Source organism: Dreissena polymorpha, chromosome 2 (assembly GCF_020536995.1).
Source record: "Dreissena polymorpha isolate Duluth1 chromosome 2, UMN_Dpol_1.0, whole genome shotgun sequence".
Lineage (NCBI taxonomy): Eukaryota > Metazoa > Mollusca > Bivalvia > Myida > Dreissenidae > Dreissena > Dreissena polymorpha.
In genome coordinates this window covers 137,821,646-138,109,407 of record NC_068356.1, presented here as the reverse complement: position 1 = coordinate 138,109,407, position 287,762 = coordinate 137,821,646, and the positions used below count along the sequence as shown (strand labels likewise).

The 287,762-nt window shown below is 35.5% G+C and overlaps 7 protein-coding genes, 1 long non-coding RNA gene and 1 pseudogene across 9 annotated transcripts; 6 read left to right on the top strand and 3 right to left on the bottom strand.

Moving 5' to 3' along the window:
- Positions 1 to 10,176: 10,176 nt before the first annotated feature.
- LOC127869170 (uncharacterized) lies at positions 10,177 to 28,861 on the top strand. 2 transcript variants are annotated; one of them, XM_052411505.1, is made up of 2 exons: positions 10,177 to 11,033; positions 26,916 to 28,861. In XM_052411505.1, the coding sequence occupies exons 1-2, from the start codon at positions 10,637 to 10,639 to the stop codon at positions 28,241 to 28,243; spliced, it is 1,725 nt and encodes a 574-aa protein (XP_052267465.1). In that variant the 5' UTR covers positions 10,177 to 10,636; the 3' UTR covers positions 28,244 to 28,861. The 2 variants fall into 2 exon arrangements, with proteins under 2 accessions (XP_052267465.1, XP_052267464.1); XM_052411504.1 differs by having other exon boundaries at positions 10,177 to 12,237; positions 28,114 to 28,861.
- An 11,524-nt stretch (positions 28,862 to 40,385) lies between these two features.
- On the bottom strand, positions 40,386 to 41,703 carry LOC127870121 (uncharacterized). Its single transcript, XM_052412777.1, has 3 exons — positions 41,183 to 41,703; positions 40,769 to 41,094; positions 40,386 to 40,498 (listed from the first exon to the last, which is right to left on the bottom strand). Exons 1-3 carry the CDS (start codon positions 41,701 to 41,703, stop codon positions 40,386 to 40,388), a joined length of 960 nt encoding a protein of 319 aa, XP_052268737.1.
- Positions 41,704 to 62,482: 20,779 nt separating this feature from the next.
- On the bottom strand, positions 62,483 to 109,747 carry LOC127870120 (integrator complex subunit 5-like). The gene is made up of 23 exons (XM_052412776.1): positions 109,641 to 109,747; positions 107,487 to 107,697; positions 104,050 to 104,153; positions 102,771 to 102,925; positions 101,130 to 101,222; positions 100,513 to 100,708; positions 99,328 to 99,445; positions 94,178 to 94,253; positions 93,564 to 93,658; positions 93,130 to 93,194; positions 90,001 to 90,140; positions 88,374 to 88,482; positions 76,552 to 76,733; positions 75,931 to 76,127; positions 75,056 to 75,174; positions 74,737 to 74,937; positions 74,280 to 74,424; positions 73,244 to 73,397; positions 72,876 to 72,946; positions 69,594 to 69,742; positions 65,837 to 65,941; positions 64,217 to 64,259; positions 62,483 to 62,872 (listed from the first exon to the last, which is right to left on the bottom strand). The coding sequence occupies exons 1-23, from the start codon at positions 109,689 to 109,691 to the stop codon at positions 62,736 to 62,738; spliced, it is 2,916 nt and encodes a 971-aa protein (XP_052268736.1). The 5' UTR covers positions 109,692 to 109,747; the 3' UTR covers positions 62,483 to 62,735.
- A 14,425-nt stretch (positions 109,748 to 124,172) lies between these two features.
- LOC127865487 (uncharacterized) lies at positions 124,173 to 126,528 on the top strand. Its single transcript, XM_052405341.1, has 3 exons — positions 124,173 to 124,229; positions 125,133 to 125,343; positions 125,910 to 126,528. Exons 2-3 carry the CDS (start codon positions 125,175 to 125,177, stop codon positions 126,128 to 126,130), a joined length of 390 nt encoding a protein of 129 aa, XP_052261301.1. The 5' UTR covers positions 124,173 to 124,229; positions 125,133 to 125,174; the 3' UTR covers positions 126,131 to 126,528.
- A 1,401-nt stretch (positions 126,529 to 127,929) lies between these two features.
- Positions 127,930 to 179,688, bottom strand: LOC127869167 (tubulin polyglutamylase TTLL11-like). Its single transcript, XM_052411480.1, has 8 exons — positions 179,388 to 179,688; positions 169,219 to 169,321; positions 166,349 to 167,058; positions 158,247 to 158,461; positions 138,514 to 139,170; positions 136,987 to 137,085; positions 135,367 to 135,470; positions 127,930 to 133,737 (listed from the first exon to the last, which is right to left on the bottom strand). Exons 1-8 carry the CDS (start codon positions 179,613 to 179,615, stop codon positions 133,340 to 133,342), a joined length of 2,514 nt encoding a protein of 837 aa, XP_052267440.1. The 5' UTR covers positions 179,616 to 179,688; the 3' UTR covers positions 127,930 to 133,339.
- Positions 179,689 to 180,143: 455 nt separating this feature from the next.
- Positions 180,144 to 180,805, top strand: LOC127870119 (uncharacterized protein DDB_G0271670-like; annotated as a pseudogene).
- Positions 180,806 to 183,200: 2,395 nt separating this feature from the next.
- Positions 183,201 to 184,633, top strand: LOC127870446 (ubiquitin-conjugating enzyme E2 R2-like). Its single transcript, XM_052413035.1, has 2 exons — positions 183,201 to 183,423; positions 183,762 to 184,633. The coding sequence occupies exons 1-2, from the start codon at positions 183,256 to 183,258 to the stop codon at positions 184,587 to 184,589; spliced, it is 996 nt and encodes a 331-aa protein (XP_052268995.1). The 5' UTR covers positions 183,201 to 183,255; the 3' UTR covers positions 184,590 to 184,633.
- Positions 184,634 to 190,839: 6,206 nt separating this feature from the next.
- LOC127869166 (uncharacterized) lies at positions 190,840 to 194,668 on the top strand. Its single transcript, XR_008044454.1, has 3 exons — positions 190,840 to 191,277; positions 191,806 to 191,965; positions 192,614 to 194,668. It is a non-coding gene; the product is annotated as an uncharacterized LOC127869166 (long non-coding RNA).
- A 111-nt stretch (positions 194,669 to 194,779) lies between these two features.
- LOC127870118 (zinc finger CCCH-type with G patch domain-containing protein-like) lies at positions 194,780 to 218,112 on the top strand. Its single transcript, XM_052412774.1, has 8 exons — positions 194,780 to 194,922; positions 206,390 to 206,452; positions 208,232 to 208,392; positions 211,268 to 211,452; positions 212,795 to 212,915; positions 214,218 to 214,411; positions 217,093 to 217,185; positions 217,939 to 218,112. Exons 1-8 carry the CDS (start codon positions 194,780 to 194,782, stop codon positions 218,074 to 218,076), a joined length of 1,098 nt encoding a protein of 365 aa, XP_052268734.1. The 3' UTR covers positions 218,077 to 218,112.
- Positions 218,113 to 287,762: the final 69,650 nt, after the last annotated feature.

Genomic DNA, 287,762 nt, shown 5'->3' with positions numbered 1-287,762 from the left:
GATCAAGTTAGTCCAGCATACGTTTTAAGAAATGAGTTTTTAATCAAATAAATACAAGTTTACATCTTTTTCGTGATAGCGCAATAATATGGGACCTATATGGGACCCGTATCGCCATTCCCACATGGGCAAGCCCATATAGCTCCCAAATGACTCCCATATGGGACCCGTATGGGACCCATATGGGCCGCATATTATTTGCTTATGCATTGATTTTCTATTTTTGGGTAGAATATTAGCAGTTTAGATCAAGTTAGTCCTACATACGTTTTAAGAAATGAGTTTTTAATCAAATAAATACAAGTTTACATATTTTTCCCGATAGCGCAATCATATGGGACCTATATGGGACCCTTGTGGGCATTCCCATATGGGCTAGCCCATATTGGTCCCAAATGACTCCCATATGGGCTTACCCATATGGGTTTGCCCAGAAACAGCCCATATGGGACCCATATGTGCAAGTTTGCTGGGATCGTGGCATGTCGTGTGGAACAAAGAAATTCGCCATTTTGATTTTTTTTGTGAACTCTTAATTTGTACATAATCATAGAGGACCATAGGATTTAATGTTTTAAATGTGTTTTGAATATATTTCATGAGTTTTTATGCAAAAAGAGTATATGATTTTATTACGAGCCCATAGTTACTCTTAAATGGTAAATTGTTCTGTCCTTGTAAATATCGTAAGTATCTTATCTGGTCACTTTTAGCTCTACCCACTCTCCATCATTATATTGCTACTTATCTACAGTCTACCCATCTACATGTATCAGATATTACTGCAGAAATGGTTGGTGGCCGGGCATTAGATGTACCCTCCATGCATATTAGACGGTCACAGAGAGGTCGAATCCAGAATGACGTATATATACCAGACTCGAAGCAGGTCACCAAACAGCGTTACAGAAGAAAGCTCTCGGTACAAGTAAGTCGCAGAAACCAATAAACGTACAAGACAAAGGCGGAACCTTTGTAATTGAAAAATTATCCTCTGCCGCCTAAGAACTTCTGAAAAGGGAAACTTATGACTACTACAATAAATCTGACACTTATACTATTCAAGAAATTAATAGCTCTACAACAGTTAAAGGTCTTAAAACAAAGGCCAATGTGGAACAGGCATTATCAGTAAAATAGAAATCTGGTGGCTGGCAGCTTTATAGAATTAATTTCTTCAACACAAACAACAAAATTGATGTAAATGGGTACAAGTATGAACTCTTGTTGAAGAAGACTTTCCTAAAATACGAGAAGTATTGAGAGATTTAGCATTAATTGATCAACTGAACCAACACATCTACAAAGCATTTTCTCCATGGATAATAATTGTAGCACATGTTCTGAACAAGTACTATTGCAGATCGAGACTGGATCACAAGGTGATGACACAAGCCCTAAAACAATGGCGGGAGCTCTGGTCCTGCCAGCACGCTTTGGGACTGGATCTGTTGACAGTCTCAACAGCATGGCGGGATGACTGGCAGATCGTTGGAAGAGGAAGAATCCTACGAGGAGGAAACAGAACTCTGCTGTCCGGTTTGTAAACAGGAAACTGCAGGTACAGAATGTGTTGTCTGCCTGTTTTGCGGAGACTGGTCTCACAAAGCATGTCTGAAAGGAATAGATAATAATGAAAATGAGTATATCTGCCACTACTGTAAATTCATGGAGTCTGAGAGAAAAGATGATCGTCTTAACCAGTCTGACTTCTCATTGAATGAGTTCATGGTCCATAATGTCACAGGTACTCCTAATCAGGATACATCACTTTTAAATGCTGATGATAGCATAATTTACTTTCAAAATGCACAATAAAATGAACCTCTTTTTCCAACAGAAGTGACCACACAGATAGTACGTCCAAACTGAATGAGACAGAAGAAACAGGAAGAGACAGTAGAAACCCTGATGTCACTACACCAGATATTCAAATAGTAACAGAACAACACGCCCCACCACAAGACATAGTTGCTGAACCAATGATAAGTAAACAATAATAATACCTGTATAGTCTCAGAAAGTAACACTTAAAGCCCTGCAATGACTTTTCCTCATATCAGAATCACTGAAATTGAACCAAACGAGGTATAAAGTAAAATAAACGAAAGTGTAAAAAATCATGGGCCACAGGAAAATGCAAACAAGGAGGTTACAAGGACATTCTTGGTAATCTCCAGAAAATCCTTGCAAATGAAAGTGAATGAAAATACCCTAGGTGTAAATGATGACACCCCATAAATTGGAAACATTGAAAACAGTTCGAACGCAGCCAAAGTAAACATTAAACCCAAGAAGCAAACTGCAAAAGCTAATCTTGAACAAGCTCAGCAACAACTTGCTTTATGCTAAGCTCGAATCCAAATGCTTGAAACTGAGAATATGGGACCTGCAGAACACAGTGGTATTATTAAGACATAACTCAAAGGACGGGGACCATAAACGAAATCCTGAATATTCACAAGCTCCAATAGCAACCAATATACAGAATGATGCGTCAGGCTATAATATCCCAGACAAAAGCGTAAACTTGTTAAATTCACATCAAAACATTATTCATAGACTGTATATAAACGACATCAAGCTACAACATCATCTGGGAACTCAGAATTTAAAGTTCCAGATACAAATACTTGAACTTCAAAAAGAATTAATCCAGTTTCGGTCGTCTGGAATACAGTCAAACATATTTTCCCAAATCAATGAACAGCATAATATGGCTCCACACATGTACGAGGCAGCACAGAATTCAGCCGGCCAGCAGTGGGTTCCTCAACCATATGTTCTGCAACCAGCTCCCTCAATAGTACCGCAGCATACAACACAGTATGTGCCACAACCGTTAATAGTACCGCAGCCTACAACACAGTATGTGCCACAACCGTCAATAGCACCGCAGCCGACAACACAGTATGTGCCACAACCTTCAATAGTATCGCAGCCTACAACACAGTATGTGCCACAACCGTCAATAGTACCGCAGCCTACAACACAGTATGTGCCACAACCGTCAATAGTATCGCAGCCTACAACACAGTATGTGCCACAACCGTCAATAGTTCCGCAGCCTACAACACAGTATGTGCCACACCCGTCCTTAATGTATCAAAAACCAGTAAGATACACCCAGCAATTAAATGTCACTCTACCAACAAAAGCACCTAGACAACATATAGAGAGACCCACACTCCCATTCCAACTTAGAGCCCACCAGGCGCAATCAATCCCATGGTTGATCAATGGTATACAACACACACAGCATCCTCTGGGTATGCAGATGCTACACAGAACTTGCTCCTTTCCACAGGGTCTGCATGGCGTAAACAATGGAATGCAGATAACACGAGTCGCTTCCGGAAATCGAATCTTCTATTCTATAACACAATGTTTAGATGCCACTTCTAGTTTGCAGCAAAAAACCCCTCCATGTACGCAACACCCAAACCTCATCGTTAGTATTCAGTCTCCAAACGCCGCTTTTGGTATGCAGCCGCACAATGTCACATCTAGTATACAGCCTACAAATGTTAACCTTGGGATGCAGCCTCAAATGGTCGCTTCTATTATGCAGTCTCCAGATGTCAACTCTGGTATGCAGCCTCCAAATGTCAATCCTAGTATTCAACCACCAAATGTCGCCTCTGGTATGCAGCCTCCAAATGTCAACTTTGGTATGCAGCCGCCAAATGTCGCCTCTGGTATGCAGTCTCCAGATGTCGCCTCTGGTATGCAGCCTCCAAATGTCAACTCTGGTATGCAGCCTCCACATGTCGCCTCTGGTATGCAGCCTCCAAATGTCGCCTCTGGTATGCAGCCTCCAAATGTCGCCTCTGGTATGTAGCCGCTAAATGTCGCCTCTGGTATGCAGTTTCCAAATGTCGCCTCTGGTATGCAGCCTCCAAATGTCAACTCTGGTATGCAGTCTCCAAATGTCGCCACTGGTATGCAGCCTCCAAATGTCGCCTCTGGTATGCAGCCTCCGAATGTCGCCTCTGGTATGCAGCCTCCAAATGTCGCCTCTGGTATGCAGCCTCCAAATGTCGCCTCTAAAATGCAGCCTCCAAATGTCAATTCTGGTATGCAGCATCCAAATGTCGCCTCTGGTATGCAGTCTCCAAATGTCGCCTCTGGTATGCAGCTGCCAAATGTCAACTCTGTTATGCAGCTTCCAAATGTCAACTCTGGTATGCAGCCACCAAATGTCGCCTCTGGTATGCAGCCACCAAATGCCGCCTATGGTATGCAGCCTCCATATGTCGCTTCTGGGACGCAGTCTTCAAATGTCAACTCTAGAATGCGGCCACCAAATGTCAATCCTCGTATGCAGCCTCCAAATATCGCCTCTGGTATGCAGCCTCCAAATGTCGCTTCTGATATGCAGCCTCCAAATGTTAACTCTGGTATGCAGCCACCAAATGTTCCCTCTGGTACGCAGCCTCCAAATGTCGCCTCTGGTATGCAGCCTCCAAATGTTGTTTCTGGTATGCAGCCTCCGAATGTCAACTCTAGTATGAAGCCCGTAAATGTCGGCGCTGGTTTGCAGCTTCAAAATGTCCGGTTTGGTATGCAGCCTCCAAACGTCAACTCTGGTATGCAGCCACCAAGTGTCTGCTCTGGTATGCAGCCTCCAAATGTCAACTCTGGTATGCAACCACAAAATGTCTGTACTGGTATGCAGCCTCCAATTGTCAACTCTGATATGCAGCTACCAAATGTCGCCTCTGGTATGCAGCCTCCAATTGTCAACTCTGGTATGCAGCCTCCAAATATCGCCTCTGGTATGCAGCCACAAAATGTCGCCTCTGATATGCAGCCTACAAATGTCAACTCTGGTATGCAGCCTCCAAATGTCAACTCTGGTATGCAGCCTCCAAATGTCGCCTCTGGTATGCAGCCTCCAAATGTCGCCTCTGGTATGCAGCCTCCAAGTGTCAATCCTAGTATGCAGCTACCAAATACCGCCTCTGGTATGCAACCTCCAAATGTCAACTCTGGTATGCAGCCTCCATATGTCAACTGTGGCATGCAGCCACCGAATGTCACCTCTAGTAGGCAGCCTCCGACTGTCACATCTAGTATACAGCTTCTAAATGGCGCTCCTAATATGCAGCACCAGAGAAGGGAACAACACCGATCATTTTTTAGGAAGGGGCCGAGCCTCAACGCTAGTGGATCGGAAACATTATTAAAGTTAGGTACTGTAAATATACAGAACGTTAAAGGAAATCAGGTTTATTAAAGGGACTTATTACAAGCACATGACATTTTATGCTGCCAGGAACATTGGCTTCTTAACTTCGACAAACACATCTTAAACGGTATTCATGAAGACTTCGAAGTGTTCTGTAAGAGCGTTGACGATAACGACCCAAGAATGGATTACAACCTTATAAGAGGATACGGGGGTGTATGTGTCTTCTGAAGAAAGGATATCAACTCGGGCGTGAAAGTATGCTAGAAAGGGAGCGACATAATTATTATTCTTGAAATAGAAACAAAAAGGAACCCAATATGTCTCGTGAATAATTACATGCCATCTACAAATACAAAGAAGCTGAATAAAGCCCACAATGAAAGCGATAAAGATTTGAATAAGGCAAATGAAGAATATATGGGCATGACTTCCGAAATTTCTGAAATTCTGGAAACATACAGACACACACACACCATAATTATATGTGGAGACATGAATGCTTCCTTAACAAGAAATACAACTAGGGACTTACTTTTCCAAAACTTCATACAAGATGCAGGCCTAACCCCAACACCGAAACAAAGCTCAAAATACACCTTCTTCCATCATAACGGAAAATCGCAATCACAGATAGATTATTTCCTGTTTAATGAGCACCATCTCCCAGACATTAACAAGATAGAAACGCATGAAATGAAACAAAAGAACTGTTCAGATCATGTTCCAATATCGTTATCATTGAACACTACATTAGTAAAATACAAAGTGAAAGCTAAACAGAATAAGGTAATGTGCAGAACAAACTGATCCAAATGTGATAAGGACACATATAAATCGGCAATAGCAATGGCCTGTGAATTAAAACAAAAAGATAGTAAAGTAGACAACAACTCTGTGGCATCAAAGCTTAAATATTTCACTGATACACTCCATACTACAGCGGGAAAAACCATACCAAATTATAGTAAACCCCAAAGATTGAAACGATCAGGACAAAGTATCTGGAATAAGCAAATCGCACATACGTGGAAAGAAGCAAAGGATTTATTTAAAAAAATGGAAAGACACAAATAAGACCTGCACAATAACGGAAGAAGAAATTAAACGTAAGAGAAAACTACTAAGGCAACAACAGAGCCAGGCATATGCTCGTCAGAAGAAGACACATATAACTGAAATTATGGAAACTTGGGAGACTAACACCAAACTCTTTCATAAACTGGTAAAAAGTCAAAGGCAATCTATGAATGACCGAATACAACTTCTTAAGGTGGACGGTGAAGATATAACAGGTTCAGAAAACATCTTGAATGCATGGAAATGTCACTTTGAGAAACTGGCGACTCCAGATGAAGACAATTATTGAGAAAATGACAAGGTATCTTTAGCTGAAGAACAGAAAAATATGATTGAAGAAATTATCAAGGAAAGCGGGGAAAATATAGACCCAGTAACTGTACATGATGTCAACATAGCAATAAACCTTAATACCGGAAAAGCTGCAGACGCAGATGGTATCTCAGCCGAACACTTTAAATATGCAAAAGAAGAAATTTCTCCGACTATAGCCGACATCATTAACTCAATATTTACAGAACTAGACGTACCGCCTTCTCTAAAATGTGGAACATTGACCCCTATACACAAAAAGGGTAAGGCCAAACTTATGCCTGGTAACTATAGAGGGATCGTAGTCTCGGACATTTGTGCAACAATCCTGGAAATAATTTTGAAGATAAGGGTAGATAACATTTTTGACCCTCAACAAAACCAAATGCAGCGGGGATTCACTGCAAAAAGTTCTTCGATGAACGCGGCCTTTATAGTCTCTGAGGCAATGGGACACCATCATGAGACACACAAACCACTTATCTTAGCTACACTAGACGCTCAAAAGGCCTTCGATCGGGTGAACCATAGTATTCTTTTCAACAAACTGTACCACTTAGGGGTAAAAGGTCCACTGTGGATACTTCTACGCAACCTCTACAGAGAATCAACAGTAAGAGTCAATTGGGATGGTGATTTGTCAGATGCCTTCATTCTGAAAGAATGTACTAAACAAGGGGCGCAACTGTCTACAACTCTCTACAAGGTGTACCACAATCACTGAACACTATTGGAAACAGTGGCTTTTGGGCCTTCATAGGCGATATACGTGTAGCGACACCAACATGTGCTGACGAAACGGCTCTCCTTGCAAACACCTAGGAAGAACTCCTTGCCATGCTAGATATTGTCGAGTACAACACCAAGCGAGAACTTGTGAAGATAAACCCGGATAAATCAGAGCTTCTCACGCTGGGATGCAAGCATTCAATAGAAGTAACTCTAGGTGGTGCACCTATAGCTACAGTTACATCTGTCAAGCACCTCGGAATTGACCGCACTGCTAAGAATACAGTTGACCCGGATGTAAGAATCAAGATAGCACAGCGAACAGTATATGCAGCTCTAGGGCCAGGACTACATGCCAGAATAGAACTATCACCAAAGGTATCTTTTCATGTCTGGAAAATGTTTGTCATCCCGCGGATCCTATATGGTATAGAAGTACAGGTGCTTTCATCCACAAATCTCCGGAAACTAGAAGCCTTTCAAAGAAAGATACTTCGACATCTACAGGGCTTGCCAGAGGGATCATCGAACGCAACTGTATATACCCTGATAGGGGCCGAACCAATAGAGTTGTTTATTGCACGTTAACCAGGATCGGTTGAACATCAAGTCTTGCACCGCCAACTGGCAATGTCAAATCCAGATCGTAACTCATTTTCAACAAGTATACGTGAAATCCTGCATAAATACAATCTCCCTCCACCGGAAGACTTACTACAGAATCCCCCGTCAAAACATCAATGGAAGACAACATTCAGAAATGCAACAACAGACTACTGGGAGAGCACATGAAAGGATGAGCTATCAATACAATCTACTGCAAAGTACATACGAGTGCAATCTCCACTTATTGGACACCCACACAATCTTTGGGCATCAACCGATCCAAAACCACATGAGGTCAGAAGAGCTGAACTCAGAGCCCGGCTCCTTACAGGAACCTATATTCTGCAATGTAATACAGCCCGATTCAATCGGAACGAGGTATCTGCTACCTGCAAGCTGTGCACCATGGGTGAGGAAATCAGGGAGCATCTACTATTGACATGCAAGGCTCATACAGATATACGAAGCGAGGAGTTTGCTGCCATTCGTTGCAAAAGAACATACTCATACAGACCATATAAGACTGCACTAATGTATCATTACAGCAGCACATCAACCTTACGAAAAAGAAGAAGACTGATGCCGAGAGATGGTCACAGATCTACTGTGAGCGCATCATCTCATCTCGAACAGGCCAACTTTCAGTAGCAATATAGTGGGTATCTAAACTATGTATCTCCCCTCATAAAAGGTCCTCTTTATACTTTTAGGTTTTTTTTGCATGACCAAGTTAGCCAAAAATTATATGAATTTCCACTAAATTAAGTTAAAAGAATAAACTAATTAATGAAAATGGAAAAAAATGTACATAAGGTTTGTTTCGGGAACTGTATATATGTGCATTGTGCGAAAAACAATGATTCAAGCTATCCTCAAGAAGAATTCTACTTAGAGGATTGATCCGAAGCAAACGGATACAGCCACCAGACAATAACATAACAACAACAAAAAGTAGTAGGAAATCTCTCAGCAGAATTACACAATCTACTCAGATGCCAATTGTACTGAGGTACCGGTAATTTATAATAAAAAACTTCGATTTTTTGTTGTTGTTGTTTAATCCATTTACCAGAGTTCGCAAATAGACTTATTTCAATCACCATGTTCAAGGACTTTTCCTGGCAAAAACGACATATTTTCAATGCTAAAACGACATATGTCATATGCACAGTTTGTCAACCAGTTCCGGATAATCAGCAGTTCCGATTAATTTGGATTTAATTTTCCACAATGGCCCAAAAAACAAAATGATAAGTGTCTAAGGTATACATTAGGTAAAGGCATAAATTAACAAAGTTTTAGCAAGAAAGCTTTTGTCGTCAGCCCTGGAACTTTTCCAGGTTCAGATTGCACACCCGTGCTAAGTGCTCTTGTCCACGAAGTAAGACAAATCTCAAAACAAATTCCATTAACAAAATTATGCGGACGGTTAAGAAATCTAACCACATGATCCTCCGGTTAGTAGTCCAGCGATCTTCCAACGGAGCTAGCCGACACGTATTTTGATATCGTTCACGATGCTTTTTTAAGTAAAACATCTTCACTGAACTGAACCCATCATACACGGACAACATAATATATTTTCAATTTAATGTTGAGAGTTGTACGAATTATTTTTGGATTGTAAATTTATAATCGATATGTAATTGCCTAAGTAAAAAACATTGAAAGGCCCGACGCAAAGATAAGTTTTCATGTATTGCGAAAGACGGGAACACATTATTAGCTATCACTACTGTTATCGGAAAACGATCATTTTTGTTAGATCACTATGCACTTTTGTAAGTTAGATATGTGATATCGTGTAAGTCCCAAATACATGCATCAACTTTTTGTACTATGATGCCATTGACAATCAAAATATTTTTATTACACACTTATAGAACAGTTTTATATTCGTCAAAGTAGAAAATCGTGTTCAAACCTAATAGCTCAGGAGTTTGTTTTTGTAAGACAGGTATATGCCACCATAAACTAAATACATGTTTGGTCATAGTTCAGAAATGAATATTTATAACAAGCTTTATTTTTTTAATAACTATATATTTTAAACTGTCGATTGCAATAACCTACTAAGTTTCACGCGATACATAAACAATATATGTAAATATTATATACACCATATTGCAAACTGGTAAAATGGCGATCCACACGGAGTAGTTTACGCCAGAGAATATCTTCCTTTTCTTAACGTGTATATTGATTGCATTCTGTATCTTCACTGGGACAAAGCATATCACGTGGAACTCATGCACGTGTGTACACGCTCGGTATTTCCCCTACTTTCGATTTAGAATATAAATTACGCGTAGGCGATTTTATTTCACTGCGTGTGAACTTGTAAAAAAGATGTATATTTCTCATTTTTGGAGAAAAAAGCCGTAATAGAGGAATATGTGTATTGCAGAGACTGTTAAGAACCACGGTGTGAAAAGCTTTTGGTGATACTTAAGAATAATAATAACACAACGTATAGCTGTAATCGCGTGTGGATGGTGATGTGCAAACATGGTCATAACATAGTATGTAGCTATTATATCAGATGTAGCTATTATATCAGCGGAACTAGCAGCTTTACATGGTTCAAAACGTAGTTACATTTGTTCTGTAACACAGTCGATCGATATTCTGATGTGTATGCACATGCCAGGTATTTTTTCCTTCTTTCGATTTAGCATGTAAATATACGGAGGAGAATTCGTTAGACGTTGCACAAAAATGTCTGTCAAACCGTACTTATGCGGTCAATGTTTGGAGGAGAAAGGCGAAATAGAGGCCGCTGTGTATTGTAAAGAATGTGAAGAACCACTTTGTGGCAATTGTAAACAGGATCATGCCAGGATAAAGGCTTTAAAACACCACAAGTTGTGTGACCTTTCGGATGTGCCTCCCCAGGATATACAGGAATTTCTGAAGAGATTGATTACATGTCCGAATCACGAAACAGAAGGGGTAGTATACCTTTGTAAAGACCACGATGTCACATGCTGTAATAAGTGTGCTTTGGCTGAGCACAGAAAGTGCGAGACACTAAAGGTACTGGCTGATATCTTGCATGATATAAAAGTGGATTGTACCGGATTGAAGACAATCTTGCATGACTTGCAACAGCAAGGTGAGAGTCTGTTGGAACATGAACGCAAACATGAGGAATTGGTATCTGAAATAGAAAGAAAAGCATTGTCATCACTTCAAACTATAAAACAGAAACTCTTAAACATGTATGCGGAACTTGAGAATGAAGTGGTATCAACTATTGCTGATAAGAAGAAAGTGATAGGAGAAAAAATAAAATCAAACAACGAAAATTCACGCCAGTTTTTGAATGTCGTCAAACAGCAGTTTTCTCATATTGACCACGTTGAAAGATTTGGAACTAATGAACACGTTGTTCTCCTGCAGCGCCGCCTTGAAAAGGATACGGTATGTCGTCTGAAATCAACCGTTGGTGAATTGGAGAAAAGTAGAAGCAACTCTAGCTTTAAATGTGTGGAAGATACCGCTTTCGATAGTTTACTGATAGAAATGAAGAATTCCTTGCGAATTAAAGACTTCGCTTCTGATCTAAGCGAAAAAGGCTCCGATACCGATAACAGTCATTATAAGCCATACACGGAGCGAATGCCACATCTTCAATCTACAAAAGATTTAAGTAGTATACCCATGTTTGACAAGAATGAAGAATTCATCCCTAGAGCATGCATATGGATAGATGAGTACATTGTAATATATTTTTGCGGAAAAGATGTGTTACTAGTGATTAAGGAAGACAGCGATTGTGTATTATCAAAATTTAAGTGTTACTCTTCGTCTGCGTCAGTTTCGAAAACAGGTCCAAGGGACATGGTTATTAGTATGCCATATCAGAGCAAAATTGCATTTGCACAACTACGTCATGGAAATGTGCACGTTGTAGCAGAACTCAAAACAAGAGTCCCGTATGACCATGTTACTAGAAATGCCCCACTAAACCAGTACATATGTATGTCAAATAGCCAGGGGCAGATCGACATTCTTAATAATGACGGAACGTTGCTTCGTGAAATCAATATAAGCTCAGACATAAAAGAGTGTGCACTATCGATATTAAGTTGGTGTAATTTTAATTCGCATAACCTTGTGTTAATAATTTCAAATGGTTTGAATGAAACATTAATGGCATTGAATTTAAATGGAGAGAAAGTATTTGAATATAAACACCAAGATCTACTTGGCATAAATCAAATTGCCACTTCCGTATCTTTTGATCCTTGTGGTAATATGTATTTGACATCCTATCGCAGCATACATCAAATCAGTCCTAGTGGACAACATATCAGGTCTCTACCTGTAGAGAATGAAACAAAATATCTGTATGGTATATGTTTCAATAACACGCTTGATAAAATAGCTTTGATTGGTGGAGGTGAAGACCTCGATCCATATCTGAGACTGAGAGTTTGTACATTTACTTGATCAATGTCATGGCTTATATCTATAATTAACATTCAAATAATTCAAATAGAAAGGTAAGTCAACCCCCACGATATTTCGAATGCATAAACCCATGTACCTTATAATGTATACGTGCTTTGCAATGTGCATTTTAATGTATTGGAATAAGTTAATATATTTCGTTTATTTGAATAATATCCAATTGCAAGCTGTTGCACCAGTTTGAGATTCTGTTTTATAGTCTTAGTGAATTGATAATGAATTGCAGCATACATAAATAATGTTATTTTTGTATGTTCAGACCTTTGCCTGCATTCTTTTGCGATGTGTTCTGATAAAAGTAATTACATATTCTAGTAAGGGACCACAACATACTAGTATCTGTATTGAGTTTTGTGCGTATATCTATATGTTTGGTATGTCACTACAGGTATTTCATAAGCGTACATTCAGGTTATTTATACAAATTAATTTACAATACTAAAAACTAGGTAAAAAGAATGTTATAAAAAAATGTTTGTTTATTTTTTCATAGCCAAACATTTAACCTGTTCTATATTCACAGATATGTGTACTTCTTGTTGTCAGTCATTCAATATCTCAACATGATAAATGACATTGAGATAGCTAACATTTTCACGCACAATTATCTGGCCTCGTGTTCACGAAACGATTTTGCAATCGAAAATCAATTTAAATCGACATCGATTTTCATTTTTGCCTATCAACTACAATGAAAATCTATTTTCAATGACAAGCGAAATCGATTTTCAATTGCAAAAACGGTTTTGTAAACGCGGGGCCAGATTTTAAGTATATAGCGGTGTAAGCTTTACCGATTGTTTCATTATTCAGCATGTTATGTACTGTTATTTATATTCATTTAGTGTTAATTTGCATATGAAATATATTTCAGTATTGTTCATGGGTTATTGAAAACCTCATTTAAACTATAATGTGTGTGTTGTATTTCCTTCGTGTAGTTATTCATTTAATATCTCAAGCTGGTGTATAAACTTGAGTTAGCTAACATGTTCACTCACAATTATCAAATTTCAAGAATGAAGCGGTGTAAGCTTCAACAATTGTTTTATGATTCAGCATGCCATGTACTGTTATTTATGTTCATTTAGTGTTGATTCGCATATGGCATATATTTCAGTGATGTTGATTCGTTGTTTAAAAAAAAATTTCCGTTAAACTGGTATCTGTATCTTGTATTTTCGTTATCGTCAATTTTCTTAACAAGCCGCTTTATGCTACACGCAAGTCGTTTAACTGTTAACTCTAAATTCTGTACTGCAAGTGTAATACACGCATGGGAAAAAGTTTAGAGAACTAACGTGGAAATAAAAGCTTAGACTGAAACTAAGTCAGTTATATGCATGTTGTATGTGTTCAATTAATCTATGTTTATGTTACCTGAGATGGGTGAGTGATTTTATGTGAATTTTTTATTTTGTGTTCATGTGACTTCATTTGGATTCTCTTAAGTATTACGTCATACATTCGACAAAAACAACTCTTTGTCCGTACACGATATAGTTATTATGAACTGCTTCTATTTTAAAAAAGGAATCTCCAATCATTCCCAAGATATGTACAGGAAAATAGACCTTTTCAAGGCCATTTTTATGTGATCTGTTCACATTTTTTGGATGTAATTTAAACAAAAGTAAAACAGGGTTTTCTATGATGATTCAGGTCTTTTTTTAAATCAAGTTGATACGCCGACATAACAGAAAATAATACTAACAAATTGAAACATCAATTGGATAAGCCAGCGTATCAACCTAAACAGAAAATCACAATGCAAATTAAAAATGAATTTGTTAGCCGGCATAACAGAAAATATTTTTGTTTTTTGTTTTTTTGATAAGCCAGCATATCATTGAGTTTGGACCATTTACGCACAAAGAAAAGTTCATATGACTAATTCTACCCAGGTCCAAATAAACCGTGTAGTCAAAATGCCTCGATGCCCCAGAATATGATGATCTGTTTGATCAAAAATACTTAATTATTCATACACATATACTCTTTTTAAAACCAACTCATAAAAAGGATTAAGCTAATGCGGTGTTTGTTTCTTTAAAATGGCATTTAAATAATGGAATCTCCCATCCATCATTTTACGGAGATGTTTTGAAGCGTGTCCGCAAATTAAAATATGTTAAACCAAATGTTCATATTAAACTTTTCAATTTAATTAACTTGTTTTTATCAAAAGGATACGATGCTTATGTACTTAAAAACACGTGTTTCATGGTTTTCGATTCACTATATCTTTCTTCCCTTAACATTTGGAATCATTAGTGATATTATAGGCATTTTTCACTGTTGAATAAAATTGTGTCATTGTGTCGTATGAACAAATCTGCATGAAAACTACATTATAGGCATTTTTCACTGTTGAATAAAATTGTGTCATTGTGTCGTATGAACAAATCTGCATGAAAACTACATTTGGACTCAAATCGTACATCTAATCATTTCTGTCTTCAGTTGTCAAAACACCTATATACTGTTTGATTCCAATAATGCCGCTTTAATGGAATTACCATTTTTATTCATTTGCTTCTTAATATTAAATCACCTAAACTTGTTTTATTAGTAGCACAGCCCCATTAATATTTTTATTTAGTACTGCCCCTGGAATTTGTTCACGTCATTATGTCATTATGGATTTTTGTGACGTCATACGACCGACGTTCCCAGTTGTAATCTACATGCATAGGTCATTGGGTTTATAACGTTCCATTTTATTTATATTTTCTCTCTGATAGGCGTTTCTTGTTTGATTTAATTATTTTTATTTTTTTAGCAGTCACATAAACAACCAAGCTATGTAATATGGAATTTTTACACCCATTATTGCTGCTTCTTCCTGTATTTGCGCGATGATTATCTGAGATATTAACTCCATGACGCTATATTCTCAAATCTTTTTCTATAAAGAAGGAATGTAGTTGACAATTGTTAATAGTTTTATTTGATCGTTCGTCAAAAAGTTGTAACTCTGTTACTCTTGTATCTTCAATGCAATTGAGTAATTAAATAGTAATTAAATTGAATGCGTTTTAATTCCCTTTTATTATTGTTTAATTTGAGTTACAATGCTATGACGTTCAATTTCATTTACACTAAACTGTATTATGAATATTGCTGGGCCAAGTGTGAGGTTGAGCGCTCTATAACCAGGTTTAAACCCCCAATGCTTTGCATCGACCGTTCCAAGGCGGTGACCCCAGCTTTATTCATATTTTGTGTTTATGTTGGTTTGTATTGTGCTGTATTGTGCTGTTTTGTACTGTTTGGGCAATCGGTCACTTGCCTTAAATAAAGGACCAACTAATTGTTTTAATGAAAATTCAATACGGCTCCAGCAGCTGGAGTTTCACTTCTTTATATTGGTAAGAATATTGCCAATCTCTTAGATATTGTATTTTCTTTGGAACAATAACAAAATGGAACAAATGTTCCAGGATTACGAATCCAAAATTGTCAAGTACGTATGTAATGAGTGGTGAGTTTTTCTCATCGTCATTTGACCCATCATCCGTCAACATTTGCCTTGTTAACACTCCAAAGGCCACATGTCCGATCTCTATGAAACTAGGTCAGAAGATTTTTCCAACTGATCTTTGGGCCGAGTGCGAAACTAACTGACATAAGAAAAAAAGGTCACTAGGTAAAATGAAAGAAAGAGCCTGTAGCACTCAACAAGACACATTCATTTTCAATCTTCATGAAACTTGGTCAGAACATTTGTTCTAATGATATATAAGCTGGGTTCCTGTCGGTTGAAACATATGGCCGCCATCGGACGTTTTCCCTGTATGGCTATTGCAACACAGTTTGTCCAATCTGCACGAAACCTGATCAGAGCATCTATTCTAATGATATCTGGACTGACTTAGAAAATGGTTCCGGTCTGTTGAAAAACATGGCAACCAGCGGGCGTTTCAGTTTTCCTTTTATGACAAATGTAAAATCTTGTTAACAATCAAGAAGTCAAATTAATCTTTATGAATTTCGGTAAGAACGTTCTTTGTAATGTTACATCAGCTCAGTTAAAAATGGTTCCGGTCTGTAGATTTTTGTTTTCGCTTAGCCACCACTTTGTCTTTACATTGATAGTATTTGACAATAAGACTATTTGGCATTATACAAAAAACTGTAAACTTCATCTGTATTAAAAACAAGTCGTTGAAGAAGTATCTTATGCGCATAAGTTGTCATTTATAGTTATTGTATACTGTTACATTCATGTGGGGACTATGTGCTGATCGGCAAATATAAATAAATACATATTACATAAATGTATTAATATTTATGTCGGAAATTAAAATCTTAGTTGATCAGAGAATAATTAACAGGGTACGAAATAAAATAACATCAGTCGCGAAAAGCCTCGCGAATTCTTAAAAAAAATATGATATCACCAAAAGCGGATTATATATTGCTGCAAGAATTCTATGAATATTTCAATACTTAAAATTCTGAGGCTGACGTTAACGTAAAAAAACGACGAAATTGACAGATATTTAAGGCAGTTTGATAATAAAGAAAATCCAATCAGCTCTTATTCGGGTCTAGACAAACCAATTCCCGAAGAAGAAATAATTAAAGTAACAAGGCGATTAAATAATAATCAGACAGCCTAAAACGATAATATTAATTAAGAAAATTTAAAACAAGACTATTGTCAAGCAATATGGTCCCCTATCGGTGAAACCCCACCTTGTCAGAATTGTTTTTATTTGTTGCCATAGAAATTTGACGTAGGAATAAAATGAAATGACGTGCACAATCTCCATATTGTCATCTATCCATGTTTCAAGTTTCATGAAAAACATGAAGAACTTTTAAAATTATCTCAGGATCCAGAAAAGTGGGACAGACTGACTGACAGACAGACAGACTCACGGACACAGAGCGCAAACCATGGGTCCCCTCCGGTTTCAACGGTAGGGGACAATAAACAGTGCATATTATAGTCAAACCATTAGTATTATAATTTAATTTTATCTTAAAAACGAAACAATTTCCAGCAAGCTGGTCAACGGGAGTTAGTTTTCTATAATATATAAACGGGGACATAGTTCTGATCCAATAACTAAAGAGGCATCACGTTGTTAAGCTGTTTTGCGAAAATGTTTACAGGTGTGATAAACAAACGCTGCTATGTCGTTTACCGGATGGCCTACAACCTTATAAATCGCGGACAGCTATAGAATAATATGATTGTATTGGGAATCGAAGGCAAGTTTATTTCACTTATCCGCTCTATGTTAAGCTAGGTCAAATTTCAAGTAAAACACAAAGGATCGCTTTCGGACCTTTTTAGAAGCATTGTCGGTCTATTACATCGCCGATCATGTTTTCCTTATTTATTAATGATATAGATTTTAATTTGCAAAACGGAATGAACGCCGGAATAACGTCTTCATTTGTCTATTTCTCTACTCCTTAATTTTTGCAAATGCTAATATCATTTTCTCAAAAACTAAAGAAGGGCTCCATGAATTGTTGAATACAGTAGTCTAGAATCACTTTGCAATTTATGTAATTTAACTTGTAATAAAGACAAAACAAAAATAATGGTTTTCCATAAAGGGGGCGCGCTTAGCAACAAACAAAAATCGTCCTTCACAGAAAAAGACCTTGAAAGAGTAAGCAATTTTAACTACCTTGGTATTGATATGTCAAGTTTGGCTCATTTATGAATTCCCTTTTTGTAGTACAAAAGATATGGAAGTGGCAATAAATGGTATGTGAAAGCTGTTTGATGCATATGTCCTGTCAATAATTATTAATTAATTATAATTGTGAAGTATGGGGATTTATTGCGGCAACTAATATCGAACGTATTCATAGAAAGTTCTTAAAAGACTGTTTTGTGTATAACTGTCAGCAAATTAAATGTCACTCTATGCTGAACAACGGGCTCTAAATATACGCTCCGTGGCTGAACTTGGTCGACTTCCTTTATACATTGGTAGATAACTTAGAATTGTTAAATATTTTTCAAACTTCATCAAAAGAAACAAGGATATTGTATCTTTACCACTGTCATTAATATGCAAGGATTAGAAATTGAAACACAATAAAACACTGTTTAATGGTCCTTTAAAGTTCGTAACATTTAAACCAAACATGTTTTGAAGTTGTATGGTTGTTTCCTTAGTCATTTGTAATAGAAAGTTTTATTCCTTTGTTAAAGGCTATGGTCAGGGATCAGTATGTATCTGAGTGGAGAGTTAATGTTGATTCATCAACTTCATTACTATTTTATGAAGTAATCAAACCTGTATTTGAAATATATGTTTATTTAGAGGTCATTGACTATAAAAACATAGAAACATAATTGCTAAAATATGTCTATCGTCACATAATTTGTTAATTATAGATAACAGGCATGATAAGATTTTCAGAAATGAAGAATTTATACGATTATAGTCTTAACGATTTAGAACACGAATATCTCTTAATACTTGTCCATTTTTTGTAGAAGAAAGATCCAAATACATATCGCACCACTATTCAATAAGACCAAGTATGCATATTTGTAAACTTATAAATGGTAATAAAAAAGTGACCATTCGGAAGTTAGCAATTTACTGTAATACATGCTTTACGAAAAGAAATATTTTTCTTTAACTTTACATTTATTATTGCTATTTATTAACCGTTTAATATGAAGTGAATGAACCGTGTGTTTGTATGTTAACGCCGATTTTTGTTACCATGTACAGTTTATTATGAAATGATTGTGAAATAAATATATTTTTTCCCACTGTTTTTGTTAATATTTAGTTTAAATACTCATTTAGTGTGTATATAAATACGCAAGACTCTCACGCACAATTTATAATAATCTTTATTACTATTTTTTCACGCACGTATGAATGTTTTATATTGATCTTTATGAGCTGCAAAATGTTTCGGGGAAACAAATATTTGTTCTGTTCTGCTAATACGATTTTTGAGATGAAAGTGATTGACAGCTGGCATCATTTCAGATCAAAGGAAATTCAATATACAATGTTGTGAAAGGTGACATGCGAAATGGCCTTTGATGTCGGGCAAGAAAGGTTAGTGTTTGGCGCAGTACACCAGCGTGAATGTGATGCACAATGAAGAAAAACAAACTGAAAAAAACTGAATTAATGGATGTCGGATTACACAGAAATTTAAAGTGGGTAAAATATGGGGTCCACGGCCGACTCGCGATATATTGGACATCGCGATATAACCGAGTTGCAGTGCTTTATATTGAAGATGTAAACTGCACATTACAATTTTTACGTTTAAACATTTAGAATTTAGTAAAAATGGAAAGTCTTGTCCCGTATTAGACTGTGTGGAAATTGGATAATGCTTTACACACATGAACTGTGCAGTCAATCTGGTTTACCCAAAACACAACTCTTTAAAAAAAGAACAATACGCTCTAGATATATTTGGTGAGTATTAAAACTCTAAGAGATAATATCGTTGATATCTATTGGATATAAAACCAGTCACACATAAAGATTACCGGGTATTTACAAAGATTAATCCTAAATCGATATACATATTTTCCCTATATAAAGATTGCCTTAAACAGATTGTAAGGAAAACATGTTATTTTAAAGTTTGTATGCAGAGTATATGAACAATTACAATCTACCCAGGGTAAATAACATTCCTTGGTCAGGATATCGAAGCATACGCATTATGCAGTGATGGGTGAATGGGATTTTGTGATGAGAAACTTATTGGATGAATAATATAAACTGTACACATAATCACTGAAATACTGGGTATTATATTACTTACTTCAAACGTTCAATTACTTATTTAACAACAGATTAAAACAGATTGATATGTGTCCAAGGAATAATTAGGCAATTCGACATTAATGTTATTCTTTAATTAGCACAATAATTAAATGCATTAATACTACATCAAAATAACAAATCAACATTCTTATTAAAAATATTAATAATTATGAGAAAATCATCATAATCATGAGAATGTCTCCAGTACCGTAATTTTCATACTGGCACGAAAAACCGATCTATTGCACAATTAAAACTATCATAATCATAACAGGGAAGAAATATCTTCAGCCAAGAAAAGCTATTTGCTTCAGTAACAGACAAGAAAGAAAAAAAACACAACAGTTTTGCAAGAAAAAACAGTATAATAACAACTTCCATAATTACCACAAAAAAGATGTAATTAAATCGAAAGCTATAGTAACAATGCTTTATAAAAGTCTATTCAAATGCATTATCTGTATTTTTTACAAAGTTTTGTGATTAAATAAAAAACAACAACAAGATGCTGCATTCAATAATCGCTGATGCCTGGCAGTGGACCACTCATCAGATTATTGATAAATTGGCCCATCTGAATAAGTTTTATTAAAAAATCATGTCAATGTCAAGGTCAAAACGATGGCAGGTGATGTACGTATGTTGCTTAGTGTTTAAAACGTCATCCATGCAAGTATGACAGCCCTATATAAAGCTTTAATTTATTTTGTAGACGAGACTAAATAATAACATACAATATATCATTTTGTTGAAAGTTGCATTCACAGTTTTTCATGAGTCTATTAAAATGCCTTATATGTATTTTTACACAGTTTTGTGATTACAGAAACAGTTTAATAAACATCATGCAGAAATCCATAAACACTGATGTCCCCATAGGAAGCCTTGTCAGTATTTTGTGAAATTAGTCCATCTGAATAATGACGTCACACAGGTGTGCAGGCATGGATTTTTTGTGCTACTAAAACTGTGTAAAAATATGGATTTCAACAAGAATACAATTAGAATTTTTGGATTAGAATGAAGCCAGTAGACTTATCTTGATGTCACTAAAGAAAAATAAAGAAAAAAACGTCAACAAAAGTGCAAAAAAGGCGAAGAAAAGAAAAACCATATCACCAATTGAAGCCGCCAAAAAAGCTCGCGATTATCGCACGAAAATACCGGCAAACCCGGTATAGACGTAAACACTGTCTACAATACATGCGATACGAACACTTTAAGTAAACCAATAAATTTAACCAATACACCAACAGCTTTCAATTTTGACAACACGAGCTTACAAGAGGCTATACGGAATATGAACATGAACTTTAATACAGGAACACCGCTTTTTAACAACCAGTTTGGATCTCCACCGTAATTTAGCAGCCTAAATCAACCATGTCAACCATTTCAAAACACCATGAACCCCCCGCCGTGGGCCACAGGATTGATAGACGATATAAAATCAATCAAACAGCAAGTATCATAAATAGACAAAATCGAAGAATCAGTCAACAAAATCACCCTCAAAGTAGAGCAACTAGAAATCCAAGTAAGAACAATGGAAACCAGCTTCAACTTTATAAATAAACAGTTTGAAGAAACAAAATCAAAACTGAAAAAATCGGAAGAGCAGATTAGAATGTTCAATGAAAAATCAAATAAATTTGAAAACACAATCCAAAATTATCAAGCGAAAATAAATCAAATAGAAGAATCCACTGACAGATTGGAATTTCACAGTTTAAGAGAAAAACTACTATTTCATGGGATTAAAGAAACATCATCAAATCAAGAAAATTGTGAAGAGATCGTTCAGAAATTAATTAAAGATGTACTGCAGATTGACAAAAATATCGAACTCGATAGAGTCCACCGTATTGGAAAAGCTACACCTGGGAAGACGTGGCCAATCGTGGCTTAATTCCACCACTACGCAGACCTCGAAATCGGACGCAAAGCTTCAATTGACAAAAACTACGATTTAAGGGCTTTACACCAGGGCGTTGGAATACAGCAAACGGGGATCACTCTCGAAAAACGACGGACCAAACAACACTTAGCCGACCGAGAACGAGCAGATGGCGAAACAACCAAATGGGCCGGATCCAGGTTTCTAGTCAAACGACAAGACGGCACTTATCGAGAAATTACAAATAAGGACAATGGGAAGTTAAAAATAATTTCGTGGAATTTTAATGGACTTTTGCGAAAACTTAGTGATATTGACTTTCTGGACTATATTAATCAATACGATATAATTTTATTAAGTGAAACATGGACCAACAAAAAAGAGTGCAAAATTTAAATATCCAAAACTTTGAAAGCAAACATATTTATGGACATAAATCTTATGGAGTAAAAAAAGGCCGACAAGCCGGAGGTATCTCTGTTTTTTATTAAACCTCTTTAAAAGATAAAATATCAATCGTAAAAGTAAATGATTTTGGCATAATATGGTTAAAAATAGATGGCAAACTGTTAAATTTTGATAAAGATGTGTATATTTGTTGCACTTACATTCCACCACCAAATTCAAAAGTCTTGAGAGATGCAGATTTTGATTTTTTCGAAGAAATTGAGACTAATATAGAACAATATGGCACCTTAGGATACACTTTTATTGTAGAAGATTTAAATTCAAGAACTGGCTTATTATCTGATGTATAAGAATACAATAAACATTTAGATGATTATAACAACGTTAATACCAATTCAAATGAACTAAATTTTGGACACATTCAATATTTGAAAGGCCATACGGGGAAGATGAATATTCAATGATTCCATGAATTATTGACAACGTACACTGGGCCCTACCGTTACTTAAAGTACTAAGAAAAGGTTGATGAAATACGGAGACCGTGTTCTTAAATCGACAACATTAACCCAGTAGTTCATTGCTGTTTTGTCTGTGACAAGCCCTTGTTTAATCAATAATGTTTAAATGTGGGAACATAAATATTATAATAAGTTGAAATGCATTCACGTTATCATATTTACTAAGTATAAATGTTTATTCTTTACAGCAATACATGTGCTGTCTTTTACTTTGACGAAAGAAAAAATAATCAGAAACTGTCCACACTTTTCGTTTAAAGAACTTTTTGCGATTGTATGTCCTTAAGGTAAAGGTTATTATATGTGTTATATATATTTGCGTAGACGTTAAATCGGTAATGTGAATTGAGTGTATCAAAAGTCAATACACGCATGCTTTCTAATATAATATAATGCGTTTTCACTATATTCCAGGTAAGTCAACAAAATGGGGCTATTTATTGCTATAATCTAGTTGTGCGGGTTATACGTTTTGTTACTGAAGGGCACGAATGATTTGACAATAACCGTGCGTTCTTATCTGAACCATAAAGACATTGAATGTTTACTGGCTTTATCAGTTTAGGCTTACGAGATTAATGATTTGTGATTCAGCTCTGTCTATTAAAGAGTGTATGTAATAGATATCATGCTAATCATTAGTTTACGACACAGCACGAAATGCGATCCCAATAGCTCAATCTGTGCTTTACATATGATGTGTGAATTTTATTTTTAACTCACATGCGCAGGTTGCGTTTTGGGTATCGCCTTTCGTCGTGTGTCGTTAACTTTTAAATCAAACGACTTATCCTCCTCAACCCCTTACCATACTGTCATAAAACTTCATAGGTAAGGTCCTTTGGTGACCTTTTAAATTGTTAAAATCGTTCCGGTTCGCCCCATATGTTTATTACCAGAGCTAAAAACAAACATTTCATAGACATGGATGACCCTGGATTTCGCTTTGTCTTAAAACTTCACTAATGTAAAAAATGAAGGTACGCAACTTCACTCGCTGGTTAATATTTTTCTGAAGTTATAGACCGGTAACAACAATACTTTTTAAGACACCCGCAACACAAGTTAAAACAAACTTTTTTATTTCCGAAAATGTATGTATGATCCATACACCCGGTTGTAAATAAAATATCCTAACCTAAACAAAAAAGGAGCGAAATTGTGTAAGGTTTCAGCCCTCTTGTAGTAATTCTTCTTTGAGTTACGGGAGACACAAGTTAAATATGTATTTTGTTTGAATGGAGCCGCAACTCCGGTGGGACGAAAAGACCCAAAGCAAATGAGGAAGGTGCGCAAGTTTACATGCTGGCTAACAAAAGGAACACTTCTTCAGTGTCTCGCGGCACAAATTTATAAAACGGGTCCATAACTCTTATTGTGTCGAGAACCTGCTAACCAATCTATAAAAGTGCGAGAGTGAACATTTGGTTAATATATTTGTAAAGTAAAAGCACTCTAGTAACAATACTTTTAATGCCTTTCAAAAACCGTCATACCGTTTAAACTCCAATAAAATGTGTAAAGGCCTGCGTGGTACAGTGATAAAACACTTGCTTTTACTTCTAGTGGTACATGTTTTAAACTAGTGCAGGCAAATGTTTTGTTATTTTTTTATCGGTTTCATTGTTATTACTATTAGTACAAACAATGGATATATTACAGTTTTGCTACATTGAATAACGAGTTCCTTATTAAAAACATATAAGATTAATCGAAAAAAGCCTCTAAAGTACATATAAATCGTGGTTTTATAAATAAACGCCAGCAGAAGAAAAGTGTAAGAGAGGTGCATACTGACCTCATGTTTTCCGGCTTGACCTTTGTGCGGCCTTCGGGTTTTAATTTTTCAGGACATAACTCGAACACTATCAAGGGGATTTATAAGAAAATTCTTACGTAAAGATATTTCATTGAAAGACCTTGCAGAGATCTATAACTTTTTACTATAATAATTTGCATGACTATTGCGCGTTTTAATTGTTTAATACTGTACTGACTTTAATGCTTTTGACACATTAAAGAAATGACTCACGCATTTCCCTCTAACTAATTAATCAGAATTAGCAAGTTCTAAAAGCAAAGTTGTATATTTCGGGGTGGGGGTGTGGGAGGAATGTGGTGGGGTTAAAGGTATTAGAGGCAATTTCTTGCGTATTTCACTCATATCTCGGCGGTCACTTAACGTCACTTAACGTATTTACACTTTTCCAGGTTCAGATTGCACACCCGTGCTAAGTGCTCTTGTCCACGCAGTAAGACAAATTTCAAAACAAAACAAATTCCATTAACAAATTATGCGGACTGTTAAGAAATCTAACCGCATGATCCTCCGGTTAGTAGTCCAGCGATCTTCCAACGGAGCTAGCCCACACGTATTTTGATATCGTTCACGATGCTTTTTTAAGAAAGACATATCTTCACTGAACTGAACCCATCATACACGGACAACATAATATATTTTCACTTTAATGTTGAGAGTTGTACGAATTATTTTTGGATTGTAAATTAATAATCGATATGGAATTTGCCTAAGTAAAAAACATTGAAAGGCCCGACGCATAGATAAGTTTTCATGTATTGCGAAAGACGGGAACACATTATGAGCTATCACTACTGTTATCGGAAAACGATCATTTTTGTTAGATCACTATGCACTTTTGTAAGTTAGATATGTGATATCGTTGAAGTCCCCAATACATGCAACCTGCATCACCTTTTTGTACTATGATGCCATTGACTATCTATATATTTTTATTACACACTAATAGAACAGTTTTATATTCGTCAAAGTAGAAAATCGTGTTCAAACCTAACTGATCAGGAGTTTGTTTTTGTAAGACAGGTATATGCCACCATAAACTAAATAAATGTTTGGTCAAAGTTCAGTAAAATATTTATAACAAGCTTAATTTTTTAATAACTATATATTTTAAACTGTCGATTGCAATAACCTACTAAGTTTCACGCGATACATAAACAATATGTGTAAATATTATATGCACCATATCGCAAACTGGTAAAATGGCGATCCACAACGGAGTAGTTTACACCAGAGAACATCTTCCTTTTCTTAACGTGTATATTGATTGCATTCTGTATCTTCACTGGGACAAAGCATATCACGTGGTACTCATGCAAGTGTGTACACGCTCGGTATTTCCCCTACCTTCGATTTAGAATATAAATTACGCGTAGGCGATTTTGTTTCACTGCGTGTGAACTTGTAAAAAAGATGTATATTTCTCATTTTTGGATGAAAAGCCGTAATAGAGGAATATGTGTATTGCAGAGACTGTTAAGAACCACGGAGTGAAAAGATTTACCTGATACTTAAGAATAATAATAACACAACTTATAGCTGTAATCGCGTGTGGATGGTGATGTGCAAACATGGCCATAACATACTATGTTGCTATTATATCAGCGGAACTAGCAGCTTTACATGGTTCAAAACGTAGTTACATTTGTTTTGTAACACAGTCGATCGATACACTGATGTGTATGCACATGCCACGTATTTTTTCCTACTTTCGATTTAGCATGTAAATATACAGAGGAGAATTCGTTAGACGTTGCAAAAAATGTCTGTCAAACCGTACTTATGCGGTCCATGTTTGGAGGAGAAAGGCGAAATAGAGGGCGTTGTGTATTGTAAAGAATGTGAAGAACCACTTTGTGGCAATTGTAAACAGGATCATGCACGGATAAAGGCTTTAAAACACCACAAGTTGTGTGACCTTTCTGATGTGCCTCCCACCTTTGTAAAGACCACGATGTCACATGCTGTAATAAGTGTGCTTTGGCTGAGCACAGAAAGTGCGAGACACTAAAGGTACTGGCTGATATCTTGCATGATATAAAAGTGGATTGTACCGGATTGAAGACAATCTTGCATGACTTGCAACAGCAAGGCGAGAGTCTGTTGGAACATGAACGCAAACATGAGGAATTGGTATCTGAAATTGAAAGAAAAGCGTTGTCATCACTTCAAACTATAAAACAGAAACTCGTAGACATGTATGCGGAACTTGAGAATGAAGTGGTATCAACTATTGCTGATAAGAAGAAAGTGATAGGAGAAAAAATAAAATCAAACAGCGAAAATTTACTCCAGTTTTTGAATGTCGTCAAACAACAGTATTCTCATATTGACCACGTTGAAAATTTTGGAACTAATGAACACGTTGTTCTCCTGCAGCGCCGCCTTGAAAAGGATACGATATGCCGTTTGAAATCAACCGTTGGTGAATTGGAGAAAAGTAGAAGCTACTCTAGCTTTAAATGTGTTGCAGATACCGCTTTCGATAGTTTACTGATAGAAATGAAGAATTCCTTGCGAATTAAAGACTTCGCTTGTGATCTAAGCGAAACAGGCTCCGATACCGATAACAGTCATTATAAGCCATACACGGAGCGAATGCCACATCTTCAATCTACTAAAGATTTAAGTAGTGTACCCATGTTTGACAAGAAGGAAGATTTCATACCTACTTCATGCATATGGATAGAGGAGTACATTGTAATATATCTTTACAAAATAGATGTGTTATTAGTGATTAAGGAAGACAGCGATTGTGTATTATCAAAATTTAAGTGTTACTCTTCGTCTGCGTCAGTTTCGAAAACAGGTCCAAGGGACATGGTTATAAGTATGCCATATAAGAGCAAAATTGCATTTGCACAACTACGTTATGGAAATGTGCACGTTGTAGCAGAACTCAAAACAAGAGTCCCGTATTATCATGTAACTAGAAATGCCTCACTCAACCAATACATATGTATGTCAAATAGAGAGGGGCAGATCGACATTCTTAATAATGACGAAACGTTGCTTCGTGAAATCAATATAAGCTCAGACATAAAAGAGTGTTCACCATCGGCATTAAGTTGTTGTACTTTTAATTCGCATAACCTTGTGTTAATAACTTTAAATATTCCGAAGGAATCATTTATAATGGCATTAAATTTAAATGGAGAGAAAGTATTTAAATATAATCACAAAGATCTACTTGGCCCACGTCAAATTATCATTGATCCTTGTGGTAATTTGTATGTGACATCCTTTCGTCTAAGCTTACATCAAATCAGTCCTAGTGGACAACATATCAGGTCTCTCCCTTTAGGGAAAGAAACAAAATATCCGTCTGGTATATGTTTCAATAACACGTTTGATAAAATAGCTTTGGTTGGTGGAGGTGGAGACCTCGATCCATATCTGAGAGTGTATACATTTACTTGATCAATGTCATGGCTTATATCTATAATTAACATTCAAATAATTCAAATAGAAAGGTTAGTCGAACCCCACGATATTTCGAACGCATAAACCCATGTACCTTAAAATGTATGCGTGCTTTGCAATGTGCATTTTAATGTATTGGAATAAGTTAATATATTTCGTTTTTTTTTAATAATATCCAATTGCAAGCTGTTGCACCAGTTTGAGATTCTGTTTTATAGTCTTAGTGAATTGATAATGAATTACAGCATACATAAAAAATGTTTTTTTTGTATGTTCAGACCTTTGCCTGCATTCTTTTGCGATGTGTTCTGATAAAAGTAATTACATATTCTAGTAAGGGACCACAACATACTAGTATCTGTATTGAGTTTTGTGCGTATATATGTTTGGTATGTTACTACACGTATTACATAAGCGTACATTCAGGTTATTTATACAAATTAATTTCACATACTAAAAACTAGTTAATATGAATGTTTGAATAAATGTTTGTTTATTTTCTCATAGCCAAACATCTAACCTGTTCTATATTCACAGATATGTGTACTTCTTGTTGTCCGTCATTCACTATCTCAACATGATAAATGAAAATGAGATAGCAAAATTTCACGCACAATTATCACAAAACGATTTTGCAATCGAAAATCAATTTAAATCGACATCGATTTTCATTTTTGCCTATCAACTACAATGACAATCCATTTTCAATGACAATCGAAATCGATTTTCAATTGCAAAAACTGTTTTGTAAACACGGGGCCAGATTTTAAGTATATAGCGGTTTAAGCTTTACCAATTGTTTCATTATTCAGCATGTAATGTACTGTTATTTATATTCATTTAGTGTTAATTTGCATATGAAATATATTTCAGTATTGTTCATAGGTTATTGAAAACCTCATTTAAACTATAATGTGTATGTTGTATTTCCATCGTGTAGTTATTCATTCAATATCTCAAGCTGGTGTATAAACTTGAGTTAGCTAACATGTTAACGCACAATTATCAAATTTCAAGAATGAAGCGGTGTAAGCTTCAACAATTGTTTTATGATTCAGCATGCCATGTACTGTTATTTATGTTCATTTAGTGTTGATTCGCATATGGCATATATTTCAGTGATGTTGATTCGTTGTTTAAAAATCTCGGTTAAACTGGTATCTGTATCTTGTATTTTCGTTATCGTAAATTTTCTTAACAAGCCGCTTTATGCTACATGCAAGTCGTTTAACTGTTAACTCTGAAGTCTGTACTGCAAGTGTAATACACGCATGGGAAAAAGTTTAGAGAACTAACGTGGAAATAAAAGCTTAGACTGAAACTAAGTCAGTTATATGCATGTTGTATGTGTTCAATTAATCTATGTTTATGTTACCTGAGATGAGTGAGTGATTTTATGTGAATTTTTTATTTTGTGTTCATGTGACTTCATTTGGATTCTCTTAAGTATTACGTCATACATTCGACAAAAACAACTCTTTGTTCGTACACGATATAGTTATTAAGAACTGCTTCTATTTAAAAAAAGGAATCTCCAATCATTCCCAAAATATGTACAGGAAAATAGACCTTTTCAAGGCCATCTTTATGTGATCTGTTCACATTTTTTGGATGAAATTTAAACAAAAGTAAAACAAAGTATTTTTCTGATGATTCAGGTCTTTTTTTTAATCAAGTTGATAAGCCGACATAACAGAAAATAATACTAACAAATTGAAAAATCAATTGGATAAGCCAGCGTATCAACTTAAACAGAAAATCACAATGCAAATTAAAAATGAATTTGTTAGCCGGCATAACAGAAAATATTTTTTAAATATTTTTTTTTGATAAGCCAGCATATCATTTAGTTTGGACCATTTACGCACAAAGAAAATTTCATATGACTAATTCTACCCAGGTCCAAATAAACCGTGTAGTCAAAATGCCTCGATGCCCCAGAATATGATGATCTGTTTGATCAAAAATACTGGAATTATTCATACACATGTACTCTTTTTAAAACCAATTCATAAAAAGGATTAAGCTAATGCGGTGTTTGGTAAAATATTGCCAATCTCTTAGATATTGTATTTTCTTTGGAACAATAACAAAATGGTACAAATGTTCCAGGATTACGAATCCAAAATTGTCAAGTACGTATATAATGACTGGTGAGTTTTTCTTATCGTCATTTGATCTGTCCGATCTTCATGAAACTTGGTAAGAAGATTTTTCCAACTGATCTTTGGGCCGAGTGCGAAACTAATTGACGTACTAAAAGAAATAGGTTACTAGGTAAAATGAAAAAAAGAGCCTGTAGCACTCAATAAGACACATTCATTTTCAATCTTCATGAAACTTGGTCAGAAAAATTGTTCTAATGAAATCTAAGCTGTGTTCCTGTCGGTTGAAAAATATCGCCGCCATCGGACGTTTTCCCTATATGGCTATTGCAACACAGTTTTGTCCAATCTGCATGAAACCTGATCAGAGCATCTATTCTAATGATATCTGAACTGAGTTAGAAAATGGTTCCGCTCTGTTGAAAAACATGGCCACCAGCGGGCGTTTCAGTTTTCCTTTTATGACAAATGTAAAATCTTGTTAACAATCAAGAAGTCAAATTAATCTTTAGGAATTTCGGTAAGAACGTTCTTTGTAATGTTATATCAGCTCAGTTAAAAATGGTTCCGGACTGTTGATTTTTTTTCGCTAAGCCACCTACTTTGTCTTTACATTGATAGTATTTGACAAAAGACTATTCGGCATTATACAAAAAACTGGAAACTTCATCTGTATTAAAAACAAGTCGTTGAAGAAGTATCTTATGCGCATAAGTTGTCATTTATAGTTATTGTATACAGTTACATTCATGTGGGGACTATGTGCTGATCGGCTAATATAAATAAATACATATTACATAAATGTATAAATATTTATGTCGGAAATTAAAATCTTAGTTGATCAGAGAATAATTAACAGGGTGCAAAATTAAATAACATTAGTCGCGAAAAGCCTCGCGAATTCTTTAAAAAAATAATGGTATCACCAAAAGCGGATAATATATCGCTGCAAGAATTCTATGAATATTTCAATACTTAAAATTCTGATGCTGACGTTAACGTAAACAACGACGAAATTGACAGATATTTACGGCAGTTTGATAATAAAGAAAATCCAATCAGCTTTTATTCGGATCTAGACAAACCAATTCCCGAAGAAGAAATAATTAAAGTTACAAGGCGATTAAAATAATAATCAGACAGCCTAAAACGATACTATTAATTAAGAAAATTTAAAACAAAACTATTGACAAGCAATATGGTCCCCTATCGGTGAAACCCCACCATTGTCAGAATTGTTTTTATTTGTTGCCATAGAATTTTTGACGTAGGAACAAAATGAAATGACGTGCATAATCTCCATATTGCCATCTATCCATGTTTCAAGTTTCATGAAAAATATGAAGAACTTTTAAAATTATCGCAGGATCCAGAAAAGTGGGACAGACTGACTGACTGAAAGACAGACTCACGGATACTGAGCGCAAACCATAAGTCCCCTCCGGTTTCAACGGTGGGGGACAATAAACAGTGCATATTATAGTCAAACCATTAGTATTATAATTTAATTTTATCTTAAAAACGAAACAATTTCCAGCAAGCTGGTCAACGGGAGTTATTGTTCTATAATATATAAGCGGGGACTTAGTTCTGATCCAATAACTTTAGAGGCATCACGTTGTTAAGCTGTTTTGCGAAACTGTTTACAGGTGTGATAAACGAACGCTGCTATGTCGTTTTCCGGATGGCCTTTAACCTTATAAATCGCGGACAGCTATAGCATAATATGATTTTATTGGGAATCGAAGGCAAGTTTATTTCACTTATCCGCTCTATGTATAGCTAGATCAAATTTCAAGTAAAACACACGGGCTCGCTTTCGGACCTTTTTAGAAGCATTGTCGGTCTATTAAAGCGCTGATCATGTTTTCTTAATTTATTAATGATATAGAATTTAATTTGCAAAACGGAAAAAACGCCGGAATAACGTCTTCATTTGTCTATTTCTCTACTCCTTAATTTTTGCAGATGCTGTTGTCATTTTCTCAAAAACTAAAGAAGGGCTCCAGGAATTGTTGAATACAGTAGTCTAGAATCACTTTGCAATTTATGTAATTATGTAACTTGTAATATAGACAAACCAAAATTAATGGTTTTCCATAAAGGGGGCGCGCTAAGCAACAAACAAAAATCGACCTTCACAGAAAAAGACCTTGAAAGAGTAAGCAATTTTAACTACCTTGGTATTGTTATGTCAAATTTGGCTCATTTATGAATTCCCTTTTTGAATTACAAAAGATATGGAAGTGGCAATAAATGGTATGTAAAAGCTGTTTGATGCATATGTCCTGTCAATAATGATTAATTAATCATAATTGCGAAGTATGGGGATTTATTGCGGCAACTAATATTGAACGGCAACTAATATTGAACGTATTCATAGAAAGTTCTGTAAAAGACTGTTTTGTGTATAACTGTCAACAAATTAAATGTCACTCTATGCTGAACAACGGGCTCTAAATATACGCTCCGTGGCTGAACCTGGTCGACTTCCTTTTTACATTGGTAGATAACTTAGAATTGTTAAATATTTTTTAAATTTCATCAAAAGAAACAAGGATATTGTATCTTTACTACTGTCATTAATATGCAAAGATTAGAAATTGAAACACAAAAAACACTGTTTCATGGTCCTTTAAAGTTCGCAAAATTTAAACCAAAGAGGTTTTGAAGTTGTATGGTTGTTTCCTGAGTCAGTTGTAATTGAAAGTTTTATTCCTTTGTTAAAGGCTATGGTCAGGGATCCGTATGTATCTGAGTGGAGAGTTAATGTTGATTCATCAACTTCATTACTATTTATGAAGAAATCAAACCTGTATTTGAAATATATGTTTATTTAGATGTCATTGACTATAAAAACATAGAAACATAATTGCTACAATATGTCTATCGTCACATAATTGGTTAATTATAGATAACAGGCATGATAAGATTTTCAGAAATGAAGAATTTATACAATTATAGTCTAAACGATTTAGAAAACGAATATCTCTTAATACTTGTCCATTTTTTGTAGAAGAAAGATCCAAATACATATCGAACCACTATTCAATAAGACCAAGTATGCATATTTTTTTAAATTATAAATGGTAATAAAAAAGTGACCCTTTGGAAGTTAGCAATTTACTGTAATACATGCTTTACGAAAAGAAATATTTTTCTTTAACTTTACATTTATAATTGCTATTTATTTACCGTTTAATATGAAGTGAATGAACCGTATTTTTGTATGTTAACGCCGATTTGTGTTACCATGTACAATTTATTATGAAATGATTGTGAAATAAATGTGATTTTTCCCACTGTTTTTGTTAATATTTATTTTAAAAACTCATTTAGTGCGTATATATATATACGCAAGACTCTCACGCACAATTTATAATAATCTTTATTACTATTTTTTACGCACGTATGAATGTTTTATATTGATCATGATGAGCTGTAAAATGTTTCAGTGAAACAAATATTTGTTCGGTTCTGCTTATACGATTTTTGAGAAGAAAGTGATTGACAGCTGGAATCATTTCAGATCAAAGGAAATTCAACATACAATGTTGTGAAAGGTGACATGCGAAATGACCTTTGATGTCGGGCAAGAAAGGTTAGTGTTTGTCGCAGTACACCAGCGTGAATGAGATGCACAATGAAGAAAAACAAACTGAAAAAAACTGAATTAATGAATATCGGATTACACAGAAATTTAAAGTGGGTAAAGTATGGGGTCCACGGCCGACTCGCGATATATTGGACATCGCGATATAACCGAGTTGCAGTGTATTATATTGAAGATGTAAACTGCTCACTACAATTTTTACGTTTAAACATTTAGAATTTAGTAAAAATGGAAAGTCTTGTCCCGTATTAGACGGTGTGGAAATTGGATAATGCTTTACACACATGAACTGTGCAGTCAATCTGGTTTACCCAAAACATAACTCTTAAAAAAAAAGAACAATAAGCTCCAGATATATTTGGTGAGTATTAAAACTCTAAGAGATAATATCGTTGATATCTATTGGATATAAAACCAGTCACACATAAAGATTACCGGGTATTTACAAAGATTAATCATAAATCGATATACATATTTTCCCTATATAAAGATTGCCTTAAACAGATTGAAAGGAAAACATGTTATTTTAAAGTTTGTATGCAGAGTATATGAACAATTACAATCTACCCAGGGTAAATAACATTCCTTGATCAGGATATCGAAACATACGCATTATGCAGTGATGGGTGAATGGGATTTTGTGAAATCACTGAAATACTGGGTATTATATTACTTACTTCAAACTTTCAATTACTTATTTAACAACAGCTTAAAACAGTAATTTTCCTACTGGCACGAAAAACCAGGTATATTATACAATTAAAAGTATCATAGTCAACAGGGAGGAAATATCTTCAGCCAAGAAAAGCTACTAGCTTCAGTAACAGACAAGAAAGAAAAAAAGTTTTGCAAGAAAAAACTCTCAAGTTTAATAACAACTTCCATAATTACCACAAAAAAAGATATAATTTAATAGAAAGTTACAGTAACAATGCTTTATAAAGGTCTATTTAAATGCATTATCTGTATTTGTTACAAAGTTTTGTGATTAAATAAAAATATCATAAACAAGATGCTGCATTCAATAATCGCTGATGCCCCGCAGTGGACCACTCATCAGATTATTGATAAATTGGCCCTTCTGAATAAGTTTTATTCCAAAATCATGTCAATGTCAAGGTCAAAACGATGGCAGGTGATGTAGGTATGTTGCTAAGTGTTTAAAACATCATCCATGCAAGTATGACAGCCCTATATTAAGCTTTAACTTATTTTGTAGACGAAACTAAATAATAACATACAAGATATCATTTTGTTGAAAGTTGCATTCACAGTTTTTCATGAGTCTATTAGAATGCCTTATATGTATTTTTACACAGTTTGTGATTACATAAACAGTTTAATAAACATCATGCAGAAATCCATAAACACCATGCAGAAATCCATAAACATCATGCAGAAATCCATAAACATCATGCAGAAATCCATAAACATCATGCAGAAATCCATAAACATCATGCAGAAATCCATAAACACTGATGTCCCCATAGGAAGCCTTGTCAGTATTTCGTTAAATTAGTCCATCTGAAAAATGACGTCACACAGGTGTGCAGACATGGATTTTTTGTGCTACTAAAACTGTGTAAAAATATGGATTTTAACAAGAATACAATTACAATTTTTGGATTAGAATGAAGCCTGTATACTTATCTTAATGTCACCAAAGAAAAATAAAGAAAAAAACGTCAACAAAAGTGCAAAAAAGGCAACGAAAAGAAAAACCATATCACCATTTGAAGCCGCCAAAAAAAAGCTCGGGATTATCGCACGAAAATACAAGCAAAACCTGTTTCGACGTAAACACTGTCTACAATACATGCGATACGAACAATGTAAGTAAACGAATAAATTTAACCAATACACCAACAGCTTTCAATTTTGACAACACGAGCGTACAAGAGGCTATTTGGAATATGAACATGAACTTTTATACAGGAACACCGCTTTTTAACAACCAGTTTGGATCTCCACCGTTTTAGCTGGGTTCCAACCGCCGAGCAGATCAACTCGATCAAGCCCGACCAAGCGGTACTGGTCTGGTTCGGTCGGCATAAGTGATCGGGGGCGGTCGGGTAGGTCGGCAATGGTCGGGCTCTCTACCCGATATTTTTTTACATGTCAAAAAATATCGAGTAACGGTCGAGTAGGAAATGGATCGAGAAGCGCTCGGCATGTGGTCGTGTATTAGTCGAGTAGAAGATCGAGTTGATCGTGAAGCAATCGTGTGGCTATCGGATTGACATCTTTTACACGATCTATACCCGATCCGCTCGACCTCTTCCCGCGTTATTTTTTGATCGCAACACGATACACTCGACCTCTATTCGATTTGATGTACCAATTTACCAGACTGCTACCCGACGGCTACTCGACCGTACACGATCATTTCCCGATTGCTTGTCGACCATACACAAGCTCATGTCACTAAAACAAAACTCACGTGCAAAACGTCGTGCTTGTATCTCATAACCTTCTTAGAATCGGACGAGTAAACATCCAAAGATGCCAAAAAATGGCAAAAAGGCGACTGATACTGCTAAAACTAGTAAAACAAATCCATGATGATTAAAGTGATTAGGGAACAACACTAGTTGAAGTTTTTATTCTCAAAGTTTCAATACACGACCGTTCGCGACTTTGTACGACTTTGTACGACCATCACGATCTGGTCGTGTGAAGATCTGTAGGCGATCGAGCTGAGGTCCACTTGGTCGAGCTGAGATCGTATAGGGCTCTTGTAAAGGTCGAGATGATCGAGCGGAAATCGGAAAGATGGTTGAGTGGACGTCGTGAATGAGTCGTGTGGGGGTCGTGTGTTATCGACAAGAGGTCGAGAAGAAGTCGTGTATACCCTTTTTAGTCGAGCTTGGTCGGGTTTGATCGGGAAATTTTGGTGATCGGGATGATCGGGATGATGGAGTTGATCAGATCGGCAGTGGGAATCCACGTTTAACCAATTGAGCAGCCTCAATCAACCATGTCAACCATTTCAAAACACCATGAACCCCCCGCCGTGGGCCGCAGGATTGATAGACGATATAAAATAAATCAAACAGCAAGTATCATAAATAGACAAAATCGAAGAATCAGTCAACAAAATCACCCTCAAAGTAGAGCAACTGGAAATCCAATTAAGAATAATGGAAACCAGCTTCAACTGTATAAATGAACAGTTTGAAGAAACAAAATCAAAAATGAAAAAAATCGGAAGAGCAGATTAGAATGTTCAATGAAAAATCAACTAAATTTGAAAACACTATCCAAAATTATCAAGCGAAAATATATCAAATAGAAGAATCCACTGACCAATAAGAATTTCACAGTTTAAGAGAAAATCTACTATTTCATGGGATTAAAGAAACATCATCAAATTAAGAAAATTGTGAAGAGTTCGTTCAGAAATTAATCAAAGATGTACTGCAGGTTGACAAAAATATCGAACTCGATAGAGTCCACCGTATTGGAAAAGCTACACCTGGGAAGACGAGGCCAATCGTGGCTAAATTCCACCACTACGCAGACCGCGAAATCGTACGCAAAGCTTCAATTGACAAAAACTACGATTTATGGGCTTTACACCACGGCGTTGGAATACAGCAAACGAGGATCACACTCGAAAAAACGGACCAAACAACACTTAGCCGGCCGAGAACGAGCAGATGGCAAATTAACCAAAATTTACAATTTAAATCAATAAAAAATCACATCAAAAAGCGCCAGAATGGTTTGATAATAATTGTAGAACTGCAAAATGCAACTTCCATAACGCAAAAAATAACTTTAATAAGAAAAGTCCAACTCAAACAGACAACAATTTGTACATAATAGAACAAAATTTAACGCTGTTCGAAGAAAAGCAAAATAAAGACATAAGATGAATGAAAGCACGCGGTTATCTAACATTGCAAAAACACAACCAAAAAACCTTTTGGAAAACACTTAAAAAATGCAATAAACCGTATAATAAAATATTGATCAAGCGCACATGAACGAAATGTTTAATAATTTAAATGACTTAATCGGAAAAGTTCCATGTGATAATATAGATAATGAAATAAATGCACAGAATTCAAATGGACCATAAACCGAACATGACAATCTGGATTCGCCAATTTCAGAGTCGGAAATATATTAGGCAGTGTTCAAACAAAATAATGGCAAATCTAGTGGACCCGATAATATTTCAGCTGAAAAAATTAAAACAGCATATAATTCTATTAAACCGTACCTCACAACTATTTTCAACAACATTTTTGATACTGCACAATATCCTGAGAGCTGGGGAATTGGTTACATAACACCAATATTTAAAGGCGGAGACCCGAGCGATGCAAAAAATTATCGCGGAATAACACTAAATAATATCTTATCAAAGATATATTCTCAGATTCTTTTAAACAGACTGACCAAATGGTGTGATGAAAATAAAATTATATCTGACTTCCAATTTGGTTACCAAAAAGGAAAGAGCACAGTCGACCGTATCTTTATATTGAACAGTATACTCAACAAAGTCTTAAGCTTTGGTCAAAAATTATATTGCGTTTTTATTGATTATGCTAGGACAGTATAAATCGTGCATTACTATGGCAAAAGCTAATTAACGCACACATACGCTCTAAAATGGTTTCTGCACTCAAAGCCATGTATTCATCAGTAAAATCAGCCGTCAGGCTAAACAATAACATATCCGAATACATCAATTCATACTCTGGTGTTAAACAAGGCGACCCGTGCTCAAGCTTTCTATTCATGATGTTCGTCAATGACATTAATGAAAATATTAATTATAATATTGAAGGAATCATTTCGATCAACGATATAAAATTCTTTTCATTGTCTTAACCCGATGATCAAGTCCTATTTTCGACTTCACCCAAATCAGCCCAACTTATGTTAAATGACCTTGAAAACTATTGTTTGAATTATATTATATATATTATATATTATAATTATTAGTATTATAAATTATATACTACTACTACTACTACTACTACTACTACTACTACTACTACTACTACTACTACTACTACTACTACTACTACTACTACTACTACTACTACTACTACTACTACTACTATGAGTATATTTACAGATAACACGAACTTTTGCAAACAAACACAAACATTCACATCAATGTTCAGTGAAAGTAAAATCGACTAAAGCGATGTGCATGTACTTATATAGCCACACAGCATATCCTGACTATGAGCAATACTTTCGAAAAGTATTCCTCATATCACATTAAGCTGACACTGATCATATTTAAATTTACATCTTTACCTTAACCATCTGTGTTGCGTTTTATAAGAATAAGAGCGAATAACAGCAAAACGTCATCAACTTGCATACAATTAATACAGCAATCATCAAAACAGCACACAATAATTAACATGCAGATAAACAGCACATTTGGATGGATTCGATTTTATTTAAATTGGAAATAGATTAAAACATGCTTCGAATAGCATCGGAACGTCGTTCGCGTTGTAGTACATCTGAAATTATGAATGTGTCTGCATTAATATTTGCTCATATGATGAAGATGTAGCGCCTAGCTGTGCATTCTGATATGAACGTCTGATGAAGTTTTAGCGCATATCTGTACATTCTCCTATGCACATCTGATGAAGATCTGGTGCATATCGATGAATTCTCTTTAACATCTGATCAAGACCTAACACATCGCTATGCACTTCGTTTTGCCCATCTAGTTAAGATCTGATGCATATTTATGTCTTATTTTTAAACATATGATTAGGGACTAGCTCATATTTATGCATTCTGTTTTAAAAATCTGATGAAGATCTAGCGCATATCCATGCTTTTTTGAACATCTGTTGAATATCTTGTGCATAGCTGTGCTTCCTGATTTGAACATCTGATGAAGATCTGACATCTTACAGCCAACTTCACACATCTAAATTTTTGCCAATTCAATATTTCTTTTTCAAAGTACTTCAATTGCACTTATCCTGTAAAATTATCACAATTTTAATTGGATTTGTATTCAATATAGTACATTTCAGAGAGAAAATTACATCAATTGGTGTTTAAATAACTATCTTGTTAATTTATCCCTGAATGAATAATTTGAAACAAATTTACAATCATGTATGTGTGTTGTTTTTTAATCGAAATGACATAACTAGAAATCCCAAACACAAATTAATACCTTAACAAACAGTACCTGTATCGGTTTGATCGGTATTAAATTGTACATAGGGATTCACTTGACAAGTTAAATTGCAGTTTCTGCTTACAAAGCCAAGTTTTCAGAATGTTTATGTAACCTATTTATCCATGGACAAACAAGCAACGGACTCCTTCTGGTCGAACGCAAAAACAAACAAATCCTATTCTAATTCAAACTTTTGAAAAGTGCGTCTGATAAAGGGTTGGTCATAAGTTTGGTCTTCGTCTACAACCGCGAGGTAGAACTATTGGTGTCAGGAGTGTTGATCTTTTTGTCGGACTTTCCAGTCCCATGCTGTCGGCGTCGTATAATCAAGAAAACAACGAGGTTTAGGACACCTACAAACAGAAACCAACGATACAATAAATATGGTATAAATAACGTATCAAGTTAATTAAAATGACAACAAACAAGCATTTGAAGTCAATATTCGTATATGAGCATTTCGCTTATATTCAATAAGAAAACAATAATACAACGTAGATACTTATTAAATTTCGATCTCTGTAGTTGCAACATGGCATTAATAGTACAAAATTTCACGAAATAACCGTAAGAAATCAAACGATTGATACTTTATTTAAAAATTAGCTAAATATATTGTTTACCTCCAATGTTTGAAAGTATGACAACAATGAAATATAATGGCTGTGGGACCTTTGCCGTAATTATGTTCCATAGTCCAAAGAGGCTCAAAGCCCCCCACTGGATGAAGAAGGCCACCACAAACAGCAACATGGTCTGGGCCGCACGTATACTGGCCTTTCTAGAAGTGCACTGGTTTCCAAGTGATTGCATTATTATTTCTGTCTCCTGACGTATTCTGAGCCATGTCAGAAAGTAGAGAACGGCGTTAGTAGAAAAGATGAGAAGTATAGGTACAGTGGTGAACCACATCTGGGCTGTACTGCCTTTCACTGCATCAAAGTAACAGCTTGAAAAAGAAAAGTATAAATAAATAAAAGCAGGACGAATTTTTCGTATATAAAAAATTTGGAATATGTTTATTATTTCCTACTTACGATGTTCCGTTTGGACCAAACTGTTCAAGTCCTGCAGCTATTGTTGCACCGACAAACGGAGCGCCGAATGTCCACAACAGGAGACGCCAGTCTCTCGTTCCAAACTTGATTTTTTTGTCCGTTCTTATTAAAACAAAAGCATTTATTGCAATAATGTTCACCAGCATCACCTGTGCAGAGGTAAATTCTACTAACATGAATCCATAGAATTTACACAGACCTCTAGGGTAAACATGGCTTCTTGCAATCAATATGTGCATGTGGTCAGAAAAGTGGGACATATTGAACAGTCCATCACACATAGCCATGTAGACCACAAACCTGTCACTTTTTGACCAACTCGAGAAAAACGTTCGGTAACTCTTGCTCCAGAAGGACAGAACAAGGGTTACGACTGCGCACGTGAAGCTCGTGACGATACATATTATTGCGGGAATGTGGATCCCGTAGAATGTACCGTCGGATATCCCGTATAGCGCGATGTCATAGCCGTCTCGAGGTGAGGGAGTTGTGTTTTTCATTTTTGTAAACGTTTTTTTCCCAACAGAATTAACAGTTTCAGAAAAATTAATGTTCTCTTATATTGATATATGTTTGAAAAGAAACTCAAAACTTGTATAGATGCACTGTAATATAAGTTAAATTTGATATTTCTAAATACAACTGTTCTTTAGGTTAACCGATGTTTTAATACTCTGTGATAACTTACTCTAAATCCACTGAGAATCTCACCTTGAGGTATTTTAAAAAGCTAATTAAACACAAACAATAGATTCTTAATTATGAGCTCCACCTTCCGATCATGTAATAATAACATGTGTGCTATTCATATGGCCTTTTTTGTATCCATCCATTTTTAACAACCACTTAACCTTGTATTCAATAATGAAATAGATATACGAGAAACTTCACTACTAGCTTTACCTCTTTCGTATGATGCTAGAACCGGACTACTTTATATGTTAGTACACATTCGGCTGACTTTTATGGGAGTTAGCTTGTCCCTGAAGAAATTAACGAACTCGATGGGTTGCGGATATTGGAAATTTGATTGGTTTGATGACCAACCTCAATGAACACAAAACAAATCTCTCATCTTTTCAAAAAGTCATACGATAATTAATTGAATTTAAACATATTGTTCTATTCCTGAGGCTGATTGTCGTAAATCGCAAATGTCATCATATATAATTCATGAGTTTTAGCGGCACAGGACTACAACGTTACCAAGAGTCAGTGAATCAGCATAGCTTGAGCAATTTCATAAATTTCTTTAACAGTTGTACTTTGATGAAGTATGAGCTAGGGCTTAATTTGTTCTTTTATGTTTTATCCTTGTTTGAGTTTCATTGTTTTTGTTGAAAGCTAAAGTTTTTTTCAGAGTATCATAACTTTTATTAACTGTTATTAAAAACTGTTCAGCCTGATGAACAATCTCTGCACACCATCCAGGATCGAACTAAAGGAGGGAGCAATGGATAGTCTGGGGAGATTTCTCTTTTTTTCGAAAAAAAGACGTTTTTCCTCATTTGAAAGGGTCCCGCCACCATTTCCCTTTCGGTAAAAAACACTGTGTAATCAATATCATTTACAGAACAGTTCCATTTGCAATCGATATATGAACTTCCATTGTATGTTACATTTAATTTTCTTTATTTTCGATTATTTCGTTGCTTTGTGGCTTAATTTTATTTTTCACTTTTGACTATGACCTGCTGTGGACGTAATTTTGTTCAGATATAGAAAAACGGCCCATTTGCAAATATGATCATATTTGTTCGCAAGATGCAAATAACGGTCGCGATGAAAATTTGTTACTTCTTATAGTAACGATATGTAATATTTAATCGTCTATACCGTCTTAAAGTGTAGATGCGATATTTGATTTCAACCTGTCTACTGAAAAATAATAATGCGTGTCTTGTTTTGTTCATATTTATAAAACAAAATCGCATTAACGATAAGTATTATTCACTTTTTTGCTTCAACCTTGTCGAGGAAAACATCCATTGTTTGGCATAAACGTTGTCTAATCATATAATGGATTATTTCATAATGCAACACGTATTGTTCTGTATATTTTACACAAATTGTGTATGTGTGCATTTACATATGCAATTACTCATTACCAAGCTCACAGGTCCATTTTTGTTTTTCATTATATATGTGCATTAATGTTATTAACGAATATCATTTTTAGTATATAGATATTTGAAGAGCGCTGGGAAATCAACCGCTGAACTTATCTCGCTATGGATGAGACATAAGGGACTCCTGTACGCATTAGCAATATATTAGGGTAATGAACTTTGCTCATCAAGGTTTTATGATAAGTGTCGGGAACCGTGTAAAAATATTCGCTGCAGGCAGATAATTGTTCACGCCTGACTTTTAACAATTTGACTGGAAGCAATATAACAACCTGACAAATAAAATGGCTATATTCCTGCGAGATATAGCCTCTTATAAAATCGCATTAGAAAATTGTTTAGTGAAAGACCTCTATGTGTATTACAACATAAAGAACTAAGATAAACACGTTCACGATGTACATTACTAAAGTTCGATACTACAAAACCCAAGTATTCAATACAGTACATGGCTCTGATAGTATTAACTATTCTTGTTCCTTGGGGTTAATACTAACCATACAAATAACACAATTACAACGGCTTTGAACTTGCTTCACCTATATAACCAAACACATACACACATTTTCAAGATCGACATTGTCCATGCCTTAACCGCTTGGAGACTTTTCTAACGCAACACTTTTCAAACTTAAATATCTCTGTTAAGAGTTAAGATGTTGATTTAAAATCTATAATGTGATTATTTGACTAATTTCTGAGCAAGCTCATGATAAAATTATTCATTCGTGACGATTGAACGCATAAGCACGTGTGGTGCGTATAGTTTCGTCTTTTCGCACGTGGAAATGGTGAAACACAATATATTACTATAAATTAATTTCGATTTCATAATTCTAAGTGTATTCGTCCTCCAGGAAAACATTAAATCAATTAAAAAAACATATATGGCTCATGCGAGTATTCAGAAGCGCAGCTGCGAATTTTGGAAAATTGCATGCTACACACCCCACGTGATAAAGCGTTCTATTATCACGGATGAATGATATTATCGTTAGCTTGCACCAAGTCTAGTCAAATTATCACATCTACACTTTTGAATGAAAACCTATACTTATAAGAGAGATATTAAAGTTTGAAAAGTGTTGCGTCAGAAAAGCCTCCAATATATCTGCTGGTAACCTGCAATTAAAAATTCATATAAGCCATACATATAACAACAAGTTTTATGTTATCTTGATGTAAGAAACCCACACTAAATGATAACTTGAACTTAATGTATAATAATAGTTCCATGATTGCGTTAAAATATAATAAACCATGCAGGAACAGCCTTTTCCAGAAGAAAGTAGATGTGCGATTTATGTTATAGTATGGAATATACTTATTTAGATTGATACAATTATTTGAAGATGACTCAGTGTATTAAAGCTCTTTTATTTTGATTTGAAGAACAAGAGGAAGTATTTAAGTTTAGGTACATGTTTGTATATTACATGTTATTAGTTCCTTTGCTACCCATGAAACGTTTAAACTGTTTACAACGCAGTAAAACAGTTATTACCTTTTATATTTTTCATTACAAGCAGTACGTTTCAATTCAACTATACAATTGCATGCGCGCTTTCAAATAGTCAAGCGGTCAAGGAGAGTATCAGGAGATCACACATTCCTAAAGGATGTTTTAACAAGCTGTATTTTTGAAAATGAAAGACACTATCCGGTATGTAGGCAAAGTTGCATAAACATGAGCTGTAAACATTCTTGAGGGACATCAAAAAGTGTTATATTTATAATTGTGAACTGATTTGGAGCTTTGATTACTTTTATTGAAACTTATGCTTATTCAGATCGATTGAATCTACTGAAGTAATATCGTGGAATATCATCATATCAACATTAATCATGACAATATTTTTGCCATACAAATAATGTATTCTAAAAGTATTTGATTGATGAATAGAGACATACAACGCAAGGAAAGAAATACTTAAATTCCACAGTGTAATACTAAGGGATATGCTATGAATTACTTCATGATCTTAGTGTACTTGCCTAAACGTTACAATAACAATCACACTTATTATTTGACTGTCAATCCAAAATACCACGAATGCGACAACAATTATACTATAATTCAAAAATCGTGTTATACAGAATGAAAATCTAGGTGTTATAACTAATAAATAATGAAATGTATCTCTACAGACGTAGCTTGCTTTTTGTAATACATGTACACACCTCATACAAAATGAATTGATGTAGATAATTCAATAAGAAATCGAACGATTAACTCTTGTAAATATGTTTTACAATGTATCTATTTTATCTGCTCGAGGAATATGCTTGCATTTTTTTTATTGATATATCCATTTTCTTTGCAAAGTTTAACATAATTCTCCGTAAGTTATTTGAATTGCAAGATAAGGAAGACAGCAGTTCTATAGTGATACCTATATTGATTGATTGCATTCATTAATATGTTTCCTCAATATTTTGTCTAAGTTTACAAAAGTTTACAGAAGAGAAATTGTGTTTTACAAAGTGAAACGTATTTCTGCTACATGTCATATTTAATTGTTCTACTTGATTGCACAAACAGGGTACACTGTGCAAATCTGATCTGTTTTATTACATGATTAACATGTAATGTAATGAGCCATTTATAGTAGCCATATATACTAGATAATTAGTTATGGTATTTGAATAATGCATATTATATATAATTGTTATTAAATATATGGTCTAAATATCAACCCTGTTGTTCTCCAGATTATTTAAATGCCCCACAACCAGTCACACATGATTTTACTACGTTTAAGAACAATTATCTGCGGTATGGTAGTTTCACTACAAAGGTTTCAAACCTTACATGCTTTTAATGCGCTTTGTAATTTACCTATACAGTTAACCTATACATGTGGTATATTCTAATTTGTGTTGTATTGTGCTTTTAAATACCATTAATTATTTTGAACATTAAAACGACAAGAGAAGGCAAATATTCATTCAGACTTGCACAGTAATATCTTAGGTGAAGAAACAACATTACAAATATTATTTCTTTACACCAGAGTTTCTTTTTTCCCAATTTGGCTAATGAAATAAGTTCAACTATATTCGTTGTATTCAGCAATTGGTTTAATTTTTAAAGTGTGTCTAGTATTATAACATTTATTGTATGTAGTTTCTTGTCATATCAGCGTATAAAGGACATCTACAAACAAAATGAAACTCATTCTAAACATCTAATTCGTTTCAACAAAGGTAATTGTTCGTGTCGTGGTATATTTGTACCAGCATATTTTCAAGTTTGAATTATAAGTGGCAGACTCGAAACAAAATAAGCAAAATACACCTTCTGCATCGTGCACTGGCGTTTAGATAAGTTTGCATACAAGAGGATAAATTATATAAAGAAACGATGATCGGTACTAATTGCAATTGTTCTTCTGAACTTTGATTTGATTTTATATCGAAATATGTATATAATAATTTTTTTACACGTGTTATATAAATTCATTAATATTTGACAAAATCGTATATACTCGCTTCAACATCCCTTTTATCAGAAAGCGTACTATTCCAATAATAACAAATTAAAACTGCCCGATGAGAACATTGAATATTTACTTATATGCTTGTGATCCTGAAATTCGCGTTGAACACAATTCCGTTTCCTTTTTAGTATTTCTTACACCTTCTTTGTAGCAGAGAGAAAATCACGAATGCTTTAGGGTTTCTTGACAAAAGGGCATTATTGTAAATCTCGCTAAAAATTTAACAGGGTAAAATGCTGCTTTGCGTTTAACGTTTTCAAATATTTCCTTCCAATCGACGACAATTGACTAAGTATACGATTTATTTAAAAAAAAAAAGAAAAAAAATGTCATTAATACTTTGTAATTTGTGTTTGTTATGTAACACTCATATAATCGTCTTATAAATTGCGTTGTGGTTAAGTTATATGTTTTGAAAGCCTAGATACATACATGTACAATGTATCGGTATCCATCACTCGCAAATAATTTTCAGTATAATTTGTATATGTTATGAACATTTTGTGAATTAACATGAGCAAATTGAAGGGGTTAAAGGTCCAGACAATAGTTTTTTGCATCAAATGTGTGTTTGGATTATCAATTCCTATATGGTAGCTTAAATTAAGAAATTGTGGGATGTTTTCTTGTTTTCGAATGTGGACATACATACCATATTGTAAACCATGCTAGGTTAAGCATTCTATTTCAAGCTTTATGTGGTAGGTCGTACGTCTATATGATTAACATTGATCATTCCAAGCCGTTGACTCAAGTTTAATTAATCTACGTCTGTAGCATGTGCTTATTCAGTGTCTGATGCTGTTGTACTGTGTCAGGCGGTTTGGCAATTGGTATCTTGCCGTTAATAAAAAAACGCGTATTATAAAAATATATATTGACTGCTTCGCAGCTCCAATTTAATTGTGTTTATATTTTAAGATTAAATTTACTTACTAAATGATTTTTATTCATATACTGTTGTTATAACTAAGATAACTATTAATATGTTTTTGTACAGTGACGGTAAATTAAAAAACATTTACTACATGCTATATAATTATTGATATGTGTTTTTACAGTGATGTTTAATAATGAACAAATTCATATTTACAACAGAAACATTTATTGTAACTGTATTTTAGTACAAGTTCTCTTTCATTCCTTAATTGTGCATGCACATGATCGTTGAGTTTTTCAAGAAGAACACATACCTTCATGTATCAAGTTGCATCTTCACACATGCCTTTATAAACTTATGTTCAATGAATCTATTTTGCATTATAGTGCAATCCTTTGGACGAACACATGTAAAGCAAGCCGTTCACACTCTGCATTAAAGACTTTTTAAAAGGTAGTCGAAGAACGGAGCTTCTAGATCGATTAAAATTTGCCCTAAAAAGTAAAACGTTAAAGCGATAAATGTCAAGAAGTGACGGTATACTTTTTAACCGAAGCCTTTTTCTGCCCAATTGTTAAGTATTATTATCGTTGTACTGTGGTTTTAGAGTAATAATATCAGACTTGGATGCGTGTTACAATAATGTTCGACCCCCCAAAAAACGTTCATATTTAATCATCATTTTGACCTTATTTCAACGCAGCATGTAAAATGTTCACAGATGTGATACTTTTGGCATAACAATAAAATAATAAACAAAATAATGTGTCGATATACCTCTGTGGGTGGTAATTAAAAAAATGGACGCGATACGAACTTGTTATGGTCACTCATTGGGATAATGTTCAATCCTCAAAAATAATTCAATAAATGAATAGGTATCGCACCGCGTAATTATAATGCGTTGTGCATTTAATATATATTTATATATTATTGAACATGTGAATATGTATATGCTATATAAAACAGCTTAGTATTTATTTAGACAAAGTTACCAACGGACAACGTTAAAATCTGAAAAGATTTGCAAATGTACTTATTCTGGCACTGCAAAAAGCAGTGTTTCCGATCTTATCACATTAGTAAATCTTGTTTTCTTATTGTTTTATATGCGCTAAAGTTACCAACGGAGAACGTTAAAATCTGAAAAGATTTGCAAATGTACTTATTCTGGCACTGCAAAAAGCAGTGTTTCCGATCTTATCACATTAGTAAATCTTGTTTTCTTATTGTTTTATATGCGCTAAAGTTACCAACGGAGAACGTTAAAATCTGAAAAGCTTTGCAAATGTACTTATTCTGGCACTGCAAAGAGCAGTGTTACCGATCTGATCACATTAGTAAATCTTGTTTTCTTATGGTTTCATATGCGCTCTTTTACAGAGTAGTTCATACTCAAACATACTCAAATTTAACCATATGACTGTAGGCCATTCACAAACAAGCAGGAACAAAACAGAAAAAACTTCTGCACACCAGCTTCAAAATATATGACTCAAAACATTTTCGTTTGCGTGTGTTCATTGGCAGGAAGGTAAAATAAAAGTATTTTACAAATTCCACTATTCATTATGTATCCCAGATTCAAAATACGTGTGGTCATTTGAATCGTTTGCATGCATACAACTTGTAAGTACTTTTTACACGTTACTTGTCACTGAATCTTCTTTTGCAAAGACGGCTGGGGTGAAAAATAATTGAATCACGTGAAAAACAAACAAATAATACACCAAAGGATCCGATTATGGTGGTGTATGTTCATATATTAAACTAAATAAAGCATGATATAATTTGTATCATTTACCAAATCATAACGATTTGAATGACACGGGAACTTTTAATAAATAAAGACACATACATTAAATTGCATATAAAAATGATGCTCGGTTATAGAAATAACATATTACAAAATTGGATAACTTGTTACAAATCTTAACAAGAAGGTATACAGCCCTAAGGCGCCCAGCTAAGACCCGATGGACTAATGATCAAATTGTACGTACAATTACTTTTGGTTTTTCGTTTTGATGGCCTATCTGAGAGCATATTCACAGAAAAAAAGACGATAAAACCTACGTGATATGAAATCATACTCATTTTTTACCTTGCGAAAATTATAATATAATAGGTATACAATGTACCACAATTGTATCGTATCGTAACGAAGAGCTTTGATCTTGGTGATCGTGTTGATCGTTGAATTTCATTGACCGCATTGACATGTGTTCGTGTGCGGTTGCAAAACAGCGAGGACATAGAAAAGGCATATCTAAAAACCCATTTTTCTTAAATGGAACGCTCTTAACGGACCTATGTAATCGTAAACGGGTGACGCATGGACTTTTGTATCGGGAATAGATCACAAACGGGCGCAAAGTAATTTATCTTCACGGATGGACTGACATCGCATCGTACCAAAGTCTAAACCATCAAATAAAGTCCACGATCAGTAATGTGTTGTTCGTAAAAGAAATTACGACAGTAGAAACATAGCACTTTAGAGAGACCACAATCTGGTTCATTTTATCAATCGTTGCGTCCTTGGCGGACAAAATATTTTGAAAAAAAACAAAGCATAAAACAAGAAAACACAAAGTTCTTCAAAGGCGTGTTTCAATCTCAAATACACATTATCGACAGTAGTTCCAGTCAAGGACAATACTTCAGTCAGCACACTAGAGATCAAAATTGAGGATATTAATTTTTATTCAGGGATATCAATTGTATTAAATTTACAATCTGTAAAATAAAACCGGGAGTCTGAGAAAGTAGGTTCCTTACTGGGATAAAAGGGAGATCAGCCGCCCGAGCCGTGGCTAATTGTTTTATTGTAGTCTTCTAGTTGCTATTCCAGTCACCAGTAATCTAGCAAATGAGCAATATATATATATATATATATATATATATATATATATATATATATATATATATATATATATATATATATATATATATAATATGGTAAACGTAGCTTTCACAATGCGCTACTGCAGTGATTTAATTTGCATATCGATCATTTTAATTTTCAAGATGGCGGATATTGTAAGATTTTCGAAAAGTAGCGAAGAGGTTTCGTCAGTTAATGTTCATGTCCGTAACGGTAGCTAATTTATCAGAAATCAATAATAAAAGACCAGGAAAAATCGGTGTCAACATCATTTCTTCTTAAATGATCACGCACTCAAACGAATTTGTCACTACGCTCTAACCCCCTTTAAAATTTACATTGATCTCAAAATCGATCCTTGACGGCTCAAATACGATTTCCGGAATAATTTTGACTATTGACACCCCTGTAATTATAAAAATAATATTTCGAATAAAAAAGACACGCTATATTGTTACAATAGACTCACAGTTTAAAATAGTTAAACGTTGTCATTTTATAAAATAATTAAGTCTTATTCGTGATTTCAGCGACTGACATCGGGAGCGGCCGGACGTAGATAAATACACTTTACCGCCACCGTTAACATGTACATGTGTATTGAATATCTTGAAAAAAAATAGTAATTTCAAAGCGTGAACTAATATTTAATTGTGAGTATGTTTATTTGTTCATGTTTTTTCGAATTGCTTAGATGTTAAGTGTTTCTTTGCAAAATACCAGCATCGGCAAATTGCAGATGAACTACGGTTAAGACTATCCCAATGAGCTTTTATGAACTCCGGCCGTGGTAAATAAAAAGTTCTTTCAAAAAGTTCAGTTATACTTGACGTTCATGTTTAAGAAATATTTTGTTGTTGTTTCTCATATACATATGGTGCCTGTTATATGCTATTGGATGTTATGTAGATCGTATATATTGCATAAAACTTACTTACAAAAAACACTAAAACTAAAAGTGCTGCTAAACTTATAGCGGGGATTTCGGTAATTCTACATTCGCCCGCCTAGTACCGAAATCCCCAATATTTACGCCTTAAAGGGTCAATATGTCATCGGTATGAATGGTTTTTGACTTCACATGAATGTTAAGGTGCAAAAAAAATGATATTAATGTTAATTATTAAGCAAAAAGGTAAAATGTATATTTAAAACATTGGTTACACAAAAGTATATGTAAATATAACATGACATAGTAATAATAAGTCTTCAGAAAGTATTTTCCAAACAAATCAGATGAAACAAATGATATCGTACTACCTTATTTACAATATGCTATACACTTTTACAATTTAGTTATCAATGTTAAATCAAAGCATAAATCAGCATATGTTGCCTCTTAGCGGGGATTTCGGTAATTCTTAACAAGCACATAAACCAAGCCGGTACCGAAATCCCCGCTGTACAAACCTTCAAGTTTAAAAAAAATACTGATTTAGGTTTAAATAAATGGCTCAATAGCATTTTTGGCCACCGAAAAGCACTTCCGCGTCAACAAAACGATTGACATTATGTCAGAAACCCAGCTTTTCATTTGTCATGTAACAGCTTATAACATATCGTTTATTCTTATGAGTTTATTCTTATGATGGAAATTAATAAGGGGATATTTCAGTAATATGTATATGCAATGTTAAGATGAAGTTTGAGAATTTAATAATACATTTTTGGGAGATATTTGCATAAACTAAGACTTGATTTAAGATTTATTTCAATTAAGAACACAAATACGTTTACACCCAGGGTGGGGTATAATTGGAATCAATAAAATGGAAAGTCAGACCTGATTTAAGATTAAACCCATAAGAACACAAATACGTTTACAACCAGGGTGGGATAATTGGGATTAATAAATTGGAAAGTCAATCAGACAAAACAATCAAAGGTCATATACTTAACAATGAGTCCAGAGCCAGCATCTAGATACGAGATTATAAGTAACACGCATGGTCAACAAACAGCACAGATGAAAGGGTCACCTATTGTCTGGGATACAAAAGTTATGGTACTGACGAATGTAACAGAAGTACTCTATACCAATATAAATTGATTAGTACCAATATAAATTGATCAGATTTTGGTATATTCGCCAAGCAAGTAAATACATGGAAAATCGTTCCTTCTAGAATATTCTGACGAATCAACCAATGAATAATAACCATACTAGCTGAGGACCAATCAAAATCTTAGAGGAAAATATATGCAAATTAATTTAGAGACAAAATGGGGATGTTTAGAAGGAAAGGGGACTCCGCGGTTAGATTTGAAAAGAACTTGGAGAGTTGTCACGTCTTCTTGACGTGGCGGCCATGTTGGCTGCCGCGCTGTAAAATTGTATTTCGTGTACATTAGCGAGCGTTGTTAAAAGAAATATTCGACAGAAATAAACCTCGATGAAATCAGAAATGAACTTTGGTGGTCACTGTGTGTTATCAACGAACAATGTGTAATTACGTGACACATTGTATATATTGCAATACACCATCGGCCGCCGAAAGCGGAATACTGCGCTTGGCCGCTAAACAAGGTGGATTGCATCAAATTAAATGTCAATTTTCGATTTTATTACAAAAAACACTGCTATTTTATAACTATGTCAAGCACGTACACTTCACAAAAACATCGATATATCTTTATGTAATGTAGAATTTTGCAAAAGTAAAGCGCTTTATATATAACAATGTTTTATTATGTCTCTCTGGTTGAGTAAAAAAAACTAAACAAAACCATGTACAACATATACCGCGGTAATATGTTTTCATAATTAAAAACAATATTATGATGCACGTGATGTTTTATAATTGTTATAAGTGCACGTGTCATTGAACGAGTTAAGCGAGAGATGCGAATTAAATTACATATAATTAAAAACTGAAACTATACTGTCAGCTTGATTTATAAATTGTGTTCCATCGCGCCAATATATTCATTGTTCCATGAAATTGTGTATAAAAGCAAAACGATTGAAATTATGTCAGAAATCCTGCTTTTCACATGAAATGATCTTTAACACTTTATTTATTCCAATCCGGTAAATAACAAATACAATAATAGGGGAAGTCTACCTGCTGTGGTGATCCCTATCTTATCCGCTCAATACACATCCACCTGGCTTCTGTACAGGAAAAATTGGATTTACTTCCAAAATAACTGATTTCATTAATTGCTCACTTGTTGTCTACATTTAAAATTAACAACGATAATGGATCAACATCACCGTTGCACAATTATTAAGTTCACAGTAATCTGTACTTTAAATAGAGATAGCCTTATTAAAGACGGTGCTAATAAAGAACAAAGCGTGAATGTGGATATTAAGAAATAAGATCCTTTTTGCATGACACTGGCAGTATATCATGAAATCTTATATACATCTAAATAAGCCACATTTAAGACATGGATATAATTAAAATAAGACACATTTGCATCTTTCATTTCTTGAAAAAAAAATTAAGCACGCAGTCACATATAAATAAGATACATTGAAGACACAGAAAAAAAAGACACATTTGCATCTTTCACTAAATTTTCTTAAAAAAGCATGTGAAACTGCAGAAAAACATTTATTACTGACACATTATTCTAAAAGTCGACTGACAACATAAGTTCAAAGAGGGACTTACAATTAAATAAGATCCATTTTCGCATGATGCTGGTTGTAGAGCAAGCAATACATTTCTTACTGACACATTATTCTAAAAGTCGACAGGCAACATAAATTCAAAGAGGGAACCACAATTATATAAGATCAATGTTCGCATGATACTGGTTGTATAGCAAGTAGTCACATATTAATTACAGCTTGCATTAGTTGCAATAAATTTGTTAAGTGCGCGTGCCACTGAACGTAGCGTTAAGCGAGAGTGTTGTCATTTTGTTAGTTTTATATTTTTGTATTATGTATGATTATTGCTTGTTTTGAATTTGAAATAAACGCTTTCTGGCAAATAAGCATCGTCTTAATTTTAATACAAATAATGAACATTTGACATACAAAATGCCCAATAACATACCGGAAATAACATTATATATAGGTTAATTTCTTTGCATGTTTATACCGAAATTATAGCCGACATCGGCAGCTAGGGAAATTTTGTGACACACTTTAACACATCAAACATGCATGATAGTTCTTTTTTCATATGATATCCCCCTGGTTGCTTACCGGTGTTTTGATGCAGTTGATAACTAGCACCCCGCCGGGATTACAGTAGGGTGCTAATATACACGTGTATCGTGTCCAATACCCGATCCATGCTACAACGTGTAAGAACGGGAATTGTGGTAATTCTACCTTTTTGAGGCTCGGATATCGAAATCACCGTTACTCCGAAAAATGATCATAATTAGGCTTATATACGAAGTGAAAGGACAGTTGAAAGTTTCCATTTTGCACGTTAATTATTCTGATAATATGGTGACAAAGGCAGCAGTCCTATGTAGTATTGTGTTTGACCGGAGAGTAGCGTGATCTGTGTCGGTGTTGGGCGCTCTGAGGGCGCAATCCGGCTACATAGGTACATAGGAACCTCTTGTGGCTATAGTCCATGGATCGGGTTCGGCAGACAGGGAACATATCAATTTTTATATGTATGTTTTATACCTTAATTACCTAAATGTATATTTATCCTGGTTAGTTATTTACTGAGGTTTGAGTAAGTCGCAATGATTGTAGATACGTTGTACCAAAGACCTATCAATATACATATATTGATAGGTCTTTGGTTGTACTATATTTAGTAAGTATTTGGAGGACGAGTGGCACGGGCACGCGCTTTATTATCACTTATGCAAGGAACGCGTTTTGTTTATATACGTATTTTTTGATATTCCGATAGGCTTAAGGGAGGTAATTTATTCAAGTAAAACGCGAGATTTTTTTGCGATGCCTTTTTATAACTCTTATTTAATTAATTACATACGGATATACAGCTAAATTTAAGATGAATTTTACCAGAAAAAAAATTCGGAGAAAGATATATTGAGATTTTGATATTACATAGAATGCGAGTTTCTTTATATATTTTCTAGTGCAGGGGAGGTAATTATAAAATGTTAAAGTCTCCGAATTGGTCTTTGTTGTATCTATTTACGTTTATTTTCAAGCTAATGGCGATTAAAAAATTAATTATTATTAGTATGTGCTCACATGGATATTGGTACGGACATATCGTGTTCATATAAATGTTACTACATCCATATCATTCTTCATTCAGGTCGGTCCACACAAATCTCGTGAAGAGGCCAGTAGGACTTTAAGAAAAAGAAAAAAGTAGGACCTGTAAACAAACTCTGATACACACACTTATCGTGGCGCTCTCGCATGTCTGAGGCGATATGTAAGACCGATGTCATATTTAATACTGTATTCACTAGTATTTTCGGTTAATATGTTAGATTGCTTAGGACACAATGAATCTAGTGGTTGTATATTTAATCGAAGTGAGCTCATTGTTGTTTCTGGCAATATTCAATTTCTGGTAATAGTTTCGCGATTAAAGACGGCGGTTCTCGGTTAGGAGTTAGGTGTGGAATGTTCTTATTTGTTAATGTGCCAAGTGCTTTAAGGCGGCTTATCACACTTTATTGGTCGGCGTTTCAAGAGAATGGGTTATAAATGCAAATCAGTAGGTGCTTACGGCAAGAACCACAACTCACTCTGCTAGGAACGATTACCGCTGCCTGTATGCAGCAAACGACAAATTATTCTGCTCTAGTGAATGTATATACCAGCTTGTAAACGCCATTGGCCAGTCTAGTGTTTATCATTAAAATATGTACATATTGGCTGCTTTCATGGAAAACGGGGCTTAATGCACGCCAAATAAGATTAACCTGTGCACAATGATAAGCATATGCAATTCGAACAAGCTAATCAAGGACGACAATAGCGAACAACTTCAGTGCCTTCAGCGCTTTGATTTATAATATACATTATGTCCTATGTTATATGGCGTATAGCTGCTAATATATGTGTGTATAAAATATGTTAACCGTCTTTATTTTTTTAAATAAATGAAATCATACTGAAACTCTACGAATTGAGGATTTACATGTTTTTATGAGCTGTAAAAGATTATTACAAACAACAATTATTATCTTTTTAATGCAGACACTTTAAAAGACTGTGGGTGCGGACCCAGGATCCTGCGATAAATCAAACGGAAAGGTACTCAAGGTACTTAAGCTACGTTGATGAAACTCGGACATTGTTGACGCCCTGTCTTCAATAAATACTGTTTTTGAGTGAGGTTTAACTTACAAATGTATGTGTTAGCCAATGGACGTGTATCGTGGTATTTTGAAATTATTTTTAAAATAACTGGGCTAAGCATTGGTTTCGGTAGAAAGGCACTGCAACAATTTCGCTAGATTTGAACACATTTTAACACTCCGCATTATGATATTTTGATTCAGTTTTTCACATTTATACCAAGTGAGTTTTAATTTGACCGCCTTGCGGATACAGATTCATTAGCATGTGCTTGTGTATTATAATAACAATTAATGAGTTAATTTACCACTTACAGTATCGTTATTTTCATCAACATCATCGTTTTCATCGTTATCATCATCATCATCAACATCATCATCTCATCATCATCATCATCATCATCATCATCATCATCATCATCATCATCATCATCTTATGGTTATGGTCTGTTGAAAAACATGGCTGCCACGGTACGTGGTCGTTTTCCTAAAATGGCTTTATAGTGTAACCTTGTTTACACTCTACTGAGAAATTACCAATGTACACTGTGAATGAAATTCATGCATACTATGGTATTTATGATCTCAATGCAGTGATATGAGTTTTAATTCTGCCTATAAGATATACAGTTAAATTGCCTAAATATTTTTTATTTATTTTTGTTCCTTTCTGAAGAGGATTATTATGATGATGATTGGTTGGGGATGAAGTGCAACAAACATATTTATGCCATTTGAAAACCCTTTATTAAATATTCTCAAAATTTCAAGAAGTAATATTTATTTCACAGAAAATCACTTATGGGAGAAACAACTGTATATAACTTGAATTGTGTTTGACCTCCAATCATGAATGCATGGCTTGTCAGGAATGCACTCTTATGTCTCCAATTGAACCCATTCAGCCACCTGCTTATCAGCAACTAATTAATTTTCTATTGACTGTGCCTGAATTGACATGACGCCTTATCAGTGATCGCTCCGCCCACTTAATCACGTGGCTCAGCGGGAAGAAAGCCTAGACAAGCAAACACCAAAATGGCTTTTTTGCCTATAGACTGCACATAGATTTACGCGATATTCCGAATGATTTTATGGACTCGTTTCACACCATATTAGACTTGTAAAGGGGTTGATGCCATTTAGTTATTCTGCAAATGCAAAAAATATACGATTAAAGAGAACATCAGCTATTTATAACGTGTAAATCGGTACATTAAACACGCTCTCAAACGCTTGCGCGCTTACCGAAATCGAACCCGTTATTACGTGTATTGGTGGTATTTGCAATAAATAACACTTCACCGGTATTTACCCGTGTTAGTAACAAAATTATTACCGAAACATCCCCCATACCCGTGTATTTGACACGAAATAGCGCTTTATAACTGGGAATTCGGTGAAGTTTTACGCGCTTTCTGACGCCGGGTGGGTACCTCAATCCCACATGTTATTGCGTATAAAAGTGATATTTATCATATTAAACATTGCTAATGGGACATTTATCAATCACTATAATTTAAACGCAAAAACAACACAGTAAGTTTGGACATTGTCTGATATAAAATTAGCGTTTTACGAAATGGAATACGGTCAGGCTATTATAAAAGTTCTGGTACAGTAGTATTCATTGATGCCTTTTCAAGTGGTAATGTGATGTAACAGGCCTGCAGCTTAAATGCCCTTAGTCCCTAGAAATAGGCCACAGCTGAGAACTCACATCAAAGACCTTCAGACTCATAAGAGTGGAATACAAATTGTTACGGCACACAGTTTAAAGATTTGTGTTTTAAATAGGGTTGATTGTTGTTTTAATTGGAAATATCACTGTGAGTCTGAAAATAGTTCCAGTTTGTTTAAAAGCAAGGCCTTGTGGTGGGTGGCAGATTTCTTTGTATTGCTATAGTGAAACATTTTGAACTCTCTTTAAGTCACATTTTAGTTCAATCTTAATGAAACATGCTGAGGACATATGTTCCTATAATATCTTGATTTAGTTTGAAAATGGTTCCAGTGAAGAGCATGGTTTCAAGGGGCGAGCAAATTTCTTCTTGTGAACCTTATGATAATCTTTATGTTTCATGAATTAATTTTTTTATTTTGTACTCCACCTTCCCAGAATAGTTTAGTTCCTTCGGGTCTCAGGTGAGCGCATAAGGGCACATGGCCCTCTTGTTATATTTATTGTTGAACTCATCAACTTGAAATTGTTTTAAAAGAAAAATATTATTACCAACTTTTGAATTGTAATGACTTGGTATTAAATTTAATAAAACAATATAATTCGATTATATAACAATATTAAAGTGAAGTCAACTTATTTAATGAGTTGGTTGAAATATGGTGAATATGATTGCATCAATACTCCGAATTATGCATGGCGTTATCAATCAAATGAACTACGCTGCAGATTAGGCACAAGGCATCTACAGCAATATGCAATACAAATATTTACAGATGACGCAGCAACTGCAAGTTAAAGGAAAACACTGCTCAACATCATCTTCAGAAGCGATGTAATAAGTACAGCTAAAGATTTCATTTTCTTTGAAAGTGCAAGAGTTTTAGCTTACTTTAGAAACAAAGATTAAAACATCATCTGCAAGAAAAGGTCAACAAGCCCGCCAGGAATGGCAAAGTCAAATTAAATTTGACAAATTATAATTGTGAATCAATTAATCATGTCCTGAAATAGACTGTCAATTAGAGAACACAAGATTCAACCATGTTTGTCCAAGTACTGCATACTTTGATACAGGTTCAATTTAACCCTTTGCATGCTGGGAAATATGTCGTCTGCTGGATTTCTAAAATTAGCATTTTCTTCGATTTTTTTTCCAAAGAATACTATCAGAATAGCAAACAGTTTAGATCCTGATGAGACGCCACGTTTTGTGGTGTCTCATCTGGATCCAAACTGTTTGCAAAGGCCTTCAAAATTCGGTTCAGCACTGAAAGAGTTAAATAAATTCTGTTGATTAGCAGACCACTGTAATTTGTTGATTCAAGTTACCAAGTAAAACTGGATTAGTATGTTGTTCCAATACAAAGTGCCTAATTGTAAGGCCCGTACTGTCGCCCCAAAGACGAACGGCTAAAAAACAGGTACTCATAAAACCTAAATGCAAATATGCACAGGGCATATTTTGGTTTAACTTTCTTTGGACATGAGTGGAATTTAGAGACACGCAAAGAAAAAGATTAAAGACAAGAGTTCCGCGGTCGGAGATGACCGCATTGAAGCCGGATTTTTTATTTAAATGACAGGAAAGTACCTTTCGTGTTTTTGTCAATGCAATACTTAAATTACTGAAATATTGTTCAAAGGTCAAAATGAAATGTAAGTACTTTTCAAGGCATGAGCAAACCTTGTGTTATGTTTTGAATGCATGCATATACATGAACAACAATAACATTTAAGGTCACAAATATGAACTTGAATTGACAATTTAACATATTTACATCCAAGGTCACAGTGACCTCGACCTTCAAATGAATGACCTTGAAATGACCAGTGGTCATCTAAGTGTGCTTGCAAACCTTTACGTCAAGTTTGAGATTCTAGGTCCAAGCATACCAAAATTACAACAATTTTAACATTTTAACATTTAAGTTCACAGTGACCTTGACCTTCAAATGAATGACATTGAAATGAATGACCTTGAAATGACCAGTGGTTACTAACTTTAACATTTTTACCTACCTACCAAAGTTATAAGAACTTTAACATTTTTACATTCAAGGTCACAGTGACCTTGACCTTAGAATGAATGACCTTGAAATGACCAGTGGTCATCTAAGTGTGCTTGCAAACCTTCATGTCAAGTTTGAAGACTCTATGTCCAAGCATACCAAAGTTATAACAATTTTAACATTTTAACATTTAAGGTCACAGTGACCTTGACCTTCAAATAAATGACATTGAAATGACCAGTGGTCATCTTCTAGTACTGGCCAATCTTTATTTCAAGTTTGAAGACTCTAGGTACAAGCATACCAAAGTTATAACATGAAATAAGAACTTTAACATTTTTACATTCAAGGTCACAGTGACCTTGACCTTCAAATGAATGACCTTGAAATGTCCAGTGGTTACTTACTAGTTCTGGCCAACCTTCATGTCAAGTTTCAAGACTCTAGGTCCAAGCATACCAAAGTTATAACAACTTTAACATTTTTACATTCAAGGTCACAGTGACCTTGACCTTCAAATGAATGACCTTGAAATGTCCAGTGGTTACTTACTAGTTCTGGCCAACCTTCATGTCAAGTTTCAAGACTCTAGGTCCAAGCATACCAAAGTTATAACAACTTTAACATTTTTATATTGAAGGTCACAGTGACCTTCACCTTCAAATGAATGACCTTGAAATGACCAGTGGTCATCTGTTAATCCTGGCCAACCTTCATGTCAAGTTTGAAGACTCTAGGTCCAAGCATACCAAAGTTATACCATGAAATAAGAACTTTAACATTTTTACATTCAAGGTCACAGTGACCTTGACCTTCAAATGAATGACCTTGAAATGACCAGTGGTTACTAACTAGTTATGGCCAATCTTCATGTCAAGTTTCAAGACTCTAGGTCCAAGCATACCAAAGTTATAACAACTTTAACATTTTTTATATTGAAGGTCACAGTGACCTTGACCTTCAAATGAATGACCTTGAAATGACCAGTGGTCATCTGTTAATCCTGGCCAACCTTCATGTCAAGTTTGAAGACTCTAGGTCCAAGCATACCAAAGTTATACCATGAAATAAGAACTTTAACATTTTCGAGCACGCCGCCACCCCCGCCCGCCCGCCCGCCCGCCCGCCCGCCCGACAACATCAATCTATAAGCCGAGATTTTTTCGAAAAAAATCCGGCTAAAAAGCATAAGAATAGAGCTATATCAATAGACATATAAATATCCAACTGATATGGAACGATATATTAGTTCTATTACTACGAATGGACTGAGGATAGAAAGGTTTTTGTTGTTTGGCACTTGTCTGCATGATTTTTAGATATATTTGAATAGTATAATATATATACGATGGAGTCAATGTATTGGTAGTTTCATTTACAAACTTTCATTAAAACTGTATGCCCAGGCCTACACACAGTATATGCAATGACATATTTACGTGACAGAAGCTGTTTACACGTACATGCAGTATTCTATGGTATTAAATAGTATACTTACCAATTAAACACGATCAAGATTAGTTCATATAAAGAAAAATGATTAAATCATGGTATTTTTATCAACTATATCGAACGTTTGAGCAGAAAAAGTGGTGTTTAGTATTCAGCGATAAGAAAAATTATTGATTCACTCTCTTTTAAAATATGATAGTCAGATTTTGTTTGTACCTACCGTGCATGCTAAAATATCGGAAAAACCCAGATTGGAGAGTTCCGAATAACAATTATTTAGAAGGATGGGAGAGTCCACTAGGCTTAAATGGGTTAATATAGGTTATTAAGATTTTATTTTGATCTTTTTCTATATTTGTTTATAGCAAATGACCAGAAGAGTGTTTAAGTTAAAATATTTTCACAGAACTGCAAATGGAATCATGTGTTATTCTGGGAAGTATATTAATAGTTTCAATCTCGCAACAACTCATTTCACAACAGCTTTCAACAACCCAATTTGTATAACAAGTATAATAAGACAAGTTTACAATTGTCATTTTTTAATCAAAACAATAATTAAATGCATTAAATGTACACAGAGTTAACACATTTTATCAGTTTACAAAAGAGGGAGAACATTTTAGAAATATTTACTGGTTTAAAACAGTGAAATGCAAAAGTACCATAAACATGACCAGACATGAGGAATATTACAAATGAACTTTCTTTAGGTAATCCTTAACTTTGTGAATACAGGTCAAGGATAATATATTACTCCTAAACATAGTGTCACTGGCTATTCCATAATTTCTGATTCACTCTTCGTGTCTGTACCAGATTTATCAAGGAAGAATCTTGCGTAGATTTCGCCCGTCACGTCAATGTTGCTGTGAAGAATGGATCTAAGAACTTCCAGATGTTTCGACTCGCAAGCTGAAATTAGAATCATGGACGTCATGTTGATGTTTGTTGGCAAAGCTCACCTGATTGTCTGCAATACAGCTGTTTACATGACCTGATTGCCTGCAATACAGCTGTTTACATAACATGATTGTCTGTAATACAGCTGTTTACATGACATTATTGTCTGCAACACAGCTGTATACATGACCTTATAGTCTGCAATACAGTTGTTTACATGACATGATTGACTGTAATACAGCTGTTTACATGACATTATTGTCTGCAATACAGCTGTTTACATAACATGATTGTCTGCAATACAGCTGTTTACATGACATGATTTCCTGCAATACATTTGTTAACATACCATGATTGTCTGCAATACAGCTGTTTTCATGACATTATTGTCTGCATTATAGTTGTTTACATGACATGATTGTCTGCAGTACAGTTGTTTACATAACATGATTGTCTGCAATACAGCTGTTTACATAATATGATTGTCTGCAATACAGCTGTTTTCATGACATGATTGTCTGCAATACAGTTGTTCACATGACATGATTGTCTGCAATACAGTTGTTTACATAACATGATTGTCTGTAATTCAGCTGTTTACATGACATTATTGTCTGCAATACAGCTGTTTACATGACCTGATAGTCTGCAATACAGATGTTTACATGGCATGATTTAATGTAATACAGCTGTTTACATGACATTATTGTCTGCAATACAGCTGTTTACATAACATGATTGTCTGCAATACAGCTGTTTACATGACATGATTTCCTGCAATACAGCTGTTAACATACCATGATTGTCTTCAATACAGCTGTTTTCATGACATTATTGTCTGTAATATAGTTGTTTACATGACATTATTGTCTGCAATACAGCTGTTTACATAACATGATTGTCTGCAGTACAGTTGTTTACATTACATGATTGTCTGCAATACAGCTGTTTACATAATATGATTGTCTGCAATACAGCTGTTTTCATGACATGATTGTCTGCAATACAGTTGTTTACATGACATGATTGTCTGCAATTCAGTTGTTTACATGACATGATTGTCTGCAATACAGCTGTTTTCATGACATGATTGCCTGCAATACAGTTGTTTACATAACATGATTGTCTGCAAAACAGTTGTTTACATAAGATGATTGTCTGCTATACAGTTGTTTACATCACATGATTGTCTGCAAAACAGTTGTTTACATAAGATGATTGTCTGCAATACAGTTGTTTACATAACATTATTGTCTGCAATACAGTTGTTTACATAACATGATTGTTTACACCACATACAATGATTTTGAAAACACATATTACACATACATAACAAGTTTAAACGTAACGTCATACCTCTTTTTGAAACATCATTTGGATCTTCCGTAGGAGGGTTTTCCTGAAAATAGTGACAAAATAAAAATAAAACCAACACAATCCATTTGTTTAAAAATGTAACTTACTTTTAGTCCTATCAGAACATTTATTAAATTTCTTTCATGAGTTTTAATGTGAATAAATATTTAAAATAATAATTTTGAACTGCTTTTAAATAGCTTCAAATCAGGATTCTTTCAAATCCCCCTAAATGACCTGTCCTAATCAGCAACAATAAAAATACACAAGACCGCTTAATTTTTCTTCTTATGTTAAGCAAATATTAAACACAAGTAGCTTTTTTTATATGGCATATACCTGTCATTTTGTAATAATTAACTACAAGAGGGCCATCAGGCCCTAAGGCGCTCACCTGAAAGCCAAAGGAACTAGACAATTCTGAAAAAAATGCAAGCTGATTCATGAATCAAAAAAGTGACTCTTAACATGTTTTTTTATATATTTGACCTTGTGATCCAGTTTTTGAGCTCATATGACCCAGCTTCAATCTCTGGCCAAATTTCATTGGGACAAATGTTCTGACCAAGTCTCATGAAGATTGGCCAATAAATGTGGCTAATATAGTGTCAACAAGTTTTAACTAAAGCCATATAAGGACAACTGCCCCCCCCCCCCCCCTGGCGGCCATGTTTTTCAACAAACCATAACCATTTTCAAACTCACTCGAGCTATTGTTAGAACAAATGTTCTGATCAAGTTTCATAAAGATTGGATAATAAATGTGACTTCTAGAGTGTTAACAAGGTTTTGTAGTAAATAGCCATTTAAGGAAAAATGCCACGCCCCCTTGCGGCCATGTTTTTTAACGGATCTCAACCATTTTTTAACTTAGCCCAGATATTATTAGTTCAAATATTCTGACCAAGTTTCATGAGCATTGGACCAAAAATGTGACTTCTAGAGTGTTAACAAGGTTTTACCATACAGTAAAGCCATATAAGGAAAACTGCAGCCATGTTTTTCATTCAACTGGAACCATTTTCGAACTCGTCCAAGATATTATTGGGACACATGTTTTGACCAAGTTTCATGAAGATTGGACTAAAAATGTGACTTCTAGAGTGTTAACAAGGTTTTACTATAGCCATATAAGGAAAACTGCCATGCCCCCTGGCGGCCATGTTTTTCAACCAACCGGAACCATTTTCGAACTCGTCCAAGATATTATTGGGACATATGTTCTGACAAAGTTTTATGAAGATTGGACTAAAAATGAGACTTCTAGAGTGTTAACAAGGTTTTACTAAAGCCGTATAAGGAAAACTGCCACGCCCCCTGGTAGCCATGTTTTTCAACCAACCGGAATCATTTTCGAACTCTACCAAGATATTATTGAGACACATGTTTTAACCAAGTTACATGAAGATTGGACAATAAATGTGACCTTTAGAGTGTTAACAAGGTAAATGTTGACGACGCACGACGCACAACGGACAAAAGACGATCACGATAGCTCACCATGAGCACGTTGTGCTCAGGTGAGCTAAAAAGCTGAGAAATAATACCACATTTTCAAATAGTATTGATGACATGAGTAGCCATAGTCTATATTCGCTATTTCAAATGCGTATGTTGCACCTTCATAAATCTCCAGACGACAAGCAGTAGCAAATAAACCTCGTAGGAACTCAGCAAGGGCAGTAACTCTGACAGGAAGGAGAGAGGCAGGGGAAGTAACCCGCTCTGAAAAGGAAACACAGATCATACTCAATGCAAATATGCATGCAATCATGCAATTGACATTTGTTGAGCAAATAAAACAGCTGAACAGCTCAATAGATTCTACAAGTCATCTGTTTAAAAACAAATATTCTAGATAGATGTTATTTCAGCTCTTAACCGGAGTAGTAAATTTACTACCAGGCAATTATATCTAAACAAGAGGGCCAAGATGGCCCTAGTTCGCTCACCTGAGAGGAGTCGGTTCATTCAATCTTTACCAAATGTCGAACTTGACCTAGATATTGTCCAGACAAACATCCTGGTCAAGTTTCATCATTATTTCATCTGCGAGTCATGATCAATATACCTATGAAGTTTCATGATCCTAGGCGTAAGCATTCTTGAGTTATCATCCAGAAACCATTTTTCTAAGTTGAGTCACCGTGACCTTGACAGCCATTGTGTGAATACATTATTTGGCACTGTGACCTAGACCTTTGACCTAGTGACCTGATAATCAATAGGGGTCATCTGCGAGTCATGATCAATATACCTATAAAGTTTCATGAACCTAGGCATAAGCGTTCTTGAGTTATCATCCAGAAACCATTTCAATATTTCAGGTCACCGTGACCTTGGACCTAGTGACCTGAAAATCAATAGGGGTCATCTGCAAGTCATGATCATTGTACCTAGGCGTAAGTATTGTTGAGTTATCATCCGGAAACCATTTTTCTATTTCAAGTCACTGTGACCTTGACCTTTGACCTGAAAATCAATAGGGGTCATCTGCCAGTCATGATCAATGTACCTATGAAGTTTCATGATCCAAGGCCTAAGCATTCTTGAGTTATCATCCGGAAACCATTTTACTATTTCTAGTCACTGTGACCTTGACCTTTGACCTAGTGACCTGAAAATCAATAGGGGTCATATGCCAGTCATGATCAATGTACCTATGAAGTTTCATGATCCTAGGCCTAAGCGTTCTTGAGTTATCATCCGGAAACCATCTGGTGGACGGTCTGACCGGCATGTGCAAAACAATATACCCCCTCTTCTTCGAAGGGGGGCATAATAAAGATTGAAAGTAATTTGAATGCTCAATACTCAGATCCATATCAAACAAATTCTGATGGAAATCGATAAAACAGACTATCTGACGCTTGCAAATATTGTAAGAAACTGGGTCGTTTTATTGAAGAATGTTGCCATAGAAAACTAGAGATAAATACATACACAGTGGGTAAACTCGATATAAAATGAAGTTTCATGATCCTAGGCGTAAGCATTCTTGAGTTTTAATCCGGAAACCATTTTACTATTTTGAGTCACTGTGACCTTGACCTTTGACCTAGTGACCTGAAAATCAATAGGGGTCAACTGCCAGTCATGACCAGTGTTCCTATGACGTTTCATGATCTTAGGCGTAAGCATTCTTGAGTTATCATCCGGAAACCATTTTAATGTTTCGAGTCACTGTGACCTTGACCTTTGACCTAGTGACCTGAAAATCAATAGGGGTCAACTGCCAGTCATGATCAATGCACCTATGAATCCTAGGCGTCTGCATTCTTGAGTTATCATCCGGAAACCATTTTACTGTTTCGAGTCACTGTAACCTTGACCTTTGACCTAGTGATCTGATTATCAATAGGGGTCATCTGCCAGTCATGATCAATAAACCTATGAAGTTTCATGATCCTAGGCATACGCATTCTTGAGTTATCATCTGGAAACCATTTTACTGTTTCGAGTCACTGTGACCTTGACCTTTGACCTAGTGACCTGAAAATCAATAGGGGTCATCTGCCAGTCATGATCAATGTACCTATGAAGTTTCATGATCCTAGGCCTAAGCATTCTTGAGTTATCATCCGGAAACCATCTGGTGGACGGACCGACTGACCGACCGACCGACATGTGCAAAACAATATACCCTCTCTTCTTCGAAGGGGGGCATAAAAAACAAGTCAGGGTTAGACAAAAACTAGAAAGATAAAATTTATGTTTGGAAGTGTGGCAAAGTTGGACAATTCAGTAGAGAATAAACTCAAACTAGACGATGCATGAACATAGAAAAAGTAGGATACTGTTGTCTAAGGGGCTCCATGAGGGGAGATGTAATATGACGACATTTAATATTGCTTTTTGTGGTAGTCCAAATTCTTGTATCATTACAACAAGTAGATTAATTTCCTGATTAGCAAACGTACTAACAATATATTAAGACACAAACCGGCACTTTAAGGGGTCACAGTGACCTTGACCTGTGACCTAGTGACCCCAAAATGGGTGTGGCCTGTAGAACTCCTAAAGGTGCATCTACATATGAAGTTTCAAAGTTGTAGGTGGAAGCACTTTGATTTTAGAGCAAAATGTCAAGATTTTAGCACGACACAGACATCGGATGGCGGACAGTGGACGACAAGAGCTGGCTATGACAATACCTCAGGTTTTCTCCAAAAACAGCCGAGCTAAATACTATAAATTCAGTCGATGAAAATTCATGAAATATTACTAGAAGTAAACAATGAAAACATAAAATAAGAAGCGTACATAAAGGATACATGTTTTGTTTGTTGTCAATACAACAAATTATCCTCACAAAAGCAGGTAAAACATACGTTCCACTAACGAGCGCGATAAGTGTATTGGCGCGTGCCTCACACAAAGGTGCAAGGATGATGAAACAAGAGATGTGTTTGTCAAAAACACAATGCCCCCCTACTGCGCCGCTTTGAAGCCATATATTTGACCTTTGACCTTGAAGGATGACCTTGACCTTTCATCACTCGAAATGTGCAGCTCCATCCATGAGATACACATGCATGCCAAATATCAAGTTGCTATCTTCAATATTGCAAAAGTTATGGGCAATTTTAAAGTTTTCCGACTGACTGACAGACAGTTCAACTGCTAAATGCCACCCTACCGGGGGCATAAAAAAGAGGTGTTGCATAGTTTGGTCTGTTAATGACCCACACACTCGACCTACTTTTTATTGAGATTTAATTGCTTTTCAACATTACCCTTTCCAAGTCCAAAAAATATTCTCATCAACAAGATACATGCGAAACCCTACAGGCCTTGCAACAACAAGAAATTGTTAATCATTATATCTCTTGCTGTCTGGCATGTACTGACACTCTTTATACCAAATGTGAATAGTTCAATACCCATGAAACACTAGACGGTGTAGGTAATATGCTCAAAATAAACAAGAAGAGTTCAGCAAATTAAGCAAGGAGTTTTAACAAGAAATGACATTTCAGCCTTTGGGATTGACAGTATATCCGGAAATCTTCACACAAGTATGCTTAGTATCGAAATTGGGATTATACGTTACAATACTACACACAGACGGAAGGACAAGTGTAATGCTTCATGTTCATGCCTCACACTGCATGGGGGCATATTAACACAATTTAAGAAAGTGGATTTGAACCTTTACCAAACACCTGATGACGAATTGGGCACACATAGGGGCATATTAACACAATTTTCAACACTGGATATGAATCTTTCCCAGACACCTGATGACACATTGGGCACATATGGGGGCATATTAACACAATTTTAGACAGTGGATACGAACTTTTCCCAGACACCTGATGACATATTGGGCACACATGGGGGCATATTAACACAATTTTCGACACTGGATACAAACCTTTCCCAGACACCTGATTACACATTGGGCACACTGGAGCTGTTTGGGTGAGCTGGAGGACATTTTCTCTCGTGAAACCTCAAAGTGGTGCATCATGGTAGCCGTCAGCGACTTGAGCACAGCTGAGCAACGGGACATCACTAAGGTGTCTGAAACAAACACATGGTGTTAAAAGTAAAAATAAATTAACATGATAATAAAACAAGAGCACCACATAATGGGTGCCACGCTCGGCTGCGAAAGCTTGGCAGAATTTGTTGTTGTTTTTTTTACAGGTCAGTGACCTTGACCTTTGATGTAGTGAACCAAAATGGGTGTGGCGTGTAGAACTCATCAAGGTGCATCTACATATGAAGTTTCAAAGTTGTAGGTGGAAGCACTTTGATTTTAGAGCCAATGTTGAGGTTTTAGCACGACACCGGCGGACGACAAGCAGGCTATGACAATACATCGGGTTTTCTCCGAAAACAGCCTCGCTAATAAAAAAAATTCCTTCATTATCATTATTTATCTTCTAATAAATGATAATGTAAGACTTCAGATGCATGAAACCATTAACATGTATCAGAAAGACAAAGAGTTGTGTATTGGCAAAAATCAGCAATAATGTGAAGATTTTTTATTAAAGCATTGTTAGTACAACTACAAATGTTGCACATGATTTTCTGACAAATTAAATGCATTTATGGAAGATTGTGACACATTTTTGAAGAGTGTAACTCTATGATAAAACATATTTTACCATTTATCATTTGCAGTATTTCACATGTTTAACAAGAGCACCACCTTGCGGGTGCAGACCGCTCATCTATTTTCTTTTTAAAGGTGAAGGGACTCTCAATTTCAATCACAAAGGATGGAGTGGTGGAGTGAAAAGGGGTGTATAGTGTGGGAGTGTGGACATTTATTACATTATCTTCCAAAAATGCGGAAAAAAAAATGCAAAACAACAAAAAAAAAAATCGGGGGTGGGGGGGGAGTGGGGGGGGGATTCTTGGGTGCGATGGTTGGACGGTATTTCAAAAATAAAAATAAATATTTGTGTTTTTTAACTGTTTCAAAAAAAATCTATTGTGGTATGTCAGGAGAGAGTAGTTTTGTCAAAGTATCAATTAAATCTAATCATAAATAAAGAAGTTATGGCAATTTTAGCAAAATTTAATAATTTGACCTTGAGAGTCAAGGTCATTCAAAGGTCAAGGTAAAAATCAACTTGCCAGGTACAGTAACCTCATGATAGCATGAAAGTATTTGAAGTTTGAAAGCAATAGCCTTGATACTTTAGAAGTAAAGTGGATCAAAACACAAAATTTAACCATACATTCAAAGTTACTAAGTCAAAAAAGGGCCATAATTCCGTAAAAATGACAACCAGAGTTATGCAACTTGTCCTTTTACTGTACCCTTATGATAATTGCGAGTGTTCCAAGTATGAAAGCAATATCTATGATACTTTAGGGGTAAAGTGGACCAAAACACAAAACTTAACCAAATTTTCAATTTTCTAAGTATAAAGGGCCCATAATTCCGTCCAAATGCCAGTCAGAGTTACATAACTTTGCCTGCACATTCCCCTTATGATAGTTAATAAGTGTTGCAAGTATGAAAGCAATAGCTTTGATACTGTAGGAATAAAGTGGACCTAAACACAAAACTTAACCAAATTTTCAATTTTCTAAGTATAAAAAGGGCATATAATTCTGTCAAAATGCCAGTCAGAGTTACATAACTTTGCCTGCACAGTCCCCTTATGATAGTTAGTAAGTGTTGCAAGTATGAAAGCAATAGCTTCGATACTTAAGGAATAAAATGGACCTAAACACAAAACTTAACCAAAATGTTCAATTTTCTAAGTATAAAAAGGGCACATAATGCTGTCAAAATGCACGCCAGAGTTATCTTACTTTGCCTGCCCAGTCCCCTCATGATAGTAAGTAAGTGTACCAAGTTTGAATGCAATAGCATTGATACTTTCTGAGAAACGTGGACCTAAACGCAAAACTTAACCGGACGCCGACGCCAACGCCGACGTGATGTCAATAGCTCATAAATTTTTTTCAAAAAATAGATGAGCTAAAAATAGATATTTTCAATTATTATTTTCTATTGTGACTATTTAACTTAAGTTACATGTATAACAAGAGTTCGGCGGTCAGACACATATGTGCTTTAAACTAGTGACCCCAATTTTAATATGGGTAATCTACTGTCCAAGCCCAATGCACATGTGAAGTATCAAGCCAATCGGTCGATACGTTGACGAGTTATTGATCAGAAACGATTTTCCCACTTATTGTGACAGTGACCATGACCTTTGACCTAGTGACCCCAATTTCAATAGGGGTCATCTACTGTCCAAGTCAAATGCACATGGGAAGTATCAAGCCAATCGGTCAATTTATTGACCAGTTATTGATCTGAAACAATTTTCACTCTTACAGTGATCTTCACCTTTGACCTAGTGAATTCAATGTCAATAGGGGTCATCTACTGTAAAATGCCAATGAACATGGTAAGTATCAAGCCAATCAGTCAATTTGTTGATGAGTTATGTAAAGGAAACAATTTTCACACTTGTGACAGTGACCTTCACCTTTGGCCAAGTGACCCCAATTTCAATAAGGGTCATCTACTGTCCAAGGCCAATGCACACGTGAAGAATCAAGCCAATAAGTCAAAACGTTGATGAGTTAGTGATTGGAAACGATTTTCTCACTTATTGTGACAGTGACCTTGACCATTGACCTGGTGACCCCAATTTCATAAGAGGTCATCATCTGTTCAACGCCAATGCACATGTGAAGTATTAAGCTAATCAGTCAATTTGTTGACGAGTTATTAATCGGAAACGAACTGCTCTACCGACAGACCCACCGACATCCAGCAAAACAATATACCCCCTCTTCTTTTAAGGGGGGCATAATTAAAAAGCTTTGAACATGTTTTTTACACGAGTATTGTTTTCACCATTTTGGGAATTGGGCCGGATCCTTTTGGCTTTGGTGGGAAATTTGGTTTGTTGTTTTACTTACCAATGCTTTAAAATTGAGAATAAGACTGTTTTCAATATAATATTTACTAAAGTTCAACTTATAGAGCTGGATGAGAGATGAACTAAATGTTGAGATCTCCAAAAAATGTGTTTTGTTTGAAAACCTTCAATTGGGGAATTTTAAGATCCTATTTGTGACAAAGATATACTTTTCCATGGGGAATGGGGCCTTTTACCTGCCCCTAATTTGAATGAAAAAAAAACACACTGTACCAGCCCATGTTACTTACTTCCTGCAAGTAACAGCAGTATCTCATACAGAACTGGGTTGTCATCAAAGTGTTTCCACACATGAAGGTCCCTAAAATAAAGTGGACACTTCTAGAATTAAAGAACTGAACAGACTGAAGCTGCATCCTATTAAGCACTGTTGGGCCATCTGGGTAAAATCAATGCGTCATTAAAAGTACTAAGAAACAATCATATTGAGTTTGGAACTTGGTTCGTTGCCATAAATAATGGACTGCAAGATATAACAAGTGTCTGCCCTGCTGGTGCAGATGAAGGTTAACTTTTTGTATGTTTGATATCACATTTCTTAAAATTACAATTAATGTATTTCACTGAGCATGTTATAGGCACTTTGCAGATGCTCTACCTTTCCACGGTCATTTTCAGTGATTCCTCCTCGGGCCAAAATCTGTTATTATACAGCACGTCCGGTGTGGCAAGCTCTGTGATGAGACTTCCTAGCGTCCTGCACAGGTCTGCATTGATGTGTAATCTGCAAAAACCATGGACACATTCAAAGGCTTTAACAGTGTTTTCTTTATTGAAGTGATATTAACAGTATATAATACCACAACAGCTGTCCAAAACAGTGCAAGTGTGCTCAAATATTCTTCTGTGTTCATAGTAAAATGTAAATTTTCAGTAAATGTCAAAATATAAGGACCCAGAAGACACTTAAAATTTCAAACATATATCTGCAGACGTTAAAAGTACGCTAGCTGCAACATTAACAAGACCTGTGTTTGTGAAACACAATGCCCCCTCCTGCGCTTTTAAGCCAAAAAGCAGCCATTTTAAACAAAGTTGTTTCATCCAAGGCCCATAACTTCGCTAAAAATCAATGGACTGGAATGAAACTCACACATCATCTGTAGATCAAGTAGGTAGACTTACATACCAACACTCAGCTCAATATCTGAAAGTGTTGCGTAAAACACCTACTGACAACGGAATAGACAGTCCAACTGCTATATGCCACCCTACCAGGGGCATAAAAATTCTCAGAAGAAAAAAGTACAAAAGTCAATTAAAATGCTGGCCACAGGTATAAGCAAATGAGACCTTATAATACAATGATCCTGATAACTTGATCGTGCAGGGTTTCAACACAATATCAGATTCTTCATTAAATTCAGGGATACATACAGAGATATGAGTTGTCAAACGCACACCTTATCAATAGCATTATGCAGACACCTCCTGTTGGCAGTAGTAGAGCCCAAACTAAGTTATCTATAGCCACACCAAAATTGTTAAGTAAACATAAAATAATATATCCCACTTATAGGTCTAATACAAGTGTAAGTCCAATTAAACTCATTACATAAAATTTAAATAATTGTGATAATCTACATATCACCAGGTAAATTAAATTTTGAAACCTTTAAACACTTCTAATTATGATACAGTGTTGTGTAACCTAAAAGATTTCATTGGTTGCTCCGTGGACTCTTCAGTGGAAGGAGGTGAGTTTGATACCTCTCGCGGCTCATTACAGCACCTCCACAGGAACTCTTCAAAATACAGCTGATTTCTGGACAAGATTTCCTGAAAACAACAATAATTTTCAAAGCATATGACTGTGTCAACAGTGATGATATTTCCATGGATTGCTAGCCCTTATCTTCTTTTGTTTTGAATAAATAGGTTGTCTAGTATTGAAACGTGCCAGACATTAAAAACATAAAAAATATTGTTCTTTCTTGAGACTGAGAATAAAACCTCATGTTGACAAAAAGATTTTTAATTTCTCTATCTATTATTTATAGAAAAAAAAACATTTTAATTTTGTTATTGGATATTCCTATAAATGTTCATATTAATAAATATTCATATATTAGTTAAGTATAAATAACAAACCTTATGCAGAACCTCCACGTTTGACTTCTCCCTCAGACCTTGACCTATGACCCCGGCATGGAATACAGTGGAGTGCGACCTCAGCATGGTGAGAGAGAGGCCGTGCTTCTTGTTTTCCTGCCGCAGTGACACAGTGGAGTCTCGGGATCCAGATTTACTCACTTCCAGGTCATGTTTCCCGCCCAGAAGGGGCTTATTTTCCTGAATAAAATATAGGAAATATTTTCTAAGCATACATCTTCAGAATGTGTATCATAAATCACTTTATAATGCAAATAATGTGTATGACATATTGTGATTCTGGTTGGTGAATGCTTACGTTTTCCATTGCTCCCTCAATCAGGTATCGCACCAGCATGGTCTGCAGGTAGGGTTTCCGTGACAACAGGCTCGCACATTTCCCACACGCCTGTACCATGCTGTCTACCCGCCTCGTGTCTGCAAGAGGAACATTCAAACAAATTCAACGGTGTAATTTCTTAAACACACGCATCGATGACTCCAAAACCTTTAGTAGGTGTCAAATACATGTATTGTATGTGTTTTTCATAGCGAAATTATTTATATTTAAATAGGAAATGACAACTTTTTACTCAAACATCAATAAGACCCTTTTAGACAGTGTATCCGTCATAAAATGTGCCACAGACAGTGTATCCGTAGATAAAGATTGTTGTTGAAAGGGAACACGCATCGAAGACTCCAAAACCTTTAGTAGGTGTAAAATACATTTATCGTATGTATTTTTCATAGCGAAATTATTTATATTTAAATAGGAAATGACAACTTTTTACTCAAACATCAATAAGACCCTTTTAGACAGTGTATCCGTCATCAAATGTGCCACAGACAGTGTATCCGTAGATAAAGATTGTTGTTGAAAGGGAACAGTAAGAATTTGAACTTGAATTTTATATTTAAAAAAACACTCCAAAGGGCACTTAAGTAAAAGGCTGTGTTCTCAAGCACAATACTGAAATTCAAGTCAAGGTCACTGTTACAAGATGAAAACTTGACTTCATATTTCAGCAAACCTCATGTAAATAGCAATAACAAAACCCGGCACTAGAAGTAATTAATTAAGACATAAAGCAGGTTTTTGAGAGGCCTTAAAATTGGTTAAGGAATGTAGTAAAAGTCCTTACTGCTAGGTCAAGATTAAAGGTAAATACTGCAATGTCAATCTCAAATTACCTTCAATTTCCAACAAACTGAAGAACAACGCCACTAAAGACCCAGCTGCCTGCAGCCCTACAGCACTACTCAGGGTGGATGGAAGGGTCACATAGTTAAGTATATTCAAGGTCATCACTGCAAGGTCAAGGTCAGTGTGAAGTAACAGAGGGGTAAGACTGGCCCAGTGACTTTGAAGACAGTGTTTGAATGTGCATCTGAAAACAATAGAAATAGATAGTAGACGTTATTTTTTTTTTATTGAAAAGGGTTTTTAATTTGGTTAGATTGCCAGGCACATAAATATTCATCAAACAGAAAAAATCTCTTAGATTCAATTGCTACTTGTTCTGGGAAAATGGGGCTTTGTGTTTGTGCATGAAGTGTTTTCCTAGATTAGCCTATACAGTCCGCACAGGCTTATCACGGATAACCCTTTCTAGTCTTATGGATTTGTTTCGTTTAAATGAAGGTTTTTTTATAGCAAAAATCATGTTTCGGTGAAAATTATTGTCCCTGATTAACCTAACTTTCTATGTGGACTGCAAATCTGTGACAACACTTTAAAAACATTCATTCATAAGCCCAATTTTCCAAAAACACAACTAAAACGTTTCTTAACTGATTGTACAGTGAATTAACCTGACTATTGCAGACCCCACAGTTCTCTCCCACTGTGTCAGCGTATACAAATTAGAGAGGAGGCGGGGCTTGTTAACATCCTTCTGATTATGTAGGAGGTCCATCACACACTGGACACACCCAGATAGTACTGAGCCCATCCCCATCTCTATGTTCTGCTGAATATGTATGAACTGTCCCAGCTGAAATGAAATACCCATACATGAATTCAAGTACTGTGCCAATCCCAAGCTCTATGTTCTGCTGAATATTCATGAACTGTCCCAGCTGAAATGATATTCTTATACATAAATTAAAGGAATTACAAGAAAGCAATAATTGGCCTAATTTTAGTGTAAGGTATGTAATAACAAGAACTGTCACGATAGGATGACTTATGCCCCCTATAAACGCTTGATAGAAGTTATGAGCTTTCTTCGAAACCTAAACGCAGATTTCAAAACCTAAACACGGACCCCAAGTTCAAGGTCACAGGGGTCAAAATATGTGTGCGTATGGAAAGGCCTTGTTCATATAAACATGCATACCAAATATGAAGGTTATATCTCAAGGGACATAGAAGTAATGAGCATTTTTCGAAACCTAAACGCAGATTTCAAAACCTAAACGCAGACCCTTAGTTCAACGTCAAGGTCACAGGGGTCAAAATTTGTGTGCGTATGGAAAGGCCTTGTCCATATACACATGCATACCAAATGAAGGTTACATCTCAAGGGACATAGAAGTTATGAGCATTATTCGAAACCTAAAAGCAGACCCTAAGTTCAACGTCAAGGTCACAGGGGTCAAAATTTGTGTGCGTATGACAGGCCTTGTCCATATACACATGCATACCAAATATGAAGGTTACATCTTAAGGGAAGTTATGAGCATTTTTCGAAACCTTAACGCAAAGTGTGAGGGAAAGACGGACAGACGGAGGGACAGACGGACAGTCCGATCACTATATGCCCTCCTACCGGGGTCATAAAAACACAATCAGAAGCTTGAAAACTAAATGAAGGTCTAGGTCATCTCTATCCTCAGCAACATGCCTGTTTTCAAGAATGCAATCTGCCTATAATAACTGGCCAATAAGTGTGACCTTAACCTTTGAGGTTGAGACATTACATGGGGTATTACATGCTACATGTCCTCTCAATAGGGTGGGGAACGTTTTTAAAAACTTGACATTGTAATTATGAAGTTACAGTCTACAAAAGCTGGATAATGTTCATATTTTGAGCACTGACATTTAAGCATGCCCTTGACCTTTGAGGTGGGCTTAGAGGTGTTGTTCATCACACAGTGGCTACTCATTGGGAAGACTGTGGCACATCATTAAACAAGAGCACCGCATAACGGGTGCCACGCTCGGCACTTGTCAAGACCACATTTTCGCTTTGGAAATTGTATAAATTAAATTCCTCTAACTTATGATTTTACTTTTCTATCTGGATACCATCTGTCCGAGTTACATAAGCCTTATTAACACCTTTTATATATATTTCATTTTCGTATTTTTCCGAACAAAATAAACGAAACTCAAACAAAATAAAAAACGAAACGAATAAATGAGAACTAGGTATTCTGCTTGTCTAGAAAATTGTGGAGAAGTAGTTAGCAACCGGCGCTCACGATTTATTGATTGGTCGATCGATATTTAGGTAAGAATCTGATTGACAGTTGGCGAGAGGTTATTTAAATACTCCATTACAGTGAGATTATATGTATTAGTCCTTTAAATTCCATGCAAATTAAGTAGTACACTACCACGATCAGCGGATGAGCTTGATTAACAAACTGAAGCAATAAAATCTAGACACAAGAATATATAGTTTAACACAAACAACCAGATACAAATGAATATGTTGAGGGTTTTTTTTGTAATAAAAACACAGAAACTATTGTTGGATCTTCAATTCATGGATTGGTTAATCCACAAAATCAACGAAAACTGAATGGCCCACAAATAATTATGATTTTACAGTGATCGCTCTGTAGTGCTAACTGTGCTATCAATATGAAAGCTTGAAGTCACACATGATTTGCCAATAAAAAAAGTGTTCGCAAACAGTAAACCATGAAGACAATTGTTTTCTCTGTTAAATAGTAAACAGACTTAGGAACCGTATCCATCAAACCATTCTTGGACTTGAGAATATAGAAAACCTGTAGTCTTATACTTTATATATACATGCTAAAAACTGGTGCTTATATCACTAACATATTGTTAAAGAAGAATTATTTAACTAAAGGTGTTAACCTTCGTCCCATAAGTGTGATTTATGCCATGCTAGACATTATTTTAGTTCAAGTACATGACAGTTTTAAGGATATTCTTCGTTTTAAGACTGAAGTCTAAGAAGCAGTTGGTGAATACCAGCCCCTGTACTCAAAAATAAAAAGGAGCTAGCTTTTAACTGTAAAACAGAAGCCTCAACATTCCATAGAGCAAATACAATTTTACTAGACATTAAAAAAGTATTTTAATTGTTTTATCCTTTTTTTAACAATCATTTAACCATAAATGAAGCTTTAGAGTTTTATGATTGAGTTACTTTATTTGAAATTGAAGCTACAGCAAAGAGTCCACACAGTGTCATTAAAGAAATCACATTTTGTAGCCAAGATTAAATTTTACTGATAACATTGTAATAGGCTATACATGTACTAAAGCATACAAGGATGTATCACATGAAACAACTGGTTATCACATGCAACACACTATTTTATCGGAAACTTTATCAAATCACACGAGTGATACATGTCACACCATTAACTGAATAGTGATATGAGTTGATTACAGACATATATCTAACGACAATAAGAGTGACTTTAGTATTTGTTAATCGTATAACAATTAAAACTTCTGATATACAGTGTTTTGTCAAAAAAGTATTTTCAAAAGTTCTTAAAAAAATGGCTGAAAAATTTCCAGTCTTAGCAACAAGTTCAGATTTAATGTTTGACTATTCTTGCATCATCTGTGAGGAAAACGATTTAAGCACAGAGGCTCAGTTCCATTGTGAACAATGTTCCAAGCGTTACTGCGGCAACTGCCTCGCACTGCACAACCAACTTTATAAAAAGCATTCAGTGACTGGAAGAGAGAAGATGGATAAATGGAACTGGGGAAGGCTAGAACAATGTGAGGAGCACCCGCCTGAGACATTTACTGTCTACTGTGAGGACCACAGCAAGATGTAGTGCCAGAAGTGTCATGTGTACAACCACCAGTAAGTTTCATTAAAATGTATCTGTTTTAGCTACATTGCATTAAAAAAAACTCACTTCAATTTATTTTCTATGGTGGAACCAGCACTTGATGTTACAACGGTACAATTATACAGTGACATATTATTAATAAATTCTAATATGACATTGACCAAAATCTATAGACTTATAACAAGAATAATGTTGAATAACAACCTAGTTAACAACCCAAATACAGTTTGCAAAAATATATAGTACCTGCCTTCTATCATTAACTAATTTCATATTCTCTTATAATCTATGTATTATACTTAACTTAATTTTTATATAGTTAAAAGCATGTGTATGCTTAAAAGCTAGTAAATGTTGGTATTGTTGTTGGTGTTATAATCTTGCCATTGAGGATCAATATTATTTGTACACTCTATAAATATATACCAACAGAGTACAGAAGGGGGAAACTTAACAGGGATTTATTTTTGTGTTTTCAATAACTCTTAAATACATTTGATTTTGATTGAAGCGTAAAGATAAAAAAATAAACACAACAGGGCAACAAATCTGCAATGTTCCCTGCTCAAATGCTCCAGTGACAAAGATATAATTTTGGGAAAGGCTTGCATATATATTTATTCATTAATGAATACACATTAATCAGAAATGGTGATATTTTTACATTGAACTAAAAAGCAACGATCAGGCCCTTAAATGTTTATGGGTTAAAAAAAGGTTATTCAACAGAAAACTGTTTTTCCTTTTTTTTAAGCAATAGATTTAACTCGGTGACCTAGAGTTTCAACCCAAGTGACCCAGATTTGTAATCATCTTAGATATTGTCAAGATAAATTTTCTCACCAAGTTTCATCAAGATATGATGAAAAATGTGACCTCAAGATTGGTATCGAGCCAAAAAATGATGACACACAACACACGACACATGACAGGTTCAATTAATCTTATCAAATATATAGAGGATATTTGTTGGATTCGGTGGATTATCGATTTTAATTCACGAGTGATCATAGAAAATAATATTTTCACGAGTGGCGCACGAGTGAAAATATATATATTCTATGATCACGAGTGAATTAAAATCGATATTCCACCGAATCCAACACATTTTCTTTTTATTTTATGCTTTTTTTCACAGTTTATATACATTGTCAAAGAGTTTAACTAAAGAATTTTGCTGGAATAATGACGTCATTTCGTAAAAAAATGACGTCATTTCACAGTAAACAATGAAAATTATCGATAATTTTCACTGATAATTTTCACTGTTTGAAACAGTGAAATTATCAGTTTTAATTCACTGATATTTCTCTATAAACCACTGGAAAGCATAAAATAAATCTTAGTAACCATTATATTTTCTGATTCACAGAAAATGCACAGAGGTTTCACTTACTGCAGACAAAATTCAGGATCTCCGTCAAAAAGGTGTATTCAAGACAATATCAAAGACTATTCAAACCAATCAAGCGCAACTGAACCAGAAAATACAAGACATGAAGGACAACATAGACTCCTTGCAGGTATCCTACACTAATATCATTCAAGAAATCAATACTGTACACAGACAACTCGTAACTGCACTCGATAAACTACAGATGAATACCATTAAGGAAGTAAAGACACTCCTTGAGATTTGGAAGTCATCACTTCAGTCTGAGATTGACTTCCAAGGTTAGCGAAAATACTCAATATCTCCAAGACAATATGGGCATTATGTTAGGTAACAAGAGTAAAGCTCGATCATACATTATGTATTTAAAATGCCTAGATCAGTCAAAAGAGACAGCTGCTCTGCTTGCACCAATCAAAACATTAGCAATAGAATTCACTGTTCACAAAAACATTGAACAGTTTCTTTTAAAACAGACAGCATTGGGAATATTGGAGACAACATTTGCAAAAACAAAAAACGATGCAATTTTAGAAAACATTAGAATGGAAGAAAAACAAAACAAGAGGGCCATGATGGCCCTGAATCGCTCACCTGACTCATTAAGATCAGATGAAAACTATGACCTCTATTGTCTACACAATGTTTTTCTATGATTTGACCTAGTGACCTAGTTCCTGACTCTAGATGACCCAAATACAATCCCAATCCAGATTTCATCAAGATAAACATTCTGACCACAGTTCATAAATATTGGATGAAAACTGTGACCTCTATTGTCAACACCAGGTTTTTCTATTTATTTGAACTAGATTTTTACCCCAGATGACCCAAATACAATCCCACCCAGATTTCATCAAGAATTCTGACCAAATTTCATAAAGGTTGGATGAAAACTGTGATCTCTAATGTCTACACAAGGTTTTTCTATTATTTGACCTAGTGACCTAGTTTTTGACCCCAGATGACCCAAATACAATCCCAAACCGGATTTCATCAAGATAAACATTTTGACCAAATTTCATCAAGATTGGATGCAAACTGTGACCTCTACTGTCTACACAAACAAATTGTTGACGGACGGACGCACAGACACACGCAGGCACGCACAACGGACGCCGGACATCACACGATCACATAAGCTCACCGTGTCACTTCATGACAGGTGACCTAAAAATATGTGTCGGAGATAAACATGAACAGTTGTGGTTAAAATCCCATAGAAACAAGGGCTGTTTGTAAAACATGCATGCCCCCCTATATGGGCTATAAGTTGTAGTAGCAGCCATTGTGTGAATACGTTTTTTGTCACTGTGAATGGTGGTGGTGGTGGTGGTGGTGGTGGTGTAGTAGTAGTAGTAGTAGTAGTAGTAGTAGTAGTAGTAGTAGTAGTAGTAGTAGTAGTAGTAGTAGTAGTAGTAGTAGTTAAAGTAGTTGTAGTAGTAGTAGTAGTAGTAGTAGTAGTAGTAGTAGTAGTAGTAGTAGTAGTAGTAGTAGAAGTAGTAGTAGTAGTAGTAGTAGAAGTAGTAGTAGAAGTAGTAGTAGTAGTAGTAGTAGTAGTAGTAGTAGTGGTAGTAGTAGTAGTAGTAGTAGTAGTAGTAGTGGTAAAAGTAGTAGTAGTAGTGGCAGTAGTAGTAGAAGTAGTAATAGTAGACGTGGTGGTGGTGGTGGTGGTGGTGGTAGTAGTACTAGTAGTAGTAGTACTAGTAGTAGTAGTAGTAGTAGTAGTAGTAGTAGTAGTAGTAGTAGTAGTAGTAGTAGTAGTAGTGGTAGTAGTAGTAGAAGTAGTAGTAGTAGTAGTAGTAGTAGAAGTAGTAGTAGTAGTAGTAGTAGTAATAGTAGTAGTAGTAGTAGTAGTAGTAGTAGTAGTAGTAGTAGTAGTAGCAGTAGCAGTAGCAGTAGCAGTAGCAGCATTACAAGACCAATACTTAAGAATGATCAAATGGGAAAAGGTAACATAGCACCAGCAGTAAATATGGGGCTCATTTACAGGTCAGATTTGGAATCTCTGCTGTAAAATGAGATTTTGAATGAATTAAAGGGAGGCAAATCTGTAATAAAAAGAACATGCATAAACCGTAGTTGTTTCCCTTGTTTGAACCATGCTAAATCCTTACAAGTTTGGAAAGAATTGGATGAAAAATTTGGACTTTATTGCATAAACACCATTTTCTCAATTCAAGGGGAGGTAATTCTGTACTTCATGGACAAATAATGCTCATTTTTTGTAGGGTTCGTTTCCTCATTGATATAAAGACACTGTGCAAATTTGGAAAGGATCGGACAAAAAATGTGGAAGATTTTTGAAAGTTTTCACAAAATAGGCAAAAACGAATAAACATGCAAAGTTCAACGAGCTCCTGCGGCCATGTTTTTTGACAAATCAAATTTCTTTGAACAACTTTTTTAGGGGAGCCCTCAAAGGTCATCCCTGTGAAATTTTTTGAAAATCTGATGAGCGGTTTCTGACAAGAAGATTTTTTAAGGTTTTTACCATATATGGTCATGGCGGCCATCTTGGTTATGCGATCAAATTTTTTTTAACAATTCTTTTGTCCCATGACCTAGGGATGCTCCACATGAAATTTAGTTGAAATTGGCTCAATGGTTTAGTAGAAGAAGATGTTTACAAATTGTTTACGGACGGACGGACGGACGGACGCCGGACGCTGAGTGATCACAATAGCTCACCTCGAGCTATCGCTCAGGTGAGCTAAAAAGGACTATTTTATGTATAACGTAAAAACAAGCAGGGATTTGCATGATTGCTGGATTACAGGCATCTGTGAGACACCTGATGGTGAACTCCTCATAACAGACAGGTTCAACAATACTGTAAAGCTGCTTGATCAGAGCTTCAATGTGTTGAACCATCTTAAATTAACCACGAATCCCATCTCAATTTGCAACACCTACTCCAATAATTTTGCTGTTGCTGCTGTAGATAATTACCAGGGCAAACATAACATCCACTTCATCAGAGTGACCAATGGTAAGTTGGTACACAACAGGACACTGAATCCCCAACATTCCTGCATAGGTATTACCCATCACCAGGAAAACCTGTACATTACATCAGGTGATGCACTGTATAACTACACTGTCGAGGGCAGACTGGTGAGAAAGGTGTATGAAGATACTTCAGGAAGCTTAAATGGTAAACCATTAATATTAATTGACTTTAGTACTCAAGAGTACAGAAGTTTCCAGGTAAATCATTGATGGGTCCTTAAAATAACAGGTATTGGTAAATATTATATGTTTTCTGATATAATATTGCAATATCAGTAATTGTAACTGTAACTAAACATTTAAATGAGTGTGTGAACAAAATTTCACCAATGGCCTATTCTTGTTCTATTGGACATTACTAAATAATATAGCTGATGTGCTGTGTATAATTTTCTTGTTGGTATGTTTTACCCTCAAAAAGGGTTCATATGACTTTATTACGAACATCAAGATTTCTTTTCAAAACTCAACTACAGTTCAATCTTTTTAGAAATTCAAGTTCTTTTAAAGAAGATATTTGGAAACAAAATTCAGTAATCACAATCAAGCATTTCTAAGGGTCTGTGCAAACCAGGGTCAAATACTTTGTTATCGTCATTCACAGTTGGCCCCTGTGCAGTCAGTCCAGATGGAGACCGTCTGTATGTTGTAGACCATAATAGATTCTCACTGCTCACTCTGGCCATAAACGGAACAGTACTATCCAGGCTAAAACACCCCCCCGATTGGGATGCCTGCGTCCCACCAGGTCTCCATGTAACAGACTCGGGTGAAGTACTTATATCTGTAGTGCAAGAAGGAACAATCCTCCAAGTGGACAGAGATGGAAGACAGGTACTGGCAGATGTGATCGAAAAAAACGATGGTGTGTATAGACCAACATGTGTCTACATAAGAAAAAACTACACCAGACAAAATGAGCATTTTCTTATTGTGGGAATGTCTCCAAATGACAATATCATGGTTTTTAAGGATTGTAAGCTAATACTATGAGTGATTGAACAAGAAATGTCAAGAGACAGCACAGAGAAGATTCTTATTCTTAAAGACTTAAAGTCAAAGTTTCTGTCTTTTTTCTACAAAACATCTGTTTGTTTAATAGGCATTGCAGCTCTTAAAAAACAACTTATTTGTTGACACTTAATTTTGTGGATTTCAAATAAAAAACAACTAATTTGTTGATACGTAATTTTGTGTATTTCAAATTTTCGGGGAAGACTGACCGTCATAATAATTAAACTTTTATTAAAACAAAGCATAATCTACTAATCTGTGTTGACAGCAAGACTTGAGTTTAATGTGCACTAAAGCATGAAAGTGTTGCCGATAATTGTCGATAAGAGCTATAAAGCGGCGCACTTGTGGGTCCCGCTTGCTAATTGCCATCAATGTTGTTTTGACAATATTTGCAACTCTCAGCACAATCCGTCCCCTAGTAGTAACAATTGAGTAATAAGGTCCTCAAAATACACATGTGAAAACTGTTATGTCTCTTTTAACTTCAATTGGCACTTATTGACATATGTGATAAATCTGCAAACTGTTAATTTGACAACATCACGTAAAGGAGAACAATTGTTCATGTACAGTTTAAATACCGTGCTTGATTTTAAAAGTATTATTACCCAAACACTTAGAATGAAAACAACATATTGTATTAACTAGCATATCTAGTTCAAACATATACAATTTACGTCAAATGGGTGGAAAATAACAACAGTTTCAATTCGGACCTACTGAAGTGAAGTAGCTATTACAAAAAACAAAACTCTCGGATAACCGACAACAAAAGAAAATGTCGGAAATGACATTCGGAAATGACCGATTTTGGATTAAAAATGTATAAATAACCGTTGGTACTTGAATTCGTGGTTCAGCGGACCAACAGAATCCACAAAAATTCGTACCACACGCAATTTAATGGTTTCACAGTAATATATTTTTTCTCTAACTTGCAAATTCTCACAAGAAACATGTATGGTAGTTGATATTGCTTCGTATGAACATTTGTATGATGCCTTATTTATGTGTTATAAAATCATACACAAATACTTAGTAATTGAATCCATGCCAATAATAAAGGTATGCTCATTGAAAATTGAATCCAATAGTTGTATGTTTATGTGTATGAAGTGCTTTTTTGACTTTTACTATTTCTTATTTTAAATCTGTAACAGAAATTAAATTGAGTTAAATTAAATGATAAATACATTACCTTATGCATTTGATACTTGAGCCATTTTATTCATTTTGATTAATTAAAGATAGCTATGATATGCATTTAGACAAGAATTGATTACTGGATATAATTAATTAATGATAATGTACAATACATATTGCAATGCATCTTGCAAAATTTATTGTCCAATTTATTTTCTTTAAAATGTGTACAAATGTGTTCTCACACGAGGTCTAACTTCATTTAATAAAGATTCCCTATGTATGTAAATAACATAGAAAGTAAATAATATATTTACAAAAGTTAAATGGTATTTATGCAGTCATGATAAAAATCTATGATTTGTTCATTTTAAGAACACATATTTGAAAGTGATGTACATTTTCTCTCAGTCACCACAAAGACATGTTAGATTTTGAATGTCTGCATTAGTTATATAGTTTATGTAAACTAAATGCTGAAAAAAAAATAAAACAAGAAATATGACCATGCCAGGAAAGTAGACTTTCAACCTCTTACCAGTTTAATTAGTTGAATATAATTAACTTTTAAAGCAAGGTCTGCATCCAAGCTAATTTCACACAAAATTACATCACAATACCTCCATCAAAATTCAAAGTATTTAGCAAAAACCATCTTTCACAGGCCTCGACACTAACTTTTTTTTCGACTAGCCCATTCGGGCTAGTCAATGCAGAATCTAACCTGACCAATCTTTCATGTGCCCTGACCCATGGCCCTCAATCCATTTTAGGGGAAGCGGGTCGCTACCCTCATGAGGGGGAATTTTCGCGGCGTTTCGCTTTTAGGGGGATTTTTTTACTTACTCTCTCATTATTACATTTGTACATGTTTGCACTATATTAATTTCTTTTTTCATAATTTAGCATGTTTGACAAGATTAAATTTAAATAGAATTGAGATATAATATTCATGAGACACATCTTTGTAAAAAAAAATTGTTTTTTTTTTTTTTTTTTTCAGGGGGAATTTTTCTACCCAAAAGGAGAATAAAAGTATACTTTTCAGGTGGGGGACTGCGGCCGAAATTCGGCCGCAGATTTGATAGATTGAGGGCCCTGTGACCCAAGTATTATAATAACCTTTTTTACATAGATAGCTATAATAAACAGTGGTTGCCGTCTGACAAAAAATCGTAAGTGAATCTTAAATGTCGCAAAATAACGAGTTACAGTAGTCGTAAAATTGTAGAGGGTTAACTAAAAGCCGGGATCGACCTTTAATATTAGTTTTGCTAATTGAATTGCGTAAAAAAGATTGTCAAAACACTTCTTATCGATCAAACAAATAAAAGTCATTTAAAATTGATAAATGACTTATAATTATTTTTATGTAACTTTGTGTTAATGTCGAGTTTGATACCTTCATCGATCCCTGAGGATCCTGGGCGATCCTGGCTTTTATTTTAAAATGTATTTTTATCGAGAAAACACGTCACTTCGAGGAAACCAATCAAAAACCGTATATAGCAGAATTAGGTTTAAAAATAGGGACTGACGTGTTTTCTTGATAAAAATACATTCCAAATCTATTTCGAGATATGATCGGTTTAAAAGCGTTTGTTGTCTCCGACTTCACTCTAGGATATAATTGTCATCTGATCGTACTGTATTCAGATTTTTACATCTTTGAAAAGCTTATTTAAAATGCAGTTTATTGATATAGAATACATAATCCCGCCCAGAATACACACAACCAGTCGGGCATGTTCCTGGGACATTGGCTAGCCCGGTCCTAGGTACAGGCAGTGAATGTCGTTCTGACATGCCTTAGTGTCGAGGCCTGTTTCAATGTTTAATAACAATGAACTTGACCAAAATTGCCCTAAATGCAACCCCATCCAAGGTTGCAATGAAAGCAACCTACCAACAAAATGAACACATAATACCTCTATCTAAACTAAAGTACTATAACCAAAACACTTTTTGTATTTTCTATTTTCATTCACAGTGACCTTGACCCCACTGGCCCTTAAATCTTGTAAGAGCCTTATTGGCCACAAATACTCACCTGGTCTTGCGTCTCAGCGTGGGAGAGGATGTAGGCGAGAATTTCTGCGCCGACCTTCGGACCTTTGTACAGGATGATGTAACAAATCAGTCTCTGCTGCCATTTTGACCTGCATAAAGACCTCTAACAATGGTTCTGTGTTGTCCACTGGTTCATTTACAATTGTTTTCTTATCCAATAGATCTTTTATTCCTATGAACAACCGAAATACTATTTTTTTTAACATTATCAAGATTGAAATTGAAATATTGATTAATGATGAAAAAGCTACTTAAGTCAGCTATGATTATACTAGACTTAAAAAAATAAAGGGTACAAGCCTCAGGAAACCATCCAGTACAAGAAAATAAAGGGTACAAGCCCCAGGAAACCATCCAGTACAAGAAAATAAAGGGTACAAGCCCCAGGAAACCATCCAGTAAAAGAAAATAAAGGGTACAAGCCCCCAGGAAACCATCCAGTACAAGAAAATAAAGGGTACAAGCCCCAGGAAACCATCCAGTACAAGAAAATAAAGGGTACAAGTCCCAGGAATCCATCCAGTACAAGAAAATAAAGGGTACAAGCCCCAGGAAACCATCCAGAAAGGTGTTTAGTTACAGCTAATGTTCTTCCATTACAGTCAGTTTCATATTGCACGATAAATAGCTGCAAACGTTTAAAGATGGTGGCCTCAATAGAATCAAAATCTAATATGATTGAGAAATTGTGCTAACTTGTATTTTTGGGGCAATTTTTAGCAAATATTGGAGTGGTTATTGAAAACAGCAATTTTGAACAATGTTGTTGCAGTTAAAAATTACATTGTTTATTGTAATTTTATTGTGCAACAATTAACCTGTCTGCCATTTTGGTTTGGTAAGCAAACTAACTCCCCAGATTTCTCTATCAATACCGAACTTTGCAGCGGACAGACCATTGAGTTAGCAAACTTTCGCAAACTGTTCTGATGGTTTGTCTTAACTGAACACACTTAAATATCAGCAATAATTTTTTTCTTATTTATAAATTATCCGTAAAAGGCACTTAAACAATATATGAAACATGACAAAGACTAAAAACATGTCTAATAAGACTATTGCCAAGCAATATAAGTCCCCTACTGGTGAAACTCCTGTGGATCGCAGGATCCACCATTTTCAGCAATATTTCTAGTCTATTTGTTGCCATAGCAACCAGAATTCTTGATGTAGGAACAAAATGAAATGACGTGCATAATCTCCATATTGCCATGTTTCAAGTTTCATTAAAAAATCTGAAGAACTTTTCAAGTTATCACAGGATCCAGAAAAGTGTGACAGACTCACGGACACACAGAGCGCAAACCAGTACTGTATGGGACAAAAACATCCCAAAAGGAAAGAGAGTTGTCAATTTTGTTCCAAAAGTGTATTATCAGCAGACGAACAAATACTATAAGCACTGAAAGTGAACATTTCAGCGAAAGGACTGTAAAAAATAATTAGATTGGGTTGTGTAATTAAGTACCAAGCAATTGAAGAATACTAAAAATTCCCATTTTGAAGATTTCACTCTGAGAACTTTCCCAATGTCAAGGTTTACCCCACTAATTTTGTGCGCTACGGGTACTTTCCCAAATTGATCAAGCAAAATCGTTGATTATTACCTCTTCCCTGAGCTCATTAGCAGCTGTTTGGTCAAGGTGGGTAGACTGGTGCTCAAAGCGCCGAGGTAAGGTAGCTCTGCCGACATTTCCTGTCCTGCCCGCCGGTACACCTGCATCTGCGTCTCATCTAAAACTTGGTCCTGAAAGTTAAAAACATATTAGCTTGATTGCATTGAAAGCTTAAGGCTTATAGACATGCTCTTGAGGTTATTTCCTGGGTAGAAACAGTACTTGGTGTCTTTTGGGGAGATTTAATGAGTACTCTCACAATGGGGATCAAATCCATGACATCAAAGTCGTTTGGCGGACACCATATCCACTCAACAACAGCGACATTAATTTTGTCCTTGAACAACAGTAATGTCTCAACATTTGGCTTCAATTCTTGTCCCCAAAACACTTGGTCCTGAAACAACAATACACAGACTCAAACCTAAGCTACAATTCTAAAATGAAAAGAGCACCGCATAACAGGTGCCACATTTGGCTGCGGGTGCAGTTTTGAATAAATGAAAGATTGTCAGAATATTTTTTTAAGAGGTCACAGAAACCTTGACCTTTGACCTAGTGACCCAAAAATGGGTGTGGCGTGTAGAACTCATCAAGGTGCATCTACATGTGAAGTTTCAAAGTTTTAGGTCGAAGGACTTTGATTTTAGAACCAATGTTAAGGTTTCAGCACGACGTGGACGGCAGACGACGAGCTGGCTATGACAATACCTCGGGTTTTCTCCGAAAACAGCCGAGCTAAAAATTACAAGTTACACAGACACTCAGATGCCCTTGAAACACATTTTTCGACCCAGACGAATCAATACAATGCCTTGCTTCTACATTTGTACTTATCATTACATTTTAAGTAACATAACATTGTGGTTGCTTAGCTAAGATTTTTATGCAAAGTAAACAGCTGGTTAAAGAAGAGTTGCAAAAACATTTTTATTTTCAAAAGAATTGTTCACAGGGTCTCTAATTTTGTCAAGCAACTTGGTCATGAAACAAGGCTACACAGGATATAAACAAATAAATAAAAAAAAACAACAAAGGTAACAACTATAAATATTGCATTGATGTAGTGTCAAAAATCATTCTTTCGTTTGTATGTGTTTTTGTAAATATTCATAAATAAGTAGGGCTACACAAAAAGTGAATTATTGTTAAAATTTCCAACAGAAAAGCACATCTCTTAGGCAGCAAACATCATTGTCCAAATTGTGCAAGTACTGGTGTTAAGTTGATATTACATCACTTCAAGAGATTATGCTCAAAAGCACTGACATACAATTAGCACGGTACAGGTGTTCTGGATCTCAACGTAATGACTAACAATTGGCATGACACAGGTGTTCTTGATCTCAATGTAATGACTTACAATTGGCATGACACAGGTGTTCTTGGTCTCAATGTTATGACTAACAATTAACATGGCACATGTGTTGTAGATCTCAATGTAATGACTTATAATTAGCATGGCACAGGTGTTCTGGATCTCAATGTAATGACTTGCAATAAGCTTGACACAGGTGTTCTGGATCTCAATGTAATGAGGTCATCCTTAAAAAATTGTTTGTTTGGCATAACCTGACCCAGGTAAATTTTGGTGGGTCGGTAGGTAGGGATTTTATTTTTTTTAGTTTTTTTTTTTCTGACATTGAACTCCGAGTCTTCTGCCTCATGAAAGGAAATTGGTAAAGATTTATGCATCGTCCGTATCACCGCACGTGTATTCGTAAGTCTATTTTTTCTATTAAGAGCTTCTTTTCATTTGCTTATTTTTTATACGACTTTTGCCATCGGTCGTTATATTGTTGGCAGACAACAATATCAACAGTGTATTCCATTATCTGCGCATGAATGACCCAATATTACCCCATAGCGAACTCAATGTTGATTGGCCTGCTACCATATGCGCTTCAAATTGTTCATGGAAACAAAGAGAAAAATAGTTTTTAAAAAACACTACAGATAAAAATGGCGGATGTTTTCAATAAAATTTAACAAGATTTAAGCATATTCGCAAATGATATTTTTCTACAGCCAAATTCGCTATACTTTTGCAAATGGTGAACGACAGAGCGAGCCCTGTAGTAGTGAGCATTTATTCCAATAATAACATGTTCGCAATGCTCGCGCTGTCGTTCGCCATTTGAGAAACTATTGAGAATTAGGCTCAAGAAAAATCTAAATTGCGAAAATGCGAAAATCTAGTAAAATTTCGTTGAAAACATCCGCTCTTTTTAATCCGGACTGGTTTTCTACATTTGTCTCTTTGTTTTAAGGCAAGAGTTCGCAATTCAAACAGTTAATGAAACCCGTTCTGTACCCATTCAGACATTGCTTGACCTTATTGTTAATGAAGTGCACATGGTAGCTGGCCAATCAGCATTGAGCTCGCTTACACATGACATGACGTTGTCAATGAAACGTGAGAATGGGTGGAGCTATCATCTATATATTGGGTCATTCATGCGCCGATGTTGTATAATTTGAATACACATTTAATATCGCCGTTTGCCTCCAAAAAAGCAACCGGTCGGAAAGTCGTATAAAGAGATAAGCAAATGAAACAAAAACGTGACAATACCCGTCAATAAATATTTCTAAGCTGACCACTTTTTATCTTTCTACCGAATATTTACCGATCTAAATTAAAGAGTGATAATTAAATTATTAGTTATATGGCGATAATATTACACATCTCTGCCGATTGGGGAATTGAATTGAACGGTGATAATTAATTAATTTGTTTTTTTACTCCCAAACTATTCTGAACGACAGCAGCGTATTTTAATTAAAGGGATACAAGAAAAACAGGAGCGGTTGAATTGTATTTAAAGTCTAATTAATTGCATATGCATATGTCGAATAAATAGGCGACTCAAATTAATACCGGCATGAGTTTTGTTCATTGCTATTCTAGATATCCTTGAAAAAGCATTCAATTAAATGACGCAAATAACCGGATAGGATAAAAAGCGGAAAGGACAAATTTAGCGGAAAGAAGTTTCGGCAGGCAAAAAAAATTTTGGGGGGGGGAAAGTAACAAAAATAAAATTCAGTCGGGCCGATTTTAGTGGGTCGGTCGGGGTTATGCCAAACAAAAGAATTTTTAAGGATGGCCTGACTTACAATTAACATGGCACAGGTGTTCTGGATCTCTGGCAGTGGCAGCTCTGTATTCTCAGAAGCACCAACTAAAAAACACAAGCCCAGTAAGTGCTAATGCGTGTTGATTAATGAAATATACAATAAAATGAGAATAAACTGAAGATTTTCAAACTAATTTGCCAAAGGGAATTTGTGCAAGAAACATATGTTCAACTCTCAAAAATAAGTTTTACATCGCAATTTCGTATAGAAAAATCAAAGTCTTCTAAATTGTCGTTGAAGTTTTTTTTCCTCACAATCAAACTGAAATGTTCTTCAATATATTGTGAGATATCACCCACACAAATATCTGCATTTTCAAATTTCAATAATAATATTAATTACTAAACAACTCTTCTTTTAAAATGTACCTTAGCCACCATTAGTAGTCTCACAGCTATGATTATGTAAGATACCTTGTTCTAAGGTTGCGTTGTGGAACAAGAAGTCGAGTACTTTGTCGGCTCCCGTATCATTCTGTATGACCAGGTGTACCACTAATGACATCATACTGGGGAGGTTATAATACATTACATATTGTGAACAAACATTGCAGGATATTGACGGTTCTTTACTGCAATACCTATTTAAAGTTATTACTTAATGATGCTGTTCACAAGGCATTAAATGGCAACGCTTTTCATAAAAATAAGAAAGCTGGACATTTCTTGACAAGTTGACTGTATTTATTTTACAAAAATCAATGTAACAAACAAAACATACAAATATTCCTTAATTACAGGTGAAGGAAACATTAGAGGCACAATAACAATATTACATTGTCACCATTTTAAACTTAGGGAAAACTAAATACATTGTACTCAATTCATCATGCAATCCCTTAACCCCTTGGATCATTTTAATTCATTGTTTGATCATTGTTTTCATAGTTATAAAAAATCAAAAGACGCTTCATGTTGTAACATATTTCTCACTTTGATTTTTAAATTAAGTATATTTCAAATTAAGATCGGACTCAGAGGCTTTATAGAAATGGACCCTGTATGAAGAGCTCTCACAATTAGACTACCTTTTAAATTCCCCTGGGTAGTTCTTCACCCATGGCTTCAACTGATTGTGAAGCTGGTTCAATACAGATGCTGACACTGCAAACACATAGAGGATATTTGTTGATCACGGTGTATTATCCAATTTTATTTTACAAGTGGTTATGAAAAAAAAAATCTCACCAGTGACATAGCAAACACGTGACAATGTACCATTTCTATACATGTCACTACACATAAAATATATATTCTGTCGCTAACTGGTAATAAAAACTCTGTTTATTTTATGATTAAATGAAAGGAATAAAAAACAATGCCCCCTACTGCGCTTTGAAGCAGCACCGCAGCTATTTGAGAAGAAAATGTTAAGTTCAAGGCTCATAATTTTGCACAAAATCAATGGACTGGAATGAATTTCACTCTTCATCTATAGGTCATGTAGGTATACTTAAATCCCAAAAATAGGGAAAATATCTGAAAGTTAATCGTGAAAAAACTTTGGAAAATGTTTAATAGAGCGAACATTTCTAATCCAAGGCACATAACTTCGCAAAGAATCAATAGACGGTAATGAATTTCACACTTCATCTGTAAGTCATGTAGGAAGACTCACATACCAAAAATCAGCTCAATATCTGAAAGCTTTGCGTAAAAACCTTCCAGAAAATGAAATGCCGGACAGACGGACAGATGGACGAAGAGTCTTAATCTGTGTGTCATTGCAGGTTACAATCTTGTCAATGTTTGTGTGCATTTATAGTAAAAGTTTAAGTTTTCCACATGCATTTTTTTTGTCAGGAAAAGTAACTAACACTGGAATGATGTAATTGATGGAAAAATATTGAGATTTTTCTTAAATTTTCGGTTTATATTTTTCACTGAAATAAAAAATTTTTCACCAAAAAAATCTATAATCCACTAAAATGCATATAACAAGAAACCGTCGGAGACGGGTGATTCTCTTCAAAGTTTTTTTTGTCACAATATTGCATTATATATTCAGATAAAAGGAAACGTCTTGAGGGGCATAACTTTGGACAAAATAATACGATGGATGGTTTAGCAACTTAAAAATTTCAAAGTGCCATAACTCTCTAAATAAATCATCTAACCAGAACCCACAAATTACATGCGCATTTCCTCAAGGTAGTTAAGCTTCCCATAAAGCTTCATTGAATTCCAGTCAGTAGTTGGGGAGAAATAGCCCAGACAAGAATTGCACTATATGTTAAGTTTATAGAAAATTTCAAAGGGCCATAACTCTGTGAAAAATCATCCGACCATAACCGGCTGATAATATGCACATCTCCTCTTGGTAGTGAAGCTTCCCATAAAGTTTCATTGGACTCCCGTAATAAGTTGCTGAGAAATAGCTCGGACTAGAATTGCACTATATGTACAATGGAAAATTTCAAAGGGCCATAACTCTGTGAAAAATCATCAGACGAGAACCGGCTGATAAGATGCACATCTCCTCTTGGTAGTGAAGCTTTCCATAAAGTTTAATTGAATTCCGGTCAATAATTGCTGAGAAATAGCCCGGACAAAAAATGTGCACGGACGGACGGACACACGGAAAGACGGACGGACGGACGAAGCGGCGACTATGTGCTCCCCCCAAATTTTCTTGGGGGAGCATAATAAATTGGGATGATTGTAAGCTTATACATCTTTGAAGCAGAAACTCACAGCTTGAATAACAAGCTAAATGCTTTCATAAGTAGCTTAATGCTTGTATAACTAGCTAAATGATTGTATAGCTCGGTAAATGCTTGTATAACTAGCTGAATGCTTGTATAACTAGCAAAATGATTGTATAACTAGCTAAATGCTTGTATAACTAGCTAAATGCTTGTATAACTAGGTAAATGCTTGTATAACTAGGTAAATGCTTGAATATCTAGGTAAATGCTTGTATAACTAACAAAATGCTTGTATAACTAACAAAATGCTTGTATAACTAGGTAAATGATTGTATAACTAGGTAAATGCTTGTATAGCTAGCTAAATGCTTGAACATTTTCCCATAACAGCGGATAGTTCAACAAATGAACAACATTGATATTTCTAGGATTTGTGAATGCACATGTTTTGAAACAATAGTTTTTTTTAAGAAATCCCAAGAATTATGGCAAGTCAAACTTTACTTTGACAATAACAAACAGTATAAATGCAAACTATAACTCAATATTACACCTCAGAGATATTGGTCCTTTTAACCTATATGACCGGTTTCAGTCTGTAAAATGCTATAGAGAAACCTAAGAGTATATGAACCGGTCACTATTTTTTGTACATGGACTGTTCGGGGTTACACACCACTAAATTTGCACTGTTTTACTGTAAAATGACGTCATTTTTTAACAAAATGACGTTATTATTCTTTTGAAATTCTTCAGTTAATCTCTTTTAAACCATAAACACTGTACACTGGTAAAGGGGAAACTCTTCAGTGTAATATAAGAAATAGTAAACTCCACTTCGGTCCCAATGGCATTATAGTAGTGGGGTCATATGGCGAAATGAGCCTACGGCTTCGGTCCATATACGGTTTGCAGGGTCTTCCCCAGGCCATTTAAGCGCCCCTTGCCGGGGCGCTTGAATTTCGAAATCAGAATCCCCGGGGCGCTTGAAATTTTCCGATCAGTGTATTCTTCAGTAAAAGAAAGTGGAGATTGCCAAAAAAATCAAGGTTTCCCTATCAGTGTATCAATATTCCATGTTTTAAAAGAGCACTCGGTACCTACTTTCACAAGTAATCGCCATAAACACCACATGGGGTAATGGATAATCCACTGATAAGAGAATAGCATGACGCGCGTATCGATTATTCTAGCCACATTACACGGTCATTTAAATGCTGACAAGGATGTATCTGGTAACTTTCCAGTCGTCAAACTGTGAAGTTCATCGTCCAATCGGTTATGCGAATGCTTATGAGGGCGGGGTTAACTATCGACCATTATTTTTGACTGACGTCGGGCATGAAGTAAGAGTTTACCGCAGCTTGATTAGCAAGTAGTTGTACCATTTGAGTAATATAAAACCGGTAATTAGAACAGTACAGAACATTAAAGACGGTTTCGGGCATCATCATCACACCTTTTTACTGTAAACAAGTGTTACCTATGACTCATAATTAATACGAGAAATTAATTGCAAGTGGTAAACAATTAATTATTATAGCGGTTACAATTATGTGATAACAATTTATTTAATTCCAGTACATGTATATTTCAACATGTCCATTTATAGAACTGATTCACTTCGTTTTTCTGACATTTATTCGACACGTAATGCGCTTTAACAAATTTTCGTTGAATTAATTACGCACACTTGTAAATGCTTCGTCCGATAATCGATAGTTAGAAGACTGATGATGGCAACCGGCCGTGATCCTCGTGGACAACGTGAATTTCATGCATAATTCCGTCAAAACATTTATTCGACTCGTAAAGTGTGTAAACAAATTATCGTTGAATTTATAATGCAACGGTTAATATTTGTTGAAATCTCAAATGGGAATAATTAAATTTGTAATCCGAAACCCATTACCGTAAGTCGATGTTAACGCGTTTTTAATCCGAAACACACTTCCGAATGTAAATGTTACCGCAACGTTAAATATTTTTGCTTCAAATTAGCAGCGCAAATTTATTTTGTGTCGAATCTTTTTCTCAATTAAAAAGAGCGCGAAAATTATGCAGCATGTACAACGTCGCGTCTATTGCATACAAATGGCGTGTATTGAGCGTTTTAACAAGCACACAACAGGTCAGTGGATTGACGCATATTCAGAGGCAATATTTCATCAAATCTATAAATAGTCACTTAAAAAATGGCAAGGTTTGTGTTAAAGAAATAACTGAAAGCTTTTATTGTAAATATTTACCAGAAAGAGATTGATAAAAACGGAATAAACGGGATTATCGGGTAATAAATAGAAACTTGAAAAATAGTAAGTATACTGTACAGTAATAGATTCGGGTTGAAACGGATGTTTGGGGAATCGTTCGAGTCGGGATTTTACTAGCTGTGCGGAAAAGTTTTAAAACAATTAAACAATATAAAAAAATATATTTTTAAATGACTGGGGGATTTTTTTAAAGAGTCATAGCGCACCAAATGACGTCTTTTGACGCTGTTTTTCTTTGAGTTATAACGCACCACAGAACGTGAATTGACATGTTAAATTAAAAAAAAAATCAACGTCGGCAGGGGACACCCCTCCCGAACCCACCCCCGGGGCGCCTGAACAAATTCCTGGGGAAGGCACTGGGTTTGTGGCTGCCTGGCTGGTCACTATAATGCCATAGGGACCTCAGTGGGGTTTACTATTTCTTAATTATGCTCCAACTGTCATCAAGGCCTACCTGCAGCATTTAACAAAAATATTTGGCTGGATTTAAATCCTTCTTTTAACATTTCTTCTCTACATTATACCTGAAAACCTGAAGGCAAGAAAATCTGGTATTTCTGACATGTTTGCACTAGATATGTACACATGAGCCTCTATCTGGGAAAACTGGGCTTAATGCATAAGTGTTAAGTGTCAAACTATATAAGCCTGTGCAGTCTGCACAGGCTAATCAGGGACAACACATTCCGCTTTAATGGAATTGTTCGTTTCAAGGAAGTCTCGTCTAAACAAGAATCTAGTCCTCCCTGATAGACAACAATTTACACACAAGCATTATCCCCATTACACACAAGCATTATTCCCCATTACACACAAGCATTATTCCCCATTACACACAAGCATTATTCCCCATTACACACAAGCATTATTCCCCATTACACACAAGCATTATTCCCCATTACACACAAGCATTATTCCCCATTACACACAAGCATTATTCCCCATTACACAAGCATTATTCCCCATTACACACAAGCATTATTCCCCATTACACAAAAGCATTATTCCCCATTACACACAAGCATTATTCCCCATTACACACAAGCATTATTCCCCATTACACACAAGCATTATTCCCCATTACACACAAGCATTATTCCCCATTACACACAAGCATTATTCCCCATTACACACAAGCATTATTCCCCATTACACACAAGCATTATTCCCCATTACACACAAGCATTATTCCCCATTATTCCCCATTTTCCTAGAGCGGGGCTCATATGTATGATAAAACTGAACTGTTTGTACATTTCTGCACAAGGTACGCAGCCAGGATCTGTAGCAGCAACGTTGACATGGAGGCAAGCTGCAGCAGGAACGGTAACATTGGGGGCTTCATACTGGACGGCGGCTCCTCCAGGCCCTCCTGTAGGCAACACAATAGTTTAAGGTTAAACATATTTATTTAAGCTCAATTGCATTGAAAGTCTAAGTCTTATTCAAACACTCAGCAGAAGGGTAACATTATGGACTTCATACTGGATGGGGGCTGAACACAATGAGCATAGCAGTCATTAAAGTTACATTTTGTTTCTTTGTTTTCAGCATTTTCAACATCATGTCAGTTGTCAGTAAGTTTAAACCTATTTATTTTAGCTTGATTGCATCGAAAGCCTTAAGCTTATTGAAGCACTCTTCGGTGTGTTTCCTGTGTAGAATCAGTACTTGGTGTCTTTTGGGGAGATCTAAAGAGCACTCCCACAGTGGGGATCGAACACATGACTTCCTGGTCGCTAGGCAGACACCATATCCACTACACCACTGTGACTTTAATGCTATAACTTCAGCACAACAACCATTATCATAAATAAAATGGATATATTAGTGCTTTTCAGACATTGCTCCAGACTAAAGTCCGAAGCAACAGCAATTGATTAAATTGTTTTTTTTATTAAAGTGGCAGCATTACCTGGAAGATGAGGACTTCCGCATATAGTGGCCATGTTTATTGGCCAAGTGACCTAGGATTGCCACATTTTGCCAATTATCAGTATCTTACCATGTACAATACAATCCAAATATGGGCATCATTCTGGGGAAAAACTGGGGTTAATGCATGTGTAAAGTGTTGTTCCAGATCAGCCTGTGCAGTCTAAAGACACTTTCCCCACAAACTGGATTTTCCTTTAGAAGAGACATGCTTGAAACGAAAAACTTCAGATAAGTGGAAAGTGTTGTCCCTAATAAGCCAGTGTGGACTGAACAGGCTTATCTGGGATGACACTTTATAAACAAGCATTAAGCCCAGTTTTCCCAGAACAAGACTCATATAGCAGTACCTGGAACAGTTTGATGAGGGCATCACGGATAAAGTGGCCATGTTTGTTGGCTAGATGACCCAGGATTCCTAAATTACCTGGAACAGTTTGATGAGGGCATCACGGATATAGTGGCCATGTTTGTTGGCTAGATGACCCAGGATTCCTAAATTACCTGGAACAGTTTGATGAGGGCATCACGGATATAGTGGCCATGTTTGTTGGCTAGATGACCCAGGATGCCCACTACAGAGCCCATCTTGGGGATCTTCGTGTCCCTGCTCTCTACCGGCGCAGACATTCCGTGTTGGCTGTAGTCCTTGATTCCACACAACAACACTCGTGTGATGATCACCTTGGGGAATGCTGACCTGAGCCACAGATAGAGATTGATTTTGCTCTTTCATACAAAAAAACTTGTTTCGTCTGAAATCATACCTACAGTATTTGTATATACTGAATATCACTGCAAAATACTGGTAGTATGCGAATGAAACACTAAATTCCTATACCTTAGCTTTGGAATTGAAGCCTTTCAAAATCGAACCTTGTAAGAAAGGTATTGAATTTAATTTGATTTTCTAAGGGACTACAGACGCGTCAAAGTGCGTAAAAGTGTGGTAACGGGTTAACTCATCCAATGTGTGTCATATCCAATCTTAAAAGTACTTATGCCCAGCAAACAGCATAAAACCTGAACAGACTGCAAGTTACTCGCAGGCTTTTCTGGCTTTATGCTGGTTGCCTGTAACCATTTCCAATATGCTTCTGAGTAGTTAAGGGTTAACTCACCCAATATGTGCCACGACCCAGTCAAAGTGAGGGCTGAATTTCACGGAGGCCTCTAGCAGCGCATCAACATAGGTGGCTGCCTCGGCCGAGACACTGGTGAAAAAGAGAGATGAATCTGATGAAAAAGAGAGATAACTCTTTGATGAAAAAGAGAGATAACTCTTTGATGAAAAAGAGAGATAATTCTTCAATGAAAAAGAGAAATATCTATTTGATGGAAAAGAGAGATAACTCTTAAAATATGGAAATTCTATATTGTGCCTCTTAAATTATGGAAATTCTATATTGTGCCTCTTAAAATATGGAAATTCTATATTGTGCCTCTGATCATTATATTTTCAGTAGAAAAACCATTGTATGTGTATACTGCCTATTTAGGCTGGTATTTATTAGCATAAACCTATTTATGTTAGCTCAATTAAATCAATAGCATAAGGCTTATTGAAACGCTCTCTAGTCCCTCTCCTGGGTAGAACCAGTACTTGGTGTCTTTGAGGGAGATCATAAGAACGCTTCCACTGTGGGAATCGAACCCACCACCTCCCAGTCGCTAGGCGAACACCATATCCACAACAGCATGACCACCGAGGCTCTTGGAGTGTGTGTTTTTATTAATTTGAGGGCCGGCATTCCACCCCATTCTTAATGTCAAAAGCCAAGGTATGTATTAGTCGCGTTCTGAGAAAACTGGGTATAATGCTTGTGCGTAAAGTGGCGTCCCGGAGTGGCCTGTGCAGTCCGCACAGGCTAATCAGCGACAACACTTTCCGCTTTTATGACATTTTTCGTTTAAATGAAGTCTCTTCTTAGCAAACATCCAATTTAGGAGGAAAGTGTCGTCCCGGATTGGCCTGTGTGGACTGACACTTTACGCACAAGCATTATGCCCAGTTTTCTCAGAACGCGATTCATAGATTTCCCAAAAGACTGCCTAAAATTCCCTATTGAAAGCTTAAAACAAAAATCTTTATAAATAAATTGCAACATTTAGTTCATTTCCCTTTCCAACTTCATGGCTAAACCTAAGTGCATAATTTTATACTATTTAAAACACTTATTCTCAATTTGTAAGTATTTGTTCACACAAACATCAACAACAATTTCCCAATTTCAGTCAAAATGCATTTTTTTTCCCAATCCAAAAGGCACCATAAAAAATGGTGAAAACAACACAGGTGAAAACAATACAGGTGAAAACAATACAGGTGAAAACAAAAAAGAGCCTTAAGGATCCAAATGAAAGATGTAGGAACATTTCAGATTTAGTTTTCTGTAAGAAATCTGATGTTTCCTGCTTACAAAAGGTTACAATATGAATCACTGTAAGAATATTTACTTGTTACAGAAAAAAACATATTTAAATACCTAATAATAAGATAGACAGAGTCTTAAGGAATTTCATGAGGGACCTAATAATGCCCAATTGAAGGTTTCCTCATCTCCCATCCAGCTCTATAAGTTGAACCTCAGTAAATATTATGTTGAAAACATGTTTAATATAATATACTGTTTTAAGTATTTGTTTGGAAAAAAATAACACAACACTAATTTTCCAATATGAGTCAAAACAATGCAAATTTTCCAAATCCAAAGGGACAAAGTTCCCTTCCCAAAATTATGAAAAAAAAACAACAGCCGTACATGCCGGAGAAGCACTGCGTAGCCACCTCTATGAGAAGTTTGGTGGGTTTGCACGTCAACCATAACTGCAGTAGCTCCATCAGACTGCCCCGCTGCGGTACACATCGTCTGTCAGAGTACTTGCTGCTGATGTGACCCAGTAACTCCAGGGACCACTGCAAATGAGACAGTATTGGTTCTACCAAGGAAACGGATTTGAGTGTTTCAATAAAAATTAAACCCAGTAACTCCAGGGATCACTGTAAGTTAAGTTTACACCTATTTATTTTAGCTCGATTGCATAAAAAAAGCCAAAGGCATATTAGAAACGCTCTCGAGTCTGTTACAAAGGTAGAACCAATACTTGCTGCTAATGTGACCAAGTAACTCCAGGGACCCCTGCAATTGAGACAGTATTGGTTCTACCCAGGAAACAGACGGAGTGTTTCAATTCAAATTAAACCCAGTTACTCCAGGGACCACTGTAAGATGAGTTTAAACTTATTTATTTTAGCTTGATTGCATTAAAAAAGCCAAAGGCTTATTAGAAACACTATAGAGGCTATGTCCTGGGTAGAACCAGTACTTGCTGCCAATAACTCCAGGGACCACTGAAGTGGAAAGCACGGGGTCTACCCTGGAAATGGACTCAAGGTTGTTTAAATAAACCTTAGGCTTTCAATGTAATCGGCTAAAATAAATAGGTCTCAACTAAACAGGAAGTGTTATAAACATTAAGCCCAATTCTGCACAGGGAAATCAGTCTAGTCATTCAAGAACTCTAAGAAAACGCCAGCAGCGCAGTACTTCTCAACAGAGAGCAGGGGGACTTCTTCAGGACATCAGTGTAGGCAATCCAGTGTAGGCAGAAAGTGTTGTCCCTGATTTGCCTGTCTGGACTGCGCAGGCTAATCTGGGATGACACTAAGCACATGCATTAAGCCCTGTTTTCCCAGAGCAAGGCTAACATATTACCATACTTAAAAACAAGAGCACCGCATAACGGGTGCCAACGCTCGGCTGTGGGTGCAATTTTGAATAAATGAAAGTTTGTCAGAATTTTTTTTTAGAGATCACAAAGACCTTGACCTTTGACCTAGTGCCCCAAAAATGGGTGTGGCATGTAGAACTTATACATATGAAGTTTCAAAGTTGTAGGTGGAAGCACTTTGATTTAAGTGCCAATGTTCAAAACCTTAACAAAATGTTCAGGTTTTAGCACGAGGACGGCAAGCTGGCTATGACAATACCTTAGGTTTTCTCCCAAAACAGGCGAGCTTAAAATTGAAGTAATACCCACAGTTGAAATAATGGGCGCCCAGGCGCTATAGTTGGTCTGCAAGAAACCATGCAGTATACCGCAGGCATCATGTAGGAAACTCTCCATAGCCTGGCTGCTTCCATCTGAAACATAAACACTCTTATTGAAGTTGCTCTGTGAAAATGGGGTTTAATACATGTGAGTAAAGTGTCATCCCAGATTAGCCTATGCAGTCTGCACAGGCTAATAAGGGAAGACACTTTCTGCCTGAACTGGATTTTCGTCAAGTAAAGCCTTTCTTTAAACAAAAGAATTTTAACAAGTGGAAAGTGTTGTCCCTGATTAGCCTGTGGGGACTGCACAGTCTAGCCTGTGGGGACTGCACAGTCTAATCTGTGACAACACTTTCGCACATGCATTTAACCCCCTTTTCACAGAGTGCGTTTGAACTTAAGACAGGCCCATCAGCAAAACAGTAATATTGCAATACAGAAATAAATTATTTTGTTAATTACCAAATCCCACTTTATGACCACCTAAATAAATGAGGACACTACTTATAAGACCAGATTTTTTTCTATGAATATGATCATTGTATCCAATTATAAGACTGCCCACAATTCGGTAATATGAACCCTTTTTTGAGACAACAATTTTCATAAACTATTCAATTAGCAATTAACTTCCAATTACTGTTCTTCCGTCCATTAATGTTAATTTAATTTAAACCACCCTGCCAGCTGGCAACAGTTTGCTAAATATTCTAATCAAAAACATTATTTACATAATCACTGGTCAAAGCGATTATTTTTTCTTAATAAAGTTTCCAAGCCTGCATGACCAACACACAATCCATAATATGTTTCGGTTTCGTTCCATGATATCTTTTTGTTATAATATTTTTCTATAATAAAAAAAAACACAAATCCTTAAGTTCAAATTGTTGTCCCAAAATTAATATAGCTTTTGTCATAAAAATTAAATCAAACAAGAAACGTCATAAATTGCGTAATCATTTAAATGAAAATAAAAGCTGGTTTGGCAATAAATTGTCATGAATAGGGTGATATGTAATGAAAACAATAACATACATCGCATATGGCCATCGGGCCGTTATATCAACAGTGGGCCGATCATAGACCTCCAGTCCAGCTCCTCTGTATGTTATTGTTAAAACAACAAACAACTTTGAGATAACAAACTACTTTTGCGGCATCAATTCAACTTTGAAATTGATAGAGATAAAAACCACCTTGATTTTATTATCATCCCGCTAATGCAGACACTTTTAAAAAGACCCAATTTTGTCCTTATTTATTTCAATGATCATTATATGCTATTCCATATAAATAGCACTTTTTCTTCTTTCAGACTGAAATGAGCCTTGTTCAAGGAAATCTAGATTTAATGCATGTGTGTTAAATGTCATCCCAGATAAGTCTGTTCAGTCAGCACTGGCTTATCAGGGACAATGATTTACCCCATCTTCACCGCAACATTGACAGTATAACACCCCATGGAATAGACTAGCCTCTATCCCACCTTGTTGAATAAACCTGTCGCGTGCACAGACAAATGACGTCATTAATAAACAAACAATTGTTCGCTGTGTTTCACTGTTTTTGAAGTTTCCAAACATGCCACATTTGTTTGTTATTTTTCTTGTTTAGTAAAAATGCAATGGGATAAATAGAATTCTAGGATTAGCGTTGAATAGAGAGAAGTTTATACTGCTCGGCTGGAATACTGAAATTGCTCGCCAAGGCTCGCGCTCCCAGCGTTCTAAGCCTTGCAACATAAACTTCTCTCTATTCAACGCTAACCTAGTATTCTCTATTTCGGCCTTAACTGGATTTTCATAAAAAAGAGACTTTCGTTGAAAAATTTCACAAATGCAGAAAGTGTTGAACCTGGTCCCGTATTCACCAAAAAATTCTTAGACTTTAGTCTAAGAATAAAGAAAATTCTTTAAATTATAATATTCCATAATTTCTTTAATTTTGAGTCAAACTCTGCAGTAAACATCGCTATATATATTATTCTTCATTTAGAACATTTTGTTAATGACATACGCACCAGTGGAGGCCTGTATATATTCAAACACTGAACACATTTTTCTTGGTTCTAAGTCTATTCTTTATTCTTAAGTCTAAGAATAGGTTGGTGAATAATGGCCCTAATAAGCCTGTGCAGACCCCATGCATTAAACCCTGTTTTCCCAGAACGAGGCTCAAATGACCACCAACACTTCAAATGACCCCACAAGATGTGACCACCCATCCAGGCAGCATTAATTAATGACATAAAACATACGACTTCGAGATAGCAACCAGCTTATTGACACTATCAACTAGTGCTGCAACAATACGCCAAAAACCGTATTGCAATATATTGTCAGTTCAAAAACCCGTATTGCAATATATCGCAATATATTGCTAACTTGTACCAAAATTATAACTTGCCAATTACCCAATAATCCCATAAATTCCAATTTTAAAGCAAATTCTGGTAAATATTTACTATAAATGTGCTCAAGAATAATAAGAAACACAAACATTTGCAAATTTTCTTCAGTATCAAATACATTTTTGCAATTGTTACTATTTAAAGATGTGATGAAATAACGTCCAACCGGGGCGTTTTTCCCACTGAACACGTGTAATTCAGCTGACGTGATGTTCCCGTTTTTATACAACACAAAATACACCCATACTTTCCATGCGACGTTCTACATGTCTGTATAATTTTCGCGCGCTTTTTATTGAGACAAAGGATAAAGCACTTTTTATTTGACGCTATAATTTTTTATTGTCGCGTTAGCATTCAAATTTGGAAGCGTGTTTCCAAAATTCGGATTACAAATAATGCTCAAATCAGAATCGAACGAAACATTTATAGCTGTGCGCAATTAATTCAACGATAATCTGTTCAAAAGCATCGAATAAATGCTCCATTGTAACAATGCTACTCCGTATAATACACTTTTTAGAATGCTTTTTTTACGTAAAAAATAATTTACACTGCTTTGTTTTGTTTACCTTTTTATCATTATTTCGGATGGCTTTTCTGGACGAAATGTGAATGAATTTTTGTAAAATTTTCGTACCGGTATGATGAAAATCATATCGCAATACAATATGCGGATTGCGTATTGCGATATATACCGATATACCGGTATATTGTTGCAGCCCTACTATCAACCCTTTCCCACTCAGAAACAAAGTGAAAATGGCTATGTGCAAACAGCATAAAACCAGAACAGCTTGCGAATAACCCACAGTCTGTTCGGGTTTTATGCTGTTTGCTGCTCATCAGTATCTAAGGGTTGAAAATGAAGCCTTTAAAACATTAATCTAGTAAGAAGGTCTGTAATTAAATTTTACTTTCTAAGGGACTACAAATACGTCAAAATACGTATCTAAGTGGTAAAGGGTTAACCCCTTTTTCACAAAGCAAGACTCAAATACAATTCTTACCACTGACACCTTGGCCCACATCTATTTCCACCAGGTAATTATTGACAGCTTCGTCAAACACATTTGCAATGTACTCTAGCACAGCGTAGCGCGCTGTAGGCAGATTTCGCAATAGCACTAGAGCTGACTGTGATAAAGTTTCCCTCTGTCGAAGGCTAAGCACTTTATGGCTGGCTCCGTGAATAAAGTGCCTCACTTCCTTAAGAATGTCCTGAAAATGGTACATGAACATGTGAGATAAAAAGAAAACTAGGCTGGTGTTTAATCAAAGCCCAATTAGCACAGGGCTGCATCCATTTTTTGGCTTGCCACTATGCACTTTCCAATATGGGCCTATAGCCCTTCAATCAATTGATAGTATTTTCCTAAACAAGGGCCTTTGTGTTGACCTTTGATTTGTGGGGTTTTTCACTGGTTTGGGAATGGGGCCTGGTCTCTTTGGATTGGGAAACATTCATGTTGTTTTGACTAAAATTGGGAAATGAGTGTCTGTGTTTTTTGCTAAAAAATACTTTAATACATGTAGTGAGGATAAAAGTGTGTTCAATAAGTCACTAAGGTTCAACTTATAGAGTTTGATAGGAGATAAACTCAATGATAACATTTATTTTAAAACAATATATCTTTGCTTTTTGGAAACCGTCCAGTGATTTTTTTTTGCCAAAAATTACAGAGTATATTCGGCTGTTTCCCAATTACCGATACAAAAAGCAACTTTTTTTTAAATCGGACCCAAATTGCCACATTTTTCCAATAAACTCAATAAGATTGTAAATGTTAAATAGCGATTATTCCATAAAATGATGGCTTACAGAGTGTGTCGAGTGCTCACCAAAGAACAACTGACTTAACCATTGTTCTTGAATGTAGCCGGATATATGCGATAGTACGTTGCTATTCACAACTCTCTATATCGCGGAGCACACAGGATAGAGTCCATGTACATGTATCACGATTGAGCACACCTGTTTTTACATCATTGTCCATGATGGGTGACAAGCAGAACAGAAATTATAATGTACGACAAAAATGACAAAAAAAAATTGCAACCCATGCAAAAGACAAAAAAATTACCCGACATGAGGTCCGATGACTTTTTTAATTTATGGGACTTCACCAGATTTTATTGGACCTTGTTCTTCTTTAACCAAACAATAGAAAATACCTTTTACATAGTTTATTTTTATTATTATGCTGTTCACAATGTTTAATAATTCAAAAAACCATAAAATAACAACTAAATTTAAACCTGTTTTATTAAAACATATTGTAAAAATTTCAATTAAAAGTGAGCATGCCGTAAATACACCACACTGCGTTAGTGGTGTAAACTGCAGTTCACAGTAAACTGTTTTCGGTCAAGGTATAATGGGGTTTCATGTTTAGATAAGATTATATTATTTTCACTGACATGCAGTTGTATTTGAGATGGAAACACGACAACATAGGCGGGAGGTTTATAAACAAAGGATGCTTTAATAGGAATTAATTGGAAAGGCAAATAAGGTAAGTTTATTTCAAATAATGACGGAATAAACTGTAGTATTTCTAGAAGCAGACTATAGATCACGTCTATTCTTTCCTAGTTTCTGGAAACAGACGGAATAAGCCGAAGTTGATATTTATTTACATCCGGATTTCTTTCTTCAAATTTTTTTTTGACTGTAAAGGACCAGGTCTAATGCAAATTTGTTAATATAATTTCAATAATATATAGTTCTGTTCCTATACAAAATTATACATGGTCCGCGGACCAAAAGAGGGGATAATGCCTTTTTCATTTCCCAAAGCAGTAATTTTAGCAAGAATTCTTCCCAAAATGAGCAATTTCTTCCCAAAATCCATAGGCTAGGGCCTCTTCCCAATAAAGCGATGAAAACCCATGACATTTTAAGAAAGCAAATGCAAATTTATGATTAGCAACACAGAGAACCACAATACTCGAGCGAAGTTCAAATGAAGGATGTATTAATTTATCTAACAATAATTATTAAACGTAACCTTTATATAAATTATAATGTAGTGTATCCGCTCATCGCGAATATATGTGATTTTTTACTGTACGCGGGAGTTTTCATAAGTTGTTAAAAGATTTAAAAAAAACTTTAGATGAAAGTTTATTTTCTGAAGGACGAAGTGTGCTTCTTTACATACATTAGAGTTATATTGCCCTGAAGAATTCGCCGACTCGGCGGCTGTTGCCATCTTACTTCAAGTCATGGAAGGCTACAATGCACTAAGTTTTCAACCTCCGTCTAGAGGTAGTTGGCTCCATGCAGAGATATTCGCTGCGATGAGTTTGCTAAGCATCAAGTGTCCACTACAGGAGTCACCAGCGGTCGCATAATTTACAGCATAATTAGGATAGAATAGGAGATGTATACATAAACGGATAGAATAGGAGATGTATACATAAACTCCTAACTTAACTAAACAATATGATACTAGGTGCTACCTAATTTACGGGCAAACGCTTATTTGATAACCATGGAATGTAATATAAATTAGGGCATTATTGTGTAAAAAAAACATAATAATTGGTTCATTACGAAAATAATGCATCCATACAATACAATCCTTTTTTGCTGTATGAAGCGTTTTACATCTGCTAAGCTTTAAGATTTAATATTTTTATAATTGTGTGCTTTTTAAGCCTCTAGAATTCAAAGATAGTTCGGTGGCTGAATGAACAATATGACTTAAAAAGAGTTTAGAGAATTGTCTTTGCAGAAGATGTCCCGGACACGTGGACATCTTCTGCAAAGGTCCAGAACCTTTTAAACAAATCAAATTTAGAATCACACAACGAAATGTTTTGTGAAGTCAACTTTCATTTAAGCGAAACATGTGGTCGTTCTAACAATCCAAATTCTCATAGGTAATGTAACGACTCGCCCCCTTAACGACTCGCCCCATAACGACTCGCCCTACTTTTTATAACGACTCGCCCCACATGTATAACGACTCGCCCACATATATAACGACTCGCCCTATCAAAATAAAATGTTATATTATATATGGTAATATAAATGAAATCAATTCATAATATGAATTTAAGGTTCGGCATTGTTTGATAAACATCGTTCAGCGGTTTTTTGCCTTATACCTGACCTTATATACGTCTATTGCAGGCATATTCTGAAAAGTAATACTTTTTATTTTATGATGTTTTTATGTACATCTTTGTTCAGTGACAATATTATCATAAAGCAAGACTATTGGATATCGGCACATTTGTCTCATGTCATACTTTCCTTTATATTTATAAAAAGAAGCAAAGGCTAAGATCATATCGACAATTAAAGATTCCCAGGTTAAATTACTCAAGAATTTAGGGAGTATCGTTATAAAGGAGACCGATGAATTAACAACATAATTGACAGGTACATTACCGCGGGCGGGTGATGACAATCAACAATACACGTGTCATAATCGCGAAAGCGTGAATACCTTGCTTCGTGGTAAAGATATTTTCATATATACGGGTATTGAAAGGTAAGAAAAATGAAAAAAGGTCTTTGCCGAAATTTATTTTTTGCATGAATTTTACGGACACAATTCATCTGTAAGATAATTCATTATAATCTTAAATCTACCTATGTATTACCTGTTGATCTGAATACACAACACACGTTTTAAAAATATTTTTTCATATTATAAAAATGCGTATCAGTCCTTTTGTGTTTTTCACACAAACTTTACTTTAAAATGCTAATCAAATGGCGTTTCTTTTAAATTGTGGTGTGAACAATTAGCGCGGAAAGTTTTCAATTGTTTCAAATAAACATTAAATACTCATTAAATGGCGGTTCTTTTAATTTGTAGGTGTGAACAATTATCGCGGAAAATTTGCAATGGTTTCAAATAAACAACAACAACAACATTTATTAGCTCTTAAGCATACAATTGCTTTTTAGCCAAATGCATTATACAATTATACATAATACACAAGTGTAACGACATGGATGATAATTATTATTAAATTAGGTAATAATTATAAAAATTATGTAACGGAGGAAGTTAACAAATATTTTACTGATTCATAACATAGGATATTTTCTTCTAGCATCGATAATGAAAGTTGTTAATGAAATAATGATACAAAGAGTACATTGTTCTACATAATTAGTTTCATTTAAACATTCATATGGATTAGTACTCATCAAATTATGGGAAAAAATAGTAGACATAGATATATTAATTTTGTTTCTTAATTGTTCCGTAAACAATTCGCATTATATATGTATTTTGAAAGATTAATGATTTCTTTTTTATTTTGTGTTTTCATTAATATGCCTTTAAATAAGTTTTTCTAATATCTTTGTATATTGGACATATTAATAAGAAATGGTATTCACTTTCTACGACATTAAGATTACAAAATTTACATTTCCTATTATCCCGAGGAATATTGTGGTATCGACCTCGTTTTATTTCTAATCTATGTGATGATAGGCGTAATTGAGTTAGTGCTATTTTAAAAAATTTTGTTGTGATGATATCCAGATATTGTTCTGTATTAAACGTGTCCTTGATGCGGCAATATATATTTAGTCTTGATGAATTATTGATCTCACTGTACCAGTATTGCTTGTAATGATCGAATAATCGCTGTTTTATTAGATTGTATATGTAGGTTTGTTCAAATTTTTCTGTCAGGGTTTCTTGTTCAGTCCATACAAAAGTTAAACCTAGCTGCTCGAGTGTTGATTTGATTTGATAAGCCCAATTTCTTTTGTTGTATGTTATGTTTTGTTCTGCGTCATTGAAAAGTGATTCATATATTATTTTTATGCGACTATCATTTGTACATGATATTATTTTAAACCAATATTTAAAGATGTGTAATTTCCGCATACAGATAAGGGGTATCGTCCTAATTCGCCATACAGTGCTGATAGATTTGTTGATTTGTTGACACATAGAATTTTTCTTAAAAATTTTGTATGAATTATTTCTAATTCTTTTCCTGAATCTTGTCCCCAGATTTCAGCAGAATAGTGAAGAACGGGGGTTACTAATTTATCAAAAAGATTTAATTTTTCTTTTGTTGGGAATTCATATTGGTTTAAAACAGAGTAAAATCGATGAAGCGCTCTGTTACCATGTTCTGATATGGATTTTATTGTTTTATACCAGTTTCTGTTTTTGAATAAAGTTACACCTAAATATTTGAATGATGTGACGATTTCTAACGGCAAACCATATAACGTAAAGTTAAAACTTGTGTGTCGTTTTTTTTTCGAAAATAACAACTTTTGTTTTATTCGTATTGATTTTCAGTTTGTATTTATTGCAAAAGTTTTCAACGTCATTTAACATTAGTTGGGTTGATGTTGGAGAAGTTGAAAATAGGACTTGGTCATCGGCATAAGATAATAAAAAGAATTTAATATCGTTGATCGTTATGATATGGTGTTCCAGCGTTATGATTCATTGTCCAAAAGGCGTCTGTTGTACAATTATTGAAATCGGAAGCCGTTTGTGTTGTGGTCAAGTTTAATGGTTGCGATTCCTTGCTTACATTGTTCGTGCTACATGTACTTTGAGCAGTGTTTACATCTAATCTGGTTTTGCCGGCATCAGAATAAACAGACACTTCAGGTACAAGGGAAGCTCTGGGGAGTGTGGAAAAGATACAACGAGCGTTCCATCTCAACTTGTCAGCTGCTGGACTTGTGTTCAGCCATGAACGGAACTGTGTAAATAGTTGTTGTTGCTGTTGTTGTTTGTGTAAATAGTGTTTAAATTTGTTATAAATAAAACGTTTTAATAAAATCATTTTCATAAATTCAATGTTGATAATATTAAGATATAATTATATTGATTACTGATGTATTACTGTCTTTTTGTAAACTTTCTTATTAATTCAATGTATTGATATTATTATACACACTGCGTAACTTTCTATTTTTATAAGTTGTTGTTGTTGTTGTTGTATTTAAGTACATAAGTATCTAATAAACCATCAACACAAAAAAGATTTTCTTATATATTTCTCTATATATTCATATGTACTGTTTACATTTAACATAGATGCTAAAAATGTAACAATAAAAATGATGGGGCGAGTCGTTAAATATTATATACGCAAAAACATAGTTATGTTACTGTGGTAACGCATAATATTAATTGCAAGAGTTGATAAAATTCCAGGTGTAGAAATCTTGAACATATCATGCAGGATGCGATACAGTATTCCAGTTTCTGTTGAAAGTTCCTGAAAAAGGTGAAAGTTAAAGTAAAGCATTATAACAAATTTCATCAAACTTCTAATTTGCCAAATCTAAGATATTTTTTCAATACCCCACCAGTTTTTACCGACTTAAAACACAATAAAATCGAAATTAAATAAAAATCCTACCATATAAGTAATGATGGGGTGAGTCGTTATCTATGTTGGGCGAGTCGTTATACATGTGGGGCGAGTCGTTATAAAAGTGGGGCGAGTCGTTATAAAAAGTGGGGCGAGTCGTTATGGGGCGAGTCGTTAAGGGGGCGAGTCGTTAGTAAACCTTCTCATATTGTTTCTACTTCAATTAAACATAGTTCTATTAATAATTGCCTAGTAGTTGGCATGAGCTTAATACTTCACTTTTATTGCAGAAATACAACATTGTGTTAACTAAGCAAGATAATGTTCTCTGATGAAAAGTATTAGTTACCACTATAACAAGTATTGCTTTTTTTACTCAATAATAGCTGTGTTTACATTTTTTTGTTGTATTGGTCAGTACACAAATACTTATCCAAACGATAACTGCTCAACCCGTTGGCATGGGTTGGCAAAACTTGATAGAATGATGGTTAATGGGTGTTGACCAGTACACAACTGGTTCATTAGTCAAGCAGGATGGTTAATGGGTGTTGACCAGTACACAACTGGTTCATTAGTCAAGCAGGATGGTTAATGGGTGTTGACCAGTACACAACTGGTTCATTAGTCAAGCAGGATGGTTAATGGGTGTTGACCAGTACACAACTGGTTCATTAGTCAAGCAGGATGGTTAATGGGTGTTGACCAGTACACAACTGGTTCATTAGTCAAGCAGGATGGTTAATGGGTGTTGACCAGTACACAACTGGTTCATTAGTCAAGCAGATAATTGTAGACCTGTGCCTAGAAAATACCAGCTACATCATGCAAAAATGGATCTTATGCAATATGCGGCAAACGTAGCCTCAGAAACGTTTGATACCCTCAATATTGTGAGCTTTATTTTTAATAATAAATAATTGGACGCAACGTATTCATACTCACATTTGGGATGCATATTATATTTAGTTGTATCTACAAACCATGCGTTGTGTTGTATATGTTGTGTAATGTGTGCATCTCAAATGTTAAAATAATGATCCCTTTGAACAATACTACCCTTTTGGGTCAGTATTAATTGTATGAAGCGAGAAAAATATCAACAGCACGCACTGATGTTTTCCAATCTTTAATCTTTTACTCTGTTTTACCAATTATTGTACAACAAATCTTAGTTTCAACTGAACCTTTAGTAAGAAAAGGCATTTAAGTTTGACATGTTAAGAAAATAAACTACGTGTATAAGATATCAACGAATACATTACAGAAATTGAAAAATGTGCTGCTTGAATTAACAATTTCATGGGTAAAGGTCATATTCCAAAAATGGTGAGAACTTATTTTTTATATGAATGAACGAATATTACATGTATTTCGTGATACTTAGGCATTTCTACATAACTATGAATTTGACATTGTTTCTTCACCCATCGATATGCAGTGTTGAGCATTCTTATATATCGGCATTTTTCAGGTTTTTGCCATTGACTTCATTAAAACCAGTCGCAGCTTCTCGGTTTTTCATTACCAGGGCTTTAATAATTTCAATCCTATTGCAATTAATTAATGTTTGAAATCAAACTGCCCCTTACCTTTTTGCATATACAGAGGTATTTTTAAAATACCCTTATTATTTAACTTACCTGGAAGATAATACCTTAATCTCTGCCCGTACTCAGGTGAGCACTTTGGACTGTTACGGCATTGTCGTTTTTCATGGCTCGATATTACACCTGATCCCTAAGGTCTACATGCATAAATCTGAAAAGTTCAGATGTCAAATTACAAACTTAAAAAACATGCATAATTACGTATACAAACCTTCGAACAAGTCCCTTAAAATTCGTTTAAAATCTCAGTCAGAATTAATAAGTAAGAATGTTTAGGTTAAGCACGTTTTGATGCGCATTAATTCAGTGCACGTCTTGAATCAATTCAAAGAGCTAAACATCGGGCATCAAATGTAGTTGACATCGGTTTGTAAAATATGTTACTTCTACAAACGAATAGGCTCAAAGCTGCTTGAACATGTTTGCTTCCCTTCAATACTATTATTTAAGATGCAGAATCTAAATCTATCTAATAGATTAAACAAAACAACACATTTACTTAATTTATGTTTATTCACTGAGTTTGGCGTTTAATGGTTTACATAAATATTGCACTTTACTTTAAAGGGAGTATGCACGATTTCCATGTCAACAAGTGATTCTTGCAATCTAAAACCAACATATGAATATGGCCTAGGAATGCTAAATAACATGTATCAAGAATCTGAATATGGTACTAGAAATCAAATATTGTTTACTTCAGTAAATTTCTTAACTGGCTGGTTAAAGCCGACACTTTTGCTCGTATTTATTAGGAAACAAAATTGTGTCTGTGTGTCTTATGAACGAATCTGCATTAAAACTAAATTTAGACTCACATCGTACATGCATGATATACATGCTGTCGAATTCGACTGTACAGACATTGTCGATGTAAGAAGTAAATATCTGGCTTATTTCGCATTTTCGACACAATTTCTTCCTAATTTTTATTTTAATTTATATTGAAATATATGTATGATAAGTTTTTACACATTTTATATAAATTCATCGGACTATTCACACTAGTGAGTTCGTCTTTGGCCCATATACGCAATTGAGTTCGTCTTTGGCCCACATACGCAATTGAGTTCGTCTTTGGCCTATTCACTCTAGTGAGTTCGTCTTTGGCCCATATACGCTATTGAGGTCGTCTTTGGCCTATACACACTATTTAGTTCGTCTTCGGTTCGCTATATTGAGTTCGTGTTTGGCCTATTGAGTGCGTATATGGTCTATAGACACTATTGAGTTCGTATTTGGCTTATAGAGACACTATTGAAGCTTCAGGAGATGTTTCGACAAATTTAAATTACGCAGCTTTTGAAACGACGTATGATGTTGCAAATTAATAATGTGGCATTGATGAAAAGGTCAATTATGCATGTTTGCATTTAATTATTGAAACAATTAAGTGCATGTAGGCAATTTTAGCGTTTATTTTGCGTAACATTCCATTGTTTGATTAATATCACAAGTCATCATTTTCATCACATTAAGTTAACAACATTAATCTGATGAAAACAACAACACCGTAATACAACATGATATTATTTAAAAATTACCAGTTATGTCTATGACTAAATAGGTTAAGAAGGAAAATGAATTTTATTTCTTCTCGTTTATTGACACCATAACACTTGTATTGGAGTGGACAACTGTAAAGGGAGTTGTTCAAAGATGTTCGTATACTTGGCAAATGATATATAGTTAATATACTATTTAAACTGTTAAAGATGTAATGGTTTGCAATAATTAAAATAACAAGGAAAAATGCCCCCCGGGGCTCGAACCAGGAACCTTTGGAAGCAAAACTATGGTTCTATCACTACACCACATTTAATATGGTTCTAACACTACACCACATTTACTATGGTTCTATCACTACACCACATTTACTTTTTGAACTGGAAATGTAATTTAAACGCTTTGTTTGGAATACAAGTTTTGATTAATTACCCATGAAAGGTTGGACAAACACTTTATTATTTGTCCAATTTCGAATGATTATCATCCGTAAATGAACCAATATTTTAATTATGTTTCTTAAACATGGGTTTTTCGTACATGATAAGATAACATGCATACATTCTTTTTGAATATAAGACATTTTTGCAAATTGTTATTTTGCCGAACTGTGAACAAGTCCATTTAATATTTATTACAAAAAATATGCATAACATAACACAATCTTGATTAGACTGTTGACAGCAGAGTGCAAATGTATAGCTTATATAACAAATATTTACGAAAATAATTGTCGCAACATTTCCGTTACGTATTTCTACACATAAAGTTCATATCATGTTAATATGTCGCTTCTATCTGTCTACAGATACCGGTCTTGAAATACTGAACGGCCATTTTCGCTTCCGGAAATATATGTGTATCTAAATACAAAACCGATCGTAAAAATGGGAAGCCAATCAGCTATGTTTATTCTTGTCACACCACCTAGCCCTTGTTGGCCATCATCATCATCTGCATCGCGTTGTCCAAGTGTTTGTTTCTGTTCGTTGCCGATCCGTGTCGTGGCACCACAACCTTAGACCTCACGCGCCGCCTACTAGTATTTGTCAGAGCCTCTGTATAGACCCGGTCAACGATAGCTTGGACGTGCCCGTTCAGTGCAGCGGGACTATGTGAGCTCCTATCCGAAGGAGCTTTAGCAGATGCCAATCTTGAAGATGGCGCAGCGCTTCTTCCTCGACCTCCAGCGGGAGCGCTTTTTGAAAGCCGCGTACTTTGCGTCGCCGACTCAGGCGATAACTGTCCGGACAGAGCGCTTACACAGTCGTGTCTAATTACTGCCGGTCTTTTCGAGCTATGCAGTCGATCCACACAGTGATTGATGTCTGACCTTGATAGCTGCTGGAATCCAGCTGCTCTTTGCACGACGATGTCATAGCCGCGGAGGTACTGGTAGCATTTCGTGGGCATATGCGCCGACCGTGTTCGGTCGAACTGTTCTCGAACTCTGTCCATAGGGTCAGCAGATTCCCGATACAGTTTCCACAGCAGCCTTAGCTGGTGAGGATCCCCTTTGTACAGGTGTCTAACATCCCTGTCGATGAGATAGCCGTAAGACATCTGATGTCTGACTGAATCGAATTCTGTTTGTAAGTCCCGTCTGCGCAAATTCTGCTCCAACTAAGTTCTGTATTTATGTTAACAGTATATCATACACGTAAGATGCCGTGTTATTTCTAAGTTCCCTTTTTAATAAACAGAAATACGTCGATTTTAAAATCTTGTTTCTTTTATTGGTCTCTAATATCAGACATAGAAACCACAGTGTCAATGCTTTTTAGCGATTTCAGTGTCCACGGCTCTATATTTAGTTATATACAATATTATCAATATTGTTATGCCATTGAAATATAATTATTATCGTTATATCAGTGAATGTCAAAGGAGAAAGTCATTTATATTAAGATTGCTTATAACCCATGCAAACATTAGCACTAACGACAAACAAAAGTCTTAATTGAAGGCATTGAGTGAAACAATGCGTGGACAAGAACGAATGGTTTTATATTTCAAAGTGAAATAAAGTATGTGTGCTAAAATGACACGACTTTGATATAAGTATACTAGTAACAACCAACTTAATATAGAAAATATGTCTTTAAATGAACAAAAAAGAGAAGATATTATTTTTAAACATTTATATAAGATAACAATAATAAAACAAAGTAAGAACAAAACACTTTACAAACTGATTTGAGCTTGAATATTCTGATGACATGTATACAAATAGTTTCCGTTTTGATATCAAAGTAAAATCCACACAAATTTATTTGTATTATATTAAAAACTTATGTAACTGAAAAGCCCACCAAGAAAATAACGTGATTAAAGCGGTGGTGTAGTGGATAAGGTTTCAACCTAGCGATCGAGAGTTCGTGGGTTCGCTCCCTACTCGGGGAGCGTTCTCATGATCTCCTCCATAGACACCAAGTACTGGTTCTTCCCAGGAAACGGACTCGACAGTGTCCATATCTGCCTATAATAGGCCTTCCTGTAAAAGTCAGTAATTGACTGTAGGAAGTACGAAGAAGAAGAAGAAGTAGAAGTAGAAACAACAACTACAACAAAACTATTTCCTTTATCCACTCGCCATGTATAAATACAAAATAAAAATCCGATTTCAGTATTGTTTTTTATCCCACGAACCCACGTACATTTATATAAACATGTACTTATATGAGCTTAACGGTTGAGTTAATGGTATTTTCCATACTGTTGAAAGTATTCAATCACATGAGCCGCGTCGTGCGAAAACGGGTCTTATACCATACGCGGCCAGCGTAGCTCTAGAACAGCCTGCGCAGTCAGGCAGTCTGGTCAGGTTTAACCATATCCATATCCACTATACAGTCGAGCAAGTTTTCGTGGTCTCATAGGCGGACAGTGCAGCTCATAACGAGACTACGAGGATGCGATGACTGGTCTGGAGCAAACTTGGTGGCTTATGCTTTAAGACCCATTTTCGCATGATGCGGGTCATATACAAATTTGAAACGATTGAAACGAGTTAAGTAGTAGGCACATTTCAATTATATATCCGCATAATAAAAACGTCTTTTTACTGGCTGGATGGTTTACCAGTCTTCATTTGAACTGCTGTACTCAATAGTTTGTTTCTGTTCGGACGAACATCAATGGCCGGTTTTGGCACCTCGGCTTTTGTTCTTACGTTACGTCGCTTTTTTACGGCTTCAGTGTATACTCTGTCCACTATGTCCTGCACTTGACTAGCTGTCATGTCATGTGCTTTGCCTGCCTCCTTTACTGTATCCGGCTGCCCACCATCCTGGCTCGGTTTTCCAGAAGACGCTATTCTACGCGCCTTTGCCGGCGCGCTTCGAGTAACTTTCGAGGGACTCGTGCGTTCAGTCTCATTCTTAACCTCCGAGCTATCGCGTTGTCTAACGTTGGAACGCTTCGGACTATGAAGCCGTTCGACGCATTTATTGATCTCTGATTTCGGTAGACGTTGAAAACCGGTCGCCTTTTGCACAACGATATCGTAATCTTTGAGATACTCGTAGCATTTCGCCGGCAGGTGGTACGTCCGTTGTCGGCGGAACTGCTCCCGAATGCGATCCAGGGGGTCGATACCTTCATGGTATAACTGATGACGTAACCGGATGTCAGACGGGGACTTGTCGCTGTAGATATGACGTATATCGCGGTTGATTATGTCCCCGAAAGAAGTACAAAATCCTGCAGACATTATTCACGTTATGGGTTTACAGATAAGTAAATAAATAGTGAACCAAGAGAAAACACATTATTTCTCGATAATGTGAAATATTATTTCTGTCAAAAATGCTCACTTTGATTATTTATTTCAATAAAATGGTTAATGCAAGTAGTAAGTACAATATAACACTTTAACAATGAGTGTAATTGTTTTCGGGTTTAAAGTTTCAAGAAACAAAGACGTTTTGTTCGAGTATCTATTCATGATACATAACTGATTTCATTTAAACCGCGCCTATGTACGCATAAATTTTAACGCTTGTCTTAATATAACTTTAAACACATTAATAATATATCATTTTTATAAAGCATTGCAAGTATTTATAATATTCCAGATGCTAAAGAAATATTTATAGATCACAATAGGTTCAGGGAGCTGCTAGAAAGGTGCAAGGTGGAAAGCCGGACCGGTTTTGTAATATTTTGCTTATTCCAATGTATTTCTATACAAACACTTTGTATGGAATGCATTTCAATCATAATAATTAATCTTTTCATTTGCTAGTAAACCTGAGCGTGCGGTAGGACCTGCCGTCATACTAATAGGATGGGTAAACCTGAGCGTGCGGTAGGACCTGCCGTCATACTAATAGGATGGGTAAACCTGAGCGTGCGGTAGGACCTGCCGTCTTACTAATAGGATGGGTTAATCTGTTTAACTGTTAACTATTTTATTGTTAACACTACTACTAGCGCAGATGTAGCACAACTGATTTAACCCTTTGCATGCTGGGAAATTTGTCGTCTGCTAAAATGTCGTCTGCTGAATTTCTAAAATTAGCATTTTCTTCGATTTTTTGTTCAAAGAATACTATCAGAATAGCAAACAGTTTGGATCCTGATGAGTCGCCACCTTCTGTGGCGTCTCATCTGGATCCAAACTGTTTGCAAAGGCCTTTAAAATTCGGTTCCAGCACTCAAAGAGTTAACAAGCTAGCAAGAATCAGTGGTCCAGATATCAAAATAATAAAAATGGAGAGCAGTTGAAAACTGCATGCTTTCTGACATATATAAACACTCGACTAGTCACATGACAAGGGTCAATAGTTTGTCCACGTTCAATTTGTATCTTCGACATTGTTTTTGGTATTGCAAATCGTACAATAATCTAATGATGTAATCATGTGTTGAAGATACATATACAATAACCATTATTTACTGCATGCAAGTTCAATAAGCTGTGGAAATGTTGTAGTGAATTTTATTATCGGTTAATTTCAGTTAAATGTGCCATAATGCAACGCGTTGCATAAACAACAGCCACCATTGGGCAATAGGCCCACTCCCCACCGACGTCCATTTATACAAAATCATGGGGTTTAAATATTTTCAAAAATATATTCAACTTCAAATGATTCTTATACTTTTCGTAAAGAACAGTCCCGCGGGAAAGCGGTGCGGATGCCTTTATCGCTCTGTCACATATTTAGTAGGAATGAAAAAGCGAAAGAACCCCCTTATTCTTTCAACAGTTTACGGACGCACACACTCATTCCAGATTGGCGAATCCCAATGGTGTAAGCTCGCTAGCATTCAGTCATTGGAACTGACCGAAAGTGAACGATAACCAAGAGTTGCGTATTTATGATAACCCAAAGTGGCTTATTTTAGAAATTAATGTTTCTCTCTAAATAAATCTTTTTATAGGCTCTATAAAGGTGACAAATCCAGTTATTTGCATATCAACTGGTCTGATTTTTACCGGATTTCAGTTGCTCTTGCATAAAAACTGCTAATAAAACAGCTTAGTTACAACGTTGTCAAGAATTATGGAAGATAAACCCGTTTCATAATTGGAAGAAATGTTTACATTTTTGCAACTAACGTGATGTGTAGCCTCAGAGCGGTGACATATGCTAAAAATAGCCGAAAGAAAATTCAATTTTAATTCTATTTTAAACAACTTTTAACCAGCAGAAAGTAACTTATTAGATCACTACACACGTTTTAACCATTTAGAAAAGACCTACCTTGTGGGTGATACCGGAAAACGTTAAAAAATCATCGTTATATTTTTGGTTACCTGAGTCACTTTCACTTTCTCTTTTCTGAGTAAACAGCGATGTAAATAAACTGATTGTTTGTAAACACAATTGACTTGGAGGACACTTTATTTTGAGCTCAAAACAAGTTGTATTGCTCATTTTTTATTGTAATGTCCAATAGCATATATATATTGTTTTTTGATAACCTTTATAAATAAAATATGAAAAAAATATTTAAAAATCGGTAAATAATTACGGATCTTCACCTTTATAGAGCCTTTAAAGTATGACATTCTATCGTTAAACAAAATGTACATTAATGAGATTTTTTTATCGCCCTGACCAAGGACTTAGTTTAGTTTAAACCTATTTATTTTAGCTCGATTGCATCGAAAGACGAGGGCTTATTGAAACGCTTTTCCCGTTTAGAACGAGTACTTGGTGTCTTTGGAGAGATTTAAATAAGGATCCCACAGTAGGGATTGAACCATTGACCCCTCTGTCACTAGGCGGACACCATACCACTATGCCGCGGCGAACAAGGACTTGACACAATCTGAAGTGACAATATGACTGATGTAATAGAGAATTTCGGTTGCCCCAACACATTCATATTATTCACAACAAGTTACAAGACGAAACGACGTTGAAATTACTTCACGACAAAGGGATGTCCGAGTCCTTTACCGTGATAAATTTCATCACGCAAGACTGTGAAAAGTAAACTACAAAAAATGGGTACTTTAGAGAGCGAAGCTTCCAAATTAACAAACAACTTGAAAATCAACGATATATTGTGTTTGTTTAGTACTAACAAGTTTAACAATGAGTTTAAATACAATGATAAATCACTATAAATGGATGACAAGGGTTTTAATGATTCAATAGCAGATATGACAAAGCATTAAGCGTGGCCTTTAGGCAAATCATGTTTATGATCACATATCTATAGGCAACTGTGGAGTTGTTAAACAGATGCAATATGAAGATACCATTAAATGCCTCCATTTGTATTCAAGACTCCATTGTTAGCCGCGGAACTTGGATTCAGTAACATTTAATGGGACTTTAAAACGTTACTGACAACAAGTACCACTGGTTTAATGGATTGTTTTGTTTATAAGTATAATAGTTGCATTTAACTAATAAATACAAAACATTCACATGCTAGTAAAAGATGACGTGTTTCAAATGCATGAACGAAAATACTTAACAGAACGCATATTTGTATCGTACCAGTTAGACGTATATGAAAGGTGTTTAATGTCAATGTAAAACCTCAAGGAAAATGAATTTAGAGAATCTCTATATTCTTCAAATTGATGTTATTTGGTAAGAATTAATTAATTCGGAAGGCTTATCTGAAAGGTACATCAATAACAGGCACGTGGACGACTGTCTCTGCATCACCTCGTCTTATTTTTCAACGTTACGGCGCCACAAACGTTTCCGGACGTGACGTAGACGCTATTGCCAGATGGCATTCAGTCTTGGATACACATCCCTATGTGACAAAAACATCCAGCGGATATATACCATTAGATCGTTGAAACCTCCTGCTCGACGAAAGCCAAGGGAGTACAAGGTACCTTGTTTCCATTTCATTTAGATTCACTATCCTTAGGTAAGGTTTACTGGTGTACGATTGTAATTTTCTTATGTTGAAATTTTACGTAAGTCGCCTCAAGTTTACAGTAAGTGTTACGCTGGGTACTTTATCACCATTTATGCACTTTAATGTGTATCCTGTCTGTAAAAATTTTGATATTTTTACATATATTTTTCTTAAATTTCCGAAAAATATGGCTGTTTCAATATCAATGTTTGAATATATACTTTAAATAAAACTTACAAAAAAGTCCGGAACATAAACACATCAGTAAAGATTTCATACAATTTTATCATTTTTTTTATTTTTGCACGGAGCGAATCTACTTCCAAATATCTGAAAGTAAACCATGTGTGGGGAATTTTGAGAGTCGATTTGGGGACAAACAATGTCATTGAAAATATGACAAAATAATTGCTTTTAAATCATACAAAAAGCTATGTTGTACATTTCTGTATTTATTTCCATGTAAATCTCCTCTTTGGAAATACCATTGTCCCGAGCTAAAGTCTATATGTTAAAGTTGATGATTTATATGTTTCTATATTTAAAACCCTTTACATGTAACCCATTTTACTGTCGTTTTATGTATCACATATAAAATGTAAAAGCACAACCTTAATGGTCTTCGATATTATGGCCCTCAAGACCAGCAGTGTGTGATATACCGGTAACACTGATATAGAGTTGTATATATTTGTATCCATTTATATATTACTAATTTTACTTCCGTTTGATGTATCAGATAGTATATATAAAAACACGACCTTTATGGCCGTTTATATTACATACCTTTCGACCTGATGTTCCTAAAAAAATCATGAGTTATATATATAAATATTTAAGCCCTTTGAATATAAGAATATAATTCCACTCCAGCCAGAATTCATAGAAGACATCGACCGAAGGCGGCGGGATAAGATGAGGAACAAGCCCTTCATGGAGTTCGTGGCAAAACACGGTGTCGACCTGCCCAAGGCTCCGGCGTTCCGGGTGGTTGCATCGGAGGAGGTGGATCATATAGTGGACAGACTGACCATGAAGCCTTCCAAACGATTCCCGCATTTCCAGTACAACAAACGTGATGGAGGTATGTGGTTTCCACGGTTCAAGTATAATACTTGTTATATCCATAGCTTTAACTGACCAGATCAATTTCAAATACATGATAACACTGTATATTCCAAGCGATCGAAAATGACTTTGAAACAAGTTAAGGCATACGTTGCAGTTTATCTTTTAAATTGCCTCTTCATGTTAGCTGTGCAAACTGTATAATAATACCAAATATCAATATTCATACCAGTGTAACAATTAAATGGCGTGCATGTAAATTGTGCTGGAAATGAGAACTGGTCAAAACATACTAATATATGATCTTTGTTTCAACTATTAATCCTACAACTGTAAATCGAACTTTACAAGTGAACGAATTAGAATTTTAAGAATCTTGAGGGTTTTTAACTCAACTTAATCGCTAGTTTCCGCACACGGAAATTCCAATATACATCATGCATCGTTGATTCATCAGTGAAGTAAATTTATCAAAATTGAAATAAAACTAAACCTAATAGCATCGCAATTCAAAACAATAACACAATTTTGTAACATATTACGTTTTCGTAAATATAGTCAAAACCATGCTGGAGTTTTCAGGTTACAACGACTGGAGAACGGCACACGAGGAAAAAATCAGAAGACTTCGCGAAACGTTGCACATGTTTGGTGGCGGTAAAGAAACTCAACCGGAAGAGATTGAAGAAGAACCCAAAGTTACAAAAACTAAAAAGGAAAAGAAACGAAAGAAAACATACAAGGAACACGTAGATGATGAGATAGACACGAAGAAGAACGGGCATTTGCCTGGAATAAATTAATTAGTGCTGTTATATAATTTCGATATCAGTGTTTGTGTTCTAAACAATTGTAACAATAAATCATGCATGCATAATTCCATATCATGTATGTTGATGTATCTATTGTGCATGCAGTTTATTATATAACTGAAACTGGTTTGTACATTAACATCATAATTAAGGTATTGCGTTAACCTTTATGGTTATTGGCAACATATGTTGGAAATATATAGACCATCGGAACAATTGTAGGATTACCGGTAACTGTACGATATGCACGGATGAGCTAAGATAAGCTTGCTAATGCCAGTTTAAGCGTTATTCAAAGTAAATTACGCCAGTTTTACATGCATGGCATCTTCTACATCAAAATGCCCTTAGTTCCATCATACTTAGTATGCCCCTTCGAAGAAGAGGGGGTATATTGTTTTGCTAGATGTTGGTCGGTCTGTCGGTAGACCAGATCGTTTCCAATCAATAACTCGTCAACGAATTGACCGATTGGCTTGATACTTCACATGTGCATTGGCCTTGGACAGTAGATGATTTCTACTGAAATTGAAGTCACTATGTCAAAGGTCAAGGTCACTTTCAAAATAAGTGTGAAAATCGTTTCCGATCAATAAATCATCATAGGAATTTACTTATTAGCTTGATACTTCATATGTGCATTGGCCTTGGACAGTAGATGGCCCCTGTTTCCCTTGGTCAAAGGTCAATGTCACTGTTACAATAAGTCTGAAAATGATTTCCGATCAATAACTCATCAAAGAATTGACCGATTGGCTTGATACTTTGCATGTACATTGGCCTTGAACAGTAGATGAACCCTATTGAATTTGGGGTCACTAGGTCAAAGGTCAAAGTGACTGTCACAATAAGTGTAATAATCGTTTCCGATCAATAACTCCTCAACAAATTGACCGATTGGCTTGATACTTCCTATGTGCATTGGCCTTGGACCAGTAAATTACCCCTATTGAAATTGGGATCACTATTTCCTTGTTCATGGTCACTGTCACAATAAGTGTGAAAATCGTTTCTGATCAATAACTCATCAACCGATTCAAGACCTATAGTCTTTGACCGATTGGCTTGATACTTAAGATGTGAATTGGCCTTTGACGTAGATGACCCTATTGAAATTGGGTTCACTTGGTCAACGGTCAAGGTCACTGTCACAAACAGTGTGAAAATTGTTTCTGATCAATAAGTCATCAACAAATTGAACAATTGGCTTTATACTTCACATGTGCATTGGCCTTGGATAGTAGATGACCCCTATTGAAATTGGGTGTCACTAGTTCAAAACCCTGTTAGGGGGGCATATTTCTCCGACTTCAGAACTCTTGTTTATGATTGTACATTTAGCCTTTCAAGTATTTAAACACTTCGGTACCTGTTTCTTGAGAAGAACATCAGGTACTTGGTTTCAAAGTACCGGTCATGAGAATGACGTCATAACTGAACAGTTTCTTGAATGATGGGCGTTGTCTATCTGATTATCTCAGATCGCTAGCCAAAGGATTTGAAGCATCGATGTTTCAACTAATTTGGTTAACTCTGTTTTTCATTGAGACATTGCTTCTGGTCAATGGTGATCATATATGCCGCGATCTGAGACCACTGAGTTAAATGCATGTGAGTAAAGTGTCGTCCCAGATTTGCCTGTAAAGTCCGCACAAGCTAATAAAGGATGACATTTTCGGGTTCTATGGAAGTTTTGGTTTGCAGAAAGTTTCTTCTAAACGAAAACAGAGTCTAGTCGGAAAGTACCATCCCTAATTTTATTGTGCAGATTGCACACGCTCAACTGGGGCAATATTTTACCCGCATGCATTAAGCCCAGTTTTCCCAGAACAAGCCTAATATATTGGTGAATCATGTGTTGGTTGTACTAATCACCGCCCACATGCACTTGCAACGGCGCTGTGTCCCACGCAAGGATGGCCCTTTCGTAGTGCACCCAATTCATACACAACACATTTAGAACTTTTTATAATAGCTACAGTATCATCCCATTAAATTAATGCATATACACAGGTAAAGAAAAGCATTTCTTATTGCAAGCCAGTTAAACTTTTTTTTTAACTATTGCTGCAATACAATTTAAACATTATTTCAAGAAAAAAAATGCTATATGGTTTTCAAAGCAGTGTATATGAATATGGCTCTTTGTAAAAAGGGCAATATGATGTATTTCAATGACCTAAAACAAATACATACACATAAATCGAAATGAACTTATAATGACCCAATACGTTTGGTTGCAATAGTCTGAACATAATTTTTAAACATTTGCGCTGGATATCCTTGATGTCAATTGGTTAAAACCGTATAATGCACGCAGTTGTTCACCAATAAGAAGAAACATTGTACAGGTTTGACTTAATTTATATTCGAATGATGAACTTCAATCATTTGACACTCGTGTTAAAATGAAAACTATGCACAAGGAAAAAACAAAGCACAAGACATTGTAACGAAAACCCAATAAAGAAGTAAATGATAAATCAAGCATGCAAATTTTTAAATGACTATTGATGAGTATATATTTGATAGCGCCATTGTGTTCAATTGATAATGACTCTAAGTTAGGATAACTATTATAGTGCAAGCATGAATATATAATATGACTGTAAATGAGAGTAACTATGATGGCATGCAAATATGACTTTTAATGAGGCACTTATGAGTATGGTAATCCTCTTGGCAAGTGTGAAGGTAATGTTCATGATACAAATTCATCACCGAATGCTCGACAAACATTCATAAATGAAAACTCACACGCAACAAAGTGTAACTTTAACATTGAGCACTAAAGTATAATAAACAACAAATACAAAAAACAACAAATACAATATGCCACTAATGAAAATATTTGAGCAAAACACAATAGCATGACACATAAAAACTTAATCACAGCTTTAGATAACCTAAAACATATCACAGTAAAACAAAAACTGTTTGCAAAACAGTTATGCCATTTCCATGTTTAAAGCTATGTTTAAATTATCCTGTTTGGATGATATCTGATAACCATTAAGGTGAAACAAGGCAGTCCAAAACGCATCTTGAGACATAATCATTGTCACCTTTAAGTGTGACCTTTACCATCATCTCAAAAACTAAAAAAATTGAGCAAAGATTACGAAAAGCATACACAATAATAGAGGCTCAACAGTTTAACCTTTCTGTTTGACCTTGAGCAGCGATGACTGACTAATGTCTTTTGCACATTGTCAACAAAATCCTTTAAAGGGCATATAAGATAATTATCTAAAACAACAAGTGACCTTGACGTTGATATGGCTTTACTGACTCATGCCTTAAGGATCTTGTCATGATGACTGTAACATTCAAGCAATATTTCAATAAAATCCTTTTAAAGGTCGAAATGATATGGAGCAAATATACAAAGGGGGCTAAAACATTTGACCTTGAAGAACAACTTTGACCTTGAGCCTGCACGACTGACACAATTACCTAAATATAGTAGCCAAGTTTCATGAAAATCATTCAATGGGTTAAGCAGATCTAGACAGGATATGAAAATGGAGGCTTAAGCGTTGACCTTGAAGTCTGACCTTGAGATGAGAGGGCATGACTGACTAATTTTTTCTGCACATTGTCTTAAGGACCTTACCACTGTAACCATGTTTTCTGAATATCCTTTAAAGGTATAGGAGATACTTGGGTGCTTAAACATTTTAGTAAATCTTCACCTTGAGCAGACCTGGGCCCGTATTCAACCAAACAATTCTTAGACTTAAGTCTAACAATAAAAAATATTCTTTAAATTGAAATATTCAAATACTGCTTTAACTCTGAGTCAAACTTGGCATTAAGCACCTCTATATAATTATTTATCATTCTTCTTGAAGATTGTTTTGTTTATGGGAAAATCACCAATGGTAGACTGTATAGAGTCAAATACTGAGCATATTTTTCTAAAGTTTAAGAATTGGTTGGTGAATAAAGGTCCAGATTGACTTACGCCGTAAGCCAATATTGTCTAAATGCCCTTACATATGAGGCCGGATTCTTGAAAATCCATCAAAAGATGGATAAGACAGGAAAGTTTTACATACAGACTGATGAACAGACTGATGGACACACTTATTATATTTGATCTTAAAAGAGCATATCATGAAGTTGCTGTTACCATGTGGTATTTAACAGTAAAGCTGCACACAAAAAAGCAAGGCAGCATGAAATTTGTCATAATAATTAATACAATAACACAGTGATCATTTTTTTTAACTATAAAAAAATTAAAATCAAAACTTAAAATTTCAAAAAAACAAGAGATGTCACCATAGGATGACTTATGCCCCCTATAAACCTTGAAATTGATAGAAGTTATGAGCATTTTTCAAAACCTAAACACAGATTTTGAAACCTAAATGCGGACCCCAAGTTCAAGGTCAAGGTCACAGGGGTCAAAATTTGTGTGGGTATGGAAAGGCCTTGTCCATTTACACATGCATACAAAATATGAAGATTATAGCTCAAGGGACATAGAAGAAATTAGCATTTTTCGAAACCTAAACGCAGATTTCGAAACCAAAACGCGGACCCTAAGTTCAAGGTCAAGGTCACAGGGGTCAAATTTTTTGTGCGTATGAAAAGGCCTTGTCCATAAACACATTCATACCAAATATGAAGGTTACAGCTCAAGGGACATAGAAGCTATGAGCATTTTTCGAATCCTAAACGCAGATTTCGAAACCTAAACGTGGACCCTAAGTTCAAGGTCAAGGTCACAGGGGTCAAAATTTTTTAGCGTTTGGAAAGGCCTTGTCCATATACACATGCATACCAAATATGAGGTTATAGCTCAAGGGACATAGAAGTAATGAGCATTTTTCGAAACCTAAACGCAGATTTCGAAACCTAAACGCGGACCCTAAGTTCAAGGTCAAGGGGTCAAAATTTTTGTGCGTATGGAAAGGCCTTTTCCATATACACATGCATACCAAATATGAAGGTTATAGCTCAAGGGACATAGAAGTTATGAGCATTTTTCGAAACCTGAACACAAAGTGTGACGGAAAGACGGACAGACGTACGGACAATCCGATCACTAAAAAGTTACATCACGGGCAAATTGTCAAATTATCGTAAGGACACAAATCCTCTTAATTAATTGGAATATTTCAACAAAGCTGACCAGTACTCAAATATAGGTATTTCAGCTTTGATTTACTCTTCAAATGGGGTAACTGTTCTAGCTGTATTCTCAGTTTGCATTATTACATTACTGAACACTCGCGTATTGAAATAACATACATTTCTGAGTGCTCTAAATGCCTCCCATGTTAAATGATTATTTCAAATAAATGGTTGTTGAATGTGATAAAAGGAATTTAAATCCATAGATATCTATAAAACAAATTGGATTACACAAAACACAAGCTGACAAACTACATTTGAGATATTCTCTTGACTCTAAGGCAAAATGTTAAGCAGAAGACAACTTTTTACAATTGAAAGAAAGCGAAACCATATTCCCACATAAACATTACATGCCTACTCAGGGATTTCAAGAGATTTTGAAAACCAAGAGTTTAATGATGCTGTCCTTTAAATGTTCAGTGGTCAAATTAAATATTTATGGGTTAAAATACTGATGTCCATATTTATTGTCATTCTGCATGTTTGTTAAATGCAGTGAAAATATTTTTTTAGTATAAATTTGATAGAAATACTATGCAAAAAAACACATGTTTATGAAATAAAATATATTATTGATACAGCTTTCCAGTAACATTTGCATCATAAGATGAAAGGCAGTTTTTTTTGCAGGAGTCAAAAGTGAATTTTTTTCAAAATTCTTGCATCAAAATGCAGGATTCTGCTTCATTTGAAATCCCTGCTACTTAACCTGTTCTCACTCAAAAGCAAAGTGAAAATGGCTATGTGCAAACAGCATAAAACCAGAACAACCTTGGAGTATTACTCACAGTCTGTTCAGATTTTATGCTGTTTGCTGCTCATCAGTATCTAAGGTTTGGAGATAAAGCCTTAAAATTAGAGTAATAAAGGTCTTCAATTAAATTTAAATTTTTAAAGGACTACAAATGCGTCAAAATATGTATCTATGTGGTAAAGGGTTTAACTATTTAATCATTATTATTCCTCTGATAGGAATTTGTGTTGATTATTATTCCTCTGATAGGAATTTTTGTTGATTATTATTCCTCTGATAGGAATTTTTGTTGATTTAGTGGTTGGCCAATCCTCAAATATTACACAAACACATTGGAAAATGACCAAACCAAATTCCTCTTTTCTATTTCTAAAATTAAAAATCTAAGAATTTTGAAAAAAAATCACAGTCACAATTCATGCTGAGGAATGTAAATAATTGTACAGTAGTTACCTTTTGTTTCCCAATGATTCTTACAGCACTTCCCATTTCATTTACTGCACAAACCATATTCTATTTTAAGGGGCATAAGTTAAGTCTGGCAATAGTTTCAGCAATTTTTGCAGAGAAGCAAACATTCACTTCCATTTTATGCCTATCAACACACTCCTTGCCTATAAATAACGATAACAAGAACATGCAACAATAAAAGTGTCAACAGACAGCACTTCACACAATATATGATTCCCCGACCCTTGCCAAGTATCAAAAGCTGAAATTGTAAAATAAAGTATAAAATTGAAAATGGTGTAAATAGAATAAACAACAACATCAAATGTCTTAACAATCTAAGAGTATATTGTAATATAGAATAAATAATTCAATGTCATTGAACAATTGAGAGAAACATGCAACAAATTATATGACATCTGCACCATGTTTTGGCAGTGGCATCAAAAATCTGCGCAACACTCGATAAGACTGGTCCTAATCTATCCATACAATTTTATATTAAGTCTGCTGAAATTAACAAACAGTCTTGTTAAGATTTGCCAAGGGACGTTTCTTGGCACTTTTGTTTAATTTGATGTTAAATTACAGGCAAAACAACTACAAACTACGTCTGCATATATTGTCCATGACTTTTGAACCTTGATTGCATCAAAATTACCAAGCCAACAGAAAACAATCAAAATTACCATAGTGACATATTAACAAATTAACACCGCCATGCAAAAAAGGACATTTTTAGCACTCATTAAGGCCACTTGACCTTTTTGACCATTTGACATTTATTTAATAAAATTACCATGGTTACACATAAAAACAAAACTAGTCCAGAGAAACAATTATTATTTTCATCTCTCATCAGGATCCTTTGTCCTTGACCTTGATCTTTTGACCTTGATGGCATCAAGTCTGTTATGGCGCCGCAAAAACAGGTCAACGTCCTCTGTGGAACTCGGCTTCATGTATTTGCCGCTTTGCATGCGACTGTCCAACAGGATCCCACTCATATCCTCCGAAACTGGACTCTGAAGGTGCGTAACCATGGGTCCCAACTGGGGGTAACCATGGGGACGGGCTCGGCGGGGTAGCAACCTTGGATTACTGCGGGACTGAAACATCTGTTCCTCTTCTAGGTTCTCCAGACAATAGTCAATGAAGTCTTGCATCGTCTGTAGCACACTGCCGTTCTGGAACTTTCTCTTGGCGATTTCGTGACACGCGTCCAGAAACCCTCGGAAGCCTAAACCTGTAAGAGGGAAGTTGCAACCTAGATATGCATTATTTTGGAAAAACCTGGGTCTGTATTCAACCAAACAATTCATAGATTTTAGTCTAAGAATAAAACAAATTCTTTAAATTTGAATATTGAAGGATTGATTTAATTTTGAGTCAAACTTGGTATTAATTACCTCGATCTACATCATTCGTCATGATGTTATACGCAAGTAAAAACAATGATGATGGATGTTTTGCTCCAATGGTAGATTCTTTCAAATATTCATAGCTGATAAGGTTTGCTGATATGATTTTGATAAGAGATTAAATGGGTGTGCTAGGTTTGTACTTCTAGGACTGTTGTTTTTTTCAAATCTGACAACTTTTTGCAACACAGGGCTTTTAACTGCCTTATTGAACAATACTATCATCGCTTTCTACAAACACAGCCTTGTTATTATGAAATTTAAAGCTATGAACCTGTTTCTTCTACAATTATCTTCAACTATAATATTTTATCACATGCTATACCCTGTTTCTCATGTAATACAACCATTACATATTTTTGTATATTAAACATGTGTAATACAACATTTTCAAGTGTTTTCATTGGCTTAGTTTTCGTTTCTTGACCAATCGCATTTTGTTATTTTGCTGAAATGACGTTGCAACGTTGAATGACGTCACAAAATGTAAACAACATTCGGGATGTATCATTCTGTTTGCGTAAATATTTATTTAATTTACTCATTTAAAAGCATGTGATAAAAAATATCTGACACTCAAAGTCATATCATACCATATCTTATTAAACTTGTCCAGGAAATTCGTCAGTAAGCTCGCCAAAGGCTTGCTTACTAACAAAATTCCTGAACTCGTTTAATAAAATATGGTATGATATGACAACTCGTGCCAGATCCTATATGTATAACATATACGGAAAAAACTTGTGATTGCTTTAAATTGAGGGGCATCTATTTCACCTACTGGAAACAGTCTTTGCAATTGGCAGCAAGCCCAAAGCCAGGGGCTAGTGTGATTTTTTTATATTTGAAGCTAGTGTTGAAAATAAAGGGTTAAGCCAGTTTTGTGGAGTTTGTTTCCTGCAAAATATGAGTTCATAAATTCATGAATAATAATTTTTAAAGTATGTGTAAACTATTGTCTAAACGAAGTGAAATGTGGCAGCAGTATAACACATAGAAATGATAAATTTACTCATTGCAACCTACAGAATTTACCGATACCTGATATTTGATAAAAAATAGAGTGGAAAAAAATTCTAAAAGTGGATGACGGACAGTATAAAGAAGTGAAACTCCAGCTGCTGGAGCAGTATTGCATTCATTTTATATACAATTAGTTGGTCCTTCATTTAAGGCAAGCGACCAATTGCTAAAACAATATGAAACAGCACAATACAAAACAACATACACACATAGAAGAATAAAGCTGGGGTTACCGCCTCGGAACGGCAAGGCACAACACAACCCCAGAAGTCGGACAGTGTGTGTTCACACTAAAAATGCCTATACACAAAATTGATGGCGCCTCAAAGAATTTCATGAATTAAAGTAATTCCATGATGTTTTCCTTTAGTTATTTTAATCAAGGATATTCTTATCCTTATATAATTATCAATCAAGGGTTGGACCTGTACCTGTTGTGCGTTCAGGATTCACATGTTCCCATTTTCTCTGCATATCTATGAAGAGAATATCAATAGTTGCATTCGTTAGACCTTTTTTGTTCAACCGACACTTTCTGAAACATAAAACAAAACATGATATTGCATATCTCTGTGACCTTGTCAACAATACCCATGCTTTAAATGTAAATTAATTAATATTAAAAATGGTGTCACTCGCAGAAATGTGTCAGTATATGTTTTTGACTTGTGTTATTATACCACTTTGACCATAGCCCATCAAATTGCCAACAAGATGTATTCTAAACCTGATTGTATTATATATGTAACATATTTCTGTGTCTCATTTTCCATTATATTTAAAATATTTGTTTGGGATTATCAGACAAACCCAATAAAATTGTCCCTACCAAATTTTTTTTTAATGTATGGAATCAAGTTTCCTTTTTTCCAACCTCACAAGAAAGGCATTCTATTGCTAGCACTCATCTGTCTTTTGTTTTGCAACATACCATTTCATGGACATCTGATCTTCAACCAGCTATCAAAAAAAGTGTTTTCATCTCAATATAGTTATACAATTATATGGGTCGTTGTTATAGTTGTTCTATGAATGGGTTCCATTCTACAGAGTCATTTACTATACTCATCATACCGGTAAATAGATCTACACGTGAACAAATATATTTAAAAAAAACATTCATCTACATACAGGTCTACCACCCCACATGCCCTGCTATGGGTCAAATTACCCTAAGCAAATAATTGTTTAACCCTTTCAGTGCTGGAACCGAATTTTGAAGGCCTTTGCAAACACTTTGGATCCAGATGAGACGCCACAGAACGTGGCGTCTCATCAGGATCCAAACTGTTTGCTATTCTGATAGTATTCTTTGAAAATTTTTGAAGAAAATGCTAATTTTAGAAATTCAGCAGATGACATTTTAGCAGACGACAAATTTCCCAGCATGCAAAGGGTAAAGGAATGTAAGTAACTGACAACTGCTTTTCTGGAATGATTTGTGTCGTGTTCTGGGAAAACCAAGCTTAATACATGAGCATGAAGAGTTGTCCCAGATTAGCCCATGCAGCCCATGAATTATTATGACATACAATAATAAGTGATGTTTTCCACTTTTATGGAATGTCGTTAAAAAAGTATATTCTAAACAAAAATCCAGTCAAGGCGGAAAGTGTTATCCCTGAATAGCCTGCGTAGATTGCACCCGATTATGAGGGATGGAACTTTACACACATGCATTAAGCCCAGTTTTCCTAGAACGCAGCTCATTCAACTCAGAAGCAAAGTGAAAATGACTATGTGCAAACAGTATAAAACCAGAACAGCCTGCAAGTAACCTCCAGTCTGTTCAGGTTTTATGCTGTTTGCTGCTCATCAGTATCTAAGGGTTGAAAATGAAGACTTAAAAACTTGAATATAGTAAGAAAGGTCTTTTATTAAATTTAACTTAAATCTAAGTGACTACAAATGCATGAAAATACGTATCTATGTGGTAAAGGGTTAATGACCATGTGGCCATCCAGAAATTGAACTTGTAATCTTCAGAATACAACTTAAGTGCTCCTTCGACTCAGCTAACGTTCCTGAGACAAACAAATATTTGTCAGTACCTTGAGAATGTACGGAACCCTGTTGGCCCGAGCCTCTGTGTGGCACGTACGCCCAGACAGATCGTGAAAACCTCCGCTAACTTCTCATAAAGTCGCAGTCTGGAGCAAAAAAATGTCAACAAATAATTAAAACTTAAAATGAGTCACACTTGATCAAAATCTAAATAATATTGAGACAAAAATAAAAACAGAGTTGAGGGTGACATACCTAACAAATGTAGGGGATCAAGTTTTTACTTTTTGTCATTACTGTAAAATCATTTATTTTCATCTGCAAGAAATTTTACGTTTTTTCTAAACATGGACAGAATAATTTGTAGATTTCTGATTTTGGAAAAAAACTACAGAATTTGCGTTAGTCATTTTCTGGTGTATTTGTGTTAATTTGTGGATGTCAGTAGGTGAATTTGTACTTCTCTCTCAAGATTTATTTTGTGGACCCTTGATTTTTGACATTATAATGATCTAGATATGAGACATGATCTGTGAAAAGGGGGTTCAATGCATGTGCATAAAGTGTCATCCCAGATTAGCCTGTGCAGTCTGCACAGGCTGATCAGGGATGACATTTTCTGCTTTTATGATATTTTCTGTTAAAAGAAAGTCTCTTCTTGGCAAACATCCAGTTTAAGCGGAAAGTGTCATCCCTAATTGGACGACGCTTTATGCACATGCGTTAAACCCCCTTTTCACAGAGCACAGCTCATATCATTTATAACATCATTCGTGGATCAGTCAACCCACCAAATCAACAAAAACTATTGTCCCACACATAATAATGATTCAACTCAACTATCTAGAATCTGGCAATAAAGCTGTTAAAGATTATTGTTCATATTTGAAGGGTTATAATTTTTACAAGATTGTGTAAATCAGGCAAAAAGTTTGCTGCGCCCAAAACAAAAAAATTCTTAACGAGGGCTTACATTATATCATTTTTAGCATTAATGATTAAATTCAACATTTGAAAATTAATATGTTATAATTAATAGTTTACATAAATATTCAAAAAATGAACTTTTGTACATAGGAAGAATTCAATACTGCTGCTTGATATCTTTCCTTGAATAACAATTTAGTAGTTACAGGAAACAATGCTATTTGACAGCAAGTTTTTTGCTCGAATAATATTTGAAATGTTCTTGGGTTGCATCAGCATACTAAATAAAATTCTTATAATATATAAATAAAAACTAGAATTAAACAAGAGCACAGCATGACGGGTGCCAACACTTAGCTGCGGGCGCAGTTTTGAATTAATGAAAGCTTGTCAGATTATTTTTTTTTAGAGGTCACATTGACCTTGACCTCTGACCGTGTGACCCGAAAAAAGGGTGTGGCGTGTAGAACTCATCAAGGTGCATCTACATATGAAGTTTCAAAGTTGTAGGTGGAAGCACTTTGATTTTAGAGCAAAATGTAAAGGTTTCAGCATGGTGGACGCCGGACAACGAGCTGGCTATGACAATACCTCGGGTTTTCTCCGAAAACAGCCTAGCTAAAAATAGCAACATGAATGATACATACTTTTCAAATCTGTCTGCATAAGGTGATGGATAAAGTTGTTTCAAGCAGCTTTCATATGAGTCTAAGTTCAATTCACTCTCGTCACCACTATGTTCACTGTCATCCATTTTATCCTCATCAGAGTTGTTCTCGGGGTGAATAAAGCTGTTATTGTTGTTGTTGTTTGTATTCTGTTCCCTTTTAGATTCATCACTTCTAACATAGTTCCCCTCTCCACTTACAAAAGTGCTCAGCATTTTGCTGTTTTCATGACTTGATTTTATTCTGGAAACACCTGTATCATTTTCATGTTCAGTGAACCCTTCCTCCATTTTCTCCAGGTGGTCCTCATAATTTCTCCTCTCTCCATACTCTAAGTTCAGATTTTCAATCATACTCGGATTGAAATCGTTCTCATTGTCCTGGGATCGTCTTCCGATACGGTTCAGTGACTCCGGAATAACGAAGGAACTTTCTTTTGACATTCGCTTAGGCAAGTCATCTTGACTAGACCTAATTATCACAATGCTGCTGCGCGGGTGGCGAGTTTCAACGTGAATCACACCATCACGCTCGATTTGTGCTGGGCCATGTTTTTCTTCCTCTTGTGCGTGAATTTTGGTCTCTTCTTCGTGCTTTTGACGCTTTTGTTCATGGCGTCGCCTTCGTCTCTTTTGCCTGGAAACAAACATCTTTATTTTAAATTGTTAAACCTAATAGTGTACTCCTAAATAAAATAAAGTTAAATAGTAACTTTGCATTTAAATAATACACTCATCGTTAATGGACAAGTTGATTGCTATGGTAACGACGAATAGCTATGACCTGGACAAATTACAATGAAACATATTACCAAAATGTGTAATTCATAGAAATCCTTTAAGTTAATAATTTATTTCCTAATCTTGTACTCCGAAATAAGATATGATTTAATATTAACTGAATAACAAATACCCGAATCTTGTCCTACGATATATAAATAATCAAGGAAAATGTTTCTTTCTTTGAATATTTTAAACTTAAATTACTTGTCAAAGGTTTGTGTCATTGTTTTACAAATTACAGTGGAGGTTTGACAAAACATGAAAGCTGTTGCTGCAGATCAAACAAAGCCTTGCAGTGCTGTAAAAAAAGCTTTGAATGCGCAAAATGTAAACACAGACATTAATCACACACATTTCATTTCATCTTTTCAAGAGGATAGAGCATACATCGATATACGTTGAAAACAAGACGTGTCCTAAAGGCAGGGATGCCCCCGCATATCTTTTTTTTCCCCTCATAACTCCGCTTTTGTCACAAACAAGCTGTTAATGGCTAAATGTGACTTTTCATCTTAAAGTGTGAACTGGACCTTTGAGGTAATGAGATGTTCCATACACACCACACTCAGTCTCCTCATGTCGTCATTTGTGGTAAGTTACTTTTAAATTGCATGACCTCTAAGTGTTACCTTGACCTCTTACCTGGGGAGACAAGTTGAACATATAGATTCTGTCTCCTCATGTGTTGTCATAAGAGATACCTCATTTTTTTTAAGCTGATGAATGACAAAATTTACTGTTTTTTAGCCAACTTTGACCTCTAAAATCTAAGTGTGACCTTGACATTTCTGGTAGGGAGACAATGATTACAAAAAAACAAATTTGATCTTTGAAGAGTGAACTAGACATTTGAAGTAGAGAGATAAATGTAATTTGTGCCAAGTTATTAAAAATCCATCAATATACGTAAAAGTTATGGATGAGACAGGATTTTTCAAGCTCTTTTCTGGCCAAAATTGACCTTAGTTTAAAAAGTTTGACATGGACCTTAAAGGTAGGGGGTTTGGTGTTAGATTCAAGATAGTGTCTTATGGTTTAAATTTGTGCCAAATTATTTCAAAATCCATTGATATACAGCAAAGCTATGGTTTAGACAGAAATTTTAAACCTGTTGAACACGCTTTCACCTTTGACCTCTAAGTTTGACCTTCACCTTTGAGGTAGGGAGGTGGGTGTAACACACAACATATTGTCTTATGATGTTGGACATTTATAGCAAGTTATTTAAAATACGTCATTAATTTTTTAAGTTATGGCTGGGACAGGTAAACTATAATGCTCTTGGAAAAGGGGTTAACAAATGCACCCCTCCTCCCTTACATAATATATTGTTACTGACATCACACTGTGTACTGGTATACAAATTCTCTCAATTTTAAAACATGTTAAGGCAAAAAGTAAAACACCTTAATCCAAACTAAATACTGTCAACAACTCTGGTGTTAGTTACTAAAACTAATATCTAACTTTCTAACATATCTCTAATGTTGTGTTCAGTATTTTAAAAGGGCCTGATGCATTTTTCAGACAAACCAAAAATAAAATGCAAATAGGTATTACGTTTTCTTAAATCAAAATGATAAACTATTTAAATTAAATTTTCATTCATGATGGCAATGTTCAAGGCTCACGGTGAGTACATGAACATACAATTTTAAAGTGAACAATACAGGGGTTTTCTGCTATTTAAAAAAACTTACCTGATTCCAAAGCAATCAACCTGATCCTGAACCGAAATTGTACAAAAAAAATCCAAATAATTTTTTTTTTTTTTTTTTAAAGAAGTGTCTTATTATTATGATACATGTATCTCAATTTTATTTCATAAACATCTAAGAAAGTATATAACTAAAACTTCTCGCGTGAATTGCATTTTTTCCCAAAATGACCAGGAAAAGGCCTGATGTGTCAAATTTTTTGATAAAAAATTTGCAATTTGGTCCATTTTGCCGATACAATTTTTCCCCAATTTGCGATTTAAAAAAATCCCACTCTTACCACACTACTTTTCCCAAAATGGCTAGAAAAAACCCAGCCGTATATTTCTCAATCATGAACCAACTCATGAAAATGAACGAGTTAAGTTGGATAACATGTATTTTTTGTTAATGGTAACATAAATTAAATGTTTGTAACTTTAATAACAAGGATATCAGTAAAACTGATGAATGCTCCCCAATGATGCTTTGTCGATATATGGTTTAATTGTGTGGAAAAAGTGTGACCTTGAGAAAATCTATTGTTAGCCTCAGTGACCTTGACCCCAGTGACCTCAAACCTCATCAAAAAGGTAGAGGTTCATGCAAGGTACCTAACATCCCAAATATATAAGAGATTGATCAAATATTGAAGGCGCTATGAGAAACTGTAACCAAAGTGTGAACTCGAGAAAATCTATTATAAGCCTCGGTGACCTTGACCTCAACCCCAGTGACCTCAAACCTCATCAAAAGGTAGAGGTCCATGCAAGGTACCTACATGCCAAATATGTAAGGGATCGGTAAAATATTAAAGGCGCTATGAGAAACTGTAACAAAATTGTAACGGAAAAATATATTTTTAGCCTCGGTGAGCTTGACCTTGACCCCAGTGACCTCAAACCTCATCAAAAGGGAGAGGTCCATGCAAGGTACCTACATGCCAAATATGTAAGAGAATGGTAAAATATGGAAGGCTCTATGAGAAACTGTAACAAAATTGTGACAGAAAAATCTATTATTAGCCTCAGTGACCTTGACCCCAGTGACCTCAAACATATCAAAAGGTAGAGGTCTATGCAAGGTACCTAAGTGCCAAATATGTAAGAGATCAGTAAAATACTGAAGGCGCTATGAGAAACGGTAACAAAAGTGTGACGGAAGTAAGTAAGGAACCCCAAACTGGCAACTAATTATGCTCCCCATATATATATATATATGGGTAGCATAACAATTTTAACAACCAAGTAACTATTGATGCTATGCTGATCGGACAGGTCTATAATGTATTGGCAGCAGAGCAACAAATTGTATGGAGTCGTTTGAACGAAGATGCTGGGAATAGAGGGGATTTTCCAACAAAGAACATGTCTATGATTCATGAATTGGTTTTGTACTGTACAAAAAGAAATTATTTATAATGTTTAAAGCTTGCATTTTGTTGTTATTTCGGTATCATATCTTTTAATTTTTAAATTTCTTTTGTTATTCAGAATTGTTTATCAATTTTCAATTTTTTAAAGAAATAAAATAAATATCTTAAATGGATTCTGGACACCACATTACTCACATTGAAACAAAGAAAGTGGGTTTTTGAAGTCATTTTGACAAATGTTATATTTGGGCCCTGCTCTGTGAAAAGTGGGTTTAATGCATTTGCATAAAATGTCGTCTTAAATTAGCCTTTGCAGTCTGCACAGGCTAATCAGGAACGACACTTTCCGCCTCTATTGCATTTATTTAAATGAAGACTGTTCTTGACGAAAATCCAGTTTAGGCTTAAGTGTCATCACTGATTAGCCTGAAACTTTACGCACATGCATTAAACCCCCTTTTTACTGCGCAATACTCCTTTTCAGAAGAAGAGAGTGCTATACATTGATACAAAGCATGTCATGCCTCTAGTGGCATGTTTAATATTTATAAGAGGGAGCACTAATGTCTTATAATTATAAATGAGGTTAACTAATAAGGCAATATATTATCCATAGTACCAAAATGTTACATGTTCTATTGATATAAATTGTATAGCTATGTACGTACTTCATGTGATTACAGAATATGCGCCAGTAAATTTTTTTAATGTATATGCAATGTCTATATACTGACTACAGATAGTATCATACACAGTTAATTAATCTAACATGGAAAAAAAGATAAAAAATTCATGTCGTCAATTAACCCATTCATGCCTAGCGTCCTGAAAAAAGGACATTGCAAACAGCGTAGACCCAGATGAGACGCCGCATAATGCGGCGTCTCATCTGGGTCTGCGCTGTTTGCTTAAAGAAATTTCTGTAAGAAATATTCTAAATATAGAAATAAATATACTAGACATCCCTAATTTTGGAAATAAATTGATCCAATTTAGAAGGGTAGGAGAGTCCACTAGGCTTAAATGGGTTAAAATTCATCACAAGATGACACATAATATGTATCCAAAACATACACTCAGTGCAACGCATGTATTCAAATCTATTTATGTATGCCCATGTTATAGTCAGAACAGGCAGAAGAGCACATTGTGACCTTTTTCTGTCTTCAAAGATTGACCTTGACCTTGAACCTTTGACAGAGAAAACTGATTCATATGGTCACCATGAAATCTAAAACTTATGGTTTTTAAATTTGCCCATCAGACAGTGTGACTCAGACCATTAAGTGTGACCTTGACCTTTGCCCCTCAGACAGTGTGACTCAGACCATTTAGTGTGACATTGACCTTTGCCCCTCAGACAGTGTGACTCAGACCATTTAGTGTGACCTTGACCTTTGCCCCTCAGACAGTGCTACTCAGACCTTAAGTGTGACCTTTGCCCCTCAGACAGTGTGACTCAGACCATTTAGTGTGACCTTGACTTTTGCCCCTCAGACAGTGTGACTCAGACCATTTAGTGTGACCTTGACCTCTGCCCCTCAGACAGTGTTACTCAGACCATTTAGTGTGACCTTGACCTTTGCCCCCTCAGACAGTGTGACTCAGACCATTTAGTGTGACATTGACCTTTGCCCCGCAGACAGTGTGACTCATACCATTTAGTGTGACCTTGACCTTCACCTATGGGTTCCATTATTGATTGTTTTTTGCATAAAATAGAAGTGTGGTATCAATTATCTCTGCCAGGTCTTAAAATACCCCACCAAAAACAGATAATGCAGTGTCTTCCTGGATAATAAGTGACCTTGAATCATGACCTTGACCTTTGACAGAAAAGAATGTGAGCAATTATGCAATACATCTGCTGATCAAAGATGGTGAAGAATGGAGAATGAAGAAATATTCAAATGCATCTAGACAAAAAAAACACACCAATATTTTGATATATAAACACAACCTTAATTATATTATCTATAAATATTATAAGAATTTTATTTTGTTTTGAATTGAATAAAAATACATCCAACAAGCACAAAAAAACAGACAAGACTGAATCTAAAACAATGTTTAGGAGTCCATTGAGAGAAAAGAAAGCACAAACTTACACCAAAATCACACCGCAAATTATGTAAAGAAAAACTGGTGCATTTCTACTTTATGAGCTGTGCTCTGGGAAAACTGATCTCATGCACGTGGGTAAAGTGTCTCCCAGATTAGCCTGTGCAGCCTGGTGGGTAAAGTGTCTCCCAGATTAGCCTGTGCAGCCTGCACAGGGTAATCAGGGACGACACTTTTTGCACTTACATAATTTTTTGTTTAAAAGAGGTCTCGTTGAAACAAACATCCAGTCTAGGAGGAAAGTGTTGTCCCTGATTAGCCTGTGTAGACTGCATAGGCTAATCTGGGACAACACTTTCCGCACACGCATTAGCCCAGTTTCCCCAGAACAAAGCTCATAATGTGCTATAGAAGACACGACGTGAAGCCCCCAAGACAAAAACGCCCCAAACCATCCAGCATTAGTTGCCAGAAATATTTGCAAATACAACACTCATTTTTTGTTGAAATGTCAGCCATTAAGTTACATGGAGTACACTTTCTGTTGCTATACAGTTACCTTAAACGTTTTCTCCTGAGTAAAAGAATGAAAACAGATCAATACCATCATAAGTTACCCAGTATTTTACCTATCGTTTCACAAAATAGCAAATACAGTAAAATTCTATATAACTTACGGTAAAATAAATCAAGATTTTTTTGGATAAAATTTGCTAATGTATAGCTCAAATATTCTATATAATTTGTTTTTGACAAGGTTTGTATAGAATGCTATTCTAGAATATGTTTTTTTGACAACTTGTATTTATCCAGCATGATATATTGCACAAGGGGGTCGCTATGTGACCCAACCAACAAGACTTATACATGTTTTAAGAAAACCATACTAGTGTAATAATACATTATGTATCTATTTTTTGCCTATTAGTCATTTAAAACCAAAACAAATCACAAACTATTTTAGTCCAAGTTGTAAATGAAATAATAATAATTGCAGAAGTCTGACATACTTACAAGTATGAAACAGAAAAAAACAATCAGTAGAAGAAATATAGCTTCTTGTACTTGAATGTTGACTCCTTTATGAAACAAACCACTCATAGTGGGAAAATGGGGCTTAAAGCATGTGTGTAGTGTTGAAATATATTATCCAGTGGAGTCTGCACAGGCTAATATGGGACTACACTGTTCACCAAGTGGAGTCTGCACAGGCTAATCAGGGACTACACTGTTCACCAAGCAGTGGAGTCTGCACAGGCTAATCAGGGACTACACTGTTCACCAAGCAGTGGAGTCTGCACAGGCTAATCAGGGACTACACTGTTCACCAAGCAGTGGAGTCTGAACAGGCTAATCAGGGACTACACTGTTCACCAAGCAGTGGAGTCTGCACAGGCTAATATGGGACTACACTGTTCACCAAGCAGTGGAGTTTGCACAGGCTAATCAGGGACTACACTGTTCACCAAGCAGTGTATTTGTTTAGAAAAGACTTCCTTCAAATGACAAATTCCATAAAAGCAGAGAATCTTGTCCCAGATAACCTGTTCACAGTGCACTTGCTAATATGGGACGACACTTTACCAGATAACCTGTTCACACTGCACTGGATAATATGGGACGACACTTTACCAGATAATCTGTTCACACTGCACTTGCTAATAGGGGATGACACTTTACCAGATAACCTGTTCACACTGCACTGGCTAATATGGGACGACACTTTACCAGATAACCTGTTCACACTGCACTTGCTAATATGGGACTGCACTTTACCAGATAACCTGTTCACACTGCACTGGATAATATGGGACGACACTTTACCAGATAACCTGTTCACACTGCACTGGATAATATGGGACGACACTTTACCAGATAACCTGTTCACACTGCACTGGCTAATATGGGATGACACTTTACCAGATAACCTGTTCACACTGCACTGGCTAATATGGGACAACACTTTACCAGATAACCTGTTCACACTGCACTTGCTAATATGGGACGACACTTTACCAGATAACCTGTTCACACTGCACTGGCTAATATGGGACGACACTTTACCAGATAACCTGTTCACACTGCACTTGCTAATATGGGACGACACTTTACCAGATAACATGTTCAGACTGCACTGGCTAATATGGGACGACACTTTACCAGTTGACCTGTTCACACTGCACTGGCTAATATGGGACTGCACTTTACCAGATAACCTGTTCACACTGCACTGGCTAATATGGGACAACACTTTACCAGATAACCTGTTCACACTGCACTGGCTAATATGGGACAACACTTTACTAGATAACCTGTTCACACTGCACTGGCTAATATGGGACGACACTTTACCAGTTGACCTGTTCACACTGCACTGGCTAATATGGGACTGCACTTTACCAGATAACCTGTTCACACTGCACTGGATAATATGGGACGACACTTTACCAGATAACCTGTTCACACTGCACTGGATAATATGGGACGACACTTTACCAGATAACCTGTTCACACTGCACTGGCTAATATGGGACAACACTTTACCAGATAACCTGTTCACACTGCACTGGCTAATATGGGACAACACTTTACCAGATAACCTGTTCACACTGCACTTGCTAATATGGGACGACACTTTACCAGATAACCTGTTCACACTGCACTGGCTAATATGGGACGACACTTTACCAGATAACCTGTTCACACTGCACTTGCTAATATGGGACGACACTTTACCAGATAACATGTTCAGACTGCACTGGCTAATATGGGACGACACTTTACCAGTTGACCTGTTCACACTGCACTGGCTAATATGGGACTGCACTTTACCAGATAACCTGTTCACACTGCACTGGCTAATATGGGACAACACTTTACCAGATAACCTGTTCACACTGCACTGGCTAATATGGGACACTACTTTACTAGATAACCTGTTCACACTGCACTGGCTAATATGGGACGACACTTTACCAGATAACCTGTTCACACTGCACTGGCTAATATGGGACGACACTTTACCAGATAACCTGTTCACACTGCACTGGCTAATATGGGACAACACTTTAGCAGATAACCTGTTCACACTGCACTGGCTAATATGGGACGACACTTTACCAGATAACCTGTTCAGACTGCACTGGCTAATATGGGATGACACTTTACCAGATAACCTGATCACACTGCACTGGATAATATGGGACGACACTTTACACACAGATAACCTGTCTAAACTGCACTGGCTAATATGGATCGACACTTTACACACAGATAACCTGTTCACACTGCGAAGGCTAATATGGGACGACACTTTACGCACATGGGTTGAGCCCCGTTTTCCCAGAGGGAAGCTTACATGTAACAAGCTTTCTCCCATTTATACACTTATTAATCACTCTGAAACTATAAAGATTTTAAAGTTTGCGAACATATTGAAGAACTAAGACCTTTAATTTATAAGCAGTTCTTACTAGAAATTTGTAAGTATACATGCCATTACCTTTATCAGTGTCCTTATTTAGGGTATCTTCAAAACCAGACTTGAAAGTGTTGTTCAAGTGCTACATGTTTGTACTTCAGTGTAACAAAAGCACAAACTGTCCCAAAATAAACAGCACAGTGACTGTCATTTCTTTTTCATAACCAAAGATGTTGATTATAGGAACACAAAAAATAATTGTCATTTGAATTGAAACCCAACTTCTTTTTTTATTAATAAGTAATTAATAAGTAATTAGAAGTTATAATTTTGTGTTACTTTATTAACTTCAATTAAGTAGTTTAACAAGCTGGTTTTGTCCACACCCTTTCACAGAATGCACACACTGTCCACACCCTTTCACAGAATGCACACACTGTCCACACTCTTTCACAGAATGCACACACTGTCCACACCCTCTCACAGAATGCACACACTGTCCACACCCTTTCACAGAATGCACACTCTGTCCACACCCTTTCACAGAATGCACACTCTGTCCACACCCTTTCACAGAATGCACACTCTGTCCACACCCTTTCACAGAATGCACACACTGTCCACACCCTTTCACAGAATGCACACACTGTCCACACCCTTTCACAGAATGCACACACTGTCCGCACCCTTTCACAGAATGCACACACTGTCCACACCCTTTCACAGAATGCACACACTGTCCACACCCTTTCACAGAATGCACACACTGTCCACATCCTCTCACAGAATGCACACACTGTCCACACCCTCTCACAGAATGCACACACTTTTTGTCCACACTCTCTCACAGAATGCACACACTTTCATAAAAATTGGCTTATCCTGAAGTGGTGCTTGAAAATGGTGCTAAAACAAACCCAAAGTTAAATGTGCTGAAATACTGCATTGATACTATTTGACACACATGTCCTATTCAACGTGCATACCCAAAATTTCTGAGACACAATGTTGCCATTCAAGAGAAAAATCAAGGAACTATTATGGCTCATTCTGTGTCCATTGCTTGCCAACAAGAAAAATAATTATTTGTTGTGATTTTATTCTCTGCGGTCGCATTACAATCATTTCTTGTGTATTGTATTTAGGTTAGACATCTATTTAAATTACCTAGTAAGCACTTCGTTAGTGTATGGGCAGAGGATTTAGATCAATGTACATGTTTACATTTTCATAACACTTACTATTAAATGAAATGATTAATAACAACAAATTGACACGAGTACTTAAATTTGTAATCCGAAACTCGGGTTGGAATATTATTTTTCACATTATGTTTACAAAGGAGACCATGGCAGACTCGAATTTGTTTTTACAAAGTTTTGGCTAACGTCTTCATTAAACATTTAATTGGAACAAACACTCTTTTTTGCACATCCAAAGAAAGACCTTTTGAACGTTAAAGGATATTTAAGGGATACATGTACCATATTAAGATGCAAGTGGTGATAAATGGGTAAAATATGGCGAATAAAGAAGATGACGTAAAAAGGGTTATTATGATGAAATTCCATTATTTGGGAAATAAATCTGGATAATCAGGGAATATATCCTAGTCCCAATCAAATATCATAGTCCCTATCAAATATCATAGTCCCTATCAAATAAAAATGAACAATTCTGTTTAGAACTAATTTTAAGTTAACAGGAAATTGTGTTTTACTAGCATATGTTCGTGCACCTGTTTGGTGCTGAATAGCCTATCTCTAATACAAGATCAAGGTCAAAGTAAGGCCTCATTCTGGGAACATTGGGCTTAATGCATGTGCGTCAAGTGTCATCCCAGATTAGCCTGTGCAGAAACGACACTTTACGCTTTTATGGTATTTTTGTTTAAAGGAAGTCTCTTGTAAACAAAATCCAGTTAAGACTGAAAGCGTCGTCCCTGATTAACTTGTGCGGACTGCACAGGCTAATCTGGGACAACACTTTGCGCACATGCATTAAGCCAGGTTGTCCAAACACAAGGCTCTGATGGGTGGATATGGTGGAGTGGTGATCCACATCTGTGCAATTATCAAGGAATTATATTGTAGAAAAGGATGATGGTCCTCGATGAGATGGTGAACTCTACTTTTATCCCATCTTCACCGCGACATTGACGGTATAACACCCCATGGAACAGACTAGCCTCTATCCCCCCTTGTTGAATAAACCTGTCGCATGCACGGACAAATGACGTCATTAATAAACAAACAATTTTTTGCTGTGTTTTATTGATTCTGAGGTTTCCAAACATGCCACGTTTGTTTGCTATTTTTCTTGTTTAGTAAAAAAATCAATGAGATGAATAGAATACTAGTATTAGCGTTGAATAAAGAGAAGTTTATGTTGATCGGCTCAAATACCGAAAGCGCTCGCCAAGGCTCGCGCTCCCGGCGTTCTAAGCCACGCAATATAAACTTCTCTCTATTCAACGCTAACCTAGTATTCTCTATAAACTGTGACTCACAAATATACAGAAGGACTGACGGACAGGACATTCTCTATGTGCCTTTCAAATCAAGATGTCATTGAAATAAGAAAAAAATCTTCCAGCAAATAACACAAGTTATGGAAAATATGGACACCGTCCTTATTCCAGCACGAACACAATGAAGGTAAAAGACAAATTCTTCTATTACTAAAATGCGAAGCAAGGAAAAGACAAAGTCCTTTTGTGAACAGAGGTGTGTGATACGACTATATACCAAGCTTCCAGGTCAAATAGAGGGGTGTGCACATGGAAAGAACATTCACTACTCTCCAAGAATCTAGGCACACTAAGAGGTCAAAAGGTCAAGGTGAAATCTCTGATCACTAAAAAAAACAACATTGTACCGTTCAGATTCCAAATTGCGGAATGTTATTGGTCGTCCGATTTTGTTGCGCAAACTAAAACAGCAGAGATGATGCATATGACGCGATGGAATGCTCGTTGATATACAGGTATATTGTAGTTCTAACACAAATTAACAACACAAATTAACCATTTTACATGCTTTTACCAAATTAACCTGCTGTACGTGTGACAAAGTATTTCAGGATTGTACAAATTCTTATTCTTGCAATATAGAAAAGATTTCAGGACTTAATAAAGGTTTCAACATGTTACAAGTATGGCTATTGAATGAACTTGTTGCATTACTTAAAATGTGAAACTTTTTAGCAGTACCAAGGTATTTATTGATAAAATGTGTGAATTTGTATTTTGTATAATTATGCGCCAAACAAGGTATATAAGAAGCGTAAATTCTTTTCAGACAAAATACTACACCAATCAACCCTTTCCCACTCAGAAGCAAAGTGAAAATAGATAATGTGCAAATAGCATAAAACCAGAACAGCCTGCGAGTCACTCGCAGTCTGTTCAGGTTTTATGCTGTTTGCTGCTCATCTTTATCTCAGGTTGGGAAATGAAGCCTGGAATTTAGTAAAAAAAGGTCTCTAATAAAATTTAACTTTCTATGGGACGACAAATGCGTCAAAATACCTATCTAAATAGACCACAACAAATTGAAGATTTGTTCTACGGGTTTTTGCCCCCCAAAAATGGAGCGAGCGAGCGAAATAAAAATAAATGTATTTTTATTATATTTTTTGTTTAATCACAGGTGAGCGAACAGCGAAAAATAAAAATACATATATTGTCTATGTAAATTGATATATTTTGCCAAATAAATGCACGATATCTGCAAAATACCAGAATAAGATCATTTAGTAGTAATAATTGAGTTTAAGCTCTTATCCAATGTCTTATCCAAAATTAAATAAAAAATCTCCAATAGCTGTTCTGCTTACTCACACCAGGTTACATTTAACATGGTACACTGTAGTTTTCATTATGAAAGTTATATTAGAAGCTCAGCTCTCTGTCAAACATGGTTAAATGTCATTATAAAATAAATAATACAATAAGTATAAAGCATATAAGCAGTGATTTTTCTTCGCGTCATACTTTACAGCCTGTGCCTTTTTGATTGGAGATAAAGTGCGAGGGAATAATGTACACCTTGGACTTAGCCATCAACAGTTTGAACTAGTAGAAAGGTTACAGGCTCGTACAATTTATATTATACTCGACATTTGTTTGTCCAGTTCAACGGCTACACTCATTTGCATTTTAATTTTTCATATTTTAACTTTATCAATACCAACAAGTTTATTGCAGATTTTTACCAATCCTACGCATACCGGCCACATTTCACATCCTGATGTAGATGCGGTTGAAAAATAAAATTACTAAAATCATCTGTGATGCAATGACTCATTGCCCTAGAAAAAAACAACATTTCCATTTGTGTCTTTGGCTGACATGACAATACAGACGAACGCTGCTATTCTTTTACCAATTTAATAACGCAAAGCACTATAACAGTCTATATTGTAAAATACGTAGGCTAAATTAAACTTAATTATTTAATAAATAGGTGCGCAGCAAATTTGTTGCTGCGGCGCAAAATAAAATATTTTTATTTCATTTTAAGATTTTTAGGTGCGGCAAATCCGTCAAACATTTAATCTATTTGTTGTGGCCTTAGTGGTAAAGGGTTAAGCACTCCAATTGAATTTTAATCATCAATACTGCACACTTTATTTCATGATTTATACATATGGACCTAGCACTGCACACTACTATTTGTATATTCTGAAGAAGACTCATTGAACCCTGCAGATAAACCAATCATTAGCAATCACCGGCTGATGTCCTTTTCAAGTGTTCAATGTAGATAAGCTTATTTGCTGATTGCACAAGCACCTGAACAACTCCTAAGAGCGCACTTTAAATAAACTTATCTTTATTTTACACAACTCAAGTAATCTCTTTCAAAGCATACATGAATCTAACCTATTCATGCTATGCTTTGCTCTACCACAAATGTTTGGCTGCCTCAGTATAGACCTCCAACTCAAGTATAAGAGGTCTTACAATTTATATCTTCATCAAAGGTTTACCAGGCTACCATAAGAAAGACCAGACTTTACAATATTTGATTGAGTGTGTCAGTTTTTAAAAAATCTTTTCATACATTTTTAAATTCATTGCTATCTTTTGCTTAACCCATTTATGCCTAGTGTCTAGAAAAAAGACCTTGGCAAACAGCGTAGACTCAGATGAGACGCTGCATGCAGCTTTCTAGATAAGCTGCGTATCAGCATAATATACGCATTAGAAATATCAAGATACGCTCAATTTATCATTTCCGTGCGTACATTTAAGCAAGCCAATCTGGACTAACGCAAATGATGTACATTCTCTGCGTACAACGTTAACAAAAAAAATAAACAGCTGATTGTCTTTCGCCAGAACATGAGACTGGTTATAATCAAAATTAGAGGTAATGTGTGCGCTGGATTGTAGAAATAGTCAGTCAGTCGGTATGTATACTCTGTATCATCTAGACGCATGGTAAATTTAGTATCGATTTTCGTAACAGACACTCAAGCGCTTATGTGTTGATTAAGTTACACGAAAAGGTCAGCATGGCTTCTTCGAAACCAAAAACAAATTACTTTTTAAAGTAAAATTGATTCTTTTTATACGGCAAAAGGCGTTTCCAGTAAAAACATTGTACTGCCAATACTGAATGATTTAATTTCCCCTATTTTCAAATAAAAAAGGACACACTTAAACGCTTATAAAACAATTGTTGAAAGTTGGCAAAACAGTTTTCCGTGGCTCACGGTGGTGGACGGTTAGGACAAAGTTCGTCTTAAATGTAAAATCTGCCAACAATACAAGGCTGATACTGACGGAGCAATCAACATTCAAAAGTCGGCAATTGTTTTACTTGTAGCAAATTACCCTTCAAGCAAGGCACAATTTGACCATTTACCCCCATGCTTTGAAAAGTGGGGGTATTTACCCCCATGGGTCAAAAATTATCTATAACGCTGCGCATGATGTGGCGTCTCATCTGGGTCTGCGCTGTTTGCTTAAAGGAATTTCTGTAAGAAATATTCTAAATATAGAAATAAATATACCAGACATCCCTAAGTTTGGAAATAAATTGATCCAATTTAGAAGGATGGAGAGTCCACTAGGCATAAATGGGTTAAATAACATTACTCACATTAATACCTTATTTTAAAAAAAAGTAAAACATTAAAACCAATTTGTTTTTTAAAATCATTTGCCTTTTGAATGTTAAACCAAACTTGTTCAAGTACTAAGTAGACAAAATCAAAACATAACCACTACACTATGTTCATTGACCATAATTTTGCTGATCTTGTAACATATAACGAAGAATTTGTGCAGTTGGACATATGAATTACATTACCCGGTCAATACTAAATTAAGCCTTCAAGCTTGTTTATCTTAGTTTTTACAGTTTAAAGAACCCTTGAGTGCCATATTGTCTGTTCTTAAAAATAAGCTAACAGACAGCAGAATTAAAGAGAATATGTTGCACCAAAATAAAACCCATTGACCAACTTCTAGATCGACTAACCTGCTCATTGACAATGAAATTACCTTCAACCATTTTACATCAAAGACTATTTTAATTGTGTGACTGAAAGCGATACAGATAATTGAATTGTAGCGCTATAACTGGTTTAACCATGATACATTTGAATTGTAGCGCTAAAACTGGTTTAACCATGATACATTTGAATTGTAGGTCTATAACTGGTTTAACCATGACACATTTGAATTGTAGCGCTTTAACTGGTTTAACCATGATACATTTGAATTGTAGCGCTATAACTGGTTTAACCATGATACATTTGAATTGTAGCGCAATAACTGGTTTAACCATGATACATTTGAATTGTTGCGCTATAACTGGTTTAACCATGATACATTTGAATTGTAGCGCTATAACTGGTTTAACCATGATATATTTTAATTGTAGCGCTATAACTGGTTTAACCATGAAACATCTGAATTGTAGCGCTATAACTGGTTTAACTATGATACATTTGAATTGTAGGTCTATAACTGGTTTAACCGTGATACATTTGAATTGTAGGTCTATAACTGGTTTTACCATGATACATTTGAATTGTAGCGCTATAACTGGTTTAACCATGATACATTTGAATTGTAGCGCTATAACTGGTTTAACCATGATACATTTGAATTGTAGCGCTATAACTGGTTTAACCATGATACATTTGAATTGTAGCGCCATAACTGGTTTAACCATGATACATTTGAATTGTAGCGCTATAACTAATTTAGCCATGATACATTTGAATTGTTGCGCTATAACTGGTTTAACCATGATACATTTGAATTGTAGCGCTATAACTGGTTTAACCATGACACATTTGAATTGTAGCGCTATAACTGGTTTAACCATGACACATTTGAATTGTAGCGCTATAACTGGTTTAACCATGATACATCTGAATTGTAGCGCAATAACTGGTTTAACCATGATACATTTGAATTGTAGCGCTATAACTGGTTTAACCATGATACATTTGAATTGTAGCGCTATAACTGGTTTAACCATGATAAATTTGAATTGTAGCGCTATAACTGGTTTAACCATGATACATTTGAATTGTAGCGCTATAACTGGTTTAACCATGATACATTTGAATTGTTGCGCTATAACTGGTTTAACCATGATACATTTGAATTGTAGCGCTATAACTGGTTTAACCACGATACATTTGAATTGTAGCGCTATAACTGGTTTAACCATGATACATTTGAATTGTAGCGCTATAACTGGTTTAACCATGATACATTTGAATTGTAGCGCTATAACTGGTTTAACCATGATACATTTGAATTGTAGCGCTATAACTGGTTTAACCATGATACATTTGAATTGTAGCGCTATAACTGGTTTAACCATGATACATCTGAATTGTAGCACTATAACTGGTTCAACTATGATACATTTGAATTGAAGCGCTATAACTGGTTTTACCATTATACATATAATAATTATAGCTGAAAGGACAGTATTTGTTGGTAATTTTCTATCACCAAATTTGTATTTGTGAAACTGTTGTACTTATGCTTAATTGACTATTACTTCTCTCACATACTGCAGCCTTCAGCTATAACAAATACTTTTAAATATATACACATATCCCTTACAGCATACTTATAATAATGCTCACACATCACAGGATATGTGATGAAAATGCTGCTTAGCCATCAGAACCTTAGCCGAGGGCGCAGGGAGCCCAATGTCATTTTGCAAGTAGCCTTTCCGCAAAAGCTTAAAGTAAATGTTCCATCTACTCTTATCAGCACAGACGTCATGCAGCTTAGTGCTGGATATAAATAATATTCTATATAGCCTCAGGTGCCATTGACAGAGAATGGTCCCCTGGAGGATGTTCTTTCGTCATTGATAAGTTGCGCTAACAGGGGGTGCACTTATAATCAATTTTTAGCTTTAATTGATGAATTCAACCACACGCAAATAAGGTCATTCTATTATGTGTTTTTAAGTCTTTCAATGCCTGAGGCTTCAATATGTGTGGGCATGGACACTCCTTCCTATGAAATTTGGAACACATTTTCAACAAAAATGAATAAAAATGGCAATTTAGCTGTTGGCTTTCGTAGTGGTGGATTGGGTGTGGGTGTGTCGTGTCCAAAGAAAACCTAAGTATGTCATTACAGTCAAGAGTGGGGATTAGAAAGCGCATCAACAAACCACAGTGCTACTGGCAGTGACTAATTAGTTTCAACATATGAGTCTTGTTTTGAGAAAACTGGGCATAATGCATGTGTGTAAAGTGTCGTCCCAGATTAGCCTGTGCAGTCTGCACAGGCTAACCAGGGACGACACTTTCTGCCTAAATTGGATTTTTGCTAAGAAGAGACTTCATTTTAACGAAAAATGTCATAAAAGCGGAATGTATCCCTGATTAGCCAGTGCGCATTGCACAGGCTGATCTGTGACAACACTTTACGCACATGCATTATGCCCAGTTTTCTCAGAACACAACTCATATAAACAATCTTGAGTTTGTTTCCTACGTAGTTTGGGGTTAGAAACCAAGAATTTGGAAAGTCTTCATCTTTGAGGCTAAGCAGACATACCAATATGGATTCTGAGGCACCATGTAGAGACAGAATGCAAGAGTTGCAAAAACGTTTCTTTAAATACTTATAGAAATTTAAATGAAAGATAGTATTGTCAAACATTTAATAATTTATTCTTTATTCAAACTTCTAATAATTCACTTTTTGTCCTACTTACAATGATTTCCATAATAATACAGGCTAGAAATACATTGCATCAACCCAACACTTTAAATTTATGAAATGTTGCTTTAAGAATATGGTATTAAACAATCATTCCAAATAACATGGTGCTTAACCCTTACAGTGCTGGAACCGAATTTTGAAGGCCTTTGCAAACAGTTTGGATCCAGATGAAATGCCACAGAACGTGGCGTCTCATCTGGATCCAAAATGTTTGCTATTCTGATAGTATTCTTTGAAAAAAATCGAAGAAAATGCTAATTTTAGAAATTCAGCAGACGACATTTTAGCAGATGACAAATTACCCAGCATGCAAAGGGTTAAATCACACTAGTCTTCCTTATAAAGAGGTATGAGCTGTATATTTGGGCCATGCTCTGTGAAAAAGGAGTTTAATGCATGTGCGTAAAGTGCCGTCCCAGATAAGCCTCTGCAGTCTGCACAGAATTAGGGACGACATTTTCCGCTTAATGATATTTTTCGTTTCAAGAAAGTCTTTTTTTAACAAAACTCTAGTTTAGGTGGCAAGTGTCATCTCTGATTAGCCTGTGCAGACTGCACGGGCTAATGTGGGACGACACTTTACGCACATGCATTCAACTCCTTTTTTCACAGAGCACGGCCCATTTGTAATTTCAATACAAATAGAAAAAATTCATGCTTATTTAGTAATAATAACATTAAAAGTTGGTCTGAATTTAGGTATACATTTTGTGCCCCTATTAAATGGTAGGTTCTTAAATATCACTATGGTTAAAGAATAACATACCATCACATATGTTTAATACAGAGAAAAGCACAAACAAATAAAATGTGATGATGTCAGATGATTACTAAAAACTTTTTTTTTCAGGAAAGCCACTGAAACATAAAAATAAACCAAAGACTTCACAGGAAAAATCACTTTGTAAACATAGCAAAAACAAGAAATATGGCACAACAGTTACCAAAGATTTCAATAGCAATTTCTTCATAAAAAACATGCCTGAGTACAAGAAGTTATCTGCAAACAAAACTTTGCTACAAAAAGCAAAAATGTTCACCCCATCTTTCCTTATAATAATTACATCCCTAAAACAACATTACAGAACAATACTTTAACTGCAACATATGCCTGAATAAACATGGGGGAAAAGAAAAACAGCTAACAAACCTTTCCAAGTATTTCACTTTCTTCCGTGGCGCGACCAACAAAAGCGTGTCCCGTATCAGTGGAATCTTCACCTCTTCGTCCTTTGGGCTCGGGATGGACTCTGGCACCCCGGGCGCGACCTCAATCTCGCCGTCAATGCGCAGGCTAGGGCTGCTGTTGATCTCCAGCAGCATCGGTGACAGGTCATACATCAGGAGGATATCAAAGCCTAGGATCTAGAAACAAACACAATAGTACACCAGTTGTGCTCTGAGAAAACTGGGTTTGATAAATATTCTTAACCCTTTGCATGCTGGGAAATTTGTCGTCTGCTAAAATGTCGTCTGCTGAATTTCTATAATTAGCATTTTCTTAGATTTTTTTCAAAAATACTATCAGAATAGCAAACAGTTTGGATCCTGATGAGACGCCACGTTCTGTGGCGTCTCATCTGGATCCAAACTGTTTGGAATGGCCTTCACAATTCGGTTCCAGCACTGGAAGGGTTAAAGTGTCGTCCCATGTAAGCATGTTCAGTCCACACAGGCTTAACAGGGATGACAATTTGGCTTTTATGATTTTTTTTTGTTCAAACGAAGTCAATTTCTGGAGAAGATCCAGTTTAAGGAAAATATTAGTCCTTTATTAGCCTGTGGAGACTGCACAGGCTAATCTGGGATGACACTTTAAGCACAAGCTTTTAGGCCTATTTTCCCAGCATGGTTGATATGTTATAAACTGTTTTTTTCAAAATATTAATAAACTATGACATCTATATAAATGATTTTTCTTCCCGAATTGGGAAAAGTACCTGTACCATACCCATTGGGAAAAAATAAGTGCAAAAAACGCTGAAATTCGGAAAATTCGCCTCATGAAATCTTCCTATTGGGATTTTTTTTTTAAATTGCTTGGTATCAAAAGCAAAAATCTACTCAAATATTGATTTACATTCATTTTGGCTTAAGATGTTCAGTGTTAGTGCCCATTTTATTTGTTAACTTTCAGATAATGCACTTTTGGAACAAAACTTTTAGTGACAGAAGTTGCCTTCCTTTTGGGAAATTTTAAGATGGCAATTGGGAATTTTGTAGTTTTGCTTCAATTGGAAAAGTACCTTTTACGGGTACTTTACAAAGAAGAGAAAAAATCGTTGTATAATAATTATCTTATGCTTTTTAGGCAAAATTGTTTATTATTTATTAGCGGTGAAATTATTACTTTATAAGTAACATTTATATATTTTAAATATGACTAAACAGTGATTTTATCGGTAAAAGTTGGGGCCTAAATTTGTCTCGACTCGCAATCACAAAAAGTACATATTTTTCCCCCAAATGACTGCCAAAAATTCACAATTAAAAGTAGTATCCAGCTCTTTGAGTTCAATACTATACAAATATAATGCCGAAATGATGCAATTTTTCCCAATCAAAAGGGCCCAGGCCTCGCTCAAAATGGTGGGAAAAAATTGCAGTGAGCACTGAATTTTATACAATTGACTTCAAGTAAACCTTGTTTTTACAAACAGTAACTTCTGGGCATAGGATTATTTGTGGGATGTCTAAAATTTGTGGGTTGTCTATATTTGCAGGTTGTCTAGCTTTTCTTTATGAAAATTACTCCCCCCCCCCTTAAAGAAATAATCCTGCATAGATAATTGTTCTACTAAAATACCATGACTGGTTCATTTAAGTGTTTGTTTTTTTGTTATATTTTTTTTGTAAAGAATGAAACGTGATGAAGTTATAATACATTTAATACATTATTGAAATTCAACGTTTTCCAAATCCTGCCTATAAGCCGATCAAAACAAATTGATCACTTGTTCAAAGTATTTTTCATCAAAAATTTGGTGAAAGTAAGCGTAATAAAAATGAAAATATTTGTATTTCATTTTCAACATGTAATCAGAAGCAAGTGCAAGGGCAGATTAATGTAAGTAATTCCATAAATATTTGTTGAACATTTCTGCCCGAGGCATTCAACCTATTAGATGCTTCCACTTTGTATTATTGTCTGTTTAATAAAAAACAAGCAAATTTGTTGAATTGATATCCTCCGCATATATGCTTCTGGACACAAGAGTATTATATTTGACACTCAAACAAGCATTTTTTCAAGATACAAAGGGCCATAACTCCGTTATTAACAGATGGTGTACAATGCCATTTGGCGTGCATTATCCTCTTATCCATATATATATTCATATGAAGTTTCAATGAAACACGCCAAAGCACTTACAAGATATGACTCCGGACACAAAAGTGACAGCCGGACGGACAGCCAGACGGACAGCCGGATAATGCAAAAACAAAATCCCTCCGCCTCTGGCGCGGGATATATACTCAAACCAAGTTTCAATGAAATCCGCCAAAGCACTTCCAAGATATGGCTCTGGACACAAAAGTGCCTATAGTAAAAAGCATTTTTTCAAGATACAAAGGGCCATAACTCTGTTTTTAACAGATGGTGTACAATGCCATTTGGCGTGCATCATCCTCTTATGCATATATATACTCATACAAAGTTTCAATGAAATCCACCAAAGCATTTCCAAGATATGGCTCCGGACACAAAAGTGCCGGACCGACGAACAGCCAGACGGATGGACGGACAACGGCAAAACAATATACCTCCGCCTCTGGCGAGGGATAATAAATCTTCTTTGTCATTAAATATGTAGGCTTAACTAAAATGAATATAAAAAACAACTCTGCTTTTTCAAAGAATAATTGGATAAGGGATACGATTGACCATGTACATCTAAGCCAACAAACAAACTTTTTTCATTTCATTTTACAAATCAGAAGTGCTCTGCGAAAAAGGGGTTTAATGGATGTGCGTATAGTGTCATCCCAGATTAGCCTGTGCAGTCCACATTGGCTAATCAGGGACGACACTTTCCACTTTTATTGTATTTTTTGTTCACAGAAAGTCTCTTCTAAGCAAAATTGATTTATTTCTATTAATTTAATTTTAAAACAATTTGCTGAACTAGACTGAAATATCTGATCTTGTATAACTTAATCATGTAACTCCATTTTGTTATTGTTTATATAATGATATTACTTTGTTCAATAAATAATCGTATTATCATCTGAATAGTAGTTGAAGGAAATGCTCTTATAGTTTTCTAAAATATTTTGATTCATTTTTTCAAATCAAGAGCTAATATTTAAAAAGAATCAAGATCAATCAACAACCACTGTAGTCTGAAATGACTGAAAATCAATACCACAATAATAGTCATAGTTTATTACCTATAAAATAAATCAAACTTTTGTTCAATGAAAATGAAAAATTACTTGTGAATTTGAAATTTAATATGAACCTATTCATAAAATATTGCATGGATTTAAATAATGTTTTCAAAATTGGTTTATGATATGTCTTCTAAACAAATATTTAGAGAATAATTTGATGCAACTTGATTTTTTTTTCCACCAACACAAAGACTTTGTTTGCACACAAGACTTTTAATGTGTTCAAGATTTATAGAACATAATGGAAACTGCTTAAAAGACAAACCAATTTTAAAACCTAAATAGCATTAACTTATTTTTAAACCATTTGTTAAAATAATTTATAACCGTTACACACATTTCAAAATGATTAATATGCTTTAAAAGTAACTGTAACACAGTGGAGACATTAACAAGAAATTACTGAAAGAAATAAAATAGTTATACTTTATGCTATTTTGTTTTCAGTCTGGATTTTACCAAGAAGCCCAAAGGGTCTTACCAGAGACCTAAAGTAATCAAACTGTTCTGAGCTGGTTAAAGTGTTCACAAACTGTTCTGAGCTGGTTAAAGTGTTCACAAACTGTTCTGAGCTGGTTAAAGTGATCACAAACTGTTCTGAGCTGGTTAAAGTGATCACAAACTGTTCTGAGCTGGTTAAAGTGATCACAAACTGTTCTGAGCTTGTTAAAGTGTTCACAAACTGTTCTGAGCTGGTACTGTTCACAAACTGTTCTGAGCTGGTTAAAGTGTTCACAAACTGTTCTGAGCTGGTAGTGTTCACAAACTTTTGCTGTAGCAATTAATAGCATACTACCCCACAACTTGGCCTCTATGATTTTAACAAGACCAAAACCATTCAATTTTTCAAACTAAATTGAGTTAAAATTTGAAAAAATTTCGGAGCATGCTTTTTTATGATTTGGATTAAAACTGACTCTAGAATGTTCACAAAGTTTCAAGTTAGCCTTATTAAAAAAAACTGCCCGACCCCTAACCCTAGTAGCCATTGGTTTCAAAAGACCAGAACCAGTTTCAAACTGAGCAATAACATGCCCCTAGTTCTGGGAAAACTGGTCTACATGCATTTGCGTAAAGTGTCATCCAAGTCTGCACAGGCTTATCAGGGACACTTTATGTTTGTTTAGAAAAGATTTCCTTTGAGCAATAAATTCCAAAAAGAGGCAAGTGTTGTCCTTGCTTAGCCTGTGCAAACTAGAAAGCATTTAGCCCAGTTATCCCTGAACTAGGCTAATATCGTTACAGTGATTTTTTTTGATTTTTTTTTGTTACAACCTGTGTCATTTAGATTGGGAAAATTAGCGTGATAAACCATGAAATTGGGAAAAATAGCGCGATAAACCATGAAATTGAGAAACATTAAGCATTAGAAAAATTATAAGAACATAATTAAAATTTTTAAAGTGCATGTTTGACAGCATTTTTATATCATTAAGTGCTGCTTTAATGTCTTCTTACAATGAAGACAACGTTTAGTAAATATCCTTCCACATGTATATTAAACTCACAATAATCTATAGATTCTTAAATGCACCATTTAATCATAACAGCTTTAAGAGTATTAATTTAATTCAGCTTTTTTTTAAATTAAAGATCATATGCTGAAAACATTAACACATATTAACAAACACGCTTTATCATTCTTGCTGTGTAAATGATGTATTAAATGGAGTTAAAACAAGGGCTGTTTGTAAAACATGCATGCCCCCCATATGGGCTCTCCATTGTAGTAACAGCCATTGTGTGAATATGTTTTTTGTCACTGTGACCTTGACCTTTGACCTACTGACCTGAAAATCAATAGGGGTCAGCTGCCAGTCATGATCAATGTACCTATGAAGTTTCATGATCCTAGCCATAATTGTTCTTGAGTTATCATCCGGAAACCATTTAACTATTTCGTGACCTAGAACTTTGACCTAGTGACCTGAAAATCAATAGGGGTCATCTGCGAGTCATGATCAATCTACCTATCAAGTTTCATGATCCTAGGAATAAGTGTTCTTCAGTTATCATCCGGAAACCATTTTACTATTTTGGGTCACTGTGAACTTGACCTTCGACCTAGTGACCTCAAAATCGATAGGGGTCATCTGCGAGTCATGATCAATGTACCTATGAAGTTTCATGATCCTAGGCATCAGCGTTCTTGAGTTATCATCCTGAAACCATTATACTATTTCGGGTCACTGTGACCTTGACCTTTGACCTAGTGACCTCAAAATCAATAGGGGTCATCTGCCAGTCATGATCAATCTACCTATCAAGTTTCATGATCCTAGGCATAAGCGTTCTTGAGTTATCATCCAGAAACCATTTTACTATTTCAGGTCACCGTGACCTTGACCTTTGACCTAGTGACCTAAAACTCAATAGGGGTCATCTGCGAATCATGATCAATGTACGTATGAAGTTTCATGATCCTAGGCATAAGCGTTCTTGTGTTATCATCTGGAAACCATTTTACTATTTCAGGTCACCTTGACCTTGACCTTTGACCTAGTGACCTGAAAATCAATAGGGGTCATCTGCCAGCCATGATCAATCTACCTACGAAGTTTCATGATCCTAGGCATAAGCGTTCTTGAGTTATCATCCAGAAACCATTTTACTATTTCGGGTCACTGTGACCTTGACCTTTGACCTAGTGACCTGAAAATCAATAGGGGTCAACTGCGAGTCATGATCAATCTACCTATCAAGTTTCATGATCCTAGGCATAAGCGTTCTTGAGTTATCATCCGGAAACCATTTTACTATTTCGGGTCACCATGACCTTGACCTTTGACCTAGTGACCTCAAAATCAATAGGGGTCATCTGTGAGTCATGATCAATGTACCTATGAAGTTTCATGATCCTAGGCCTAAGCGTTCTTGAGTTATCATCCAGAAACCATTTTATTATTTCGGGTCACAGTGACCTTGACCTTTGACCTAGTGACCTCAAAATCAATAGGGGTCATCTGCGAGTCATGATCAATGTACCTATGAAGTTTCATGATCCTAGCCGCAAGCTTTCTTGAGTTATCATCCGGAAACCATCTGGTGGACGGACCAACCGGCAGACGGACCGACCGACCGACATGTGCAAAGCAATATACCCCCTCTTCTTCGAAGGGGGGCATAATAATATATGTAATTTGTTTACCTGTCAATATCTTGCACTTGACATCATCAGTTCAATACTATTTCAGTAAACTGTACAGCGTGACAAACATAATAAAGCAGAATATGCATATGAATCTGAGTATACACAGATCTGCTAACATATAAATCAAATCATGTTTGTCTCTTTCCATTTTCGAATGATACTCATCTTAAATGCTTTAACTTTGTGAGTAGACTGACTGAACTACAATTTTCCAACACTGATTTCTGTGAAGCACATTCACTGTGCAGATTTCTAATAAATATTTGTTGTTTTTTTATTTCAAATGAAGTATTTTGCGTTACTAAGTTACACAGGCATTAAATTATTCCCTAATAACCATATGATATCCGTTGTTAATGTGAATGTTATTTATCATTTTTGCCGCTCATCGCAAATTTGCTTGTCTGCTTGCCGCCATCTTGGACGTGCGTAAAAACAGGCGTACTCAATCGGGATACATCGACTATCGTCAGTATCCTCCGCAATATACAGAGAGATGTGTGGATAGCAACGTAAAATCGTATTCGGCTACATTCGCGAACAATACGTAAGTCAGTTGTCTTTCGGTAACGACTCGACAAGCTCAATCGGCACTCGTTCTACGAATTAATCCCTTAATGACATTGTAATCTTGTTGGCTTTATTGGAAAAATTTTGTCATTTTTTGGGAAATTTTGGTCAGATTTTTTTGAAAAAACGTCGATTTTTGCAATTGGAAAGCAGCCGAATATTGGCGATAATTTTGGGCACAAAAAATCACTGCGTTATTATACAATCAATGTTCTGAGCAAGTTTCATGATGATTGTATGGATAAAACAAGATGCGTTTGTGAAACACAATGTCCCCCTATATGATGTTTGACCTTGAAGAATGACCTTGACCTTGTGAAGGATGACCTTGACCTTTCACCACTCAAAATGTGCAGCTCAATGAGATACACATGCATGCCAAATATCAAGTTGCTATCTTCAATATTGCAAAAGAATTCATAAAATAAGCGATTTGGGCAACATATATTTGAACTCTGACCTTGAAGGATGACCTTGACCATTCACCACTCAAAATGTGCAGCTCCATGAGATGCACATGCATGCCAAATATCAAGTTGCTATCTTCAATATTGCAAAAGTATTTATAAAATAAGCGATTTGGGCCACATATATTTGACCTCTGACCTTAAAGGATGACCTTAACCTTGACCTTTCACCACTCAAAATGTGCAACTCCATGATATACACATGCATGCCAAATATCAAGTTGCTATCTTCAATATTGCAAAAGTATTCATAAAATGAGCGATTTTGGCCACATATATTTGACCTCTGACCTTGAAGGATGACCTTGACCTTGACCTTTCACCACTCAAAATGTGCAGCTTCATAAGATACATATGCATGCAAAATATGAAGTTGCTATCTTCAATATAGCAAAAGTTATTGCAAAATGTTAAAGTTGGCGCAAACAGACAGACAGACCAACGGATCAACAGACCAACAGACAGACAGGGCAAAAACAATATGTCCCCCACTACTATAGTGGGAGACATAAAAATGTGACATCTATAGTACAAGTAAGCTTCATAAGCAATTTTATGTAGTGAAGTGTTTTTTTCCCCACATGTTCCAGTTTTGACCTTGGTCAAGATATCATTATTTAACATTACCAAGTAAACTAAGTTCATGATGAATTTTTGTTGTATTTTTACCTGGAAACACGATGGTCCTGGCTTGTTTGCTGGCAGTGCATTTTGGAGCTCAATTTTCAAGTCTGGCAGAATGGCTATCATCGTTTTCACCACCATATGTTCAATCTTTTTCCATAACTTATCAGTGTTATGCCCCATACGTTTTAACCGATTGAACACGCTGGTTAACGTCCTCTTACTCCCCTCATCTTCACGCTCGGAACGATTAAATGTAGCACTTTTCTTATTTAATGAGTAGTTAGTCAAATGCATGAAAGCCTCATGGATGTTTTTATTTGTGGGGTTTTCGTATGGCAAAGTAGAAAACCTAGCTAGACCCTCCTTGCATATATAAAACTCGAGGGGATCGGCAGATTTCAACACAGTGTAAACTCTGAGATCAAATTTAAATTTATCTATTAAGAACACATCTGCTAAATACTCCTGACATACATGCATTCGCCCTGGATTAAACTTGTCTGTTATGAAGTCTGTGACATCCCGTATCAAGTAAATACCCTCCCCTTGTGATCCTGAATCCGGTTTTATGATAAACGTGGCTTTTGGGCCTTTGCGCTTGTCGTTGATCTTCTTAATATCGTGCGCCAGTTGGTGGAATTCGTCAGGGAGGTACCATGTGCGTGGGTAAAAGTCGTACTCCTCTGGGTACAGCAGCCGCATCTGATCGAGCACCCGGAACAAATTGTTCTTGCCGCATATCCAGAACATTCCTGAAAGATACCGCAGATGAAAAAAACAATCTCATGAGTCTGAAATCAGTGATTTTGTTTTCATTTTTGGGAACTGGACTCCTTGAAATCGAGAACATTAAGACTCTTAAAATCACCAAATGAGAAAATGGAGGTAAGGAATTTCAAAACATATGTATTATTTTATTTTTCAATTTCTGTAGTAAATATGGAGTAGTTGAAGGGCAAACTTTAACTGGACTTTTGTTTGTACAACAAAGGGGCCTTGTTTTGCTAAATTACAGGTCAGAGTAACAAGGTCTGGTTCTTGGTAAGTTAACTTATAAAATTACACCAAACACATGGGTTAAGATTCAAATGTATACTTTATAAGTGGATATTTCCACATAAGGAAAAGTAAACAGACTTAAAATACCAGACATTTAGCGTACAGAAATGTAAGCAAATCCCTGTCTCACACAACGTAAAAATATTTCAATTAGAAAACAAGAGCTGTCACCATAGGATGACATATGCCCCCTATAAACGCTTTGATAGAAGTTATGAGCATTTTTCGAAACCTAAACGCAAATTTCGAAACCAAAACACGGACCCTAAGATCAAGGTCAAGGTCACAGGGATCAACATTTTTTGTGTACGGAAAGGCCTTATCCATATACACATGCATAACAAATATGAAGGTTCTATCTCAAGGGACATAGAAGTTATGAGCATTTTTCGAAACCTAAACGCAGATTTTGAAACCTAAACGCGGACCCTAAGTTAAAGGTCAAGGTCACAGGGGTCAACATTTTTGTGCGTTTGGAAAAGTCTTGTCCATATACACATGTATACCAAATATGAAGGTTATATCTCAAGGGACAAAGAAGTTATGAGCATTTTTCAAAATCTAAATGCATATTTTGAAACCTAAAGGCAGACCCTTAGTTCAAGGTCAAGGTCAAGGTCACAGGGGTCAAAATTTGTATGCGTGTGGAAAGGCCTTGTTTATATACACATGCATATCAAATATGAAGGTTATATCTCAAGGGACATAAAAGTTATGAGCATTTTTCAAAACTTAAACGCAGAATTCGAAACCTAAACGCGGACCCTAAGTTCAATGTCAAGGTCACAGGGGTCAAAATTTGTATGCGTATAGAAAGGCCTTGTCCATATACACATGCATACCAAATATGAAGGTTATATCTAAAAGGACATAGAAGTTATGAGCATTTTTTGAAACCTAAACGCAAAGTGTGACGGAAAGACGGACGGACAGATGGACAGACGGACGGACAGTCCAATCACTATATGCCCTCCTTCGGGGGCGTAAAAATTGAATTAAAATAATTGCTGGTTACCTTCAATCAGATTTATATCAATGGTCATCACATCCTGACTTTACATGACTGTGCCAATTATAACTAATTAAACTTAACATGGTATTGTGAAATATTTAGTAAGTTTTAGAAAAATAAGGGACTAAATATAAGGGACTTATACAAATAATGAAAATGGATATCGTGAGGTTGTGCACCCTTTGTGTGTATATGACCTTGAATAATTCATAATACCTTAAATGTTTTACTAAATTGTGATCACACATTGTGTACTATACATGTATAAGTTTAAATGTGTAGTATTTGTTGCAAACAAATGTATGGCCTGGTTTTGCTCTCTATTTTTTACTTTGCCATACCGAGAGTGGAATGTAGTGGAAAAGTGTCTAAATTCTGATTACACAGAAATACTGAAATGTGTGGCAAAGTGTGGCAGATTTGGGACGGGTAAGCCCTTTACTGCCCAGATACCTATTTGGACCGTTTGTTGTCACTTAAAAAATAAATTTAATTCAATACTTTTCTGAATATATTCAAGCTTTAAAGACTTTATTTTCAACTCTAAAATACTGATAAGCAGCTAAAAGCATAAAACCTGAACAGACTGAGTGTTACTTGACCTGAACAGACTGAGAGCTACTTGACCTGAACAGACTGAGAGTTACTTGACCTGAACAGACTGAGAGTTACTTGACCTGAACAGACTGAGAGTTACTTGACCTGAACAGACTGAGAGCTACTTGACCTGAACAGACTGAGAGTTACTTGCAGGCTGTTCTGGTTTTATGCTGGTTGCCTATAGCTATTTTCACTTTGCTTCTGAGTGGGAGGAAAGGTTTAATTAATCTCTATTTGTTACCTGGAAACTTGTTCACCAGGCCTCCATACAGGTCAGGGTTTTGTTCAAAGCTCGTGCTCTGCCAATGGATATCACAATGCTGCTCTTTCCGACCAAACGGGAACTGAAAGAAAGAAATATGGTGTGTTGTTATCCCTTTGCAACCGAACGAGAACTGAATGAAAATATAGTGCGTTGTAATCACTTTCTGACCAAACGGGAACTGGAAGAAAGAGCATATAGTGTGTTGCAATTCCTTTCTTACCAAATGGGAACTGAAAGAAATGGGACTGGAAGAAATGGGACATGGAAGAAATAAATTGTAGTGTATTGTAATCAAAGTTAAGGCCTATGGTAATCTAAATCAGCATTTAAACAAATTAAATTTATAGTCGTATGCTGATCTGTCAAACTGAAATGAATCTTGGAAGAAATACATGACAGTGTAGTGTGACATAGCTTAATAATGTGTGACATAAGTATATAATTAATGTATGACATACATGTAGCTACATAATGTGTGACATAGGTACATAATTAATGTATGACATAGCTACATAATGTGTGACATAGGTATATAAATAATGAATGTCATATCTACATAATGTTTGATAAAGGTATATAATTAATGTGTGACATAGCTACATAATGTGTGACATTGGTATATAAATACTGTATGTCATAGCTACATAATGTGTGACATAGGTATATCATTTATGTATGACATAACTACATAATGTGTAACATAGGTATATAATTAATGTATAACATAGCTACATAATGTGTGATATAGGTATATAATTAATGTATGACATAGCTACATAATGTGTGACATTGGTAGATCATTAATGTTTGACATAGCTACATAATGTATTGCATAGCTACATAATATGTGACATAGGTATATCATTTATGCATGACAATACTACATAACGTATGACATAGCTACATAATGTGTGACATAGGTATATAATTAATGTGTGACATAGCTACATAATGTGTGGCATAGGTACATAATTAATATATGGCATAGCTATATAATGTGTAACATTGGTATATAAATAATGTATGTCATATCTACATAATGTTTGATATAGGTATATAATTAATGTATGACATAGATACAAAATATGTGACATAGGTATATAATTAATGTATGACATGGGTACATAATGTGTGACAGATGTACATAATATAAAATTACCTCCTGTGAAGATGGCAAACACATCAATATTTAAAAAAATAAAAACTGAATGATATCTTTTTGAATTTTTATGCTCCCCTTCGAAGAAGAGGGGGTATATTGCTTTGCTCATGTCGGTCGGGCTGTCGGTCTGTCGGTCCGTCCACCAGGTGGTTGTCAGACGATAACTCAAGAACGCTTGGGCCTAGGATCATGAAACTTCATAGGTACATTGATCATGATTCGCAGATGACCCCCATTGATTTTGAGGTCACTAGGTCAAAGGTCAAGGTCACGGTGACCCGAAATAGTAAAATGGTTTTTGAATGATAACTCAAGAACGCATACGCCTAGGATCATGAAACTTCATTGGTAGATTGATCATGGCTCGCAGATGACCCCTATTGATTTTGAGGTCACTAGGTCAAAGGTCACGGTGACCCGAAATAGTAAAATGGTTTCCGGATGATGACTCAAGAATGCATACGCCTAGGATCATGAAACTTCATGGGTAGATTGATCATGACTCGCAAATGACCCCTATTGATTTTGAGGTCACTAGGTCAAAGGTCAAGGTCACGGTGACCCGAAATAGTAAAATGGTTTTCGGATGATAACTCAAGAACGCATATGCCTAGGATCATGAAACTTCACAGGTAGATTGATCATGACTCGCAGATGACCCCTATTGATTTTGAGGTCACAAGGTCAAAGGTCAAGGTCACGGTGACCCGAAATAGTAAAATGATTTTCGGATGATAACTCAAGACCGCTTTTGCCTAGGATCATGACACTTCATAGGTACATTGATCGTGACTCACAGATGACCCCTCGTCAAGGTCACGGTGACAAAAAACGTATTCACACAATGGCTGCCACTACAACGGACAGCCCATATGGGGGGGCATGCATGTTTTACAAATAGCCCTTGTTTTTTTAAATAAATTAAGCAATGAAAAGAATGAAATGGTTATAAAAAGAAACTGGAATTGTAGAATTATTGCCCTTAAAGTATGCAAACTTGGACTTTTCAGCTGATAAGTGCTTGTTAATCTTTTCGAACAATAATCTTTTGGGTTGTTTTTCAGCAAAGAAATAACTTTTTGCTAGATCAGTAAACAGTTACATCGCTTTAAATTTTGTTTGTTGAGTATCAAAAATATGTTTTAAGAAGACGATAGAAAATTATAATAATAACATTAAAACAGCTCAATTTGTATGAGTATTAAATTAAGGAATCCACAGTAGATGGCATTGAACCCAAAGTAGATGACATTTACTCTATAAATGTTATTATTGCTGCCAAGTATGGCCATTTACCAGAGGTATCAACCATATCTATTTAGCTTAAATCAGATAAGATGATGAAAGACTGTACCTAAATCATACATTTTTAGCTAATGCATGAAACAATTTGATTTGTATGCTATTTTATATTGTTTACAATCTGGACTTAACAGCTTGTAAAACCTAACAAAGATTTACAACTATAGGTGAAATATTACCAAATAACACAATGTTCATACACACATTTCAAATAGTTCCAATGCTATATTTATGTGATCTAAGAGATTATTTAACCTTGGACCAAGGCCACGTATTCAAAAACTTTTCAAACAGGTATATTGATGGTTAAACCATAGGTTAAAAATAAAACTTGATAAAGCAAAGTGATTTATAGAGAATTAGGGTGAAAATTTATAAGCATTGTTTTCCTGTGTCCTACATGTACCTTCAAAATTTTACCTTTGAAGAAGTTACATTTTCCAGTCAAGTTGTCTGTGGCAAAGGATATTTATTGGTTTGTTACGAGAGTAATAAATGGTGGTTTAAGGCCAACCATTGTGAAAAAGTTAAGAATTTACATGGCTTTTACACCATGCAATATTACCTATATAAGTGGTTTTGGAAATATTTGCATAAAATTACCTTAATTTGGGGGAAAAATTATTGATAAAATCTAAACAATCATTGATAAAAATACATATTATTAGAATGTCCTCTTACAAAAAAATCCATAAATGTATGGTTCTTAATTTTTAAGTCAAACCATCAATTGGTAAATTTAGGGACAGGATTTAGGAAAAATGAGGACTTTTGGTGATTAGGAGTATAACACAATAACTGCAACCAAATCAGCAAAAAAACTAATTGAAAAAAACATGAGGAAAATTATCCCATCAACCCCCTTCACCTCACATTTCAAGGTTTAACAGTGTGCTTCTTTACATGCATGTTATTATGAAATGTGTGAATCTTGGTTTTTTTTCAGAAAAACTTCCAACATCACTAATTAACATGCATACTAAAGTATATAATTGGGATTGCACAGTGTACATTTTAAAGGGTCCTTTTCACAGATTTTTGCATATATTGACATTAAATGCTTTTAATTGATAAATTTAAACATTGGACCTAAAAATCTCCAGTAATAAAAACAAGAATACAATTAAAAAAGTAACCCTCAACTGGGCTCGACCACTAACCCCTGGAGTCCTGGAGTAAAAAGTCTCCCGCTTTGACCACTCGACCATCCGTGCTCATGCTATGAGCGGATGTATTTTTTACTTATATAAGCAATCCTCGTAGTTTCCATAAATATAACGACAACAACAGAACTTTCCAAATTATACAATCGTCTAACTGTATTGTACCTTCTGCACATAATCTTCATGTGACAAAAGTTTGAGGAAAGTTTCATGAAATAAATTCTGTTAAAGAGTAAACAGGAGCCATTGAAAGTACCTAGAAATACAGGGTCAAACATTCAACATTCAAGTTTGACCTTGACCTTGAGTTGGCGTGACTCTCTCATGCCTTCCACAAATGGTCTTAACCAGAAATCATTTGAGTAAAGTTTCATGAAAACCATTCTAATAAAGGAATTATGGGGTGGACACAAAAACTAACAAAAATGGAGGGTCAAAAATGTAACTTTTAATTGTGACCTTGACCTGCCATGAATGAACAATGCCACCTACAGATTGTATCAATCACATAAAGATTTGAGCAAAGTTTCATGAAAATCCTTCACAGAGTAAAAGAGATGCTAAGCAGACAGACAAAGTGCATTCCTATAATAGCCAGGATCCTGCTTCTGAGATACATGTAGAACCCACCTTGAAAGTGACTTCATTTTAGCCCTTTGCATGCTGGGAAATTTGTCGTCTGCTAAAATGTCATCTGCAGAATTTCTAAAATTAGCATTTTCTTTGATTTTTTTCAAAAAATACTATCAGAATAGCAAACAGTTTGGATCCTGATGAGACGCCATGTTCTGTGGCGTCTCATCTGGATCCAAACTGTTGGCAAAGGCCTTCAAAATTTGGTTACAGCACTGAAAGAGTTAAATCAATAATGATAGTTTCATATGTTCTCATAAAAATGGAAAAACTGCAACCAGGATTGCATTGTGTATAATATACCATCCATAAGTTTACATGCTAATATAAAATGTTAACATACCCAATCTAAAAAAATATTCAATGAAAGTCATTGTTGTCAAAGAAATGATCTGTGAAATTAAGATACCACAAAAACAAAGCATTGAATGTTCATGTGAATAAAACAAATATTGAAACAATCTAATTGATCAATGAAGTGTTCATACATAAGTGTAGTTTCAAAGAGTTTATACAACAAGGAATTTGATCTCTTGGCATGTCTCCAACGATAAAATTTGATATCTGCGTTACTCTTTAATGTTTAGTTTGCCATTAATATCTTTGAAATTTTTCTAATTCAAAATAATTGCTAGCCTTGGTTCAAATTTTTCACGTCATTATATATTTTTCAATTTTAGGTGCAAACAAAACAAAACAGTGCATACCGTAATAACTCTATGTTTTCGGACACTTAAAAATAATAATTTTTTTTCGTGTCCGAAAACTTAGATACGAAAAATATACACAAAATACAGGTGTCCGAAAACTTAGAGTCGAAAATGGAAGTGTCCGAAAATAGCGTCAATTGTATCAACGACTACCGGTAATGGCACGCGCTTGTAAAATACCATGCCGTATAGTATAAATTACAGTTATACATGTTTGCAATGCATGTTGAATAATTGTAAATGCTTAATTTATTTGACAGAAAGTTACTTCAAGGTTGTACTTTGACAAACGAGTTCAAAAATGAGCATGTGATGTACCGATACATGCTTGTATGAACCTGTAATTAGCGCAATAAAAAAAGCAAACTATGAATTCTTTGTTTGTTCATTTCCGATAGTTGTTGTGTAACACCTTCCATTGTTCGTAAAACTTGTAATAGGGTGCATCACAATTTGAAACATTTAGTATTTGTCACGGTTATTTAACTGAGAAGGGGAAGTACCATTGCGGTAGATAATTGAACTGTTAATTGGCACTACCCCTGGTTATTGTCATAACGCTTATGCTATCGGGCGAAACCATTGTTTAATACTTGTTAACAAGGTTATTTACCCAATAACGCAAATGTAATGGTCCATTGCCCTCAGGCATGCACCCGCAATGTTTTATGATGTTAATCTGGTTGTAAAACCCCATGATCGAAGTGTCATTAGATAAAATAGGTAAAATAGCGCTGTAAAATATCCTGTCCGAAAACTTAGATACATAAATAACGGACGAAAACTCGTGTGTCCGAAACTAAAGAGTCACGAAAAATAATTATTTTTGCTAAAAAAGGGGGTGTCCGAAAACTTAGAGTGTCCGAAAACATAGAGTTATTACGGTAATTTTTCATTCAACGTTTTGGTAACTTGTTACCAAGATTTTTCAAATTCAGTATACATGTATACACAAACTTAAGTTGTATACGTTAACAAGTAACTTAGCATGAAAATTAAGAATACAAGTCAGCGATTCTTTTTGCCTAATTGGGAAAATTGTGCGTGAAAACCCCTGAAATTGGGAACATTTGTGTTGTGAATTCTTCATATTGGGAAATTGGTCTATTTAACTTTTGCTCCCAAGTACTTTAAAATTGATAACTTAATGTTGTCAAGTTGAATACTATTATATTATTTTTACTTAGGTTGAAGCCATAGAGGTGCATAGGGAAGCTAACTAAATGTTGCATTTTATTTATTTATTTTTTATTTTTTTTAGGAAACCTTAGACTGTTTGGATTTTTTTAGACAGCAATTAGGAAATTTGTAGTTTATTCCTAATTGGGAAAATGCTGTTTTCTACTACTTAAAATAATAATAATAAAAAATCGTTGCAAGTGGCTTAGTCACAGTTACACGTCATGTAATTTAAACAATTCTCATTGTCCCATGTTTTACACATATATTTATCTTGTAGCAATCATTTATATGGAGTACATTGTTGAGAAAAAAATAACCTAATGCCAACTTTTTATTTTTACTTCATACGGTTTAAGAATGACTCAAAATAATGTCTAGATACCAAAAATTGCACACTTTAATGAAAACATTCCCAATACACAGTACAATTATGAAGTTGACAGGGGCACAGCAGCCCTTGATGTCAATTTCATTCTTATCAATTTCACTACAACTATTTCTACTATAAGAATTTCACGCCTGATTGTTCTTGCCTACATAGTATCGTCATGTTGATGATTTTTCCTTAAATACACAATTCATGCATAGATACATGTACTGGATCATGACAAGGATTTAGACATGATAATGTTATAATCTAGAATTGTTATTTAAAACAGTTAGGTACTGAGTGAGTCAATTAAGTAATTATCTAGCACAATTAACCATAACATTATTTTATCAAATTCAAATACATAAGCCTCTTGGCGTATATTTTCATTCATTTTTGGGGACACAATTCGGCCCCATTCCCCCTTACCAACCATTTATATTTTTACCCAGCTGTTAAAGAAAAATTCCCATTTGAAAAATCCCGTTATCACAAAAAGTATTTTTAATAACTATTATATTTTTATTTAATTTTCAGTAAAACAATGATCTGCATGCAGCCATGATCATGCCATAAAATGATTGCCTGTATTTAATTTCAGTAAGGATATAAATTAAAAAAAAAACAACTTAATATTCATTAGATTATTAAAGTAAATTGAAAATATTCTTATATCTTCCCTGTCCAGAAATACCAAGTTAAACATGCCTTTGTAAAGGCTTTGGCCCCAATCCCAAGGCATCAGAACATGCTGTGCCTAATTTGCACCTTATCTGTTGGTGTAATTTATTTAAGAAAAAATAATATGCCCCTTTAAAACAGCAACTAAAATCTAGTTTTCATTCCAGCTGAGTTGTTCTTTCAAATTGTCCTCATGACGATAAAATGGCATCCAAACTGAAGAAAAACACTCCAAGAACATAATAATTATTTCATAAATGCATCATATGCATTATTTGGATAAATTTACTATGATAATCGTTATTTGAATGCACTTTTCCTTTGGTAGGGATGAGATTGCCAGTACCTGATAATCAATGCAAAGTTTGCGGGTGTTTAAATGGGTGGAACTGTGTCCATAATTATGCACATGTATGTAATGTAGGAATTTAAAACAACTTTGACCCATGTTATATTTCCAAGCCTGACAGATTTCTGGAAGGAACACATATTTACCTCAGAACATGACTGTCTAGCTATCAATGTCAGATTTGTTATATGGCCTTCGTTAATGTCTGGATTTTCTTTATTTATGTGTGGCCAATGCCATTGTTGCCATTCTATAAGAAATGCCTCATCCATTAACAGTAATAAATTACCGGTATGTAACATTATGAGCATACAGCTTTTCCAGCAACGCCAACTTTAAAATGATAAATTTACTTTCTGATTTTATCTTCAACATTTACTTTATCCGCATTTCAATGCAATACAAATTGTATTTATCTGCTGAATCCAATTCTCGTTTACAAGTAATACAGTAAAACATTTTGATTAAAACTTTGAAAACTGATTTTTCAATGCATTTAGGCCAAAAAAAAAAATAGTCTTGGTTCAGGGAACCCGACCGACCCTATTTTTTGCCCCCGACCCTAACGATTTTTTTGGTCCATGGAAAAAAATCTGATGGCGAAAATGCTAAAATCTCGTAAAATTTCATTGAAAACAGCCACCAATTAAACCTGGATTGGTTTTCTATATTTTTCTCTTTGTTTCAATGAAAGTGTTCGCAATTTGAACAGTGAACAATAACCGGTCTGCACGTGTATACGAGACATCGCTTGACCTTATTGTTATTGAAGTGCGCATGCTAGCTGGCCAATCAACATTGAGCTCGCTTACACATGAAATGACGTTGTTAAACGAAATGTAAAAATGGGTGGAGCTATGGAGTAATATTCGGTCATTCATGCGCAGACACTGTGCACTTTGAATACACAGTTAATATTGTCGTCTGCAAACAAAATAGCGGCCGGTCGCAAATGTCGTATTATTAAAGATTAAAAATGAAAAGAAGCGTGACAATATTTTAATTATTTCCAAGCTGTCTATTGATCTGAATTTAAAAGTGATAATTAAATAATTAGTTCTATGTCGATGATGTTACAACTTTCTGCCAATTTCCGATCGAAATGAAAAGATGATAATTAATTAATTTGTTTGTTTTACTCGCGCACTATGCTAACTGACAGCAGCGTATTTTAATCAAATAAAAATGTGAAAAACACGCGCGGTTTAATTTTAATTAACATTTCAAATTTTTAACACATAGGAAGAGTCATTCATCTACACTACTATAAAAATGGAAGTAACCACTTTGTCTCTAAAGTCGCTAACATGGCGTCTTTAACCTTAAAGCGTTGTTGGACGAAAAAGAGTCATAACAAAAAAAAATAATTAAAACACAAAACACTAGAACATTCAAAGAGTCATGGAAACTTGACAACAATTGGCTTCGCTTTGATAATGAATCAAAATCAATGTACTGTGACGCCCTTAGCCTGTACAAACCAATAGCAACATTCAAATTTATGTACACTGCTCACTTCCTGTGCGATGCGCTCAAACCCATTGCCATTTTATCAAAAAATGTACCAGAAGAAAGACTTGTGCTATTCTGAGGTTACCCTCCTTTTGACAGCCACTATTCAGACTCTTGAGCACCTGTCGGAGACTAGGTCAGGTCTCATGATGAAAAAAATTCTGAAGGTCACACCCCAAACACCAGAGACTGATAAAGATGGCTTGTTCACTTTTGAATATGAAGGTCACACTATCACAGACAGACAAAGAAAAAATGGTTGGCTAAAAGAAATTTTGGGCCAGCGCTAGCCCTGAAGAAGTGCATAAAGAGCTAGGAATATTGAATAATATACAACGACTAAATACCACATGTGCAATATTAATCATTTGGTCAGTGTTTAAACAATCATGGGTGCATTAACTGACCCTTTTTCACCCTGAAATCAGTCGACTGGTAAAAAAAAAAATAAAAAAAAATAATTAAAAAACCTACCTACCCTCCTACATTTTTCTGGCCATGTTCCCTGAACCAAGACTATTTTTTTTTTTGGCCTTATCTGTTGTTTTTAATTTGACATCATTCCAGACTGGTTCTGATTAATTACGACCAATTAATGATGATCAAGCCTAATTACTACAAAAAGCAAAACAATGTGCCTGTTTTGTAGCGTAAAATTTCTGCCAAAATTTTTAAAGCTTGTTGTTCAGAAAAAAGGGCCCTTTCCCAAAACACAAAATTTGGTCGCTGTAGCGTTGTGGATATGGTGTCCGCCTATCGATTGGGAGATCACGGGTTGGATCCCCACTGTGGGAGGGTTCTTTAGATCTCCCCCATAGTTACCAAGTACTGGTTCTAGTGCTAGGAGAGTACTGGAGAGTATTTCAAATAAGCCTTAGGCTTTCGATGCAATTGAGCTAAAATAATAGGTTTAAACAAAACCACAAAATTTCTCCTTAAATTAATAACAATGACCCTAGCTGCTCAAATATTGTGCAAATTTACTGAAGATCTCATAAATACTTTGTGTTATATGTTTGAAAGCACTAATTGGTAATTCAAGTAAACGGGCTAAGCATTTAGTAAGAAAGTCCACAATTACCTCTTTCCATTCTAATTCTCTCAAGCACATTCGGACTGCATCCAGATTTCCCCGAGCATGCGACATGTCGACCGTTATCATATACTTTGGAACTGGTTTTATGTCTGCAAGAATCTTCATTTTTTCTCTTTTGATTTCTGCCACCTTTTTTTCTCTGAACGAAAGCTCTCTACGGAAGTCGGAAATTCTGATGAGCTCTGAATTTCGTTTCACTCTCGGAGCACTCATTTTGATTTGCTTACTGTCAACTTTGTAACATCATAATTTAACTATTTAAAACAGTTATTGAAAAGTAACAATACTTTTCAATAATTAGTGTTTTTTTTACATGCTGTCACTTATTCCAGCAGAGTCAAAAATGTAAAAGCAACATTGCAAGTTATGTTAGCCTGTTCTTATTTGCAGGCTGAACAAAACTATGCATATTTCCACTTATCAATCCCCTAACACGAAGCTACATTTGTTTCACACTTCCCGTGGCAGTTAAATTCTAATCGTATTTACTCAAAGACATGGTCTTTATAACACTTTATTAATTAATTCAATAACTCATTAACTGTTTACTAATGTCAGTAATGTGCACTTTTTGCGAACAATTAAACGCAAGTTACTATATGACGCAACTATACTGATATTGTTTTCTTAATTTTTGATTGGCGGTCAATTGAATTCCAATTATTTCATATACATGTAATTTGATGTCATTGTGCCAATAAGTACAGTACCCAATTGACGGTGTCAGCCATTCTTCGCAACATGTCAACAAATGGCAAGCTAACGCACTGTATAAAAGCAAACCACCGCCCTATTGTAAGGCAATTATCCACTAAACAAACGTAGGAAACCCAAGTTGTCCGCCTAACGACTTGACTTGTTATGAGTAAATCTCGACACAGAGTTGTAATTTCTTGCTCTCACATAAACCGTCATCATCATCATCATTATAAACATCATCATCATCATCATCATCATCATCATCATCATCATCATCATCATCATCGTCATCGTCATCGTCATCGTCGTCGTCGTCGTCGTCGTCGTCATCATCATCATCATCATCATCATCATCATCATCATCATCATCATCATCATCATCATCATCATCATCATCATCATCATCATCATCATCATCATCATCATCATCATCACCATCATCATCATCATCATCATCATCATCATCATCATCATCATCTTCTTCATCATCATCATCATCGTCATCATCATCATCATCATCATCGTCGTCGTAATCGTCATCGTCGTCATTATCATCGTAATAATTTTCGTCATCGTCATCATCGTAATCATCATCATCATCATCATCATCATCATCATCATCATCATCATCATTACCATCATCACCATCATCGTCGTCGTCGTTGTAGTCGTCATTGTCCTCCTACTCCTCTTCCTTTTCATGAAAATGGCTATGAGAGAATAGAGATAGCACTGTACCAGTCAAAATGAAGGTATTAAATAATTATATAAATTTTGTGTTTGAGATAATTGTTGATGGTTAGTATATCAAAATGATCCATCTGTGACGCGTTTGATGGGTTTTTTTCCATTCGAAGATCACCAAGCAGAAGTATGGTGGAATTTTATGCAGATACATTGTTGGGCATAAGTTCGTGTAAAAAAAAGTCACACGGATTGCCTTTTGTATTAATATTGTTTACTCTAAAATTAAAACCTTTACTAGAATGTTACAATCACTGGCTTATTAAAAAACTAAGGAAACAATATCCAATGGCAGCGGTTACTTCCGGATTCTGGGTTGGTGAAGACAGTATCGTAGGATGTTTAGTGGTGGTAGTTTATCAAAAGAGTTTCAATTAAGAAGGTGGGTCGTTAATATGTAAAATAACAAGGCAGGGAGGGAATCAGGGCTGATAAGGGCGACTTAATAGGAAATCACATTGATTAATGTGCCGTTCATGCAGCTTTATCTTAATAATTTCAATTATAATGATTTTTATGATGATAACGGCATTCGAATTGACAGAACATTGTAATGAAAACAAAAGATGACACAGATGAAATTTTGGGCAATGGCATTAAGGTGGATGTGGCGACAGAAAATGACAATATTATGCTTACATCGAAAGTTCGAAATCAAATGTGAAAACCGAAAACGTGAAACGAATGTGCCGCTTTAACTGAAGTCATTAATTAAACGTTTAAAATAGCAAACAATGGAACATCAACACGTCAATAATTAATTGCATCATCGATTCCGAACGTATATGTAGGTGATAGGGCTGGTCTTTTAACACAACTAATTGAAAACAATAATGACATTGGGAGAAAGGGTGTTGAAGCATCGACAAAAGCATTAGTTCCAGACCCTGACATTGAAATAGACTTAAATTAAACAGACAGGGGAAATACCTTGTCTACTGTTAAAAAAATATGCGTGGCGTTTTTTTAAAAATTTTCTTGCCGAGTCTGAAATGTTACAAAACGTCAGTGAAGTCACCTGTTTCTAAGTTTATCAAACCACCAAGCCCCCATTTTGATAAAATAATGTAATAAAATCGTTACGAATCTGCGTTTTTGCGTGAACGAATATTTTGTATGACGTTTGAGATGCTTACTGTGACGCCATGATAAATTGCACTTTATACTTGAAAAAAACGTTTTGTTGCTTAAAACATCTTGATAACAAATAGTTGATTTTCATATAATTTGAGTTGTTTTTAACGCAAAACATTACTTCATAGTTTTTCGCATGTAATATGACGCATCTCCAAACATTGACTGATGATTGAGAATACCAGTTTACTGCCCTTACATTTTGAAATAAAACAGGCAAGGATTAGAGCGAAAATCACAATGGAAAGGATTGCCGAGTCTTTTTTTAATTTCTGCCGACCCATATATTACAGAACGATAGCGCACTAGGCTTATCCTGTTGTTCTGTTGATCGTGTTTACTTAACATGTTTTTCTGTTGATCATGCTTATATACGTATCCATTTTTAAAGAAATCATAAACAATTGTCGCTACAACTCTGCATTATTTTGATAGGATTTATGACGTTTAACGTGTAAATCATGACGTCACGATCACTTACGCTTAGTATTTGTAAAATACTTTTATAACAGCTTTTGTTGCTTTTTGTGTCTATAACGTTCTACACATAGCTAGGTATCAAATTATTTTCATTGGTGAACAGATTCATTTCAATCGAAAATGAAGACTTAAAAGTTGATTCCGAGAAATATGTGGTAATGATTAGCCTATATAAATTCCTACTAATAAGATAAAAATAATATCAGTAACCTTTGAATCTGAAGGCCGTCTTATCAATAACAGTACGATTTTTAAAATCGCAGCTGAAGAGTGATATCACACTGGCGGTGTGATAAACACGCCTATAGACCTGACTTGAACATATATCAAGCACCATTGTATCAGGACAGCCTGATATCAGCGTGCACAAGTATGATACAGTTTGGTTCTATGGCATTTACATGAAGTCTGGATGAAATAACACGAGACACGTACGTGTAATATCTGATTTGCGGTTTATAATAATGGCGTACCACTTGGCTAATTTATGAAACAAGCCGCTTATAGAAATGCTGATGAAACTAGCGGGCAACTGCAAGCAAAACTATTTTTATCGACTTGGGATTTCGTAACGATGTATTTTTAGAAGTAAGTATTTTTAGAAATTTCGTTTTTGTAGGGTTTATTGATAAAGTAGTATACTAGCCATTATAAATATCCCAACATTTTAACCAGTCTGCGCCAAACCGGTGATTTATAACTAACTAAGGTGTTACACAACCATAACATTAGAATTGGATTAATGTACAGAACAGTTCGTCGTAAAACGCAGTAGGCTTCTTGACACACTGCGACAATGACATCGACAAAAGAAATTCATCGATTGATGAAAACATTGGATAAATTAACTGATGGTCAGGCGAAAATTAACGAAATAAATTGGGACGCTGGAGATACGTCTAAATTCATCTTGGTGGTCTGTCCTAATTCAGGCCTATACAAAGGAGGGATTTTTGAATTTGATGTAAGTTTTATACATCTTTATTGTTTATATAGATTCAAATCTTATTAACATATCTCTTTTAATATCTTTAAAAATAAAACGAATGTTAAGATAACTATTTTTATAGACTACAATTGAAAATGCATTTATTATCTTCATAAGTAAGTTGTACAATTATGGCAAAAAGTATTCTGTTTGTTTTATAGCTATATAATATTTATATAATGTGTTTTATTATACGAATACATATGTTTTGATTAATTGAAGCACCAAAGTCTTAATATCTACGTATTGTTAGGACAAATCAAGAACGAAATGCAGCCTTGAAAATAAATGCCTCATTGATTTGTAATTTCCAGATATCACTTGCGGACGATTATCCAAACAGTGCCCCAACAGTGTCATGCTTGACGGATATATATCATCCGAATATCGACACTTCGTATGGATCAAGACACGATAACGTATGTTTGAATGTTTTGGAAAATCGACCGTTTACAATAGGTTTGCAGGCGCTTGTTCTTGCGTTAATTTACCTGCTTAACAATCCAAATTTGGATGATCCACTGAACCCATATTTCGATGCTTTTGGGGACTACGACGAATTTGCTAGGAACGTTTCAAGATACATGACAGGCGACGATGTCGAGGGGGTCAAATTTGAGAAAAAATTCTATGTGGCCGCCGGTATAACTGTTTATGTAACTCCACCGATAAATGAGGAAAATAGTTATGAAGCAGTTGATAAGATTGAAAATGGAGTTGCTGACTGTATCGAATTAAATGAAGATGCTGTATTAGTAAACGACAATGGCATCATAATTATTTCAATAGGCGATGAAATGATGCTTGTAAACGAAATGTCACGTTGCGAAATGTGTGTACGGAATACAGTTAATGATGTTGATGACATTGCTTGTGCTGATGTTGAATTATACATTAGCAAACCTGAAGAAGTTGGATGTGTTGATACACTTGTTCCCGAAGACATAAGGAATAAAAAAGACGACCTAAGCCCACCGAATGAACCCGTCTATGGATTCATGACAGGACCGATTCCTCGCAATCGGGATAGAAATAATCGATTTACAAAATACTGCCGTAAATACATTGGCCTTGTAGTGTTTGCGACAGAGAGAATTATACAAACAGTTCAAAGGTTTCTGATATTAAGTGAACACTTATGATTGCTTGAATTAGTGCACTTATAAATATTAAAATTTATTTTGCATTAGTTTTTGGTTTAAAAAATTATCACCCGGTTAAAAGTATTAATATTTTCTTTGTAAAATAATTGTTTTCTTTGTTACAGTTATTGTAGAAATAAAATGTCGTCTCGATAAAGACTTTATTTTCTCGTCCGTATCGTTTGCAAATGCAGATTACCTTTCATGTTTCTAAAAATATATAAGTAATTTGCATTTTTAGAGGACTTGAGCACCGAGTGCTCCTGTTCAGCTTTTTTGAACGGATTTTGTTTACAGTCGTACGTCGTCAACATTTGCCTTGTAAACACTCTTGAGGCCAAAAATAGGTCCATTTTCGGTCGCCCCACCGTGTCTCCCGAAACGGCGCCGACCCTCAACTTTTAATTGGGATCGCAACAAAAAAATTCGTTCATTTTCGTTCATATAAGATGTAATAACAAGCAAACAAAGCATATATATACACGTATTTCCTATTATAAGCTGTAGTAGCCTTCCATTTTAGTACCCGAAAAAATCCCTACCTACCGACCCTGTTGTTTTTATCCAAGGAGACCAGAAACAGACCTATTTTGTTTTGCCTGAGGCAAAATATTTAGTACAATATTCATTAAACGTGTTAAGAACATTTGACGTATCTGGACCGACATCATATGCACTTCTTAGGGTAAAAACTAGGCCACTAAATCAAATTACAAAGAAACTTGATCACAATATTTGTCCGCACGCGTCTTGTCCGAGTTTGACACTGGGTCACGTGGGGTAAGAAACTATATCTCTAGGTAAATTCAAGAAAGAGCTTTCGAAAATTAAGATGCCACATTTATCACATAATATTCAGGAAACTTGGTCAGAACATTTTTTTTTCCTAATGATAGATCGGTCAGGTTGCAAACTGGGTCTAGTGGCGTCAAAATCTAGGTCACTATATCGCCTGAAAGAAAACGCTTTTAAACACTCTAAAGTCCACATCTATTACCCATATACTCTAATCACGTGTGGTAAGAAACTGTCACAAGGTCAAATGAACGAAGGAGCTTTTGGAAACTCTAGAGGCAAAACGTATTGCCCAATCTTCAGCAAACTTGGTTAGAATATTTGTCCAAATTATATTTCGACCGAGTTTGAAACTGGGTCTTATGGGGCAAAAGACTAGGTCACTATGTCAAATAAAAGTAAAACACTTCTAAAAAAACACATATAAACACCTGCATACTTTCTTACGCAACACTTTTCAAATTTGAATATTTCAATTATAAGTAAATATTTAGATATAAAATTGTCCATGGGATAATTTTACTACATTCTGTGCAAGCTCACACAAAAAAATTCATCCGTGACGATTGGACGTTTTAGCACAAGGTGTAGGTATGATTTCATATTTTGCACGTGGACAAAGTGAAACGTAGTGAAACGCGATATACATTTGTTTATCTAATTTTATTTCACCATTCTTTGGGGGTTCTAACACCTCAACCGCAAAAATGGCACGTTGAAGACCGGTCAGTAATGACGATTTGAACGTCTTCCAGGTGCTCAGAGATTAAAGCATACCTACCCCACTTGCTTAAGTGTCCGACCGTCACGAATCAATTATTTTATCGTGAGTGTTCACAGAATGTAGTTAAATGTACAATTTTAAACCAAACTCTTCAAGTTTGAAGTGTTGCGTTAGAAAACTCCCTAAGTGTATCGCCCACTCTGCATGAAACTGTATAAAACTATTACAACAGTAACCAACACTTCGCCGGAAATTATTTCCATTCCACAGCGAATTTAGAGTTACTTCGCCAAAATAATATTATAACTATTTAATTTTATGTACCGCCCTTTTACCTCGTAAAACGTACAAACGAACTTTTCCGTGAGGTAAACAAACTGCAAACGACGTCGACGTCATTCAAAACATCGAGGGCGTGCGCATTTGGAAGTTCCGACGATCGGCACGAGTAGAATTTCAATCGAAGGATCAGGAATTCGGATAATTAATGTTCCCGTCTGTTCCGCTGTGTAGCGCTTACGCGTTCGTGTTTTATACAAGACCCAGCTTAGACTGGCAAGATAAACAAAGTATTTGTGGGTGTGCGTCCAGCATCTGAGTAGTTTGTTTGTATGCTAATTATAAATGTAATGCATAAATATAATATTCATTCATTCATTCATTCATTCATTTGGTTTGCTCTGTAAATTCCAGTGATCAAAACGGGATACGAACCCGTGGCATCCCGATGCCTACGTCTTCGTTTACAACCGGCTACTGTATTCGACATGTTCTTAATGTTAAAGTTGTTTCATGATAAATTGAACACGGTAAGCCGTTATCAAAATCTCCAGATGTTATCAGTCGGCCAATGGTATCGAGGGTACTTTAAATGAACAGTGGTCTATTACAGAACAAAAGCTTAGAAATTTCCTGAAAAATACCCTCGGGCTAGGTGAGCAAGCATAGAATATAGCAAGTATAGAAATTGACAGAGCCCATCGTGTAAAATCCCGAAATAAAGAAGCTTGCATTATTATTGCTCGATTTACGAAATATAAAGACTGTGAATCACTCTTTAGCAAATCACTTCTGTTGTCGGTGAATTTTTATATCAGAGCTGCGGTCGAACCAGGCAAACTTTAGGAAAGCTCATTCACCTTGATAATCCTTTACAACGCGCTGCGTTTTGGGTTCTCTTTTTCTTTGCAGTTTTTGTCGGACTGTAGGAAACAGGTGTTTGCGTATTATTGGTATAAACCACAAAGTATCCGAGACGAAGTAGGGACCGTAAAAAATGAAAAATGGAGAAATAACCGATCGTCTTAATAGTAGTGTTTTATATTTACAAACAAATATGGAATCCGCATGGCAAGTTTACCAACGAGTGTCTTTTCTAAGTACATCTCATATTGATATTATATGTTAAAGGGGCCTTCTCACGTTTTGGTTAATTGACAAAATTAAAAAATGTTTCAGGATTCGCAATTTTTGTTGTAGCTATGATATTTGTGAGCAAACAGTAATACTGAACATTTAACATGCTATTAAATTTTAATTTAATGCATCTTTTGACGATTTAAAAACCTGAACATTATAAAGCGTTGTAACGCGAAACAATTAAATAATTTTGGGAGTTCTGTTTTTGTAGTTATATTTTGTGAAACTACGAGGATTGCTTATATAAAGAATAATAAACATCACTTATTTTATGAGCACAAATGGTCGCGTGGTCTATGCGATAGACTTTTATTCGAGGGGTCAGTGGGTGGAGCCCAGTTTAGGGTAACCTTTTTTCTTTCTTTAATTTTTTAATTGTTTTTTACTGGAGCGTTTAAGATCCAATGTTTACACTTATCAAAATAAAGCATGTAATGACAAACTTCAATACATGCCAAAATCTGTGAAAAGGTCCCTTTGAATGTTATTATGAGTGTTATTTTTAAGCACTCGTCGTGTTTCAGAAAATTGCGTTGGTGGATATTACAATATTACTTTTTTATACAGTTATTGTTACAATTTATGTTGTTTAAACACGAACACATAATATGTCATTATGAAGATAAACAAAATAATATAATATTATAATATACGAATATTTATCCGATTGCGAGTTATTTCGCTAATGCGGTGCCATTGTCGGCTCTGGTATTCGCACTCCTTATTGATATATTCAAAGAAGCAAAAGTCACCAGCAATCATTTACAAACAGTATGCATAACTAGATCCTCAGAGACTACTTGGCTAACAGTATATGCATTGTACATTAATGATATACAAAGACAATTTGAAACATAATCAGCGATATTAATCAAAAACATAATTAATAATAATATAACGACACAAACAGTATGCATAACTAGATCCTCAGTGACTACTGGACTCACATTATATTGTATATTAATGGCATAAATAGATAATTTGAAACATTAATTGCGAAACTGATAACAAAAAAATAATACAAACTTAATTAAGAAATTAGTACTAAATGAGTAAACAATGTGCAGTGAATAAGAGAACATTCAAACCAATGTTACATAAACCCTATTCACGTTTACGCAATAATAACTACACAACGTATGATATTTAAACAAGCACAATGGGTTTCATGACATTTGCGGTCAATGTTCTTTCTGCCCAGCAATCGCTGGTCATGAGCTATGCAGTCCGCTGTAAAGTAATGCATTGTTTCGCTGTCCAATTAACGGACAGGGTAGCTTCTGCGGAAAAAAATGCGCATCTTTGCAGGCTGGTTTCGGAATACACTGGCCGCATATAATATAATATACATTTAACATACAGTTACAGCACACCTAAAACATTCAAAACAATAATATTACCGATACATAAAGCAGTTACACTAACGAAATCGTACTGCGACACTAGCATAACATGTTGTCAAAAACAAAAATAATCATGAAATAAAAAATGCGCACATACTATCAACAGATAGTCAAAAAGACACAAATAGCCAGCAACATGTATAATCAACACCTTTATCTGAAAATGTAAATCTACACGACGCAGAGGTTAACATAGAGCATGGCACCATGGCGCTGCATTTAATTAGTTTCGATGATATATTTAAAAAAAATGAATTAATAATTAGTTAAAACAAATTAATTCCTCATGGTGAAATCCTTTTTTTTACACTTTAAAGACGGCGATTTACGTGTGGTTCATTTAATATCGACATACATATTTACATACCTGCTTCTTCGTTAACCGCATGGTCATTTTGTTAACAATTCGTACATATTGATTCGGCGGATTGAAAGGCCACGGTAGCGTTTGTATTTACATCATCAATTGAATTACTTTACCCAGCATTGCACACATAGAAATAATGTAACACTCTGGATGGGATAGAACATTAGAATCTGCCTTTAAGATAGTCCTCTTGTTAACAAATTGTTTTCTTGTTTAGCAAAGTTAAGTTAAAGCCTTAAAGAAAGAGAATCGAATTTATCGACAAATAATTCAAATAATCTTATTTTATGCTATTTTATGCTTTGCACCATTCCTTAATGAAATAATTTTAGATGTACACTTCCCACACTACTCAGCGTTTAAAATACATGTCCAAAACAAAGTGGTCTGGATAGGTAAACATTCGTTTAGTTCGGAAGGCAATACATTATGATGGCAATTAAATTGGAACCAACAAGCATTGACATGCTTGGGTTAACATTTCAAATGGATCTAAAAAAGTAAAAGGACTAAATAATAGCGACAAAATAATTAAAATAAGATCCATATTAAAAACCGGTCTTTAAGGATTTTAACACCGTTTGGACGAATTCAAATTATTCAAACTTTAGCATTACTAATTTGAAATAATCTTTTTGTTTCCTTGCCAAATCTACCACCTAATTAATGTAAATAGATCAACGAACTGTTTTTTAATTTTGTGTGGAATGGTAAACCGCGAATGAGCAAAACTATTTTAACTAAAGCACATATAGGTGGTGGTCAAAAGATACTTGTTTGTTTTTAATTGCCATTTCTCTACAGCGTTCATGAATCCATAGACTTGTAATCGAAAATGACAAATGAATGTATATCATTAATTCAATGATTAATTACAAAAATGTATAATTGTGGCAGCCACTATCGTTAAAACTTAATTAACAAGATAAAAAAATGAATATTGGAAAGATACCTTGAAAGCATTTATGGAACTTTGTTGAAAATATCCATTTTAAAATCAGCCTTTGCTTCAAAATCAATTTATTATTCCCCCAGCAAACATGCCCATATCGGCCCGATATCGGCTAAATGATGGAATATCGGCAGAGGTTTGCCGATGTTGGGCCGACATCGGACCGACATTTATGTTAAACAAAAAATATTTTGTTAAGAGATGAGAACTTTTTGCAATTTTCCATTTTAGTGAATCCATCTGGTTTAATAACGTTTGATTAGGTCGCATATTATTCAATTTATATTTATAGGACAATGTCGGCCCGATGTCGGCCCGTTGTTATAAAAATACTTATAACTCCACAGTTCAAAGTATGATATCGGCCCAACATAGGCCCGATATCATAATTAACACTCAAGAGAAACGGTTACTTTGATTATTTTCTTTTTAATTTCTTGTTGCGTTTAATTTAATTGTCTATGTCTCTTTTAAAACCCGTGAAAGATAGGTCGCATATTATACAATTTATATTTATAAGACAATGTCGGCCCGATGTCGCCCCGTTGTTATAAAAATACTTATAACTCAACAGTTCAAAGTATGATATCGGCCCAACATAGGCCCGATATCATAATTAACACTCAAGAGAATTGGTAACTTTGATTATTTTCTTTTTAATTTCTTGTTATTAAATTTAATTATTATGTCTCTTTTAAAAACCGTGTATGATACTTGATATAAAATCAATATTATCATGTCCAGGAAGAGTAACCGTTGTTAAAAGGAAATAATACACAGGTTGCTTCCCTTGGCTCTTGTGCAGTGAATCTGCCCAGGCTTTGGAAGTAAACAAAATAAAGTATGTCAACTAAATTTATATCACATAATGTTATAAAATACCTTTCATTTAATAAATATATTTGTCATATTACTTTTTATGTAAATATGCGTTTGAAATATTTGACTTTAAAATATATTCAGTCCTGTATGATCATACAAATAGGCGCGCGACAAAGCTGCATTGACTCAATTTCGAAATTATCAAGGTAGAACTATTCTGTCCTGGACTTTTTATTTATTTTTGTTCGCAAACAATTTTATTTGTTTATTCACAAGATCAGACCATTTTTAGAGTGCTGTTTTTCTGAAATTGCTATCTGTCATCAAATGTCACATGTTTTCGCGACTGTTCAATGTTTGTTTAATTTCATGAATGAATAGCTAGTCAGCTATAAGTTGTTTCATAAAATTCTTTCTAATAAATTTTGGTGAAACTGAGAACACTCCGTGTATTATATTAGCAATGTCAAAATCAAGGGATAAAACATACTGGCACTCATACAGACAGGTAAAAAAAAATGTTTCTTTAAAGAACATGATTCCTCAGCATTGTAAACATGATTTAAGTGTACACTTAAATCATGTTTACAATGCTGAGGAATCATGTTCCAGTACACCCAATGCAACAGGCCATTTGGCAGCTATTTCTTAGATAATTACTTATTGTTCATTTAGTATACAACATAAATTAATGAACTGAGAGCTGTGTACAGATGCTTTGTGTTTCTTTTTAGGTTAGCCATTTGTCTGTATTGGGTTGCCGAAACCGCGCTGATGTGTGCCGGCGCATTCTGAAGCATTGCATGTCAAATGAGGTGGCCAACCAGTACAGCTGGCATGGGAGGAAGAAAAAGGCAGTATTTGGAAAACTTCCATTGGCTGATGCTGTGCAAAGTAAGTTGTCATAGTATGTGTAAAAAGATAAGGTCACAGTTAGAACTAATACATAGTGCCAGTTACGCGGTCTCGGTAGTTTTCAGACTATACTTAAGGGGTCAATATAAAAAACCGGGTCGGTATACAACCCCGCGTTCTAGGCACCTTTAATTACTATGAGGGGGGTGTAGGGGAGGTAATGCAATCAAATGTCACAATAAGGTCTTATATCGAAAACCACAATCACGTCTGAAATTGAAATTTCATGTACCTCGCAATTAATGTCGCTATATATTTCCTTGTATGAGACGTAAAATAAATGACGTATTTATATATAATACTATATAAGGTACCCCTATACACCTTAATTCGTGTTAGTATCGGGTAAAAAAGGGTATGGAGATACATGTATTTAAAGTGGGAACCCCATGACCTATTTCTTAATCAGAGACCCCGTAACTGGCCATATGTGTGAATATATATATACATACAGAATTACATCCGGCTGTTTTCCTTTTTCAAAAGTAGTCTTCATATTGTAATTTAAAAAGGGTTAAGAAATAATATTGGTTTATAAACTGCCCAGTATCGTTAATTCTTGCAACCCTGTTTGAACATGTAATGGATATAGAATAATATGAGCCTACATGTCATTACCATTTTCAGAAGCTGTCATGCGGTCCTTGAAATGCACAGCTGCAGAAGTTGAACCTGAGTGCAGGGAATGGTTTAGAACAGCCTCTGACCGTGACAGTGGAAGAAAAAAGAGGACAGTCAAAAAAAAAAATTGATGAACCGTCCCAATGAATTTTAACTCGTGTGTGTTTTAACTTTTAATTTAGTCTCCTGCTGCAATTTGTTATGATGTAAAGGTCTCTTTGAACTTGAAATTAATGATTTTACACAACTTTTCTTTTAATATGCATAATGATGGAAAAAGTGTATATATTTTATTTATTTTTTTGCCTTTATTACCTAAATAGCTGTAACTCTGTGTGTTACTTAGGTAAACATAACTTTTCAATATTTTCTTGTTCTAATTGTTTTCATTTGTCATTTTTGAAGAAAACAAGTTTCATGTAGTTTGTATTAATATTGAAGACAATTTTCTCGTAGTATTTTTTATTCAAAACTTTCTAGAAATGCCCATAATTTATGTCTAAGTTCAGGGGACATTCAAGGTGTTTATTTCTGAAAATACTCAATTATAAAAACAAATTCCCTCAATTCATTTTGAATTTGATAAGTGACAGAACTCAATTATTTTTATTTTCAAGTGATCATTTCCTGGTGAAAACAACAAATAATTTTAATATATGTTAGTTTAAGGTATTTATAACCATATGTAAATAAGTCCCAGTAAACTACTCAATTATATATCATTCAACAATCTATTGCTCTGTCCTACTGCAATGTATTCATTAACAAATACTGGCTGCTTTATACTGCATAACATTATTAGTTCTCTTTAAAGGAATGGTCTGACTTAATGGCTTTTTTTCAGTATTTTGGGAATGTGACCCCATTCCATGAAATTAGGAAATGTTGTGTCAATATATTTATTTACCTGCAGTTCAGAAAAAGTACAACTGATTAACTACAAGTCTTATTCCACAATTCACAGCTAGTATTTACCATTTAGACTATTCAACAATGAGGAATTGCTTGACTTGATTTAGGGGGAAAAATGTGTTCTGCCATTGAGAACATGGCCCATTACCTTAAAGTGAGATTTCTAGTCACTTGTACATTAACATTTTGTGCCATTACTATGTTGTGTTTTTTTTGCTGGATAGCAATTTGCTGAATTTACTTGTTACAATTTTTTGTGTATTGTATCGTATGACTGCTATGTTGTATTTTGCTGACTAGTCTTGTTACTATTTTTTGTGTATCATATGACTACATTGTTGTATTTTGCTGACTAGTCTTACTTGTTACTATTTATTGTGTATGGTATGACTACTATGTTGTATTTTGCTGACTAGTCTTATTTGTTACTATGTTTTGTGTATCATATGACTACTATGTTGTACTTTGCTGACTAGTCTTACTTGTTACTATTTTTTGTGTATGGTATGACTACTTTGTTGTATTTTGCTGACTAGTCTTATTTGTTACTATTTTGTGTGTATCTTATGACTACTATGTTGTATTTTGCTGACTAGTCTTACTTGTTACTATTTTTTGTGTATCGTATGACTACTATGTTGTATTTTGCTAACTAGTCTTAATTGTTACTATTTTATGGGTATCGTACGCTATCCAGTTTAAAGAAAGGGTTATTTTATTAATTGCCAGGGTATATAGACCAGTTTTGATAATATGGGTGATATGAACCATTTATACATGCATGTTTGGTAATTTTCCATGTATACAATATGCGTGTTGGATACGTTGGTTTTCTTCATAATTCTCTATTTTATTTTCATTTGCTGAATATTCTATTACCAAAATACAAAACTCAAGTCATTTGGTCATTTAACATTTTGTTTCAATGTGTTACTTTTTCAGTTTCTGTACCTGTAGAATTATAGAGTCTGTTTAAATAATTTCTTTTACATTTGTTGTTTGTCAATGTATATATTAATTAATTTTACACCATTAGAATAAAAATGTTGGAATTAGTAATAAATCAGTTTAATTTTTAGTTTCAAGACAGTAGTATAATTAGCAAATACTGTGTTCCAGTTTGGTTGAAAAGAATGTAAAAATAAAATGTTGTCTGAAGAAAATGTTCTTTCATTAATTTAAGAAACTGTTGCCCTTAACACTACCAACAACAATTAAAAACAATTGAGGCTAGACAGGGACTGAGGAATGGTTAAAAGTATGTCGGCTCAAGAAGGTATCGCCGATATACATACCAATGTCGGGCCAACATCGAGCCGTGTTGCACTCCCGATCTCGGGCCGATATACATACCAATGTCGGGCCAACATCGAGCCGTGTTGCACTCCCGATCTCGGGCCGATGTAATTACCGATGTCAGGCCGATATACAAACCGATGTCGGGCCAACATTGCGCCGTGTTGCACTCCCGTTGTCGGGCCGATGTAATTACGGATGTCGGGCCGATATTGAAATAAATATCGGGCCGATATCGGACCGATTTAAAATGTTTGCTGGGCCCTTACCCAGACACAACATTCGGAGACAACAGTGTATTTCTTAAAGCAATGGTTCAAACACGGCGTTCAATTTGTTGGGGACCTGATGTAGACGTATAAACTGATAACACATATAACATGATGTTTGTAAAGTATATAACTTCAACCCAGACTACTTATTGACGATGCTGCTTTTAGCAGCGAGTCTAAGTTATCATACCATGTGAAAATTCTTCACAATGGCGAGCTATGTAAAAGACCGAGCCGGTCCGATTGAGATAGAGCAGTTTTTCTAATCGGCATACCTCGCTGATTAGCATTGATAACATTCTCCAGCAGAGTTGTCGTTCGTGTCTGAACATACAACAATGGGAGAACGTTCAATCTCCCGTCAAAATTTTCTTACAGCATACCTTGGCTTGTTTGGCTATTTAGAAACGGTCATTTAGGATATATGAGTTATTTATTAACTAAATCTCCGCTAATGTCAACAATGGATTTAATTCGAAGGATATATTCGATGTGAATGCAGGACTTTCTGGATCTTAAGACTTGACAGCTTGACACGGAAAAACTGGTATTTTAAGTTATCAATTTAAGTCACATATTGCTTTGGAAATTGTATTCGAGCATTTTACGACTTATTGAATGACTATGATACCCGATATCAACATATCACAATGGATTTGCAGATCACCAAGCTGTCCTGAAAACATTGATTACAAAGTCTTTATTCAAATTACTGGTTTGTATTATTTCTTCGTTCTATTTTAGTATTTGATATCATTTTAAAGTCAAATGAACTGTGTCACAGTAAAATTAAGGCGATTGTGGCCAGTTTGGATCTAGATCAGCCTGCAGTCGCTTGAAAGCTGTTTGCTTAAAAGCTGTTTTCTGACAATAAATAGTTAAATTTAAAACAAGATAAATCAGTGCCCGATTTAGATTTCATTACATAGTTCAATAAAAATTAATTATAGAAGACTGGTAACAGTTTAACGTTAATGTTACCAATGTGTCAGACCAGGGCCTTTATTTTGAAATCTAGGACATGCATGGTCAGATGATGTCATTAAAGATTATACATATTTTCAGACACATACAAATGTAAACATGTAATGGTATCTGTAACTAATGTAGATTTTATAAATAGTAAAATGCAATAAGTCAGAAGGCATTTGACTTGTCTGCTGGTGCATTGGCACACCAAGTGGCTCTGTTGCAATGGTTTGATGGACTGCTTGGATGTGTAGTTACATTATATACATTATGTCAAATTGTATTATTTCAAATATGTTTGCATCTAGTATACTTATATTGATAATATTTACAAAAGTAATGTATATGAATGATAAACTTGACTGAAATCATTTCAATGATACTGAAATCATGACAGTACTTTATACTGATAATTATTTAATTATGTTGCTTGATACAATCGTGTACATCTATATCGATTGAGATCATACTGATACTTCAGTGATGAATTTCAGTGATTAAATTAAATCCAAAAGGTAAGTCACTCCCATCTCTCTCCCGCAGCGCGCATACCTTAAGGTCCTGCTGTGTACCAATCCAGATTCAGATCCAAAAATATTATACATAATTATGTATCATGTTGTTTTGAGAGGATGATTTTCCCTCTGTTGTATCATTGTATTGTTTTACTTTTTAAATCAGTGTATTTAAAGAACACAGCTCCAGCGTCAGAGCTTCAGGCAATGAATATTTCACCCCCTGATATTTTTTTTCTAATGGATATTTTAGCTAGTTCCTACATTCAATACAGTCAAATATATGTTAAGTAGTATCTGTACACATTGGTATTTTAAAATTGTACATTAAACATTATTTTTATTGTTAAAAAGATATAGTACAAGTGTTCATTCTAGATGAATAAAGAGCCTTAGTCAAGCGGTATTTAAACATATTTAAATGGTAAAATTTTCTGAAATGTACACATTTTATCTTGAGCACTGGCTAGATATAAAATGTATACCATTTAACCACTTTTATATGAAGCCCTGACCAGATTTCACATGTATATCCCTTTTCTCTGGCACCCTGGTCATCTCCTGTTGATCACCTAACAAACACCTATCAAAATGGCAAATTATATGCAGAACAGTTAATTTTATTCAATGGTTAAATGAAATACTTCAGAAAAAAATTACATGCTTTTCAAATGAAAATTTAACTTTCACTGTCATGGTAAAAGAACCTGCACAAAACACAGATCTAAAATACTTTTCATTTGTGGATCAACCCATATCTTGATACTCTATGTGCATAAATATCTCAAGTCTTCATGAAATCAGGACAGAAAATTGTATGTTATGTACTTAATTGACCTGGCTATAATTATCAGATTATTATTTATCCCATTTTCAACGTGACATTGACGGTATAACACGTTATGGAATATACTAGCCTGTATTCAACCTTGTGGGATATACCTGTCGCGTGCACGGACTACTTTTTACTTTACCACTGATTGATTTTTCATAAGAAATAAAGTCGAGAAAACTTTAGCTTCAAAATTATGAGACCTTCAACCTTTAAATCTAGTCATATGACATAATTTTTCGCCATCCGTATTATGAATCAGCTGATTGATGTCGTCATAAAATGACATACTTATTGCGTCATTTTCCCCCAAAAAAATTTGACGATTTATTATAAACGCAACTTATTTCACGTGTACATGTACTATATATCGACATATTTGAATTGTAAATTAATCACATTTACCTTATTTCGTGAAGAGTCTAATGTGCATTGTTTATAATCCATGCATATACTTTTGACATTTAAGAATGAACAACAAGCCATACAAATATCGCACAATTCATAAATAATCTGCAATATTTGCTTTCCGATTTAATTCACGTTAGGCTTAGAGCTCTAGCTGTGTAAAGTATAAGATGGTAAAAATAAAACCACACTGGCATTCGGAACGTCCCATTTTGTACACGGGTATTATCCACTCATGTATCTGTTGTGTAATGGAATGTTTTCCATTCTTTGTGTATTTATATATTAAATTATTTTCGTGTACAATAAGGGCATTTACCATAGACAAATAAAACATTGTGCAAGTTTAAACATAATTATGTTTGTATGCAGAAATCTGCAAATGCAACCGAGTTTACCAACGGCTATTATTTGATAAACTGCTCCGGTTCATTTTAACAGCAGTAATGTACATGGAGTACATGGCGTAGCGTGTGACGAAGAAGAAAGTTTATTGAGTTCGTAAACTCATTTGAATATAGTGATAGGAAGGCATAAGGGTCTTTATTTAACTACATGCTAAAATAATTATTAAAGACCCTAGATGCAAAATCGTCAATTATTGAGTTAAATGAATTATTAGATGGATTTTAAAGGATAATTAAAGGTAAGATACTAGTTCTAATGTGTTTTGGTTTTTGTTTGTACTGTTGTCGTGCCCTGTTCTCGAGGAAATGATTTTAACATGGGCGCCATTGATGCATCGGATCACACACGGCATACCCATAACATTATATAAAAACACGCTCTGCGCGTCCTTAAATTCGTCGTCCGAAGTCGGAAAACGTATTGCCCTGTATATTAAGTCAAATAAAGTGTCAGTCGCTGCAATTGTCTGTTTACTCGTTGAAATTGTCAAGGTCGTCGATGGTGTACATGTATGTTGACATCGACATAATTTTTTAAGGAGCAATCACCGCCATATTGGATTTTGATCATTTTCTGTCGAAAATAAAATAAATTATAGTAAAGGCAAATATTTTCGCGGTCGTAATGTGTTACAATTCGCATACTGCGTAAAATTAAATCGAGGCATATGGTGATATTATTACTTGTTTAACAGTTTGTGTAAGATTTTTTTAAGACTATTTTGCGTATATTTATATCACTACGCATGGTTACATTCGATTCGATTTTAAGCGCTTTTAAGACTGAATTAAAATTATTGTTAAGGTTATTAGATCTATTTATGTTAAATGTCACGTTGAAAAAAATCAAATGGGATAAATAGAATACTAGAATTAGCGTTGAATACAGAGAAGTTTATGTGGCTCGGCTCGAACACCGAAAGCGCTCGCCAAGGCTCGCGCTCCCGGAGTTCTAAGCCTCGCAACATAAACTTCTCTGTATTCAACGCTAACCTAGTATTCTCTATAAGCTCATCCAGTATATTTATATCATTCTTTATGCTTTGTGTATTGTAATCATTTACACAATCATGCAGTTACACGATAGCAATACATTATAACAAAGCCACCCATACTATAGAGGTCATTGGCAAAGCCTATGGTAAATCAAAGTACTGACGGTACTGGTGTGACGATGCTTTTGAAGAGGATGGATATAAAACATCAATTTAAGTCTATCTATATCACCACAATTGTGTATGTTGATACGAACATTTGGGTACGATAAAAAATTTGGGTACGAAAATTTTGGGTACGAAAAAAAATTTGGTACGAAAAAAATTTGCGTACGAAACATTTTGGGTACGAAAAAAAGTTTAGGGGTACGGGGAAGTAGTACCCGTGGGTAACTTGACCCATTGAGCGAAACTGGGAGGCGGGTCACATTCTTGTTCATTTAGTATGGCAATACCTTCATGATGATTCTCGAAAGTAGGTATGAGCACATAGCCGGACCATGTGAGCTCAATCGTATGAGCACTTGACTATCCGAGTTCGCCCACGAACATATGGATAAGTTAACTAATAGCGAAATGACCTTATACATGTATATGCTGAAATCTAACAATCGAACCGAAATATAAAACATGGTATGTACACTTAGGTGGTTGTGTAATTTCTGTTAGAATATCGTATTCAATATATAAATTTTAAATGATTGTGTCCGCACTTGAGTTTGTTGCCTTGTTTGAGTCTATACGCGCCTAGGCTGCACCCAGTCTGTGTATTTGTGTTTTTCCAAGGTAATGAGTTACCTCCGCGCTGAGGCTGCATAATGTTGGGACCCGGAGTGTGTCCAGCCCTCCTACTTAATAAGATTAGATTGACGACAGTTGGGACGAATTTTGAATGATAGCTTCCAGCATTTGTTTTGTACTGAAATACTTTTTAATTTTATATATGGTCAAATGCTGCGGGGGAGGGATGAGATTATTCGGAAAAAAACACCTGTCCGGAATGGTGACCACAAAACAGACAAAATATAACATTGCGCCGGGAGCGGGAATCGAACCGGTGTCGTGAAGGTGAAAAAGGTAACGTCCTTACCACTGCGCTAGCGGGACGGACAATTACGCAGAGAAATGTTGTTATATCTATATATATCATAGCAGTGCAGCGTTTACAATTTGCAGATTCGAAATTGTTCGCATTCTTTAGTTTTGTGATCACGTAAAAAGTTAATATTACATGTTTTTATTCGCAATTTATTTACCAAATCGAGAACAAATATCAAACAAAATAGAGAAAATATATAGTTGTTTCATTGGTCCATAAAAATAAAATGGATGTAAAATTACTAATTTTAAATTAACGTTCTGATGCACTTATTGAATCTTTTCCCGAGGATATGCTGTTCTATTAATATTTACCTTTATCAATACGAACGACAACTCTGCTAGGAGAATGTTATCAATGAAAATCAACGAGCAATCTCCTACGCAGTGGCGAATGCCAAGGGAAGTAACTGAAAAATCGAGTTATCTCAATCGGACTGGCTCGGTCTTTTACATAGGTCCCCATTGTGAAGAATATTTTTACTGGTTATCAAACCTTAAACGACGCTATTCCAGCATCGTCAAAAATGTGAACACATTGAGTGTAATCGCCCTCTCGTGCCAGCAAAAACAACACATTGACAGGTTGTCATTTTTGACAGTTCTACTTTCACTCTCATTTTGCGATATCAAACTATCAACAATTACGTGGCTGAGAAAAATATCGCCATTGCTTATTTAAGATATTTTCTGTACATTTCTTCAATAAACTTACATCAAAACATGATTTTCTTCATTAATTGAAACATCCCTGACAGGCTTACGAAATGTGTATGGCGTACCATTTGGGTCGAAAGTCAACAAGACCTCCTGTGTGACAAGAGAAATGTACTTTGACGTACAATATGTATTTCACGTACAAAATGAAATACACTTCGAAGTATATATTTGTACGTCGAAGTACAAATATTTTACAAAGAAGTTTCGAATATTTATGCCCCCCTTCGAAGAAGAGGGGGTATATTGTTTTGCACATGTCGGTCCGTATGTCCGTATGTATGTCCGTATGTCCATCCACCAGATGGTTTCCGGATGATAACTCAAGAACGCTTAGGCCTAGGAACATGAAACTTCATAGGAACATTGATCATGACTTGCAGATGACCCCCATTGATTTTGAAATCACTAGGTCAAAGGTCAAGGTCACGGTGACCCGAAATAGTAAAATGGTTTCCGGATAATAACTCAAGAACGCTTACGCCTAGGATCATGAAACTTCATAGGTACATTGACCATGACTCGCAGATAAACTCTATAGATTTTGAGGTCAGTAGGTCAAAGGTCAAGGTCACGGTGACCCGAAATAGTAAAATGGTTACCGGATGATAACTCACAAACGCTTACGCATATGATCATGAAACTTCATAGGTATATTGACCATGACTGGCGAATGACCCCTGTTGATTTTGAGGTCATTAGATCAAAGGTCAATGTCACGGTGACCCGAAACAGTAAAATGGTTCCGGATGATAACTCAAGAACACATACGCATAGGATCATGAAACTACATAGGTGCATTGATCATGACTCGCAGATGACCCCTATTGATTTTCAGGTTACTAGGTCAAAGGTCAAGGTCACGGTGTTCCGAAACAGTAAAATGGTTTCCGGATGATAACTCAAGAACGCTTACGCCTAGGATCATGAAAATGTATAGGTAGATTGATCATGACTCGCACATGACACATATTGACTTTCATGTCACTAGGTCAAAGATCAAGGTCACGGCGACTCGACACAGTAAAATTGTTTCCGGATGATGTCTCAAGCATACTCATAGGTCTAGGATCATCAAACTTCATAGGTACATTGATCATGACTGGCAGATGACCCCTATTTATTTTCAGGTCACTAGGTCAAAGGTCAAGGTCACAGTGACAAAAAACGTATTCACACAATGGCTGCCACTACAACTGACAGCCCATATTTAATGTATTGAAATAGATTAAATACCCGTTTGAATAAGATTCAAGGTTATCTTTTTTACAATTAAAATTATCAAGCATATTGTGAGTATAAATTTATTGACCATGCGGGTCGGAATATCACGGTCCAGCGCATTACTGTATAGGGAATTCCCAACGGTAACCAAAGGATTACGGGATTAATCAAAGCGCTGAAGGCACTGAATTTGTTCGCTATTGCATAATCTTAGAAGCAACTCAGTTTTCAAACTTATGTTATAGCTTTTTATATCGCAAGTTTGAAATGAACACAACCCAAGCACATTTATAAAGAGTGTGTCTTAAAGCACAAGTCGAGATGTGTGTGACTGTTAATCCTCATATTTATGTTATAGAGATAACTTAGACAAAATAACAACAATGTGTCTTTTTCACAATTGGTCGCTGCACTGGCAACCATCTTTAGAATTGTGGTTGCCTTGCTAAAGAATAACAAGCCTATAATCATGTACATGTTGTGATATGTGTATCTAATGCTTTATCTATTTTCTTAAAATTATTGAGAAACAATTTTACCCACATGACAGACTTTTAATGCAGCATTAAGCCCAGTTTTCCCTGAAAGCAGCCAATATGTACAGATTTCAATGATAAACTAACCAATGTCATCGCACAAGCTGTTTTAAACACTAGACTGGCCAATATGTCCCACAAGCTCTTAAACCTGTTGTTTACATAATTGAAGGCTGTCGTCTGCTGGCATTTATCGTCTGCTAAATTTGACTGGAGCTATCCACATAGACAGTTATAGGTTAAAATAATAAAAAGCTTCGCTCACAAATAAAAATGTATAATAACCTCCCTGGTTTGGTTGTATTCACAGGTGGTTAGCGTGTGGCTATGATATTATTTAGTGAAAACCTCATTTTGAATGATAAATAATCATATTATAACGAAAAATTAACTCTTATGAAAAAAAAATTCACTATCAAATATATATATAACGTTATATATACATATATTTGATAGTGATTTTTTTTCATAAAAGTTAATTTTTCGTTATAATATGATTATTTATCATTCAAAATGATGTTTTCACTAATTTACATCATGGCCACACGCTAACCACCTGTGATGCAAATGGAAAGTACCCCACCTGGAATCATGAGACATTTCGTGTAAGATGATTGAAAAACAAGACTCGTTATGCTCCAGGTTCCACTTTGATAAAAATAACACATATTTCTTATCCTTTGAAAATGATTCTTTTGGGATTAAAAAAGTGCATGTTATTCAGTGCTTAACTAAACTTTGAAAATAACTAATATTGCTGTTGAAACTTATTTCTTTTTACCAAATAGTGAGAATTGCTTTTGGTTTATACAATTTTGAAACTGAAATTGGGTCCAAAAGGTGAACATTATACACAACAACTTTAAGGAAAGGTCTCAGGTTTGATCCCCAAATCAAGGAGTATTCTAAGCATCATTCCAATGACATGGAGTAATGGTCCTTCCCAGTGAACAGACTCACGAAAGTATATATAACCCCGAGGATTTCAAGGTAATCGAGCTACAGTGAACGGCATTAACCCTTTCTCGATCAGAAGGCAAGAAAAAATGGATATATGCAACCAGCATTGAACTAGAATAGCCTGCAAGTAACCGGCATGCTGTTCAAGTTTTATGTTGTTACTTTCTCATCAGTATCTAAGGGTTCGAAATGACCTTTACACATTGAATCTATTGAAACAGTTCTGTAACTCAATTAGAGTTTCTTAAGGACTCCAAACTGGTCAAAATACGTATCGAAGTGGTAAAAGGTAAACACAACCTTTCTTGAGGAGCAGTGTTCCCCTTTCCATAAGCCTTTATCAGCCCCACATTTGCTGAGCACTGCCACACATTTGCACATAGCCATTATCACTTTGCTTCTAAGTGGAAAAGGGTTAAGAACAAACCATTGTCTCTTTTTTATTGATTTTTATCTCGATAGCTTATATTGATTTTAGATATTTTCTGTTGCCACGATGGAATAAACAAGAAATATCTTTAAAAAAGATATACGGCGTTGATTGTGGTCGATGTTTATGAACGATCAAAAGTTATCTCTATGAGATAAAAAGTAGCGGATGCCTTTTTTCTGCGCAGTTCTTAGCTCCATCACAAGCAAATCAATTACGGGGTGTTGCGCCAGATTTCGTGGCTTATTTTGCTTTATGTGATATTATTACTCAGATATCTATATTTACAGAATAGAAAAACACAAGAAACATGAAAATAAACGAGTGCATATAGGTCAGCCGGCATTACTCAAATCTTATTTAATTGCATAATTATAGTATAGTGAATTATTGTGCTCATGCTTAATAAACTGGTCTAAATGGATACATATTTCTAAATAATTTTATCAAAATTGGTCCTTATCATGCAAATGTTGAAAACATATTAACAATCGATGATTGACATACCACAATAATATCGCCGAATATCTTTATTTAGTATCTTTCTGATCAAAACAGACTTCAAGTGCACAAAGTTTACGAGACGGCGTTTATATAAAGATTTCTGCAACTGACCGCAAACTGACCTTGATACCTTGCGGATTGGAATGCAATGCATTAAAGTTAGGTAACAATTCTGCTGCTGAAACGACGGCTTGTTTACGCCAACTGTACACGACCAAGGCAACAGCTGTGCCTAAAATATTGATATATCGACAAAGCGACTAAACGAACTATTTATTCCATCAGACAAAAATAGCATAGATTCCAATATTTTCCTTCAATGAAAAGATCGCAACCCCTTCTGCGAACTCCGGTGATGAACTGTATATAAACTCTGACTTTCACACAATACCCGCGAATTGACCCGAAACCTCGCGGGTTGAAATGCAATGCAAGTAAGTACTAAATATGAGAATATAGCCTTTAGTATAAACGCTTTTGCGCTGGTAATTCTCTGAAAATAAAAGGTGAACGCACAAACTGTATTTATGTCGAAAATTTATTGTAAAACTGTTCTATCTATTGAGCCTTTTCATTAGAGATAAAATTGTTTCATGCAGTAAAACAGTGTTACAAAGACGCGGATATGTTTCCAATGTTCTGGTGTTATACTCAAATCAGCCAATGGAATAAATGAAGTGTATTCATTCGTACCTCGCCGCGGGAAATTTTATTTGAATATTATTGGACACTTACAAAGGTCAAGTCAGGGTGAAAAGCTGGCTTAATACAGCTTACGCCGAAAAAATACACCTACCATGATTAGTAAGGCTTTCAAAAGTTAAGTTAACAATCAGTTTTTAGTGAGCGATGTAGAAGCGTGAATTTTTGTAAATACAAAATAAATTTTACTCCAAGATATGCCTATATTATGAAGGGCAGGTCAATTATTGAAAAGAACAGGGCCCGTATTCACCAACCAATTCTTAGACTTAAGTCTAAGAATAAAGAAAATTCTTTAAATTAGAATATTCAAGATTTTTTTTTAAATTTTGAATCCAACTCTGCAGTAAACATCTCTATTTATATTATTCTTCATATAGAACATTTTGTTAATGACATAATCACTAGTGGAGGCCTGTATATATTCAAACACTGAACACATATTTCTTGGTTCTAAATCTATTCTTTATTCTTAAGTCTAAGAATTGGTAGGTGAATACGGGCCCAGGATATTTAAGAAAATTGTCTTACCATAAAGTTTAACTGTATCATTATGGTGCTTAGCAAATTTACTTCTAGAAACATTTTTATCCTAACTCTTTTGAACAATGTTTACTTAGACAGTCTTCAGATGTGCCACTTGTCAGGTAACCCAATTATCATAATTTGTGCTTTGTTTTGGTAAAATGGGGCTTAATGCACATGCGTAAAGTGTTATTTCATAAGCCTGTGCAGTCTGCTTATGCTTATCAGGGACGACACTTTCTGCCTAAACTGGATGTTTGTTTAGAAGAGACCTTCTTTGAATGCAAAATTCCATCAAGTGTCCCTGATAAGTCTGTGCGGACGGCATAGGCTTATCTGATATGAAACCAAAGGCACATGCATTAAGCCTAAGTTTGCCAGAACAAGGATCTTACATGTATAGTCTCCAGGTATGCCACTTACCACACATACCTATAATACATAATTCCTTCTTTATGGACAATGTCAATGTCTTTTCAGGTTCAGTCACGGCTATGCAGTGACTCTTGAGGAGCTGAAAGAATATGTAGACTACGACCACAGGTATGTTGATATAGAACCCAATATGTAGACCACGACCACAGGTATGTTGATATAGAACCCAATATGTAGACCACGTTCACAGGAATGTTGATATAGAACCCAATATGTAGACCAAGACCACAGGTATGTTGATATAGAACCCAATATGTAGACCACGACCACAGGTATGTTGATATTATAGAACCCAATATGTAGATCACGACCACAGGTATGTTGATATAGAACCCAAAATATGGTCTTTTTGTATTATATTTGTATAGATTTGACTTTCTTTATAGTAACATGAGTGCTTGTACTGTGTTTTCTTAGTATTCCAGCGATGTTTGTATGTAAATGTACAATGCATATTGGCGTATTAATAATGTAAAATCACAGAAAAAATAGATAACATGAATCATTTGAGAAATTATCAGGACATACATAATTATTGGCCCCATCATTTAAAGGGCCCAGTATCAGAAACATGCTGAACGTTTTACGTAAATTCAGGAGATGAGATTTGAGTTTCCTCTCCGCTGAGTATTGACAGGGTGCAGAATCAACGGGGTTTTCAGTGGTTTACACAAGGGCTGGACAGAATCTAATCACACCATTAAAAACTTTATTTTTGCAAATATCGCAAGTTATTTAAATACATTTGCAAAATTCTGTAGTGATTAAAAGACAGTTTTTCGTGCAGTTTGTGCCTATGTTCCAAAGTGTTATACCGTATAAGAATAAATCCTTGAATACGTCTGAAATCAGTGACAAAATTTTACTTTGCGTGAAGCATAACCGTGTAGTACAAATCGAATTTTGAACAAGAACACAGGCGTATTAAATAAAGTAATTCTGATGTATTTCACATTGCCATAAGCAGCATAAAAATCTGTATTTTATGCACTAGTTGAATTTCTTAAGAAAAATTGTTTTAAAAAGTGTTTGAAATAAAGCACCACTTACCATCGTGTTTACATCCATTAAAATTTAAAGTTTAAATTGGGGACTCCACAAAGTCACATGATCCGGCAAATCTCTTCTACGAGAATATTTACATATGCTTCCCAAAAGTCAACAAAACTCGACACAAAATATTTGAACGTCCAATAGAGCTTGATGGTCAAACTCATCTAACAAATTGAAACATTTACCATGATTCCAACCACAATCGTATCATTTTCGCACATAGACTGTATAGACAGTAGCATTTGATGCGTTCCGTTTGTGCTAAAACATCATTTAATCATCTTGTATACACATGCCGAACACATTTTCAATGTATATAATAAGCAGGACTTTCTTCTTTGTTAATATGATGCTTAGTAAAGGCCTCTTTATGATACTGAATAACAAACATTTTTTACAACTGTGACCATGAAACTTTACATAATTGGGTCGTGCTCTGTGAAAAGGGGGTTTAATGCATGTGCGTAAAGTGTCGTCCCAAATTAGCCTGTGCATTATGCATAGGCTTATCAGGGACGACACTTTCTGCTTTTATGGTATTGTTCGTTTCAAGAAAGTATCTTCTTAGCAAAAATCTACTTCAGGCTGAAAAAGTGTCGTCCCTGATTAGCCTGTGCGGACTGCACATGCTAATCTGGGACAACACATTTTGCAAATGCATCAAGCCCCATTTTTCGTTTTAAGGAAGTGTCTTCTTAGCTAAAATTCCGTTCAGGCTGAAAGTATCGGTCCTGATAAGCTGTGGTAACTGCACTGGCTAATCTGCGTCGACTACTTGGGCGTATGCATTAAGCCCAGTTTTCTCAGAGCACGGCTTATTTTTTTTATTGTTAGTGAATTGAAGCTAGAGAGCAAGTGTTTGGCAAGGTTCCACGATGACCTTTGGTACAAGGCCACGGTCATTTACCCTCACGACACAGGGGTCACGGTAACATTCGATAGTTACCAAGATGACCCAGTGCCCCTACCCTGGGGAGGTGTGATTCCATTACCAGGTAATTGTGTATTCTTAGACTGAATTTGTTTTAGAACAGTGTTTTGTTATTTAATAAAAATGTTTTGCAAACACATTCCTATATGGCATACAGGTGGTTAAAGTGACACAAACACTTTAAAGAGTGACAATATTTAATATGTGTATAACTATTATGATTTATATTTTTCCTATTTTTTGCTGAAAAATTATCAATCAGCAAAACAGTAAATACGTATAGGTCATAATACACTAAATAGTTTCCCTATATAATTCAATGTAAAAGCGACAACTTTGAGCGAAAATAAATGCAACATTTTGCACATAGAGACCCCCATAACCATACCTTTTCTTAAAGGCCATTCTAAGCGGAATCGATTTATGCAATAAGAAAGATATGTCATGTACAATGCAAGAAAGAACTTGACACAAATCAAAATCGACTGTTTTTGCAACTTTTTTTTTCGGCCGTTTCTTAGTGGAATGTAACCTTTTCTAGTGCAATGGTTTACTATAGTCTTCAAGTGTATCATATTTCAGGGATTCAGTAGTGAACACCTATTCATGCCCTACCATTATCTCCGCAAGATAACACCCGAATAATGGTAATAAGGGTAAAACATGCCTTCCTGTCAACTATGATATTTTTTTAGAGAGTACAGTCCTACATGAAGCGATCATTTAGTGTATTGTAACCTATACAATATGCTAGGAAATGAATTGTCAACTTGATACCATTCCAACACTGATTCTCTGATAATACGACTATTCATCATTACTGTATCTGCATGCTGAAATTATGTTAACCTTTTTTCAGAGTTGGTTATACAGATTGATAAAACTTCTTAATTGATGTATTATGTATACTTTAAAATAACAGGAAATTAAAGAGTTAAGAAATATAGATGGGTATTTGTTTGTTTTGGTAGATTATTAATTTTATTTAGTGATCGCAGAAAAATAATATGTTCAGTGGAGCAAAAGGGAAAATACAAATCTAGTATTACTTATATCAGCACATTTTCTTTTTATTTAATGCTTTTCCACCATTAATTTACACTGTAAGAAGCGTTCGATTTGTGAATTTGACTAAAATAATGCCATCATGAGGTCCAAAAAGACGTCATTAAAACAGAATTGATAATTTTTAGCACATCAATTTTTTGAAAAAAAAAAATGAGCTATTGTCATCACTTTGGCGTCGGCGTCGGCGTCGGCGTCCGATTAAGTTTTGTGTTTAGGTCCATTTTTCTCATTAAGTATCAAATATATTGCATTCAAACTTGGTACACTTACTAACTATCATGAGGGGACTGGGCAGGCAAAGTAAGATAACTCTGGCTGGCATTTTGATAGAATTATGTTCCCTTTTTATACTTAGAAAATTGAAAATTTGGTTAAGTTTTGTCTTTAGGTCCACTTTATTCCTAAAGTATCAAACTTTCAGACATGGAACACTCGCTAACTATCATAAGGGGACTGTACAGGACAAGTTGCATAACTCTGGTTGTCATTTTGACGGATTTAAGGCCCTTCTTTGACTTGGTAACTTTGAATATTTGATTAAATTTTGTGTTTAGATCCACTTTACTTATACAGTATCAAGGCTATTGCTTTCAAACTTCAAATACTTTCATACTATCATGAGGGTACTGTACCTGGCAAGTTGAATTTGACCTTGATCTATAAATGACCTTGACTCTAAAGGTCAAATTATTAAATTTTGCTAAAATTGCCATAACTTCTTTATTTATGATCAGATTTTATTGATACTTTGAAGAAACAACACTTACCTGACATACCACAATATACTTTACCCAAACCATCCCCCACGCCCCACCCTTGTAAGCCCCAAAATAAGTTGTTGTTTTTCCTCTTTTTATTTTTGAAACATCATCGAATAATTGTCCACACCCTCAAAGTATACCCCCTCTCACCCCCTCCCTCTCCCCCCAAAAAATTGTTTGAAAAACGGTTTTAAAACACAAATATTTTTGAAAGACCGTTCAACCATCCCACCCTAGACCCCCCCCCCCAAAAAAAAAAATAAATACATAAATATAAATAAACAAGAGGGCCAAGATGGCCTTGAATCGCTCACCTGACTAACCTTGCTACTTCAACTTAAATTCTATCAGACCTATATACAATCCCAAGCCAGATTTCATTAATTTATACATTCTGACAAAAATTCATTAAGACGTGATGAAAACTGTGACATCTAGGTTTGTTTTTCAAGATTAACAAGAGATGTGTTTGTCAAAAACACAATGTCCCCTGTTGCGCCGCTTTGAAGCCATATATTTGACCTTGACCTTTCACCACTCAAAATGTGCAGTTCCATGAGATTGTTAGTTACACATGTATGCCAAATATCAAGTTGCTATCTTCAATAATGCAAAAGTTATTGCAAAACTTTAACCAAGGTTAAAGTTTTGGGACACACAATGAATGACAAACAGATCAGATTAAAACTATAACCTCTATTGTCTACACAAGGTTTTTCTATTATTTGACCTAGTGACCTAGTTTTATACCCCATATGACCCAAATACAATCCCAACCCAGATTTTATCAAGATAAACATTCTGACCAAATTTCATAAAGATTGGATGAAAACTGTGACCTCTACTGTCTACACAAACAAATTGTTGACGGATGCACACACGCACGCACAACGGACGCCGAACATCACACGGTCACATAAGCTCACCATGTCACTTTGTGACAGGTGAGCTAAAATAGATGAGCGGTCTGCACCCGCTAGGGGGTGCTCTTGTTACTGTTATTTTACATAATTTCAAACAGACACTAATTGTGTTTTCATCACAGGTCTTTCTTTATAAACCACTGAAAAGCAATAAATACATACCTAACATACTGTTGCTTGTTGCCAGACATCTCTGATGAACAATCGTCCTTCTGTAAGGAAGGCACAGATGATGACGTTGACGATGACATCACAGAGGTTCTGCCCATTGATCGGGAGGAGAGTGACGATGATGATGCACTTCCTGTGTTCCTATGGAAACTATCGAGTCACGGACTGGGTGATCTTGGAAGGTGGGAGGAGCACACTAAGGTATGTTGGGATAGCTTAAAGGTTGACAATTGAACTGTGCTCGTGGAAAACTTGGCTTAAAGCATGTGTGTAAAGTGACGTCACAGATAAGCCTTTGCAGTCTGCACAGGCTAAACAAGGACAACACTTTCCAGTTATACTGGATTTGCGCTCAAAAGGATTTCTTCAAACAAAAAATATTTAAAAGCCAAATGTGTTGTCCTTGATTAGCCTGTGCAGACTGCACAGGCTGATCTGTGACAACACTTTACACTCATGCATCAAGCCGAGTTTTGTCAGATAAGAACAAAGATCAAATAAACACAATCCCTTCAATAGTTTGTTGGGGTCAGGAGTAAAATGACCACAGGGTATATATTTTTATGTATTTTTAATTATATTGGCCTGTGTTCAGAGTACTTAAATTTTGTTAAATCGCCATTGGTGTAAATGAAACATAATTACTTTGGCAAGAACACCATATGTTTTGGTAATTATTCTTTTTTAGCCCTTGTAGCCGTTAAGTTCAATGTAAGTTAAAGCAATTAATACGTGTTCATTTTTTTATTACACTAAATTGTGTTGGATATACTCGTATAATCACCTTTTTGGTCGGTCGGTTGGTGGGTCAGTTTGTCTGTCACACAGCATATGCTTTTTGTGTTTTCTGCTAATCAATATGATGCTTTATAGATACGTTGTTCATTAACAAGCACAAGACATTATATTGAGTATTGGGCAATTATCTTTAAAGAGGAAAAGCCTTTGAACTTTACGTCTTGCACTTCAACATAGTATAAACAACGTAACATAGTATATTGTTTATTCTATGCTGAAGTGAAAGACATTTTTTTGCGTCTGTTACACATTCCTTGCCCAGTAATATGCCCTTGAAAGTAAGAAATTGATTTTGATTTAAAAAAATCTTTGATTAACGGAAAGTAGCGACAGACACAATTTTGAGAATAATTCTACAAATGCTGAAGTTGAGAATCACTTGAAATAAGCCATTGCTGGGCTTAGTGCATATGCATAAAGTGTTGGGTCATATTAGCCAGGGCAGTCTGCACAGGCTTATCAGGGACGACACTTTCAGGCTAAACTCGATTTTCACTTAGAGGAGACTTCCTTTGAATGATTTTTTTTTAAGTGGAAAGAGTTGTCCATGATTAAACTTTGCAGACTGCACAGGCTTATCTGGGATGACACTTTTCGCGCATGCATTAAATCTTGTTTACCCTGTGCTTGACATATAATATTTGTATTTAACATATATCTTACTAATCTTTCGCAGGGAATTGGCTGCCGTCTGCTGCACACATCGTTGAGAAGCATATTTGAATTTAACTGATACTTTAAATGTCTTTCACAGGGTATAGGCAGTCGTCTGCTACAGAAGATGGGTTATGTGCCGGGAAAGGGGCTTGGTTGTAGGGGCGAGGGCCGGGTAGAACCAGTACCCATTCAACTGCTGCCCCAGGTTGGTATAATTCAATTTTTTAGCATAGGTGCGTTTACGCACCTATGCTTATGGTATATACCACATTTCGAAAATCCACATCCATCGGTTGCCCTTTATGAAGCCTTACCTGATCAAAAATCAGACGAAATATCTATTTGATTTAGTATATGGTCATTCTTACAATTTTTTTTTTGAAACGTTTTTCTAACGTTTTCTTCCAAGAATATTGCTGACACCATTTTTAGTGAATTTTTCTAAGACCGTTTTATGTCAAAAAATCTTCTTATAACCTAAAACAAATTTCGTTCGTAAAACAATTCTATCTGCAATATAAATCTCAATCTCCTACGCAGTGGCCTCCCTTATACTAGAAGTTACTGACCGGGCGAAGCAAGGGAAGTAATTGCTGTGAGGAGTTTCTATAAAAATCTGCATTCAGAAATCTGTATTCAGAACTCAATCTGTTGTGCACGTCTGCATCTAACGCTTACCACAAGTTTTACGACAAATTCTTGACGCAGACGAATAGGGTAGCGTCTATTTTCATTTGTGAAAAGAATAGAGAAAAGAATCGATACAGATCTGTCCGTGCTTAAATTTTGAAAGGCTTGGGTAATTATTTTTCATAAGCGTTTCAAACACTGATGTAAATGGAAAGATTATCTATTTAAATAGTCGGTAATTGTTTGAAATTATTGATTTGAGAAATTCGCGGATGGCGATATCGAACTACATTATACCACGTGACGCCATTCTTCCCTGTATCTTGCACCTATGCTTTTAAAGCCATCGGCGCTCTCGTTATAAGATGTTGAGCAATGAAGTAAATCAAATGAGTCTTGCTCTGTGAAAACTGGACTTAATGCATGTACGTACAGTGTCGTCCCAGAGTATCGTGTGCAATCCGCAAATTCTCATCAGGTACCACGCTTTCAACTTTTATTGAATTTTTGTTTAAAGGAAGTCTTCTAATCGGAAATCCAGTTTAGGATGAATGTGTCGACCTTGTTTAGCATGTGCAGACTGAACAATGAGCCTTGCTCTGGGAAAACGGGGCTAAATGCATGTTTGTAAATTGTAGTCTTACATTTGCTTGTAGAGTTTGTACTGACTAATCAGGGAAAACACTTTCCTTTGTAACTGGATTTTCGCTAAGAAGACACTTCCTTTATCAACGAAAAAAACATTTCAGCAGAAAGTGTCGTCCTTGATTAGCCTAAGCGGACTCACGCTTATTTGGAACGACTTTTTATGCACATGCATTTAGTCCCGTTTTCCCACAACGCGGTTCAATTATATTCGGTCTGGGATGATTTTTGTACAGGTAAGTCTCTGGACAGAATTATGGCTCTGAAGGAACTGGCAGGTGACCGAGATATATTCGATGCCATGAAGCAACAAGACAGGAAGGACAGGAAGATGGTGCGGAAACTTGAGCAGCAGTATCACAAGTTGGAGAGTAGGCCGGATGTGTTTGAGTTCATCAATAAACGGCTTGGAGGAAAGAAAGGTGAGTCAGTGACTCAAGGTAGATACATAAACTTGTTATGGTCATGCTAATTGAAGAAACATGGCGTAGTGGATAGTGGTCTCATCCTATTGACTGCGAATTCACGGGTTCGATCCCCGTAAGTGGAGGAAGATAAATAATTTTGCGATCGCCATTTAATTGGAAGATATTTGGATTCCTTTTATATTCTGAAATATAATAAATTGAATTTAAATTCATAATCTATTGAGAAACAGTCAACATAAGTAGACATTCTTGCCTCTTCAACAGGTATTGTGGTTATGAAGCGAGATATAATATTTATTGAGCATGTGTTTGGAACTTGTGTTTATATAAAAACCGCGACGCTTATATTTAAGACCTTGTTAAACCGTTGCTTATTTAATATACATTGGTGTGATTCAATATGCTGAAGACTTTGTTGATGGGAACTAGAAATCTGACTTATACTATTAGATATCATTGGTTATAAGTAATTGCTTTATTACGATGTGTTTTAACGGGCAAGCTGAGTGAGCTTGTACATGAAAATCAATGTGAAGGTCATTTAAAGTCAAACAAAGACGGCCGGCTACACCGAAGTATATCTGAGATAGACCTCAAAGCGAAATCAGACAAAAATCTCAATATACAGATATTCATCTATTTGAAATTGGATGGAGTGAACATGTAAAATTTTTAACGTATACCTCATGAATATCATATACTTTTGATATTAAGAATTATGTAACATTTTAAATGTGAGGCAGATTTAGTTAGATTTATTTTAAATGTACCGGTCCTATATAGTTTATTAAACAAGACGATATCTAAAAAAGTATGAAATGTAATTTATTGATTTGTTTTCATTCAACATAAATAACTGTACTAAAGCTTACAAACTGCTGACAATAAGGCAGATTCAATCAGCCAGGTTCACATTTTATCAGTGACTCTAATAAGTAACACAATAAGAATATTTTTATTTTTTTCTGAGAAATTGCATGTTGTGTATTTTCTTCAAAACACGGCACTGACCCCATGTTGTTATTTCAATTCTCGTGTTGTATTTGTGTGCCTATTCTTAGCAAAAATCTAATTAAGGCTGAAAATGCTGTCCCTGATTAGCCTGTGCGGACTGAACAGGCTAATCTGAGATGACACTTTACGCATAGGCATTAAAACCCATTTTCACAGAACACAGCTCTTAATGTTTTTAGCAAAAATCACTTAAATTGCAGCAATGCCCCTTAAATCTTTATTTTTTCTTTATTTATTTTTCTTTATTGGTCTGTTTGAAAAACCGCCGTATTATGGGGACACCTATGTTGGCCGACGAGCTGCCAGAAATATATGTCCGCAGCATTTCTTTGTTCAGCATGAATGGATTTTCATATAACTTACCATAAGTGATCAGCATTATGGGACAGAATGTCGTGCGCATTTCCCTAGGCTCAAGGTCAAAGTCAAATTTATTTAATTTCTGGAGCATTACTTTTTTCAGAATGGAAGTGTTTTTATGCCCCCGGTAGGGTGGCATATAGCAGTTGAACTGTCCGTCAGTATGTCAGTCCGTCCGTCCGAAAAAAAACATTAACGTTGGCCATAACTTTTGCAATATTGAAGATAGCAACTTGATATTTTGCATGCATGTGCATCTCATAAAGCTGCACATTTAAGGGGTGGAAGTTCAGGTCAAGGTCATCCTTCAAGGTCAAAGGTCAACAAAAAAATTATTTCAAAGTGGCGCAGTAGGGGGCATTGTGTTTCTGACAAACACATCTCTTGTTATAATTAACTTAACATAAGTGATAATGAATAGAATAAGGAAAAGGTCATAATTCAAGGTGAAAAGTCAAATTTAAACAACAGAGGTTCATTTTCATATAACTTACATTTAATTATCAGTAGATAAAACTGAGTGTCGCGCGCAAGAACTAGGTCGCTAGTTTTAAGGTCAAAAGTCAAGTTCAGTTGGCAAACTTAGTCAATTTTTTGTTAACATTTTTACCTGGATCATAACTTAGCCCAGAATGGACTGATTAATAATTCACTCTGATAGTGATCATCATGCCACAAGGTCAAAGTTCCAATTCAAGGTCAATGTTTACAAAATAGGTATTATCAGAAGCATGGATTTATTTTCTTTCAACTTGCTATATCACTTTGTATTGATTTTTTTTTTCAACCTTAAAACTGTTGGTCTTCATCATTTAATCATTTCATAATTACTTTGGAAACTCTATTTAAAGAATTTTCAATATTATAGGCCTCGTTACGCTTAGAGTTTTAATATATGTTAAGCTATAAATTCCTTTGCTCAGGAAGCTAGTTTTTTGTTTATTCCCTGTCTGGAAATGAAGAAATATACCTAGTTTGATTACACTTTTTTGCATGAACAAATGGAAATAAGAAATATGTTGGTTTCGGTGTATAATTAACACGATGTAACATCATATGTACTATTAGTTACACTGTTAGTAACTGATGGTGTATTGGTGTATGGGATATACACCCTCAGTAATTTCATACCATACCGACTACTCGATTACTCCGGGTGTATGGAAATTACTCGGGATGTATGGAAAATACACAACGGGCACTTGACCGCTCTAAGCCAATCAGATGAGGTCATTTTTGTAGGAGGTGAGATATTTGTAAATTAATATTGGCTCAGGCCTATATTATTTTATTAACTGATAATTTTCAGCTTCTGAAAACAAGCGAGGAAATGAAGACAGTGGAAAAGGAGCTTGTAAAGTTGAAACAATCACTGAACAGAAACGAAAACAGGTCAGGAACAGTTTTTATTCAGTGTTAGAGTTATAAAAACAAGATCAAGAAAAATGTTATTTATTTTAAGTTAAAATGTAATTAAGAATGTACGATTTTTAGTAGTAAGGAATTAGTTTTTTACTGATAAATGCTGTTAAATTACTACTATTTAATGTTCTATTCATACATTTACATAATTATATATTAATCGCTTAACATATTTCTAAATGTATGTATGTTTATTTCCTTATATTTCAAACAATTGATCAGTTCTGTGAAGGTTTTTTGCTTGACATTAATGAGGCTAAAATAGAAATTATCATAAAATACAAATTAATAAATAAAACATAGGTATTACAATGAAAAGATGGCCGTCTAAGAACGAGACATTCCTGTTAGCACTTAATTAGTTTTATATTAAATGTGGTGTCTATGGTGCATCAACAATAATATTCAAGATTGTGAATCAACCTTGACGCAAACATTGATTGAAATTTCAGTATATGAATAGCGTCTTGGGAAAACCAGGCTTAAATCATGCGCGTAATATCGCACAGTTCACACACGCTTATCAGGGACAACATTTCCGCATAGAATAAATTTCCGTTTAGAGGAGTCATACTTTAATCTAAATATTCCATCAGTCCTTGATTAGCCGTTGCGGCAAATACATGCAAGTCTTGGATGATACTTTACGCACATGCATTAGACCCGGGTTTCCATGGCTTAAATGTCTTCGCAAATGAACACAATTTATATTGTTTTTCTATTTATTTTCAAGAACAAGAATATTGCAATAAAAATAAGAACCAAGATTTCTTCTTTAGAAGCGTACCTAAACAAGTTAAAGCCTTCCGAGTCTGCCATTGAGTCTCACAAACAGAAGAGAAAAGACCTCAAAAACCTTACCATATTTTAACATTCAGTTTCATATATTTTAATAAAGTTTACATTTGATCAATGTCTTATATTGCTAGGACTAGTCACAAAACGCGAACAGAAAAAAGACAAACTGACGCGTGATTTATTGCGTGATGTGCCTATATCCCTTTGAAGGAATTCAAAGAACACATTTGCACAACTTACTGCCGTTCACAACAATCAGAAGCGGAAGGCGATTTAGAATAATGTATTCGAATCTTAATGAAATATGTGTTAGTTATTTAAAAGAAAGAGCTGAAATATACTCAAGGGCCGCGATCCGTGTAAAGGGGGTTTAATGCATGTGCGTAGTGTCGTCCCATATTAGCCTGTGTAGTCCGCACATGCTAATCAGGGACGACTTTTTCCGCTTTTATATTTTACGTTTAAAGAAATTCTCTTGTTAGCAAAAATCAAGTTTAGGCCGAAAGTGGCGGACTGCACAGGCTAATCTGGGACGACACATTACGCACATGCATTAAACCCCTTTTTCTCAGAGCGTGGTTCTATTAAAAGTATATTTAACGTAATATATAACTATATCCATTGTTTTCATGTGAGAACCCTTGAAAGGAACACAATCCGCATCAGTTCAAGCAAAATGCTTATTTCATAAGTAAAATATAACGCCAGTGTGGCGATGTGTGAAAATTGGACTTGTTAAATACGTGTATCTAAATTTGGTTGACTTCATAATGTTTTAAGATGAAAGTTTGACAATACTGTACTTGCAAATGTGAAACATTTTGTTATAATTGCGCTATTACTAATATTGATTATATGAACATTATCATTTTCGTTCGAGTAAATGGTGCAAACGAGTGCAGCTCACGGTCACGTTGATTGAGAATTCCACTTTTAGCATGCTCTAAGGGAAATAATTGATGCAATATCCGTAAAAATAACAGCACAATAGAACATTGATTAAGTACTGAATACGATTATCAATAATCCATATTTTGTAATTGCTCCCCCGCTGTGATTTATTCGATTAATTCATCTACAAATTGTTAGCACTGTGGGAATGGTCCCATACAGACGCTCGACAAAAAAGTCAAACGGTGATACCAGTTTCTATATAGAATGATCTATATAAGGGAAATATCTAATCGGAAACATCGTTTTTGAAAATTACCAAATGCATAAAGGTCACACATCATTTGACTGTCAATGACACGATGCAATACACGAGGCTAAAGTAATTTGCGCAGCACGAGATTAAACGGACTTGCATTCCTTCAATGTTTTGTATTGGGATCGTTCCGTTTTATTACCCAGCACAACGCCGTTGTCAGGGGAAGACTAGTTTCAGATTGTCGGTCTAGCCATCGTCGGCCGGCTGTTTGATCTCTTGTCCGTAAAATTACTTGAAAACTACTAGGATTATAATTGACAATCGTATTGCGGGAAAGTGCAGTGCACAACTTATAACGTGCTCATGGTGAGCTTTTGTGATCGCTTTTGTCAGTCGTCCGTTGTGCGTTGTGCGGCGTCAACATTTTCCTTGTTAACTCTCTAGAGGCCGATCGCCGTGGCCTAGTGGATAAGGCGTCCGCCTCGGGATCGGGAGGTCGAAGGTTCGAGCCCCATGGGGAGCGTTTGTCGAAGGATGGATGCTTGTCACGGGACTTGTTCCGATATGGCCGGCTCGTGAGCCGCGAGCGTTAAACATTAATGGTTACCGACTTCTATCCGCCTGGCGCCTGGCATAGTGATAGGAGTTGGGAGGTACATGGTATACACGCAAACGTGTCTCATAAGCCAAACTGGCTGGCCCTTTCAATAGGGGTGAAACTATAATAAAAAAGACCTTTACCTTTACCTTTATTGTCCAATCTTCATGAAATTTAGTCAAAAGATTTTTTTCAATGATATCTTGGATGAGTTCGAAAATGGTTACGTTTGCTTGAAAAACATGGCTGCCAAGGGGCGGGGCATTTTTCCTTATATGGCTATATATGGCTATAGTAAAATCTTGTTAACACTCTAAAGGCCACATTTATTGTCTGATCTTCAAAAAACTTGGTCAGAAGATTTATCCCAATAATATCTTGGACGAGTTCGAAAGTGATGCCAGTTGGTTGAAAAACATGGCCGCCAGGGGGTGGGGCATTTTTCCTTATATGGCTATAGTAAAACCTTGTTAACACTCTAGAGGCCACATTTATTTTCTGATCTTCATGAAACTTGCTCAGAAGATTTGTCCCACTGATATCTTGGATGAGTTCAAAAATGGTAACCTTTGCTTGAAAAACATGACTGCCAAGGGGCGGGGCATTTTTCCTTATATGGCTATATATGGCTATAGTAAAATCTTGTTAACACTCTAGAGGCCACATTTATAGTCCGATCTTCATGAAACTCGGTCAGAAGATTCATCCCAATAATATCTTGGACGAGTTCAAAAATGATGCCGGTTGGTTGAAAAACATGACCACCACCGGGGCGGGGCTATTTTTCTTATATGGCTATAGTAAAACCTTGTTAACACTCTAGAGGTCACATTTGTTTTCCGATCATCATGAAACTTGGTCAGAAGATTTGTGCTAATGATATCTTGGATGAGTTCGAAAATGGTTTTGGTTGCTTAAAAAACATGGCCACAAGGGGCGGGGCATTTTTCCTTATACGGCTATATATGGCTATAGTAAAACATTGTTAACACTCTAGAGGCCACATTTATTACCCAATCTTCATGAAATTTGGTCAGAAGATTGGTCTCAATGATATCTGGAATTAGTTTGAAAATAATTATGTTTGCTTGAAAAAATGGCTTCCAAGGGGCGGGACATTTTTCCTTATATGGCTATAGTAAAATCTTGTTAACACTCTAGAGGCCTCATTTACTGTCCGATCTTCATGAAACTTGGTCAGAAAATTCATCCCGATAATATCTTGGACGAGTTCAAAAATGATGCCGGTTGGTTGAAAAACATGGCTGCAAGGGGGCGGGGCATTTTTCCTTATATGGCTATAGTAAAACCTTGTTAACACTCTAGAGGCCACATTTATTTTCCAATCTTCGTGAAACTTGGTCAGAAGATTTGTCCCAATATCTTGTTATCTCAGGTGAGCGACTTTGGGCCTTTTAGGCCCTCTTGGTATATATTGCCCTTTGTTTATTTTTATATTAATATTGTATATTGAGCATAACTTGAAAACCAAAATGATGCATACATAAAACTTCATACGTAAGGAGAGCTCCTTGAGGAGATATGCAGTGCACAAGAACTGTAATTCTTGCTCTCCAATGTTAAGAGTTATTCCCTGCTGTTAAGTTTTGTCCTTAAATTTGCCCAAATTAAAACTAAGGGGTATCAACCAGGGGGGGGACATGCGTATACAGGAGCTTACCGCGTTTAAGTGAGGTTGGTTGTAGCAAAACTTCAAAGATGGCGTCGTTTCTTGTGTTGTTGTTTTTTTGAAGGAATAGGGGATATTTTCACCCGGTAAGCCAGTTTATAATTATATTTCTTTTAACTGAATAAGGCCTTTCGGCTCTACGGTGTTTGTGCTCCCCTCGGTTTTTTGTTTTACGTCACTCGTGAAAACATTATTTCGCTGATCGCTCTGATTTAAAATAAAAAATCTACCGAAGTAAGAAACTATCATCTTTATCAGCCATATATGGCCATTTCTGGTCACTTATACATTTCCTGGTTTATAGCCTGGTATGGTGTTTAATCCTGTAAAGATTACAGATTATTTACTTCACATCTTGTCTTAAATCTTGGTTTCAAACGGGAAAGCTTATACAGTAGGATGTACGTGAACTCGACATCTACAGTTGTCTCCGCTAAGATTAAGCGTACTAAGATATACCCCCTTTGTGTTATACATTTTTTCATAGATGAACAGTTTATAAAGTCGCAAACATAAACAATCTTTTGAAAATGAGACTCTTAAAAGTTTAAAGTTATACCCCTTTTACGAAGTAAAGTAAATATGTACCGGAATCATGGATGTTACGCTGTATCGTTTATGGAAATTGCAAGAAGGGAAGATATTGAATTGTAACATATTGAATACATTAATTAAAATCTTTAAAATGCACCAATAACACAACAGTAACAATCAAGTGTATATTTTATATTTGCTAATAATTTCCAAGAAACTGCCTCTAAGGAGCTTATGTTTCCCGCCCTCCCTAACCGGCTTTTCGCTCTATTTTTTGCCCGTTTTGAATAAACCGCGCATTAGCATGCCCTTTTTGAATTTTCTTCGACATGTCCTTTTTGAGAAAACCCTATAATCGATTGTTTTTTATAAATATTATGTCAAAATTGGCTGGGAATTTCAGTTAAACAGTGCGCATGCGCAGAAATTCTGCAGTTGGGAGGGCTGTACATTTCGTTGTAATTATCAGTTATATTTAATCTAAATATTGATTTAAAATACGCTTTTATAATATGAATTTGTTTTTGTTGGCTCACCTGATCACAAAGTGCTCATGGTGAGCTTTTGGGATCGTGTTTTGTCCGTCGTTTCTCGTTCGAAGGTAATATTTACCTTTTTAAAGGTTTACAGGCCACATTTGTGTCCACAATTCATGAAACTTGATCAGAACATTTGTCCCATTGAAAGATGGGTCCAGACGGAAACTGGGTCACACGAGGTCAAATTGAAGAAAATCCTGTGAACTCTCTATTGGTCACATTATAGTCGAATCGTCATGACAGTTGGTCTGAACTGTATCAGCTGAGTTTGAAAATGGTTCCGGTTCGTATACAAGCATGGCCGCCGGTGGGCGAGCAGTTATCCTTTATAGCCCAGTTGATTATTATTGTATTTCTTTTGACCTTGCTGTCAAGGATAACCCATGAAAGTTCAAGCACTTATTTCCTATGTGGTCCTTTGGTTTATGCTGAAGAGACAGCAAGCAGTATGGAGATACAAGGAATCCGGGTGCGATACCCTAGCTCGTTGCGAGTAGAGCCATTGGTTCTTTTACGTGCTCAGTGTTTAGCACCGATACACCTGGGATTCATACCAGTACATCTCTAGTTGGTTGGGAAACTCTTGAAGCATTTCTGAAAGTTCCAGTGCCCCGGCCAGGAATTAAACCGGGGACCTCTGGAATGGTAGACCAGTGTGTTAACACTCGACTACCGCACCACCCTTGCACATACTGAGTCAAATAACCACACGTAAAATTTTAAATCAAAATATGTATTCAAAACTGAGATAGTTAAGTTTGGAAAATGCTGCGTTCGAAAAGTCATCAAGAGTAGTAGAACAATATATAATTTCAATTCAATTTTTCAATTTCATCAGTCCAGGTGAAATTTGGAAAAGTTAAAATTTAGGTGCGTTAAAATTCGTTTAATTGGAATTATGATATATTTTTGTCCAATGTCTTAGCAGTTTTTTTGTCTGAAAAATGTATCCAGTATTTGCCCAACAATGTTAACGTTTTTTTTTATCTCTTCAACGATGATAACTGTCGTGTGAAAATGGGTCTAATGCGTTATACGGCCAACGTATCTGCAGACCAGCTTTCGAATCTGTGCTGGCTGGTCGGTAGCCACCCTGACCGCTAATGAGGCAAAAACACCTTGCGTGCCTCCATAGCGTTCAGTGTACAAAAACGTCCGTCCAATACTCGATAGAAGATTAGTATATAGGCTTTAGACTAACGGAGTAAAGATAATTTTTTATATTGCGCTTATTAAAACAAAACAGTGGATGTTCTTTGGGTAATTACAAATATAGATGACTACAGGTTAAAAGCCAGATACACTCAATAGCAGCCCACTTTTAACCTACAAGACGCAATCGTACGCGCTTGATATGTGAATGTCAAAGTTCTGTATGGGATACCATCTTTTAGGTTCGAATACACAGTTTTCAAATAGCTTTAATCTCATTTCTTTGTATTGGTCACGTCGCACCAGCGCTCCTTTCACGGAGACTCTCACGTCAGTCGTCAACCCACCAACGACACAAAACTGCTTGTTAAGCAATTGACAACCAACAATGAATATGCTGATATTATGAAGGTCACAACAATTAAAGTTGAGGTGCGTGGTTTCAAATCACTCGTGCTTCGCACTCGTGATTTAATCCCTACGCAACTAAACATCCGGCCGTGGGTTTTTCGACAACAAACTATAACGTAGACAAATTATTTCGATTATAAAATATACAATAAGATAATTGATCAAAATAAATAAAAAATAAATCTGCGAGCAATACTTTTTACTCACGACACAGGGACACTTTCCGACTTCTTTTAAACAAAAAAATCCATAAAAGCGGAACATTTTGTGGCGAACTACACGGACTAAATCGAGACAACAATTTACGCACCTGCATTAAGCCCCGTTTTCCCACAGCGAGGCTCATTTATTATTATTGGCGTCGCCCTGGAGGGCGGCGACTAGTATGTAATGCATTTTTTTCGCTTACGGGAGGAGAAGTTATTTTACGGATCAATGTAAATATTTTTGTTTTAAAAATAGCTTGCATAGTGGTGATTTTTTATGTAAATTAGTGTAAATGAGTACTGCATTTGTGCCTATTACATTTATTACAACATTTATTGCCAATAATGCAAAGCTAATTGTTTTAATTAATAACTGATCCACAACTGATCACAGGGGAAAGATCACAGGGACTGGGCAAATACGCGAAACTTTCTGGTTTTGTATAAAAACAAATGATGTTTTGTATAAAAACAAAACATAATAAAAATATATTTATTTTGTGGTTTTTCTAATTTGCTTATTTAGTGGAGAATCAATGTAGTACGATATTTGACGACCAATCGCGCAAGCAAGTTTATTGGATGGCGTAGTGGTACAAAAACGTACAATGTATTAGTTTATAAATAGACATATAATAACGATCGCTATACACAACTTCACCAAATAGCAGTACATAAGTGAATGTCAGCCGAAATAGCTCAGTTGGGAGAGCGTAAGACTGAAGTTGTTTACGCAACAGTCATCTAAAGGCTCCCCGGTTCAATCCCGGGTTCCGGCACGAATGGAACAGTTCGGCGGCTGACAATTTTTTCAGTCAGGTTAATAAATATAATAAAGCTTTATTTTATGTAGACATTTTAAAATCCATTTTACTACAATTGGACATTTTTATTAAACTTAATGGATGCAACGTGGTGACAACGTTAATCAACATTTCTTACATCACTTAAATATCTTATAAAAAATACACGTGTTTTTTATTAACAAATACATGCAAACAACACATCTATTATCCATGTATTTTTATGGTTGTCTATCATAGGCCTATCCCTACCACATATAGAGCGCGAAGCGCGACACGTATTATTGATAGTAACAATGAGTTGCGATAAAGGAAGCAGCCGCTTATCAAGGAGGAGCTGTGTTCCAGCAATCCGTTTCCCTAGAGTCAAGCACTCCTCGGAGTTTTTTTCTCGCGACACGTATTACTATCCAGGTGGTATTGGCCCTTTAGCATTATCCGACCATTACGTCCATAGTTATCTTCCTTAGAAGTTGAGAAATTTTGAAATCCTTGTTCGAAGTCCAAAATTTTCATCCGATTGTTCCCAAACTTTCACAGGTTTTTTTTATCAATGAGGACCCAACCCAAACGCTATATGAGCAATATCGGACCATAAGTCCAGAATTATGTCTCTTTGAATTTAAAAATAAAAGTGAAAAACTGCTTGGTTAGGTGATTATGTCAACATTTTTCATCCGATTCTTTCCAAACTTACAGTGTCTTCATATAAGTGAGCATTTTTAACTCATTTAAAATGAGAAACATCGGGACAATAAGTCCAGATTTTTTTTTCTATTAAATTTGACAAAATAAACAAGTTCCACTTGTTTAAAAGATTTCACAACTTTCGTCTGAATCTTTCCTGTTTTTATATCAGTATTACTCGAACCCTATTGAAAATAATGAATATCGGAGCAATAAATCTATTATGATCTTTTACTGAATTTCAAAGTATTGTAAAAAGGGCAGCTTCTTTATACAATTTACAGTTTTCATTTTTTTTTTCAAACTTTTACAGTGTTTTCATATCAATGAGTACTCAACCCCTATCGTAAATGAGCAACGTAAGAATAAGTTCAGAATCATCTCCCCTTGAAGTTGAGAAAAATATGAAATTACGCTTACGAGATGAAGCAGATTTTTTAAAACCTACACAGTTCTGTTCCATTAATGAAAACTGCACACGGATACCAGAAAAAAAGGAAACCAATGTAAATAAAATTAACTATGAAATATTTGGGGGTTACAACACAAAATCATAGATAATGGTTATTTGGGGGTTATAACACAACATCATAAATAATGGTTATTTGGGAGTTATAACACAAAATCATAGATAATGGTTATACCAGTATCTTTTTATATTTTGTTTAAAATAATCGGAGAATATATTAATATTTACAGTAGAAAAAAAATCGTTCCATGTAACTTCATTGAGTGCCTTTTACACTGAAATTCCCGGCGCCCTGTGATGCTTTGCATCAATATTTATCGTGTACTCATTGCTACGAAGGCGAGCGGGTATACTATATGCACCATGGACGCCTGTCTACCTGTCCGTCCATCTATCTGTCCGTAGAAACAAAATTGTCAAACGAAGCTCCTCTATACGGTTTTAAGTGTACACCGTACAGCATCCAAACTGACACGAATTGTTTCTAAAGATACACAGTTGTTCATGTGCAATTTTTATTGCATACAAAATCATAAAATTTTCAACTAAGACGCACGAACTAAGAATGTATCTTTTTAAAATGCGATGAAGAGGGATTTGAAAATCTAATGTCGGAAGTTCTAGTCAGTAAAAGAAAGCTGAATTTAGCTACATAAATAAAAGTATCATCTATTTAATATACAGTTTAAATATAAGCAAACACAACGTAATAGCTTAATTTTGTTAAAAGCCAATAAACACTCAAAAGAAACGAATATTAAGTACAATACTTCGAAAAATAAAGTTGACACATAAAAAAATAAATGTTCCTTATAGCATTCGCCAAAATGTAAACGCTAGATATATTCTGGTAACAAAGATTTAAAAAGATACAAAATGCTATTTTTTGTTTTGTGTTTGACATTAAACTGTTTTGCGAAAATTTAGAGAAACTATGAAATTATTGCATTGATTCTTATACGGGTATGCAATGTGTCAGAGACGTGCGAAGAAAGTGTTTGTATAGGTGTGTAGGTCCATGAATGTGTATAGCGTAAATTGTTTCAACGAACAATAGCGCGTGATTGTAAAATACCACTCCGTTCAGTATTAATTACTTTATGCGTATTTAAGAGTTTATTTACAGGTCGTAGGTGCGTCTTCACGACTACATTCTGTACCGACCTGCCCCTGTGACCTTTCAGGGGAAAATATTTAATGATGAGACGAAGTAGATCAAATTTACCCCCGCTGTCCATGTTTTCGTCAGAGAAATACTAAGAGAGCATTAAGTCAATGATTATGTGAATGAGTCCACATTGAAGCACATCCATCATGTATCACTAATTATGGTGTTGCTATCAGTTCGCATGGAAACCTTTCTCGATCACTGTCCTGAGTTGAAATAACGCTATCGGTTACAGATCGCGTTCGCACGTTTCTAAAGAATGGTAATAAACTCTGAAGATCGAACAGTTATTCAATTAGCGAATATAGTGTTTTCGCGGCAATATGCAATGAAAAGAATTAAATCGGGTATATACGATTTTTTATATGTGTTTAATTGTAATATATTGATAAAATATGTTACAATAACATAAAATGGGAAAGAAAAATTATACATTAAAGCCGAATTTCATAAAATGCAGCAAAAACAAATTAGCGCCCCGCGCCGAATGTGACGTACATATTTTCCTACAATAACCGAAGCATTCGTCTTTGTATTAGGATCGGATTTAGTGTTCGTGTTTCGTATGAATAGATATCGTTGCGGGAATTCAAATAAACCGTTAAACTAAGTTTAGATTCACATCGTACATGTATGGTATACATGCTGGCGAATTCGGCTGTACAGCCGTTTTCAATTTCAGAATTAAATATCTTGCTTATTTCGCATTTTTCGACACATGTTCTTCTTAACTTTTATTTTTATTTATATTGAAATATATACATAATATTTTTTTACACATTTTATATAAATTCATACATATTTTACAAAATCGTATATACCCGCTTTAAGCGACGATGTGGTCTTGGTCGGAAATCATTAAAAAGCCAATCCTTCAGAAATTACTTCAATGCGTTTTAAAACGGCACCATTTCTTATTAAAGTTAATGTCTTTTTGTTAAATGAAAAGTTTGTCTTTATTATTTATGTTTAATTGTGTCTATGTTCGAAAGCGCGTGGTGGTGGTGGTGGTTGTGGTGGTGGTGGTGATGGTTATGGTTGTGGTGATTGTGGTGGTGGTGGTGGTGATGGTGGTGGTGGTGGCGGTGATGGTGGTGGTGGTGATGGTTGTGGTGATGGTGGTGGTGGTGATGGGGGTTGCGGAGGTGGTGGTGGTGGTGGTTGTGGTGGTGGTCAACGTTTATATGGTTGTTATGGTTTGATTGTTTTTTGTTGGTAAATATGGTTGTTATGGTGGTCATAGTGGTTATAGTGGCGATGGTTGGGACAGTCAATTTTCATAAGGCACGTTATGAACATGTTCTACAATTAAATGTGGCCAAACAATGCGAGTTTAATGTACACACTGATATGGTTATTATTACAGGAAATACTATGTGCTTGTTATTGTACGATATATGATAGCAAACCAACCAAGATCTGTTGATTGATTAGTAACATACAACAACAACGCACAAGTTTGTGTGTGCGTGTGTGTGAGCGTGTATTTTTTCAATATACAGAAAGCGGACACCCTACGGGGAAAAAAACGATTTTTGTATTTTTTTTCTGGATTTAACACGGATTTTTTTAATTTAAATTATATTTAATGGTGTTGAACATAGTAATGGAAAATATGCATTGAATGCATCTTTTCAGCGTCAGCAGTTGTCGATGACCATGCTGTTGTTTGCAAAGGCAATTTTCGAAACTATAACTGACTCAATGCATATGCATATCAACGCGAATCATTTAATCATATGTTTGTATAAACTTCAAACAAACATATTAACTTAATAAAGTTTTTGCCAAAACACGCGAAATCAGTGTTTTGTACGTATCTTGTACCATTGCGTTTATGCTATAAAATATTGTTTTAATATTAATGTTTATTCATTTAAATACGCCAACTAAAGATAGTTTACAATATAAAAGTTTAAACACATAGATACTGCAGTATGCAATTAACAATTGTATATATATATATACATGTTTGGCCGGAGCGTGAACTTTAACTATCGTTAATTGAGTAGCGTGTGCTATCATAATTAATAGATTCACTTAACGTCTGTTTTAAGATAATCATTGTTTACAGATAGTTAGTTCATGTTTAAAGGTATTTATTGTTTGAATTTCTCGCGCCTTAAACGACATAAACAATTCACAAGCTGTCGTGGCTGGACCTAGCAAACATTTTATATTGGCCTGAGATTGGATCGATATAAATAGTTACATCGGCCTTATATCGAGTTTTACGTCGGCCCGCGTTTGGATGAATGACTTTTCTCGAATATACTGAACAATTCAACTTTCGCTTGTGTGAGTCGCAAATTTCTGATTAGTTCCTGTATAATAATTTTTTGTTTTGCTTTTATCAGGAGCAATATTGTAATCTTTTGTATGCGAAGGACTCTAACAGAAAATCAACTTCACAAAACCAATATACCGGAGAATTTGTAAACAAACCTGTCTTGAAATGAACAAACACTGGCAACTTTTTTTGCGTTTGTGTTACATGAAAATTCGCATATTGAAAATTCAAAGTCACTTTTGAATGCATGGAAATGTATACTCCTATGGAATAAGGTATTTTTCATCGGTAACTAGCGGTAAAACTCGTTTCCAAAGAGTTCTAAATAACTTAAATGATGTGTTTTATTCTGACACATGACAATTTTAATACAAGTTAAAGTTCATGCAAATGGTTTAGAACACACTCTTAATTCCTGTCGTATTCAAGTGCCCTAAGACAAAATTTATGACGTTATTATTTTATAACATACCATTAAACATGGTACACTAGTGTTATAAAAATGAAAAGTAATATGTATTATGTTCATCTAAGAAAGAATGCACTTTCTAATTCGACTTTAATCCCGTTAATGTTCCCGTCAGAAGAGTCAGCTTTGAACGGAGCAAGTTCAATCTTGACGCCCAGTTTGTGGAAATGGAGTGTTTTCTGAACAGCGTCAAAGGGATGTAACCGTTGTGAAGAGTTGCGCTTGGCCATAAATGTGTTGCAGCCCACTGACCTTGGTACCGAATTGTTTAGGGACCGTGTTGTTTTGTTTAAATTCAATTTACCCTTCTCACATTCCCGATATAGAGTTTATGGAAGATGTGTCTCCCATTGATAAGAAGAAATGAGAATGAGCCTGCGATGTTGTCGCTGGTATTACATATAGAAGCGTTATACTGTGAAGTGTATTAACTTTTCAATAAAATTTCACATTGTTGTTTAATTTGTCGTTAGACGGTTTATAGTTGAAGTTTCTGAGTTTAGTTTATTTGGAAATGTTTCCGATTCTTAGATTTTAAGACAAATATATATTTAACGATCGCAACATATCCACTCTTGGTAACTTAGCTGAGGTGGGTCAAGTGATAATCAAAGTAAGCTGATTGTAGCCTATTTTATTGAAGTTTACATCACTTATCAGGCAGGCAATTAAAACGAACGTTTATCTGTGGTTAAAAATATATTGTAGGTGTGTTTTATCAGATATTCAAACCTCAACATAATTAATTATCTCGCGTTTCACTTAGTGTGATACATTTAGAATCCCGGGATTTTCATTAGTTTATCAGTATTGTTCACTAAAAGTGTATTCCTGGATGATTCGAATAAAAAGAGTACCATCGTCTGCAACCGTTTTTAAATTCACTTTATATTGTCGTAGCAAAAACTGTACATAAGATTTGTTACTTGATGACATGCAGTTTTTTTTACACAAAACGATAAAAATAATACTTTCTTTTGTAATCATGTTTGTACTCATTTTCGCACTGTTTTAGAACATATAACATTACTTAAAATGTTTCTTTTGTTGTTGTTTTAGTTTATACATTAAAACAATAGCGATGATAAATTATGTTTTGAACGTTCTGTTGTCTTCCCATATACAAAGTAAAGATGTTTTATTTAGTCTTGACCATTTTGTTTTCGCTCAATTGTGGTACTATCTAGTAAACTTGTTATGTTAACAAACATAGATCTTATACAAGGCGTGAAACACATAAATTTATCAATAATTAGCATCAATGTTCTTTGTTACCTAAGCCATAACATTAAATTTTGCTAAATGTATTGACAAGCATTGCTAACAATAAAAGAAAACCAAACAAATACCAACTTAGAACATTCATTCACCCCACCAACCGAAAGAAAAACTATAAATAGTTAAGCATAAAGTTAATTGTCATTGTAAGGATTAAAGGTTTTGCTGCAAAACATCGACTGCCAGTCTCAACGAAAGGACGCTAGTCTTAATTGCATGCTTCTCGTGAGCGAAAACTTACCGAAACAATGACTCCTAATGTGTTAGTTCATGTTGTTTATCAATACGTAATTGTAGATATTATATTTAAATAATGCACGCTATTTGACAGATACATATATTGAGAGATTAGTGACTACTGTTGCCGGCCTCGCCAGCCGTAGTGGGTGGAGAATAATACCAACAACGGTTGATGTTTCTCTGTGTAATTTCCCCGTGCAGACAAATAAATATGAATTAATCTGCAGATGTATTTATAAACAACTGCTAAATCGGCACATTCAAATGGCGTCTAGCTATCTGACCGTCGGACAGTGGCGCGAAAAGGATTATCAATCAAGTGCTCGTGCGCATAAACGGTGTTAGCATGAAGTATAACAATAGTGGTTAAACACTACTAATACTACAACTACAATTCTAATAACAATTGACTATGCCTACTTAAAGATAGTGGCTTTGAAATATAACATCGATTTAATCAACCTATGACATTATAATCACCCTATGACACTACTATAGATCTGCAAATCGCGAGCATTGTTGAAGTTTTATCAATACATTTTGACGATGCTGGAACAGCGTCGTCTAAGGTTTGATAACCAGTAAAAACATTATTCACAATGGGAACCTATGTAAAAGACCGAGCCAGTCCGATTGAGATAACTCGATTTTTCAGTTACTTCCCGTGGCATTCGCCACTGCGTAGGAGATTGCTCGTTGATTTTCATTGATAACATTTTCTCCTAGCAGAGTTGTCGTTCGTGTTGATAAAGGTAAATATTAATAGAACAGCATATTCTGGGGAAACAGATTCAATAAGTGTATCAGAACGTTAATTTAAAATCAGTAATTTTACATCCATTTTATTTTTATGGACCAATGAAACAACTATATATTTTCTCTATTTTGTTTGATATTTGTTCTCGATTTAGTAAATAAATTGCGAATAAAACATGTAATATTAACTTTTTACGTGATCACAAAACTAAAGAATGCGAACAATTTCGAACCTGCAAATTGTAAACGCTGCACTGCTATGATATATATAGATATAACAACATTTCTTTGAGTAATTGTCCGTCCCGCTAGCGCAGTGGTAAGGACATTCGCTTTTTCACCTATACGACACCGGTTCGATTCCCGCTCCCGGCGCAATGTTATATTTTGTCTGTTTTGTGGTCACCATTCCGGACAGGTGTTTTTTTTCCGGATAATCTCATCCCCCGCAGCATTTGACCATATAAAAAATTAAAAAATATTTCAGTACAAAACAAATAGCTGGAAATTGTAGCTATCATTCAAATTCGTCCCAACTGTCGTCAATCTAATCTTATTAGGTAGGAGTGCTGGACACACTCCGGGTCCCAACATTATGCAGCCTCAGCGCGGAGGTAACTCATTACCTTGGAAAAATACAAATACACAGACTGGGTGCAGCCTAGGCGCGTATAGACTCAAACAAGGCAACAAACTCAAGTGCGGGCACAATCATTTAAAATTTACATATTGAATACGATATTCTAACAGAAATTACACAACCACCTAAGTGTACATACCATGTTTGATATTTCGTTCGATTGTTAGATTTCAGCATATACATGTATTAGGTCATTTCGCTATTAGTTAACTTATCCATATGTTCGTGGGCGAACTCGGATAGTCAAGTGCTCATACGATTGAGCTCACATGGTCCGGCTATGTGCTCATACATACTTTCGAGAATCATCATGAAGGTATTGCCATACTTAATGAACAATAATGTGACCCGCCTCCCAGTTTCGCTCAATGGGTCAAGTTACCCACGGGTACTACTTCCCCGTACCCCTAAACTTTTTTTCGTACCAAAAATGTTTCGTACGCAATATTTTTTCGTACCAATTTTTTTTTCGCACCCAAATTTTTCGTACCCAAATTTTTTATCGTACCCAAATGTTCGTTTCAACATACACAACTGTGGTGATATAGATAGACTTAAATTGATGTTTTATAGCCATCCTCTTCAAAAGCATCGTCACACCAGTACTGTCAGCACTTTGATTTCCATCGTGATACTCGCTTTTATTTGGGACTATTCAACTCGTCTACTTGTGTAAGGTGGACTTCTCCGGCCGTCTTATAGTTTGCGGGCGTCTTTAACATGTAACCGAACTATGATATCAGGTAAGTGATATAATTATTTTCACACTTGCTTGATATGGAATAGTGTTGTTTAAGGAACGACTAAACTGTTTTGTCGCACAACTTTTATTCAATCACCGAAGCAATATACGGATACAAATAATACACATAAGCCATTGGTATCATTAATTCCACAATTCTAAAATTGTTTCATATAGGGCGACATTTAATATAGGAACAAGAAAAAAAGTGCATATAAATATGACGTGATTAGGTAAGTTAAGAATGCCCCACAGTGATACACACGTGCAGATAGAAGAACATAGAATTTAAGAATCAAATAATATATCAGCTGAAACCGAATACACTTCAAACCAAACTGTTTCGACACGGATTTAAATACAGATAGTAACTAACAAAATTAATGTACCAAACCAGGATGAATAGTAAAATCATAATAGTATTTCCAGCTATTGGATTTTTGAAACTTAACTACATAAGAAAAATCCACAAAAAGCGAATAGAATACGTTTCCATTAGTGTTGTATCGTTGATTAAAATACAATAAAACTAACAATTAAACACAGAAAAAATACAATAAAACTAACACCATATATATATATTCCCTCTGACGTGAGTAGGAAATGATTCATTAAACGCACTCCACGCCTTGGTCTTCAATATACCTTATTTTATAAATATTATTATGTTATATGTCCATGCTTTAAGACAGGTTTTTAATGTTCAATGATTGTGTTTAAGAAAGATTTATTTTTCAACGTTCGTACTTTAAGAAAGCTTTTCGTTTTCCTTATTTGCTTTTTAAGAAAATAATTCGTTTTCAAAATTCGTTGTTTAAAAAAGGTATTCGTTTTAAGTGTTAGAGCTTTAAAAATAGTTTCATTTTTATCGTTTGTGCTTTACGAAAGGGTCTCATTTTTATATTTCGTGCTATCAGAAAGAGTTTCATTATAAACGCTCGTGAGTGCAGAAAGGTTTTTGTTATACATTTACGAACTTAAATCAAACATTTAATTTTCAATGTTTTTGCTTAAAGAGGGGTTTCATTTTCAATGTTTGTAGTTTACGAAGGTTTTCATTTTCAATATTCGCACTATAAGAAAGGGTTTTATTTAAATGTTTGTACATCTTTACTTTAAATGTGTTACGTGCTGAAATGTTTGTATTACATTATGATCTAATAATTTATTTGACAATAATTAGCAGCAATACGTCGACTACCAGTCTTACTGAACGGACGCTTGTTTAAAGATCATTGTTTCTTAATAGTGAAATTTTAATAATAGGATGACTCATAATGTTTTCGGTATAAGTTCATTATTTGTCAAGAAGTAAACATATACATTATTTTTTTTTTAAATGATACACGTAAGATGACCGCTACATCTGTGCAGAAAGTAGATACCAAAACTTGTGTGTTCTAGAACTTGTTAGGGAGTAATTAATGGTGTTAGTTTTGTTAATATTTTCAAGTAGATATCTTTGATTAAAATACAATAAAACTATTCATTAGAAAAAAAACACGAAAATATTAACAAAACTGACACCATAAATAACTAATAGACAAGTCCGAGAACACACAGATTGAGTACTAATATTGTGCATTTACAAGCATTCAACGCCCTGGTGTTCATTTTGGTTGCAATTGTGCTCTTTGGAATGGGGACAATCTGTCAATAACGTCTCGGAGCCCGAGCACTGGACATTATCCATTAGTATTGGTCCCGCTCCTGGGGAGAAATATGAAGAAGGCCTGTTCACTCCATTGCTTTCCCTGTAATAATATGTGATTGTTACAGACAATATATCACTGATGATACAAAAGGTTTGCGATGTTTTATTTTTGTATTTATTCATGTATTATAATCTAACTTATATACATTTAAACCCAAATCGTAAAACTGGAGTATAAGTATTATTAAACAAATGGCGCCCTTGACATTAGCAATATATTACATATATCGTATGGTTCTGACAGTTATATTAATGCTAATTCATTAATAATCATTCCCTTTATATTAGTGATTTTTTCTTAGCCTTAAAAGTTATATTCAGCAAAAAAGTCGACACTTGACCTGAAACCTAACGTTTTGCAGGCCACATTCAGCGTTTTGACCGTCCATCCACTATTCCAGGTAGGTGCGTCATCACAAACCGTACCCCACTCGCCGCTAAAGTAGACCTCGATACGACCCTTACTTCGGTTACATAACCCCGGCGCATCTCCATCACACAGGCGCCACATTGCCCCGTCAGACGTGGTGACCGCGTTAGTACAGGAAGCATCGGGTTGACACCATACTGCAATCCCTGTGTTCATATATTCTATTTATTTTTAATGACATTTAAAATAATTGTGTACAGCTCACACAATTATATGTATATGTTATGGAGGTAAACAAGGAATAAAATCGCAGAATCTCTTCCATAATTGTTGAATGCAATGTGTACCAGTTGTTGAAAACGATACGCATTTACCAAAACATGTTATTATATACGTCAAATAACAAGCATAAGTGTTTACGTAGAAAACAGGCCGGATCCCGCCCATACTTGTGTGGAGCTAACATTATTACATGTACTTGTAATGAAGTAATACACGGAATGAAATCGCAGAAATCCCTCACTTAAGCAAGTCGGGTTCCCTGTCCAATCCCCGGTTTCGTTACAAGTAAATGTCATGTTGCTTTCCGGGGCAGGGTCAAAGCCGCGATTGCAATCATAGGTCACCGTAGAACCAACAGCAAGTGAGCCAGTAAGTGAGCCGGTTAACCATGGATGTGCAGCGTTGGCAACCTCGGGAAGGAGGGATACCGGGCATGATCCTGTAAGTTAAGCCAGAATAAAACATGTGTTCATATCTCTTATTTAACATTGAATATAATTTTATAATAATTGTGTAAAGCTGACATTAGTAGGTGTACATGTTATAGCGGAATACACGGAATGAAATCGCAGAATCTCTTACGAGACTGTTGGATGCAACAAGCCGGGTTCCCAGTCCATCGCCCGATACCGCCACAAGTAAAATCACAAGTATAATTCATGTTGCTTCCCGGGGCAGGGATATAACCGTCATTGCAGGTATAGTTAACGACATAGCCGACAGTAAGCGGACCGGTTACGTCCGGACTCGTAGCGTTGACAACAACGGGAAGAAAGGATGCCGGGCAAACTGTAAGTAATGAAACACACTATCATTCGTTCATATCTTCCTTTTTTATTAAATTAACTAACTTATTTACTGGACCAGAATTACGAGATAAAAAGCATGCAGGCGAACATACAAATAGAAAAAATTAATGCGACCAGGGGCATATCTACGATTCACAAAACGAACGTATTTTAGTAAGTCCGACTTACGTGAAAAATCTCAAAATAATTTTAAACAAAACATATCTACTAAATGCTTGTAAAAAACATGCTTGTTTGAACCAGATTACAAACATTACAAATACACTAAATGATGTGATGGATGCTGGGCATTACCGTTCTCAGGTTGACAAAACGTTGCATCACCGTCTTTGGTGTGTGATATTTATACAATATATTGCTAATAACATATATGATCTGATCATTAAACTTAGTTGCAAATGCCTAAATTGCTAGATTTTTGTCACGGAACGGTATAGCTCCATTTTTATGCCAACAATAGAGTTCAAGTAAGAAAATACAAGTTTTTCTTCATCTACTCCAAACAGATTAAACGACTAATGTGCTAATTATGCGGCCTTCCGGATATGTATAAAGTTGAAGTAACGTTAAACGTGGTATAAATGATCCTCGTGTTGTTACCAAAGCAGAATTATTTAAAATCGTTTCGTGGCTGATGAGTTTTATAAGTATACATACATTTTAAAACAATATGCACTTCAAGTTCCTGTTCTCCCATCCATTAATAATAATTTAATTTAAACCACACTAGTTTTTTTGGAAACGTCTACATCGAGTGCTAACCATTCTTACCAAAACACGATTTACGAAACATCAAATGACTGGTCAGAGCAAATAATTTTGTTTTTTCCAATTACAACTATAGGATGGATAAAACTCCCGAGTCATAATCGTGTGAACAACCGAGCCGCCTAATGCAAAAATGGGTCTTATGTCGCCAGCGTAGCTTCAGACCAGCATAACCCTGTCCGCTGATGAGACAACCTTGCGTGACTAGAGCAGAAAATGTAGAAGTCTGATTTTGAGCTACGATAGCCGCATGTAGAAGTCTGATTTTGAGCTACGATAGCCGCATGTAAAAGTCTGATTTTGAGCTACGATAGCCGCATATGCAATAAGTCCGTTTTTTGCATGACGCGGCTTTACTTTGTAAAATTCCGCCTATCGTTTATATAAGTTCTATAGATAGTCTGGCATCACCCAAAAAGGTAGTTATGATGGCAACGGATGATCTTATATTACAGAAAAAGCAATACTCTATACATAATTATGATTTGTTTAAGCATTGCCAATATTATGTTTTAACTGTGTCTGCTTGGTTCTTATGCTTTTATTTGCGGTTAACTTTTTTAGTTGTGTTCCAAGCGCACTTACACTAACTAATGCGTGTTTAAACATATTCGGATCTAGGTAAAGGGAAAGGGGAATTAAGTGCAAATAATATTTTTGATAAGTTTTCCATTGCAATCACATTAAATAAGAGTACTTTTTCCAGTAGTTCGATTGGAATGTCTGTAGTAAGCAAGTATACCTCTGAACACGTCTGTTGAGTCACATAACATCTGCATGTCTGGTTTATAACTAAATGTATCTTGGTTTTATAGATAGTTAATTAATGTAAGTCTGAATGCTAACGACAGTAAATAAACAGTGTAACCATCCTCCTGTTATCAGGTTAAACAAAATCACACAAAACGGTGTTTATTACAATAACAATACAATGATATTGCCCATACTTACAGATAATCTTACGCGGACACTATAAAGTAGCCGATAAAAAGATGTTGACCCCCCCCCCCCCCCCCAATTACTTTGTTAAGTGGCGAAAAAAAGTATGACATGAAATTCCTTTTGTTATCTTAAATCAATTCCGTCTCGAATATTTTGTAAGAAAATGTAAGGTTATGGATGTCCCAACGTGCACAACGTGCAATTATAAAAAAAATAGGTGTTTCATCAATTTTTTTTTAGCAAGTTTCAAGTTTCACAGTATTGTGTTGTTATCTAAGTTTATGCTTTTACATATAATGACGAACATAGTATATAATGACCATAATGCATGATCGTTCTGATCATTGATTTGTGACATTAAATAAGATTATGGTGAGATAAATCCAAAACAGCAAAACAAAACACAACTTATAGCGGAAAACTATCGCAAATGCTTCCTTTAACTATGAAGTTGTAAACAATAATTACTCACAACGTCCGTGGTTATTCCCATTGTCACTCTTTGGTACCGACCCAGGCTCGTTTTTCCCATTTATAACCACGACTGCAAACGTCAGTAAGGCCAAGAGTTGAAGTTGCTGGAATTGAATAACAATACAAATAAAAATGCACGCACATTATTAAAACTCGATAGTATGGAACGTTTTATTTACAAAAAGCTATACTAACAAAGGCTGTCCGATTAGCGCAGTTTTTGGTAAACGGTCTTCTGAAATTGGCGACCCGGGTTTAAGCCAGTGGACAGCATATTGGATAGGAAAGGTTTACTAAATTTACGTGTCCACCGCCCCACAGCTACCAAATTCAATACATTTCAGTAAAAACGTAATAGCTGGAACAAGCTATACATCAAAATACTTCCCAATATTGGTCTCACTGTCTTGAGATTAGTAAGCTAATTAGTTAAGAGTACTGAGACACACACAGGGTCCACACATAATGCAGCATAATCAACGTGAAAATACAGACACAAACACACATGTTTCCTAGAGAAAATCAGCATATTAGTGGTCGTCGTCTTTGATCTGACTTTGAGTATTTACTAATTTGGTGGTGATCATTCATTTGACATTCAGATATCAAAAGCGGAATACTACACGATTGCTGTTGGTTTTATTTATTTAACCAGACTTAAGATAAGTAGGGTCAGCGTGTTTAAATTATTAAACTTTGGTTTTGTTCGCTTAATGTTTATAACATTTGAGTTACTAAGGCTTTGAAGAGTCGAGTATTTTACATTTGTATTTTTTCAGTTAACGTATGACTTACACACAGTTCATTGCATACTATTTTTCTGACTGCATCCGTAAATTATGAACAAATTGTTTATAGCAACTATTTTCATCCGTCTTAATTTAAATGAGTACTTCGATTCACTATAGCTTTAAGGGTTTAAATTCAAATTTTGTAGATAAAATATCTTACCACTTTCATCCTGCGTGTTTCTCCTTTTCCTCCTATTCTGCAAGAAAATCTGAAAATCCACGTTGCTTTCGCAGTCGTTGCTTTCCAAGTCGACACTCTGACTACAAACTGAAGGCCTTTATATATCGTTTTGGAACTGGCAATTATGATAGCTGATCATAATGATGGCAACACATGTTAGAATGCTAATGACATCAATAAATCAAAATAACTAAAAATGGATTTTGCGACATTAACTGCTGTCAGAAATGAAAATCACGATAATTGAGCGTGTTCACGCTGATTGTGAGCTTTTTGCGTTAACATAAATAACATTAAGGCAATCAATTTTGCAAGGAAATAACCACACAACTATGATTCTACTGCACAGATTTTCTTCTTTCCTTCAATTTGTTAGAATTATCAATTGGTCAATGTATTTATATTAACTATATGTGGCCTCAGGAGTAGTCAATTTACATCTAATGTAATGTCGATGACTAGAAAACTAAGATATTCAGGAATAAAGACCCTTTGCAAGATGAGACCTCATGTGCTGTCGTCAGGTCAGTCAATCTCGGTTTGCAGTTTAATAATCATTATGTCAAAGACTAAATTTCAATGTAAATAAACCACATTTTCCTGCTGTATGTTGGTACGAAAGAGCCATAAAAGCTCTGCTATCCTGCCAACATCCATGTAATTAATTTTTAATTGGCCTATGCAGAACTAGAATGTATTCATTCGGTCCTAATTGCGATACATTTCTGAAACATTTCGTTCATTGCTGATAAAATACAACAACAGTCAAACCCTGGTTATACAGCTACACCACAACGTGTAACATCTGTCAACAAATACACCTGCGTAACGCATCTATACTACATACTAACATCACAACTAATGATGCGAAAGTAATTTTGTTAATTTAATGTTAAGTCATTATTTAAATAGCCAACTACTGTCCCCATTTATGCTCATGCCTGGTGAACTTTTTTTAAGCCTTTCACTGTGATAGTGGCCATAATTATGCGACCACGCGTTGTAAAGTAGGTATTTGAGCTCACAGATGTTGGGCGCGTGGCAACACTATCAATATGTCATAACACAAATTTTTTCATCATTTTGACAAAAAAATAATTTCTGATATAGTATATATATACTAAATTATATTAAATTATTTTTGTCAAATGATGAAAAATGTTGTTTTATGACATATTGATAGTGGGACTTTGCCCTGTGCCCAACACCTGTTTTTCAGCTGTGATTTTCACTATGGCCAGAGCATATTGGCTAGTATGGGGCCGTGAGGCCGTCACCTCCATGGAAAGGAGTCACAGGTTTGCAGTGACGTAACCTCTATGTGTAGAATAGTCGTTCCAGGAAATCACGCAGATATGAAATGCGTTCCCTCGAAATGTACATTATACTATGCATCAACCTACGATTCTTACCGCTCAAGTGAACAAAATTAAAATACAAAGTCAGATTTAATTATATAGTGCCAACCTTGAAAAACAACATTTGATCGAAATTGATTGTTTAAGGAGAGCTACAAACTTGGGTAATTGGAAATAATTTCAATAGAGGCATTTGACGTACAGCTTTCAGCGTATTGCCATTGAGCTCCATACTTGTTTACTCGTTTGAGTAGACGTTAGAAATCTAACTTAAAAAGGTACAGGTAAAAGAATTAAAACTATGGCGCTCGTATATACAATCGTATTTGTTATATCTAAGAAATTTGCTTGAAACGCGTATGAGTAAACAAATAAACAATTACCTTTAATTTGTATCAATTAGACTGACTTACTATTATACTTTGCGACTGACTACCAATTAGACTATATGAATGACTGACTACTTGACTATATGACTGACTTTACATAAAACTAAGTGACTGACTTTCTATAAGACTAAGTGAATGACATACTATTAGCCTTGGTGACTGATTGACTATTAGCTTAAGTGACTGAATGACAATTAGACTGGGCAACTGGCTGACCATACGACAAGTGGGCTGACAGACTATTTGACCAGGCAACTGGCTGATTATAAAACCAGACGACTGACTGACTATTTGACCGGGCAACTGACTGACAATTGACTGAGCAACTGACTGACCATAAAACCAGTTAACTGACCGCTATTAGTCTGGCGATTTACGGAAAACCACACCAGGCGATTAACTTACTTTTAGACATGGTGACTGACTTACCAATAGAATAGGCGACTGACTCTTAGACTGGTCACCTGACTGACAATAAGATTTGGCAACTGATTAGACCCAGCGACTACCTCACCATTAGACTGGACAACAATCTGACCATAAGACCCAGCAACTATCTGACAATTTCACTGACCCGGATGGCAAACTAATCATTCGACTGGACAACTGACTTACCATTAGACTGGTCGACTGACTGTCCATTAGACCGGGCTACTAGCTGACCATTACACCATGTGACTAACTTATAATTATACTGAATTACTGACTGACCATTAGACCAGGTGACTGACTGACCATTAGACTGGACAAACTGATTGACTATTAGACCTCGTGACTGACTGACCATAATACCGGGTGACTGACTCACTATTGGACTAGAAAACTGATAGACCATTAGACTTGGTGACTGACTGACTGGACGACTGACAGATAATTAGAGCAGGTAGCCGGCTTTTCTCACCATTTAACCAGGCAACTAACTGACCTTTTGACCAGGCAGCTAACCGACCATTATTAAGGCAGCTGACTGACCATGGGACCATGCTTAATAAATCGAGAAGAATGCATCCTTATCCTGTCAAACTCATCAACTTGCCAAATATGTCATATATTTAGACGCGGGTTTTCTTTGAACAGATGTTTAGTTAATAAAGGTTTTAGCATTCCCGGATATTAAATGCATTTTTAATTTTTATGTTTATATAGGACAATTGTGATCGCGATCATATGGAATATACTGTATAAGTGTTTACATCATATATATAATAATTTTTTGTAAATGAACAAACTGGAAATATGATATATTTAATATTAAAACACATTATATCTTCAGTAACATATCTTATTAACGCACGCATGATGAAACTACACTTACAAGTGATGGAATGTCAAGTGCTACAAATTTTAGTAAGTTATCAGAGTATTGCGTGTTATATTAATTAAGTCTTTGAGCATTAAAATTGTAACAAAAGTTGAATATATTTAAAAACAAGTTTCCTTCATATTTTTTAAATTTTCACATTAAGGGTATTTAATCATAAATTAATACATAGTTTAAATATTCGTAGGTAAGCATTTCATAGCCACATGCAGTATGGTAAAAACCATTCTATACATGGATGTGTGAGCCCACTGGCTTCCTGTAAGCCTGTAACTCTTTCCATGTACCAAAACGGCCCAAGAAGAGATTATTTGCAGAGACCATAGTTAGAGCTTAGAAGGCCACCAAGTTGAACAACAGTAACATAAGCGTTATATGCATATAATTTTCCAAGTCGGGTCGCATCTAATTTGGTGCTGTTACAGTGAAAGGCTCTGTAGACATATCCATAGTTCTATAAGCACGGTCCTCAATGGTAACAGTAATTAGCTATTGAAATAACATACTAAGTCATAATTACCTACTATGTCATTGAAATGAAATATTAATGTTTGCTCCATTTGATGTCGATACTATAGAAGCGTCAGACTGGATATAATTTAATGGAATTGTTATTGCTCGCCACATGACAACATAATACTTCAATTGTCCATGTTGGGTCAGAAAGGCAACAATTTTAGACTTATGGTGGCACAGATGCAAATTATGCTTATTCACGACTAAGTTTCTTGTTCCTACGAATTATTAAGAGTTACAAAGTGGTTGGATCAACATAAATAAAAACATGAACATGACATATCTGTACCACCGTACAGACGTGTGTGTAATAGATTTGTATCGGATGCACCAGGATTCTCCATTTTGGACATCACCCCAGAAGTTTGTTTAGTTGGGGTAGGGGGTAATGCCAGATAGGAAGACTGGTTATTGTAAGTGTTTGGTGTGTAGCACCTAGTACACCACACCTTGGTTTAATGTTTTATTGATAAGCAAACATGATAGTTGAAGAATCAGCACATGGTAAGGGCTTGAAAGGAAATTCGTAGATTGCATGATGAAATGTTTTTTTTAAGTTTATAAACATTTGTTCCCACTCACTGCTGCAACAGCTTGATTTTGTAACAAGAACACAAGCAATTACCATGTATATAGTTAACTTCAAATATGTGTGGACATTATTATTTAGATATTATTCTAAAACAATTGGGAAGCCTTACAATCCATGTTTTTCAGGTTTGTAGAATATTGCTTCTATAAGTAACAGTTCTTAAGTGAGTAAAGAAGTACATGACAAATCTAATGATTTTCATTTTGTTTTGTCATGACAGTTTTAACAGGCCCTAAATCATTAGTTTAAGTACAGACCGTACAGTATGCAAATAGTTGTTGATATCAAACATGAGTCTGAAGCACATGTACTACTGCAATCATGACTCTTTGCATCAATCCCTATAAATTGTTTCTTGTCTGTCATATATTGGTGTTGTTAGGTAATAGATTAAATTCGTAATTGTATACACATAGGACTTTGTATTGAATGAAACACAATTGATTTTGATCATCAAATTGTAGCAATCTTTTTATCTTTATGGAAGCACAGTAAAATAAAGTTACAATTTAAGTTGCAGAACATTTGTCAAAGAAACATTAACATAATGGCTGTTACAATGTTGATTAGACATGAAAGTTAAACACTGAAGTTCATCAAATCATAGCTTACTATTTAATAACATCAGTAGTCACCATATCATATACCACTAAGCAATATAGTCTTGTCAAGAGCTGATTTTTCCTCTAGTATTAACACTGGCGTTATCACTCAAGGAGTGTAGTATAGACCCCCACTGAACCCTGTACGCATCTTGAAACTTCAAGTCTGTTGCCCAATCACTTGACCTTAAAAACAATCACATCTCTGGTCACCTGGAAAGCTGCTATCAAGAAGCTTAACTGTATCTTCTGATTGGTCTCTTACATCAGCCTAAACCTGTAGAAGTTTGATGAATTTAGTTACTTCGTTTACATATGAACCACCAATACAGTTGGCATTAAGACGTTGTCACTGAACACTGATTTTCATACATTTGCCAAACATAATTATAAGGTAACTCTTGATCAAAGGACCAATGAATGTCTTAGAAAATATAGGTACCAAGCACATACTGTAGAGGTGCAATAGGCTCTTTTTACATGTATATTATTACAAATACATAACTCTGACCTATTAGGGTTAAAGCATAAAACATACGTTTGAGCTACAGATACATATTTAACACACCATGGTGATCATTGGATGCTTGAACAGCATTCAATAACAGGTTCCCTCTATGACTCACTGATATTAAGTAACATATGTTCAATATCGATGTGTCACATCATTTGTATATTGTTAGTAACATACATCTTAGCATTTACCTGACTAATAAAGCAGAAACCATTTTTCTATTTTAATTACAATAATCTTGTCATTAAACTGCCTGACCCCCAGTTGTAATCTAAGCTTGGTCTGCATTTAATCTTACCTACACACAAATTGTTATTACAATACCTACATCAAACTTTAGTGCCCTTTACCTTTAGCTTAGTTGCCCCTTGCTAATTCAGCATGAACCTACACAGACAATTTCAGCGAACATTAACGTTTAAAGGGGAGCTGTGTCTCTATGTTTAGCAAAAGTGGCCTTGACCCTACAAGTCACAACACAATCCAAAGCTATGTCTCCATGCGAGCATGCAGCATCAAAACTACCAAAAAACAACATATTAATTTGCTTACAGAATATGTGACATGTGTGCTAAAGCTAAATAACAACTTACTCTACTTCCACCATTTGTTTCAGCAGATGCTGACCGACAAGCATTGGCAACCAACTGAAAATACAACAATCATCCCGTCTGGAGCTGTGGCGACACTACAAGCCAAGAATTAAGTGATTGTGACGTAGTTATGATAATAAGAGCTGTGTTTGTGAAACCAAACGTCCCTTTATGCACTTTTTAGTTGCACAGAAGCTATGAACCAATTGAAAACTTCATAAAGAAGTTACAGTACATTGACATTTGATACAGTCATTGGCTTTAGAAAAAAAAGCGTTATACAAAAATCTGATAAGGTGCTATTGTAAAGAAAATGGTTAATTTTAATGCCTTTGTGTTTGTCCAAAGTCAGTGGACCAGAACAAAGCTCAAACATGATCTGCAAGTCATACAGGTAGACACACACAGCAAAAACAAGATCAATAACACAATGAATCATAAAGAAAATGCAAGAAATTTAATTGAAATATTTGGACATAAATCAGCCTTGCAAGATTTCTCCAACATACACAGGAAAATGTTTATCATGCTTGCCATTACTTCCAGATTGAGAGATGTTCATTTAACTGTCATAGCTAAACTGCCTATGTGGATGACTACAACACAAGTCAATGGAATGAAAATGAAAGAATGTTGTATGAGATGACCAGTTCTACCATATATCAGATACAAGAGTTTGAATTAAAACTGTCATTATTACTGGCACAAATGGTGGTACGCACAGAAATATATACAAACATCCATTGCATTAGGTTTATTGTTAGTGTATCTCTAAACTTTTCGAACACTGCATTTTGGGAATATGTGTGCGTTATCTTAATTTTCAGACACGAAACAAATATATAAACAAGACCTGCGTTTGTGAATCATAATGCCCATCTTCTGCACTTTGTAGCTGCACCGCAGCTATTAAAGAAAACATTGTTAAGTCCAAAGCCCATTACTTTGCAAAAAATGAATGGACCGGAATGAATTTTGCACTTCATCAGTAGGTCATGAAGGTACCTCACATACCAAAAAATCAGTTTGATATCTGAAAGTGTTTCGTAACAACCTCCAGAAAACGGAATGCCAAACTGACAGGCAGACGGACAGACAGTACGATTGCTATATTCCACCCCTAATGGGGAGAATAAAAGTGAAGTGTCCAAAACTCGAGAGTTATTACGGTATTACAAATCACAATTCTTACTATCATCAACCAAGTCAAGATTTTTACAATAAGAAATTGAAAACTTTAAATTTGCATAAACTCAGGAACGGACATTAGCAGGGGCCCACCAGTCATGCCCCCAACATTTAATTTGGGCCTTTTTCTCTCTCACATAACTCAAAAACTCCGTACCTGGTTTCCCTGATGACATGTTACTAGCGCAGAAAAATTAAAATTTAGTAAATAATTTTTTTGCAGTTCGCTATAAGTAAAAAAAATTGTATTTGTTTATTCCTGTACATGTATGAGTGATAACTTCATGACCTTATTAATTGCATGATCCCTATTATCAGGTGTACTGAATTTTGAAAAGACTGTTGAGAATCAAGTCATCTCCCCAATAATACCTCACTTGGCTCACAATCAGTGAGAAAACTACAGGATATAAACACCAACGGAGTATGAAATTCTAGCTGACCGCCCAAATGTTATCATTGGATATAACAAGAGTGCCAAACTGTCACTAGATACGCCCGTTTGGAGGTTTCGGACACCATGCTTAATGCTTGAAATGCCCTAAGTGACCTTGTGACCCAGTTTTTGACCTGGCATGACCCATATTTAAACTTGACCTAGACATCATTTAGACACAACTTCTGACCAAATTTGGAGAAGATCCGACGAAAACTACTTCAATTAGAGAGCGGAAACCATGCTAAATCCTTGAAATGCACTAAGTGAACCCGTGACCTAGTTTTTGAACCGGCATGACACATATTCGAACTTGACCTAGATATTGTCTAGAAACAACATCTGACCTAGTTTGGTGAAGATCGGATGAAAACTATTTGAATTAGAGAGCGGAAACTTCTGTGGACGCCGCCGCTGTCCGCCCGCCGCCCGCCAAGGGTGAAACTATAATACGTTCCTTTTTTCAAAACGGGCGTATAAAAAGAATTCCTTGGTTTAATATGAATATTATATAAATAATGACACATACAAAACAAGAAGGACTAAAAGGTCCAAAGACACTCATTTGAGATACAGCGGAACTGACCCGTTTTGTGCAGACCAAGATTTCATTAGAACAAATATTCTGACCAAGTTTCATGAAGAGTGAACTATAAATGTGATTTTTAGAGTGTGAGCAAGGTTTTTACTATAGCCACATATAGATAAATGCCCCACCCCTCCCCCCCCCAAAAAAAAGAAAAAAAGAACCATTTTCAAACTTATCCAACAAATGTTTTTACCAACTTTCATATAGATTGGACAATACATGTGTCTACAATAGTGTTAAACAGATTTTACTACAGCCATGTAAGGAAAACTGCCCCGCCCCCTTATTCAACCAACCAGAACCAATTTTGAACTTGTCCAAGGTATCATTGGAAAAAAATCTTCTGACCAAGTTTTATGAAGAAAGGAAATAAATGTGGCCTCTAGAGTGTTAACAAGGTATTTCTATAGCCATATATGGAAAAAGTCCACACCCCCTAGCTGCCATGTTATTTGAACAACAAATGTTCTGACCAAATTGAATATAGATTGGATAATGAACGTGACTTTGAGAGTGTTAACAAGTTTTTATTATAATAAGCCATTTAAGGAAAAAACGACCTGCCTTCATGCGGCCATGTTTTTCAACCACCTGGAACCATTTTCAACCCCTTTTAAAATAGTATTGCAACATATCTTCTGACCAAGTTTCATGAAGATCGGACAATAAATGTGGCCTCTAGAGTGTTATTAAGGTTTTACTATAGCCGTATACATATTTAGCCATATAAGGGAAAATGCCCTGCTTCCTAGCAGCCATGTTTTTCACAAACCCGTAACAATTTTGGTGCTAGTCCATTTCTGACCAAGTTCCATGATGATCGGACAATAATGTGGCCTCTAGAGTGTTAACAAGGTTTTACTATAGCCATATAAGGAAAAATGCGCCGCACTCTGGGCGATCATGTTTTTCATCAATCCGCCCAATTTTTTAACTTGTCCAAGATATAATTGGGATAAATCTTCTCACCAAGTTTCATAAAGATCGGAGAACGATTTGGCCTTAGAGTGTTAACAAGGTGTTACTATAGCCAAATATTTCCATATATGGAAAAATTCCTGCCCCCTGCGGCGGCCATGTATTTCAAGCAACCAGAACCATTTTCAAACTCATCCAAGATATCATTGGACCAAATCTTCTGACCAAGTCTCATTATGATCGGATAATAATTGTGCCCTTTAGAGTGTTAACATGGTTTTGCGATAGCCATATAAGGCCCTTATTGGCCCTCCCTCTGGCGGTCATGTTTTTCAACTAATCGGAACCATTTTCAAACTCCTACAAGATATCATTGAGGAAAATTTTCTGACCAAGTTTCATGAAGAGTATACAATAACTGTTGCCTCTAAAGTGTTAACAAGGCAAATGTTGACGACGGTCAAAAGGTGATCACAAAAGCTCACCATTGAGAACGATTTGCTCAGGAGAGTATAAAATGTAAATAACACAATGATTGATTTTCACAATATGGACTGGGATAATTAATCATACTGTTTTAAGTTTCTGTATCTTTAAAAACAAGAGCACTGCATAGTGGTAGCCAACTCTCGGCTGCGGGTGCAGTTTTGAATAAATGGAAGCTTGTCAGAAGAATATATGAGGTCACAGTGACCTTGACCTTAGACCTTGTGACCTAAAAATGGGTGTGGCGTGTAGAACTCATCAAGATGCAGCTGCATATGAAGTTTTAATGTTGTTGGTAGAAGCACTTTGGTTCAAGAGCCAATTTTAAGGTTTTAGCACGACACGGACAGCCGACGAGCTGGCTATGACGATACCTCGGGTTTTCTTCGAATACAGCCGAGCTAAAAATCATATATGAAGAAATACAATCATACACATTTTATTACTGGTTTTAAAAGTATACATATATTTTGATCAATCTATACAGATTGAATTAAAGGGATCTTTTCACAGTTTGGTAAATTGACAAAATTATAAAACAAGAGGGCCTGAAAGGCCAAAAGTCGCTCACCTGAGAAAAAAGGAACCCAAGATGTCATTAGAACAAAATGTTCTTACCAACTTTTATGATAAGTGAACACCCTGGCAGCTACGTTTTTCAACAGACCAAAACCATTTTCATATACATCCAAGATATCATTTAAACAAATCTTCAGACAAAGTTTCATGATGATCGGACAATAAATATGGCTTCTAGAGTGTTAACAAGGTTTTACTATAGCAATATAAGGAACAATGCCAAGCCCCTTGGCGGCCATGTATTTCCACCAACTGGAACCATTTTCGAACTCATCCAAGATATCATTGGGACAAATCTTCTGACCAAGTTTCATGATGAAATGTGGCCTCTAAAGTGTTAATAAGGTTTTACAAAAGCAATAATAGCCGTATTAGGAAAAATGCCCTGCCCCCTGGTGGCCATGTTTTTAAAGTAACCAACACAATTTTCAAACTCATCCAAGATATAATTGGGAAAAATCTTCTGACCAAGTTTCATGAAGATCGGAAAATAAATGTGGCCTCTAAAGTGTTAACAAGGTTTTACTCTAGCCATATCAGGAAATATGCCACGCCCCTGGCGGCCATGTTTTTCAACCAACCGGCATCATTTTTTGAACTCGTCCAAGATATTATTGGAATGAATTTTCTGACTAAGTTTCATGAAGATCCGACAATAAATGTTGCCTCTAGAGTGTTAACAAGATTTTACAATAGCCATATAAGGAAAAATGCCCCGCCCTTTGGCAGCCATGTTTTTTAGGCAAACGTAACCATTTTCAAACTCATCCAAGACATCATAGAGACCAATCTTCTGACCAAATTTCATGAAGATTGGACAAAAAATGTGGCTTATAGCCATATAGGGAAAAATGTCCCGCCCCCTGGTTGCCATGTTTTTAAAGCAACCAAAACCATTTTCGAACTCATCTAAGATATCATTAGGACAAATATTCTGACCAAGTTTCATGAAGATCGGAAAATAAATGTGGTCACTAGAGTGTAAACAATGTTTTACAATAGCAATATTAGGAAAAATGCCCCGCCCCCTGGCGGCCATGTTTTTCATCCAACCAGCATAATTTTTGAACTCGTCCAAGTTATTATTGGGATAAATGTTCTGACTAAGTGTCATAAAGATCGGACGATAAATGTGGTCTTTAAAGTGTTTTCAAGATTTTAATATAACCATACATAGCCATTTAAGGCAAAAAGCCCCGCCCCCTGGTGGCCATGTTTTTGAAGCGACCGAAACCATTTTCGAACTCATCCAAGATATCATTGGGAAAAATCTTCTGAGCAAGTTTCATGAAGATCGAAAATAAATGTGGCCTCTATAGTGTTAACAAGGTTTTACTATAGCCATATAAGGAAAAATGCCCCGCCACCTGGCGGCCATGTTTTTCAACCAACCGGCATCATTTTCGAACTCGTCCAAGATATTATTGGCATGAATCTTCTGCCCAAGTTTCATGAAGATCAAACAATAATTGTGGCCTGTAGAGTGTTAACAAGATTTTACTATAGCCATATATAGCCATATTAGGAAAAATGCCCCGCCCCTTGGCAACCATGTTTTTCAAGCAAACGTAACCATTTTCAAACTCATCCAAGATATCATTAAGACCAATCTTCTGACTTAATTTCATTCAGATTGGACATTAAACGTGGCCTCTAGTGTTAACAAGGCAAATGTTGACGCTGGACGACGGACAAAAGGCAATCACAAAAGCTCACCATGAGCACGTTGTGCTCAGGTGAGCTAAAAATGTTTCAGATTCGCAAATTTTCGAAATTTTGATATGATATTTGTGTTAAGCTAATGATGGTGCCCTTATACTAATGATACATGACATGAAGTAAAACAAAATATAAATACTGCTTATTTATTTAAGTATGCATGTTAAAGCCACACACTATAACAACACAAAATATTGTTTGTATAATCTATATTTACATTAAATCACAGGGAAAAGTATCGATTGTTTTAACTTTATACTATATACTAATTATACTAACAAGGGATACAACTAGTTTTTTCAACTTTCCAATGAAAGCAATTAAAATAACAAAAACGATTTGGGACGATTGAACTTTACCGGTACGCAACACTTAACATCAAACAGCGTACCCTAACCCTAACCCTTAACACCTAACACATAACAAATAACGCAACACCTTATAATCCTTTTACCCTATATATTTCTTTAGTATCGGGGGCTACCGCCCCTAAACCCCCGCTTTGTCGATGGTGGTAAACAACTGTGTACCGGTAAAGTTCAATCTAGCCAACGATTTATTTTCTTTGTTAATGTCAGCTCAATCACCCAAAAAAATACAAACTGTAACGTAATATTTGATGTTTTTTCATAAACAGACTGGCATTTTGCGAAAAAGGCAAAAGCTATCAAAATCAACACGGGTTTGCAACACAAGGTAAACACGTAATACCCCTGTAAAACTCCGATAGGCAGCTATTTTTTATCATTTATACCATATGCACTTACAAAGTAGCAACCATGTGAACAGATCGTGCGGGTGTTATTCATGACTTATTGACTTAAACTATTTATTTTTAATAATTTACCATCAACTTCAGTAAACTTTTCAAAAGTAAGCCATTGCTGTTGTTGTTATTTACAATGATCTCCTATACCCGGCTTGTATGTAGTTGTCATACGTTAAGCCGGAAAGCGATATCGTTCGGCGACGTTTTTTACAACAATGGCGATTGTAGCTGTGCAAAATAAACGAGAAAACAATATGTTTTAAAACCAGACGAAATCATAGTTAATGATAAGATAAAGTAATACGCCTGCAAAATAATTCAATGTTTTTTCAAATACCATCGGAAATCGCACGCAATCTTATGTCTTAATGCTTTTTCACAGGTGAAATTAAAAAAAAAAATTCTTGCAAACCCGTGTCGACTGAATTTGTGGCTAGTTGTATCCCTTGTTAGTATATATAGTATATAGTAAAAAAATCGAGACTTTTCTCTGTGCATTTACCCTTTCCCACTCAAAGTGAAAATGGCTATGTGCAAACAGCATATAACCAGAACAGCAAGCGAGTATCTTGCAGTCCGTTCAGGTTTTATGCCGTTTGCTGCTCATCAGTAGCTAATGGTTGGAAATGAAGCCTCAAAAAATTATATATAGTTAAAAAGATCGTTAATTAAATTTTACTTTCTAAGGGACTACAAATGCGTAAAAATTCGTATCTAAGTGGTAAAGGATTAAATAAGCTGCTGCATATATGGGATCCCCACCAGGATTTGAACCTGGATTTCCTCTCAATATGGAAAGGTGTGTTTGCTTACACTATAAGGATGTTCTCATTAACAGCTATAATATTTGGTTACAATTTTGTCTGTTTACTATATTAACTAATAAACTATTTCAATAAGATTTTAAACACAAGCATGTGAATACATGTTTTGAAGCTTTTTAAACAAAATTCATTCTTCATCTGCTTGTATGGCAGATGTCACTTTACTTATGACATGCACCATAAGGGCTCGTCTTTGAAGAGGCTCTTGATCAGGAACTTGTGTGAGTCTGTGGTGTGGGTCTATCTCCTGGGCTTCTGGCCTTTTCATGGGCAATGGCAGTGACTTGGACACTTAAAGCGTCAACTGACGGGCCAGTCACTGTTCAAGCAAGAACCTCTCCCTGTTCTTTCCACCAGCAATGAACCTGAAATAAGATTAAGCTACTTTAAAACCACATGTTTCTTATAGAAACAATTAAAATTTTATTATAAAATGCCTTTTTTGTTTTAGATTATTGATCCCCATCAATAATCTGGACAGATAACCCATACAATTTGTTGAAAATACTTCTGTTTATTGACATGTGTTAGACCATGTGTTGGTACATGTGAATCGGTAAAAACCTGCAACAAATCAAAAAAACTAATTTGAAATTAAAATAACTGCCACTGCACGAGATTTACAATTGTATGTTTCTTATACTAGCAACCTTTTGAGATAACTAAACATGACGCTTTGTTGGAGCAACACAAAACATTAAGATCTATATCACTTTTCAATTTTCATATACAAACAGAGCCGAGTTGAAACATTTTACCAGATTTATTGTTTGATTATTTGTACCGTAGGAAGAAACTTTTTAATTGTTGTAACATGCTCCAAATAATACCCAATAGCTTAAACAAAACACATAGAAATATTATTGACTAGATTGACATGAAAAAAAGTAAATAGTGTTGTGGAACAGAATTGAAACAATCAGAAATCAACACAGTTTCCAACCAGTATTACAATGTAAAATGTAAAAGAAAAGGTAAACAAGATGTGTTTGTGAAACACTATGTCCCCTTATATATTTGACCTTTGACCTTGAAGGATGATCTTGACCTTACACCACTCAAAATGTGCAGCACCATGAGATACACATGAACGCCTAATATCAAGTTGCTATCTTCAATAATGCAAAGGTTATGGGCAATGTTAAAGTTTTCGGACGGACGGACAGACTGACGTCCTGACTGACAGTTCAACTGCTTTATGCCACCCTATCGGGGACATAAAAATATCAACAATGGCAAAATAGTGTGAAATATAATATATTTAGTGTACAAACAGTGCAAGATAAATTGCCCTAAATATAAGACAATTATATTTGGTATCGCAGGTTTTCAAAATGAACTTATGAAATTTGTGTACGTTCATTATAATTTTGAAACGTTTACATGTGTATTTTTATTTATGTGTATGTAATATACCATATTTAAGCAGTATTTCCTAATTCATATATGCATTTTTGCATTGTTTTCATGTCAGAGAAATACAAGCAACTTGAAATGTTTATATATTGTACTTTGGACCCCAAATATGTGATAACTATAATGCCATGATATGATGAATTATGTGCGTTTTGTTTTGTATTGTCTGGAGTGGACAAGGAGGAGGAAGTCGAACTGTTTTTGTTATAAAAGTCTATTTTGTCTAGTTTCAGTTCCTAGTGCGCAGACTCTTTATAACACTTTGTTATAGCCCCGTCACACCGGACTGGCGTCCTTACGGCGACCTAAGACTGTGTTTCTGGAAATTTCTGATTGTCGTAGTAAGGACGCCAATGAATTTTTCGGTAAAAATGCTGTTTTTCGCCTTCCTAACACACCAGCGTCCTGGTTTATGGCGTTCTGCTTGTCCTCACGGCGTCCTTAATACGTCCTTCGCGACCTTACCACGTTCGTACTGTGTCCTTACGGCGACCAAAGCCGACCATACGTCGTCTGAGCGGCGTCCTTGGCGTTCTTACTGCGATCTTATTGTGACCATGGCGTCCCCATAGCGGCCTGTACGGCAACTGCGCAGCCATACTGGTAGTATAAAAGGCCGGGTTGTTTTGGAGAAATTTCATTTTCTTTCTAATCGTCGATGCGTGCAGAGAAAAAAAAATCAATAATGCAAAGAAATAAAACGCATGGGCGGGGTAAACCCTAAAAAGTAGCTAGTCCTTCACCATCTCCGGAGAGGGGCTCGGACACCAACACTCAGTCTCTTGCTAGCAGCATGCATCCAGCTGAAAGCCCTGTTAAATTTAAAAAAGTAAGCTAGTGACGAGAAGCGATTTATAATCAGAAGATGAGGTAATGGTAGAGTGACTGAAGGAGCTAACCCAGCATCGCCTCCGCCTGGTCTGCCTTCTCCTTCTCACTACGCCTAATACCACCTGCTGTTGGTCAAGTATCTGTTAATGCTGAAGATTTAGAAAGTGTTGTGCAATAAGTAAATTATTCATTTTCTCAGCAGGGCGCCGAGAAACATAATAAAATAAAGAAAAAAAGATTTATATAGGCGTTGATATGGTCGCCCTAAAGACGCACTGGGGTCGCAGTAGGAACTCACTAGTCGTATTAGGGTCGCAATAGACACAGTAAGGACGCAATGAAGTCGCAGTAAGGAGGCCATGGTCGTTCGGAGGACGCAATAGACGTACAAAGGACGTACTAAAGTCGCAATAAGGTCGCCGTACGGTCGCTTTGCAGTCAATGATAATTTTCTGTGGGTTTGAGCGGCGACCACACGACGTCCATGGCGACCTTAAAGCGACCCTTCCACGTCCCTACTACGACTATTGCGTCTCTACGGCATCCCTATGACGTCCTTAACAGAACGCCGTAAAAACGCCGGACTTCAGCGACCACTTTGAACATGTTCAAAGAAGTCATCTTGGGCTCGCGTCCTGAGCAATTTTCGGCGACCTCACTTCGATATCTTGGGTCATTTGCGTCCCTTCTGCGGCTATGGCGTCCTCACTGCGACCTGGGTCGCCATAAGGACACAGTAAGGACGCTAGTCCGGCGTGACGGGTGTATTAAAGCTTGAGAAAACAAGAGCACCGTATAACGGGTGCCAACGCTTGGCTGCGAAAGCTTGTAAGATTTTTTTTAGAGGTCACAGTGACCTTGACCTTTTACCTAGTGACCCAAAAATGGGTGTGGCGTGTAGAACTCATCAAGGTGCATGTACATATGAAGTTTCAAAGTTGTAGGTGTAAGCACTTTGATGTTAGAGCGAATGTTAGGGTTTATGTTAAAGTTTTATATAAGAGGTCACAGTGACGTTTACTTTTGACCTAGTGACCCAATAATGGGTGTGGCGTGTAGAAATCATCAAGGTGCATCTACATATGAAGTTTCAAAGTTGTAGGTGGAAGCATTTTGATTTTAGAGACTATGTTAAAGTTTTATATTAGAGGTGACAGTGACCTTGACCTTTGACCAAGTGACCCAAAAAATGGGTGTGGCATGTAGAACTTATCAAGGTGCATGTACATATGCAGTTTCAAAGTTGTAGGTGGAAGCACTTTGATTTTAGAGCGAATGTTAAGGTTTATGTTAAAGTTCTATATCAGAGGTAAAAGTGACATTGACCTTTCACCTAGTGACCCAATAATGGGTGTGGCGTGAAGAACTCATCAAGGTGCATCTATATATGAAGTTTCAAAGTTGTAGGTGGAAGCACTTTGATTTTAGAGCTTATGTTAAAGTTTTATATTAGAGGTCACAGTGACCTTGACCTTTGACCTAGTGACCCAAAAATGAGTGTGGCGTGTAGAACTCATCAAGGTGCATCTACATATGAAGTTTCAAAGTTGTAGGTTGAAGCACTTTGATTTTAGAGCCAATGTTAAGGTTTAAGCACGACGCCTACGGCGGACGAGCTGGCTATGGCAATAGCTCGGGTTTTCTTCGAAAACAGCCGAGCTAAAATGAGTCTACATTATGATTATTACATCATTTTGATTGCATGTCAAGTATCAACATATCAAAAGCGTAAAATGTAGATGTTGATAAGAGCATAAACCTCTCGACACCAAGGTTAAATGATAATAAAATGAATAGTTAGACTGGAGCCCGCTTGATGCGTAGTGTTGGGCCTGATATAGCACAATTTTCAAAGACTGAGTATATCTTGATGTTCAAAAAGATTATTAAGAATAGAAAATATGTCATTTGGAATAGAGAAAATCTGTTGGTTTTCCCTGTTGGTTGTGGGGCAACAATTATTTGATGATATCTTCAGGCTCTGTCCAAATCTTATTCTGCTTTATTGGCCAGTTGAACCGATCAGTACATTTCGTACTGTTGCAAATGACGTTTACATGTATGGTAGATATTGTCATTATCATCAATATCACAAGCTTAACATATGTAATGTTTCTTCATGCTGAGCTACAATGATCTTACCAACAGTAATGGACCTATCTAACATCGGAATGATCAGTATCGGTTTGCTTTTTCATAATTGTTTTTCCCATGTACAGTTTGATGTGACATTAGAATATTCTCCTTTACAACAGTCAGAACAAGATATCTTGTATTCCGCACCCATACAGTGGTACCGTATTTTTTTAGCCATTTTGGGAATCGGGCCGGGTCCCTTTGGATTGGGAAAAATTGCGGCGTTTAAACTAAAATTGTGAAATAAGTTTGTTTTTTTCTAAGAAATTTTTCAACTAGATCTGTCACCATATGATGACTTATGCCCCCTATAAACGCTTGATAGAAGCTATGAGCTTTTTTCGAAACCTAAACACAGATTTCAAATCCTAAACGCGGACCCTAAGTTCGGGGTCAAGGTCACAGGGGTCGAAATTTGTATGCGTATGGAACGGCCTTGTCCGTATACACATGTAATACCAAATATGAAGGTTATATCTCAAGGGACATAGAAGTAATGAGCATTTTTGCAAAACCTAAACGCAGATTTCGAAACCTAAACGCGGACCCTCAGTTCAAGGTCAAGGTCACAAGGGTAATTTTTTTTGTGCGTATGGAAAGGCCTTGTCTATATACACATGCATACCAAATATAAAGGTTATATCTCAAGGGACATAGAAGTTATGAGCATTATTCGAAATCTAAATGCAGATTTCGAAACCTAAACGCGGACCCTAAGTTCAAGGTCAAGGTCACAGTTTTTTTTTGCCTATGGAAAGGCCTTGTCCATATACACATGTATACCAAATATGAAGGTTATATCTCAAGGGACATAGAAGTTATGAGTTTTTTCGAAACCTAAACGAACATTTCGAAACCTAAACGCGGACCCGAAGTTCAAGGTCCTTGTCACAGGGGTAAAAAATTGTGTACGTATGAAAGGCCTTGTCCATATACACATGCATACCAAATATGAAGGTTATATTTCAAGGGACATTGAAGTAATGAGCAATTTTCGAAACCTTAACTTCAAGTGTGACGGAAAGACAGACAGACGGACAGTCTGATCACTATATGCCACCTTTTTTTCAAAAAGGGGGCATAACAATAAAAACTTAAGTGTTTTAAATATTTTCTTAAATTAAGTGTAACTTGTAGAGCTGGATGGGAGATAAACACACTTTTTTTTAAATTGTCTTTTGGGGGAAAATATATACTTTTTTAAATTGGGAATGGGGCCGAATACCAGCTTTTGAACACAAATTAACACTGGTACCAGGTACCAGATTCTGGCCCAAGTACAGCAAGAAGCTTCATGGGACCTTTCGCCGGTTCCTTTGGTCAACTATATCTTTATTGGTCTCATCATCCCCTTCTGGCATTTATTCGTAATTATTTGCACTGTCATGGGTTGAAGCATAACACACCAGACAAAAAATAATGTGTGTCTCGGATCAGAACTATTCGTTGTTTCACGGCATAATCTGCATTGTCGTTCCCAATTTGCTATAGCCTGAGCCTTTGAAATGACCACATTCAAAGAAGTGTCAAATCTAACGGCTGTTAAATCTGCTCACTAAATTGAATATTGTTATGTTAAGGTACTCAGATGAAAATGAATACGTCAACAAAACGTGAATGGCTTACATTTTCAACAATGCGCTTTACTATTTCAATGCCCATTGTTTTTATTCTGCTATTTTGTTATTGTGTTAATGACCATAGTTCAGATCTTGCTCAATTTCTCATACACTTCACTACAGTGTTCAAGCCGGTTTCCATTGTTTATATTTCAATAAACGTGCTGGATTTCTTCTAGAGTTGTGCGGGTATAATTTTCGCTGAAGTTCATTTTTATGTTTAAACTCTTTTGTTGATTGCTTCATCCACTCAAGGACTTCCATTGTCTCCTTAACTCTGTATCTGTTTTACCTTTTTCGGTTTTCTCTTTAATTAAGTATATCATTGTTTTCTGGGATATTGTCCAGTTTTTTTAATACCATAATTACTCTAGGTTTTTGGGAACAAAAAATAATTATGTGTTTGATAACACGATATCTTATAAATAGTGTTTTGTTATGATATGCCACTTAAATTCAGTTATAACAAGCCAATCTGTCAATTCGTTTACGAGTTATTGATCGGAAATGCTTTTCACACTTATTGTGACAGTGACCTTGACCTTTGACCTAGTGACCCCAATTTCAGTAGGGGTCATCTACTGTCAAAGGCCAATGCACATGTGAAGTTTTAATACATTCGGTCAATCCATTGACGAGTTATTGATTGGAAACGAACTGGACTACCGACAGACCGACATCCAGCAAAACAATATACCCCCTCTTCTTGGAAAAGGGGCATAAAAACAACTTTCCTGTTTTAGGAATATGCTAGATATTGAATAAAAATGTATATGTATCAAATGGCTGACTTCAAAATAATGATACAAGTTGTCATTTATATGTTAGCAATGCATTATGATGCTTCTAAAATAGTTTCATATGGCCCTTTCCCATAGTCATATAGTATCCAAGACACACATATGTGGCAATCCATATGTATGCATATGTTCATAATATTTGTTTCACTTTGATAGCAAGCGTATTTGTATATATCCAAACATTAATAATAAAGTTAATGTAGTTTGAGTATCAGCGACGCTATTTGTCTAGATTTTGTGAGAATGAACGTATCTGTTAAGCAGATGTGACACTATGTAATTAACAATCTGTGAACATTATGAATGCAATTAAAAGTCCATTAAAATGTAGTTAACTGTCGAGCAGATGTGGCAGTATCTCATTAAATTATTTTTGAAATTAATGTATGCAATAAGTATCTATTTTATTGTCATGCTGACGCCAAGCTTTGATGTACTTTTGCAGCAGCTTTGATGTACTTTTGCAGCTTCCTATGTTCAGATACATGTAATCTGACCCAGCCAGTTTTAGCCGGATCTGCTTTGCGCCAACTGCTGTTAACAACATTGTATAATATATACAGTTTACTCTCGAAGTCGGCAGGAACAAGAAACAATATTTAGATAACGAGATCTCGAGATATCCGATGAGGCGTTTTCTAACTAAAGCCGTTACCGTGTGGCATAATACTCAAAACGGCGTAATAATTACTGTATGATATTCAATGCGCGTTTCTTGCGATTCTTTGATGTTAAAAAAATACTGAACTGTACATTTTGCAGTTTGAAATGCAAAGTTCAATCGATTATTAGTACAGGATAGTACTGTGACCTTGACCTTTGACCTAGTGATCTGAAAATAAAAAGGAGTCATCTGCCAGTCATGATAAATTGATCCAATTAAGCTGGATGGGAGAGTCCACTAGGCAAAAATGGGTGAAAGTTTTAGGAAAGAAAAATACAATGATATTTGACCTTTGACCTTGAAGGATGACCTTGACCTTGACTTTTCACCACTCAAAATGTGCAACTCAGTGAGATACACATGCATGCAAAATAGGAAGTTGCTATCTTCAATATTGCAAACGTTATCAAACTTTACCCAAGGTTAAAGTTTTTGGACACACACAAACAATGAATGAAATATGGGCTGTCAGTTGTAGTGGCAGCGATTATGTGAATACGTTGTCACTGTGACCTTGACCTTCGACCTAGTGACCTGAAAATCAATAGGGGTCATCTGCCAGTCATGATCAATTTACCTATGAAGTTTCATGATCCTAGGCCTAATTATTCTTGAGTTATCATCAGGAAACCATTTTACTGTTTCGAGTCACTGTGACATTGACCTTTGACCTAGTGATCTGAGAATCAATAGGGGTTATCTGCCAGTCATGATCAATTTACCTATGAAGATTCATGATCCTAGGCGTAAGCATTCTTGTGTTATCGTCCAAAAACCATTTTACTATTTCGAGTCAATGTGCCCTTGACCCTTGACCTAGTGACCTGAAAATCAATAGGGGTCATCTGCCAGTCATTATCAATAAATCTATGAAGTTTCATGATCCTAGGCGTAAGCATTCTTGAGTTATCATCCGGAAAGCATTTTACTGTTTCGAGTCACTGTGACCTTGACCTTTGACCTAGTGACCTGAAAACCAATAGGGGTCATCTGCCAGTCATGATCAATGTTCCAATCAAGTTTCATGATCCTAGGCGTTAGCATTCTTGAGTAATAATCCGGAAACCATTTAACTGTTTCGAGTCACTGTGACCTTGACCTTTGACCTAGTGACCTGAAAATCAAAAAGGGTCATTTGCCAGTCATGATCAATGTACCTATGAAGTTTTATGACCCTAGGCTTAAGCATTCTAGAGTTATCATCCGGAAACCATTTTACTGTTTTGAGTCACTGTGATCTTGACCTTTGACCTAGTGACCTGAAAACCAATAGGGGTCATCTGCCAGGCATGATCAATGTTCCTATGAAGTTTCAAGATCCTAGGCGTTAGCATTATTGAGTTATAATCCGGAAACCATTTTACTGTTTCGAGTCAATGTGACCTTGACCTTTGACCTAGTGACCAGAAAATCAATAGGGGTTATCTGCAAGTCATGATCAATGTTCCTATGAAGTTTCATGATCCTAGGCCTAAGTGTTCTTGAGTTATCATCCGGAAACCATCTACTGGACGGACCGACCGACGGACGGACGGACCGACCGACATGTGCAAAACAATATACCCCCTCTTCTTCGAAGGGGGGCATACACATATAACTCAATGCATTTTGGAATGTTATTTGTAAAAACAATAAGTCTTTCTGCCTTTCGGCAGGCTGTGTATTACTTGCAGTTAATTGCAGTTAAAGTGACAGGCCTTACTCAAGTGTTAATGGCTAATAATGCATTATTTCTTATGATACGCAGCTGTGCATGTGTTTTTGTTTATTGTCATTTGTTAGAAAATAAAAATGTTATGCTTCTAGCTAAATTTTGAACAGGGCTTTCACTTAAATTCAAATCCCAAGAGTCAAGTAAAACTTCTTGTATGCTGAATTGATTCAACATGCACAAGTTGGCTTTAAAGTAATTGATCTCCTTCATGTAGCAAATGCATCAATACTAAGTTTCTTGCATGATTTAGGTTCAAAAAGTCATTTTTATTTAATATTATTGCATTATCTCACTATGCATGGGTCCAAATAACGTTTAAAAGCTCTTTTCTGATTGGATTAAATAGTCCGAAATCATCAAATAAAGAAATTCAACATATTTATCTTGCAGAACATTCAATGCCATGCTGCACGCAAGCTATTTAGAAAATAAATTTCGTAAACCAAAAAAAGTGTTGTTTTTTTTTCGCGGTCATAGACAGTGCTCCTGGCTGAAAACTGTAAAATATTACTTTTAAATCATTCATGTATTAGTATTTAGCACAAAAATGGTAGAATATTTGTTTAAAAGATAAGAATTTTGATTCTGAGTGTATACGAACGAAGACGATTGCACCTGAATTGTCAGCAATCTTGAATGTTTATCGCGAAAAGCAATGTTCTTAATTTATTGGCTATCTTTATTTCAAGGATATCCTCGGTAAAGAATACGGACAGTATGATCATAAATTAATCAAAGACAAGAGCACCGCATAGTGGTTGCAAATGTTCGGCTGCGTGTGCAGTTTTGAATAAATGAAAGCTTGTCAGAAGAATTGATTTTTTAAGAGGTCAGTGACCTTGACCTTTGACCTAGTGACCCAAACATGAGTGTGGCGTGTAGAACTCATCAAGGTGCAGCTACATATAAAGTTTCAAAGTTGTAAGTGGAAGCACTTTGATTTTAGAGCCATAAATGTAACGGCTTTAGCACAACGCCGGACGGCCGACGACGAGCTGGCTATGACAATACCTTGGGTTTTCTCCGAAAACAGCCGAGCTAAAAATCAGCAATTGTATTGAAACGAAGAAACAGCTATTTGAATGTCGTTGTGCACGTTGAGACTCTAAGTTGGTCAAGTTTAATATTTGAATATTTGAATATAAAATATTCACACAAACTTTTAAAGGATGTGAAGTGAATGATTTAATCTTTATTGTTATCTTTTTCGCGTATGTTGTAATATTAGTTGTTGTTGTAGAGCACTTTTGTTCGCTAGTCACTCAAATAATTCATGTCCCTGTCAATGACCATGTATTGGCAGTTGTTTCCCCAGTCAAATACTTTTCAATAAAATCACATCTAATCAATTATATATTCGATGTTTTGCTGATTTGTTTTTGCTAATTACTGCATCCGATCGTATTTTTTATCATACACTTTTGGTAGATGATTCTATTTAAACAATATTTAATGGTTGTTTTGTAAATTTCTTGCATCATTGAATTGTAGGATTTTGGATAAAATTTACATAAAAATCAAGAAATGTGTTTGTCAGAAACACCATTTCCCCTTCTGCGCCGCTTTGATTTTTTTTACCTTTGACCTCGAAGGATGACCTTGACCTTTCAACACTCAAAATGTGCAGGTCCATGAGATACACATGCATGTCAAATATAAAGTTGCTATCTTTAATATTGCAAAAGGTATGGCAAACTGTTAAAGTTTGGGCAAACAAACCAACAGACCAACAGACAGGGCAAAAACAATATGGCCCCCACTATAGTGGTGGGGAACATTAAAAAGTGTAAAAAAACACTGTTTTATGTTCCTGAAAATCGTCTTTTCGTAACTTCACATGCAAGTATGTCTACAGCCGGTAAAAACAGATATGGAAAAGGACATGTAATGCAAACATAAGGGCCAGGGGCGTATAGACACAGCCAATTTCAACTGAATTGTCTGCAATCTTGAATATCATACAGTTCTTTCATATCGAGGGTCTCCAGGTATGGATTATCTTGTTTCCGTGAAGAACAATGCCCTCTTGAGAACGTCACACACATGGAAACTAGAGTTTTATATATCACTAAGGTTACTACGCATGAAAATGAATACAAACACCACTGAAATGCTTAAAACCCGGTATAATTTCATTTCAAATTCAACTACAACAAGGGCTTTTTGTAAAACATGTAAAAATGGGCTGTCAGTTGTTGTGGCAGCCATTGTGTGAATACGTTAAAGAGTATCCGGAAATATCCGGAAACCACTTTACTGTTTCAAGTAACTTTGACCTTGACCTTTGACCTAGAGTACTAAATATTAATAGGTGTCATCTTTCAGTCATGACCAATGTCCCTATGAACTTTCCTGATCCCGTGCTGAAGCGTTCTTGAGTTATCATCCAGAAACCATTTTACTGTTTCGAGTCAGTGACTTTGACCTTTGACCTAGTGACCTGAAAATTAATAGGGGCCGTTTGCCAGTCATGATTAATGTACTTATGAACTTTTCTGATCCCAGGCTTAAGCGTTCTTGAGTTATCAGCCAGAAACCACTTAACTGTTTCGAGTCACTGTGACCTTGACCTTTGTCGTAGTGAGCTGAAAATCGATAGTGGTCATCTACCAGTCATGATCAATGTACATATGAACTTTCCTGATCCCAGGCCTAAGCGTTCTTGAGTTATCATCCGCAAACCATTTGGTGGACGGACCGACCGACGGACCGACATATGCAAAACAATATACCCCCTCTTCTTCGAAAAATGTATACTTAGTCCATTCATTTTATTGGTTCCCTTTATTGAATATTCACATAAATTGAAAAGTGAAGCTTACAACTGCTCTACCTTAGTGATAACACAACAATTGAAAACAAATACTTTCACTTTCTCCTAATTTTCGAAAACAGTTGCATGAAATTATTGTAGATTCTAGCAGAAGTGCAGTGTGCGCACATCGCTTCGGACAATAACATGTGTTCATTGGGAATATTTCAGTTCCAATTGGTTGAAATCTTTTAAAAGTCTTGGTAAGTTTAGTTGGCCAAATGCCTATTGCAATCGAGCATTCTTGTGTTACGTCTCTATACAAGGTTAACATACATGAAATGGATGTTATCGCGGATGTGAAGGGAGCTATTGGCTTAAACATGCTGTAAATAAACAATTTTGACATGGATTTAAGAGGAAATTAACACATCTTTGAAGGTCAAATGTTTATTGCTGCATTGTTTGCATTAATTCAGAAATTATTTTACTTGTTTCCTTAACGACACAATACACAGTAACAGGGGATGATTATGGTAAACAAGAGGACCTGAAAGGCCCAAAGTCGCTCACCTGAGGTTCAAATGAACGGACCTGTTCTCTGCAGCCAAAACTGTCATTAGAACAAAATGTTCTTACCAACTTTCATAACTAGTGAACACCCCGGCAGCCATATTTTTCAACAGACCAGAACCATTTTCATACACATCCAAAATATCATTGCAACAAATATTTTGACAAAGTTTCATGAAGATTCATAATTAATCCATATAAAGAAAAATGCCCTGCCCGCTGGTGGCCATGTTTTTTCAAGCAACTGGAACCATTTTCGAACTTGTCCAAGATATCATTGGGACAAATCTTCTGACCAAGTTTCATGATGATCGGACAATAAATATGGCTTCTAGAGTGTTAATAAGGTTTTACTATAGCTATATAAGGAAAAATGCCACGCCCCCTTGGCGGCCTTGTTTTTCCACCAACCGGAACCATTTTCGAACTCATCCAAGATATCATTGGGACAAATCTTCTGACCAAGTTTCATGAAGATAAATGTGGCCTCTAGAGTGTTAACAAGGTTTTACTACAGCCATATATAGCCATATAAGGAAAAATGCCCCGCCCCCTGGTGGCCATGTTTTTAAGCAACCAGCATCATTATCGAACCCGTTCAAGATATTATTGGGATGAATCTTCTGACCAAGTTTCATGAAAATCGGACAATAAATGTGGCCTTAAGAGTGTTAACAAGGTTTTACAATAGCCATGTTTTGCCATAGGAAAAATGCCCCGGCCCTTGGCAGCGATGTTTGTCAAGCTAACGTAACCATTTTCGAACTCATCCAAAATGTTATCGATACCAATGGTCTGACCAAATTTCATGAAGATTGGAAATAAATGTGGCCTGTAGAGTGTTGACAAGGCAAAGGTTGACGCCGCACAACGCACAAAGGACGACGGACTAAATGCGATCCAAAAGCACATTGTGCTCAGGTGAGTTAAAAATACTATACTAAATCTGTTTGGTACTCTCCCGTCAAGAATAATCTTGATCAGCATTTTTTTTCCTTCTTTATAAAGTACCAGAAAATGGCACTTTCCCAATTAGAAAACAAGAGGGACAAGATGGCCATAGTTTGTTCAGCTTTTTTTTACAAGGCCTTGTTCATTGCTTAGTTGAAAATTCAGTACTCTTGAGCATATTAGATTGGTTCTCTTCTGTTTACTTTTGCAGTGTGAGCATATGATTAATTCTGATTGAGTACTGTCTATTTGCATGGGGTTTTTGCAATGCAAACATTTGCAAGTAATGCTAATTCTACATGTGTTTACAAGGTTTTTGTAAGATTTGGACCTCATTACCAAGATTTTGACCCCACATGATCCAAATAGCAAACTTTGTCTATATATCATCACAAAAAACATCCTGGTCAAGTATCATCATTATTGGACCAAAACTATGGCCTCTAGTGTGTTTAAAGGGTTTTTGTAAGATTAGACCCCATGACCTAGATTTTGTTCCCACATTACAAAACGTTAAACTTGACCTAGATATTGTCCAGACAAACATCCTGGTCAAGTTTCATTCTTATTGAACCAAAACTCTGGCGTATGGAGTTTTTACGATTTGACCTGGTGACCTATATTTTGACCCCTCATGACCAAATACCAAACTTTGCTAACAAAAGCTGTCAGTTGTAGTAGAAGCCATTGTGTGAATACGTTTTTTGTCACTGTGACCCTGACCTTTGACCTAGTGACATAAAAATATTTGCTGCCTTGGGGCCATACTCAGATACAGTAGGCTTAGAAGTTTGGTCAAGGGGCAATTATGATGTTATCAATAAGGGTGGGTGGCGGCTTGTGCCTTTGAAAAAGGCAGAGTGGCGCTTAAGAAAGGCGGCCAAAAGTCCTGGAAAAAAACACTAGATAAATGTTATCAGAAAAAATGTAAAAAAAACCAATTGATTGCACTTGTCAGACAGACAGACAGACAGACAGACAGACAGACAGACAGACAGACAGACAGACAGACAGAAAGACAGACAGACAGACAGACAGACAGACAGACAGACAGACAGACAGACAGACAGACAGACAGACAGACACGCAGACGGATGGATGGATGGACAGACGGACGGATGGACGGACAGACAGATTACAGAGAGACAGACAGACAGACCGACTGATGAATGGACAGACGGACGGATGGACAGACAGACAGATGACAGACAGACAGACAGACAGACAGAACAATACTTAATTTCTCTTCGATACAACATGGGAAATATATAAGATACATTGGCCATAGTAAAGAATACATGTTTTGTTTCCGATTCAAGAGTGGTACAATTTAGTGTAGGAGGAAGTCATACAAGCAGTGTGAATCACTTTAACAGTATGATTGATTTTTGTGTGAGGGTGCACTACATGTATTTGAAATTTTGATCTGACCCCTGGGTCAAAAGTAATGGTGTTGGTGTGGGGCCGGGTCAGACATTTTCACTCATTTTACTAACAACACGCGGCGTAACTTTTGACCTAGAGGTGAAATCAAAATTCCAAATAGTGCACTGTTGCAAATATGCTCATAGCTACCATGTGTGTACGTTTTATGGTTCTAGTGCTAATAGTGTAGGAGGAGATAGTGGCCAGGACGGACGGACACACGCGGAGATAACCATAATAGCCCCACGTGGGGATAATTAATTTTATTATCATAAACATATTTAAAAGTTTTACTCAGATTCTCTCCAGAATCATGTACATCATCATTTCCTATCTTTTTCAAGGCCCCTTACCCCAAGATAAAGGCAGGCTCCTTCCCCTCAGAGAATTTCTTTAAATGATGTCATCTTCCCCAAATTTCAAGTACTCTTTGGGAAATTTCTTCCCTTTTTTCAGTTTTTTCTATATTTTTCCCCAAAATGGAAGGCTAGGCCCTTTCCCAAAATCAATAAAAAAGCACTGTAATCATAATCATAATAGTCAAGTCCTGAATATTAATGTTCATTAATACATAAGACAACTGAACATAGCAGTATACACTCTATTTTGTGTATAAATTGTTTATTTAATATGTGTGCAGAGCTACAGATAAGCTTTTAGGGGCAATTGGGTAATACCCTTCACAATAAGAATGAATTGGGTAATGCAAAAAGTGACTGGGTATCCAAACGTATGATACCCGCTCATATAAACATGAAATGTGTCCACAAACACAGATGCGCTCAACTGCAACTTTTTTTTTAGTTTTTTGCCCAGCATGGCCCATGTTCGAACATGGCCTAGAGATCATCTAGATAAAACTTGTAATCAAGGTTGGTGAAGATCGGATGAAAACTACTTGAAATAGAGAGCGAACACCATGCTGAATGTTTAAAACTCACTAAGTGACCTTCTGACCTAGTTTTTGACCCCTTGACCTAGTTTTTGACCCCTTTTGGCCCCGATTGCCCATGCTTGAACTTGGGCTAGACATTAATTAGAACTTGTGACCAAGTTTGGTGAAGATCGGATGAAAACTACTTGAATTAGAGAGCGGAAACCATGCTGAATGTTAAAAACGCACTAAGTGACCCCGTGACCTAGTTTTGGGCCCGGCATGGCCCATGTTTAAACTTGTCCCGTAGACATTATCTAGATACAACTTCTGACCAAGTTTGGGGAAGATCGGATGAAAACATCTTATATAAGAGAGCAAAAAAGTCATCTATATAAAACTTGAGACCAAGTTTGGTGAAGATTTGATGACAAGTACTTGAGTTAGAGAGCGGACACCATGCTGAATATTTAAAACGCACTAAGTGACCCTGTGACCTAGTTTTTGGCCCGGCATGGCCCATGTTTAAACTTGTCCCGTAGACATTATCTAGATACAACTTCTGACCAAGTTTGGGGAAGATCGGATGAAAACATCTTATATAAGAGAGCGGACACCATGCTGAATGTTTGAAACGCACTAAGTGACCCCTTGACCTAGTTTTTTGTCCAGCATGACACATGTTCGAACTTGACCTAGACATTATCTAGATACAACTTCTGACCAAGTTTGGTGAAGATCCGATGAGAACTACTTGAATTAGAGAGCGGACACGAAAAGTGTGACGGACGGACGGACAGACAGACAGACAGACAGACAGACAGACAGACAGACAGACAGACAGACAGACAGACAGACAGACAGACAGACAGACTGACTTACTGACCGACCGACAGTGCGAAAACTATATGCCGCCCGTTGGGGGCATCAAAATAATTTGGTATTCGAACCAAAACAAACAAAAGAATCGGGTAATTGCAATAAAAAATTAATTTAGCTTTTAAAAAACTTACCTATACATATAGATATATATTTAATTGAAGTATAGGTTGTTCCATCTTTTTGCAAAGTTAACAAACAAGCCTATAACTGCTACCAGATTCAACGATCTGATGCCAAGGGAATTTCTCAACCCACGAATCGAATGTTTTTCTATTTGTTTTTTTTCCAGTATGGGCCAGTACTTTCGATTTGGAAACACAACAAACCCAATCGTCAAGTTCATCTAAAATACTACTGCACGTGTCCACAGAACATAACATGGAGTTAATTATGTCATTAAATATGCCCTATGTCATTAACTATGCCCTTTGCAATTGTTACGCCATCAGATTTATATTTATTTACCACAACAAACGCATCGGCGATTTGTTTTGCGTACCGGTATGCACAGATTTTGAAAATAAATGCGTATCCACCTATTTTGGATTGCGTATTTACGCAAATACGCAGCTTATCTGTAGCTCTGAATTGAACATTAAGCAAACCTTAATATATATATTTTATCCCAGCAAATTATTTAATTTTTATATAAAACGTGCATTATATATCAGAGTTAAGAAAACCACCTTTGTGTGCATTGATATTATTTGTGAAAGATGGAATACTACTCTAAAGATATTTAGCATTGCCTCTTATCTAAGAGTCTTAGAAGGACTTACCTTTACTCAAACTAGAACAGTTTTGATTATGCCATGATAAGTCATATTAATTCCTAAAGAAGTACAAGGGAAACAACTGAACATTGGGCAAGTTTACCAATTTTTCAATCTTATATTATGACACATTTTGCAAATTAAGAGGTATTGTTATGTTATACAATAACTTTGAGAAGTTCATATCTTCATCAAACAAGTATCCACTATTACCTCACTTTTGACGCTAAAGACATGGAAAATCAAGATAAAATTGAAAGAATATCATACTTATTGTCATGGATTAACTCACTGGACAAAACTTGACTGCTAATACTATGCTTAACTTGGTGTGATTAGGGCCTATAGTCAGTGCAATGAAATCTTTTCTTTAATGCACAATGTATAATAAACTATATCGTAAATACTTTTAATAATATACTCCATTATGCTTGGACCAACCACAAATGCCCAACTTTGGTTTTCAACTTCTATGGATTGGTTTCAAAGCCAGAAGGATCACCACGCATTGACAGCCAACAAACACTTGCCAACAGATGATGACTGATTACACAATTTAAATCATGAGCAGAACAGTTGACCATAAAGTCTCTATTTTGACTGCATACAAATAATGGAGTCCCTGTCATTGATATTCATGTTATCTTACCTTTGCAAGAATCAAGGTGGCAATCCACAACATGAATCAAACACAGTCACTTTCATCTATGCTGCATGGAGGTCAGTACAGATCCAGTTTCTGGCTTGAGCTCCATTCCTACTGCTCACCAAACAACAATCCCAAACACAGTCACTTCCTTCTAGGCTGCATGGAGGTCAGAACAGGTCCAGTGTCTGGCTTGAGTTCCATTCCTGCTGCTCACCAAACAACAATCCCAAACACAGTCACTTCCATCTAGGCTGCATGGAGGTCACTACAGGTCCAGTGTCTGGCTTGAGCTACATTCCTGCTGCTCATCAAACAACAATCCCAAACACAGTCACTCCCATCTAGGATGCATGGATGTCAGAACAGGTCCAGTGTATGGCTTGAGCTCCATTCCTGCTGCTCACCAAACTACAATCCCAAACACAGTCACTTCCATCTAGGCTGCATGGATGTCAGTACAGGTCCAGTGTCTGGCTTGAGCTACATTCTTGCTGCTCACCAAACAACACTCCCAAACACATTCACTTCTTTCTAGGCTGCATGGAGGTCAGAACAGGTCCAGTGTCTGGCTTGAGCTCCATTCCTGCTGCTCACCAAACAACAATCCCAAACACAGTCACTCCCGTCTAGGCTGCATGGAGGTCAGAACAGGTCCAGTGTCTGACTTGAGCTACATTCCTGCTGCTCACCAAACAACAATCCCAAACACAGTCACTTTCACCTTGGCAGTATGGAGGTCAGAACAGGCCCAGTGTCTGGCTAAGGCTCCATTCCTGCTGCTCACCAAACAACAATCATAAACACAGTCACGTCCTTCTAGGCTGCATGGAGGTCAGTACAGGTCCAGTGTCTGGCTTGAGCTCCATTCCTGCTGCTCACCAAACAACAATCCCAAACACAGTCACTTCCATCTAGGCTGCATGGAGGTCAGAACAGGTCCAGTGTCTGGCTTGAGTTCCATTCCTGCTGCTCACCAAACAATAATCCCAAACACAGTCACTTCCATCTAGGCTGCATGGAGGTCAGTACAGGTCCAGTGTCTGGCTTGAGTTCCATTTCTGCTGTTCACCAAACAACAATCCCAAACACAGTCACTCCCATCTAGGCTGCATGGAGGTCAGTACAGGTCCAGTGTCTGGTTTGAGTTCCATTTCTGCTGCTCATTATACAAACTGTTTCAACTGATGTCTCTTCAATCCAAGCAGTATGAAGGTGCACAGTGTCTCACTCGAGTTCTATTCCCGCTACCCACAGATCTTGTTTCTCTGGCTGACTAATTTATTGTATGTACATCATCTGTAAATAAACAAAGTAAAACATATATGATTGAGTAATTCAACAGTATTTTTGTAAATAAAATAATTGATAGACTTAAGTTTTGTTAAAGGAGTACTCAGTGCCACCCTTATAGGCAAAACCTAGCCAAAAAGTATTCTGCAAGATAATTATAAACTACTTTACAATTGTAAATCATTGCATTGAGAAATGTTCCATATCTAACTGTTGTGTGTGTGTTTAATTTTTTGCAACTGTTATGTAATTACCTAGTCAATAAAGAAAACTGTACTGTATGACAAGGACTAAACATTAACATCGAAGTAAATGCATCCATTTACATATAGTTTTATTAATATTATTTAGCTATCTTTACATGTGAGTTGAAGTCTATTCTATAATTTTACATATTGCCCTAATATGTGACCTCATGAAAAACAATTTCAAACTCAGCCAAGATATCATGGGAACAAATCTTGTGACTAAAGTTCATGAAGATCAGACAATAAATGTGGTTTCCGTAGTGTTAATCAGGACAATATTGAAAACGCACCACGGACAACGCACGGCAGACAAAAAGCAATCACAAAATCTTACCATGAGAATGTTCTAAGGTTAGGTAAACAACAAAAGCAAATGAAGTTATATACTGTAAAACTTAAATGCATGCAATTAAAATATTATATCGCTTTTACAAAACATAGACTGTTTAAATTGTTTGTACACTGGGGTAAATTTTGAAATAATTTTAGTTGAAGCATTTGGCGTAAAACGTTGAATGAATTGCCATTGCACCCTATACTTGTTTACTTGTTTGAGAGAATGTTGGAAATAAATCTAAAAATTGAAAGGACAGTATTTAACTCATAAATGTTCTCAAAAGGTTAAGGACTAAACACTAATGTTACAAATTCAGACAAAGAAGCTGTATTTAATATTTTCATTCTAAAAAATCTAAATATAAGAAATATGTTTTGCTAAGTTTGGATTTTTGTGAACAAAATATTGTATTTCTTTAAGTTATTGTAATGCCATGGTGCAATTCATACAAATCTATTTTGTGCTGTCTGCAAGAAATTTGTTTGAATAATATCCTTACACAGATAGAATAACTTTTAAAAACCAATTTGTATAATTTACCAAACACAATAAACTTGGTTTTGAACACTTCCTATCCAATGCTATCAAATTGGAAAAACCAATTGAACATTCACAACATTTCCAATATTTCTAATTTGGAATAGAGATTGCAGATGTCTCTCAGTTGATAATTAACAAAAATGTATATATCTAATTTTATGGCTTTCAAATGTATCGACATATGTTGTTTGTCAGACTTTACAATGGTAATTACATTTGACTATTCCTGAAATATCACAGTCTGACAAATACATCTTTGTTACATATGTTGCTATTGTACCAGACTGCACAGTTGACTCAGTGGTTATTTTACCTTAAATAAAACAATAATGTTTGAAACATGCTAATATACAAATCGATTTTACGTGGCCAGTTGGCTTGCTGTTATGTTTTAGTATAATTTTTCAAGGCAACATCCTGTGAATATTGATGTGGGTATGGGTAGGTTTTGCTATAGATGATTGTCAATAAATGTAAATGTGGCTCTACTTTGTCATTACAAAATTGATGTTTTTGCATAAAGTTAAACAGGCAGATCTCAGAAAGTGCACATGCAAGGACTTGGTGGAGAATTTGATTACTTGTAGATGGTCCAGCCGTTCAATATATTTGTTTACAGAACACTCTAATCACATTAAAAGAGAACACATGCTCTAATACATCTCAGGAACATTGGTCCCTGAGCCCATTGCATCTTTCTTTATTAACATATTTATGATTAACACACTGCGTTTTGTAATATGGCGGAGTTGCAAACTTGAATCCGCAGAAGTTACTTTGAAAAGGTTTGCATTTGTTAATTAAAACACCTAGCTCTAAGACAGTTCGAGCTTATTAAATGTTTGTGTTTTAAATCTACAATTGATGAAAGTATCTGCTACTTTAATAAACAAATGGTAAAGATTTAACCCATTACACTGTTTTGTAAATAACAACAAACATTCATTTGCATAGGAATCAGTTCAGTTGACATCATGATTGTGTAATTAAGCTCTGCTCTTTGTGGCATTTCATGTTCTGGTGTAATGTGCTTATTTATTTTTGTTTTTGAACAATAAACATAACATTAATGTGAGCCTCATCCTTGAAAAAAACTGACTTAATGTATCTGTATACAGTGTCATCCCAGATGCAGTCCGTATCTATTCTTACTGAAAATCAATTTTAGGCGGAAAGTTGTAACCCTGATAAGCCTTTGCTGACACATTACAACACTACTCAAATGCATTAAACTTCATTTTCCCAAAGCAAGGCTCATAGTTAGCTATAAATAAAGTTTCTTGTTGAGTTTTACAATTTGATACACACCATTTTGAATTGTTTTGGAAAGATGTTGCCTTTATTTAAAATCGATTAAATACAACTTCGAAATATATTGATCAGGTTGAAATGTTTTATAAAACATATAGATTTACAAAATGATGTTCCCTTGATGACTAAGTAACAAATGTTACAGTTTGTTCATGCGATAGTTTGTAATTATGGTTAAAGGGGCCTTATCACATTTTGGTAAATTGACAAAACATTAAAAAGTTGTTTCATATTCAAACATTTTCGTTTATGTTATGATATTTGTGAGGAAACAGTAATACTGAACATTTGCCATGCTCTAAAATAGCCAATATATGCATCTTTTGACGATTAAAAAACCTGAAAGTTATAAAGCATTGTTTGGAGAGTTCTGTTGTTGTCGTTATATTTTGTGAAACTACGAGGATTGCTTATATAAAGTATAAAATACCTTCGTCATTGTGTGAGCACGGATGGCTAAATGGTTTATACTTTTACTCCAGGGTTCCGTGGTTCGAATCCAGGTGGGGGTTACCTTTTTTTCTTTTTTAAAATTTTATTCTCGATTTTTCACTGGAGCTTTTTATTTCCAACTTTTACAATTATCAATATAAAGCATTTAATGACAAACTTCAAAACATGCAAAAATCTGTGAAAAGGCCCCTTTAATAGCAATAATATTTTTGTATTGTGAACAGTTCCTTAATTACCACATCAACAAGTTTTGTTCTGAATCAGATACGTATAATACTTAATGTGTGCAACCATATGAAAGTCTTGTCCAAGTGCATGCTTTACAGCGTATGAGGACTACAATAATATGACATGAGTATGGGCTTAAAAAGCAGTCCTTAATTACACGCATGTTAAATGAAACATTGCATACCTTATACATATTTTTTTCAAATTTAAAGACCATATAAACTTATTGCTTTTGGGAAACAAAATAAAATTATTTTAAAGTCTCTGCGTGCGCTACATTATCGATGCCTTGTATTTGTTTATTGTTTGATTTAGAATACTGTATAACCTGGTAGAATAACGTACTAATTTGGGCAACCTGATGGTGATGAAAGTATAAAAAAAGAAATAGACTGTTGGAGTGGTTTCTTACAAATATTGTTTTGTAATATCAACTGATTCTTCTAATCTGATATGTTTTTACTATAGCATGCTGTTCATTTTGAACTTTTCAAGGCAGTAACAGTATAACTTTTGCAAGGACAAGTGAAAAGCGGATTGGTCTGCCTTAATATTTCCTGTGTGGTTTCACGACGACTTATGCGTAATACTTATTAAGGTGCCCCCATCCATAATGTAAACAAGGGCTGTTTTTAAAACACGCATGCCCCGAAATGGGTTGTCAGTTGAAGTGGCAGCCATTGTGCTAATCTGTATTTTGTCACTGTGACCTTGACCTTTGACCTAGTGACCTTAAAATCAACAGGGGTCATCTGCCAGTCATTATCAATGTACCTATGAAGTTTCATGATCCTAGGCCTAAGCGTTCTTGAGTTATCATCCAGAAACCATTTTACTGTTTTGAGTCAATGTGACCTTGGTCTTTGGCCTTAGTGAACTGAAAATCAATAGGGGTCATCTGCCATCATGATCACTGTACCTATGAAGTTTCATGATCCTAGGCCTAAGCATTCTTGAGTTATCATCCAGAAACCATTTTACTGTTTCGAGTCACAGTGACCTTGGCCTTTGGCCTAGTGACCTGAAAATCAATAGGGGTCATCTGCCAGTCATGATCAATGTATTATGAAGTTTCATGATCCTACCCCTAAGCGTTCTTGAGTTATCTTCCTGAAACCATTTTACTGTTTCGAGTCAATGTGACCTTTGACCTAGTGACCTGAAAATCAATAGGAGTCATCTGCCAGTCATGATCAATGTACCTATGCAGTTTCATGATTCTAGGCCTTGAGTTATCATCTGGAAACCATTTTACTGTTTCGAGTCACTGTGACCTTGACCTTTGACCTAGTGACCTGAAAATCAATCGGGGTAATCTTCCAGTCATGATCAATGTACCTATGCAGTTTCAGGATCCTAGGCCCAAGCGTTCCTGAGTTATCATCTGGAAACCATTTTACTGTTTCGAGTCGCAGTGACCAGGACCTTTGACCTAGTGACCTTAAAATCAATAGGGGTCATCTGACAGTCATGATCAATGTACCTTTGAAGTTTCATGATCCTAGGCCTGAGCGTTCTTGAGTTATCATCCGGAAACCATTTGGTGGACGGCCCGACCGAGGGACGGACGGACCGACCGACATGTGCAAAACAATATACCCCCTCTACTTCGAAGGGGGACATATATATATCTATATATATTTATATATATATATATATATATATATATATATATATATATATATATATATATATATATATATATATATATAATTATACAAGTAACCATGTTGTTAAATGCAGTTTTCGCAGATCCAGCTAAAAGTGGTGAGGCCAGATTACATGTATCTGAACATAGGCAGTTGCAAAATTACATCAACAGCTTGGGCAACAACTTTGAGTAAAGCGTGGCGTCAGCATCACATTAACATTGATGCTAATAGCATTCATTAATTTCACATATAATTTTATGAGATACTGCTATATCTGATCAACAATTAACTACATTTAAATTGACAATTAATTGCAGCCATAATGGTCACAGATTTGTTACAGAGATACTGTCACATCTGCTTCACAGATTCACTCATTTAAATTGACAATTAGTTGCTTTATAATGTTCTAAGAAAAGTAATGTCACATCTGCTTCACTGATTCACTCATTTAAATTGACAATTAATTGCTTTATAATGATCTGAGAATATTACTGTCGCATCTGTTTACAGACACACTCATTCTCACAAAACCTAGACAAATAGCGTCGCTGATACACAAACTACAATAACTTTTGATTAATTTTTGGATATATACAAATACATTTGCTATCAAAGTGAAACAAATATTATGTTCATACGTATACAATATATATAGGATCTGATATGATCCTGTTGAACACACTGGTGGATAGTTAGTCTTTGATAGCAGATGACTATAGAAAAAGGCCATATGAAACTATTTAAGAAGCATCATAATGCTTTGCAAACATATGAATAATTAACGGCCACCGGAAAAACTTTGCGAAACCGAAATTTCGCAAACTTAAGTACCCTTTTTCTCGAAGGTTTGCTTATTTGTGATAAAGTATAAGATAAAAGTCTAACTTGTGATTAATAATTGGTTATTTTTGCTTGTTAAATGCGTTTTCTTCACTATGAACTTTATTTGCAAAGTTGGGGTTCCCATGGGATTTTTGTAATATCCCATGGGATTTTTCATTATCCCATGGGAATTTTGGTTTATCCCATGGGATTTTTCTCCAGCTTTTTTTATGGGAGAAAAAATCCCATGGGATTTTCAAAAACATAAAACACGTTCGTTTGTGCTTAGTTATCGATTTTAAGCATTGTTAAAGCATTTGTGCTTATTTTCGTTCAATTTACTTTGATAGAAAAAAAATCCCATTTTTTTATGGGAAAAAAAAATCCCATGGGATTTTTTTCTGATTTTTAGAGATTTATTCATGTAACCTTCAGAAACACTACCTTTTAACAAATGATGAGCATTTCTCGCGATTTCAACGCGTTATATCGTGTTTTAAAATAATATAAAAATCCCATGGGATTTTTTTCCCATGGGATTTTTTTGTCCCATGGGATTTTTTTTCCCATGGGATTTTTTTTTCCAATGGGATTTTTTTTAAGGTATAAGTTTCTAAAAGCTATATAATAATAATAATTATAATAATAATAATAATAATAATAATAATAATAATAATAATAATCGTGCTCAATATGATGAATTTGTACTTTTAAGCGACTAACATTTTTATTCGAGCCGATCGTCGAGTCCGAATGGTGAGTATAAGAGCAATTTACCAGTACAAATAAATCTCACTTGTGAAGAGAACGCTACCGTACTATAAAATAATCTTGATAATAAGTCATATCATTTCTCGACAGAAAATGAAAACAGTATCCATATTGATGTCAGCAATGTCCCCTGCTATGATAAATATTGACAAAATGAAAAACCTTGACAATAATTCCGTGTCGAATACGCATTAGATTATAGCAATCAAATTCATATAAGCATTGATAAAATAATTTGCGAAAATGGGTCTTATGTCAAATACGGCAAGCGTAGCTCCATTCCATAATGTCCGGTATTAAGTCACGTCAAGTTTCGTGGTCGAATTAAAGCATAATAATCATTTTCACATTACGCGAATCATATTAGTTTCCCTACATATATTGTGTTAAAATTTATGTTACACTAATGTGCGATGATGAAAAGGGGATTTCGGTAATTCTACATTCGCCCGCCTAGTACCGAAATCCCCATATTTACGCCTTAAAGGGTCAATAGGTCATCGGTATGAATGGTTTTTGACTTCACATGAATGTTAAGGTGCAAAAAAATGATATTAATTTTAATTATTAAGCACTCTTGACAGCATTAAGTTGCCTCTCAGTGGGGATTTCGGTAATTCTACACTAGAACTTAAACGCGCGCCGGTACCGAAATCCTGCTGTACAAACCTTCAAGTGTCAACAAAATTATTATAGTGTTTTTTTTCATTAGCAACCAGTGACATGTATTATCTCCCATTCGGTTACTTCTTTTGGAAAATAATTAGCGGGGATTTCGGTAATGCTACATTCGTACGCCCAGAGCCGAAATCACCCATGTTTACGCCAATCCCCCATATTACGCCTTAAAGGGTCTATATGTCATTATGTTTGGGTTTTGGCTTTGCATTAATGTTGATTTGTACACAATCATTTTAGTGTTAATCATTTAAACACTCTTATCAGAATATTTTTTCCATTATTAAATAGTTTATTAATGTGAAAAAAGTGTAAACGAATGTAAAAAAGGTAAAATGTACATTTAAAACATTGGTTACACAAAAGTATATGTAAATATAACATGACATAGTAATAATAAGTCTTCAGAAAGTATTTTCCAAACAAATCTGATGAAACAAATGATATCGTACTACCTTATTTACAATATGCTATACACTTTTGCAATTTAGTTATCAATGTTTAATCAAAGCATAAATCAGGATAATATGTTGCCTCTGAGCGGGGATTTCGGTAATTCTTAACAAGCACATAAACCCGCGCCGGTACCGAAATCCCCGCTGTACAAACCTTCAAGTGTAAAAAAATACTGATTTAGGTTTAAATAAAGGGAACAATAGTATTTTTGGCCACCAAAAAGCACTTCCGCGTCAACAAAACGATTGAAATTATGTCAGAAACCCAGCTTTTCATTGTATATATTGCAATACACCATCGGCCGCCGAGAGCGGAATACTGCGCTTGGCCGCTAAACAATGTGGATTGCATCAAATTAAATGTCAATTTTCGATTTTATTACAAAAATAAACACTGCCTTTTTATAAATATGTCAAGCACGTACACTTAACAAAAAAATCGATATATCTTTATGTAATGTAGAAAAGTAAAGCGCTTTATATATAACAATGTTTTATAATGTCTCTCTGGTTGAGAAAAAAAACTAAACAAAACCATGTAGAACATATATGTTTTCATAATTAAAAAAAAATATTTAATGATGCACGTGATGTTTTATAATTGATATAAGTTCACGTGTCATTGAACGAGTTAAGGGAGAGATGCGAATTAAATTACACATAATTAAAAAATGATACTATACTGTCAGCTTGATTTATAAATTGTGTTCCATCGCGCCAATATATTCATTGTTCCATGAAATTGTGTATAAAAGCAAAACGATTGAAATTATGTCAGAAATCCTGCTTTTCACATGAAATGATCTTTAACACTTTATTTATTCCAATCAGGTAATTAATAATAATAGGGGAAGTCTATACTGTGTATTAGAAACTTGTTGTGGTGATCCCTATCTTATCCGCTCAATACACATCCACCTGGCTACTGTACAGAAAAAATTAGATTTACTTCCAAAATAACTGATTTCATTAATTGCTAACTTGTTGTCTACATTTTAAATTAACAACGATAATGGATCAACATCACCGTTGCACAATTATTAAGTTCACAGTAATCTGTACTTTAAATAGATAGCCTAATTAAAGACGGTGCTAATAAAGAACAAAGCGTGAATGTGGATATTAAGAAATTAGATCCTTTTTTGCATGACACTGGCAGTATATCATTTTATCTTATATAAATAAGCCACATTTAAGACATGGATAAAATTAAAATAAGACACATTTGCATCTTTCATTTCTTGAAAAAAAAATAAGCACGCAGTCACATATAAATAAGATACATTGAAGACACAGAAAAAAATAAATAAGACACATTTGCATCTTTCACTAAATTTTCTTAAAAAACATGTGAAACTGAAGAAAAACATTTATTACTGACACATTATTATAAAAGTCGACTGACAACTTAAGTTCAAAGAGGGATTTACAATTAAATAAGATCCATTTTCGCATGATGCTGGTTGTAGAGCAAGCAATACATTTCTTACTGACACATTATTCTAAAAGTCGACAGGCAACATAAATTCAAAGAGGGAACCACAATTAAATAAGATCAATTTTCGCATGATACTGGTTGTATAGCAAGTAGTCACATATTAATTACAGCTTGCATTAGTTGCAATAATTTTGTTAAGTGCGCGTGCTTCTGAACGTTGCGTTAAGCGAGAGTGTTGTCATTTTGTTAGTTTTATATTTTGGTATTATGTATGATTATTGCTTGTTTTGAATTTGAAATAAACGCTTTCTGGCAAATAAGCATAGTCTTAATTTTAATACAAATAATGAACATTTGACATACAAAATGTCCAATAACATACCGGCAATAACATTATATATATGTTAATTTCTGTGCATGTTTATACCGAAATTATAGCTGACATCGGCAGTTAGGGAAATTTAGTGACACACTTTAACACATCAAACATGCATGATAGTTCTTTTTTCATATGATATTCCCCTGGTTGCTTACCGGTGTATTGGTGCAGTTGATAACCCCGCCGGGACTACAGTAGGGTGCTAATACACACGTGTGTCGTGTTCAATACAATCGTCTTAATTTTAATACAAATAATGAACATTTGACATACAAAATGTCCAATAACATATCGGCATTAACATTATATATATGTTAATTTCTTTGCATGTTTATACCGAAATTATAGCCGACATCGGCAGTTAGGGAAATTTTGTGACACACTTTAACAAATCAAACATGCATGATAGTTCTTTTTTCATATGATATTCCCCTGGTTGCTTACCGGTGTATTGGTGCAGTTGATAACCCCGCCGGGACTACAGTAGGGTGCTAATACACACGTGTATCGTGTTCAATACCCGATCCATGCTACAACGTGTAAGAACGGGAATTTCGGTAATTCTACCTTTTTAAGCTTGCGCACCTCTAATGGGCACATATCCAAATATAATTTAATTAATTATTTTCCTAATCAGCATCATTTCACTAAACTACATGCAAATTTGTAGGTAGCTTTCCATGCTTAAAAAAAAATAAACCGATTTTTTCAAAACCACCCTCACGCTCGGCTTTTGTCCAGTTTATTTTCACCCCTGGGGTACATAAAAGTTCCATAATTCATTCAAATTTCCAAATATGGGCATGCAGTTGGTGTGTACAGATGCAGTAAAGGTGTTTAAAGTTTAAACAAGATGAAATAAGTATTCTTTTACAGACATTTATTTTTTACAAATTTTAATCTATGGAATAGCGCCATGAAATGTAAGTGATTTCAGCCAAGTAAAAATTGGGTCGGTTAAAAACAAAGTGTCATAAAATTCAAAATAGTATCATTTAAGTTATATTTTAAATTAAGTTTTTATAGAAACACTATATACAGCAAAAATACCAAAAAATAGACAGATTTACCGTTTACTTTTTGAAATAAAAATAAAAATGCAACATGCATCATTCGTATTTTCAGCAGTAAATTAATCAATTTAGCCATAACGTTGTTTTAATTTTAAAATTGAAGGATGTGCATACAATTTTCAACATATTTAACAATAAACATAGCTTATGTGCTATATTAAATCAAATTACGTTAGAAAAGAAATAAAACGCGTCGCAAAAAGTATGCGATGTCGGCAGGAATCGAACCTGCGCGGGAAAATCCCAAAAGATTTCAATTTCATCGCCTTACCCACTCGGCCACGACAACTTTACATCTGTGTAACCTTAAATTAGATATATATAAGTAAACAGGTAAAAAGGCTCGCTCGATCTTTGAAGAAATCGCGAAATCGTATTTTTCAGATGATAATTGGATCAAAGTCAATATTTATAGTGAAAATAATGTAATCTAAATGAATAAGTTAAACATATATCAAAATTCGAAGTTTGAAAAAAATAAAATGCATCTCTCGGAAATAAGCGATCATTGAAGATCGGCAATGGCTTATGTATGAAGTGAAAGGACAGTTGAAAGTTTCCATTTTGCACGTTAATGATTCTGATAATATGGTGACAAAGGCAGCAGTCCTATGCAGTATTGTGTTTGACCGGAGAGTAGCGTGATCTGTGTCGGTGTTGGGCGCTCTGAGGGCGCAATCCGGCTACATAGGTACATAGAAACCTCTTGTGGCTATAGTCCATGGATCGGGTTCGGCAGACAGGGAACATGTAAATTTTTATATGTATGTTTTATATCTTAATTACCTAAACGTATATTTATCCTGGTTACTTATTTACTGAGGTATGAGTTAGTCGCAATGATTGTAGATACGATGTACTATATTTAGTAAGTATTTGGAGGACGAGTGGCACGGGCACGCGCTTTATTATCACTTATGCAAGGAACGCGTTTTGTTTATATACGTATTTTTGATATTCCGATAGGCTTAAGGGAGGTAACTTATTCAAGTAAAACGCGATATTTTTTGCAATGCCTTTTTATAACTCTTGTTTAATTAATTACATACGAATATACAGCTAAATTTAAGATGATTTTTACCAGAAAAAAATTTCGGAGAAAGATATATTGAGATTTTGATATTCCATAGAATGCGAGTCTCCATATATATTTTCTATTGCAGGGGAGGTAATTTAAAATTTTTAAAGTCTCCGAATTGGTCTTTGTTGTATCTATTTACGTTTATTTTCAAGCTTATGGCGATTAAAAAATTTATTATCATTAGTATATGCTCACATGGATATTGGTACGGATATATCGTGTTCATATAACTGTTACTACATCCATTTCATTCATCATTCAGGTCGGGCTACACAAATCTCGTGAAGAGGCCAGTAGGACCTGTAAACAAACTCTCATACACACACTCTTCACTCATCGTGGCGCTCTCGCATGTCTGAGGCGATATATAAGATCGATGTCATATATAATACTGTATTCGCTGGTATTTTCGGTTGATATGTTTGATTGCTTAGGACGCAATGAATATAGTGTATTTATATTTAATCGAAGTGAGCTCATTGTTGTTTCTGGCGGTATTCAATTTCTGGTAATAGTTTCGCGATTAAAGACGTCGGTTCTCGGTTAGGTGTGGAATGTTCTTATTTGTTAATGTGCCAAGTGCTTAAAGGCGGTTTATCGCACTTTATTAGTCGGCGTTTCAAGAGAATGGGTAATAAATGCAAATCAGTAGGTGCTTAGAAGACTTAAGTACGGCAAGAACCACAACTCACTCTGCTAGGAACGATTACCACTGCCTGTCTGCAGCAGACGACAAATGATTCTGCTCTAGCAGTGAATGTATATACCAGCTTGTAAACGCCATTGGCCAGTCTAGTGTTTATCATTAAAATATGCACATATTGGCTGCTTTCATGGAAAACGAGGCTTAATGCACGTCAAATAAGATTAGCCTGTGCACAATGATAAGCATATGCAATGCGAACAAGCTAATCAAGGACGACAACAGCGAACAACTAAAGTGCCTTCAGCGCTTTGATTTATAATATACATTATGTCCTATGTTATATGGCGTATAGCTACTAATATATGTGTGTATAAAATATGTTAACCGTCTTTATTTTTTAAATAAATGAAATCATACTGAAACTCTACGAATTGAGGATTTACATGTTTTTATGAGCTGTCAAAGATTATTACAAACAACAATTATTATCTTTTTTAATGCAGACACTTTAAAAGACTGTGGGTGCGGACCCAGGATCCTGCGATAAATCAAACGGAAAGGTACTTTAGGTACTTAAGCTACGTTGAAGAAACTCGGACATTGTTGACGCCCTGTCTTCAATAAATACTGTTTTTGAGTGAGGTTAAACTTACAAATGTATCTGTTAGCCAATTGACGTGTATCGTGGTATTTTGAAATTATTTTTAAAATAACTGGGCTAAGCATTGGTTTCGGTAGAAAAGTACTGCAACAATTTCGCTAGATTTGAACACATTTTAACACTCCGCATTATGATATTTTGATTCAATTTTTCATATTTATACCAAGTGAGTTTTCATTTGACCGCCTTGCGGATACAGATCCATTAGCATGTGCTTGTGTATTATAATAACAATTAATGAGTTAATTTACTACTTACAGTATCGTTATTTTCATCAACATCATCGTTATCAACGTTATTATGATCATCATCATCAACATAATCATCATCTCATCATTATCATCATCATCATCATTATATCATCATCATCATCATCATCATCATCATCATCATCATCATCATCATCATCATCATCATCATCATCATCATCATCATCATCATCATCATCATCGTCATCATCATCGTCATCATCATCATCATCATCATCATCATCATCATCATCATCATCATCATCATCGTCGTCGTCGTCGTCGTCGTCGTCGTCGTCGTCGTCGTCGCCCTCGTCCTCGTCCTCGTCCTGCTCGTCCGCCTCCACCGCATCATCAGCAGCAGCATCGTCATCAGCAACAGCAGCAGCATTATCGTCACTATCACCAACAACATCGTTATGGTCGTCATCGTCGTGATCATCATCATCAGTGTCATCATCATCATCATCATCGTCATTGTTATCGTCGTTGTTCTCCTCCTCGTCGTCGTCATCGTCATCATCGTCGTCATCGTCATTCTCATCATGAACAATTTCAACAACCGTAAAACCTATCGCTCAGCTCATTTTTGCAGTGAATTCGGATGTTATATCAAATCTTTTTGATTAATAGAGTTTGCTGCTTAATGTATTAATAACTAAATAATAATGTTGATAATATTGAAAATAAATGGTTTCAATTTTATTTATCCGTTTAAGATGCAGTATTTGACCAAGTCAATTTGTCGCTAAAAGTAGTCATTACACATTCAATCCAAAAAGCGTTACGAGTTGCTATTGAAACTATAATCGCATTCCGATAAAAATGGTGTCTGTATTAGGGCCTGTTTAATTTCTACGCTTAATTGCAATTCATAAAAATATTTTTAAGGGTACCGGTATATCTAGACACACTCTGTTATCCAAACAATCCTTGTGATCATAAACAAATAAACAATGAAATATAAATAAAATTAGATGATAAAAAATGGTATCTTCCTTTTTGCTGTTGCTAGTTATCAACAGAGTAGCAAAACTTTTAAATATAAATTATATTCAATTCATAGCACGCTTAAAGATTTGAAGTTTATCTAAATCTATAAGCACAAACATATTTATGTTTGTTAATACAAAGCTGTAGCAGTTTTCTGATTGCGCTTGAAAAGATGTGATTGTTGTTGTTGATTAATAGTATCATTAGTTTGTATTTCCAGATTAGGTATTCCACCATACATTTTGTTTTTAATCAGATGTCTTATAATTGGCATTGCAATATTTCAATAACGAGTCATCAACACAATTGACTTTATGTATTTTTAATTGTTTATCCATATTATCATTAACACTTGAGGGAAAAATAAGCTGTGTCATTTTTTATTTTTTATTTTACTTATGGTTCAGACAACTCTGCTTTTACTATATGCCGTAATAATTATAAGTTTCCGTTCACTTAAAGATATTGTTTTTCGTGTTGGAAAATTTAAATACGAAAAATATTTAGAGACAAGTGTGTTATGTTTGTTTGTCAATTATTTAATTGAAGTAGAAATAATACATCAGTGTACATAATTTTATTGTGTTGTTCCCTTCGTTCTTTACTTTAAAAATGCAACTTAACAGCTTTGCAATCAACTGAAATAATATATAAAAAGTAAAAACAATAAACGTTTGGCTTTCTTAATACGATATCATTTCAAACGCTGTTGGAAGGAACCATTGCTTATTAGAGGTTTACAAGGTAATTTACCCAGGTACGCAAATGTAATGGTCGATTGCCCTTAGGCATGATTCTGTTTTATTACTTTAATCCGGTTGTAAAAATGCATGACCGAAGGGTCATC

Coding starts and splice junctions, on each gene's coding strand:
- LOC127869170 (XM_052411504.1), top strand. CDS start 10,637: ATGTCTGTCAAACCGTACTTATGCGGTCAATGTTTGGAGGAGAAAGGC. Junction 12,238..28,113: donor CCTAGTGGACAACATATCAG/GTCTCTACCTGT, acceptor ACAACATATCAG/GTCTCTCCCTTTAGGGAAAG.
- LOC127870121 (XM_052412777.1), bottom strand. CDS start 41,703: ATGAAAAACACAACTCCCTCACCTCGAGACGGCTATGACATCGCGCTA. Junction 41,095..41,182: donor TTTGGTCCAAACGGAACATC/GTAAGTAGGAAA, acceptor TTCTTTTTCAAG/CTGTTACTTTGATGCAGTGA. Junction 40,499..40,768: donor CATACTTTCAAACATTGGAG/GTAAACAATATA, acceptor TTCTGTTTGTAG/GTGTCCTAAACCTCGTTGTT.
- LOC127870120 (XM_052412776.1), bottom strand. CDS start 109,691: ATGGCAACAGCCGCCGAGTCGGCGAATTCTTCAGGGCAATATAACTCT. Junction 88,483..90,000: donor CTAATGAGCTCAGGGAAGAG/GTAATAATCAAC, acceptor GTCTTTATGCAG/GTCAAAATGGCAGCAGAGAC. Junction 74,938..75,055: donor TTGAGGGAGCAATGGAAAAC/GTAAGCATTCAC, acceptor TATTTTATTCAG/GAAAATAAGCCCCTTCTGGG.
- LOC127865487 (XM_052405341.1), top strand. CDS start 125,175: ATGAGGAACAAGCCCTTCATGGAGTTCGTGGCAAAACACGGTGTCGAC. Junction 125,344..125,909: donor GTACAACAAACGTGATGGAG/GTATGTGGTTTC, acceptor TGGAGTTTTCAG/GTTACAACGACTGGAGAACG.
- LOC127869167 (XM_052411480.1), bottom strand. CDS start 179,615: ATGAGTGCTCCGAGAGTGAAACGAAATTCAGAGCTCATCAGAATTTCC. Junction 139,171..158,246: donor AAAGTGAAATACTTGGAAAG/GTTTGTTAGCTG, acceptor GTTTGTTTCCAG/GCAAAAGAGACGAAGGCGAC. Junction 133,738..135,366: donor GAATCCTGAACGCACAACAG/GTACAGGTCCAA, acceptor TCCCTCTTACAG/GTTTAGGCTTCCGAGGGTTT.
- LOC127870446 (XM_052413035.1), top strand. CDS start 183,256: ATGACATCGACAAAAGAAATTCATCGATTGATGAAAACATTGGATAAA. Junction 183,424..183,761: donor GAGGGATTTTTGAATTTGAT/GTAAGTTTTATA, acceptor TGTAATTTCCAG/ATATCACTTGCGGACGATTA.
- LOC127870118 (XM_052412774.1), top strand. CDS start 194,780: ATGTCGGCTCAAGAAGGTATCGCCGATATACATACCAATGTCGGGCCA. Junction 206,453..208,231: donor TATGTAGACTACGACCACAG/GTATGTTGATAT, acceptor TTTTATTGTTAG/TGAATTGAAGCTAGAGAGCA. Junction 208,393..211,267: donor AGGTGTGATTCCATTACCAG/GTAATTGTGTAT, acceptor GCTTGTTGCCAG/ACATCTCTGATGAACAATCG.